General features: G+C 38.4%; 1 protein-coding gene and 2 pseudogenes across 1 annotated transcript; 2 read left to right on the top strand and 1 right to left on the bottom strand.

Annotated features, from left to right (window-relative positions):
- The first annotated feature begins 14,050 nt into the window (after window positions 1-14,050).
- On the top strand, window positions 14,051-15,078 carry LOC129064556 (L-lactate dehydrogenase A chain-like; annotated as a pseudogene).
- Window positions 15,079-75,924: 60,846 nt separating this feature from the next.
- On the bottom strand, window positions 75,925-258,099 carry KLF8 (KLF transcription factor 8). The gene is made up of 6 exons (XM_054565748.1): window positions 258,043-258,099; window positions 125,709-125,782; window positions 108,285-108,849; window positions 101,176-101,278; window positions 100,322-100,461; window positions 75,925-76,106 (listed from the first exon to the last, which is right to left on the bottom strand). Exons 2-6 carry the CDS (start codon window positions 125,778-125,780, stop codon window positions 75,925-75,927), a joined length of 1,062 nt encoding a protein of 353 aa, XP_054421723.1. The 5' UTR covers window positions 125,781-125,782; window positions 258,043-258,099.
- LOC129064610 (ATP-dependent RNA helicase DDX18-like) lies at window positions 102,419-104,815 on the top strand (annotated as a pseudogene).
- Window positions 258,100-288,358: the final 30,259 nt, after the last annotated feature.

Raw genomic sequence — 288,358 nt, 5'->3', positions numbered from 1 at the left:
GAATAAATATTTTATCTACTGCCTAATGTAATCCTCACAACACACTTTGAAGTAGGTGCCTTTATTATCCTTTTTTTATAGTTTGGGAAACAAAAACTCAGATGAGTTAAATAACTTCCCCAAAGTTCTTATAGCTAAAAACTTGGGAGTTGGAATTTAAACAGAGGAAATTTGGCACTAGAGCCCAACCATATTTCTTAGCCATCATGCCAGGCTCTTGCCTACACCTTTCAAGTGAGCCACATTTTGATAACATTAGAACTAACCTAGTCTCTCTGTCCATATGATTTCATATTCTTTATAGTGAAGTGTACCTGTCCATACTCCTTACTCTACACCCTGTATTCTCATCAAGTTTTCCCCTCAATATCTATCAACTAGACTATGCTTCTGCCTTTACTCAGGTGTTTCATCTCTAGCCATTTTCTAGGCTATTCTGGTGGTTCTCAAATTTTAATGTGCATCAGAATCTCCTGGGTGCATTGTTAAAACACAGACTGAACTTTTTGGTTTTGTCCCCATTCTGGCCACATCCCTCATAGATCTTCTCTTCCTTCTTACAACTTGTACCCTTAAAAAAACCTAGAAAGAACACAACAAGCAGACATTGGAAGTCTCTAAAAAGTGGAAAAAATAAGGTAGGTTGTCCAGAGACTTCAGGACTTTAGGAATAACACTGCAGCAATTTCCCCTGGGATTTCTAATTGCCTCCCACACATACCAAATAGGGCTCTGTAGAAGCCTTCAACCTGGAACCACTACCAAGTAGAGATGAGTAAAACAACAAGAACAATACTAAACTCCAAGAAGATCCTATTTCCCCTAGCCAAATCCCTGAGACAAGTGTGGCCTAAAACACACACACACACACGCACACGCACACACACATGCACACGCACATGCAGAGAAAATCTTTCTGACAATACCCATCCTACTTCATCCAAACACCAGTGGCAACCACCCATGCCGGACACACTTTCCCAGTAGATTCAGCAGCACTGAGTGGGGAGCTGATCCCCCCTCTTCCCCATGGAACAAATGACATTATTCTCTCTCTCCAGGTGGTTTTGAAGAGACAATTAAGAAGCTGATATTATATCCCCTTGCAGAACCAGTCAGCTCTCTGATTACCCAGCCAGATGCTTTTGGCAGGCTAAGCAGAGAGCTAATCTTCTATCCTGCAAGCAGCAGAAGCAGATAGTGCTTCAATTACCTTTCAAGGGTAGGGTCAGCAGGTATAAACAGAGATCTGATATTAGATTGTCCCCCAGTGGAATCATGAGGTGCTTTGATTCCTGGGCCAAGATAGTGTTAACATGGTTCAGTGGTAAACTGGTCCTCCACCTCCACTGTGCATCAATGACACTAAGCTGGGTGGTCTCACCCAGGGCTAGTGAGCATTCCACTTTCCCCTCATCTGTGTGTCAATAAATCCACTGGAGAGGTGAACTTATATACCCTTTCAGTAGCTAGAAGACTGAAATAGGTAGTGTGATGCAGGGCTAGTCAGAACTTGTACTTTCAACACCACCACCACTTTCAATAGGGTCAGGTGAAGAACTGAGCCCTCACTTTTGTCTGGCATCAATGAAAGAGGTTGTTTGAGGTAGAGCTCATAGTACTTCACCTCTTTCTTATGCTTGTGTCAGCAAGCTGAGTGGGGAACTAAAAATCCACCCTCACCTGACTTCAAAGAAGCAAAAACAGGCAGATTGAGGTGGGAGAGGGGGATAGTCAGTATTTCACTTTTTCTCATTCTCCCCACCCCAATTTCAGGAGGGTCAGGGAGGATGTGAACTCCCACTCTCACTGTGCATCAAGAAGGTACTTTAAGTACCTTCCATCTGATGTCAGCAAGGTCCAGACGGCTGCTGAGCTTACAAACCCACATGGAAGTAACAAAGTGATGTAAATTGGTTACCCTTTTTCACTAAGAAAGTGTTAAAGGAACTAAGACCAGAGCTAAACTTCCATCCCCTTTTCAGCAATGAGGCTTTCAGTTAGAGGCAGTGTTCCACTTTTGCTGGAATGGGATCTGTGGTCCCCAGAGGATAACATACACATCCATGCATTCACATCACTCTCATGTTATGTCTAAACAAGAAGAGGAGAAGGAGAAGAAGGAGGGGAAGGAAGAATAGGAGGAGGAGGAGAAGGAGAAGGAGAAAGAGAAGAAGAGGAAGAAGAAGTTCTTTTAAAAAGGCTCTGAAATCTCATTATATCCAAAATATCTAGGATACAATAGGAAAAATTTTGTCATATCAAGAACCAGAAAAACTACGAATTGAATAAGGACAATCCACAAGCACACAATGTATGAATCAGTGTTAAAATTAGGGGGGAGGGGGTAACATGGGAAAGAAGGGGAAGGGTCATCAAGGAACATGTATAAAGGACACATGGACAAAGCCAAAGGGGGTAAGTTTGAGGGTGGGAGATGGGGATGGGGGAAATGGTGGGGAGAAATGAAGACAACTGTACTTGAACAACAATAAAAAAAACAATATTAAAGTAGTCACAAAAATGTTTCAACAATTAATTATGAATTCTCTGTAAGCAAACTAAAAATAGCAAAGCTCAGCAAATATGTATGTTATAAAAATAAAACAAATGGAAATTATAGAACAGAAAAATCTCAATAGTACAGTGAAGATGACAGAAGAAATCAATAGAATTTACCCTATCTTAAAAATGGAAAGAAAATAGACTGAGAAGAAAAGAACAGATATTCAAAAGAGTGTGAGACAAGACAATAATGAAGAGCTAATATTAATATAATCAGAATCCCAGAAATAAAGAGGGGACAAAAGAGACTGAAAACATCCGAGAAATAATGACTGCAAAATTCCCATATTTAATGAAAGGTATAAACATAATGATTTATATAAGAAGCTGAGAAAACTCAAAACTTAGATAAACCCAAATAACTCCATGTCAAGACACATCATAGTTAAGATCTTAACTCTAAAGACAAAGAAAAAATCTTTAAAACAACCAGAGAGAAGCTATGAAGTAATATCAATATTCGTGACGGTTGATTTCTTATCTGAAACATGGAAGCCAGATAACAGTGATATATTTTTCAAGTGTTGAAAGAAAACAAAACTGTCAATTGTAAATTTTATATCTGATAAAACTATCATTCAAGAATAAAGGGAGAATAAAATATTTTTAGATGAAGAAAAATAATGGAATTTTTCACTAGCACAGCGAAAAATTTTTCCAAGACAGAAAGTAAATAACAGAAGGTTTGTCCTTCATAAAGGAAAGATGAACAACAAAAGAGGTAAAAATAGTAGGAACTAGTTTCTTTAATCACATTTAATGGTTGAAGCAAAAATTATGACACCATATGATATGGTACTAAAAGTAGAAGAAATATTTAAGACGATTATATTTAAAAAGTGGGGAAGATAAACTAAATGGAAGTAAGGTTTCTACACTTCACTTGAAGTGCTAAAATGTTGCTAGCAGTAGACTTGATAAATTATACATGTATATTGTAATAACTAGAAAACAACACTAATAAAACTATTTAAAATGATATACTAAAAACTATAAGTCAAAATGAAATATTAAAAATACCCAAGAGGACGGCAATAAAAGTAAAAAAGAGGAATAAAAAGAGAAGAAATAAGCAGAAAACAAAGCAGACTTAAAACCTAACATAAATAATTACCTTAACTGAAAATACTCTAAATATACCAATTAAAATACAGATATTGGTACAGTGGATTAAAAAGCATGACCCATCAATATGTTGTATGTCAGAAGTATGAAGATGAAAAAAGATATCCACACAAACATTATTTTTAAAAAGCAAGTGTTAGTATATTAATATCAGATAAAGTAGATATTAGAGCATAAAAAATTACTAACAAAGAAGGACATTATATCATGATAAAAGAATTGATACATCGAAGGACAAAATGACCCTAAATGTGTACATACAAAACAACAGAGCCTCAAAATACAATAAAGCAAAAACTGAGAGAGGTGAAAGAAAAAATACACAAACTCATAACTGTAACATAGGTTGCAGTACTTCACTCATAAGGATTGATAGAACTCCTAGAGAGAAAATTAAATTTGGTATAGGACTGAATAACAGAATCAACCAACAGGATCTAATTGATATACACAGAACACTCAGTAACAGAAGATCACATTTTTTTCCGAACAAAATAAACTATATCCTAGGCCATAAAGCAAACATGAACACATTTAAAATATTGGAAATCATACAGAGAATGTCCTGTGACCATAATGAAATCAAGATAAAATTCCACAATACAAAAACAACAGGAAAATCTCCAGATATTTGGAAATTAAACAACACACTTATATGGGTCAATAGGGATGTTTCAAAGGAAACAAGTAAACAAAATAATCCCTTCACTCCCCCACCCAACTCCCAACTCACTGCCTAACAGCTGTCAGCCTGCTCACTATCTATGACCCTGCCTATATTTTGCTTGTTAGTTCATTTTGTTCATTAGATTCCACATATGAGTGAAATTATATGGTACTTGACTTTCTCTGACTGGTTATTTCACTTACCAGATTTGTGCACCTGAAACCTGTATAATTTTGTTAACCAGTACCACCCACACAAATTCAATAAAAAGAAAAAAAAAACCAAAATACTCAGAAGGAAAATTAAGGGAAAATTATAGCACTAAATGCTTATATAAGGACAATCAATAATTGAAGTTCCTGTTTGAGAAACCTCAAATTTAACCCAAAAGAAGCTGAAAAAAATAAAGATAAGAAGAGAAATGGATTTTTAAAAAAGAATAGAGAAAAATCCATGAAACAAAAAGACAGGTATTACAAAATACCAATACAATGATAAACCTCAAGCAAGACTGACAATGCTAAAAGGAGAGAAGATATGGAACCATAACAGACCCTAGGTAGCCAAAGAAATCTTGAGGAAAAGGACAAGATGAGAGGTATCACGCTCCCTGATTTTAAATTATACTACAAAGCTACAGTAATTGTCACAGGATAGTCTGGTACAATAACAGACACATAGATCAATGGAACAGAATAGAGATCTCAGAAATAAACTCTAACTCATAAGACCAATTAACATATGACAAGGGAAGCAAGAATATATAATGTGGAAATGACAGTCTCTTCAATAAGCTGTGTTGAGATAACTGAACAGATAACATGTAAAAAATAAAACTGGACCACTTTCTCACATTATTTTTTAAAAATGTGTTGAAGACTTAAATCATATAACATAAAACTATAAAACATCTAGAAGAAAACATAGGCAATAAAAACTTTAGCATTGGTTTTCATAACATCTTTTTGGATATGTCTCCTTGGGCAAGGACAACAAAAGCAAAAATAAACAAATGGGCTACACCAAACTAAAATGTTTCTGTACCATGAATGACACCTTCAATAAAATGAAAAGAAAAAAAAAACCCCTACTGAATTGGAGAAGATAGTCATAAATGACATATCTAAAAGGGGTAAATGTCCAAAATATATAAGAAACTTGTACAACTCCACATCAAAAAACACACTCCAATTAAAAATTGGCAGATTATATATCTTTTACTTCCAGGCAAGATGGAGGCATAGGTAAACACGGCTTGCCTCCTCCACAACCACATCAAAAATTACAACTAAACTACAAAATAAATATCACCAAAAAAAGTCAGAAAATCGAAGTGGATGGGAGTTCAACAATCAAGGAATTAAAGAAGTCACATTCATCCAGAGGGATAGGAGGAGCAAAGGCAGGAAGATGCAGAAACGTGGAATGGCTGGTCGCACACCCACATGTGGTGGATAAAAGTCAGGAGGGATACCCTGATATAAAGGGATTCCAGCCCCACACCAGACCACAAAGTCCAGGTTCCAGTGCCAGGAAGTTAAGTCCCTATAGCTTCTGACTATAAAACCGGTGGGGGTTGGGCAGTGGAAGAAACTGTAGGATTCTCAGGTGTCTCCTATTAAAGGGCCCACAATGGACTTAGGACTTATGCAGATTCACTCCCTCTCCGCTCCAGCACCAGGGTGGCAGCTGGAAGGTCACCAGTGGCATTCTGGGAGAAACTTAAGTGTCTGGCATCAGGGCAAGTGCTGGGGAGCAGCCTCCTCCCAGATAAAACTACGGAGGCCAGGCATCAGTCACTTCCCCTTTTGTGAGTCCTCCCCCACAGAGCCACAGATCAGCATCCCAATCTGAGACCCCATCAACCTGGTTCACATGGGTTACCTGACCTTGGCAATTACCTAAGGCCCCTACTATCAAAATTATGAGTGAGCCTTTCTACAATAAGCCATATTACTAAGACAGGGAGTCAGAGTAGCTCTAGCTAAGACTTAGAACAAACACAGGGAGGCTGTCAGAATGAGGAGACAAAGAAATATGGCCTGAATGAAAGAACAGAACAAAACTCCAGGAAAAAAACTCAACAAAATGGAGATAAGCAATCTATCAGATACAGACTTCAAAACATTGGTTATTAGGATGCAAAAGGACTCATTGAGTACTATAACAGCATCAAGAAAGGCCCCAGGAAGAAATGAAGGTTACACTAATTTAAAAAAAAGAAAAATTTACAGGGAATCAACAGTGGAGTGGTTGAAGTCAAGGATCAAATCAATGATTTGGAACATAGTGAAAAAACATTCAATCAGAACAGCAAGGAGAGAAAAGAATCCAAAACAAAACAACAAAAACAAAAGGATAAGTTAAGGAGTTTCTGGGACAACTTCAAATGTACCAACATTTGAATCATAGGGGGGCCAGAAGAAAAAGAGAAAGAGCAAGAAATTGAAAACTTGTTTGAAAAAACAATGAAAGAAAAATTCCCTAATTTGGTGAAGGAAATAGACATACAAATCCAGGAAGTACAGAAAGTTCCAAACAAAATAGACCTGAAGAGGACACATCATAATTAAAATGCCAAAGGTTAAATATAAAGACAGAATCTTTTTTTAAAGGAGGTTTTTAAAAATATTAATTTATTTTATTTTATTTTTTTAGAGAAGGAAAAGGAGGGAGAAAGAGAGGGACAGAAACATCATTGTGTGGTTGTATCTCACGCAACCCCTACTGGAGACCTGGCCTCCAACCCAGGCATGTGTCCTACACTGGAAATTAAACTGGCAACCCTTTGGTTCATAGGCCAGCACTCAATCTACTGAGCCACAGCAACTAGGGCAAAACAGAATCTTAAAATCAGCAAGAGAAAAGCCGATAGTTAATTACAAAGAAATTCCCATAAGACTATCAACTGATTTCTCAAAAGAAAATTTGCAGGCTAGAGGGGATTGGCAAGAAGTATTTAAAATGATGAAAAACAAGGACCTACAACCTAGATGACTCTCTCCGTCAAAGCAATCATTTAAAATCAAAGAACATATAAAGAGCTTCCCAGACAAGGTAAAGCTAAAGGAGTTCATCACCACCAAGTCATTATTATATATAATGTTAAAGGGACTCATTTAAGAAAAAGAAGATCAAAACTAGGAACATTAAAATGGCAATAAATTAATAACTATCAACAGTTGAACCTAAAAAACAAACTAAGCCAAAAAGCAGAACAGAAACAGAAACATAGATATGGCGATCATGTGGAGGGTTATCAGTTGGGAAGGGAGAAGGGAGAGAATGGGGGTAAAGGTACAGGGATTAAGAAGTACAAATTGGTAGGTACAAAATAGACAGGGGATGTTAAGAACAGTATAGGAAATGGAGTAACCAAAGAACTTATATATATATGACCCATGGACAAGAACTAAAGGGGAGGATTGCCAGAGCTACTCCACTGGGTGGAGGGGGGCAAAGGGGGAGAATAGGGACAATTGTAATAGCATAATCAATAAAATATATTAAGAAAAAACTTGGCAGAGGGCATGAATAGACATTTCTTCATAGAAGACATACAGATGGCCAAACAGACATATGAAACAATGATCAACATCTATTCATCAGGGAAATGCAAATTAAAACCACAGCTAGGTACCATCTCACTCTTGTCAGAATGGTTATCATCAATAAATCAACAAACAAGTGTTGGTGAGGGTGTGGAGAAAAAGGAACCATCATGCATTCTTAGAAAAATTGAAAATTGGTGCAGCCACCATGGAAAACAGAATAGAGATTACTCAAAAAATTAAAAAACGGAACTGCTATATAACATAGAAATTCCATTTCTGAGTATCTGAAAAAAGCAAAAACACTAATTAAAAAAATATACACGCCCACCTGTTCATTGTAACTTATGTACAATAGCCACAATATGAAAGGAATGTAGTTGTTGTTTCATAGATGAATGGCTGAAGAAGTAGTACATATGTAAACAACAAATGTATTTGAAAAAATAAATAAAATTAAAAAAAGAAATATTACTCAACCATGAAAAGAATTAAATATTATTATTTGCCTCATAGGACTTGGAAGGTATTATACTGAGTGAAATAAGGCAGACAGAGAAAGACAAGTACCATACAATTTCACATATTTGTGGAATATAAAAAAAACAAAACAAGCAAATAAACAAAAAACAGAAAGAGACTCACAGATACAGAGAACAAATTGATGGCTGCCAGACGGGGCCGGGGGGAGGTTGGCGAGTGGGTGAAAAAGTGGAGCCTCATGTTATCATGTCCATTAGAATTAGAATTTGGGCAATATTTCTATTTTTTGTTTTCTTTTTTAAATTTAAGTATTTTATGCAATTAGAGTTGTCCCAACTTTCTACCTTTGCCTCACTCTGCCCACCCTGCCCCCTGCTCCCACAGTCAATGCCCACACCATTGTCCATGTCCATGGGTTTTTCATATATGTTTTTTTAAAAATAATCTCTTCACCTTCTTTTAACCAGTCCCCACCTTCCCTCTCACCTCTTACAGCTGTCAATCTGTTCCATATTTTTATGCCTCTGATTCTATTTTGCTTGGTGGTTTATTTTGTACATTAGATCGCTTTTATAAGTGAACTCATATGATATTTGTCTTTCACCTACTGGCTTATTTCACTTAGCATAATGCTCTCCAGTTCCATCCTTGCTGTCGTAAAGTGTAGTAGTTTTGTATGGGAAAATATATTTGCTAATGTTACCTCAGACAGGGGTTTGGTCTCCAAAATATATAAAGAACTCACATGATTCTGCTCTAAAAAGACAAACAATCCAATTAAAAAATGGGCAAAAGACCTGAACAGACACTTCTCCGAGGAGGACATACACAGGGCCCATATGAAAGGGTGCTCAGCATCACTAGACATCAGAGAAATGCAGATCAAAACCATCATGAGGTACCACCTCACACCAGTCAGAATGGCCATCATAAACAGATCCACAAACAACAGGTGCTGGCGAGGCTGTGGAGAAAAGGGAACCCTAGTCCACTGTTGGTGGGAATGCAGACTGGTACAGCCACTGTGGAAAACAGTTTTGAATTTCCTCAAAAAACTAAAGATGGAACTGCCTTGCAATCCAGTGATCCTACTGCTGGGACTAAACCCTAAGAATTCTGAATCAGCAATTCAAAGAATCTATGCACCCCAACACCCATAGCAGAATTATTTACAATAGCCAAGTGCTGGAAACATCCTAAGTGCCCATCTGTAAATGAGTGGATCAAAAAACCGTGGTACATTTATACAATGGAATACTACACAGAAGAAAGGAAGAAGGAACTCCTGCCTTTTGTGACAGCATGGATGAAGTTGAAGAATATTATGCTAAGTGAAATAAGTCAGTCAGGGAATGACAAATACCATATGATATCACCTGTATGTGGAATCTAATGAATAAAAACTAATGAACCAAATAGTACCACAGGCATGGAAACATGGAGCAGACTGAAAGTGACCTGAGTGTACAGTGGAGGGGGACAATGGTGGAAAGAAGGGGAAGGGACTAGAACATGTATGAATGGTCCACAGTTATGGACAACAGTGTGGGAATTGACTGTGGGAGTGGGGTGATGGGCAGAGGAGGGCAAAGGGGGGGGGGAAATGAGACAATTGTAATAGAATAACAATAATAAATGATTTTTAAAAACTCCCCCAAATATATTGCAGTCACACAGAGTTTCATTAGAGAATTCTACCAAATGTTTAAAGAATAATTAACACCATTTTTACATAGTCTCTTGCAGAAAACATATGCCAATATTGCTTTACCACCCAAACCAGACAAAGATGGCACACAAAAGAAATCTATACAACTATATCTCTCATATACTCAATTTCAAACTCCTCAACAAAATATTAGCAAATTGAAACTAATAATATATAAAAAGAATTCTACATGACGAACAAGGTTTTTTTCAAGTTATGGCAAGGCTGGGTCATTCTTTGAAAATTTATTTATGTAATTCAACTTTACATAATAAAAAAGAACTACTCTATGATCATATCATTTGAGCTTCTCTTTCCATTACAACTAGAGGAAAACTTATTCAAACTTATTAAGAGCATCATTTAGAAATCTACAAGTAACATCATACTCACTGGTATGATAGCAGGATAGATAACTATACACAAAAATCAATCATATTTATTATACTAACAATGAACATATGGAAACTGAGCTAAAAATCACAGTATCATTTCCATTCACTTTAAATACAATTCAACATTTAGCTATAAATGAAACAAAAAATGTACAAAATTACAAAATGATGATAAAAAGTAAAAAGACCTAAATAATAAATAAATGGAGAGGCATATGTGTTTACGAATTTGAAGACTCAATGTAGTATATACGTCAATTTTCCCCAAATTGATCTATAGATTTAATGCAATTCCTATCAAAATCCCAGCAGTCTTCTGAAGGAATAGAAAACCTTATTCTAAAACATATATGGAAAAGGCATTGGCTCTGAAATGATGAAAACAATTTTGAAAAAGAAGCATATGGTGGTTGGGATCACTCTATTCAACATTAAGGACTATTTTAGAGCTATTGTACTCATGACAGTGTGGTATTGTGGAGAGATAGACATATAGATCAATGCAACAGATTAGATGACCCAGAAATAACCCTACACAAATGCTCTAAGTGATTTTTCACAAAAGTAAAAAAGGCAATTTGATCAGGAAGGATAGACCTTTCAAGAAACGTCACAGGAGAAGTTAGACACCTATAGTGGAAATAATAAACCCCACACAGTAAAAATTTTGGGGGACTAATACATATGTGAAGAGATTTTAGAATCCACACTAAAATACAATCTATAAAAGGAAAAATTGATACATTGAACATCAACAAAATGGAATCTTTTGTCATCTGTAGAAACTTATGATGAGTAAGCAATGATAAACTATAGGCTAGAAGAAAATATTTGCAAGCTATGTATCCAGAAAATTTCTTCTTGATATCAATTTTTTCATAAAGAAATTAAAAAATTCAGCATTAACCAATCTGGAATTACAACTAAATTGTAGAGAAATCATCCTAATAACCATCTGAACAGTAGCTGGAGAGACCCTTATAACCAAGGACAGACAGAAAAAAAACACTTCATCATAACAAGACTGGCCCAGCAGAAGGAGACACATGCCGCAGATTCTGAGAACTCTAAACTGATTGCCCAGGGCCAGTCACAAGCATTATCTGACAAAGTCTGGACCAAAATCTTTGCAGATCTACTTAATATATAGAAATAAATACAAAGAAGCAGTCAAAATGGGAAGACAAAAAAAAAAAAACCCCAACAAAAAACAGACCCCACATGAAAGAACAAGAGAATTCTCCAGAAGAACTAGATGAAATGGAGGCAAGCAAATTAACACATAGAGAATTTAGAGTAATGAACATAAGAAACTTGACACCATAGAAAAAGACATAGAAACCATGAAAAAGGACAGTCAGGAATAAAGGATGCAATATCTGAAATAAATAATACACTGGAAGGATTAGACAGTAGATTAGATGAAGCAGAGGACTGAATCGGTGATTTGGAATAAAATGTAGAAAAAAATCCAGGCAGAGCAGAAAAAAGGGAAAAGTATTTTAAAAAATGAAGAGAGCTTAGGAAACAATTTGGACAACAAAATGTGTAATAACATCCACATCATGGGAATATGAGAAGAAGAGAGTGAGCAAGGGATCAAGAACGTATCTGAAGAAATAATAAACAAAAACATCCTTAACCTGGTGAAGGAAAAAGACACAAATATCCAGAGAGCTCAGACAGTCCCAAACAATTTGAACCCAAACAGGCCTACCCAAGACACATCATAATCAAAATGGCAAGGCATGAAGACAGGAAGGAATCCTAAAGCCCATAATAGAAAAGCGAGTAGTTTCATACAGGGAATGCCAATTACACTGTCATCTTATTTCTCAACAGAAACATTTCAGGCCAGAAGTGAGTGGCATGAAATATTTAAGGTGATGAAAAACAAAGACCTACATCCAAGGCTACTTTACCCAGCAAGGCTGTCATTCAAAATCAAGAAAGAGCCCTGGATGGTGTTGCCCAGTGGATTGAGTGCTGGCCTGCGAACCAAAGGGTTGCAAGTTTGATTACCAGTAAGGGCACAGGCCTGGGTTGCAGGCCAGGTCCCTGTTGGGGGGTGCACGAGAGGCAACCATACATTGGTGTTTCTCTCCCTCTCTTTCTTCATCCCCTCCTCTCTCTATAAAAGTAAATAAATAAAAATCTTTATTAAAAAAATCATGGAAGAAATAAGGAGCTTCCTAGACAAGAAAAAGCTAAAGGAGTTTCTTACACCAAACATGTACTGCACCAAATGTTAAAGAGAAAAAAGAAGAAGAAAATAATCTAACAATAAAATGGCACTAAAAACGTATCTATCAATAATCATCTTAAATGTAAGTAGCTTAAATGCTCCAACCAAAAGACATAGGGTAACTGAATGGATAACAAAACAATTCCTATATATATGCTGCCTCCAACAGACCTACCTCAGATCAAAAGATACACATAGACTAAAAGTAATGGGATGGAAAAAGGTATTTCATGCAAATGGAAAGAAAAAAAAGTGGGGTATCAATACTTAATTCTGACAAAATAGACTTTAAAACCAAGGTGGGGGAAAGTCAAGGAACATATAGCAAGGACTCATGGACAAAACCAAAGGGGAAGAGCTGAGGGAGGGGAGGTGGGAGGGGGCAAGGGAAAGAGGTGGGGGGAAGGCAGAGACAAATGTACTTAAAAAGTAAATAAATTAATTAAAAAAAAAGAACTGTATAGTAAGAGACAAAGAAGGATACTACATAATGATAAAAGGAACAATCCAACAAAATGATATAATCCTAGTAAACATTTGTGCACCCAACATAGAAGCACCTAAATATGTAAAGCAAGTCTTGATTGACATGAAGGGAGAAATAGATATAAATACAGTCATAGTTGTGGTTATTAAAATCCCCATTGACTTCAATGGATAGACCTTCCAGAGAGAAAATCAAGGATACGGCTGCCTTAAACAACACACTAGATCAAGTAGATTTCATTGACATCTTCAGAACATTTTGCCCCAAAGCATCAGAATATACATACTTTTCAAGTGCACATGAAACATTTCTAAAATAGACCATATGTTAGGACACAGGCAAGTCTCAATAAACTTAAGAGGACTGAAATCATATCAAGCATCTTCTCTGACCACAATGCAATGAAACTAGAAATCAACCACAAGGAGAACACTGAAAAACACACAAAGACATGGAAGCTAAATAACATCATATTAAACAATGACTGGGTTAACAATGAGATCGGGGAAGAAATCAAATGATACTGGGAAACAAATAAAAATGAGAACACAACAACCCCAAATCACTGGGACACTAGGGAAGCAATCCTAAGAGAGAAATTCATAGCATTACAAGTCTATCTCCAAAAAAAAAAAAAAAAAAAAAAGAGAGAGAGAGAGAGAGAGAGAGGAAAAAAAAACAAGAAAAAGCTCAAATAAACAATCTAAATTTACTTAATAAACCTTGACAAAGAACAAAAAAACAGGTACCGGAGCCACTGTCGCCAAGTTCAGATCCAGCGCTGCACACCACTGAGACCCCTCTGCCTTGCACACCTGATTCCTTTTGGCTCTAAGTCCAAAATGGCAGCTCTCAAGGATCAGCTGATTGTGAATCTCCTAAAGAAAGAACAAACACCCCAGAATAAGATTACAGTCATTGGGGTTGGTGCTGTTGGCATGGCCAGTGCCATCAGTATCCTAATGAAGGACTTGGCAGATGAACTTGCTCTTGTTGATGTCATGGAAGACAAATTAAAGGGAGAGATGATGGATTTCCAACATGGCAGCCTTTTCCTTAGAACACCAAAAATTGTCTCTAGCAAAGACTATAATGTGACTGCAAACTCCAAGCTGGTTATTGTTACAGCTGGGGTGTGTCAACAAGAGGGAGAAAGCTGTCTTAATTTGGTCCAGCGTAATGTGAACATCTTTAAATTCATCATTCCTAATGTTGTAAAATACAGTCCCAACTGAAAATTGCTTATTGTTTCCAATCCAGTGGATATCTTGACCTATGTGGCTTGGAAGATAAGTGGCTTTCCCAAAAACTGTGTTATTGGAAGTTGTTGCAATCTGGATTCAGCCTGGTTCCATTACCTAATGGGAGAAAGGCTGGGAGTTCACCCATTAAGCTGTCATGGCTGAGTCCTTGGGGAGCATGGAGACTCTAGTGTGCCTGTGTGGAGTGGAGTGAACATTGCCGGTGTCTCCCTGAAGACTCTGAACCCTGATCTGGGCACTGATGCAGACAAGGAACAGTGGAAAGAAGTTCAGAAACAGGTGGTTCAGAGTGCTTATGAGGTGATCAAAATGAAAGGCTATACATCCTGGGCCATTGGACTATCCGTGGCAGATTTAGCAGAAAGTATGATGAAGAATCTTAGGCGGGTGCATCCAATTTCCACCATGATCAAGGGTCTCTATGGAATAAAAGAAGATGTCTTCCTTAGTTTTCCTTGCATCTTGAGACAGAATGGAATCTCAGATGTTGTGAAGGTGACTCTGACACCTGAGGAAGAGGCCCGTTTGAAGAAGAGTGCAGATACACTTTGGGGGATCCAGAAGGAGCTGCAGTTTTAAAGTCTCCCAATGTACCACTTCACTGTCTAGGCTACAACAGGATTTTAGTTGGAGATTGTGCATATTGTCCCTTTTATCTGATCTATGACTAAAATCATCAATTTCCTAAAGATAGAAATAGTAATGGTTCATAAAACCCTGCATCTCTATCCTGATGCTGGATGGTACTTACCTTGTGTGGTCCTAAACTGGTTAGTGTGAAACAGTTCCACCTCCTCAAGGGCACCACTGCCAATGTAGCACACACTACAGTTGCCCTTCAAAGTAGATGTGTGTTCACTGTGTGTTATATAACTTGTGGTTCCTTTACCCAACATGCCTAGTCCAATTTTTTCTCTCCAGTCAATCATATCCTGGGATCCAATGTGTAAATCCAGTATTGCATGACTTGTGCATAACTGTTCTTAAGGATCTTATTTTGTGTACTCTATGAATTAGATTACTATACATTGCCATATAATGTAAAAAGAAAGTCTACATATAAATAATGCAGCCAACTATCTAAGTGTCATACCAACTAAAACACCAAATAAACCTTGAACAGTGACTACTCTGTTAATATATTAAGATAAAAAAGGAACAAAAAACAAAGGCCAAAGTGAATAGAAGAAAGGAAATAATAAAGATCAGAGCAGAAATAACCAAAAGAGAGTAAAACAAAAAAAAAAAGTATTCATTGATCTTTTTAGATCAATGAATAATGGATGTAAGAACTGGTTCTTTGAAAATATAAAAAGATCGACCAACCTTTAACCAGACTCATTAAGAAAAAAAAGAGATGACCCAAATAAATAAAATCAGAAATAAAAGAGGAGAAATTGACACAAAAGAAATATGAAAGATTGTAAGAAAATATTATGAATAACTATATGCCAAGAAATTGGACAACCTGGAGGAAATGGATAAATTCATAGAAACATACAATCTTCTAAAACTAAATCAGGAAGAATCAGAGAATCTGTATAGACAAATTATACCTCGTGAAATTGAAGCACTAATAAAAAATTCCACAAAAATAAAAAAACCCTAGACCAGATGGCTTCACAGGTGAATTTTATAAAACAGTCCAGGAAGAACTAACACCCATCCTTCTCAAACAATTTCAAAAAATTCAAGAGGAGGGAAGTCTCCCAAGCTCATTTTATGAGGCCAGCATTATCCTACTTTCAAAACCAGATAAAGACACTACGAAAAACAGAAAATTATACACCAATATTCCTAATGAACTTAAATGCTAAAATCCTCAACATATTAGCAAACCAAGTACACTAATACATCAAAAATATCATATAACATGATCAAGTGGGATTTATTTTTGGAATGCAAGGTTGGTGTAACATTAGCAAATCCATAAATGTCATTCACCGCATAATCTAAATGAAGGATAAAAATGATTGATCATATCATGTGAAATGTAGAAAAGGCATTTGATAAAATCCAGCACCCATTAATGATAAAAACTCTCAGCACAGTGGGAATACAGGGAACATACAGAAACATAATAAATGACTTATATGACAAACCCATTGCCAGCATCATACTACATGAGCAAAAACTACAACTATTCCAATTAATATCAGGAAAAAGACAAGGATGTCTGCATTCACCTCTATTATTCAACATAGTACTGGAAGTCCTAACCATAGCAATAAGACAAGAAGAAATACATGGCATCCAGATTAGAAAGGAGTAAGTAAAACCGTCTTTATTTGCAGATGACATGATACCGTACAGAGAGAACGCCAAAGTTTCCACCAAGAAACTACTACAACTGATAAATGAATTAAGCAATGTATCTAGATACAAAACTAATATCCAAAAGTCAGTTGCATATCTAAATGCCAGTAGTGAAATATCAGAGAGGGAAATTAAGAAAACAATCAAATTTACAATTGCATCAGAAAAAAAATAATACCTAGGAATAAAACTAACCAAAGTTGTGAAAGACCTGTACTTGGAAAATTAGAAGATATTGAAGAAATTGAAGAAGATACAAATAAATAGAAGCACATACTGTGTTCATGGAGTGATAGACATAACATCATTAAAATTTCCATACTACCCAAAGCAATTAATAGATTCAACACAATTTCTATCAAGATTCCAATGATGTATTTCATAGAACTAGATCAAATATTTCAAAAATTTATATGGAAGCACAGAAGGCCGTGTATAGCAACTGTGATCCTGAGAAAGAAGAACAAAGTTGGAGGCATCACTTTTCCTTATATAAAACTATATTATAAGGACAGAAATCAAAACAGTATGATACTGGTATAAAAACAGACATACAGATCAATGGAACTGAATAGGAAGCCCAGAAATAAACCGATACCTTTAGTCATTTATATTCTTTTTTTCAGTTCTTAATTTTTTTTTCTTATTGAGCTGGAATTTATATGGAATCATCAGCAATTTAAAGACAACTTGAATTTTAGACTTCAACAGACATTAGCAAACAACCTGACTTATAATCATCTTAGTGTTTATATCATTAAAATTCCTTAGTTTCTTTATATTCTATAGTATATCATTCAATTGGAAAATATAAGATAGTTCATTAAGATTACCACATGGATTTCTATATACTTTTCTTTTTTTTTTAATTTTAAATATTTCTTTATTTTTCCAAATACATTTCTCTCTGCCTTCCCCCCATGACTTTCTCCTCCCCGTCCACCCTCAATCGTTCCCCACTTTGGAATTGTCCATCACTAGTTGCTGTATGTTCCTTGACTTGCCCCTTTCCTTTCCCCTCCCCACCCCTCCCTCCTTCCCTCTTGTGGCTGTTAGTTTCTTTTTTTCTTTCAGTGTTGCTAGTCTTATTTTCCTTGCATCTTTCTTTTGTTGGTCCGCTTACAGGTGAGATCATATGGTATTTGTCTTTCGCCCCCTGGCTCACTTCACTTACCATAATGCTCTCTAGTTCCATCCATGCTGTCAGGAAATGTAGTACTTCTTTTTTTCTTTCTGCTGCGTAGTATTCCACTGTGTAAACGTACCATTATTTTTGGATACAATCATCTACTGATAGTCATTTAGGTTCCTTCCAACATTTGGCTATTGTAAATTGTGCTGCTATGAACATTAGGGTCCATAGGTTCCTTGGAATTGGAATTTTGGGATTCTTAGGGTAGAGACCCAGGAGGAGAATCACTAGATCAAATGGCAGTTCCATTTTCAGCTTTTTTTAAAAAAAATATTTATTTCTTTTTTAGAATACATTTGTCTCTGCCTTCCCCCCACCACTTTCCATTGTCCCCTTCCTCCCTCCCTCCCTCAACTCTTCCCCTTTGGTTTTGTCCATGAGTCCTTGCTATATGTTCCTTGACTTGCCCCTTCTCTTCCTTTTACCCTGTGCCTCCTCCCTACTTCCCTCTTCTCTCTGTTGGTTTCTGTTCCTTTCAGTGTTGCTGGTCTTATTCTCCTTCCATCTTTGTATTGTTGGATAGGTTCCGCTTATAGGTTAGATCATATGGTATTTGTCTTTCGCCCCCTGGCTTATTTCGCTTAGCATGATGCTCTCCAGTTCCATCCATGCTGTCGCAATTTAGTACTTCTTTTTTTCCTTCTGCTGCGTAGTATTGCATTGCATAAATGTACCATAGTTTTTTGATACAGTCATCTACTGATAGGTATTTAGGTTGCTTCCAACACTTGCCTATTGTAAATTGTGATGCTATGAACATCGGGGTGCATAGGTTCTTTTGAATTGGCGTTTCAGGATTCTTAGGGTATAGTCCCAGCAGGGGAATCACTGGATCAAAAGGCAGTTCCATTTTCAGCTTTTTGAGGAAATTCCACACTGCTTTCCACAATGGCTGCACCAGTCTGCATTCTCATAACCGTGTACTAGTGTTCCCTTTTCTCCACGGCCTCGCCAGCACCTGTTGTTTGTTGATCTGTTTATGATGGCCATTCTGACCGGTGTGACGTGGTACCTCATGGTGGTTTTGATCTGCATTTCTCTGATGGCTAGTGATGATGAGCATCGTTTCAAATGTATCTGGGCCCTCTGTATCTCTTTCTGGGAAAAGCGTCTGCACAGATCCTTGGCCAATTTTTAAATTGGATTTGTTGTCTTCTTGGTGTGGAGTCCTGTGAGTTATTTATATATTTTGGACATAAAACCTCTATCTGATATGTCATTACAAATATATTTTCTCATATGGCTGGCGCCCTTTTCATTTTGCTGATGTTTCCTTTAGCTGTGCAGAAGCTTCTTATTTTGATGAGGTCCCATTTGTTTATTCTTTCCTTTATGTCCCTTGCTTTAGGAGACATATCGGTGAAAAAATTGCTGCATGGGATATCGGAGAGTTTCCTGCCAATGTTCTCCTCTAGGGCTTTTATGATGTTGTGACTTATATTTAAGTCTTTTATCCCTCTTGAGTTTATTTTTGTGTATGGTGTCAGCTGATGATCCACTTCAATTTTTTGCATGTAGCTGTCCACCTCTCCAACACCATTTACTGAGAGGTATTTTTATTCCACTTTATGCCTCTGCCACCTTTGTCAAATATTAGCTGCCCATATAGACCTGGGCTTATTTCTGGGATTTCTATTCTGTTCCACTGGTCTATGGGTCTGTTCTTGTGCCAGTACCAGATTGTTTTGAGTATAGTGGCTTTGTAATATGGTTTGATGTCCAGTATTGTGATCCCTTCTACTTTGTTTTTCTTTCTCAAAATTCCTGCAGCTATGGAGGGTTGTTTATGGTCCCATATAAATTTTTGAAAAGTCTATTCTATTTCTGTGAAATACGTCATTGGTATTTTAATAGGGATTGCATTGAATCTATAAATTGCTTTGGGTAGTAGGGACATTTTAATGATATTGATTCTTCCAATCTATGAGCACGGCATATGCTTCCATTTATTTGTATCTTCCTCAATTTCTCTCTTCAGTCCTGTATAGTTTTCTGCATACAGGTCTTTTACCTCCTTGGTAAAATTTACTCCTAGGTACTTTTTCTTGCTGCTTAATCGAATGGTATTTTTTTCCTGATTTCTTCTTCTTCTATTTCATTGCTGGTATACAAAAATGCCTTTGATTTCTGAATATTGACTTTGTATCCCGCTGTTTTGCCAAATTCACTTATTAGGTTGAGGAGTTTCTTGGTGGAGTCCACCGGGTTTTCTATGTACACTATCATGTCATCTGCAAACAATGATAGTTTTACTTCCTCCTTTCCAATTTGGATGCCTTTTATTTCTTTTTCTTGTCTGACCGCTGTGGCTAGGACTTCCAATACTATGTTGAATAGAAGTGGTGAAAGCGGACATCCTTTTCATGTTCCCGATCTTAGTGGGAAAGCTTTTAGTTTTGGCCCATTGAGTATGATGTTGCCTGTAGGTTTTTGATATATGGCCTTTCTTTACGTTGAGAAAATCCCCCTTTATTCTCATTTTGCTGAGCGTTTTGATCATAAATGAATGCTGTACCTTATTGAATGCTTTTTCTGAACCTGTCGAGATGATCATGTGTTTTTTGTCTTTCCTTTAGTTTATGTGATGTATTAGGTTTATTGATTTGTGTATATTGGACCATCCCTGCATCCCTGGGATGAATCCCACTTGATCATGGTGGATAATCTTTTTAATGTATTGCTGGATTCAGTTTGCCAATATTTTGTTGAGGATTTTAATGTCTATGTTCATCATCAAAATTGGCCTGCAGTTTTCTTTCTTTGTAGGGTCTTTATCTGGTTTTGGGATTAGGGTGATGCTGGCCTCATAAAAAGAGTCTGGGAGTCTTCCCTCCTCTTGGATTTTTTGGAAGAGTCTGAGAAGGACCGGAGTTAGCTCTTCCTTAAATGTTTTGTAAAATTCTCCTGTGAAACCGTCCGGCCCTGGGCTTTTGTGTGCCGGGAGTTTCTTGATGCCTTCTTCAATTTCCCCAGCTGTTATCGGTCTGTTCAAGCTTTCTGTTTCTTCCTCTTTCAGTGTTGGAAGATTATACTTTTCTAGAAATTTGTCCATTTCATCGAGGTTTTCAAATTTCTTGGCATATAATTGTTCATAGTAGTTTCTGACAATCCTTTATATTTCTGTGGTATCAGCTGTTATTTCTCCTCTTTCATTTCTGATATTATTTATTTGTGTCCTCTCCCTTTTTTTCTTAATGGGTTGGCTTAAAGGCTTGTTGATTTTATTTATCTTTTCAGAAAACCAGCTCTTGGATTGGTTGATCCTTTGAATTTTTCTTTTCTTCTCTATGTCATTCACTTCTGCTCTGATCTTGATTATTTCCTTCCTTCTGCTTGCTCTGGGATTTATTTGTTGTTGTTTCTCCAGTTCTTGAAGCTGTAGTGTTAGGTCTTGTATTTGAAATGTTTCTATCTTTTTTAGATAGGCCTGTATTGCTATGAACTTCTCTCTCAGGTCTGCCTTTGCTGTGTCCCATGGGTATTGGACTGCAGTATGTTCATTTTCATGTGTTTCCAGAAACTTTTTGATTTCTTCTCTTATCTCATTATTGGCCCATTCATTGCTTAATAGTGTGCTATTCAGTCTCCATGAGTTTGCAAGTTTTTGAGGTTTCTCTTCGAGGTTGATTTCCAGTTTCAAGCCCTTGTGGTCCGAGAAAAAGCTTGGTATTATTTCAATTTTCCTGAATTTGCTGAGGCTTGCTTTGTGTCCTATCATGTGGTGTGTCTTTGAAAAAGTTCCATGCACATTTGAACAGAATGTGTATTTTGCTTCTTTGGGATGAAAGGTTCTAGATATGTAAGTAAAGTCCATTTGATTTGATGCGTCATTCAGCTCCTCGATATCCTTGTTGATGTTTTGTTTGGAAGATCTGTCCATTTTTGACAGTGGGGTCTTGAAATCCCCTACTATCAGTGTGTTGCTGTCTATATCTTTCTTGAAGTCGTCCAAGATTTTCCTTTTATACTGGAGTGCTCCTATGTTGGGTGCATATAAATTTACAATGTTTAAGTCCTCTTGAAAGATTCTTCCTTTAAGTATTATAAAGTGTCCCTCTGGGTCTCTTTTTATGGCCTTTGTCTTGAAATCTCTTTTGTCTGATATAAGTATTGCTACCCCTGCTTTCTTCTCTTGCCCATTTGCTTGGAATATTTTTTTTCCCTCCCTTTACTTTCAATCTGTGTAGGTCTTTTGTTCTGAGGTGGGTCTCTTGTAGCAGCATACATGTGGGTCCTGTTTTCTTATCCGTTCAGCTATCCTGTGTCTTTTGATTGGGGCATTCAGACCATTTACATTGAGAGTTATTTCTGATAGAAACCTATTCGTTTTTTTCTCTTTGTACCTGTGTTTTGCTCTTTCTCACTCTTTTCCTTCATCTTCTTAAACCAGTCCCTTTAGCATATCTTGTAGTGCTGGTTTGGTGGAGACGTATTCTTTTAGCCTTCTTTTGCCTGGGAAACTCCTTATTTCCCCTTCTATTTTAATTGACAGCCTTGCTGCGTAGAGCAGCCTTGGTTGTAGGCCTTTGCTTTTCATTACTTGGAATATTTCTTGCCATTCCCTTCTGGCTTGCAGCGTTTCTGTTGAGAAGTCAGCTGTTAGCCGTATTGGGGACCCCTTGTATGTTACTTTCTCCTTCTCCCTTGCTGCCTTGAGGATTCTCTCTTTGTCTTTGATAGTTGCCATTTTAATGATGATGTGTCTTGGAGTGGGCCTCATTGGGTTCCTCTTGAATGGGGCCCTCTGTGCTTCCTTGACCCGTGAGACCTTTTCTCTCCTCCAATTGGGGAAATTTTCCATCATTATTTTTTCAAAGAGGTTCTCTATCCCTTGCTCCTCTTCTTCTCCTTCTGGTATCCCTATTATACGGATATTATTGCGTTTCAGGTTGTCCTGCATTTCCCTCAATGCCTCTTCATTCTTTTTGAGTCTCTTTTCCATTTCTTGTTCTTTCTGGGAGCTTTTTTCCACCTTATCCTGCATCTCACTGATTCGATCCTCGGCTTCATCCAGCCTGCTTTGGATTCCTTCTACTGTGTTCTTCAATTCAGAAATGGTATTCTTCATATCCTCTTGTGTCTTCTTGATAGTTTCTATGTCCTTTTCCAGGTTGATATAGTTTGCCGTATATTTCTGATAGTTTCTCTGCAGTTTCTCATAGTTATCTTTGAGGTGGCTGAGCTCATTGAGCTTCCGTTTTGTAGAAGCCATTCTACAACAGAAGCCATTAATGGTAGAGCCATTGTTTTGAATTCAATATCTGATAGTTCCCTTGCCTCTATTTCATTGAGCTCTCTCTGTGGGGATTCCCCTTTTCCACTCATTTTGGGGGAACTTCTTTTTCTTCCCATTTTTGTGAGAGTCTATTAAGTTATTTATTTATTTATTTATTTACTTACTTACTTCTTTATTTTTGCTTCTGCTTCAATTGATCCATCTAGATTTCTTGACTTTCTGGATTAAATTTTTATGGTAGTAGGCGGGTCTTTTATTTATTGATTTATTTTTTTCTTTACCTTTCTTTATGGGCCTGCCTCTGATGATGACAGTTATTGACCCTATCCTTCCTTGGGTCATTTCTTTGAGCCTTCCAGGAATCTACTGTCTGTCTCTGACTCCTGCTTCGGGCAGCTCTGTGACCCCTTTGGTCAAGGATCCTCTATTTCTGTAGATCGCTCTGCACTCTGACCCGGTTCTTTCAGCGTGCTCGTCCCACCCCGGGACCAGGGGACTAGCCCAACCTCGCGCTCACCTGGTGCAGGGTGCCCCCCCCCATCCCCACTCTGGTCAGTTTAGGGTTTTCTATTGTGTACTTTGCCAGCTTTTGGCTCTTTGAGGGTGTGGCCTGCCCGCACAAACTGGAGACTAAGGAAATGGGAAGAAGTCAGCTCCGGGACTCTCTGGTTAATCCTGTCTTTAGTCTCTTCTCCGGGGTCTCTGGGCAGCTCTGTGACCCCTTCCACTAGGGCTCCACTATTTCTGTGGACTCTAATTGCGAGCCTTCTGCCACCCACGCAACTTCTGCCTCTTTGGGGGTGTGGCCAGCCTGCCAGCACAAATGCGGACTACATAAAGGGGAGGGACTCTGCTCCGGGGATCTCAGATAATCCTCCAGGTTTTTCCCCAAACCCTCTGTCTCCAGTCTCTCCTCAAGAGTCTCTATGCAGCTGTATGTCCCCTTTGGCCAGGGATCCTCTATTTCTTCCAGCCAGTCTGCACTCAGTCCACACACCCACAAGCTGTGTATGGAGTACACGAAAGCCAGGTTAATTGATTCTCTTATGCCTGGGCCAGGTGGAAGCTGCAGAGTGGGAGGTGAGTTATCACCGGGGTTCCACTGGCCACCGCCTCTATTCTCTTCACAAAGCTTTCCTTGCCAATCTTTCCTCAGGCACCTACCTACTCTCCTGCGGCCTCTACACAGAGATCTAGGAAGGGAGCTGCCACTGCAAATTTTTGCGTTGGCCCTTTAAATGTCTGCATCTCCAGCCGCCTGTCTGGCAGAGAGCACCCCTAAGCTTTTCGGGGTTGCGTTTTGTTGGTGTGTTCTCCTAGTTTCAGCTGCTGTAGTCTAGGGGTCCCTGTTTATGCTTCAGAGCCTGTTCTTCTCAGGCGGATCTAACTCGTCATTTCAATGTCCCTCTGGTGCTGATGCCCGTGGGCACCCAGCCCAACCTTTCATGCCTCCACCGCATATCTCACCCATTGGGATGTGTGAGAGTTCATTCCACTGTCTATGCGCAGCTCCAAGGCTCCTCTCCCTCTATCATTCCATTGTTTTCCAGGTGATTTATCCAGTATTTAGTCACAATTCCAGTTTGGTCTTGGGAGGAGGTCAGCGTGACTCCCATTCACTCCTCTGGCATCTTTTTGCTTCTGATAAGTAGATTTTTAAGAGATATTAGATGGAGAAAATTATGAAACCCACCTTATGACAAAATATCCAAGAATTGAAAAGTGATTTTTAGATTAAAGAGACATTATCAAAATAAATTTTAAAATGCTCACACCTAAAATAACTTCATTACATTTCAGAATATCAAGAACAAAAAGAAAATTATGAATCTTTCTAGAAAAAAATGCCATCAGCAATGTAACAAAATCACACTGACATCAGAAGTTTTTTCAGTAGTAATAACTCCTTGAAAGTTCTCTGGAACCATATGAATCTACAATTATCTACCTAACCAAATTCACAATCAAATGTACAGGTAAAATTTCAATGTGCAAGAACTAAGAAAGTTTTCCTCACAGATATTTCTTCTGAGGAAGTGACATGAGGTTTTATTGCTGTGAAATGATGTGTGAACTAAGGAAGAGGGAGGTACATGATAAAGGAAACCATGGAATTTACCCTGGAGTGCAATGAAAAGAAATCTCAAGATGACAGATGTGCAACAGGCCTTGAAAACAATCTCTCTAAATTAGAACAGGAAGACATTAGGCAACAAGAAGGATATTTCCAAGAGGGAGAATGTACTGAGTTCCCTTCAATGTGTAGAATAAGGAAGAAGATGGAAAATTTTAGTGATGTGGTGAAGAAGGCATATTTCTTCTCTCAATAAAAAGGGGGTAATTAGAAACTCCAGAAAATATTCTTTTAAAAAATTATGAAGAGTATTATGGCCTATATACGAAAGAAACTAAAATTTGGCATAATTTTTAAGCTATTGATGGAGTATAAGAAAAGAAAACACATCTAACATCGAAACTGGGAAAATTCTTTTTCAATTTGTAATATTAGAACTATAGAGAAAAAGTGTAATCCCATTACACTTTCAGGACCTTCAGTGAACAATATTCAGGTAATTGTAATAACTCTTCCCATAGTGGGAGATATGGACATAGGAGCTATTGTTTTTAATTATAGGTCCTGCTGTATTATTTGACTTTTTTTTTACCAGACACTCAGTTTATTTTTTATTTTAATATTTTAGATTCTTTTTTTATTTTTATTTTTTGTTCAAATATATTTTCCTCCATCTTTCCCTAACCAATGTCCCCTGCCCACCTCCCCCACCTCCCTCCCTCAATCCTTCTCCACTTTGGCTTTGTCCACGAGTCCTTGATATATGTTCCTTGACTTGATCCTTCCCTTCCCTTTCCCCGCCTACCCCTCCCTCCTTCCCTATTGACTCTTTTGGTTTCTTTTTTTCTTTCAATGTTGCTGGTCATATTTTCCTTGCTTATTTGTTTTGTTGGTTAGGTTCCAATTATAGGTGAGATCATATGGTATTTGTCTTTCGCCTTCTGGCTTATTTTGCTTAGCATAATGCTCTCTAGTTCCATCCATGCTGTCACTAATTGTAGTAGTTCTAAAAGAAATATGCGCATGCATTACCTTGTCTTTTAGTTTCTTTTATTGTTGTTCAACTTCAGTTGTCCCACATTTTTCCTCGTTGCTCTCCCCTGCCCCACCCACCCATGCCCTCCCCATCCCGTTGTCCATGCCCATGGGTCCTCAATACATGTTCCTTGACTTGCCCCTTCCCCTAATTTCCCCCATTATCCCTCTCCTTCCTCCCATCTAGTCACTATCAGTTTGCTCTTTATTTCCATGCCTCTCATTCTATTTTGCTCACTTATTTACCTTGTTTTTTTAAAAAAATATTAAAAATTTAGCAACTTTCTTTTTTAATTTTTTATTGCATTTATTCCATTACCATTTAGCCCCCTTATACACCACTCCCCCCAATGCAATCACCACCCTGTTGTCCATGTTCATGAGTCCTTTTTCCTTTTTGCTTGATCCCTTCCCCCTATAGCTGTCATCCTGCTCACTATGAATCTGTCTTTATTTTGTTATTTCAGTTTGTTCATTAGATTTCACATACGAGTGAAATCATATGATATTTGTCCTTTTCTAAGCAACTTTCAACTACACAATACAGTATTGTTCATTACAGTCACTATGATGTGCATTATATCCCTGGGACTTATTTATCTTATAACTAGAAATTTGTGCCCATTGACCATCTTCACCTATTTTACCTACCCCTTAACTCTGGAAACCACAAATCTCTTCTTTGTAACTATGAATTATTTTATTTTGAGATTCCACAAACAAGTTGTATCATATGGTATTTGTCTCTCACTATCTGACTTATTTCACTTACTATAATGCCCTCAAGCTTCACCCAAGTTGTCCCAGATAACAGGATTTCCTTCTCTTTTATGGCTGAAATACATAAATATATCACAATTTCCATTCATCCATTCATGGACATTTAGGTTGTTTCCATGTCTTGGCTATTGTAAATAATATCCTAATGATCATAGGGGTTAGGACATCTTTTTGAGATAGTGATTTCATTTTCTTCAGTTAAATACCCAAAAGTGGAATATCTGGATCACATAGTAATTACATTTTTAATTTTTGAGAAGCCTCTATATTCTATCCCATACTGGTTACAATTTACATTCCAACCAATAATGTACATCTTCACCAATATTTGTTATTTCTTGCCTTTCTGATAACCATTCTATAATAACATATGTGAGGTAATATCTCCCTGTGTTTTTTATTTAAATTTCCTTAATCATTAGTGATGTTGAGCACCTGTTGTACACATTTTTTGTTTTTGTTTTTGAAAAAAATGTATTCAGATCTTCTGTTCATTTTTAATCAGGTTGTTTTTTTTATATTGAGTTGTATGCATTCCTTACAGGTTTTGGTTATTAACCCCTTACGCGATATATGATTTGCAAATATTTTCTCTTGTTCCATACATTGTATTTTTATTTATTTGATGTTATGCTCTGCCATGTAGAAACCTTTGAGTTGTATGTATTTTTTTTACTTTTTTTGTCTTTGCTTTAGGTGTCAGATCCATAAAAATCATTGCCAAGACCAATGTCAAGGAGTTTACTATGTGTGTTTTCTTCCAAAAGTTTAATGGTTTCAGGTCATATGTTCAAGTCTTTTTTTTTTTTCATTTTGAAGTCAGCCATTATTTATTTAATATAAGATTCAGACTATCACATTACAATTTGACATCTGTGTACAATGCAAAGTGATCACTACCAAAAGTCTAGTTACCATCCTTAACCATACTATTGAAACACTTTACTGATTTTGCCCACAACCACCCGTCTTCCCCTCTGGTAACCACTTATCTGTTCTCTGTATCTAAGACTTTTTTGGTTTTTGGTTTCTTTTATATTTTACATATGAGTGACATAATACAGTATTTGTCTTGCTCCATCTGACTTACTTCACTCGGCAAAACACCTACAAGATTAATCTGTATTGTCACAAATGGCAAGATTTTATTGTCTTTTATGGCTTAGGAGTATTCTATTATGTATATATGTATTATATGTGTGTGTGTATGTATATGATATATGTGTACATACACACACCACATCTTTACATCTTCTTTATTCATCCATCCATTATTGGACACTTGGGTTTTTTTCCATATTTTGAGTATAGTGAATAATGATCTAATATGCATAGGCATGCATATATTTTTTTTGTATTGGTGATTTTGTAGTCTTTAGGTAAATAACCAAAAGCAGAATAGCTGAATCATATGGTAGTTCTTGTCTTGTTTTTTCAAAGAACCTCCATACTGTTTTCCACACTGGGTGCACCAATTTACATTCCCACCAACAGTGTACAAGAGTTCCCATTACTCCACTTCCTCTCCAACACTATTTTTTCTTGTCTTTTTAAAAATATTTTATTGTTAGGCTATTACAATTGTCCCACTTTTCCCCTTTCACTCCCCAACCCAGCCTGCACCCCACTTCAATAGTCAATCCCCTCACCATTGGTCATGTCCTTCATATATGTTCTGTGACAAGTCCCTTCACCTTCTTTCAATCACCCCTAACCTCACTCCTCCCTTCTACAGCTATTGGTCTGTTCCATATTTCTATGACTCTGGTTCTATTTGCTCATGTTTATTTTGTTCATTAGAGTCCACTTAAAGTGAGATCATATGGTATTTGTCTTTCACAAACTGGCTTATTTCACTTAGCAAAATAGTCTCCAGTTCCATCCATGCTGTCACAAAAGGTAGAAATTCCTTCTTTCTTTCTACTGTGTAGTATTCTATGGTGTAGATGTACCACAGTTTTGTTATCCACACATCTACCGGTGGACATTTAGGCTGATTCCAAATCTTGGCTATTGTAAGTAGTACTGCTATGAACATGGAGGTAAATAAATTCTTTTGAATTGGTGTTTCAGGATTCTTTGGGAACATTTCTAACAGTGAAATCACTTGGTCAAAAGGCAGTTCCATTTTAATTTTGGGGGGAAATTCCATACTGTTTTCCACAGTGGCTGCACCAGAGTACTAGGGTTCCCTTTTCTCCACAACCTCGCCAGCACTTGTTGTTCATTGATTTTTAAGGAGAGCCATTCTGACAGGTGTAAGGTGATATCTCATTGTGGGTTTAATTTGCATTTCTCTGATGAATAGTGATGATGAGCCTTTTTTTTCATATCTAGGGGCCACCTATGTCCTCCTTTGGAGAAGCTTCTATTCAGGTATTTTGCCAATTTTTAATTGTTTGTCTTCTTGGTGTTGAGTGGTATCAGTTATTTATATACTTTGGAGATTAAACACTGTTCGCTACATCACTGGCAAATTTGTTCTCCCATACTGTTGGTTCCCTTTTCATTTGAAGATCATTTCTCTAGCTGTGCAGAAGCTTTTTAGTCTGGTGTAGCCCCATTTGTTTTTTTTTTTTTCCTTTATTTCCCATGCCCTAGGTGATATAATGACAAAATTGCCTATGTGATATATCTAAAATTTTACTGATTGTGTTTTCCTCCAGGATTTTTATGGTATCACTACTAGGTTTTTCTTTTTATCCATTTTGAGTTTATTCTGGTGTATGGTGTAAAATGGTGGTCTATTTTCTTTTTTTTTTAAGCTTGTTTATTTGGATTTGAATAAAGTAATGAATAAAAAATCAGTGTCTACCAAATGAAATTCACACTCATTAACAAGTTATTCAGATAACTCCACAATCTATCCACAGCCTACTCCTCCAGCCTTATTACTAATTTAATACGTCATTAATTCATGTACAGATTATCTATTAACTCATTAATTCATACATTTATTCTTTATCCAAGTATTTTCTCTCCCTTTTATTCCCCTCTACCTTGCACCCCTCTCCCACCAGCATCCCCCCCTTAGTTCATGTCTATAGGTTGTACATGTAAGTTCTTTGCTTCTCCATTTCTTATACTATTCTTTATTTAAAATTTATTTTTATATTTTTTTATTTTATATTTTATTGTTTGAATACATTTGTCTCGTCCTTCCTATCACCACTTTCCCCTGCCACACTCTCCCACCTCCCTCCCTCAATCCTTTCCTACTTTGGCTTTGTCCGTGGGTCCTCCATATATGTTCTTTTACTTGACCCTTCCCTTCCCTTTCCCTGGCCCCTCCTCCTTCCCTCTTGATTCTGTTGCTTTCTTTTTACTTTCAATGTTGCTGGTTGTATTTTCCTTGCTTGTTTATTTTGTTGGTTAGGTTTCACTTATAGGTGAGATCATATGGTATTTGTCTTTTGACCCTTGGCTTATTTCACTTAGCATAATGCTTTTCAGTTCCATCCATGCTGTCATGAGGGCAGTAGCTCTTTCTTTAATTCTGCTGTGTAGTATTCAATTGTGTAAATGTACCATAGTTTTTTGATCCACTCATTTACTGATAGACATTAGGCTGCTTCCAGCACTTGGCTATTGTAAATTGTGCTGCTATGAACATTGGGGTTCATAGGTTCTTTTGAATTGGTGTTTTGGGATTCTTAGGGTATAGTCCCAACAGGGGAATCACTGGGTCAAAACACAGTTCCATTTTTAGCTTTTTGAGGAAATTCCAAACTGTTTTCCACAATGGCTGCACCAGTCTGCATTCCCACCAACTGTGTACTAGGGTTCCCTTTTCTCCACAGCCTCCCCAGCACCCATTATTTGTTGATCTGTTTATGATGGCCATTCTGACTGGTATGAAGTGGTATCTCATTGCGGTTTTAATTTGCATCTCTCTGATGGCTAGTGATGCTGAGAATCTTTTCATATGTTTCTGGGCCCTCTGTATGTCTTCCTTGGAGAAGTGTCTGTCCAGGTCATTTGTCCATTTTTTAACTAGACTGTTTGTCTTCTTGGAGTGGAGTCATGTGAGTTCTTTATATACTTTGGAGAGCAAACCCCTATCTGATTTATCATTGGCACATATATTTTCTGATATGGTTGGTGCCCTTTTCATCTTGCTATTGTTTCCTTAGCCATACAGAAGCTTCTTATTTTGATCAGGTCCCACTTGTTTATGCTTTCCTTTATGTTCCTTGCTCTAGGGGACATGTCAATGAAAATATTGCTGCATGGGACATCTGAGAGTTTCCTGCCTATGTTCTCCTCTAGGACTTTTATGGTGTCATGACTTATATTTAAGTCTTTTATCCATCTTGAGTTTATTTTTCTGTATGGTGTTAGTTGGAGATAAAATTTCAATTTTTTGCATGTAGCTGTCCAGCTCTCCCAACTCCATTTGTTGATGAGGCTATTTTTACTCCATTTTGTGCTCTACCCCCTTTGTCAAATAATAATTGATCATAGAGACATGGGTTCATTTCTGGGCTCTCTATTCTGTTTCATTGATCTATGTTTCTGTTCTTATGCCAGTACCAGACTTTTTTGATAACAGTGACCTTATAATATAATTTGATGTGAGATATTGTGATCCTTCCTACTGTGTTCTTCTTTCACAAAATTGCTGCAGCTATTCAGGGTGTTTATGGTTCTACATAAGTTTTTGAAATGTTTGTTCCATATCTGTGAAACACGTCATTGGTATTTTAATAAGGATTGCATTGAATCTGTAAATTGCTTTGGGTAGTATGGACATTTTGATGATGTTAATTCTTCCAATCCATGAACATGGTACGTGCTCCCATTTATTTGTGTCTTCCTTAATTTCTTTCTTCAGTGTTGTGTAATTTTCTGAGTACAGTTCTTTTCCCTCCTTGGTTAAGTTTATTTCGAGGTACGTTTTGATTCTTGTTGCTATAGAAAATGCGATTTTTTCCCTGATTTCTGATTCTGATATTTCATTGTTCAATTTCTGAATGTTGACTTTGTATCCCGCTGTTTTGCCAAATTCACTTATAAGGTTGAGTAGATTTTTGACAGAGTATAGGGTTTTCTGTTTACACTATCATGTCATCTGCAAACAATGACAGTTTTACTTCCTCATTTCTAATTTGGATGTCTTTTATTTCTTTTTCTTGTCTGATCGCTGTGACTAGGACTTCCAATACTATGTTGAATAAAGTGGTGAAAGCGGACATCCTTGTCATGTTCCCAATCTTAGTGGGAAAGCTTTTAGTTTATGCCCGTTGAGTATGTTGTTGGCTGTCAGTTCTTCATATATGGTCTTTATTATGTTGAGGTATGCTCCTTTTATTCCCACTTTGCTGAGTGTTTTTATCATAAATGGATTATGCACCTTATCAAATGATTTTTTCACATGTATTGTTATGATGATGTGATTTTTGTCCCTTGTGTTTATGTGATGTGTTATGTTTATTACTTTGTGAATATTCAACCATCCTTGCATCCCTGGGATGAATCCCACTTGATCGTGGTAAGTGGTCTTTTTAATGTATTGCTGGATGCAGGTTACCAATATTTTGTTGAGGGTTTTAGCATCGATGTTCATCAGTGATATTGGTCTGCAGTTTTCGTTCTTTGTAAGGTCTTTACCTGGTTTTGGGATTAGGATGATGCTGGCCTCTTAAAAAGAGTTTGGGAGACTTCCCTTTTCTTGGATTTTTTGGAGTAATCTGATAAGGACAGGGATTAGCTCTTCCTTAAATGTTTTGTAAAATTATCCTGTGAAAACTTCTGGTCCAGGGCTTTTGTGTGCCAGGAGTTTTTTGATTACTGATTCAACTTCACCAGCTTTTATCTGTCTGTTCAGGCTTTCTGATTCTTCTTCAGTGTTAGGAGGTTATATTTTTCTAGAAATTTGTCCATTTCATTGAGGTTTGCAAATTTCTTGCCATGTAATTTTCACAGTAATATTTTATAATACTTTGTATTTCTGTGGTATTAGTTGTTTTTTTCTCTTCTTTCAGTTGCAGTATTATTTATTTGGATCCTCTCCCTTTTTTCTGTATGACTCTGCTTAAAGGCTTGTCGATTTTGTTTATCTTTTCAAATATTCAGCTCCTGCATTTGCTGATCATTTGAATTGTTCTTTTACTCTCTATGACATTCAATTCTGATCTAATCTTGATTATTTCCTTCCTTCTACTTGCTCTGGGCTTTGTTGTTGTGTCTCCAGTTCTTGAAGTTGTAGTGTTAGGTCTTTTATTTGAAATGTTTCTATCTTTTTTAGGTAAGCCTGTATTGCTATGAACTTCCCTCTCAGGACTGCCTTTGCTGTGTCCCATAGGTTTTGGACTGTTATGTGTTCACTTTCATTTGTTTCCAGAAACTTTTTTATTTCTTCTTTGATGTCATTATTGACCAATTCTTTGTTTAACAGCATGCTGTTTATTCTCCATGAGTTTGAATGTTTTTGAGGTTTTTCCTTGAGGTTGGTTTCTAGTTTCAAACCCTTGTGTTCTGAGAAAATTCTTGTTATGGTTTCAGTTTTCCCAAATTTGTTGAGGCTTGTTTTGTGTCCTATCATGTGGTCTATCTTTAAAAATGGCCCATGTACCTTTGAAAAGAATGTGTATTTTGCTCTTTGGTATGAAAGATTATATATATATATATATATACACATCCCTTTGATCTAATGTGCTGTTCAGTTCCACAACATCCTTGTTGATGTTTTGTTTGGAAGATCTATCCATTGTTGATAGTAGGGTGTTAAAATCTCCTACTGTTAGTGTGTTGCTTTCTATATCTGTCTTGAAGTCCTCCAAGATTTTCCTTATATATTTTGGTGCTCCTATTATTGGGTGCATTTATGTTTACAATGTTTATGTCTTCTTGATGGATTCTTCCTTTGAGTATTATGAAGTGCCCTTCTGTGTCTCTTTATGGTCTTTGTTTTGAAATCTATTTTGGCTGATATAAGTATTGTTACCCTGGTTTTTTCTTCCCTATTTGTTTGGAATATTTTTTTCCATCCTTTTACTTTCAGTTTGTGTAGGTCCTTTGTTCTGAGGCGAGTCTCCTGTAGGCATCATATATGCAGGTCATGTTTTCTTCTCCATTCAGTTACCCTATATCTTTTGATTGGAGCATTTAACCTATTTACATTTAAAGTTATTATTGATAGGTCCTTATTCATTTTTTTCCCTATGTACCTGTGTTTCTTTCTCACTCATTTTCTTCATCTTCTTAAAGCAGTCTCTTTAGCATATTTTGCAGTGCTGATTTGGTGGAGATGCATTCTTTTAGCCTTCTTTTGTCTGGGAAACTCCTTATTTCACCTTCCATTTTAACGAGAGCCTTGCTGGGTAGAGCACTCATGGTTGCAGGCCTGCTTTCATTACTTGGAATACTTCTTGCCATTCCCTTCTGGCTTATAGTATTTCTGTTGAGAAGTCAGCTGCTAGTCTTTTGGGGGCTCCCTTTTATGTTACTACCTGTTTCTCCCTTTCTGCTTTTAGGCTTCTCTCTTTGACTTTGATATTTTTCATTTTAATGATGATGTGTCTTGGAGTGGGCCTCATTGTGTTCCTCTTGAATGGGACCCTCTGTGCTTCCTGGACATGTGTGGCTTTTTCTCTCCTCAAATTGGGGAAGTTTTCCATCATTACTTACCTTTTTTTTTATTATTGTTCAAATCCATTTGTCTCCACTTTCCTGACGCCACTTCAAACTGTTCCACTCACCGCCACCTCCCACCCTCAATCCTTCCCCACTTTAGCTTTTCCATGGGTCCTTTGTACATGTTCTTACATTTGATCCTTCCCCTTCATTTCCTTGTTACCCCCCTGCTTCCTTCCCTCTCATTATTGTTGGATTCTTTTCTCTTTCAGTATTTCTGGTTATATTTTTTTGCTTCTTTGTTTTGTTGACTAGGTTCCACTCATACGTTAGATCATATGTAATTTTTCTTTCAACTCCTGTCTTCCTTCACTTATCATGATGCTCTCCAGTTCCTTCCATGCTCTCACAAAGGGTAGTAGCTCTTTCTTTCTTCCTGCTACATAGTATTCCATTGTGTAAATGTGCCATAGGTTTTTGTTCCGCTCATTTACTGATGGGCACTTAGGTTGTTTCCAGCAGCTGGGCATTGTAAATTGTGCTGCTATGAACATTAGGGTGCATAGGTTCTTTTGAACTGGTGTTTTGGGATTCTTAGTATATAATCCCAGGCAATCAAACTGCATGGAAGTCCAACAACAAAGGAGTTAAGGAAACATTAATATAGGCTGGTATGAGGGGAAGAGACTGGGGCAGAGAGGAGGCACACCAAGGTGGCAGACTAAGTGGGCAATCCCACATTCTCATGCAAATAAGCTGGGAGGAACAACTGGGGACCAAGGCAGACCATGATCCCCATGGTTTCAGCTCAGGAAACTAAAGACTCAAAACCTCTGGCTGTAAAAATCTGTGATAAACGCCTAGTCTTGCAGGAGGTGGAGAGGCCCATGGGGTCCTAGAACATACATAAACCCTGCAAATTAGCACCTGAAAGGGCACAATATACTTGCAGGAGGCAAGGGAAGTGACAGAAAGAAGGAGAGAGCTGAGCAAATGGTATTGATTCCTCTCTGACCCCTGCTCCACAGACAGTGCCACAATGTGGTTAATTGGGTTGCCCTGCCCTGGCAAATACCTAAGGCTCCACCTCTTACCACATAACAGGCACTCTGAGACAAAGAAATATGGCCCAAGTTAAAGAACCAATTAAAACTTCAGAAAAAGAACTAAGTGATGAGGAGATAGCCAATTTATCAGAAGAAGAGTTCAAAACCCTGGTAATCAGGATGCTCACAGAATTGATTGAGCTCAGTCACAAAATGATAAATGAAGGCTATAAAAAGTGAAATACACACACACACACACACACAGGGAATCAACAGTGAAGGGAAGGTAACCAGGATCCAAAAGAACAATTTGGAATAAAAGGAAGAAATAAACATCCAAATGGAATAGAATGAAAAAAACAAGAATTCAAAAAAAATGAGGAGAGGCTTAGGAACCCCTGGGACAACTATAAGCACTCAAACATCTGAATCATAGGGATGCCAGAAGGAGAAGAGGAAGAGCGAGAAACTGAAAATTTATTTGAACAAACAAATAAATTTATTTGAAGGAAAACTTTCCCAGTCTGGCCAAGGAAATAGACTTCCAGGAAGTCCATAAAGCTCAGAGAGTCCCAAAGAATTTGGACCCAAGGAGGAATGCACCAGACACATCATCATTACATTACCCAAGATTAAAGATAAGGAGAGAATCTTAAAAGCAGCAAGAGAAAAGGAGACAGTTACCTACAAAGGAGTTCCCAAAAGGCTATCAGCTGATTTCTCAAAAGAAACCTTGTAGGCAAGAAGGGGCTGGAAAGAAGTATTCAAAGTCATGAAAGGCAAATACCTACAGCCTAGATTACTCTATCCAGTTAAGCTATAGTTTAGAATGGAAGGGCAGATAAAGTGCTTCCCAGATAAGATAAAGTTAAAGGAGTTCATCATCGCCAAGCCCTTATTATATTAAATGTTAAAGGGACTTATCTAAGATACAGAAGATCAAAATCTATGAACAGTAAGATGACAACAAACTAACAACTATCAACAACTGAATCTAAAAAAAAACAAAAACTAAGCAAACAATTAGAACAGGAACAGAATAACAGAAATGGAGATCACATGGAGGGCTATCAGTGGGTAGGGGGAGAATGGGAGGGAAATGGTACAGAGAATAAGAAGCATAAAAGTAGGCACAAAGTAGACAGGAGGAGGTTAAGAATAGTATAGGAAACAGAGAAGACAAAGAACTTACATGTATAACACATGGACATGAACTAAGTTGGGGGGACAATGTTAGAGGATGGGGGATTCAGGGAGGAGATGGATAAAGGGGAGAAAAATTGGGACAACTTTAATAGCATAATCAATGAAATATTCTTAAAAATAAATGAACTTGCTCTCTAGCACAAAGTACCTGATCAATGGAAAAGCAGTGATTTTTTCCTCTAAATTTTTTTAGAATAAAAAGAAAACTGAATCAAAAGAAAAAAAATATCAGTCACTGCAGTCAACACCATAATTCTCTCCTTTGCTTGTTGATTCAGATGCTTGAGGAGGCTGAAGTTGCTAGACAGTGGTCTTAATTTCCAGTTCATGGAATCATTGTTGTTCCTCTTGTTAAAAACAGCCCTCTCTTTGAACAAAGACCTCTAGCCAAAGGAGTATAAGATTATAGAAACAAGGAAGAAAATTAGCTAGTGTATAACTAGGAGTAATAGCAAGTGGTGCAACTGCCATTTTTACCCCTGATTCTTGGATCCATGAAATCTTGCTGTGGGAGAAATGGCACTAAGTATTGGATGCTGATCAAGAGCACATACAACATTCTGAATAATCTTGCCCAGCCCACCAAAAAATTGCCACCTAACTGTCACTGTAACTGAATCTTCAAAAGACCATTTCAATATTCTATCAAGTCAGCTGTTTCAAAATGGTGTGGAACATGATAAGACTAGTAAATTCCATTTTCCTACAAAATTAATTCCTTGAGAAGAAGCAATGTTGTATGGAATATTATGGTGATGGAGAAGGTGCTCTGTAAGTCTACAGATGGTTGTTGTCTCAGAAAAATTGTGTACAGAGAATGCAAATCCAAATCCAAAGTGTTTGTTCCAGTAGCAACAAAATATTCCCATGATGGAAGCTGTTCAATGTAATCAACTTCTCACCAAGTATCTGGCTGATCCCCCCTGAGAATGCTACCATACTGAAGAAGTTCAGTACTGGTCTCTCCTGTTGGCTGATTAGGCACTCAACAGTGAATACTGCCAGGTCAGCCATGGCAAATGAAAGTCCATGTTGCTGTGCCCTTGCATAATTTTATCCTTGCCACCTTAGCTACTTTGTTCATGAGTCCACTGGGTGATGACAGGAGTGACTAGGAAAAGAAGCTGACTTGTATCCACAGAATAGGTAATCTTATCCACCTAATTATTAAAATTTTCCTCTCCTGAGGTCAACTGTGGTCGATCAACATTTATATGGCACTCATCTATTTGCATAATTTTTGCCTATTTAGAAAGCTCTATCCACATACCTCCTCTGTAAATTTCCTTGTCACCAATTTTCCAATCATATTCTTTCCAAGTACCTGATATTCCAGGAAATCTATTGGTCACAGCCCATAAATAAGTATTTTATCACACATATGACCATTTCTCCTTCCAAGAACTGTGAGCAACCAAATGCACTGCTTGCAGTTCTGCTTACTAGGTCAATTTCCCTTTACCCCTTTACCTCAGTTGTTAAAGCAGGGGACATAGTATTGCAGCTGTTGGCTACATATGGTGGTGCCTGAATACCCTGCAGAAACCTTTGTAAACTAGGCCCAATTCTTCTCTTCCTTTACCAACTGGTCTCAGAAAACTCCTCTTAAAACCATATGTACAGGCTCAGAGAAATAAGACAGTGTAGCAGGAGTGAGGACCACGGGCATCTGGGCCACTTTTTCATGTAACATACTTGTGCATTAATGGTCTACTTAGGTTTGATAACCTACATACCACTTCCATCTGATGATAGAGTGCTGTTGTGTACAACCAAATTCATGGCTTTGTGGGCCACATAACATCCAGTTTTTAATAAGGAGCTCAGTTTTCATGGTTTCTTGGTAGCCCATGATTGATGCTCAATCTCTTCCAAGGCTCAGTAGCAGGCCAAGAGATGTTTCTCAAAAAAAGAGTAGTTATCTACAGAGTATGACAGGTCTTTGCTCAAAATTCCTAAGGACCTGCACTGCATTATAGGAAGCTGCCTAAGGCTCCAAATAACATCTCTATCTGCCATTGAAACTTCAAGCACCATGGATTTTTTTTATCAGGTATTCCAAGTGACAGAAAAGCTTGTGTAGCCTGGACCTATTACAGAACCATGTCCAGTTATGTTCTTGATCTCAGTAAAAACTAGCAGCTTTGCAGGTTATTCCGTTACTGGGCCAGTTAAATATACCCAAATGTGGAATATGTTGCCTCCAAAATCCATAAAGATTCACTAAGTATTTTCTTTTTTGGTTGTAGGACTAGCAAGTGCAACTTCTTTACATTAGAAGGAATATCTCAATATTCTCTGTGCCACTGGACCTGTATAAACTTCACTGAGGTAGAAAAAAAAGCCACTGAATTTTTGTCACATTTATTTCCCACCATCTAAAATGCAAATGTCTTACCAATAAGCTTATATTAGTTGTTACTTCTTGCTTACTAGGTCCAATCAGCATATCAGCAATTTAATAGATCAATATGCTATCTTGTGCAAAGCAGATGTGACAAAGATTCCTGAGAGCTAAATTATGAAATAGGGTTAGATGGAGAGTTGATACATCTCTGAGGTAGGACAGTGAAATGATATAGTGTTGACCTTGCTACCTGAAAGTAAATGGCTTCTGGTGGTTGTTATTAAAAAGTATTGATGAGACAAAGGCAAATCAATAGCTGCATACCAGGTACCAGCAGACATGCTAATTTGCTCAAGTAATGTAACGACATCTGGTACAGCATCTACAACTGGAGTTACTACCTATTTAAGCTTACAATAACACATGGTCATTCTCCAAGATCCAGCTGACTTCTTCACAGTCTAAATAAGTGAGCTGAATAGAGATGTAGTGGGAATCACCACCCTTGTATCTTTCAAGTCCTTGATAGTGTCACTAATCCTTATAATTCCTTCAGAAATACAGTATTGCTTTTGGTTTACTATTTACCCAGATAGAGGCATTTCTAATGGCTTCCACTTAGCATTTTTCACCATAATGGCCCTCACTCCATTACTTCAGGAACAAATGTAGGGATTCTGCCAGCTGCTAAGTGTGCCTATTTTTGTAACTTGGGAAATAACCACACAATGAGTTTGGGGTCTCACTGAATCTACAGAGAGACAGACCTGAACTAAAACCCCATTGATCACCTGACCTTTGTAAGTCCCTACACTGACTAACAGAATACAGTGACATTTTGGTTCTCCTATAATTAGTGTCAATTCAAAGACAGTGTCCAGTAGTCCCCACATGGTCTTATTATTTCCTTTTCCCTAAAGTACAATTACCTTGGTAAAAATCATAGTTTCTCTAGGGGAAGGCTAGAAGAAAGATTAACAGTATAAACTTTCAGTAGTGTACTGGATTATTTCCTCAAGGGGACTTGTCTTCAGATTCATTCAAGAGGCCCTGGCTTGTGTGGCTCAGAGGACTGAGTGCCAACCTGCGAACCAAAGGGTCGCAGGTTTGATTCCCAGTCAGGGCACATGCCTGGGTTATGGGCCAGGTCCCCAGTAGAGGGCATTCGAGAGGCAATCACACATGGATGTTTCTCTCCCTCTCTTTCACCCTCCCTTCCCCTCTCTAAAAATAAATAAAAAAATATTTTTTGTTTTAAAGAGGCTCTGATTATGTTAACTCACTCAAGTCTAGGAATTGATTGAGAGGCTATCACGCTGATTTTATAATTGAGGTTTATTATTTGTTCATTCAACCTCAAAATTTTCTGCTTATCTATATAAGCAGAAGATCAACTAAGAATTGAGCAGGTTTTCTATCTACTAGGAACACCATGATCAATTGGCCAACACTATAGATCTGCACAAGTCAAATAACTCTGATTGCTGTTCTGACTGCTGTCCATTGTGATAACCATTCCCACTTTGCCATTGGAAGTTGAGTGCTTTCACTTTGCCCCTGCCACCTGCCTTTAGGTTTCCCAATTCAGTAACCACAGTTTTCACTGTTGAGGTTTGGTCTACAGAAGAGAGTAATCACAGAGCTCTCAAGAATTCTGGGGCTCCCATCACAAATTTATGTCTCATCATATTTGTGTAAGGTATGTATTCTGGATTCTCCCAGTGTGGATAAGTAGGCCTTCAATGGCAAATCCACTCTAACATTTCAATCTCTGTTTGCTTTTTGAATCTCTCTTTCTACATTAAACCAAGTCATTTTGGGCAATTCTAATTTACTCACAATGGGCTATCTCTTGGTCCATGTTTCAACCAAACAATTAGAGCCCTTTCTAAATCCCTACTTCAACATTAAATGCAGAATCTCTGCTTAGTGAACCCATCACTAAATTCAGCCTGATCTAGCCTTATATTTCTTCCTAGAGTATACCACAGCCTTTGTATCCATTCCCACAAATGTCTCCTGGATCCCAGTCTATAAAACTTAGAAAACTCAAGTAGTTATTTTGGAGTGTAACAAATCTCATGGGTTACACATTGTAACTCCCTTTTAGAGAACTGTTGGACTTCAGTCTAGTTATAGGTCTAAATGCCAAAAGGGGTGACAAGGGTAGGTCCTGATGAGAATCAGCATTGTATTTCATGGTAACTGCCTCAGGGAGGCCATTACAGTTTCCTGAGGGAGTGCAGTTTATTCCATCCAATGAGATAGAAGGGAAATACTAATGTGAGTGGAGAGGCCAATACCACTAGGAAATGAAAATGTAACTGCCACTGGGATTGGGTAGGTCACTTCTGCTCGGGGTGAGGAGTTCAATTTCACTGGAGGAGGGAGGCTACTTCCACTGGGGGTGGAGACCTATTCCACTGGGAAAGAAGACTCATCACAATTTAGAGCCTCAACGTCTTCTCCTTCATTAAAATCTTTTAAGATGTTTCTATCTCAACTTACAGGATCACATTCTTTTTCAATCGATGTCCTCAATTTAGCAGTTGATACCCCGAGAATCTGGGAGTTTGTTTGGCATTGTAATTCAGCCAGTTGTATAATGAGATTATGTATTTAATTTTCAACAATTTTAGCCCTGTGGCAACAGGAGATAAAGTTCTCCTTCGGAAAATACATAGAAGCTCTTAGGTCATTCATGCATCACTTTAGCTTGGAATTTGAGTACCTTAGCTCATTCTTTTCTTGTACCACTTTCATCAGTGACATTAGGTGGAACCAGTCAAGATTATTATATCCATTAATTTTCTAAAAAATGTTTAAAAGTATCAACAGTCATCCAGCACCCTGCTTATTATTAGTGGGTCATTAGGAGTATCCAGTGCAGATATTTTGATTATCTATTGCCAGATTACAGCATGGATTATCAGTGCTCTCCTTATCACTATAAATAAAGTCATTAGCATCTTTAAATCTAACTAAATTAGTGAGTCAATTCCAGAAACCCCAAAACTCATCTTTAACATTCTTAACACTCTATTTCTCTAGAACCATTCTTGGTATCAATAATATGCATTAGTCAGGGCTTTCCAAAAAAAAATGAACCTATGACAGATATGCCGTCATGCACTGCATAACAACATTTTGGTCAACAATAAATTGCATATATGACAGTGGTCCCATTAAATTATAATGACATTTAATTTCCTGCAAAATGGAAGAATATGTTGTTCAGAAGGATTTGTTTTTTCTCTCTGATGGGAGCAATACCTGAGGGGCTTGGCAATAGAATCCCTCACATAACACTTCAATTTTGAGTGTACAGGCCACATTCCAATCAGTCAAGCATTGACCTGCTTCAGCACAGAGGAGGCTGTCCCCACAGTGCTACATATTCAGAGTGTGCTACAGCCCTCCCAGATCTAACTTGATGGTCTTCAGAGGACATTGCTGTAAATTCTTTGCAGAGGACCTAAGATCCTGAACAAGTTCACAAGTCCATAGGAGCTACCTTAACAAGTATTAAGTGCTTCTGCCACTTTAGTAAAAGCTTTCTGTGGCATTATGGATCCAGCTTGCCCCTTTACTTTGGAAATATTTTCAGGTTGTAATGATGTAAACCATAGGTAAGTTTTATTTCTTCCATCAGATCCATGCCAGAGAGAGCTCCTTGTGCTAGATAGGGTCAATGAAACAAAAAGCAAATTTCCAATGTCAAAATTTTGAGTCCTAAATTCTCCACCCTCTCTATGTTAAATAAAAACCCTCTAAAAAACAAATACCAAAAAGTTACTTAACCTGACCACTTCTCCAATATGCAATAACTAAAAACACATTGCCATGAAATTGTCCTATATTCCTTTTTATCCTCCACCTTGGTTTTTTTTTATTCCTACTTACCCTCAGGCCATCTTTCACTCCCTCCTGATATTCACTATTATAGTAACCTACACCTTTCGAGACCAGTTTCTCCTTGATATTTCCAATCAGTGCAGCCCAGATCCCCTTTCATGGAGCAGCATCACAGCTTCAGTGTTTTATTTCTGACTCTTTTGGATGAAAGCATGGGGAGGGCTTGTCGGACAGTGTTTATAAAGTCTATTGTACTGTACTAAAATGCCTTAGTCCTTCCCATTTACTCAATAATTACTCATTGACACCCAGAGCAACTTCCAGTCCAGCAAGCTCCACTCATGGTAAATGGCCCATACAGGAATATCGTCTTTTATGTTTCATACCTTATTACTATAGTACCTTTTCTATATTTAAATATGTTTACTTACACAAATATTTGCCACTGTGTTATAGTTGTTTACAGTATTCAGTATAGTAACATGCTGCAACGATTTGTAACTTAGAAACAATAGACTATACCTTATACCCTAGGTTCTATCATAGGTTATACCATGTAGGATTATGGAGCTGTACTCTGTCATATTCATGCAATGACAGAATTGACTAATGATGCATTTCTCAGAATGTAGTCCAGTTGTGAAGGGATACATAACTATATATGCATTTATATGTATATTTATTTATTAAAAGAAATTGACTCACATGATTATGGAGGCTGAGAAGTCCCATGATCTGCAGTCTGCAAGCAAAGACTCAGGAAAATCAGTGGTGTAATTCCACCCTGGGTCTGAATGCCTGAGAACAAGGGAGCTTATGGTGTAAATCCCAATCCAAGGACAGGAGAAGACCAATATCCCAGTTCAAGTAGGCTGGCAGGAAGAAAAAGGGGTAAATTTATCCTTCCTCCACATTTTGTTCTATTCAGGCCCTCAATGGATACTCACCCACATTGGAGATGTCAATCTATTTTACTGGGTCCATCATTTAAAATGCTAACCTCATCCAAAAAATGCTCACAGACACTCCCAGAAAGTGTTTAATCTGTGTACCCTGTAGCACAGCTAGGTTTACATAAAATTAACTATCACACACATTAACCTAACACATGCAAAAATCAACACAAAATTGATAATAGACTTAAATGTAAAATGTAAACTTAAAAAACTTTTAGTAGAAAACATACAAGAAAATATTCAGGGCCTAGGATATAATAAAGGCTTCTTAGAGATGATTCTAAAAGCATAGTCCATATAAGAAAAACTTGATAAATTGGACTTCATAAAAATTTAAAACTTTTTCTCCATGAAAGATCCTGCCAAAGGGATAAAAAAATTAAACTATGGAATAGAAGAAGACATCTTTATATCACTTATCAGACAAAGAATTATTATCTGGAATATATTTTAAACTTTTAAAATTCAACAGTAAATAAAATAAATCAACATATTATGTCTCTCCACATAAACATGGGCAAGAGAAATAAAAAAAATATTTAATTGGTCCTGGCTGGTGTGGCTCAGTGGTCTGAGAACTGGCCTGAGAAGCACAGGGTCACCAGTTCAATTCCCAGTCAGGGCACATGCCTGGGTTGTGGGCCAGGTCCCCGGTAGAGGGTGCGTGAAATGCAACCACACATTGATGTTTCTTTTCCTCTCTTTCTTCATCCTTTCCCCTCCCTCTAAAAATAAATAAATAAATAAATAAATAAATAAATATCTTTTGAAAATATTTTATTGAATATAATATAATATTGGCAAAACAAAACCACATAAGAAGATGTTTAATATCACTAGGTCTTAGAGAAACGTCAATTAAGGCCATGAAGAAATATCACTACAGCCCTACCTGGTATGGCTCAGTGGACTGAGCACTGGCCTGTGAACCAAACGGTCACCGGTTCAATTCCCAGTGTAGCACACCTACCTGGGTTGCAGGCCAAGTCCCCAGTAGGGGGCGCGTGAGAAGCAACCACACATTGATGTTTGTCTCCCTTTCTCCTTCCCTTACTTTCTCTAAAAATAAATAAAATCTTTAAAAAAAAAGAAATATCACTACATAGAGGGAGATCCAAGATGGTGGAGGAGTACATTCAAACTATACTAATTTCCTCCCAGGACCAATCTGGAATTATAACTAAATTCATCCAAAATAAACAGCTGAACAATAGAGGGAGAGAAGCCTTGTAACCACAAACAGACAGAAGAAACAGCTTTACCACAGCATTACTGGTATGGAGTGCAGAGGAGACCCAAGAGGGCTGGTGGGCACCCACGGGAAGCAGCTGGGTAACCGCTGATTATTTCAGTAGCCAGGGGGTTCCCCCTGAGAAGGATGGGGTCTAAACCCCAAGCTGGGCTCCCCAGCCTACATCGCCAGAGCCCAAAAAGAACCCAGACAACATTCAGCTGCAAAATGTGGCAGCATTTCTCTCTGCCAGAAACAGATGGCTGGAATCACAGAGAGCCTTTTAAAAAGCTGATGTATAAAATTTCATTTACAACCACTTACCCTGGGCTCTGGAAAAGGGAGGGGCAGAGTGTACTAGAAATGTTTGAAGAGAGGCTGGGGACAGTGTATTTCGGGAGAACTGAGAGAGCAGCTGCGAGGATCCTGGTGCTGAGTCATGCCCCATACGGCAGCAGCCATCTTGCTCAGGAAGACCACTCCCCTATAAGTGGCATCAGCCTGAGGGGAAGCAATAGCTCCACTAGCAGGAATTACTCTGCCCCACCCCATGGTGCTTAAGCTTGACTGCTGATTACAGAGTGACTAGATTAACAAATGAAGTGTCAGCCATAGACTGTGGGTCCCTGGAAGACTCAGACAGGCTGCCTAAAGCCAGACTGGGACACCATCTGACATCACTAGAGGCAGATCCAGAAAGAAAAAAGCAGCGGTAAACACTAGGTGCTACCAAGACGAATTCCAATGCATTCTTCATGATCTGCGATATTTTCTCTCCTGTATAGCTTTTCAATGTTTTTTTTGTCCTTCAAGTTTTTGTCTGTTAAGCCGTAAGATTTTATATTATAGATTATTACAAATCTCATATTTTGCTCCTCCCTTCTACCTCATTTAACTTTTTATTTCCTCCTCTTGTTTTCATTTGAAATTTTGTTTTCTCTCTTGCTATGACTTTTTTCCATTCCGCACTCTTACTATTTCTCCCCTCTCTAGCCTCTCCAAATCATTTTCCTTATCATTGGCCATCTCACATTCTTTTTCCTGTTCTTAAAATACCTTTAGTTCTCTCTCCACGGTTATCAATATTTGCACGGTGGTTGCACATAGGGTGGTTATTGTTGCATTTCTACAATTTTATCTCTACATCTTTACTATTTTGGTATTTCAAATCTCAAGTTCTACCATTCCCCTCTCCTACTCCATTCAGCCTTCCTCCTTCCCTTTTCTTTCTTTCTTTTTCTTTTTTTTTTTTTTTGTCTCAAACTTTAATTTTTCCCTGTCTTATCCTGGCTTTCATTCCTAACTCTTAGTATTCCTTTTCCCTCTATCATCTCAAAATCACTTTCCTTTCCTATAGACATCTCTAAATCTTTTCTATATTTCTTTTTTCCCCCTTATTCCAACCCCACCTATATTAATCTTAGCTCATTTGTTGTTGATTGAGCTGTGGTGGATCATTTTCTCCAATTTAGTTCCTTTTTTTTATTTGTTTACTTATGTTTTTCTATTTTCTTTCTCTCTCTCACTATGTATTTTTAAAATTTCTTTTTACACCTAATACCATATGCTTCCCTTCCCTTGCATAATTCAGTCTTTCTTACTTTTTCATTTATGATGTAAATTTTACTTCTTTCTCTTCCTTTACCCCAATTCCCTACTCTTCTTATTGCTCCTCCCTCTATCCTCTCAAACTCATTTTTTCCACTAAGTTATTTCATAATGTTTTCTCCTTTTTATAATAGTATTAATATTTTACACCATTATTAATACTAGATCATTTGCTATTTTTTCCAAAAATCAACACTACCTTCATTTTTAATATCTGTATAGTATTCGACTACTTTCATACATCATAGTTGCAAAGCACTCTCCTGTTATTTTGTACATTTCCTTGTTTTAAATCCTTTTTAAAATTAGGAACAATGTTTCAACAAATATCTTTCAACAAATTACCTTCTTGTTTTTAATTGTTGTTCAGTTATAGTTGTCCGGACTCTTTCCTCGTTGTTCTCACTGCCCCGTCCCCACCACTCTCACAGTCAATACCACCCATAATGCGTGCCCATGAGTCCTCTATTCATTTTTTTTACTTGCTTCTTCTATTTCTTTTCCCCATACTCCACCTCCCCCTTCCACTCTGGTCACTGTCAGTTTGTTCTTTATTTCCTCATCTCTGGTTCTATTTTTCTTATTTCTTTGTTTTGTTCATTATGTTCCACTCATAGATGAGCTCATATGGTATTTGTTCACTACATGGCTTATTTCACTTAGCATAATAGTCTCCAATTCCATCCATGCTGTTGCAAACAGCAGGAGTTCCTTATTTCTTTCTGTTGCATAGTATTCTGTAGAGTAAACCTACCACAGTTTTTTGATCTCTCATTTACTGATGGGCACTTAGGCTGTTTCCAGTGCTTGGATATTATAAATAACACTGTTATGAACACTGGGGTACATAGGAACTTTTTAATTGGTGATTCAGTATTCCTAGGGCATAATCCCAGCAGTGGGATGACTGGATCAGAATGCAGTTCCATCTTTAGCTTTTTGAGGATATTCCAAACTGTTTTCCACAGTGGCTGCACCTGTCTGCATTCCCACCAACAGTGTACTAGGGTTCCCTTTTCTCCACAACCTAACCAGCACTTACTGTTTCTTGATTTGTTTATGATGGCCATTCTGACAAGAGTGAAGTGGTATCTCTTTGTGGTTTTAATTGGCATCTCTCTGGTGGCTAGTGATCCTTCAGAGGATACTTTCATATGATACTCTGGGTCTTGTGTATGTCCTCCTTGGAGAAGTGCCTGTTCAGGTCCTTTGCCCATTTTTAAAAAAAATTGGATTGTCTTTCTACAGGGGAATCATGTATGTTCTTCACATACTTTAGAAATCAAACCCTTGTCTGATGTATCACTGGCAATTATATTTTACCATATGATTAGTTCCCTTTTCACTTTGTTGGTGTTTTCTTTAGCCATGCATAAGGTTTTTACTTTGATATAGTTCCATTTATTTATTATTTCTTTTGTATCTCTTGACATGTGGGTCATATCAGTGAAAGTATTGCTGCATAGGATCTCTGAAATTTTCCTGCCTGTTTTCTCTAAAACTTTTATGGTGTCACAACTTATATTAAAGTCTTCTTTCTATCTTGAGTTTATTTTTGTATATGGTGTAAGTTGGTGGAGTTTCATTTTCTTGGCATGACCTTGCCCTGATCTCCCAATACCATTTGTTGAAGAGGATATTTTTACTACATTTTATGCTCCTGCAACCCTATGTTGAATATTAATTGAACATACTGACATGGTTTTTTTCTGGGCTCTCTATTCTCCTCCATTGGTCTATGTGTCTGTTATGTCACTACAAGCCTGTTTTGGTTATGGTGGCCTTGTAATATAGTATGATATTGGGTATTGGGATCCATCCTACTTTGTTCTGCTTTCCCAAAATTGCTGAGGCTATTTGGGGTGAGTATGGTTCCATATGAAATTTTGAAATATTTGTTCTATATCTGTAAAATATGTCATAGTTATTTTGATAAAGACGGCGTTGAATCTATAGATGACTGTGGGTAGTATGGACACTTTAATGATCAATGTTCTTTTCATCAATGAACAGAGAACATGTTTCCATTTATTTGGGTCTTTATTTCTTTCTTCAGTGTTATGTAGTTTTCTGAGTACAGCTCTTTTATCTCCTTGGTTAAGTTTATTAGTAAGTGTTTTTCTTTTTGGCTATACTAAATGTTTTTTCCCTAATTTCTGTTTCTGATATTTCACTATTAGTGTACAAAAATGGATTCAGAAAAAAAGATGGCAGAGGAGTGAATGGGAGTCATGCTGACCTCCTCCCAAGACCAAACTGGAATTGTGATTAAATAGTGGAGAAATCACCTGGAAAAAAATGGAACGATAGAGGGAGAGGAGCCTTGGAGCTGCAGACAGTGGAATCCACTTTCACACACCTGAAAAGGTGAGAAGTGTGGTGGAGGCTCAAGAGGGTGGGCTGGGTGCCCACGGGCACCAGCACCAGAGGGACATTGAAACGGCCAGTTGGACCCCCCTGAGAAGAACAGGGTCTGAATCATAAACAGGGACCCCTAGACTACAGCAGATGAAACCTGGAAAACACACAAAGTGCAACCCCAAAAAGCTTAGGGGCGCTCTCTGCCAGAGACAGGTGGCTGTAGATGCAAAGAGACATTTAAAGGGCCAACACAAAAATTTGCAGTGACAGCCGCCTTCCTTGACCTCTGGGTAGAAACAGCAGAAGAGTGGACTGGTGCTTGAGGAAAGATTGGTGTGGAAATCTTTGTGAAGGGACCTGAGATGGTGAGCAGCGGAGCCCCAGTGATAACTCGCCTCCGACTCTGCAGCTACCACCTGGCCCAGGCATAAGGGAATTAATAAACTGCCTTTTGTGCACTCTGCACACAGCTTGCCGGCATGTGGGCTGGGGGCTGAGTGCAGACTGGCTGGAAGAAATAGAGGATTCCCGGCCAAAGGGGACACACAGCTGCCTAGAGACCCTTGAGGAGAGACTGGAGACGGAGGCGTTGGGGAAAGAACCAGAGGATTATCTGAGATTCCCAGAGCTGACTCCCTCCCCATTCCAGTCTCCATTTTGCATAGGCAGGCCATGCCCCCCAAAAGGCAGAATTGGGTGGCGAGCTGGTAGGCGCGATTACAATGCAGTCCACAGAAATAGTGGATCCCTGGCCAAAAGGGTCAAAGAGCTGCTCAGAGACCCTTGAGGAGAGAATGCAGACAGAGGCATGGGGGAAAGAACTAGAGGGGTAACCGGGGAGTCCCGGAAAGCTGACTCCTTCCCCTTTCCATAGTCTCCATTTTGTGCAGGTGGGCAATGTGCCCAAAGAGCCAAAAGCCGGTAAGCACACAGTATATGACCCTAAACTGCCCAGTGCCCAGGCTCGCTTGCGAGTGGCCAGCGAGTGAGCACACGGGCTGGTGCCCAAGTGGTACAGCAAGTGAGCGAATGTGCTGGTGCCTGAGCACATGGCACATGCGTGAGTGGGCCAGCATGGGGGTGCAGAGCGGTCCACAGAAATAGTGGATCCGTGGCTGAAGTGGTCACAGAGCTGCACAGAGACATTGAGGAGAGACTGTAGACAGAGGCATTGGAGAAAGAATTGGAGGAGTAAATGGGGAGTCCCAGTGCTGACTACATCCCCAGTCCACGTTCTCCATGTTGCTCAGGGGGACAACTCCCCTGAGTGACAACAGCCTATAAGGACACGACAGTCCTGCCATCAGGAGGCACTGCTTCACCCTATGGTGTCTAAGACTGACAGATGTGGACAGAGTGACCAGATTGACAATCACAGAGCATAGACATAGATAGTAGATTTCTGGAAGGCTCAAACAAATGAGCCAAGGTCAGATGGGTGAAAAAATGACATCAACAGAGGCAGATCCAGAAAGAAAAGTAAAGAAAAAACTAAAAATAAAGAGACCTGCTTAATACCATAGAAGTTTAATCCACAAAGTCAGGAAATCTAGATGGATCAATTGAAGCAGAAGCAAAAAAAAAAAAAAAAAAAAGAGGAAGAAGAAGAAAAATAAAAATAAAGACTCTCACAAAAATAGGAAGAAAAAGAAGTTCCCCCCAAATGAGGGAAAAGGAGGAATCTACAAGGAGAGCTAAATGAAATAGAGGCAAGTGAACGATCAGAAATTGAACTCAAAACAATGCCTCTACAGAAACTCAATGAGCTCAGTCAGCTCAAAGATAACTATGAGACTGCAGAGAAACTATCAGGATCTTACAACAAACTATATCAACCTGGAAAAGGACATAGAAACTATCAAGAAGACACAAGAGGATACGAAGAATACCATTTCTGAATCAAAGAACACAGTAGAAGGAATCCAAAGCAGGCTAGATGAAGCAGAGGATCGAATCAGTGAGATGGAGAATAAGGTAGTAAAAAGCTCCCAGAAAGAACAAGAAATGGAAAAAAGACTCAAAAAGAATGAAGATTTAGGGAAATGCAGGACAACCTGAAACACAATAATATCCGCATAATAGGGATATGAGAAGGAGAAGAAGAGGAGCAAGGGATAGAGAACCTCTTTGAAAAAGTCATGATAGAAAACTTCCCTAATTGGAGGAGAGAAAAAGTCACACAAGTCCAAGAAGCAAAGAGGGCCCCATTCAAGAGGAACCTAATGAAACCCACTCCAAGACACATCATCATTAAAATGGCAAATATCAAAGACAAACAGAGAATCCTAAAGCAAGCAAGAGAAAAAGAAGTAGTACCATATAAGGCAGCCCTGGTACACCGAGCAACTGACTTCTCAACAGAAACACTACAAGCCAGAAAGGACTGGCAAGAAATAGTCCAAGTCATGAAAAGCAAAAGCCTGTAACCAAGACTGCTCTACCCAGCAAGGCTCTTAATTAAAATGGAAAGTGAAATAAGGAGTTTCCCAGACAAAAGAAGGCTAAAAGAATACACCTCCACCAAACCAGCATTGTAAAATATGCTAAAAGGTCTGCTTTAAGAAGATGAAAAAGAGTCTATGAATACCCAGTTCCTTTCACATTCACCAATACTTGGTATTGCCAGTATTTTTAATAAATTATTCTGGTTGTGACAATGATGTGTTATTTTAATTGTTATTTTATTGTTTTTTGAAACTAATCCTGTTTTTGTATGTTTCTTGCCTATTTCTTTTTATTTAAAGAGCTTTAAATGACTTTTTGGCATTCTGTATCCTTTTTTTATTAAATGTTTATAGATTTCCTTCCCTAAAATGACATAAAAAACTATTAACCCTTTTTTAGATGAGTTGCAAATACTTTACTATTAGTTGTCCTTTACCTTTTTTATATGTATGTTACCATATTGTCTTAAATTTTTAATATGGTCTTATTGCCAATATCTTACTTTATAGCTTCTGGGTTTGAATATGTTACTTCATAGAAAAAAAAGTTTTTTTATATTTTCTTCTAAAACTCCTTAGATTTTACATATTGGTTTTAAATACATCTGAATATTTTTTGTATAATGTGTGAAATAGGGCTCTACATTTGTTTTATTTGAAGTAAAAGTGGTCCATGCACCTTATTTGTTGAATAAGCCTTATTTTCCCCATTGATTTGAAATATCAATTTAATGATATATTACATTGTTTGACAGATATATACATTTGTTTCTAAAATGCTCATTTTATTTCATTTATCATGAAATAAATTTATCAAGAATTGATTATTTCTATATATAATGTAGTATTCAGTTAGCTTATCAGCATGTTGCCTGGAGATGCTTAGTGATGTTGTTTAATGTTCTATTTATATATAATGATTTTTCCAAACTTATTTGTATTATGGGAACTGGTCAAAGGAAAAAGCCTTACATACAACTTTATCTGAAGAGAAAGTTCCTTGTCAGAGTCAGGAACATCCCTGTTTTCAGCTGCTACAGCCTTTTTCAATACGTGAATTCCACTACTTACCAAAATCCTTCAGAAAACATTTCAACAAATCTTAAACTCAAACACTGAGTATTTTATGATGTGTGTATAAAGAATTAAACCCAAACTTTGGACAATTATTTAATAATAGGTAGAGCCTGGTAATATTTCATATAGCCAGACATGGAACTACCTCATCAAAAAAAAAAGAAAAAATATGGCCAGCTATTACTACTCTTTGTGACATTTACACTAAGAGGTATAATGAGCATTTTTGGTATTATAAAATACCCACTCCAAATCTTTGTTGTACAAAACTCTTGTAACAATTGGTGGCACAAAAAAATACAAATGTGGGTTCACAATTTTTAGGTGGTGAAAACTGAGGCCTTATTTATGTGGAGTGTATATTAAAATGTTCATGGTGACACACTTGAAGCAATAAATGGCTTAATTAAATGCCTTAAAAAAAAGAATTGATTATTTCTGTGCTGGTGTTATGTTGTTTTAATTGCTGAGACTTTAAAATGGATTTAATTTTTTAAATATTTTATAATGGATTTTGACATTTAAAAAATAAAATCAATCTGCATTTAAATAAAAAGAAAAAAGATGAAAGAAAGAAAGAAAGAAATCCTACAATTTGCAACAACATGGATGGAAGTGGAGAATATTATGATAAGTGAATTAAGCCAGTTAATAAAAGATAAATCATATATGATCTCACCTATAAGTGGAACCTATTCAAAATTAAACTAACATACAAAATAAACCACAGGGAAGGAAACATGGAGCAGACTGAGGGTGACCAGAGGGGATATGGAAGGAAGACAATGGTAGAAAGAAGGAGAAGGGACTATAGAAAGAACATGTATGAATGACCCATTGCCATGGACAACAAAGTGGGAACTGACTGTGGGAGAGGGAGGCTAGGTGGGATGGGCAAAGGAGGGTAAAGGGGGAAATATTGAGACAACTCTAATAGAATAAACATGATTTAAAAATAAAAATAAATTAATTAATTTAAAAACAAAAAAGAATGCATAGATACATGAAACAGTATAAAGAGCCTAGAAATAAACCCATGTGCCTATGGTCAATTAATTTTAGAAAAAAGGGGGCAGAAGCATAAAATGGGGTAAAAATCACCTATTCAAAAAATGGTCCAGGAGAACTGGAATGGAACAGGGAAAAAACATGAAGCTAGACCACCAACTTATCTCATACACCAGAATAAATTCAAAATGGATAAAAGACTTAAAGAAAGCCATGATACCATATAAGCCCTAGAAGAAAACATAGGCAATAAAAAATAAAAAAAAGAAGGTGGAGTAGTGAATGGGAGTCATGCTGACCTCCTCCTCCCAAGACCAAACTGGAATTGCGACTAAATAGTGGAGTAATCACCTGGAAAACAATGGAACTATAGTGGGAGAGGAGCCTTGGAGCCACGACAGACGGTGGATTCAACTCTCACACATCCCAACAGGTGAGAAGTATGGTGGAGGCTCGAGAGGGTGGGCAGGGTACCCACGGGCACTAGCACCAGAGGGACATTGAAACGGCCAGGTAGCTCCCTCCGAGAAGAATAGGGTCTGAATCATAAACAGGAACCTCTAAACTACAGCAGCTAAAACCAGGAAAATACAGACAAAACGCAACCCTGAAAAGCTTAGGGGCGCTCTCTGCCAGAGACAGGAGGCTGGGGATGCAAAGAGACATTTAAAGGGCCAACGCAAAAATTGTAGTGGCAGCCACCCTCCTTGATCTCTGGGTAGAGGCTGCAGCAGGGTGGGCTGGTGCCTAGGAAAAGATTGGTGAGGAAGACTTTGTGAAGAGAACTGACTCGGCGGCTGGTGGACACCCGGTGATAATGCACCTCCCACTCTGCAGCTACCATCTCACTCAGGCATAAGGGAATCAATTAATATACCTTTTGTGCACTCCGCACACAGCTTGTGTGCATGTGAGCTGGGGGGCTAAGTGCAGACTGGCTGGGAGAGCCTTGAGGAGAGACTGGAGATGGAGGCGTTGGGGAAAGAATGGGAGGAGTAACAAGGGAGTCCCAACTCCTTTTCCTTTCCCTAGTCTCCATTGTGTGGGAAGAGGCCTCACCCCCAAAGAGCCAAAAGCCGAAAAGCACAAAATAGAGAGCCCAAAAACACCCAGTGCAGGCGCGCACACTTGCGTGGAGTGGCTGGCGAGGGATGGTGAGCGTGTGTGTGGACCCGTGCAGGCTGGCGAGGGCTCCCACAGGTTGGCACCGATGGGGACTGTGAGGGAGTGCGCAGATTGGCAAGGCCAGGTGTAAATCGACCTGTGCAGGCCCATGAGTTCAGAGAAGGCCGCAGAAATAGTGTATCTGGGGCCGAAGGGGTCACAGAGCTGCCCAGAGTTCCTGGAGGAGAGACCGGAGACACGATGAACTGGAGAGTCCTAGAGCTGACCTCCTTCCATTTCCATAGTCTCCATTTAGCGAGGGCAGGCAACACATTCAGAGTCAAAAGCAGGGAAAGCACACAATGGAAGACCCTAAACTGACCAGTGCCCGCCAGCCTGGGGGGCCAGACTAGTATGCGAGGTCGCGAATAAGCCCCCTGGGCTGGGGCAAGCACAAGCGAGCCAAGGAGGGCGGGGGATCCTGCAGGGCCAGGGAGCGCAATCAAAGAGCCGGCATGCAAGCAGAGAGATCCAGAGAAATAGTGGATCCCTGGCTGAGTGGTCACAGAGCTGCCCAAAGCAGGAGTCAGACACAGACAGTAGACTCCTGGAAGACTCAAACAAACAACCCAAGGCCATATAGAGTCATCAACTGACATTATCAGAGGCAGGCCCAGAAAGAAAAGTAAAGTAAACAAACAAACAAACAAACAAATAAATAAATAATAGACCCATCTATACCATAGAAGATTAATCCACAAAGTCAGGAAATCTAGACGGCCCAATGGAAGCAGAAGGATAAATACATACATACATACATACATACATACATACATAAATAAATAAATAAATAGCTAACTAGCTTAACAGACTCACACAAAAATGGGAAGAAAAAGAAGTTCCCCCCAAATGAGTGGAAAAGGGGACTCCCCACAGAGAGAGCTAAATGAAATAGAGGCAAGGGAACTATCAGGTGCTGAATTCAAAACAATGGTTCTAAGGAAGCTCAATTAGCTCAGCCAGCTCAAAGGTAACTATGAGAAACTGCAGAGAAACTATCAGGATCTTAAAACAAAATATATCAACCCGGAAAAAGACATAGACACTATCAAGAAGACACAAGAGGATATGAAGAATACCATTTCTGAATTGAAGAACACAGTAGAAGGAATCCAAAGCAGGCTGGATGAAGCCGAGGATCGAATCAGTGAGATGGAGGATAAGGCAGAAAAAAGCTCCCAGAAAGAACAAGAGATGGAAAAGAGACTCAAAAAAAAAAAAAATGAGGAGGCATTTAGGGAAATGCAGCACAACCTGAAACGCAGTAATATCCGTATAATAGGGATACCAGAAGGAGAAAAGAGGAGCAAGGGATAGAGAACCTCCTTGAAAAAGTAATGATAGAAAATTTCCCCAATTGGAGGAGAGAAAGGCTCTCATGGATCCAAGAAGCACAGAGGACCCCACTCAAGACGGACACAGAAGTCCACTCGAAGACACATCATCATTAAAATGGCAACTATCAAAGACAAAGAGAGAATCCTTAAGGCAGCAAGGGAGAATGAGAAAGTAACATAAAAGGGGGCCCTGATACAGCTAGGAGCTGAATTCTCAAAAGAAACACTATAAGCCAGAAGGGAATGGCAACATATATTCCAAGTAATGAAAAGCAAAGGCCTACAACCAAGGCTGCTCTACCCAGGAAGGCTTTCAATTAAAATAGAAGGAGAAATAAGGAGTTTCCCAGACAAAAGAAGGCTAAAAGAATACATGTCTACCAAACCAGCACTCCAAGATATGCTAAAGGGACTGGTTTGAGAAGATGAGGGAAAAGAGTGAGAAAGAGAAAAACACAGGTACAAAGAGAAAAATGAATGTTTCTATCAGTAATAACTCTCAATGTAAATGGACTAAATGCCCCAATCAAAAGACACAGGGTAGCTGAATGGATAAGAAAACATGACCCACACATTTGCTGCCTACAAGAGACCCACCACAGAGCAAGAGACCTACACAGATGAAAGTAAATGGATAGAAAAAAATATTCAAAGCAAATGGGCATGAGAAAAAGGCCAGGGTTGCCATACTTGTATCAAAGTAGATTTCAAAACCTAGGCCATAAAGAGAGACCCAGAGGGGCACTTTATAATACGTAAAGGAAGACTCTATCAAGAAGACATCAACATTGTAAACTTATATGCTCCCAATTTAGGAGCCACCAAGTTTATAAGGATATTGTTGGATGACTTCAAAAAGGATATGGACAGCTACACACTGATAGTAGGGGATTTCAACACCCCACTGTCAAAAGTGGACAGATCTTCCAAACAAAACATTAATAAACCTATTGTGGCGCTGAATGACACACTGAATCAGACTTAACTGACATATATAGAACCTTACATCCCAAAGAAGAAAAATACACATTCTTTTCAAATGCTCATGGCAGTTTTTCAAAGATAGACCACATGATAGGACACAAAGCAAACCTCAGCAAATTCAGGAAAATTGAAATAATACCAAACTTTTTCTCGAACCACAAGGGCTTGAAACTGGAAATAAACCTCAAAGAGAAACTTCAAAAACTTGCAAACTCATGGAGACTGAACAGCACACTATTAAACAATGAATGGGTCAATAATGAGAAAAGAGAAGAAATCAAAAAATTTCTGGAAACAAATGAAAATGAACAGCTAACAGTCAAAACCTATGAGACAGAGAAAAGGCATTCCTGAGAGGGATGCTCATAGCAATACAGGCTTACCTAAAGGGGAAAGAAACATTTCAAATAAAAGACCTAACACTACAACTTCAAGAATTGGAGAAACAACAACAAATAAATCCCAGAGCAAGTAGAAGGAAGGAAATAGTCAAGACTAGAGCAGAACTGAATGACATAGAGACAAAAAGAACAATTCAAAGGATCAACTAATCCAGAAGCTGGTTCTTTGTAAAGATAAATAGAATTGACAAGCCTTTAAGCAGACTCATCAAGAAAAAATGGGAGAAGAGACAAATAAATAATATCAGAAACGAAAGAGGAGAAATAATAAGTGATACCACAGAGATACAAAGGATTGTCATAAACTACTATGAACAATTATATGCCAAGAAATTTGAAAACCTGGATGAAATGGACAAATTTTTAGAAAAGTATAATCTTCCAACACTGAAGGAGGAAGAAACAGAAAGCTTGAACAGACCATTAACAGCTGGGGAAATTAAAGAAGGCATCAAGAAACTCCCGGCACAGAAAAGCCCAGGGCCAGACGGTTTCACAGGAGAATTTTACAAAACACTTAAGGAATAGCTAACCCCTGTCCTTCTCAGACTATTCGAAAAAATCCAAGAGGAGGGAAGACTCCCAGACTCTTTCTATGAGGCCAGCATCACCCTAATCCCAAAACCAGATAAAGACCCTACAAAGAAAGAAAACTATAGTCCAATTTCGCTGATGAACATAGATTATAAAATCCTCAACAAAATGTTGGCAAACCGGTTCCAGCAATACATTAAAAAGATTATCCACCACGATCAAGTGGGATTCATCCCAGGCATGCACGGAAGGTTCAATATTCGCAAGTCAATAAACCTAATACATCACATAAATAAAAGAAAAGACAAAAACCACATGATCATCTCGATAGATGCAGAAAAAGCATTCGATAAGGTATAGCACCCATTTATGATCAAAACACTCAGCAAAATGGGAATCAATGGGGCATTCCTCAATGTAATAAAGGCCATATATGAAAAACCTACAGCAAACATCATACTCAACGGGAAAAAACTGAAAGCTTTCCCACTATGATAGGGAACACGACAAGGATGTCCGCTTTCACCACTTCTTTTCACCATCGTATTGGAAGTCCTAGCCACAGTGGTCAGACAAGAAAAAGAAATAAAAGGCATCCAAATAGGAAAGGAGGAAGTAAAGCTATCATTGTTTGCAGATGACATGATAGTGTACATAGAAAACCCTGTAGACTCCACCAAAAAACTACTCAATCTAATAAGTGAATTTGGGAAAACAGCGGGATACAAACTGAACATTCAGAAATCAAAGGCATTATTGTACACCAGCAATGAAATAGAAGAAGGAGAAATCAGAAAAAAAATACCATTTGATATAGCAAGAAGAAAAATAAAGTATCTAGGCATAAATTTAACCAAAGAGTTAAAAGACCTGTCCGCAGAAAACTATACAACATTGAAGAAAGAAATTAAGGAAGACACAAATCAATGGAAGCATATACCGTGCTCATGGATCAGAAGAATTAATATCCTCAAAATGTCCATACTACCCAAAGCAATTTATAGATTCAACGCAATCCCTATTAAGATACCAATGACGTATTTCACAGAAATAGAACAGACATTTCAAAAGTTTATATGGAACCATAAACGACCCCGAATAGCCGCAGCAGTTTTGAGAAAGAAACACAAAGTAGGAAGGATCAAAATACCGGGCATCAAACTCTTCTACAAAGCCACCATACTCAAAATAACCTGGTACTGGCACGAGAACAGACCCATAGACCAGTGGAACAGAATAGAAAGCCCAGAAATAAGCCCAGGTCTCTATGGGCATCTAATATTTGACAATGAATGGGTCAATAATAAAGGAGGCAGAAGCATAAAATGGAGCAATAATAGCCTCTTCAACAAATGGTGTTGGGGGAGCTGGACGGCTACATGCAAAAAATTGAAATTGGATCCTCAGCTGACACCATACACAAAAATAAACTCAAGATGGATAAAAGACTTAAATATAAGTCGCAACCCCATAAAATTCCTAGGGGAAAACATTGGCAGGAAACTCTCAGATATTCCACGCAGCAATTTTTTCACTGATATGTCTCCTAAAGCAAGGAACATAAAGGAAAGAATAAACAAGTGGGACCTCATCAAAATAAGAAGCTTCTGCACAGGGAAAGAAAACATCAGCAAAATGAAAAGGGAGCCAACCCTATGGGAAAATATATTCACTAATGATACATCAGATAGCGGTTTGATCTCCAAGATATATAAAGAACTCACTCGACTCCACTCCAAGAGGACAAACGATCCAATCAAAAAATGGGCAAAGGACCTGGGCAGACGCATTTCCAAGGAGGAGATACAGAGGGCCCAGAGGCATTTGAAAGGATGCTCAGCATCACTAGCCATCAGACAAATGCAGATCAAAACCACCATGAGGTACCACCTCACACCGGTCAGAATGGCCATCATAAACAGATCAACAAACAACAGGTGCTGGCGAAGCCGTGGAGAAAAGGGAACCCTAGTCCACTGTTGGTGGGAATGCAGACTGGTGCAGCCACTGTGGAAAGCAGTGTGGAATTTCTTCAAAAAGCTGAAAATGGAACTGCCTTTGGACCCAGTGATTCCCCTGCTGGGACTATACCCTAAGAATACCAAAATGCCAATACAAAAGAACCTATGCACCCCAATGTTCCTAGCACCACAATTGACAATAGTCAAGTGTTGGAAGCAACCTAAATGCCCATCAGTAGATGATTGGATCAAAAAATTATGGTACATATACACAATGGAATACTACACAGCAGAAAGAAAAAAAGAACTACTAAACTTTGCGACAGCATGGATGGAACTGGAGAGCATTATGCTAAGCAAAATAAGCCAGGGGACAAAAGACAAATACCATATGATCTCACCTATAAGTGGAACCTAACCAACAATACAAAGATGCAAGGAAAATAAGACCAGCAAAACTGAAAGGAAAAGAAATCAACAGAGACAAGAGGGAAGGAGGGAGGGAGGGCGGGGAAAAGGAAGGAAATGGGAAAGTCAAGAAACATTTAGCAAGGACTCATGGACAAAACCAAAGGGGAAGAGCTGAGGGAGGGAAAGAGGGAGGGGGAAAGGGAAAGTGGTGGGGAGTAGGCAGGAAGAAATGTATTTGAAAAAAATTTAAAAATAAATAAAAATTAAAAAAACACATCATTGTCACAATCAGATTACGGAGTATTGAAAATATTGGTAATATCAAGTGTTTGCAACTCTAAAAGGAAGTGGTATGTATGGAAACTTTTTCTTCCTCTTAAAGCAGTCTCTTTAGCATACCTTGCAATGCTGGTGTGGTGGAGGTGTATTCTTTTAGTCTTCTTTTGTTTGGGAAACTCCTTATTTTGCCTTCTGTTGTAATTGAGAGCCTTGTTGGGTAGAGTAGTCTTGGTTGCAGGCCTTTGCTTTTCAATACTTGGAATATTCCTTGCCTGTCCCTTCTGGCTTGCAGTGTTTCTGTTGAGAAGTCAGATGCTAGCCATATCAGGGCTCCCTTATATGTTACTACCACTTTTTGTCTTGCTTGCTTTATGATTCTCTGTCTTTGATATTTGCCATTTTAATGATGATGTGTCTTGGAGTGGGCTCATTGGGTTCCTCTTGTGGGACCCTCTGTGCTTCCTGGACTTGTGTGACTTTTTCTCTCCTCCAATGAGACATGTTTTCCATCATTACTTTTTCAAACAGGTTCTCTATCCCTTCCTCCTCCTCCTCCTCTTCTGGTATCCCTATTATATGGATATTATTATGTTATAGGTTGTCCTACATTTCCCTCAATGCCTCTTCATTCTTTTGGGTCTTTTTTCATTTTCTTGCTCTTTCTGGGAGCTTTTTACTTCCTTATCCTCCAGCTCACTGATTTGGTCCTCAGTTTCATCTAGCCTGCTTTTGATTCCTTCTACTGTGTTCTTCAATTCAGAAATTGTATTATTCATTTCCTCTTGTCTCTTATTGATAGTTTCTGTGTGCTTTTTCATGCTGATATTGTTTGCAGTAAGTTCCTCATAGTTTCCCTGTAGTTTTTTGTAATTCTCTCTGAGCTCGCTGAGCTCATTGAGCTTCCTTAGAACCGTTGTTTGGAACTCACTATGTGATAGTTTACTTGCCTCTATTTCATTAGTTGTCTTTGTGGGGATTCCTCCTTTCCTTTCGATGGGGCGTATTTCTTTGTGTTCCGATTATTTGTTAGTGACTCCTCTTTTGCTTCTGATTCTTAAGTTGATCTATCTTGATTTCCTGACTTTGTGGTATGAACGTCTATGGTTGGTAGTTTTTACTTTCTGGATCTGCCTCTGATGATGTCAGACATTGACACCGTCTGACCTTAGGCAGTCTGTTCCTGACTTCCAGTAATCTACTGTTTGTGGCTGTCTCCTTCAGCTGTTAAGCTATTCACTCTGCTGTTAGTGTGCTTCCTTAGACAGCTCGGGCAGGGCAGAGTCACTTCTGGGGGTGGAGTTATTGGGTCCTCTCAAACTGCTGCCTATGGGGGAGTAGTCCGCACTGCTACCTTGCCAGCTATTCTCTCTGTTTTCTCCCCAAAGCCTCCATCCCCAGTATCTCCTCAAGTGTCACCAGACCTCTCTGCACCCGCTTTAGCCAAGGATCTACTGCCTGTGGCTGCCCCTCTGCACTCTGGAGGTAGCTTAGACAGCACAAAGCAGGGTGGAATTTCACCTGGGGGCGTGGCTATTGGGTCCTTTCACGCTGGTGCCGCTGAGGTGGTGTGGTCTCTGCCTGAGCAAGATTGCCGCTGCCACATGGGGGAAGAGTCAGCACCAAGTTCCCGCTGGCCACTCTCTCAGTTCTCTCCTCAAAGATTCTTTCCCCAGTCTCTCCTTAGGTGTCTCTAGACCACTCTGCCCCTGCCTTTGCTGGAGACCACAATAAGTCGCTGCAAATGAAAGTTTATGCGTTGGCCTTTTAAACAGTTCTTTGTGTCTCCAGCCACCTGTCTATGGCAGAGAGCAACCCTGCCACTTTTACCAGTTGGCTGTTTTCTGTGTACGTTTTGGGCTCTGGTGCTATGGGCTCGAGATCCCTGCTTTTGGTTTAGACCCGCTCTTCTCCAGGGGATCCAACTGGCCATTTCAATATCCTTCTCAGGCTGCCGCCCGTGGGTGCCCCGCCCCGCTTCTCATGTCTGTACTGCTCTCCTTACCAGTTAGATTGCGCTAAAGCCGATTCTTCTGCCTCCGAGGCTATAAGGCTCCTCTCTTGCTCTTGTTCAGTTGTTTGTTCCAGGTGATTTCTCAACAATTTAGTTGTAATCCCAGGTTGGTCCTCGGAGGAGGTCAGTGTGACTTCCACTCACTCCTCCGCCATCTTGATTCTCCTCTCATTGTGGTTTTAATTTGCATTTATCTGATGGCTAGTGATGATGAGCATCCTTTCATATATCTATAGGCCCTCTGCATGTCCTCCTTGGAGAAGTGTCTGTTCAGGTCCTTTGCCCATTTTTTAATTGGGTTGTTTGACTTCCTGGAGTGGAGTCGTGTGAGTTCTTTTTATATTTTGAAGATCAAACCCTTGTCCAATTTATCATTTGCAATTATATTTTCCATAGTTGGTTCCCTTTTCATTTTGCTGATGTTTTCTTTAGCCATGCGGAAACTTTTTATTTTGATAAGGTCCCGTTTTTATATTCTTTCCTTTATGTCCCTTGCTCTAGGGGATATATCGGTGAAAATACTGCTGGGTGAAACATCTGAGATTTTATTGCCTTTGTTCTCCTCTAGTACTTTTATGATGTTGCCACTCATATTTAAGTTTTTACCCGTTTTGAGTTTATTTTTGTGTATGATATAAATTGGTGATTGAGGTTTTTTTGTTTTTGTTTTTGTTTTTGTTTTTTTTTTTTTTGCATATACCTCTCCAGACCTCCCAATATCATTAGTTGAAGAGGCTATTTTTACTCTATTTTATGCTTCCATTTCCTTTGTTGAATATTAATTGACCATAGAGACTTGGGTTTATTCCTGGGCTCTCTATACTTTCCCATTGATCTATGTGCCTGTTCTTATGCCAGTACCAGACTGTTTTGATGACAGTGGCCTTGTAATATAGCTTCATATCAGGTTATAGGTTCCCTCCTACTTTGCTCTTCTTTCTCAAAATTGCTGCAGCTACTTGGGGTCATTTATGGTTCCATATACATTTTTCAAATGTTCTGTATCTGTGAAATATGTCATTGATATTTTAATAAGGATTGTGTTGAATCAATAAATTGCTTTGGGTAGTGGACATGTTGATAATGTTTATTCTTCCAATCCATGAACATGGTATATGCTTTCATTTATTTGTGTCTTCCTTAATTTCTTTCTTCAGTGTTACGTAGTTTTCTGCATACAGGTCTTTTACCTCCTTGGTTAGGTTTATACCTAGGTACTTTGTGTTTCTTTTTACTGTACCAAATGGGATTTTTTCCTGATTTCTGATTCTGATATTTCAGTGTTGTTTTATAAAAATGCCTTCAATTTCTGAATATTGACTTTTTATCTTGCTCTTTTGCCAAATTTACTTATTAGGTCAAGTAGATTTTTGGAGCCATCTATTGGGTTTTCTATGTACATCATCATGTGATATGAAAACAGTGACAGTTTTCCTTCCTCCATTCACAGTTAGATGCATTTTATTTCTAGTTCTTGTCTGATTGCTGTGGCTAGGACTTCCAATACTGTGTTGAACAGAAGTAGTGAAAGCAGACATCTGTTTTTTCCTGATCTTAGTGGGAAGGATTTTAGTTTTTGCCTGTTGAGTATGATGGTGGCTGTAGGTTTCTCATATATGGCCTTTAGTATGTTGTGGTATGCTCCATCTACTCCCACTTTGCTGAGTGTTTTTATCCTAAATGGACGCTCTACCTTATCAAATGCTTTTTTGCATCTATTGATATTACCATGTGATTTTTGTATTATCTTTTGTTAATGTGTAGTATGTTTATTGATTTACAAATATGAATCCACTTGATCATGATGCATGATCTTTTTAATGTATTGCTGGATGCGGTTCGCCAATGTTTTTTTGAGAATTTTAGCATCTCTGTTCATCAGCAATATTGGCCTGGAGTTTTCTTTCTTTGTTGTGTCTTTATCTGGTTTTGGGATTAGGGTGATGTTGGCCTCATAAAAAGAGTTTGGGAGTCTTCCCTATTCTTGAATTTTTTGGGATAGTCTGAGAAGGATAGGGGTTAGTTCTTCCTTAAATGTTTTGTAAAATTCTCCTGCAAAACCATCTGGGCTAGGGCTTTTGTGTCCCAGGAGTTTTTTGATCACTGCTTCAATTTCTCCAGCTGTTATTCAGTGTATTCAGACTTTTTGCTTCTTCTTGACTTAGTTTTGGAAGATTATATGTTTCTAGAAATGTGTCCATTTCAACATGGTTTTCAAATTTTTGACTGGTGGTTGTTCTTAGTAATTTCTTAAAATACTTTGTATTTCTGTGTTATCATCTGTAATCTTTCCTCTTTCATTTCTGATTTTGATTATTTGGGTCCTCTCTTTTTTTCTTGATTAGCCTGCTGAAAGGTTTGTTGATTTTGTTTCTGTTTTCAAAGAACCAACTCCTGGATTTATTGATCCTTCAAGTTGTTCTTTTAGTCTCCATGTCATTTAGTTCTGCTTCCTTCTACTCACTCTGGGCTTTGTTTTTTGTTGTTTCTCCAGTTATTGTAGATGTAGGGTTAGGGTGTTTCTTTGAAATGTTTCTATCTTTTTTAGGTAGGCCTGTATTGCTATGAACTTCCCTCTCAGGACTGCCTTCACTGTATCCTGTAGGTTTTGGACTGTTGTGTGTTCATTTTCATTGTTTCCAGAAAGTTTTTGATTTCTTCTTTGATCTCATTATTGACCCATTCATAGTTTAATAGCATGCTATTCAGTCTCCATGAGTTTGAATGTTTTTGATTTTTTTCGTTGAGGTTGGTTTCTAGTTTCCAGCTGTTATGACCTGAGAAAATGCTTGTTATTATTTCAATTTTCTTGAATTTGTTGAGGCTTGTTTTGTGTCCTATAATGTGGTGTAACTTTGAAAATATTCCATGTGCATTTGAAAAGAACATGTATTTTGCTTCTTTTGGATGAAAGGATTTATATATATATATATATATATAATCAATTAATTCCATTTGATCTAAGGCGTTATTCAATGCCACAATATCCTAGTTGCTATTTTGTTTGGGAGACCTATACATTTTTGACAGTCTGGTTGTAAACCCCTAGTATAGAGTGTTGTCGTCTCTGTCTTTCTTGGAGGCCTCCAAGATTTTCCTTATATATTTGGGTGCTCCTATGTTGGGTACATACATGTTTACAATATTTACATCTTCTTGATCAATTATTTCTTCCCTTGAGTATTATGAAGTATCCTTTTATATCTCTTTTTATGGCCTTTGTTTTGAAGTCTATTTTGTCTGATATAAGTATTGCTATCCCAGCTTTTTTGTTCTGTCCATTTGCTTGGAATATTTTTTTCCTATCCCTTCACTTTCATTCTGTGTAGGTGTTGTGTTCTAAAGTGGGTCTCTAGTAGGCAGCATATATGCAGGTCATGCTTTATTATCCATTCAGTTACCCTATGTCTTTTGATTGGAGCATTTAATCCATTTACTTTAAGGTCATTATTGATAGATACTTATTCATTGCCATTTTCCCCCTTTCTTACCTGTGTTCTGCTCTCTCATTCTATACTTTCATCTTCTTAAAGCAGTCCCTTTAGCATATCTTGCAATGCTGGTTTGGTGGAAGTGTATTCTTTTAGCCTTCTTTTGTCTGGGAACCTCCTTATTTTGCCTTCCATTTTAATTGAGGGCCTTGCTGGGTAGAGCAGTCTTGGTTCTAGGCCTTTGCTTTTCATTACTTGGAATATTTCTTGCCATTCCCTTCTGGCTTGGAGTGATTCTGTTGAGAAGTCAGCTGTTAGCTGTATTGGGGCTCCCTTGTATGTTACTACCTCTTTCTCCCTTGCTTGCTTTAGGATTCTCTGTGTGTCTTTGACATTTGCCATTTTAATGATGATGTGTCTTGGAGTGGGCCTCATTGGGTTCCTCTTGAATAGGACCTTCTGTGCTTCCTGGACTTGTGTGACTTTCTCTCTCCTCAAATTAGGGAAGTTTTCCATCATGACTTTTTCAAACAGATTTTCTATCCGTTCCTCTTCTTCTTCTCCTTCTGGTATCCCTAGTATACAGATAGTATTACATTTCAAGTTTTCCTGCATTTCCTTATTGCCTCTTCATTCTTTTTTAGTCTTTTTTTTTTCATTTTCTTGCTCATTCTTAGAGCTTTTTACTACTTTGTCCTCCAGCTCGCTGATTCGGTCCTCAGCTTCATCTAGCTTGCTTTTGATTTCTTCTACTGTGTTCTTCAATTCAGAAATTGTATTCTTCATTTCTTCTTGCCTCTTATTGATAGTTTCTATGTGCTTTTTCATGATGATATAGTTTGCAGTATGTTCCTCATAGCTTCCCTGTAGTTTGGTAATTCTCCTTGAGCTCATTGAGCTTCCTTATTACCACTATTTTGAACTCAATATCTGATAGTTTACTTGCCTCTATTTCATTTAGTTCTCTTTCTGAGGATTCCTTCTTTCCTTTCAATTGAGTATTGTTTCTTTGTATTCCCATTATTTATGAGACTTTTATTGTTTGCTTCTGCTTCTTAAATTTATCTGTTTTGACTCCCTGACTTTGTGGTGTAAACTTCAATGGTAGGAGACCTGTGAGATCCAGTGGTGCAGTCTCCTTGGTCTCCTAAACTTGATGCTTTTGGGATGCCCTTTATGCCATTTATGTTGGCTCTCTGTATGTAATTGGCTTTTGATTGTTGTTGGGTCATTCTTTGGTGGGTCGTTGTTTCCAGGTGGTTGACTGAAGGTCATTGTGCTCACCACATCCTGTATGCTGTTGTGCAGGCGCTGTTTTTCCTTTCTGGATCCCCCTCTGGTGATGTAAGATATTGACCCCATATGACCTTAGGCAGCCTGATACAAGACTGCTAGGGGTCTACTGTCTGTGGCTGACTCCTTCAGTTGTCAATCTATTCACTCTGCACTCAGTAGTCAGGCTTAAGCATAATAGGGCTGGGCAGAATCCCTCCTTGGGTTGGGGCTATTTTTTCCTCTCAGGCTGCAGCCGCTGAGAGGGGAGTGGTCTGCCTGAGTATGAGGGCTGCTGCTGTATGGGTGATGATTCAGCACCAGGATTCTAGTGGCTATTCAGTTCTTTCCTGATAGCCTCTGCATCTCCAGTCTCTCCTCAAGCATCTCTAGTCCACTCTGACCCCGCCCTTAGCTAGGGATCTACTGTCTGTGACTGTCTTATTCTGTTGTTAATCTAGTCACTCTGTACTCAGCAGGCAGGCTTAAGCACCATAGAGCTGGGGCAGAGTCCCTCCTGGGATTGGGACTATTGTTTGCCCTCACGCTGCTGCCTCTAGTAGGGAAGTGGTCTGGCTGAGCATTATGGTTGCTGCTGTATGGGTGATGACTCAGCACCAGGATCCTGGCATCTACTCCCTCAGCTCTCTCCCCAATGCTTCTGTCCCCAGTCTCTCCTCAACCATCTCTAGCCCACTGTGCCCCCACCTTTGCCGGGGACCAGGGTAAGGGGCTGCAAATGAAAATTTGTACATTGGTCCTTTAAATGGCTCTTTGTGTCTCTAGCTGTCCATCTCTGGCAGAGAGCAACCCTGCTGGTTTTCACTTCTGGCTGTTATCTGTGTACTTTTTGAGCTCTGGTGCTATAGGCTGGGGATCCCTTCTTATTGTTTAGACCCCACTTTTCTCAGGGGGATCCAAATGAGTGCTTAAATATCCCTCTGGCACTGCTACCTGTGGGAGCCCGGCCCCCCTTCTCGTCTCCTCCGCACTCCTTACCAGTCAGTTTGTGCTCAAGCTGATTCTTCTGTCTGTGATTATAAGGCTTCTCTCTCATTATTGTTCAGTTGTTTGTTCCTGGTGATTCCTCCACAATTTAGTTGTAATTCCAGATTGGTGCTAGGAAGAGGTTAGTGTGACTTCCATTCATTCTTCCGCCCTCTTGCACCTCTCAGTTATTCAGAATTATTTCTCTACAATTTAGTTGTAATTCCAGTTTTGTCCTGGGGGGAGGTTTGTGCAGCTTCCACATACTCCTACATCAACTTGGATCTCCAGGAAGTAAATTCTTTAAGAGTAGCTGTTTTATTCATTTCCATAGCAACTAGCAAAGAGTCTGGATTATTGGTAGATTTTCATTCAATATTTGTACCATTAAGTCGATAATGCTTTTTATCCCAAAGATATGACAATGATTCTTGGAGTAGAAAAATGAGTGATTAAATATTACTGAGAAACCTATGAACTCTGAGAGTTCTTGTTTTATATTATTTGTAACTAAAAATCTCTTTCTGGCAGGCCCGGGGACAGTTAGCTGTTCGATGTGTTTTTCTGGATCTTGTTCTCAGTCTTTCTCACAAGATTTCCTTTCAACTTTTCCCAAAGTGTCTCACTAAAAGACCAAGCTTCCCAAAGCAGAATCTTTAAATAAGACCTCTTCCCACATCCCCAGTTGATGTTGGTATTTATACTGAAGTTGCTTTGGAGTATAAAGCTGTCCCTATACCCTCCTCTTCCACATTACTTCTTAGGAAAAAAATGGTGGTGAGAATAGGGATGGACAGGAAAAGATAAACAGCTAAATCAGTATCCCACAAACTCTTGTATGTGTCTTTGTATGAAATATACAAAAAGAGCACACAGTCTTCATGAAACCCCATTGAGGGACATTTCTGACTAGATTACAATAATGGGGAGGGCCTCATGTGCTTAAATAGAGAAATTACTGTGTTTAAGATGAACTAGCTTCCTTTCTTGCCCCTTGCTAATATACAATAATTTCATCACAACTTTACTCAGCAAAGTGGGGGAAAAGCGCTCTGCTCATGTGATGCCATGTGGAGGAAACATCAAATAGAGACAAAGTCAAAGTAATATTCATGATATCTGGAGTTTAAAGTATTTTATTAATAAAAAGTACAATAATCAAACATAACAAGGTTGCTTAATACCCAAGCACACACCCTGCCTGGATGCCACAGAGGGAAAGTCTCATTAGGTTAGAACAGAGTAACCTCTAAAGTGGCCATGCTAACTGAGGAAATTCTTGAGTATTGCCAGGTGCACAACAGACTTGTATGTAAGAGATTGTTCATGATCCTAGCTTCAAAGCTGTATCTCTATAGCAAGAACTAGTATAAAAATAGAGGAAAATGGGGTGCTGCTCTAAAACACTGAAATAACGAGGCACAAACATAAGAGTTATAGAGACTAAAGCTTATATACTGTTCTGTAATTTCTTTGAACAAACTAACAATGACAACAATTCATCAATCCCTTCACCATGGGCTCCTTACCCCAACACACAAAGAAGTAAGTTTCTGGGACTGCTCTCCTAATGTGACCTCCTGCCAAAAAACAGGAATGGACAATACTAGGGATTCTTTTTTCTCTTTTTATTTATAAATACAATGAAAACAGCACTGCATACAACATAGTTAAAAAGTAATGTCCAACACAACTACTGACCTGGGAAATATCTACTGGGAGGGAAGGAGAGTTTCGTAGCAGTTAACAAAATAATCTCTCTCTCCCCTTGCCCTATACTCACCACCAGAAAAGGAAATGGAAGGTTATACTAAAATTTGAGAATCAACCAAATATCCTCCCACTGGTATAAATTGCATCCTCTTCCCTCCCACGCCCACCCCAACCACCCCCCCTTCCCTCCTACCTATACTGCTCAGAGTACAGTAAGTGAGGAAAGAGAAAATGTAACTGGTGAAGTTGAACTGGTCAATATCCGAAGGGCCCTGGGAAATTGCCCTTGTGCTTCTGACAGGGTGACATGTATTGTGGTCCAGGCAGAGTAAGGAAAGGGGAAGAATACAGCTTTTGATGCTATGAATTTTGCCTGCTTATCTATTTAGGCCTTAATATGCTTTGAGTCTGGGAAACAGATGATAATCCCATAGTTAGTAAAAAAGAGAATGTAGGATAAGTGAAAGTAGGAAATAATATTGCTTCCTGTGACCACTCTTTAATTACCCTTATTACTGACTCAAATTTAGCTCCAAATAACCCAAAAAGCCTAATCCTCTCTTTTTTCTAGGCTAAATACAGGGTACTATAATTATCATAGTGATGATCATAATACTTTTTATTCATTTAAGTATCTCCCATCATTTTTGCCCACATCCATTAATAAGAATCCTCACAACATTCCTGTGAGGTAGATATTTAGATCCCTATTTTTATAGATGGGTTAACTGAGGCACAGAGAGGTGATGTGACTTGCCTAAGGTCAACCAAGTGAGATATGGAAAAAATGGAAGAGAGGTAACTTAGGGTAGCACCCTTATTGTCAGAGAGCAGTATTTGCCAGTGAGAAAGGATAATGTTAAATTTTTCTTTAAGCTGGACACATCCACTTTCTTCTGTGTCCATCTGTCTATACAGGTATTAGCACACTATGGAGGATCAATAATTTCCCTAGGTTTATTCAAGGTTAGGTCAATTCCCAATTGTTTGTTTCTTGAGGAAACTTTTTGCAGGCAGGATAGAACCCCAAGTTCCTGGAACCAAGATCATAGAATTCCCTAATTTCTAAATTTTGCAGATCACTTTGTTTCAAAGAGCTTTTGGAGTTTTTAAATGTTACTACCATACACATAAGCACTGTGTTCTAGTTGTATCCACAGTGTATGCATTAAAAATTCAAATACTGTTATACATTTATACTAGAATTGCACAATTAAGCAACTAGATGTCAGAGTGTAGGTGCCAGTTTTCTCACTGTTTGAGTGGAAGATTACAGATAAGCAAAGGGAAAAGGCTAGAATGACCCATTTGATAATGGATTGGCATTGGACACATCAGTATGAACTCACAGTTAGCTTAATAAACATATGGGAGATTACATATAGAAATATTCGTAGATATGTGTATTTATACATGAGTTAGTGTACACACATATATTTTGTCGCTCAGTTAGTGAAGATGGCCTAGAAGCAACAATACCTCAGGAGCAACAAGCATACCTAATACCCAGATGTTGGTTTCTAATACAATTTTCCATTAAGAGGAATCAGGACTCCTTAAAGAAAGAGCTGATTATAGAAGTGGGCTAAAACAATATATATACAAGATGATCCTGGAGCAACTGGTAGTGCCAGCAAGCAAGTATAAGCTAAAAAAAAAAAATGATGAGGGTCTGTCAAAAGGACTTAGGAGTCAACCCAAGAGAGCACCCAATGGCCAAAGCTGGAACAATTTGAACTTACAACGTAAAATTTTATTGGATTATAACGCAATGTATAAAGTGAATGTGAGTCCATACTGATACAAGTAAATGATTGCATAAATAAATAAATGAGGGAGAAAAGTCTAATCTCCCATGCAGAATCCCAAATAATTTTTGTAGACACACTGAAGGATACGGTGCACAACTTACCACGCCTTCGGTGTGGGCTGCACATAGTGACTTCCTTCCAAAGAGTACAGTATAGAATATGGGGTAGAGAGTACAAGGAGGAAGCTGACAAAACACTATCTCAGCCAGGTAAAGAAGGTTAACATCAAGGGTATAAGTCATGTTAATGTGATATAATGAAAGTAGCAGTTTATCTTTATGGTCTTCCTCCCAAAAAGCCATAACATCAGTTTAATCATGAGAAAAATAGTCAGACAAATCTCAGTTGAGGGACATACTCCTCAAAACTCTAAGTCATAGGAAAAGAGGAAAACCTGAGAAACCACCACAATCAAGAGAAGCCTAAGGAGATATAAGCACTAAATGTGATATAGTGTCTTGAATGGGATGCTGGAACACACACACACACAAAAAGATATTAGGTTAAAATTAAGGAAATTTGAATATTTGGACTTGAGTTAATAATGTATCAATATCACTTTATTAATTATAGCTAATGCACCATACTAATGAAAGATGTGAAAAATAGAAGAAATCTGGATGTAGGGTATAGGGATACTCTCTGTAGAATCTTTATAATTTTTCTTTGTATCTACAACTGTTCCAAAATGAACATTTTACATAAAAATAAGTTGCCCTCACAAACCTTTTTATCTTACCCACAATTCATTCCACCTAATCTATACAGCCAATTGACATTCTTCAGCTTTTCCTGAATTTTCCAATCATAATTATCAATAGTTATGTTCAACTGAAAAGCATCTACAGATGAAGGAACTCCACTCCAACAAATCTCAGGATATTATCCAACCACATCAAACAAGGCCATTTTTCATACCTTAGGCAACTATCCACACAATGGTGCTTTGCTGATGTGGGCATAGCATGTTCAATGAATCCTAAATGCCACTTAAGAGATACAGTTCCTTTTAGTCTTACTGTCTAACAAAATTCTATATGCTTTTGGTGCAGTACTATATTATACTGTATTTAAATCCCTGTACACTATGAAATACTCTTTTTTTAAAAGATTCTATTTTATTTATCTTTTTAGAGAGGGGAAGAGAGGGAGAGAATCATCAATGTGTGGTTGCCTTTCACACGCCCCCTGCTGGGGACCTGGCCTACAACCCAGGCATGCACCCTACACTGGGAATCAAACCGGAGACCCCTTGGTTTGCAGGCCAGCGTTCAGTCCACTGAGTCACACCAGCCAGGACTTAAATACTCTTAATAAATTTTCACACATTACTTAATATGTAATGATTGGAATCATTTTATCATTATTTGGAGGGGAGAGAGCAATGAGAATTGGATTAAAATTAATTGACTGTAGACAATTAATAAAGCAGTAAAGAGTCCCTCATTACTTTGCAGGAAAAAGAATTGAATAAAATCTTAGAGGTGTCAGGGATGTCAATATTTGGAACTTTAATTTGATCATTATAGTTAGTATAATACTATGTTTAATATTGTTTATTTATTAATAGAGTATGTGCTCCAATGCAAAAGATCCTGATGTCTGGGGAGCACAAGGTAGTTGTGAACTCTGGAAAAGGGAGTCTCAGGATGCAAACTCTGGAGAAAATGGATAAGTCCTTGGACTATACTGTGAAATACTGTATCAACTGCTGAATTATAAGGTTAAACCAGTATGTATGATGGTAACTTACCTTTTACAATCTATCTTAGAGCTACATAAAAGTCCCCTTTCAGTCTGCAGTGTGAAACTTACACACCAAAAGTCAAGGGAAAATCTATATCAAAATAACAACAAGAATAATAAAAATCCACGTGTCACTTTGAAAAAATACAGGCAGGCCTTGAATTTATAAAGGTTTATGATCTGGACATTGTATGTTTAAGTGAGGTAAATCAATTCTGAGATAGTATAGAAAGTGTTAGAAGAGAAAAATTATGTGCCTAACCTTTATGTCGATGACCACAGGCACACTTCACTTAGTATTTAATCAACTGTAAATAATTTTGTGAGTGGTCTAAAGTTTTCTGAAGCATAACATATAAAATTGGACAAATACTGCAACCAATCACGTAAAGTTTTCTCTAATTTGGTTTAATAATGTGATCCCTGGAAGAATGTGTGTGCAGGTTTATAAGGCCTCAAGGAAAAATCTGGAGAAAGTATCTGACCCGTATTTCTCTCATCTGTAAAATATGAATGATACGTAAGACTAGATCGTTAATAGTATCCCTTATTGGTGCTAGAATTATATGATTTATTCAGAATGGATAAATCTTGGGAGGTAGTAACCTAAAGTATTTAAGCAGGGACGGGTTGCATGTCTGCCAAGGAAAAGGGGTTCCATATGAAGACAACCTTTAGGAGAGAGGCTAATCTAAAGTTAAGTGATGCAATCTCCCCTTCCCTCCAGAGAGAGGAAATATGCCATGTGGAGGTAGATCTGAAGTCCAGAGCTGAGAACACAAGGTATTATGTCTCAGAGACTATTATGAAATAGTAGGATTTGGTAACCAAATGTTTATATTATGCAACATGCTGTATGGCTAAAAGAAATGGCTTAGGTGTTCATAGCAGTTGCAGAACATTGAGTAGCTTTTTGTATTTCAGTTTTCACTAAAAGCCTCTTATATTCCAATTGAAACATAGGAGTGCATGCTAATAATGCCATGGAATGAAGAAATATTTTTTCTACAATCCCTTACCTTTCTATAACATGGCCCCAGTGTATGATTTCTCATCATGCATTATACTCATAATAGTTGCTTTATGTAAACAAAAGAATAAACAGTACAGTGTAGCCCCTCAAGACATTGTCTCAACAGGCTGCCCTATGAATGAGGTTTGTGATCACAGCACTTTCAGTATCTTATCCAAATGAAATTCCTCCTCTGTTTGTTTTCAGGATTATTCTAGTTCTGCTTCTTCCTTTCACAGTCCAACATACTCTCCTGAAACACTTTTCACCCTACTGGCATGTTGATGTGTGCTTTGAATATTTGTCCTAACAAATATTTAACCTAACAAACAATGTTATTGTGCTGTATAATCTTTAATCTTGAAGGATAAAGAGAAGGAAAAATGAGAAGGAGACGGACAAGAAGATCCCTTCATTTCCTCTGATGGACTTAGGAAGCAGAAGCACCTGCACTGTCTGAAAACCAAACTGTAAGAACAAATAGGACTGGATTTACAAAACCTTTATGTTTTGTATGGGACTCAGTTTATTTACTGAGAATGTGTCCTATGCTCAGGACCCAAATCCATTCTAGCAACGAAGTACACTGTTATGTCCTCTTCTGTCTAGGAACTTGGGAGGGAAAGTTGTGTTTTAAAATGTTACCAACCACATTTAAGTACTGATTCAAAAAAAATAATTTGGATAAGAATTCTTGGGGAAAAACAGGGGGGAAAAAGCAGCATATATTTGTTCACAGCCTTGAATTGGATTCCTGTTTTGTTATTGTAGGAAAAATGTCCCATATCTGACCATGGGTGCCGCACTTTTGTTCAACCTATGTGCTGGTTGATAAAACTGGGGAATGGATGGTGGAGAGGTGAGGATGGAATATGAGGAGCCCCCATGGAAAAGCAGTCTCATCAACCTGGCTCAGTGAGCTGCTCCAACCCCATCCCAGAGGCAAGCTGAAGTCAATGCGGAAAAGATGCTGATGACCTCAGTACACACACAGGAATGAGACCAGCACAGCTCTTCTGTTGCAGACTGTGGAGCTCACATGGTGTCATGGCGCCGGCGGTGCAGGGACAGATGGTCAGAGCGGGAAAAGCTACGGTTGCAGTCTGTGCACCGGAAGGGCTTGATGCCTGTGTGCTTGCGGAAATGGCGGGTAAGCTCATCTGAGCGAGCAAATTTCCAGGAGCAGCCATCCCAGGTGCATTTATAAGGCTTCTCTCCTAAAAAGGGAATATGGAAAAACAAGGAGAGTCAGAGAAGAGATGTTTCGTTAGTGAAAAAATAACAGACCATATAATGTTTTATCAAGCGTTTGGCCAAATAGTGAGGCAATCAGGAGAGAGAAGATGGCAAAGGAGTGAATGGGAGTCATGCTGATCTCCTCCCAAGACCAAACTGGAATTGCGACTAAATAGTGGAATAATCACCGGGAAAACAATGGAATGATAGTGGGAGAGGAGCCTTGGAGCCGCGGACAGTGGATTCGACTCTCGCACATCCCAGTGGGAGTGGGTGAGAAGTGCGGTGGAGGCTTGAGACGGTGGGTTGGGTGCCCACGGGCACTAGCACCAGAGGAACATTGAAACGGCCAGTTAGCTTCCCCCAAGAAGAACGGGGTCTGAACCATAAAGAGGGACCCCTAAACTACAGCAGCTAAAACCAAGAAAATACAGACAAAACGTAATCCCGAAAAGCTTAGGGGCACTCTCTACCAGAGACAGGTGGCTGGGGATTCAAAGAGACATTTAAAGGGCCAACGCAAAAATTGCAGTGGTAGCCACCCTTCTTCACCTCTGGGTAGAGGTCGCAGCAGGGTGGGCTGGTGCCTGGGAAAAGACTGGTAAGGAAAACTTTGTGAAGAGAACTGACACGGCAGCCGGTGGAGCCCCGTGATAACACACCTCCCACTCTGCAGCTACCATCTCACTCAGGCATAAGGGAATCAGTTAACCTGCCTTTTGTGCGCTCTGCATACAACTTGTGTGCATGTGAGCTGGGGGGCTAAGTGCAGAATAGCTGGGAGAGCCTTGGGGAGAGACTGGAGACGGAGGTGTTGGGGAAAGAACAGGAGGAGGAACCAGAGAGTTCGGACTCCCTCCCCGTTCTGTAGTCTCCATTGTGGGCTGGAAAGGCACGCCCCCAAAGAGGCAGAAACGGGGCGCACACCAACCAGATTGCCCGCGATTGATACGCAGTCTGCACAGGGGGTGGATCCTTGGCCGAACGGGTCACAGAACTGCCCAGAGACCCCTGAGGAGAGACTAGAAATGGAGGCGTTGGGAAAAGAACAGGAGGAGGAACAGGGGAGTCCCCATTCCTTCTCCTTGCCGTACTCTTCATTGTGCGGGAAGAGGCCACACCCCCAAAGAGCCAAAAGCCGAAAAGCACACATAGATACACCAAAACCACCTAGTGCAGGCGCGCACACTTGCGCCGAGTGACTGGCAAGGGTTGGCGAGCGTGTGTGTGACCCACGCGGGCTGCCGAACGCTTGCACCGGCCAGCAAGGCCTCCCACAGATTGGCACCGATATGGCCTGTGAGGGAGTGCACAGAGGGGCAAGGCAGGCGTAAATGACCCGCCCGGCCCGCGATTGCAGAGTGGCTCACAAAATTAGTAGATCCCGGGCCGAAGGGGTCACAGAGCTGCCCAGAGTCCCTGGAGGAGAGACCAGAGACAGGATTAACCGGAGAGTCCTGGAGCTGACTTCCTCCCATTTCCGTAGTCTCCATTTGGCGAGGGCAAGCAACGCACCCAAAGAGCCAAAAGCGGGGAAAACACACAATAGAAGACCCTAAACTGACCAGTGCCGGGGAGCTCGCCGGCCAGGGGGGCCAGATGAGTATGCGAGGTGGCAAATAAGCCCCCTGGGCTGGGAAAAGCACACGAGAGCCCAAGCAGGCGGGGTATCCTGCCGGACAGGGGAGTGCGATCAAGGAGCCGGCATGAGAGTGCAGAGCGATCCCAAAATATAGTCCAGCCCTGACCGAAGGGGTCACAGAGCTGCTCCAAGCAGGAGTCAGACACAGACAGTAGACTCCTGGAAGGCTCAAACAAACAACCCAAGGTCCTACAAAGTCAACAACTGAAATCATGAGAGGCAGGCCCAGAAAGAAAAATAAAGGGAAAAATAAATAAATAAATAAATAAATAAATAAATAAATAAATAAGACCCACCTACAATCACAGAAGTTTAATCCACAAAGTCAGGAAATCCAGACAGCCCAATTGAAGCAGAAGCAAATATAAGTAAATTACATAACAGACTCTCACAAAAATGGGAAGAAAAAGAAGTTCCCCCCAAATGAGTGGAATAGGGGACTCCCCACAGAGAGAGCTAAATGAAATAGAGGCAAGGGAACTATCAGATATGGAATTCAAAACAATGGTTCTAAGGAAGCTCCATGAGCTCAGCCAGCTCAAAGAGAACTATGAGAAACTGCAGAGAAACTACCAGGATCTTAAACTAAACTATATCAACCTGGAAAAGGACATAGAAACTATCAAGAAGACACAAGAGGATACGAAGAACACCATTTCTGAATTGAAGAACACAGTAGAAGGATCCAAAGCAGGCAGGATGAAGCCGAGGATCGAATCAGTGAGATGGAGGATAAGGTAGAAAGAAGCTCCCAGAAAGAACAAGAAATGGAAAAAATACTCAAAAAAAATGAAGAGGCATTTAGGGAAATGCAGGACAACCTGAAATGCAATAATATCCGTATAATAGGGATACCAGAAGGAGAAGAAGAGGAGCAAGGGATAGAGAACTTCCTCGAAAAAGTAATGATGGAAAATTTCCCTAATTTGATGAGAGAAAGGCTCTCGTGGATCCAGGAGGCACAGAGGACCCCACTCAAGAGGGACTGAAAGAGGTCCACTCCAAGACACATCATCATTAAAATGGCACTGTCAAAGACAAAGAGAGAATCCTCAAGGCAGCAAGGGAGAAGGAGAAAGTAACATACAAGGGGGCACCGATACGCCTAGAAGCTGACCTCTCAACAGAAACACTTCAAGCCAGAAGGGAATGGTAACAAATATTCCAAGTCATGAAAAGCAAAGGCCTACAGCCAACGCTGCTCTACTCAGCTAGGCTCTCCATTAAAATAGAAGGGGAAATACGGAGTTTCCCAGACAAGAGAAGACTAAAAGAATATATCTCTACCAAACTAGCACTCCAAGATATGCTAAGAGGACTGGTTTAAGTAGATGGTTAAGTAGAGTACTGGTTAAGTAGATTTTTTCTCCCATCCAGAAAAAAAGGGAGAGGACCCAAATTAATAATATCAGAAATGAAAGAGGAGAAATAACAACTGATACCACAGAAATACAAAGGATCGTCAGAAACTACTATGAACAATTATATGCCAAGAAATTTGAAAACCTGGATGAAATGGACAAATTTTTAGAAAAGTATAATCTTCCAACACTGAAGGAGGAAGAAACAGAAAGCTTGAACAGACCGATAACAGCTGGGGAAATTGAAGCAGTCATCAAGAAACTCCCAACACACAAAAGCCCAGGGCCGGACATTTTCACGGGAGAATTTTACAAAACATTTAAGGGAGAGCTAACCCCTGTCCTTCTCCGAGTATTCCAAAAAGTCCAAGAGGAGGAAAGACTCCGAGACTGTTTTTATGAGGCCAGCATCACTCTGATCCCAAAACCAGATAAAGACCCTACAAAGAAAGAAAACTACAGGCCAATTTCGCTGATGAACATAGATGCTAAAATCCTCAACAAAATATTGGCAAACTGCATCCAGCAATACATTAAAAAGGTTATCCACCACGATCAAGTGGGATTCATCCCCGGAAGGCAGGGATGGTTCAATATATGCAAATCAGTAAACGTGATACATCACATAAATAAAAGACAAAAACCACATGATCATCTCGATAGATGCAGAAAAAGCATTCGATAAGGTATAGCACCCATTTATGATCAAAACACTCAGCAAAATGGGAATCAATGGGGCATTCCTCAATGTAATAAAGGCCATATATGAAAAACCTACAACCAATATCATACTCAATGGACAAAAACTGAAAGCTTTCCGACTAAGATCGGGAACACGACAAGGATGTCTGCTTTCACCGCTTCTTTTCAACATCGTATTGGAAGTCCTAGCCACAGCGGTCAGACAAGAGAAAGAGATAAAAGGCATCCAAATAGGAAAGGAGGAGGTAAAGCTATCATTGTTTGCAGATGACATGATAGTGTACATAGAAAACCCTGTAGACTCTACCAAAAAACTCCTCAACCTAATAAGTGAATTTGGCAAAACAGCAGGATACAAAGTCAATATTCAGAAATCAAAGGCATTTTTGTACACCAGCAATGAAATAGAAGGAGAAATCAGGAAAAAAATACCATTTGATATAGCAAGAAGAAAAATAAAGTACCTAGGCATAAATTTAACCAAAGAGGTAAAAGACCTGTATGCAGAAAACAATACAACATTGAAACAAGAAATTAAGGAAGACACAAATCAATGGAAGCATATACCGTGCTCATGGATTGGAAAAATTAACATCATCAAAATGTCCATACTACCCAAAGCAATTCATAGATTCAATGCAATCCTTATTAAGATGCCAAAGATATATTTCACAGAAATAGAACAGACATTTCAAAAATTTATACGGAACCATAAACAACCCCGAATAGCCTCAGCAATTTTGAAAAAGAAACACAAAGTAGGAGGGATCACAATACCGGACATCAAACTCTACTACAAAGCCACTATGCTCAAAACAATCTGGTACTGGCACAAGAACAGACCCATAGACCAGTGGAACAGAATAGAAAGCCCAGAAATAAGCCCAGGTCTTTATGGGAATCTAATATTTGACAAAGGGATTAGAAGCATAAAATGGAGTCATAATAGCCTCTTCAACAAATGGTGTTGTGAGAGCTGGACGGCTACATGCAAAAAATTTAAATTGGATCCTCAGCTGACACCATACACAAAAATAAACTCAAGATGAATAAAAGACTTAAATATAAGTTGCAACACCATCAAAGTCCTAGAAGAGAACATTGGCGGGAAACTCTCAGATATCCCACGCAGCCATTTTTTCACTGATATGTCTCCTAAAGCAAGGGACATAAAGGAAAGAATAAACAAGTGGGACCTCATCAAAATAAGAAGCTTCTGCACAGTGAAAGAAAACATCAGGAAAATGAAAAGGGAACCAACCCTATGGGAAAATATATTCACTAATGATACATCAGATAGAGGTTTGATCTCCAAGATATATAAAGAACTCACTCGGCTCCACTCCAAGAAGACAAACGATCCAATCAAAAAATGGGCAAAGGACCTGGGCAGACGCATTTCCAAGGAGGAGATACAGAGGGCCCAGAGGCGTTTGAAAGGATGCTCAGCATCACTAGCCATCAGAGAAATGCAGATCAAAACCACCATGAGGTACCACCTCACACCGGTCAGAATGGCCATCATAAACAGATCCACAAACAACAGGTGCTGGCGAAGCCGTGGAGAAAAGGGAACCCTAGTCCACTGTTGGTGGGAATGCAGACTGGTGCAGCCACTGTGGAAAGCAGTGTGGAATTTCTTCAAAAAGCTGAAAATGGAACTGCCTTTGGACCCAGTGATTCCCCTGCTGGGACTATACCCTAAGAATACCAAAATGCCAATACAAAAGAACCTATGCACCCCAATGTTCCTAGCACCACAATTGACAATAGCCAAGTGTTGGAAGCAACCTAAATGCCCATCAGTAGATGATTGGATCAAAAAATTATGGTACATATACACAATGGAATACTACACAGCAGAAAGAAAAAAAGAACTACTAAACTTTGCGACAGCATGGATGGAACTGGAGAGCATTATGCTAAGCAAAATAAGCCAGGGGACAAAAGACAAATACCATATGATCTCACCTATAAGTGGAACCTAACCAACAAAACAAAGATGCAAGGAAAATAAGACCAGCAACACTGAAAGGAAAAGAAATGAACAGAAACAAGAGGGAAGGAAGGAGGAGGGGCAGGGAAAAGGAAGGAAATGGGAAAGTCAAGGAACATATAGCAAGGTTCATGGACAAAACCAAAGGGGAAGAGCTGAGGGAGGGAAAGAGGGAGGGGGAAAGGGAAAGTGGTGGGGGCTAGGCAGAGACAAATGTGTTTGAAAAAATAAATTAAAATAAAATTAAAAATAATAGTGAGGGAATTATTTTGAAGACATGCTCTCCTTCACCTTTATAGAAGTGCTAAGCAGAAGCTGAGCTGACAGACTGCAAAACATATAGGTGCTAACTCAAACAAGCCTTTGCTTGAATCCTGGCTCTACTACACAGTAGCTGTGTGACCTTAAATAAGTAACTTCTCCTGGGCTGGATCTCTGTTTAATCAGCTCTAAAGGCAGATAAACTATCTCACAGGGTTGTCTGACACATTTTCTTTTCTGGACACAGCTAGTAAATGATAAACCTGAGATCCAAATCAAGGTCTTTGATATTTTACACCATACCACACTGTAGCAACTATATTCTCTCCTCTAATACCTCCCAACAACTAGTCTAAAAGAGAACCATACACACAGAAAGAATATGATTTCATTAGAATGAGCCCTCAGCTCAGGCTTCGGGCCTTCTTCTGTGTAAGGTAAAAAATTAAAATTAAAGGGCACGGAATGGAATGAGGAGAAGAATCAAGTCAAACTTTTTGAAATAGTCCATGCTCACTATTCTCAGAATGCATCTGGGTTATATATAGGACATGTATGCTCTGAATAAAAAACTAAAAGAAAAAAGTAATATAATATAAAATATATTAATACAGGATGATTCCATTAAATCACATACCACATATTTATACAGTCAGAATAAACACAATATCAATATTTTTAAATGCAAATTGTGAGAGAAAATATTAATAGTGAATTAATATCTGGAAAGTGAGGATGAAAATTGTGAAAAGAGGACTTTCTCTTTTTACTTTTCTGTATCATTTGAAAGTTTTAAAAATCATGATATTGTACCTTGGCTATTGTAAATAATGCTGCAATGAACACAGGAGTGTATCCCTTTTAAAATTAGTGTTTTCAGTTTCTTTGGAAAAATACCCAGCAGTGGGATTGTTGGGACATATGGTAATTCTATTTTTAATTTTTTGAAGAACCTCCATACTTTTCTCCATAGTGGTTTCACTAGTTTACAATCCCATCAAAATTTTAAAATAAAAGGTACTTGAACAACAATAAAGAAAATAAAATAAAAAGGTAAGAAGCTATTTAAACAATAATAAGTATTAATTATGGTTAAGTCTAGGTCATAGGATAAGGGTAATGTTTGTTTTCTTTATTATTATAGTATAGTTGGCATACAATATTATAGTAATTGCAGGTATACAACATAGTCATTCAATATTTATATACCCTCAATGTGATCACCACACTAAGTCTAGTAACCATCTCTTTGATTTTTTTGTTAATATGTTTCTCTATTTCCCATCTTCTACATTGAGCATGTATTATTTTGTAATCATAAACAATCAATAATGCAGAAAAAATGCATTGGTATTCTAATGGTCTCTCTTCCTCTGGCTTTTTCTCCCCCTTCCTTTTTACAAATTCTCCAGAACATTTAATTTTATGCTGTTCTAAGTTCTGGTGGCAATCTGGTTTGCACATACTGCTTTTTCACTTATTGCTCACCACATACCAATCCTCTCAAGTGTTTATTAATTAATGATACAACTTTCAAAAAAACTGGTAACAGGATGGAATTCACTCTGACTCAGTTTTGGACCTTCCCCAGGCAGCCATTTTGAGGACTAAAGATGCCAATTACTGATCACTCCAATGTTCAGAAATTTCTGCTGTAGCTGCTAAAAGGAATGAGAAAGATTGGGTATATTAAGAGCAAAAGATGGCCAATGAAATGTTACCAAATACAAAGAGAAAACTACTGAATATCTACAAACACACACACCCCAACACAGTAGGATCTCATTTACGCTTTCTAAACTTCTGTTTAGATTTCTCTCTCTCTCACCCTCCCCGCCCCCCAACACATGCACATGCAACAAAGAAAAAAGGGTCTGGAAGACTACACAGCAAGTTACAAACAGTGGGAAGAATGAGACTGCAGGTGATGTGGAGATGTGTAAAGGGGATTTTAACTTTTTGGTCTATCCCATCTCCACACTGTCAAACTGCTTCAGTGTTATAAATTTTTTACATCTTTCAGAAACTTCTCCTGAGTATTCCTATATTCTCTACACTCAAAAGAAGAAAATTTGACTTGCAAAGCAGTGACACCCTGTGGCGATATAAGCTCATTGCTATAATACACAGATTACTGTTCAGGAATGGAGCAAGGAGACCAATTTTTCTATTTCAAAAACAGCTACATTTTATTATCATTGAACAAGCTCCTGTTTGTGCAAATGCACTTCATCAGACACAATTCATGACTCTCTCAACATATTACCTAAACTGAAGAACAAAACATACACAGGAAATTAATTCATAATATAAACTGTACATATAAGTGTGATATAAGTTTCAAGGCTAGATAATCTCTCAGCAAGTATGAAGGCATTAAACTGGAGGCATGGGTAGGTTTAGGTGGAACAGAAGGTGAAAAGCAACCTAATCAATTTGGGGCATGGGCTGGTAAGGCACTAGAGTGAAAAATACACACTCTGAAGCATGGTATCTTTAAAGAAGTGATGTGAAATGACCCCTATTATAAAGGCCAGACTAAAAATTTGGATTTTTGAATGAAAGGTAGTGACATGCCCAAGGGGGAGGGCAGCGAGAGTAGTTTGCTTCAGGTATAAACAAAAGGGGGATACATTGAATATAAAGAGTTTTAAAACAGTAATAAAATAGACTAAAAGCTTGCTCTTTTTAATCATCATGTTCCAATTTTAAACAATGTCAATAATAAAGTGTTTTTTCTTGCCATGACAGACAGCTCCCACAACCTCCTCCCTCTTGGAACACCACTGCTGAAAGGCAATAGGGGAGGTACGGAGTAACACTGACAATTTTTGAACTCAAGAGTGACTTGGTACAAGTTGTATATTGGAATTATCTAGTCATGATATGAAAGATGTATTTCAATGAATAGGAGGCTACTGGGCTAATCTACCTGTCTGGCATATAAAGAAGGTGCTCAAATAATTTATTCATGTTGCCATAAATGAAAATATTTTATTCTTTTTTATTGCTGCATAACATTATATTATATATATACTACATGTTTTTATCCATTCATGGATGGATCTAGAAGGCATTATGCAAAAGTGAAATAAGTCAAGTAGAGAAAGACAGATACTGTATAGTTTCACTTGGATGTGGAATCTAAAAACAAATGAACAAACAAGACAAAAACAGACTCATAAAAAACAGAGCCCAAAGAGATGGTTACCAGAAGGGAGGGGGTAGTGGGATAGATGAAAAAAGTGAATGGATTAAGAAATAAAAATTGACAGTTACAAAATAGTCACAGTGATATAAAGTACAAGATAGGGAATACTGTCAATAATACTGTAATAACAATGCATGGTAGCAGGTGGGTAATAAATTTGGAGATTATTCATGAATTATATAAGTGTCTAACCACTATGTTGTACACTTGAAACTAATATAATATTGAATGTCAACTATAATTGAAAAATAAAAATTAAAAAGGGAGGAGAATATAGCCCATAATATTGTGATGTTTGCATAGTGACAGGCAATTACAGAAAAAGTGGACTAATCACATTGTAAAGTATAAAATGTCAAATCACTAGACTGCACACCTGAAACTAAGACTACCAATATAATATTGTAAATCAACTATACTTAAATTTTAAAAATTAAAATATAATTAATTATTGAATTGATGATGGAAAAAGAATAAATGTAACAGAAGATTCAAATAAATAAAATCATAAATGAGAGAAGAGACATTACAATGGGTGCCTCAGATATAAAAACTATTATAGGGGACAGTTACTAACAATTATATGCCCACAAACTAGATAACTTAGAAGAAATAGATAAATCCTAGAGACATAAAACCTACCAAAACTGAATCAAAAAAGAAATAGGAAGCCTGGAAGACTTCAAGATGGCAGAGGAGTGAATGGAAGTCACACTGACCTCCGCCCAGAACCAATCTGGAATTACAACTAAATTGCGGAGAAATAACCTGGAAAACAACTGAACGATAGTGAGAGAGGAGCCTGAAAACCTCCAACGGATAGAGGAATCGGCTATGACACAAACAAACTGATAAGGAGTGAGTTAGAAACTTGAGAAGGCAGGTGGGGTGCCCATGGGCGGCAGCACTAGATGGATATTGTAACGGCCAATGGGATCCTCCTGAAAAGAGTGCAGTATAAAACATAAGTGGGGATTTCCAGCCTACAGCACCAGAGCCCAAAAAGTACACAGATAAGAGCCAGCTGAGAAAAGCAGCAGGGTTGCTTTCTGCCAGAGATGGGTGCTTGGAGAGGCAAAGAGCCATTTAAGGGGCCAACACATAAATTTTTATTTGCAGCCACATGCCCAGTATTCCAGCAAAGGTGGGGGCAGAGTGGGCTAGAGGAGCCTGAGGAGACACTGGTGAAAGAGACTTTGCGGGGAGAACTGAGAGAGTAGCCAGTAGGGTCCTGGTGCTCACTCATCCTCCATTCAAAAGCTGCCATCTTGCTCAGGCAGACCACTCCCGTGAGCAGCAGAAGCGTGAGAGGACCCAACAGCCCTGCACCTAGGATGGACTTGGGCTGGCCCTGAGGTATCTAAGACTGCCTGTTGAGCGCAGAGTGACTAGATTAAGAGCTGAAGGAGACAGCCACAGACAGTAGATTCCTGGCAGTCTCAAACAGACTGCCTAAGGTCAGACAGAGTCAACATCTGAGATCATCAGAGGCAGATCAAGAAAGAAAAAACAGCAGTCTCCTACCATAAAAGTTCACACCACAAAATAGGAGAGTCAAAACAGATAAATTTAAGTAGAAGCAAACAAGAAGACGCTCATAAATAACGGAAAGACAAAGAAATAATCTCCAATTGAAAGCAAAGAAGGAATCCTCAGAAAGAGAACTAAATGAAAGAGAGGCAAGTAAACTATCAGATATTGAGTTCAAAACAGTGGTAATAAGGAAGCTCAGTGAACTCAATGAGAATTACCAAACTACAGGGAAGCTATGAAGAATGTACTGCAAACTATACCAGCATGAAAAAGGACATAGAAACTATGAATAAGAGGCAACAGGAAATGAAGAATACAATTTCTGAATTGAAGAACACAGTAGAAGATATCAAAAGCAGGCTAGAGGAAGCAGATGATCGAATCAGTGAGCTTGAAGATAAGGTAGAAAAAAAGCTCCCAGAAAGAGCAGAAAATTAAAAAAGTCTCAAAAAGAATGAAGAGGTATTTAAGGAAATGAAGGACAACCTGAAACGTAATAATATCTGTATAGTAGTGATTATAGAAGAAGAAGAGGAGGAAAGGATAGAGAAACTATTTGAAAAAGTCATGATGGTAAACTTCCCTAACTGGAGGAGAGAAACAGTTACACAAGTCCAGGAAGCACACAGTGTCCCATTCAAGAAGAACCCAATGAGGCACACTCCAAGACATAGCATCGTTAGAATGGCAAATAGCAAAGACAAACAGAGAATCCTAAAGCAAGCAAGGGATAAAGAGGTAGTAACATACAAGGGAGCCCCGATATGGCTAGCAGCTGACTTCTCAACAGAATCACTCCAAGCCAGAAGAGGATGGCAAGAAATATTCCAAGTCATGAAAAGCCAGGGCCTGCAACCAAGACTGATCTACTGAGCAAGGCTCTCAATTAAAATGGAAGGCAAAATAAAATGTTTCCCAGACAAAAGAAAGCTAAAAGAATATTCCTCCACCAAACGAGCACTACGAGATATGCTAAAGGGACTGCTTTAAAAAGACGTAGGAAAAGAATGAAAAAGAGAGGATCACAGGTACAAAGGTAAAAAATGAATAAGTACCTATCAAAAGTAACGTTAAATGTCAATAGATTAAATGCCCCAATCAAAAGACATAGAATAGCTGAATGGAAAAGAAAAGAAAACTCACACCTATGTTGCGAACAAAAGACCCACCCTAGAGCATAGGACCTACACGCAGAGAGAGTAAAGGGATGGAAACAAATATTCCAAGCAAATGGACAAGAGAAAAAAAGCCAGGGTAGCAACACTTATATCAGACAAAATAGATTTCAAAACAATCCATAAAAAGAGACCCAAAAAGACAATTCATAATACTGAAAGGAAGACTCCATCAAGAAGACATACACATTGTAAACTTATACGCACCCACCATAGAAGCACCCAAATATAGAAGGAATATCGTGAAGGACTTCAAGAAAGATATAGACAGCAACACACTGATAGTTGAGGATTTTAAAAACTCACTGTAAAAAATGAATAGGTCTTCCAAGCAAAACATTAACAAAGATACAGTGGAGCTCAACACTGCTTTAGATCAAGTGCACTTAAGTGACATTTATAGAATATTTCATCCCACAGAAGCAAAATATATTCTTTTCAAATGATCATGGAACATTTTCAAAGACAGACCTCATGATAGGACACAAAACAAGCCTCAACAAATTCAAGAAAATTAAAGTCATAACGAGCATTGTCTCAGACCACAAAGGCTTGAAACTGGAAACCAAGCTCAAGGAAAAAACACAAAAACATTCAAACACATGGAGACTGAAAAGTACACTCTTAAACAATGAATGGGTCAATAATGAGATCAAAGAACAAATAAAAAACTTTATGGAAACAAATTAAAATTAACACACAGAATTCCAAAACCTATGGGACACAGTGAAGGCAGTTCAGAGAGGGAAGGTCATAGTAATACAGGCCTAACTAAAAAATATAGAAACATTTCAAATAAATGACCTAAACTTCCAGCTTCATGAACTGGCGAAACAACAACAAACAATACACAGACTGCATAGAAGAAAGGAAATAGTCCAGATCAGAGCAGAATTGAATGACATAGAGATGAAAAGAACAATTCAAAAATCAACAAATCCAGGAGCTGGTTCTTTGAAAAGATAAACAAAATCGACAAGCCTTTAAGCAGACTCTTCAAGAAGAAAAAAGAGGACCCAAATAAATAATATCAGAAATGAAAGAGGAGAAATAACAACTGATACCACAGAAATAAAAAGAATTGTAAGAAATTATTATGAACAAATACATACCAAGAAATTTGAAAACCTTGATGAAATGGACAAATTTCTAGAAAATTATAACCTTCCAGCACTGAATAAAGAAGCAGAAAGCCTGAACAGACTGATAACAGCTGGGGAAATTGAAGCAGTAATCAAAAAATCCCCAGCAGAAAGAAGCCATGAACCAGATGGTTTCACTGGAGAAAATTACAAAACATTTAAGGAAGAGCTAACCCCTATCCTTCTCACACTATTCCAAAAAATCCAAAGAGAGGGAAGACTCTAAAACTCTTTATGAGGCCACCATCATCCTAATTCCCAAACCAGATAAAGACACAACCAAGAAAAAAAACTACAGGCCAATATCGCTGATGAACATAGACGCTAAAATCCTCAACAAAATATTGGCAAACCGCATCCAGCAATACATTAAAAAGATCATCCACCATGATCAAGTAGGACTCATCTCAGGGATGCAAGGATGTTTCAGTATTCGCAAATCAATAAACATAATCTATCACATAAACAAAAGGAAAGACAAAAACCACATGATCATATCAATAGATGTGGAAAAAGCATTTGATAAGGTACAGCACCCATTTATGATAAAAACACTCCACAAACTGGGAATAAAGGGGGCATACCTCAACATCAAAAGGCCATATATGAAAAACCTATAGCCAACCTCAAACTCAACAGGCAAAAACTAAAAGCTTTCCCACTAAGATCAGGAACAAGACAAGGATATCTGCTTTCACTACTTCTATTCAACATAGTATTGGAAGTCCTAGCCACAGTGATCATTCAAGAAAAATAAATAAAAGGCATCCAAATTGGAAAAGAGGAAGCAAAACTATCGTTGTTTGTAGATGACATGATAGTGTACATGGAAAACCCCATAGACTCCATCAGAAACTACTCGACCTAATAAGTGAATTTAGATAAGTGAAGCAGAATACGAAGTCAATATTCAGAAACTGAAGCTGTTTTTGTATACCAAAAATGAAATATCAGAATCAAAAATCAGGAAAAAAATTCATCTTTGCTATAGCAAAAAGAAAAATAAAGTACCTAGGAATAAACTTAATCAAGGACGTAAAAGATCTGTACCCAGAAAACTATACAATGCTGAAGAAAGAAATTAAGGAACACACAAATATATGGAAGCATATGTAGTGTTCATGGATTGGAAGAATTAACATCATCAAAATGTCCTTACTACCCAAAGCAATTTATAGATTCAATGCAATCACTATTAAAATACCAATGGCATAGTTCACAGACAGAGAGCAAACATTTAAAACATTTATATGGAACCACAAACGATGCTGAATAGCCACAGCAATTTTGGGAAGAACAAAAAACAAAGTAGGAGGGATCATGATACCTGACATCAAACTATATTACAAGGCCACTGTAATCATGACAGTCTGGTACTGGCATAAGAACAAACACATAGATCAATGGAACAGAATAGAGAGCCTAGAAATAAACCCATGTCTCTATGGTCAATTTATATTCGACAAAGGGTGCAGAAGTATAAAATGGAGTAAAAATAGCTTCTTCAACAAATGGTGTTGGGAGAGCTGGACGGCTATATGCGAAAAGTTGAAATTTGACCACGAACTTATACCATATACAAAAATAAACTCAAGATGGATAAAAGACTTAAATATAAGTTGCGACACCATAAAAGTCCTTGAGGAGAACATAGGCAGGGAACTCTCAGGTATCCCACACAGCAATATTTTCATTAATATGTCGCCTAGAGCAAGCAGCATAACGGAAAAAATAAACAAATGGGACTTCATCAAAATGAGAAGCTTCTGCATGGCTAAAGAAAACATCAGCAAAATGAAACAGGAGCCAACTGTAGGGGAAAATATATTTGCCAATGATACCTCAGACAAGGGTTTGATCTCGAAAATATATAAAGAACTTACACAACTCCACTCCGAGAAGACAAACAATCCAATTTAAAAATGGGCAAAGGACCTGACACTTCTCCAAGGAGGACATAAACAGGGTCCAGGCTCATATGAAAGTATGCTTATAATCACTAGCCATCAGAGAAACACAAATTAAAACCACAATGAGATACCACTTCACACCGTTCAGAATGGCCATCATAAATAAATCAACAAACAACGGGTGCTGGCAAGGTTGTGGAGAAAAGGGAACCCTAGTACACTGTTGGTGGGAATGCAGGCTGGTGCAGCCACTGTGGAAAACACTTTGGAAGTACCTCAAAAATCTAATAATGCAACTCCCTTTGACCCAATGAATCCACTGCTAGGACTATACCCTCAGAATCCCAAAATACCAATTCAGAAGAACCTATGCACCCCAATATTTATGGCAGCACAATCTACAATAGTGAAGTGCTGGAAGAAACCGAAGAGCCCATCAATAGATGAGTGGATCAAAAAACTATGGTACATTTACACAGTGGAATAATATGCAGCAGAAAGAAAGAATGAGCTACTACCATTCGTGACAGCATGGATGGAACTAGACAGCATTATGGTAAGTGAAATAAGCCAGGTGGTGAAAGACAAATACCATATTATCTCACCTGTAAGTGGAACCTAATCAGCAATGCAAGCAGGCAAGGAAAATATCACCACCAACATTAAAAGAAAGAAGATACTAATGGGGACGGCAGGGAGGGAGGGAAGGAGGTAGTAGGGAGGGGAAGAGGAAGGGTCAGATCAATGAACAGGTGTGAAGGACACATGGGTGAAGCCAAGGTGGGGAGGTGAGGGTGGGTGGGGCAGGGGAAAGTGGTAGCGGGTAAATGGAGACAAATGTATGTGAAAAATTAAGAATAGAAGACATAAATAAATTTAAGGAAAAGTAAAGATGTTTTTGAGTTGTTAAAACCTAATGTAAACAAAAGCATTTGTTTTTAAAGCTTAATGGAGACAAGAATTTCCTTTTTTGAACTGTAAATAAAAGTCAGCTGTAAAAACAAAACAAAACTATGCTCCACCTAGAAGCTTTAAATTTCCACGTCAATTATGTTTCCCATGCACTCAGTTTATGTTTAGAACCTGCATTTTCTAGTTTTGCATGCAAAAAATTATTTAGGCACAGAAAGAATGATGCATTTTGGGTATTTTAAGTTGATATTACTTCTAGTGAAATCTTCCCATTTCTGTGAAGTTCTTGCCAGTCAAGGCTTCCTACCTGAAGTGATCATGAGGGTGGGTGTCTGAGAGTTTCTGGCCTTGGAGGCACAAATTCCCATGTCAGTCTTAGTTTTATTTTGACATCTGTGGAGTCTGTACTTCACACTCTTAGAAAGCAATTGCATAGAAAAGCCAAACTTAAAAACCAGTCACTCATTTTTCCCTCCAGTCCCACCTTTGCCGGGTTCTGTCAACTATTAGCCTTATTGCCACCTCAAGGATATAATTAGACAGCTCAAATAAAGTCAGGGCATCATACCTTAAGACAGGGAGTTCTGGAATTCCAACTGAAACTCACCCAAGTTCACCCTTTGGAAAACGAGGAGCATGTGAGTCCAATAAGCCCCTGCTGTTACCTGGCAGGAGACCTAGTCTGCAAGGTGGTCCTGGGTAGGCTTCTTAGGAATCCTGCCAATTATGCCAAATTAATGTCAATGTAAGAATCATCAAATTCTGTAGAGAATTTCTCTGAGTTTATTTGAGCCACATTGACAATATTTTCAGGAAGCAAAACTTCAACACGTTGAAAAAATGCTCTGAAGAATGCAGTTTTCCATCTTATTCTATACATTACAATCAAAAGAGGAGGCATAAGTAGGTTACACAAAATCCATAAATAAATATATAAATAAAATGGCAAATGTTAAACACAAAGAGAGAATCTTAAAGGCAGCAAAGGAGAAACAGCTAGTAACATAAAAGGGCGCTCTGATAAGGCTATAAGCACTACAAACCAGCAGGGACTGGCATGAAATATTCCAAGTAATGAAAAGCAAGGACCTACAACCAAGACTCTTATTCAACAAGGCTCTTACTTAAAATGAAAGGTGAAATAAAGAGCTACCTAGACAAAAGAAGGCTAAATGAGTACACCTCCACTAAGCCAGCACTGCAAGAGATGCTAAAGGGACTGCTATAAAGGAGAAGAAATACATATATTTCTCTCTCTCTCCCCCATATATATATGTGGGGGGAAGAGAGAGCAAGAGAGAAACACAGGTGTGGTAAAATAGGCAATGAATAAGTACCTATCAATAATAACCTTAAATGTAAATGGATTAAATGATCCAATCAAAAGACATAAGTTTGCTGAATGGGTAAGAGAAGATGAACCGCATATATGCTGTCTACAAAGACCCACCTCAGAACAAAAGGTTTACAACGGTTGAAAGGTAAATGATGGAAAAAAATAGTTCAAGCAAATGGACACGAAAAGAAAGCTTAGGTAGCAATATTTATATAAGACAAAATAGTCTTCAAAACAAAAGCCATAAAAAGGGTCAAGGAAGGTCACTACATAATAAAGGGAGTAATTTAACAGGACTATGTAACCTTTGTAAATACATATGCACCCAATATAGGAGCACCTAAATATATAAAGAAAATCTTGGAGGTCTTCAAAAAAGTCATTGACAATAACACAGTCATCATAGAGGATTTTAACACCCCACTGTCAATAATAGATAGATCTTCCAAACAAAGGATCATCAAGGATATTTTGGCTATGAATGACATTGTAGATCAAGTGGACTTAACTGATATATACAAAAATCATTCACCCCAAAGAAACAAAATACACATTGTTTTCAAATGCATATGGATAACTTTCAAAGACAGCTCACATGGCAGGACACAAAAAAAGCTTCAACAAATTCAGGAAAATTGAAATCATATCAAGTATGTGCTTAGATCGCAATGTATTGAAACTAGAAACCAACCTCAAGAAAACAACTCAAAAACATTCAAACATGGAGATTCAATAACATGTTATTAAATAATGAATGGGTCAAAAATGAGATCAAGAAAGAAATAAAAAAATATCTGGAAACAAATGAAAATGAACATACATCAACCCTAAACCTATGGGACGCAGTGAAGGCGGTACTGAGAGGGAAGTTGATAACAATACAGGCCTACCTAAAGAAGATAGAAAAATCTCAAATAGCATTATTTACCATATTCAAGTGCTGGAAACAGCCTAAGTGCCCACCAGTAAATGAGTGGATCAAACAATTGTGGTACATTTACACAGTGGACTACTACACAGAAGAAAGAAAGAAGGAACTCCTACTCTTCAAGACAGCATGGATGGAAATGGAGAGTATTATGCTAAGTTAAATCAGCAAGGCAGTGAAAGGCAAATACTGTATGATCTTACCTATAAGAGGAATCTAATAAACAAAATAAACTAAGGAACAAAATAGAAACATAGGAATGGAAAGATAGAACAGACTGAAAATCACCAGAAGGGAGGGAGGAGGCAGATAATGGTGAAAAGAAGGGGAAGGGACTAGTCAAAGGACATGTATGAATGACCCACGGACATGGAATTGACTGCAGTAGCAGGGGGTGGGATGGACAGAAGAGGACAAGGTGGTAAAAATTGGGACAACTGTAATAGAATAACAATTAAAAAATGATAAAAATCATAGAAGACACTGATAAATAGAAAGTCATCCTATGTTTGTGAATTAGAAGTACTAATAATATTAAAATAAACATAATACCCAAGGTGACCTACAGATTCAATGTAATTTTCATCAAAATCTCACTGGTCTTCTTTACAGAAATAGAAAAGTAATCCCAAAATCCATATGGAAGCACAAAAGACCCTGAATAGCCAAAGTAATTCTGAGCAAGAAGAATAAAATTTGAGGCATCAAATGTTCTGCTTTCAAAATATATTACAAAGCTACAATAATCAAAACTGTATAGTACTGACATAAAAACAGATATATAGCCCAATGAAATTTAAAAGAGAGCTCAGGTATAAATACATGCCCCTACAGTCAATTGATCTTCAATAACATGCCAATAAAAAACAATGGGGCAAAGATAGTATTCAATAAATGGTGCTGGGAAAACTGGATATTCACATGCAGAAGAATGAAGTTGGACCCTTATCTCACACCATATACAAAATTTAACTCAAAATGAATTAAAGACTTAAAACTAAAACCTAAATCCATAAAACTACTAAAAGAAAACACAGAGGAAAGCTTCTTGACATTGGTCTGGGCAATGCTTTTTTTGGATAAGACACTAAAAGCACAGAAACAATAATAGAAATTGACAAATAGGATTCCATCAAACTAAAAAGCTTCTGCACAGCAATAGAAACAATCAATACAGTGAAAGTGAACCTACAGAATGGGAGAAAATATTTGCAAAGCACATATCTCATAAAAAGTTAATATCCAAAATAAATGAACTTGTACAGTTCTATAGCAATAAACACAAATAGTCCAATTAAAAATGGACAAAAGATCTGAATAGACATTTCTCAAATGAAAACATGCAAATGGTTAACAGGCATATAACAAAGGCCAGCAGGTATATGTTCAATTTCATTAATCATCAGGGAAATGTAAATACAAACCACAGTGTGATTTCACCTCACACCTGTTAGAATGGCTATTACTAGAAAGACAAAGGATGAGACACATAGTAGAATATGTGGAGAGAAAAGCCTTGTACGCTATTGCTGGTAATATAAATCAGTATAGCCATCATGAAAAAATAGTATAAAGTTTCATCAAGAAAGTAAACATAGTAATCCCTGGATGGTGTGGTTCAGTGGACTGAGTGCCAGCCTGTGAACCAAAGGGTCACTGGTTCAATTCCCAGTCAGTGCATATGCCTAGATTGTGGCAGGTCCCCAGTAGGGGGTGTGTGAGAGGCAACTACACATTGATATTTCTCTCCCTCTCTTTATCTCTCCATTCCCCACTAAAAATAAATACATAAAATATTTTTAAAAAAATTAAACATAGTCTTTCGAAGGGAATAGACTTCCAGGAAGTCCAGGGAGCTCAGAGAGTCCCAAAGAATTTGGACCCAAGGAGGTACACACCAAGACACATCATAATTAAATTGCTGAAGATTAAAGATAAGGAGAGAATCTTAAAAGCAGCAAGAAAAAAGGAGACAGTTACCTACAAAGGAGTTCCCACAAGGCTATCAGCTGATTTCTCAAAAGAAAACTTACAGGCAAGAAGGGGCTGGAAAGAAGTATTCAGTCATGAAAAGCAAGGACCTGCATCCACGATTACTCTATCCAGCAAAACTATCATTTACAATGGAAGGGCAGATAAAGTGCTTCCTAGATAAGGTAAAGTTGAAGGAGTTCATCATCACCAAGTCCTTATTATATGAAATGTTAAAAGGACTCATCTAAGAAAAAGATCAAAACTGTGAACAGTAAAATGACAACAAATTCACAACTATCAGCAACTGAACCTAAAAAACGAAAACAAACTAAACAAGCAACTAGAAGAGGAACAGAATCACAGAAATAGAGATCACATGGAGGGTTATCAATGGGGAGGGGAGAGAACTGGGGAAAGGGTACAGGGAGTAAGAAGCATGATTGTTAGATACAAAATAGACAGGGGGAGGTTAAGAATAGTATAGGAAATGAAGAAGCCAAAGAGCCTATATGTAGGACCCATGGACATGAACTTGGTGGGGGGGGATGCTGGTGGAAGGTGGGTTCGGGGTGGAAGGGGATAAAGTGGAGAAAATGGGACAACTGTAACAGCATAATCAATAAAACATACTTTAAAAATTAAACATAGAACTACCATATAATCCAGCAATGTCATGGCTGGGTATATATCCAAAGGGAATAAAATGAGTATCTCTAAGAGATATAGGCACTCCCATGCTCACTACATCATTAGTCACAAAGCCAAGATATGGAAACAATGTAAGTGTCTGTTGATGGATGAATACATAAAGAAGATGGGATGTATTATTTAGCCTTTCAAAAGAAGGAAATCCTGCCATTTGTAATAACATGGATAAACCTAGAGGACATTAAGCTAAGTGAAATAGCCAGATTCAGAAATACAAATACTGGATGCCCTAACACCATATGTGGAACATAACAATGTCAAACTGTTTGAAACAGGTTGTTGAGTATTGGCTACCAGAGGCTGGGGCTGGAGTATGGGGACATACTGGTAAAGGGGTACAGAGTTTCAGTTTTGCAAGATAAATATATCATGGGAATCTAGTGTACAACAATGTGATTACAGTTAACAATATTGTACCATATACTTGAAATTTGCTAAAGGGTAGATCTTAGGCATTCTCACCACCAAAAAAGGTAACTATGTCAGGTGATAGATATGTTAATTATCTTGACTGTGGTGAGTGTTTCACAATGTATACATATATCACATCACCAAATTTTACATCTTAAATATATCCAATTTTAATGGTGAACTGTTAAGTCAATGAAGCTGTGGTAAAGAATAAATTAAGACAAAAAAATACTTAAGGGGGTGGCAGTGAGACTAGAATTGAAAGGACATTGATCATACCTACCATTTACTGAGTGTTAACTCTATGTCAGATACCATACAAGGTGTTTTTTCATTATTAACATTTCCACATAAGGAAATTAAGACAAAAATTTAAAGTAATTTTTTATTAATGAGTAGAAGAATGGGATATCAAATCCAGAGAGTGCAGTTTCACAATATATGTTCCTTGCAATTATGTCTACATCCTCAATAAAAGAACTACTTAATAAATGAAATAAAAGAACTTTAGAAACAAATAACCAAGGGCATAAGAGAATGTTAACAATCAATGATTAATTTTGAATCTGGGTGAATGGGTTGATGCCATTATTAAAAATGGGTACTTGACAATATATTTACACTTGATCTTAGCCAAAAGGCCAAGAAGCAATGATTGACAGTACATTTAATGGCAATTGCTGTATCTGTATTTCCTGCTTTGTATGACTGTCAGCTCAGAGGAGATGAGACAATCAATACAGTGAAAGTGAACCTCTTTATTGCATCCTAGAAGAAGGATCCAGATAAGCAGTAGCCTAATGGCTCTCTGCTGAGAGAATCCCTACCAGAGACAAGTACATCACTCTTTGGGACCCCTTGAAATGAATCCCAGTGCTTTGAGGGCACTGAAGCAGGCAGACCTGTAGCTACCTCAGTTCCAAAGAACCTGTGGAGTACCAGCATTAGAGAAAAGTATACCTAGGTTGCATACCAAGGGGTGATTCCAGGGGACTTTTCCCATGTAACTGTGTGATAATTAGCAAACACTGTATCTCTGTAAATAGAACCTCCATACACCCAGTCACCCAAAACAAAAATATGAGAATCAGTGTTCCCTCAATCATTAATACATTTCCTTCACTCCACATCTTAGCGAGACTTTCATCATTTTTTGTGTGGCCTCTTCAGTGGTCTTCCCTCTTCCATTCTTACATCTAAATGCTTCCACTACCAACCACTGCACTTAATATACCCTAGGAATGTTGGGATTCTATCAGTTATTAGAACAAAGCAAGCTTATTCCCATCTCATACCTTTTGTACTCTGCCTAGATAAGAATAACACTTTGCTCAAGTTTTTGGCATAGTTGGCTCCTTCTCACATTGACTATTTTGTTCAATGTAAGAGCCTTTTTTAGAGACTGATTTGAATAAACTTTAAAAAAATCTTTTAGACAACTGGGGAAGTTTGATATTAAAGCATTTTTAAGTTCCTTTCTCTGAGCACTTTAAATATCTCCTGCCAGTCTCTTCATGCTTATTTTTAAATGTCTTTGCCTTTTAAAGATATATTCTTAAATATTTATGACAAAGATAATATGATGTCTGAAATTTGCTTCAAGTTAATAGTGTGGAGTAGGAGAGTTGGTAGGAGTATAGAAGAAACAAACTGGCTATACATGTATAATAATTGTTGAAATTGGGTGAGGGATACATGAGAGTCCAGTAAACTGTTCGACTTTTGCTTATTAAAAATTCAGGTTTAAATTTAAACCTGAATATCTATCTATAATCTATCTATCTATCTATCTATCTATCTATCTATCTATCTATCTATCTAACTATCTATCTATCTACCTATCTATCTATCTATCATCTATCATCATCTATCTGTTGTCTGGATCACTACAGTAGCCTCCTAAGTGTTCTTCCCCTTTCCACTCTTGCACCTCTATGTTTCTACCACTGATCACTGCATGCAACATGTAGTAGGTTTTTAGACTTTTGCCAAATACCAGCACAAGGCAAGCTTATTCCATCTCACAGCTTCAACTGTACACATATGTAGTCAGTAGAATAAGATTCCACCCAACAGTCCAACATGGAGGAGAAGCAAACTAAACACCAATAAATAAGAAGAGAGTTATGGGAATATTCAGACAATGCAGCCTGGAAGTCAGTCACCTGTTCATAGCTTCAGGGCACATCAACTAGGACTCTGGATCCTTCTATGTAAATCCTAACAAGGATTTATGTAACAAGACAAATGTAACACAGTATTATGTTTCCAAAGAAAGAGGGTCATTCTCTTGTCCAGGGTTTCCAAGTCTCAATTATGAGTTGGAGATGATTTGTAAGGAGGAGTCTCCCAGTCAAGGGCATAAACTGATGACTGGCAAGCTATATCTGACACACAGACAGGTTTCTTTGAATCCATGGTGTTATACAAAATTTTTAGTTAAATGCCAACATTCAAAATCTAGGGCACATCACATAAAAATCTTGACATTCTGCTTCTCTTTAAAATTTTGGAAATTTGGTAATTCTTATTTGTAGTTAAGTGACTTCTCCTCCAGATGGGGCAGGTGCCCCCCAACCCCAGTTTGACACAATCCCCACCAGTTCTGCTTTATGTGCACCTTTTTTAAAATGTGAAACGTATGTTTGTTATAGGTTGGTGGATGGTGCTGAGCTCCAAATGCTTCCTTTAATTTCACTTAGTTTAAACTGCCCTTGAGTTTTTCAATACTCATAAAACCAGTGAAGTTGTGATGATGATTCAGAAGACACCAGGCTTAGTGTATTCATAGATTGGTTTTAGAAAAGCTACTTTAGAGTATAAACAAGACATAGAAATAAAAGCCATGAATGGAACCTGTGCCCATGAGTATAAATGGATTAGTCTTTGTTTGAAGACTTTCTTCTCTTCTTGTCTCTCAGAGACTCTGTGTGTGTCCATGCATGCATGCATGTGTGTGTGTGTATCTTGGGGGTGGGGTGAAGGTACACAGACCTGTATGGATTCTGCGGTGGGCTTTCAGGTGAGAGCTTTTGGTGTATACTTTGCTGCATCCAGCAAAGTCACATTGGTGAATCCGTCTTCTCTTCAAGTCAAGGGACTCTTCTCCCTGCATTTGGGTCATTGCTGTCGATCTGAGAAAATAGGGAGAGAGAGAGAGAGAGTGCCAAAGAATTATTTTAAAGTGAAGGCTAAATAAATGGACATACTTTCAGTGAGGCCACCTTATACATGCATTTAATTTATGCAAATTTAACACGAGGTCCTTAAAAGAAGAAATAATTGGAAGAGTACCAGCATTTCCCTCAACTAGCCCACTCTGCTCAGTAAGTGTAGGTTCCAGGAGGTGGCAATGTTTCTTTGGGTAGTTTCTGTTTCCAAACAGTGTGAGCATTTCACTCTAATAAGTCTCATTCTTGTGTTTAAAGAAATGTATTTTTCATACAACATGGTTGCTAAAAAGTACAATTAAAATAAATTTAAAAATAAAATTGCAGAGACAAATATTAAAAAAAATAAAACACAAGCCAACTACTTTATTAGTTCCAACACTGGAAGACAAGGCTGCTTTAAACTTACAGAAAGAAAACAGTACACAACTATACTTTACAGAAAATTTGAAGATTTTCAAGGGTAAAATTGATGATCTACAATTAGAACATAACTCTGCAATAATATGCATGTTTATGTACATGTATGCACACACACTCATACCTTTGCTAGGAAGCCAGTTTTCCTATATTCTGTTGTCCTCAAGTTCTTACTATTGTACCTGAGAATTTCTTCCACTTCCACCACAGACACACATGTATATACACAGAAAGGGACTTGAAGACAAAAGTACTCACTCTTGCTGTAGTCCCTGTAAGGCCAAGGATCCACTCTCATTTGCACTTTCCTCACTATCACTTGGGATTTCCAGTGGAGACATGGAGGTGGGGTCAACTTTCACTAAAAGCAAAGAAAAAGAGAAATGTGGGCTAAAATATATGTGCCTGTGTTATCATTTTCAGGATTCACACTTTGGCACACAATGAGAAGTAGCAGAAAAAGAAATAAAGAAAAGGCAAAGATGAAAGAAATGTACTTGTATAAAAGGAAGAGAAGAATATTTAAAATATTTAGCATAGCTGGAAACAGAAATTCCTTTGAGGGAAAGGTAGTAAAGAGCATTTTTGTACCACTAGAATAAGCTCCTCTAAGACAGTGAGTGAGATAGGATACTGGTTATGATTCAACCCTCTATCTCTAGCCCCCAGAACAGGGATTACCTGACTAGGTTCAATGTGTGTTTGTTGAATCAAAGTCTCTGAATAGTTTCCTTGCTATCCTAACATAAATGACTAGTCTCACTCCAGAGATAAGAACACATTCTTTTGCTTTCATGCTCTTAAATGAAAACAAGCCAATGAGATGAAACACATATCTAGTACCTAGTCGGTATTTGATAAATGTTATATCCTTACTTTCTCCTTATGTTGGGAGAAGCCCTTAAATATCTATCACCAATTACTTACATTTATGACACCAAACAAAACTCAATACTGTGGTCAGCAGTCTCCTAGATCTAGTGAAGGCTTCAAAACTTCTGTATAGAATAAACTTAAGGGTAGTAATAAGGTTGAATAGGAAGGACCTGGCTAGTGCAGTCATCTCTATAATTGACTGTGCATCATTCACTAAAAAGTTTAAAGCATGCATCTCAATATATTTGTGTCTGCATGTGTGTGTGTGTGTGTGTGTGTGTGTGTGATATAGATGTACTAGTATATTAAAAATTTTGTGTACATTACAAAAATAAAAAGTAACATATAAGAGGCAAGAAACTGCAGATATGAATTTTGATACTTTCTTCTTATGCTCTAGTTGTTTTGTGCACCTCCCTCGTTCAAGATGTAAGCATACCATTTTGAAGACCATTGGGATAATGGTCTTAGCTTAGCTTGAAACTACACAAAACACTTTTAAAATTTATTGTTTATTTAGACTGGCTCTGGTGGACTGATAGATATTATGGTGGAATTCAAAGACCTTTCAGATCTGAAAGATGAGAAGCCTGCTGTGGTGCCACTCTGAAGGCATTCCATCAACATGCATCATCTACCAATGAAACTCCTGTGCAAGAAGATTGAGAAGCCGAACCTCAAATTGCGGCAGTGAAACCTAAAGCTACAAGGAGCCTGGAATGTGGGCCTGTCAGAAACTAAAAATGGAGATGTGTCTGAAGAAAGAGTAGAAAGTGGAAAAGTTAAAAAATCCTTAAAACAATCTATGAGAGTAGGCTTATCAGAAGCCCAAAATGGAGATTGATCTGAAGACAACAGTGGGAAGTGGAAAAGTTAAAAAATCCTTAAAGCAGTCTATGAGTAAGGGCTTATCAGAAGCCCAAAATGGAGATAGATCTAAAGAAAAAAGTGGAAAATGTAGAAGTTAAAAAATACCCTCCAAGAAATCTACTGTATTAACCAATGGGGAAGCAGTGGTGCAGTCTCCCAATTCAGAGAAGAAGGAGGGGAAGACGAAAAAGAAGAAGAAGGAAGAAGGAAGGAGGAGGAGGAGGGGGAGGAGAAGAAGAAGAAGAAGGAGGGGAAGAGGAAGAAGGAGGGGAAGAAGAAGGAGAGGAAGAGGAAGAGGAAAAAGATGATGGAGGAGGAGGAGGAGGATCAGGATGAGGAGAAACAGGAAGAACAGGAGAGGAAGGAGAAGGATAAAGAGAAGAGGAGGAGGAGGAGGAAGAGGAGAAGGAGGAGGAGAATAAGACAGAGAAGAATAAGATGGAGGAGGAGAAAGAGGAGGAGGAGGAGGAGGAGAAGGAGAAGGAGGAGAAGAGAAAAATAGTGGATGATCGTGGGCCTGATACCAAAAAAAGCAAAAACTGAAGACAAAGGGGAATCTGAAGAAGGTGCCCAGGCTCTGGAAGAAACAGAAACCAGTGTGGAGAAGCCAAACGATGGAGAAGAGGTCAGTGAAATATCCATACTGCCCCTGGGACTGACAGGAACTTTTGAGGATACTTCATTTGCTTCCCTATCTAATCTTGTCAATGAGAGCACACTGAAGGCAATAAAAGAAATGGGCTTTACGAATATGATTGAAATTCAACATAAAAGTATCAAACCACTTCTGGAAGGCAGGGATCTTCTTGTAGCTGCAAAAACAGGCAGCAGCAAAATCCTGGCCTTTATCATCCCTGCAGTTGAACTCACTGTCAAGTTAAAGTTTATGCCCAGGAATGGAAGAGGAGTTCTTATTCTCTCACCTACTAGGGAACTTGCCATGAAGACTTTTGGTATTCTTAAAGAGCTAATGACACACCATGTTCACACATATGGATTAATAATGGGTGGCAGTAATAGATCCGCCAAAGCACAGAAACTTGCTAATGGGATCAACCTCATTGTGGCTACACCGGACTGTCTCCTGGACCATATGCAGAATACTCCAGGATTTACGTATAAAAACCTACAGTGTCTGGTTATTGATGGGGCTGATCGTATCTTGGATGTTGGGTTTGAAGATGAATTAAACAAATTATTAAACTTCTGCCAACAAGCAAACAGACCATGCTCTTTTCTACCACACAAACTCGAAAAGATGAAGACCTGGCAAGGATTTCTCTGAAAAAGGAGCCATTGTATGTTGGTGTTGAGGATGATAAAGCTAATGCAACAGTGGATGGTCTTGAGCAGGGATATGTTGTTTGCCCTTCTGAAAAAGAGATTCCTCCTGCTCTTTACATTCCTTAAGCAGAACCAGAAGAAGGAACTAGGTCTTCATCTTGTATGTCCGTGAAGTACCACTACGAGTAGCTAAACTACATCAATTTGTTTGTCTTGGCCATTCATGGAAGGCAGAAGCAAAATAAGTGTATGACCACATTCTTTCAGTTTTGCAATGCAGATATGGAGATATTGTTGTACAGAGATGTGGCAGCTAGAGGGCTGGATACTCTTGAGGTCGGCTGGATTGTTCAGTATTGACCCTCCAGATGACCCCAAGAAATACATTCATCGTGTGGGAAGAACAGCCAGAGGCCTAAATTGAAGGGGGCAAGCTTTGCTCATTTTGCACCCAGAAGAATTGGGTTTCCTTCATTACTTGAAACAGTCCAAGGTTCCATTAAGTGAATTTGAGTTTCCCTGGTCCAAAATTTCTGATATTCAGTCTCAGCTTGAAAAATTGATTGAAAAGAACTACTTGCTTTATAAGTCAGCCCAGGAAGCATATAAAATCATACATTCAAGCATATGATTCCCATTCTCTGAAACAGATCTTTAATGTTAATAACTTAAATTTGCCTCAAGTTGCTCTGTCATTTGGTTTCAATGTTCCTCTTTTTATTGATCTGAACATGAACAGCAATGAAGGCAAGCTTAAAAAGAGAGGAGGTAGCAGTGGATTGGGCTACCAGAAAATGAAATCGAGAAGTCCAAAATCTTCAAACACATCAGCAAGAAATCTTCTGACAGGAGGCAGCTGTCTCACTGAAGACACGCCTTCCTTTCATCTTCAAGAGCTTGTCCTGAAATGAAATGTTCTTCTAACAAATAAATTTTTTACTTTAGGATTTGGACTGATCTAACAAGTATAAATTGACTTGTTGCAAGCACTGGGCATTGAGCAACTCCTTTTTACTTGGGGTTATAAAACAGTTCAATTTTTCTTGATGTCCCAAGGACAAAGCAAGGGATCTTTTTGGTCTTTGTTGTGATTATGGTTTTCCCCTCTCATTTGTCATTGTTTTTCATCCTTTTTTGTAACTTTTCTTCCTGGTATCTGAAGGTTTCTGCAGCATGTATCGCTACACTAACCTGCTGTAAAAAGCAGATGAACTAGTATACTGGACAGGAGATCATGGTGGTGGTGACAATGCAGAAAATTGTCTCGGTTTATTTTTTTGGTTTTTGTTGTTTCTTGCATATTAATGGTAGTTCTTGACCCCTCGTGAAAATGCTGCCACGTAAAAAGGCAAAGAACTTTTGGAAATACCTAATAAGCACCTTCAATTAAAGGTGGCATCGACTTTTATATATACCAGATTTTAAAATAATGAGCCTTTCCCAATTTTGTTTTAAGAGCAAGAAATATCAGTTGTTATTATTTGAATAAAATGCCCCTGGCAGTTCTATTTGGAACAGGGAGAGATCTCAGACTTCTGAACCTTATTTACACCAGTATAAGTGCAATAGTCACCTATTCTCCATGTGGTAATTTAGCAAAGACCTTTAACAAAAATAGGGTCCTCATTCAGATATGTTTTAGGTGGTTTGGATTTTTGTGAGCCCTTTCAACTCTGCAAAACATTTTTGGGGGGCGGGATTGCCTCTTTCCAATCTATGAAACAAAAATTTACAGAGAAATTGAAAATAAACATAGGTCAAAAAGAGCAGAGGTTAAGTCAGATGTGAGTTTTTTTGTTGTTATAGGAGCTCTTGATTTATGTTTTATGTGTTTTATGTTTTAGTTCTAGTGTGTCTCATAACTACAAACGGTTATTACATTTTGTAGCAATTTAAAACCAAAGTCAATAGCATCACTTTGCTATTGTGCCAGTTAATATTTATATATTATTGTTTAATATAAGTGCACTGAGAACATCAAATGTAGAGAAAACAGTCTGATAAATAGCACTCCAGAAGGGAAAGAAAGGAATGATATTCTGCAACTGGGTTCAATCACTGTCTTTGTAGCTAGACCTGTCCTGGGTTTCAGACTTTGATTGTCAGACTCTCGACATTTAATAACTGTTTCTTTATCCATAACTTGTTTTTATTTTTTGTTTCAGAAATAATAATGTTTCAGAAAATACACAAAAACAAAGGGAAGAATATTTAATCACTGAACAGAAATAAAGATGGAATATTTTGTTATATAAAACATAACAAACAAACAAAAAGCCCCTTCAAACCATCCCTTGGTGCTATCACTGTCTTGGTATCAGTAAATCCTCACACAGGGAATTTTATTTTCCCATTTATTTTTTTGTTTGACTCTCTCTCCCAAGAATTGATAATCATATTTTAATTAATTTCCTTAAAAGATCTCAAAAACAAGATTGTAATGAATACTTATCATTACCAAAATTAACCACTAGTCATTGATGACATTTTTATTCAAAAAAACACTGCAGAGTCACAGCAACTTGATAATTAATATGTTGTTTTCCAGTATCCTACATTTGGTAGTGGAATGATCACAAGGTATTTAATTTCAAAGGTTGAAAACTCTTAGAAAGTTTATATACATATAAACATGATAAATCTCTTCCAATCCCCCTAGGCCCCTCTCCTCTGAGATCTATCAGTCCGCTCCATGTGTCCATGCCTCTGGTCTTATTTTGTTTATCAGTTTATTTTCTCATTAGATTCCATATATAAGTGAGGCCACATGGATTTGTCTTTCAGAGATTATATATATATAAAATCTGAAATCTGGTTCCAAGTCATTTCCACCTCCATCTCTCTCCTTTGGTCTTTGTAGTTCATGCTAAACATTTATCAGCTCCTCAATGATATGAATTTGGGTCCTCACACCATCCTAATCTCTTTCCTCTAATTATACTCCAATTTTCCAACATCCTTCCTAAGGCCTAACATTCAAAATTGATTGGAATGCTACAGACATGGTGAAGCAAAATATCTTGAAACACTTCAAGAAGCCATATATTTTTCTTTGATCATTCCCAATTACAAACTAAGGAGGATATGCTTCCAGCTGAGGAACTGGGTGGTTGGGGGAATAGTGGTGAAAGGGAGACTTACTTTATACCTTTCTGAATTATGAACTTATTTAAAAAATTACAAAGGAAAGATTAAGCATATGAAATTCCTCCTGGACAAATTTCAAGTCTGTTCATCAAATTATTAGTTGCAAGAGAACTACTATCTACCACTGCGTTGGGTTCTCTGAATATGCACAAAAAGAAATAAGATACAGTCTTGTCCTTGAGGAATTTATAATTCAATTAGGAAGAATGCCCATATACTTGTGATACAGGTGAGTAAAAAAGTAAAATGGAGGGTGACAGATGCTATACGAAGAGTAACACAGGGAAAATGTCAATATTTCAAAGACTTTTACCTGCAGGGAAGAAAAAAAAGTACAGTGTTAAGAAAGGCAGGAGCTAAGTCTGGTAAGTATGTTAGGCTAGAAACATTAGCAACTTGTCCACAAAAGCATTCTAATGTCACAGAATAAAAGAATAAAAACACTTTCCTTGAAAATCCCAAGCCTTAGTAAGCTTAATACTATTTCTGAAGTTTGTGTTTTATCTTAAAATGTTATTCAAAATTTACAGTTTCTCTTTAATGAAACATATTTTTAAAATATAAAATGTTTTAAATTACTTATTCTCAAGTAATACATAGATTTCAGGAAGATACATTGCATTTCACTCAAGGACATGCATACTACAGTTTGATAAGCATAGGCTAAACAAAAGAGAGTCACTGTACATTCTTAAGCATTGAAAAGACATGATAAATTTCTTCCAGTCCTCCCCCAACCCCCTCCACTCTGAGATCTGTTAGACTGTTCCATGTATCCATGACTCTGGTCCTATTTTGTTCATCAGTTTATTTGTTTATTAGATTCCACATATAAGTGAGATCATATGGCATTTGTCTTTCTCTTACTGGCTTATTTCACTTAGCATAATAATCTCCAGGTTCATTCATGCTGTTGCAAACAATTGTGGTGAAGGTTGCGGGAGCTGGGTGGAGAGGGGTAAAGGGGATAAAATGTGGTACATCTGTAATAGCGTCAAAAATAAAAAACAAAAACAAAATAAATGAACAAGCAAAACAAACAAAAAAAAGAAAAGGTATGATAAAAACAGTTTATGAAAGATTGAAGTTGTGTGCAAGAATAATTAAAGTGGATGAAAAGGGATAGGAGACAGGACAACTCAAAAAGAGATTGAAGGTGAGGCTCAGGAAAGGGGCACAGTGACACTCACCTGATCCAGCATTTTTGCCATCTCCTCCAATGAGTGGGACTGTAATGGCTGCAGGGCTCCCATCTGCAGGCAAAGTAGTATACACCATAGGCAGCGACTGCACCACTACTGGGATGGTTTTCAGGCCACCCATTTTATTTGGCAGACTGACTGAAGGGATGGTGTGAATCACATGCAAAATCTGCTGGCCACAGGTGCCCTGAGAGGAGGCCAGAATAGAGCCTGGAGTCAGAACTGTAGGGATGTTTGCTAAACTGCCTGTGTCAGAGGTTGAAGAGGACACTACAGGAGTCTGGGGTACAGGCTGTGGCTTGGGAGGACGTACTGGAGCTTGCAGCATGCTGGCAGGCTGGAGAGGAGCCTTGGGCTTGTGAAAGGAGAGGTCGACTGGTTCCACCTGGGGCAGGTTGAACTCATTAGCCAGAAGTTCTTCTGGGGGCTCAATCTTGATGTCATTAAACAGTGCTGGGTTCTCCATGGGGTTGGCAGCCAGAAGTGGTAGAGATGTCATACTACCTCTGTCTGCTGTCTTTGGAGGATCTCTGATCTGAACAGATCCAGTCACCTAAAATAAATTAATAAACAAATGAGAGATGCAAAAACAGTCAGTGCTAGTGCCCTGAAAAAAAGACATGTAAGCAATAAAAGGAAGAAATCTCCAGTCTCTTCTCATGGACAGAATATATACGAAGTTGAAAGAAGTGAGGCAGGAGTACACTAAGGAGGAAAAAGTAAGAAAAACTTTACTGAACATCAATACTAGGCACTATACCAGGCAACTGATACAAATTGTTTTGTTTGATGTTTGCAATAATTATGCAAGATTAATTGAAATCAACACTTTATATGTATCCACTATAAATACTGTGCTAAGCCCAGTGAGGGCGCACATGAATAGGGTATAGCCACAAAGTGCATACTAATATACTAAGTATAATGATTTAATTATGTGAGTAGTCTGTAAGTCATAACATAACAAGTGATGCAACAGACATATAAGAGAGGTGTTTTAGAATAACAAAGTTGGATGATTTATTCTGTTTAGGATCAGGGAAGGCTTCAAGGAGGAACAGAATTTTAGATTGGTCTTAGATGGGCATTCTCTAGGCAAAGAATGGGTAAGAAGGACATTCTGTCTGCAGAGACTTAACAACAAACATGCTTAGGAAATACTGATGCAGTACAGTCAGTTGTATTTTTAAATCATTTTATTATTCTATTACAGTTGTCTCAATTTCCCCCCTTGCCCTCCTCTACCCATTCCATCCCCTCACTCCCATAGTCAATTCTCACACTGTTGTCCATGTCCGTCATTCATACATGTTCTTTGTCTAGTCCCTTCCCCTTCTTTCCGCAATTGTCCTCCTCCCCTGCCCCTCTGGTCACTGTCAGTCTGCTCCATTTTCCCATACCTGTGGTTCTATTTTGTTTGTTAGTTTATTTTGCTCATTAGATTCCACTTGTAGGTATTATATGCAAAACTGAACTGTGCAACTTTGCAAATTAAACTGTGCAAATTAAAAAAATACTGATTGAATGAGAACTTCATAGGTAATATATCAAACAACTTAAAACTTCAACCTAATTAAAAACTTTCTAAAAATTCCACAAATTCTCCCTTGCTGGTGTGGCTCAGTGGATTGAGCACTGGCTTGTGAACTGAAGGGTCCCTGGTTTGATTCCCAGTCAGGGCACATGCCTGGGTTGTGGGCTAGTTCCCCAGTAAGGGCTGGGCGAGAGGCAACCACACACTGATGTTTTTCTCCCTCTTTTTCTCCCTCCCTTCGCCTCTCTCAATCAATCAATCAATCAATCAATCAATAAGGTACCTAAGGTTCCTAGGTACCTTATTATTATTATTTTTGCAAAATAAGTGGAATTGTTTTCTTAATTTCTCTTCTGATAGTTCATCGTTGGTGTGCAAAAAAAACCCTACCAATTTCTGAATATTAATTTTGTATCCTGTTACTTTGCTGAATTCATTTATTAGATCTAGTAGTTTTTTGGTGGAGTATTTAGGGTTTTCTATGTACATTATCATGTCATCTGTGAATAATGACAGTTTTACTTCCTCCTTTCCAATTTCTATGCCTTTTCTTTCTTCTTCTTGTCTGAGTGCTGTGGCTATTACATCCAGCACTAGGTTGAATAAGAATGTTGAAAGTGGACATCCATATCGTGTTCTTGATCTTAAGGGAAATGCTTTTAGTTTTTGCTCATCGAGTATGATGTTAGCTGTGAATTTGTCATATATGCTCTTTATTATTTTGAGGTATGATCTCTTTATTACCATTTTGCTGAGAGTTTCTTTTATCATAAATGGGTGCAGGATTTTATCAAATGCTTTTTCTCCATCTATTGATATGATCATGATTTTATCCTTCATTTGATTTGTGTTATATCACACTTATTTATTTTTGAAGATTGTACCAAACATGCATCCCCAGAATAAATCCGACTTGATTATGGTGTATAATTTTTTAAATTTACTGCTGGATCCAGTTTGCCAATATTTCATTGAGGGTTTTAGCATCTATGTTCATCAAGAATATTGCCTATATTTTTATTTGTTTTTAGTGTCTTTATGTGGTTTTGGAATTAGGATAATGCTGGCCTCATAAAGAGAGCTTGGAAGTCGTCCCTCCTCTTGAATTTTTTGGAATAGTTTGAAAAGGATAGTTATTAGTTCCTTCTTGAATGTTTGGTAAAATTCACCTGTGAATTTTAAAAGTCCAGTCCAGGATTTACTTTTTGGGAGTATTTTTTTTATTATGCTTCAATTTCATTAGTTGTAATCTGTCGATTCAGGTGTTCTGCTTATTCTTGATTCAGTTTTGGAACATCGTATGGTTCTAGGGATTTATCCATTTTCCCCAGATTGCCCAATTTGTTGGCATATTTTCTTGCAATCTTTTGTATTTCTGTGGTGTCAGTTGTTACTTCTCCTCTTTTACTTCTGATTTTATTTATTTGGGTCCCTCATTTTTTTTCTTGATGAGTCTGGTTTGCCCTGGCTGGTGTGGCTCAGTGGATTGAGTGCCAGCCCGTGAAACCAAAAGGTTGATGAGTCTGGTTAGAGGTTCACCATATTTTTTCATCTTTTCAAAGAACTGGCTCTTGGTTTCATTGATCTTTCATATTTTTTTTTAGTTTCTCTGTCATTTATTTATACTCTGATCTTTATTATTTCCTTTCTTCTACTTACTCTGGGCTTTTTTATTCCTAGCTCTTTTGAGTTTATGGTTAGAGTATTTATTTGAAATTTTTCTTGCTTCTTGATTTAGGCCTGTAATGCTAAAAATTTCCCTCTCAGGATTTATTTCACTGTGTCCCATATATTTTGGGTTGTTTTGTGTTCATTTTCATTTGTTTCCAGGTAACTTTTGATTTCTTCTTTGATCTCTTTGTTAACCCATTCATTATTTCGTAACATGCTATTTAGCCTCCATGTGTATTAATACTCTTCATTTTTTTCAATTGAAGTTGATTTCTAGTTTCATACCATTGTAGTCAGAGAAGAGCCTTGATATAATTTTTATCTTTTTAAATTTATTAAGGCTTCTTTTGTGTTAACATGCAGTCTATCTCTTTGAGAATGTTCCATGTGCACTTGAGATGGATATATACTCTGCTGTTTTGGAATGAAATGTTCCATAAATATCAATTAAATCCCTCTGATCCAGAATGCCACTTAAGGTTGCTCTTTCCTTGTTGATTTTTTTTTTATCTAGAAGGTCTATCCATTGATGTGGATAGAGTATTTAAATCTCCTAATATGAGTGTATTGCTTTTGACCTCTCCTTTAAAGTCCACCAAGGTTTTCTGTATATATTTAGGTGCTCCTATATTGGATGCATATATGTTTACACGAGTTATATCCTCTTGTTTGATTGATCTCTTTAATAATATTATATAGTGACCTTTTTAGTCTCTTGTTATGACCTTTTAATTTATTTTTCTGTTATAAGTATCACTGCCTTAGCTCTTTTGTTTTTCATTCCCGTTTGCATAGAAATTTTTTTTCCATCCTTTCACTTTCAGCCTTTAGAAAAGCCCTGGGAAATGGAGGGTCAGGAAAATCCATTGTTTAAAAATAGCCTTAATTTACAGCTTGAAAGAAGGAAGGCAAGACTAGGGAGAAAATGGAATAATGATATGTACTCCAAACAGCACGCTAGGTGTAAAGGAGAGAAAGGGGCATTGCCATGGTATGAAGATGAAGCCCAGGCTACTCCCAAAAAGAAACAGGAAGACTGCTTTTGTACAAATCTCTCTTCTAGCTTCACTCTGAATTTAGATTAATCATTTTCATTCCTGGACACACATGTATGCACATACACACATATATATGCACATTCATTGTTTAAGACAAAAGTCAATTTAACCCTCTAAAACTACAACACTTCTCTAACAAGGACATCAAGTGTTTGGGTATTAGTGAGAAGAGATGGAGTTGGATATTACTAGAAAGTGTTATACAATCTAAAGCTAGAGTAACTTAAAATCTTACACCACCACCATCTCAATAGCATCAAGAAATGGAGTTCTATAAAACAAAAGAATTTATCAATTTGCACAAAGTAATAAACTAGGCAATTTTAAGGGACTGGGAGAAATTGTCAGGCATAGTAGCAGCCAGGTCCAGGAAAAATGAGGTTAGAGATGTACATATATATGTATGTGTGTATGTGTGTGTATATATGTATGCATGTAAATGTGTGCATGTATTCATTCATTAGGTATTTAATTAGTACCTACCATAAAAATATGGAAATAATATTGCCTTCCACAAAACTATGGGAAATATGAAAAATAATAAGATGAAACACTTTTTATTCTTCAAAGCATCTAAAATTGTTCTTAGGTGGTGCGTGGATAAGTTATTTTATTGAAATTGTTATATACAAGGTCTGTCCAGAAGGTATTCAGCCACGTACTATGAAAAAAAAGAGATATTTATTGAAGAAGATACAAGAAACGAGAAACGTACACAGACAATGATGCCTTAGTCCCCTTCAAAGTAGGCACCTTGGGACCTCACACAGTTCTCCTAATTGCCATCAGCTGCCCTGTTGTATTTTCCTGAATTTCATCAATGGTCTGAAATCTCTTTCCTTTCAAAGGTGATTTTAGTTTTGAGAAAAGCCAGAAGTTGCAGGGTGCCAAATTTGGGCTGTAGAAGGGCTGAGTCACCTGAATGATTCAATGTTGCACCAAAAATCTCTGCACAAGACATGATGTATGAGTGGGCATGTTGTCATGATGAAGCTGCCAATCACCAGTTGCCCATAGCTACAGTTTTCTGAATCATGCAAATAGTTTTCACAGAGGAATGTTCACACTTAATCCAAAACTTGATGCAGATTTGTTGCTCTACTCATTCAGTCATTTTGAATGCCATGGTCACACAGTACACATGCTCACTCAATGGCATCTACCACTAGTACAGTGGAGCTGTCATTGTTCACACATGTGCACTACAGTCTACTTTCCTTGGTTGCCAGGTTACATCAATGTCACACAAACCATTCTCATTATATTAACAATGGTTGCAATTTTTATGGACAGACCTAACATTTATTTATAGTATATTAGAAAAAATACATATATAACACATTGTAAGGGCCAAATGGTGTTCCCCCAAAAGATATGTCCATGTCCTAATCCTCAGAACCCATAAATGTTACCTTATTTGTAGATATAATTAAGCTAAGAATCTTGAGGAGATCATCCTAGATTTTTTGGGGTGGGCCCTAAATTCAATGACAAGTGTCCTTAAAAGAGGCACACAGAGGACGAACACTCAGAGACACAGAGAAAAATGTGATGTCAAGACACAGGCAGATATTGGAGTTCTGATGCCACAAGTCAAAGAACAACCTCATCCACCAAAAGCTGGAAGAGGCAAGGAACAGATTCATCCATAGAGCTTCAAGAGAGTTTATGGCATTGACAACACCTTGATTTTGGACTTCTCCTCTAGAACTGTAAGATAATAGATTTCAGTTGTTTTACACTACTTAATTTGTGGTAATTTGTTGTGGTAGACTTAGGAAAATAATACCGAACATCAAACTCTAATTCTGATTGCTTAAGACAAAATAATGTAAGTATTTTTTATTTTTATGTGAGCTAATTTTTAAAAAATATTTAACTAGAGATTGGAAAGATGGCGGAGGAGTGAAAGGGAGTCACGCTGACCTCCTCCCAAAACCAAACTGGAATTGCAACTAAATAATGGAGTAATCACCTGGAAAGCAGTGGAGCGATAGTGGGAGAGGAGCCTTGGTGCCGCCGACAGTGGATTCTACTCTCACACATCCCAATGGGTGAGAACTGCAGTGGAGGCTCGAGAGGGTGGGCTGGGTGCGCACGGGCACTGGCACCAGAGGGACATTGAAACAGCCAGCTAGCGTGCCCCCGAGAAGAACGGGGTCTGAATCATAAACAGGAACCCCTAAACTACAGCAGCTAAAGCCGAGAAAATACAGACAAAACGCAACCCCAAAAAGCTTAGGGGTGCTCTCTGCCAGAGACAGGTGGCTGGGGATGCAAAAAGACATTTAAAGGGCAAACGCAAAAGTTGCAGCAGCAGCCACCCTCCTTGATCGCTGGGTAGAGGCAGCAGCAGGGTGGGCTGGTGCCTGGGAAAAGACTGGTGAGGAAAACTTTGTGAAGAGAACTGACTTGGCGGCCAGTAGAGCCTGGGTGATAACGCATTTCCAACTCTGCAGCTACCATCTCGCTCAGGCATAAGGGAATCAATTAACCTGCCTTTTGTGCACTCAGCACACAGCTTGTACGTGTGTGAGCTACGGGGCTGAGTGCAGACTGGCTGGGAGAGCCTTGAGGAGAGACTGGAGACAGAGGCGTTGGGGAAAGAACGGGAGGAGGAACCGGGGAGTCCCGACTCCCTCCCTGTTCGGTAGTCTCCATTGTGGGCTGGAAAGGCGCGACCCCAAAAAGGCAGAAGCAGGGTGCACATGAACCAGACTGCCTGCGATTGAAACGCAGTCCACACAGGGGTTGGATCCCTGGCCGAAGGGGTCACAGAACTGCCCACAGGCCCCTGAGGGGAGACTAAAAACGGAGGCATTGGGGAAAGAACGGGAGGAGGAACCGGATAGTCCCGACTCCCTCTCCTGGCCGTAGTCTCCATTGCGCGGGAAGAGGCCACACCCCCAAAGAGCCAAAAGCTGAAAAGCAAACATAGACACCCCAAAGCACCCGGAGCAGCCGCGCACACTTGAGCTGAGTGACCGGCGAGGGTTGGCGAGCGTGTGTGTGACCCACACGGGCTGGTGAACGCTTGCACCTGCCGGCAAGACCTCTCACAGACTGGCACCCATACGGCCTGCGAGGGAGTGCACATAGGGGCAAGGGCAGGCATAAATTGACCTACCCGCCACGATTGCGGAGCGGCCCACAAAATAAGTAGAGCTGCCCAGAGTCCCTGGAGGAGAGACCAGAAAGAGGATTAACCGGAGAGTCCTACAGCTGATTTCCTCCCATTTCCGTAGTGCCCATTTGGCGAGGGCAAGCAACTCACCCAAAGAGCCAAAAGCGGGGAAAACACACAATAGAAGACCCTAAACAGACCAGTGCCGCGAAGCTCCTGTGCCAGGGAGGCCAGATGAGTACGGGAGGTTGCGAATAAGCCCCCTGGTCTGGGGCAAGCACATGCGAGCCCAGGCAGGCGGGGGACCCTGCCGCGCTGGGAACGCGCTCAAGGAGCCCGTGTGAGAGCGCCAGAGAGATCCCAAAAAATAGCTCAGCTCTGACCGAAGGGGTCACAGAGCTGCTCCAAGCAGGAGTCAGACACAGGCATTAGACTCCTGAAAGACTCAAACAAACAACCCAAGGCCCTATACGGTCAACAACTGACATCATCAGAGGCAAGCCCAGAAAGAAAAGTAAAGGGAAAAAATACTTAACAGACTCTCACAAAAATGGGAAGAAAAAGAAGTTCCCACCAAATGAGTGTAAAAGGGGACTCCCCACAGAGAGAGCTCAATGAAATAGAGGCAAGGGAACTATCAGATATGGAATTCAAAACAATGGTTCTAAGGAAGCTGAATGAGCTCAGCCAGCTCAAAGAGAACTATGAGAAACTGCAGAGAAACTATCAGGATCTTACAGCAAACTATATCAGCCTGGAAAAGGACATAGAAACTATCAAGAAGACACAAGAGGATATGAAGAATACCATTTCTGATTTGAAGAACACAGTAGAAGGAATCCAAAGCAGGCTGGATGAAGCTGAGGATCGAATCAGTGAGATGGAGGATAAGGTAGAAAGAAGCTCCCAGAAAGAACAAGAAATGGAAAAACGGCTCAAAAAGAATGAAGATGCATTTAGGGAAATGCAGGACAACCTGAAACGCAATAATATCCGTATAATTGGGATACCAGAAGGAGAAGAAGAGGAGCAAGGAATAGAGAACCTCCTTGAAACAGTAATGATGGAAAATATCCCTAATTTGAGGAGAGAAAGGCTCTCGTGGATCCAGGAGGCACAGAGGACCCCACTCAAGAGGGACCCAAGGAGGTCCACTCCAAGACACATCATCATTAAAATGGCAAATGTCAAAGACAAAGAGAGAATCCTCAAGGCAGCAAGGGAGAAGGAGAAAGTAACATACAAGGGGGCCCCGATACGCCTAGGAGCTGACTTCTCAACAGAAACACTACAAGCCAGAAGGGAATGGCAACAAATATTCCAAGCCATGAAAAGCAAGGGCCTACAGCCAAGGCTGCTCTACCCAGCTAGGCTCACCATTAAAATAGAAGGAGAAATACGGAGTTTCCCAGACAAAAGAAAGCTAAAAGAATACATCTCTACCAAACCAGCACTCCAAGATATGCTAAGGGGACTGGTTTAAGCAGATGAAGGAAAAGAATGAGACAGAGAGGAACACAAGTACAAAGAGAAAAGATGAGTAAGTTTCTATCAGTAATATCTCTCAATGTGAACAGACTAAATGCCCCAATCAAAAGACACAGGGTAGCTGAATGGATAAGAAAACATGACCCACACATATGCTGCCTACAAGAGACCCACCTCAGAGCAAAAGATCTACACAGGTTAAAAGTAAAAGGATGGAAAATAATATTCCAAGCAAATGGACATGAGAAAAAGGCTGGCGTTGCCATACTTGTATCAGACAAAGTAGATTTCAAAGCAAAGGCCATAAAGAGAGACCCAGAGGGGCACTTTATCATACTGAAAGGAAGAATCTATCAAGAAGACATCAACATTGTAAACTTATATGCTCCCAATATAGGAGCCCCCAAGTTTATAAGGAAATTGTTGGATGACTTCAAAAAAGATATAGACAGCAACACACTGATAGTAGGGGATTTCAACACCCCACTGTCAAAAATGGACAGATCTTCCAAACAAAACATTAATAAACATATCGTGGCGCTGAATGACACACTGAATCAAAGAGACTTAACTGACATATATAGAACCTTACATCCCAAAGAAGAAAAATACACATTCTTTTCTAATGCTCATGGCAGTTTTTCAAAATAGACCACATGATAGGACACAAAGCAAGCCTCAGCAAATTCAGGAAAATTGAAATAATACCAAACTTTTTCTCAGACCACAAGGCCTTGAAACTCGAAATCAACCTCAAAGAGAAACTTCAAAAACTTGCAAACTCATGGAGACTGAACAGTACACTATTAAACAATGAATCGGTCAATAATGAGATAAGAGAAGAAATCAAAAAATTTCTGGAAACAAATGAAAATGAACAGAGAAGTGTCCAAAACCTATGGGACACAGCAAAGGCGGTCCTGAGAGGGAAGTTCATAGCAATACAGGCTTACCTAAAAAAGATAGAAACATTTCAAATAAAAGACCTAACACTACAACTTCAAGAACTGGAGAAACAACAACAAATAAATCCCAGAGCAAGTAGAAGGAAGGAAATAGTCAAGATTAGAGCAGAACTGAATGACATACAGTCAAAAAGAACAATTCAGAGGATGAACCAATCCAGAAGCTGGTTCTTTGAAAAGATTAATAAAATTGACAAGCCATTAAGCAGACTCATCAAGACAAAAAGGGAGAGGACCCAAATTAATAATATCAGAAATGAAAGAGGAGAAATCACAACTGATACCACAGAAATACAAATGATCATCAGAAAGTATTATGAACAATTATATGCCAAGAAATTTGAGAATCTTGATGAAATGGACAAATTTTTAGAAAAGTATAATCTTTCAACACTGAAGGAGGAAGAAACAGAAAGCTTGAACAGACCGATAACAGCTGGGGAACTTGAAGCAGTCATCAAGAAACTCCCAGCACACAAAAGCCCAGGGCCAGATGGTTTCCCAGGAGAATTTTACAAAACATTTAAGGAAGAGCTAACCCCTGTCCTTCTCAGACTATTCCAAAAAATCCGAGAGCAGGGAAGACTCCCAGACTCCTTCAATGAGGCCAGCATCACCCTGATCCCAAAACCCGATAAAGACCCTACAAAGAAAGAAAACTACAGGCCAATTTCGCTGATTAACATAGATGCTAAAATCCTCAACAAAATATTGGCAAACCGCATCCAGCAATACATTCAAAAGATTATCCACCACGATCAAGTGGGATTCATCCCAGGGATGCAAGCATGGTTCAATATACGCAAATCAGTAAACGTGATACAGCACATAAACAAAAGAAAAGACAAAAACCACATGATCATCTCAATAGATGCAGAAAAAGCATTTGATAAGGTACAGCACCCATTTATGATCAAAACACTCAGCAAAATGGGAATAAATGGGGCATTCCTCAACGTAATAAAGGCCATATATTAAAAACCTACAGCTAATATCATACTCAACGAGCAAAAACTGAAAGCTTTCCCACTAAGATCGGGAACACGACAAGGATGTCCGCTCTCACCGCTTCTTTTCAACATCGTATTGGAAGTCCTAGCCACAGCGGTCAGATAAGAGAAAGAGATAAAAGGCATCCAAATGGGAAAGGAGGAAGTAAAACTATCATTGTTTGCAGATGACATGATAGTGTACATAGAGAACCCTGTAGACTCTACCAAAAAACTCCTCAACCTAATAAGTGAATTTGGCAAAACAGCAGGATACAAAGTCAACATTCAGAAATCAAAGGCGTTTTTGTACACCAGCAATGCAATAGAAGAAGAAGAAATCAGAAAAAAATATACCATTCGATATAGCACGAAAAAAGATAAAGTATCTAGGGATAAATTTAACCAAAGACACAAAAGACCTGTATGCAGAAAACTATACAACATTGAAAAAAGAAATTAAGGAAGACACAAATAAATGGAAGCATATACCGTGCTCATCGATTGGAAGAATTAATATGCTCAAAATGTCCATACTACCCAAAGCAATTTATAGATTCAACGCAATCCCTATTAAGATACCAATGACGCATTTCACAGAAATAGAACAGACATTTCAAAAATTTATATGGAACCATAAACGACCCCGAATAGCCGCAGCAATTTTGAGAAAGAAACACAAAGTAGGAGGGATCACAATACCGGACATCAAACTCTACTACAAAGCCACCATACTCAAAACAATCTGGTACTGGCACAAGAACAGACCCATAGACCAGTGGAACAGAATAGAAAGCCCAGAAAGAAGCCCAGGTCTCTATGCACATCTAATATTCGACAAAGGCGGCAGAAGCATAAAATGGAGCAATAACAGCCTCTTCAACAAATGGTGTTGGGAGAGCTGGACGGCTACATGCAAAAAATTGAAATTGCATCATCAGCTGACACCATACACAAAAATAAACTCAAGATGGATAAAAGACTTAAATATAAGTCGCAACACCATCAAAGTCCTCGAGGAGAACGTTGGCAGGAAACTCTCAGATATCCTACGCAGCAATTTTTTCACTGATATGTCTCCTAAAGCAAGGGACATAAAGGAAAGAATAAACAAGTGGGACCACATCAAAATAAGAAGCTTCTGCATGGCTAAATAAAACATCAGCACAATGAAAAGGGAGCGAACCGTATGGGAAAATATATTTGCTAATGATACATCAGATAGAGGTTTGATCTCCAAGATATATAAAGAACTCACTCGACTCTACTCCAAGAAGACAAATGATCCAATCAAAAAATGGGCAAAGGACCTGGGCAGATGCTTTTCCAAGGAGGAGATACAGAGGGCCCAGAGGCATTTGAAAGGATGCTCAGCATCACTAGCCATCAGACAAATGCAGATCAAAACCACCATGAGGTACCACCTCACACCCGTCAGAATGGCCATCATAAACAGATCCACAAACAACAGGTGCTGGCGAGGCTGTGGAGAAAAGGGAACCCTAGTACACTGTTGGTGGGAATGCAGACTGGTGCAGCCACTCTGGAAAGCAGTGTGGAATTTCCTCAGAAAGCTGAAAATGGAACTGCCTTTTGATCCAGCGATTCTCCTGCTGGGACTATACCCTGAGAACACCAAAACGCCAATACAAAAGAACCTATGCACCCCAATGTTCATAGCAGCACAATTTACAATAGCCAAGTCTTGGAAGCAACCTAAATGCCCATCAGTAGATGATTGGATCAAAAAATTATGGTACATATACACAATAAAATACTACGCAGCAGAAAGAAAAAAAGAAGTACTAAACTTTGCGACAGCATGGATGGAACTGGAGAGCATCATGCTAAGCGAAATAAGCCAGGAGGCGAAAGACAAATACCATATGATCTCACCTATAAGCGGAACCTAACCAACAATGCAAAGATGCAAGGAAAATATGACCAGCAACACTGAAAGGAAAAGAAATCAACAGAGACAAGAGGGAAGGGGGGGCAGGGAAAGGGAAGGGAAGGGGAAAGTCAAGGGACATATAGCAAGGACTCATGGACAAAACCAAAGGGGAAGAGCTGAGGGAGGGAAGGTGGGAGGGGGCAAGGGAAAGAGGTGGGGGGGAGGCAGAGACAAATGTATTTTAAAAGTAAATAAATTTAAAAAAAATTAAGTTAAAAAAAAAGAAAAAAATATTTAACTAATACTGATGATAAGGATATGGCAAAAATTGTGAAAGTGATACCTAACTACAGTTTGGGAAATACAGAATATCACTGTGTGAAAACAAGAGATATTTACATGAAACAGTTGACAATTAGAGAACACATAATAAGCAGAACGACATGAATGACTGATACAGATAATCAAGCATTACAGGAGCCCAATTGTACTAGAGATTAGTGAGAATTGGGGCTATCAGTGAAAATTTTATGAAAGAAATGGAATTGGAACTTGGGCTCTGAGGAAAGTGTGGGATTTGGTAAATTAGACTGGTTGAAGCATGTGTCAGGCATGGGAAAGTGTCAGTAAGAACCTTTTAGAAATGTATGACCCAAGTATTTACTATTATAGAGATATTGTTAATGTTCTTGGTTGTAATAGTGCTGATGTAGGAGAAAATCATTGGCTGTAGGTGAAGCAAACTGAATTATTTAGGGGTGAAGTTTCTTGGTGCAAATTACTTTCCAAAGTAAAGAATGAAAGAGAGAGAGGAAGAGAGAGAATGAGAATGTAAGAATATATATCAAAATATATATTAAGAATAATAAATTGGAAGGGGGAAGACACATACTGTACAACATGAACCCTAAAGCTGCTCATACACTTGGTCCAAGAAATTGTACTTTTAGAAACTAGGAACAAAGGGTAGATGACAACCAAGTGCTCATTCGTTCTATGTATGGTATGGTGATGTAAGAAATCAAAGAAGGGGAAGCAGCATGTGGGTACTAAGCTAGAGAGCCACCTACCAAGCTAACCTCACGACATAAACCAGTCATATAATGAACCAAACCAGGAGGCTTTTGGCCACTAGAATGTTGCCAGCATTGTATTGTTACAGAATACAAGCTCTGGGTCTTTGTATCCTGGGGAATGGCCAGTGTTCTGTGACCATATACCACAAGCAACTTTGCTTTACTAAAACCAAGGTATCTTGGAAATGGCAAGAAACAAAATACAATTGCTTATATCATCTACTATCCAGAATTTCTACACGTTGAACCAATTTCAAAGTGTTTCAAATTCTGGAACTTTAGTAAATGTAAACCACACATCGAAAAACATTTTTGGAACTGTACATAGGTGTACAGAGATTTGAAAACAAAGTAGCTATGCATGCTTGACAACATTTCACTCAGTATTTTTAAATTACATGTCCAATAGATTTTTATCTAACACTTACACTCAGCCTCCTTTTAGTATTAACTATGACTCGGAACAAGCAAACAGCAGATATGTTGCAACAATTAGCAAGTTTGATGTGCTAATAGTCCCTAAATGGTAGCAGCCACAAATAGGGAAAACAAGACATTAAATTGGGTTTAATTTCATTAAAACAGTACAAAGGCATCTTATCATGTGCACATGCAACTTGAACAAATTCAATTGTACATCAAGGGCAAAATATTTAATGATTAAAAACATTTTTTGGTAAAATATGGCTCCTAATGTAAGCCAGATACTTTATCTGGTGACTTAAAAATAAAAAAAGAATCTGTATTGGATATACAAAACTATATACTTAATTTTATAAGGATTTAAGAGATTTTCAAGGGTATTTTTTACTGTATCTGGGTTTTACTTATGCAATGACTTTAGAACTCAACCCTGAGCAAAATGGGACTTCATCTAACACAGAGCACTTGGCTGTAGAAAATATAATCCGTTTTGAATCATTGTGCTGGGAGTGTCCAAGTTCACAATTTTCTTATCTGTAAAATTGGAACATTAAGAATACCTATCTGTGGCTCTCTGTTTCTCCTGTTTAACAGACAGCCACATCTTCCTGCACGGTGCCACCCTCAACCCTGAAACACGATGGTGAAGGTTGGAGTAAACATATTTGGCCACTGGGTGTGCGGTCACCAGGGCTGCTTTTTACTCTGGCAAACTGGATGTTGTCGCCATCAGTGATCCTTTCACTGACCTCAACTACATGGTCTACATGTTCCAGTATGATTCTACTCATGGCAAATTCAAAGGCACAGTCAAGGCTGAAAAGAGGAAGTTTGTCATCCATGGAAAGTCCATCTCTATCTTCCAGGAGTAAGATCCCACCGATATCAAATGTGGTGATGCTGGTGCTGAATATGTTGTGGAGTCCACTGGTGTCTTCACTACCATGGAGAAGGCTGGGGCTCACTTGAAAGGTGGAGCCAAGAGGGTCATCATCACTGCCCCTTCTGTGGATTCCCCTGTGTTTGTGATGGGTGTGAACCATGGCAAGTATGACAAACTCCCTGAAGATTGTCAGCAATGCTTCCTGTGATACCCACTGCTTGGCACCCCTGGCCAAGGTCATCCATGACACCTTTGGTATCATAGAGGGACTCATGACCACAGTGCATGTAATCACTGCAACCCAGAAAACTGTGGATGTCCCCTCTAGGAAGCTGTGGCATGGTGGCCAAGGGGCTGCCCAGAACACCTTCCCACCTTCTACTAGTGCTGCCATGGCTGTGAGCGAGGTCATCCCTGAGCTGAATGGGAAGCTCACTGGCATGGCCTCCCATGTCCCCACCCTCAGTGTGTTGGATGTGGATCTGACCTGTCACCTGGAGAAAGCTGCCAAATATGATGATATCAAGAAGGTAGTGAGCCCTGGCTGGTGTGGCTCAGTGGATTGAGTGCTGGCCTTTGAATCAAAGGGTCACCAGTTCGATTCCCAGTGCAAGGCACATGCCTGGATTACAGGCCGGGTCCCCGGTAGGGGGCACGCAAGGTGCAACCACACACTGATGTTTCTCTCCTCTTTCTCCCTCCCTTCCCCTCTCTATAAATATAATCTATAAAAAAGAGAAGGTAGTGAAGCAGGCAACAGAGGGTCCCCTCAAGGGCATCCTGGGCTGTACTGAGGACCAGGTTGTCTCCTGCAACAGTGACACCCTCTCCTCTACCTTTGATGCCAGGGCTGACTTTGCCCTCAATGACCATTTTGTCAAGATCATTTCCTTGTATGACAAGGAATTTGACTACAGCAACAGGGAGGTGGACTTTATGGTCCACATGGCCTCCAAGGAATAAGAACCCCCAGGACCATTGGCCCCAGTGATAGCAAGAGAGACCTTCAACTGCTAGGGAGTCCTTGCTCCAAATCGACCCCCAACACACTGAGAATCTCCTGACCTCCAGTTTCCATCCTAGACCCCCTGAAGAGTGGGGAGGGGGCCTAGGGAGCCCTACCTTGTCATGCACTATCAATAAAGTTCACTGTACCCCTCCCAAAAAAGAATACCCATCTGTGATGGTTAATTTTATATGTCAACTTGCCTGGACCACAGTGCCAAAATATTTGGTCAAATATTATTCTGAGTGTTTCAGTGAAACTATTTTGGAGGGTAACATTAATATTTAAAGCATCAGACTTTGAGTAAAGCAGATCACCCTTCATAATATGTGTTGGCTTCAACCAATCATTTGAAGGCCTTAATAAATAAAGACTGACCTCCTTTAAGCAAGAAAGAATTCTTCCAGCAGATTGCCTGTGAACTCAAACTGCAACTTTGCTTTGGTAGTTCAGCCTACCCATTAGATTTTTAAAAAGATTTTACTTACTTATTTTTAGAGAGAGGGGAAGGGAGGGAGGAAGAGAGGGAGAAAAACATCAATGTACAAGAGAAACATCAATTGGTTGCTACTCACATGCCCCCAACTGGGAACCTGGCCCACAACCCAGGCATGTGCTCTGATCAGGAATTAGAAGGACAATTTTTTTTGGTTTGCAGGAGGACACCCAACCCACTGAGTCACACCAGTCAGGCCCTACCCATTAGATTTTGGATTCACCAGGATTCTACAATCATGTGAGCCAGTTCCTTAAAATCTGTCTCCCATTAGATAAATATGTGATGATAGATGATAGATGATGATGATGATAGATAGGTAGATGATAGATGATAAATATATAGATATAATTCTGTTTTAAATATACAGATATATATCTATAGCTCTTTATCTATTTATCAAGAGAGGGAAATATTGAAACATACACAGTATATTGGTTCTGCCTCTCTAAGAATCCTGACAAACACACTATCAGAGTTATTGTGAAGATTAATAAGACAATGCATTTAATCTTCAGAGTGCCTGAAATATGAAATAGTGCTAGATAAATAGTTGCTGTTCTATACCAAGTGTTTCATCTTGCTCCTATTGACTTGATCCCAGAGGTTGTTTCTTTTTAGACCAGATCTACTATTTGAATCTGAAATCCGAGGAATCTTGTACTTTTTGGAAATCTTTTCTTCACCTCTCCTCAGTCCTCAACATGCTGTTAGAAAGAAAAATGATCTTCAGCTTGATAATGATTACGAGGTACTCAACACTATTATGGCACAATATTAGCATCTCTTTTCCCTGATAACTGACCTGTTTGAATACATGCATGGAGCCACCTTCTGAATTAAGCTGGACCTCCAAGTTGTTTATGAGTTGATCCATATCTGGAAAACAGACAACAGAAAGACAATTTAAAATAAGATCTAACCTACTATCCACATATACAATATGCCATTTACCCTTGGTTACACATGTTTATATTTTTATGAACATTATTTCTCAGGACTTACTAGATACTGAGAAGTCAGTATTTTGACAACATTCTCATTTATATATTCTGTTCATCAAGATAGTCCAGACTTATCCCCAGTAATATAAGCTGCACTCTCCCCTCAAATTCTGTTTTTTTTTAGTTTTATTATTTTATTTTATTTTCTTCTTTAATTTTATTTTTTAATTTATAAATCATGTTTATTCTATTACAGTTGTCTCAGTTTTTACCCCTTTACCCTCCTCCACCCATCCCACCCCCACCCCCCACTCCCACAGTTAATTCCCACTCTGTTGTCCATGTCCATAGGTCATTCATACATGTTCTTTGTCTACTTCCTTCTCCTTCTTTCCACCATTGTCTTCTTTCTCCCTCCCCTCTGGTCACTTTCAGTTTGCTCCATGTCTCTGTGCCTGTGGTTTATTTAGTTGGTTAGTTTATTTTGTTGAATAGAGTCCACTTACAGGTGAGATCATATGGTATTTGTCTTTAACCAACTGGCTTATTTCACTTAGCTTAATATTCTCCACTTCCATTCATGTTGTCGCAAAAGGTAGGAGTTCCATCTCTCTTTCTTTCTTTCTTTCTTAAATGCAGATTGATTTTATTTATTTTTAAATGTCGAAGTTAATTATAAATTTTTTAAAACAATTTTTATTATATTTTTTAATTTATTTTTTCAAATACATTTCTCTCTGCCTACCCCCCACTACTTTCCCTTGCCCCCTCCCTCCTTCCCTCCATCAGCTCTTCCCCTTTGGTTTTGTCCATGAGTCCTTGCTATATGTTCCTTGACTTTCCCCTTCCCTTCCTTTTCCCCACCCCCCCCTCCCTCCTTCCCTCTTGTCTCTGTTGATTTCTTTTCCTTTCAGTGTTGCTGGTCTTATTTTCCTTGCATCTTTGTATTGTTGGTTAGGTTCCACTTATAGGTGAGATCATATGGTATTTGTCTTTCGCCTCCTGGCTTATTTCGCTTAGCATAATGCTCTCCAGTTCCATCCATGCTGTCATGAAGTTTAGTAGTTTTTTTTTCCTTTCTGCTGCGTAGTATTCCAAAATTATTAAAAATATTTAAAACAATTACAAAGTCTCAGCAATTAAACCAACATGACACCTGCACAGGAATAATCAAGTAGACCAATGAAATATAATGAGCATTCTAGAGACAAACATATATATCTGTCTGACAATGTAATATATGATTAAGATGATATTTCAAATCAATGGGTAAAATAAGGCTTATTCAACAAACAAGGTGCATGGACCACTATTACTTGAAATAAAACAAATGTAGAACCCTATTTAACACATTATACAAGAAATATTCATGTGAGTTAAAAACCAATATGTAGAATCTAAAGAGTTTTAGAAGAAAATAGAACTAATATTTTTCATGACTTGAAGTAAAATATTCAAACCCAGAAGCTATAAAGTAAATATTTATAATATGACCATATTAAATATTTAACAATATAGTAATATACATATAAAAATGTTAAAAGACAAGGAATAGAACAGTATTTGCAACACACTTAAAACATGGTTAATATGTTTTTTTCTTTTTTGTCTATTTGTTTTTTTAGGGTAAAAAAACTCTACAAACCTTTAATCAATTAATGGATAAAAAATACCAAAGAGTCATTTAAAGCTTTTTTTAAAAAAATAGAAATATGCAAGAAATATAATAAAACAGGTTTATTTGCAACAAAGAGTAAAGGAACAAGTAAAATAACATCACTGTCACAATCAGATTAAGGAGTATTAAAAATATTGGTAATATCAAGTATTGGCAACTCTGAAAGGAACTGGGTATTCATAGAAACATTTTCCTCATCTTAAAGCTGTCCCTTTAGCATATTTTGCATTGCTGGTTTCGTGGAGGTGTATTCTTTCAGCCTTCTTTTGTCTCTGGGGAACTCCTTATTTAGCCTTCCATTTTAGTGGAGAGCCTAGCTGGGTAGAGCAGTCTTGGTTGCAGGCCTTTGCTTTTCATGACTTGGAATATTTCTTGCCATTCCCTTCTGGCTTGCAGGGTTTCTGTTGAGAAGTCAGATGCTAGCTGTATCGGGGCGCCCTTATATGTTACTACCTCTTTCTCTCTTGCTGCCTTTAGGATTCTCTGTTTGTCATTGATACTTGCCATTTTAATGATAATGTGTCTTGGAGTGGGCCTCATTGGGTTCCTCTTGAATGGGACCCTCTGTGCTTCCTGGACTTGTGCGCCTTTCTCTCTCCTCCAATTAGGGAAGTTTTCCATCATGACTTTTTCAAACAGGTTCTCTACCCCTTCTTCATCCTCTTCTCCTTCTGGTATCCCTATTATCCGGATATTATTACGTTTCAGGTTGTCCTGCATTTCCCTCAATGCCTCTTCATTCTTTTTGAGTCTTTCTTCATTTTCTTGCTCTTTCTGGGAGCTTTCTTCTACCTTGTCCTCCAGCTCGCTGATTTGATCCTCAGCTTCATCTAGCTTGCTTTTGATTCCTTCTACTGCGTTCTTCCATTCAGAAGTTGTATTCTTCATTTCCTCTTGTCTCTTACTGATGGTTTTTATGTCCTTTTTCATGCTGATATAGTTTGCAGTAAGTTCCTCATACTTTCCCTGTAGTTTTTCATAATTTTCTCTGAGCTCACTGAGCTCATTGAGCTTCCTTAAAACCATTGTTTGGAACTCAGTATCTGATAGTTTACTTGCCTCTATTTCATTTATTTCTCACTATGGGGATTCTTCCTTTCCTTTCGAGTGGGGCATAATTCTTTGTCTTCCCATTATTTGTGCGGCTCTTTTTTTTTTTGCTTCTGATTCTTATGTTGAAATGCCTTGATTTCCTGACTTTGTGGTGTGAACTTCTATGGTTGGAGACTGCTGTTTTTACTTTCTGGATCTGCCTCTGATGATGTTGGATGTCGTCCCTGTCTGACCTTAGGCAGTCTGTTCAAGACTTCTGGTAATCTACTGTTTGTGACTTTCTCCTTCAGCTGTTAATCTTTTCACTCTGCCCTCAGCAGGGCACCTTAGACAGCTCAGGGCGGGGTGCAGTCCCTCCTGGGGGCGAGGTTATTGGGTTCTCTCTAGCTGCAGCCATTTGGGGGAGGAGTCCACACTGGGATACCGCCAGCTACTCTGTCAGTTCTCTCCCGAAAGCTTCTGTCTCCAGTCTCTCCTTAAGTGTCTCGAGACCTCTGTACGCCCCCTTTAGCTAGGGATCTACTATCTGTGGCTGCCACTCTGCACTCAGCAGGCAGCTTAGACAGCAAAGGGCAGGGTCGAATCCCACCTGGGTGTGGGGCTATTGGGTACTTTGACACTGGTGCCGCTTAGAGGGCGTTGTCTCTGCCAGACCAAGATGGGTGCTGCCTCATGGGGGATGAGTCAGCTCCGAGATCCTGCCGGCTATGCTCTCAGTTTTCTCCCCAAAACCTCCTTCCCCAGTCTCTCCTCAGGTGTCTCTAGCCCACTCTGCCCCTGCCTTTGTTGGAGACCAGGGTAAGTGGCTGCAAATAAAAATTTATGCGTTGGCCCTTTAGACAGTTCTTTGCACCTCTAGCTGCCTGTCTCTGGCAGAAAGCAACCCTGCCACTTTTCGCAGCTGGCTTTTTTCCATGTACGTTTTGGGCTCTGGTGCTGTAGGCTAGAGATCCCCACTTTTGGTTTAGACCCCACTCTTCTCAGGGGGCATCGAACTGGCTGTTTCTATATCCTTCTGGTGCTGTCGCCCGTGGGCGCCTCGCCCATGTTCTCAGTCTCTATCGTACTCCTTACCAGTTAGATTGTGCTAACGCTGATTCTTCTGTCTCCGATGTTACAAGGCTCCTCTCTCGTATTGTTCAGTTGTTTGTTCCAGGTGACTTCTCCCCAGTTTTGCTGTAATTCCAGGTTGGTCCTGAGAGGAGGTCAGTGTGACTTCCACTCACTCCTCCACCATCTTGATTCCCCCCAAAGTTCTTTGCACCCTCAAATTCTCTATGCATGTTAACCTGTTTCTTCTAACCTCTCCAATCCACCTTATATCCATAGAAATATCAACATAGCTACATAGTTTCCAGAAAGCTCCCCTTATTGACTTAGCTCTCATTGTAGGGAATCCCATGCTCCTGTATGGATATTCACCTTGATGAACTTGTTTACAGATCAGCATCAATTCTCTCTAAAAACATTTTGTCTCTCTCCCTCTCTTAAACATACAAGCCAGGTTGAGTTGATATAAGCAGTATTTTATTTCCTTGTTATATAGCTTTTCCTCCTACAGAAAAAAAAAAAGATACTTGGTGGTCTCATTCAGCTGCCCTCAACCATCACAATCATTCCCACCTGAAGCACATACCAGCATCTCTTTAACCATATTTCCTTCGCTCTATCTACAGTCTAATCTCACTATAGAGGAAAATGCAGGGCAAGCAAGATGAATCTAAGCTTGCTTATGATTTCATTGTTCAGATTTCAGATCACACTAAGTGTCTTCAAGTCAATTACAATGAGTTTCCTCATTTATGACCTAATTATATTTCAATTATGTTTATGTTGTCTGTAAATCAGTTAATTGCTTTGGACATTAAATACATTTACCTATAGAAATGTTCATTTACAGGTCACTTCACAAGAGCCATTGAAGATCTAATACAGTTAAAATACAGCAAATGAACAATTAGCAGGAATATAAAATCATAATACAGCAACACAAAAAGTAAAAGATAATCCTAAAAACAATACCTTTATTTATTGAAATTCAGGGATGGAGGAAACCAGTCCTAATTAAATGGCAATAACACACAATAAATTTTCTATTGGGATTATGAGAAAAGTTCTGGACACTATCAAGAGTTTGGAGAATTTTAACAATTTAAAATATCTCCAATTTTATCTCAAAGTACATAGATTTCCTTTTCTTCATTCCAAATATATGAATAGAACTGTTTACATATTCATCCATCATTAACTAAATCTTTATTGCATAATTACTATGTGTCAGAGGTTATAGTAGGCAAGTAGTTACCAGTTCTATATCTCAGTCAACCAGGTATGGAATGTCAGCAAAAGAAGCCGAGAACACTGATCTAGGTGTTAGATGCCCAGGAATCATATCCCATATCTTTGTCAAGGACTTCTGCTTTCTAAGCCTCAACTTCTCCACCTAGAATAAAAGATTTCGAACTGTTCTATGCAAAGTCCTAAGGCTTCTATGAAGTCTCCTGGGGGTGGGGTTAATGGAGGAAGAAATGTGGTCAAGAATAAGCACACTTGTCAGGTCCAGAAAACTGTGTTTTCCACTAGACTGTAGGCTCTTTGCAGGCAGAGATTTTCATCTTTAATGTTTCTTCTAGTGATGCATTTCCAGAGCTTAGGGCAGTGCCTGGCACATGGTAGGTATTCAATACACTTCCCAAAGTTTTTGATGAGAGTGACAGAAAAGAAGAATGAGGGAGTGTTTTCTCAAATACAAGAATTGGACAAGAATATAAAAGAATTAGATAAAATTAGAAAGTTTATATATAAGAGATGTTTGAAGTATAATTAACTATCAGGTATGATGTGCCAGAAAGGGTAGTTTTTGTGATTTAAAGGAGAAGTGAAAGAGGAGGTGCAACAGTAGAAAAAGAATGTTAGGGAAGATAACTCTCATATAAACAAGAAGGGGACACCATGAAGTCAGGAGCGCTTGCTCGGATGCTGTGAGAAAAATCTGGAGGAGAATGAAGAGAATTTGGTTCTTATTTTCCATTCACATACCCTTCAATTAGGCCTCATTTTTTTTCTAATTGGGACAACTTACAAGATCCACCCCCTATCTGGTCTTCTTCAATTACTATGGATTATGAGACACCAGGGTTGAAGAAACAAAGTGATGTTGATAAGCTATTTAGCCTCCATTGAACCTCAGTTTCTTCACCTGCCAAGGAAAAGGGGCAAGGCACTGATTTAGTAGGGTTAATGTGAGGATTCCATGAATTAGTATATGTTAGTATACTTGGAATATGAAAAGTTCTCAATATAATTAGTTATTATCATCACCACCATTATGGTTGTTGATGGCCATCTTGAGTGCTGGCCCAGAAAGATATTTCCTAGGCATCAAACAGGTCTTTTATAAACTCAGTGTGATCATAAACCCTCTCTACCTCATATATTTACAATGTCAATTTATAGCACCACCATCAAACCAGGTTCAGTCTAGAAACCTGAGGGCCACTTTTGACTCCTCTCTCCCCATCTCCAGCCAACTGGTTGCCAGTTGCAATAAATTCTACTGCAGAAATAGATCTTAAACCTAGCCCTTAATTATCTCCCAGTCATTTCCCTTTCTAATCCACACTCCACATTGCTACTCAAGTGTGGTAAAAACGCATGGCATCTGGAATGAGTCCCTAGGATCACATCCTGACTCTGTAAGTTCTAACAATAAAACTTTGGGCAAGTTTTTCCATCCCCCACCCCATGTTTGTTTTCCAATCTGTAAAGTATAAACACCAGTTAATAGGGTTGTTGTGAAGATTTATCAGTTAATATGTGTTCAAGTGTTTATAGTATCTTGCACAAACAAGCATCATCTGTCTGTTTCCTTCACTATCAGGTAAGCTCCACAATAATTACCTAGTCTTGTTCCTCTCTGTGTCCCAATTTTTTTTAGCAGAGTATCTCCTCCACGTAGTGTGCTAATGTCCAATGAATGAATAATCATAAGAATAAGGAAGGTTATTTAATAATAGTAATATAGTGAAACCTTGGTTCTTAAACTTAATTAGTTCTGGAAAACTGTTTGAGAAGCAATTTGCTCAAAAACAGAATCTCCTTCATTTGTTGCTTGACATGTGACTGATCATACAGGTATCAATGGAAGGGTTGCTGGGTCAAAACCAAGACCCTAGGTTTTGTTAGACAACCGACACATTTTTCCCATGAACAACTTGGTCAAGAACTGAACTGTTCGAGAACCTAGGCATTCAAGAACAGAGGTTTGACTGTGTATAATAATAATTTATTAATATTTAAAATAGCAATAACCAAGAAGTCTGAAAAATACTTCTTGTCCAATCTGTATCAAAAGTATACTAGAAAGACAAATACCATATTATTTCATTCACATGGGGAATCTAATGAACAAATTGAACTAACAAGGAAAATGGGGATAGACTCATAGATGGAGAGCAAGATAACAGCTATTTCGGGGCCAGGTTAGGGGATGGAGGGATTGAGCAAAAAGGAAAATGGATGCATGGACATGGACAACAGTGTGGTGATTGCTGGGGGGAGGGAGGTATAAGGGAACTAAAAGATAATGTAAAAAATACAGTAAAGATTAAATTTAAAAATAATTTTAAAAAGTGTATTAGTCAAATGGCATAAACTGATAATTAGGAATGTCATGGTCATTTTGCTAACTGCACTCTTACCCAAAGGACAGTCAATTGGAGTAGCCATTAGATAACCCTGGACAACATTCTAAATGTTGGTGAGAGTGAATATAGAGAAAGCTATCAGGAAGATGTATAATCTTCTCTGTAAAAATGTTTTCTTTAATATTTAGCTAGCCAAAATTTTAAAATGAGAGAAATTAGGGCCTACAGAATGATCTTAAAGAAAACTCAGTTGTTTGTTTTCTTGTTTTTTGGTTTGTTTGTTTTTTTATAGAGGACTTTAAAAGCCTTTTGCTTTTCTCTAAAGTTGGAGTTGCTGCTCTTAAGTGTCTGGAACCAGAAGGCTGCACAGCATCTGTGAAGAAAATGGTGAGGAAATACCCAAAGGGGGTTAAGACACCTGTCTTGAGCTATTGAGATGTACATCACACAGGCAGGAGGGCTTCAGAAATGCAAATTATCTGCTTGAGATGATAACCATTATTTTGCCTGGATTGGCTCTTCAAGCCTCTGTATCTGCAAGATGGACTTTCTGGTCCTTCTTCTAATGGATTTTCTAAGGGGTATTGGAGGGGGAAATAAAGAAGGAGATAAAAATGAAGATTGAGCCACAGACTGACTATCCACAGATGGTCAATGTCTAATATATACAGAACTGTACACATCATATTCCAGAGACCATGAACACAGAAAATTGGTAAGATCACATTATCTTTGTCATGTTTTGAAGATTATTTTGTTACACAAATGGCATTTTCCATACTGATATTCTTGTTATATGAAAGTTGACAGTGTTTCTAGGGGAGAGGAGCAGGTGGCTGGCTAGTAAGAACACATCTCATCCTTTGGCCACCCTTGAGAGGAAAAAAATGTCTATGGATGAAGCAAGAAGTTAAATCTTTAAGAAGGAAAGCAGAGTCATTGGGTACTACAGCTTCAAAAGAAAACAAAGCATTGGGAACCCTGACACAGACCTAAGAAGGTGCCTGGTGTCTTAACAAGATAGAGCATTTGGACAACACAAATAAAAATATCTCATGTGCACCTACATAGCTTTATAGTAGGTAAATTGCTCTGATATGTCATTACCTCTTCACAAATAATAAATTTGGAGGTTCGAGGTCACATAGTTTTAGAAGTGATGGAGTCAGGATTGAAACTCTTATCCTCTGACTCAAATTACAGTGCTCCCTTACTACTTTCTAATAACCTAAACTTGGTGAGCACCTTATTTCTAAAAAACTGTGTACTCATGGAAACTACCAGTATTCCTTGATAGACGACTGGATAAAGAATATATGGTACATATATACAATGGAATACTACTTGGCCATAAAAAGATGAAATACTGCCATTTGTGACAACACGGGTGGATCTTGCAAGTATCATGCTAAGTGATGTAAGTCAGACAGAAAAAGTCAAGAATCATATGATTTTACTCATATGTGAGATGCGAAACTGAAAGCAACAAATAAACATGACAAAAACTCATGGATATAGACAACAGTACAGTAGTCTACAGAAGGAAGGAGGGTGGGGCTTGTAAAGGCTAAAGGGGGTAAAATATAAGGTGACAGAAGGAGACTTGATTTCAGGTGGTGAACACACAATGCAATATACAAATGATGTGAATTATAGAATTGTACACATGAAACCTATACAATTTTATTAACCAATATTACCCTGATAAGTTTAATTTAAAAAAATGAAAAAGCTGTCTACTAAAAGAAAAATAAGTTTAAAGACAACAAACCAATCATTTCAAAAGGTTTTGAGTAGATATCATTCACTTTCAGCCATAACATATAAGAAATGCTGGAACTGTTAAAAAATGAAAAGCAATGTTTTAAGGTTTTGAGATTATAGGTAGTTTTTAAAAAGAAGTATTGATTAAAGGTTTGTAGAATTTTTTCCCTAAAAAAACAACACTATTAACCCTTTTTTAGATGTGTGGCTAATACTTTCCCATTCTATTACTTGTCCTTTAACCGTTTTTATATGCATGTTACTATATAGTCTTAAATGTTTAATATAGTCATATTGCCAATATTTACTTTATATCCTCTGGGTTTGAATATTTTACTTCAGGGTAAGAAAAATATTAGTTTGTATTTTCTCCTAAAACTCCTTAGATTCTACATATTGGTTTTTAACTCACCTGAATATTTCTTGTATAATGTGTGAAATAGGGTTCTATATTTGTTTTATTTCAAGTAATAGTGGTCCATGCACTTTATTTGTTGAATAACCCTTATTTTACTCATTGATTTGAAATATCAATTTAATCATATATTATATTGTTAGATATATGCATTTGTTTCTAGAATGCCTATTATATTTCATTGATCTACTTGATTATTTCTGTGCAGGTGTCATGTTGTTTTAATTGCTGAGACTTTATAATGGTTTTAAATTTTTTAATATTTTATAATTGACTGACATTTAAAAGATAAATAAAATCAATGTGCATTTAAAAAAGAAGAAAGAAGAGAAAAGAAAAAAAGGAAGGAAGGAAGGAAAGGAAAGAAGAGGGAAGGAGGGAGGGGGGACGGGGAAAAGGAAGGGAAGGGGAAAGTCAAGGAACATATAGCAAGGACTTATGGACAAAACCAAAGGGGAAGAGCTGATGGAGGGAAGGAGGGAGGAGGCAAGGGAAAGTGGTGGGGGGTAGACAGAGACAAATATATTTGAAAAAATAAATTAAAATAAAATTTAAAAAAAAAAGAGAGAGGGAGGGAAAGAACTCCTGCCTTTTGGGACAACATGGATGGAACTGGAGAATATTAAGGTAACTGAAATAAGCCAGTTGGTGAAAGACAAATATCATATGATCTCACCCATAAGTGGAATCTATTCAACGAAGTAAACTAACGAACAAAATAAACCACAGGCATGGAAACATGGGGCAGACTGAAAGTGACCAAAGGGGATGGGGAAAGAGGACAATGGTGGAAAGAAGGGGAAGGGACTAGACAAAGACCATGTATGAATGACCCATGGACATGGACAACAGAGTGGGAACTGACTGTGGGAGTAGGAGGTGGGGGTGGGATGGGTGGAGAACGACAAAGGGGAAAAATTTGAGACAACTGTAATAGAATAAACATGACTTAAAAATTTTAAAAATAGGAGTAGTAATTAAAGAAAAAATGTTAATGACAATAAATATAAGAAAAAGAAAAAAAATAAAAAGCACTATCTATTTTTTAAATAATAGAAGAAGATTATTAAAGAACAACTAGAGTTCACAGATATGTTCAGATAGTTCAATTGTATATTTTCCAAGGGAGCAGAGAGTTGTTTTGGGATGGGCCTTTGGGAAAACCTTCAGTACTGAGGCTATTCTGCAGCATGACCTGAACAACAGAATGGTGACATAGGAACAATAATTGCCAACACTCACTGAGTACTTACTGAGTTCTGTTAAATGAACAAATGCATTAGCTCATTTAATCCTCATAATTCTAACAGTAGGAACATTATTTCCCCATTTTTAATACGAGGAACTGAAACACAGAAAGATGAAGTAATTTATCCCCCAAGTCACCCAGCTAGTAAATGGCGGAATGAGATCTAAACCTCAGCATTCTAGAGCTATAATGAAGCTTTAATGCTCTTTGACCTGGGTGTCAATGGGATCCCTAAACTCTGCTTGAAGCATATCACATAATTAATGGTAAATGGCTATAAACAAACTACTTAATGAAAGGATATTGCAAGATCCTTTTATTTCTCTCATTTCCCCCAAACAGGGTCCCACCTATAGGAACAATTGGAATACCCAAACTCCAAGAACCCCTACTTGCGGCATCTCAACAGGTGGCTCACTATGACTTTCCTACTCGAGTCTCAAAATATATAAAATATGGAGGATGTCTGAGATACTTAGTCCAAATTATAAGACCCACCACTACAGCAGGTAGAAGTGGCTCCAAGAAAGGAAACACTTGCAGCTTGCCTTCTCAGCTTTCCTAGAATGAGATTTCTAGAACTAATCCCCTTGTATTGTACCCCTACAAAACAGGTAATTTTATTTTTAAACAATAATTAATCTTACATGCAATAAACTGATATAACATATTAAAAGTGCTACAGTTAAAGAAGGCAGTGTGAAACAATAAGAAAATCCTTTAACTAGGAGCTGGGAGACCTGGGTTCTTGTCCAGACTCCACTGTTATCTAGCAGTTCCATCTTAAGTAAACTACTTAGCCCTTTTCAGGTCCCTTCCTGTTATAACATTCTGTGTTACTTGCTTCTATGATAAGGACATAAAGATCTATAATATCTTCCCAAGTTTTTGTGTAATCTATGAGGTTGATGTCAAGAGAGACAATTATGTTCTCCACAAACCATTAGGTAAACTTGTCTCCCACAGCATTAAAAATGCCAAGTATTTATTATGTATAATTTTAAATTCATACAAAAGTAAAGGCTAATCCCTATGTGCCTATTCTCAGCTTCAACAATTTTCAGCTAATCTGCACCCCCAACCCTCTCCCACAACCTCAATGGGTATTTTTAGGTAAATACCAGATATCATGCCATTTCATTCCAATGCATTTCTAATGGGACATATTTAATCTTCACAATCCCTGTCAGGTAGGTATACTGTTGATTCCATTATACACATGAGGAAATAACAGGCTCAGAGAGATGAACTAATCCAAGGTTATACAGCTGGTAAATTACTAGGATTTGAATACTGGGATGATGTCCAATACCAAAAGCTCTTTTTCTCCCTTAAATTGTTACTACACTGTACTTTGGAATAGTTTGATGATGTTGAAAATAATAATAATGGAGGTATTTTTATACCTTAGCAGTGAGCTCTACCATTGAACATTTGCAAAAAGTACTAAAGGATTCCCACTAACTGTGATGTTAATAATCACACGAAACCTCTAGGAATATAGAGATCCAGCTTGGCACTGAGGCATCAGTTTAGAAAAAAGACAAAAGAGCCACAACAGTACAAGCTCATTGCTCTGCAACATAATGTAAAATCTAATGCAATCCATTTCATTACTTAATATCATTAACTCATGCAATAGTCTCTTCCAACCCATAAAACATGGTGCCACTGCAGCAACCAAAAAGAATGTACAACAATACAGTGGTCCTTGTCTATGCTCAACACAACAGGGGCTTAAGGGCAGAGAATTTATCTCTTGAATGTTCTTTCTACTTACTGCCTGGGCTACTTGGCTCAGGAGCAAGTCAGAGTTCTGAGCCATGTTAATTTGTAGGAATCCAGGATGTCAGGCTAATGAAGGAACCAATAATTAATAATAGTAATTATTATTATTTTCAAGGCTACATATTGATTCCAGGCTGTAGCTACAAAAGAAACCAGAAGAGCTACACTGTGTGTATTTATCAAAACTAGTTTTAAAAACAAGAAAATGAATAGATTTATATGACACATCTCCATTCTAATTGAGGATGAAACAACTAGATCATTCACAGCACATAAAGAAACAAAAAGAGCTGGGATAATCAGCTCCAAATAATTAAAAGTTGAATACATGTTCACCATTGTGAAGAATTTTCTGAGGATATTATATATACCTGTTTGTTAGTTTGTATTTTAAGGGAAATAAAGTGGAAGAGAAATGCAGAAAAAATAAAAGACTCTCCAGAAAAATAAAGGATCAAATTTTTTAAAATGGAGCTAGGTCAAGGAATTTGGACATTTAGAAAAAATGAAGTTGAGAAAAGGAAGGCTGTCATGATATTTGTTTTCAAAAGCACATGTAAGGCATTCAGAGGAAGGAGAGCTGCTGTATTATTACTGGAGATTACAGTCCACTTAAAGAGAAAGTTATGATGATAATCAGGGCTTTAAAGAGGGCCTACTAAACAGCCAACCCTGTAGTAGACACTGTGTGCATGTACGGGTTGGAGAAGATAATACCTGGACTCTACCTCAGGGAATTTTCAGTCTAGGCCCCATAGAGAAAACTGGCAGACCACTGCAGATGCTGTCCTGGCTTTTACAGTAATGTTAAAAATTAAAATCAAAATAGTTGGTAACCTTTCAAAAGCAGATTTCTTTTTAAAGAATTCTATTTCTTGTTCTTCTGAAAAAGATGGAAGATCTTACAACATGTAGTCTACATTAGCTCGAGCTGATCAGTAGCTGCCCCCTTTATACATGACATGTTTCTCTTGTTTTATTGGACCCTGCAGTGATTTAAGATCCCAGGTCTATGTGGAGAGATAAAACTATGCATAAAATAATAGTAACCAAATATTATAAGATAATAGATGCTGCAGTGTTGAATTATAATTTCAAGCTATAGGGACTAATTTAAGAAGGAGATAACCGAAAGTGAAATAGAAAAAAATCCAAAGAAAGGGTCTGTGGTCCACAGCAATATTTTCACTGACATGTCCCCTAAAGCAGGGACATAAAGGAAAGAATAAACAAGCGGGACCTCCACAAAATAAGATGCTTCTGCACGGCTAAAGAAAACATCAGCAAAACGAAAAGGGAACCAACCATATGGGAAAATATATTTGTCAATGATATACCAGACAGGGGTTTGATCTCCAAAATATATAAAGAACTCACGTGACTCCACTCCAAGAAGACAAACAACCTAATTAAAAAATGGGCAAAGGACCTGGACAGACACTTTTCCAAGGAGGACATACAGAGGGCCCAGAGACATATGAAAGGATGCTCGGCATCTAGCTATCTGAGAAATGCAAATTAAAACCACAATGAGATACCACTTCACACTGGTCAGAATGACCATCATAAACAGATCAACAAACAACGGCTGCTGACAAGGTTGTGGAGAAAAGGGAACCCTAGTACACTGTTGGTGGGAATGCAGGCTGGTGCAGCCACTGTGGAAAACAGCATGGAATTTCCTCAAAAAACTAAAAATGGAACTCCCTTTTGACCCAGTGATTCCACTGCTGGCATTATACCTTGTGAATCCCGAAACACCAATTCAAAAGAATCTATGCATCCCAATGTTCATAGCAGCACAATTTACAATAGCCAAGTGCTGGAAGCAACCTAAGTGCCTGTCAGTAAATGAGTGGATCGAAAAAATTATGGTACATTTACACAATGGAATACTATGCAGCAGAAAGAAAGAAAGAGCTACTACCCTTCATGACAGCATGGATGGAACTGAGAAGCGTTATGCTAAGTGAAATAAGGCAGAGGGTAAAAGACAAATACCATATGATCTTACCTATAAGTGAAACATAACCAACAAAACAAGCAAGGAAAATATAACCAGAAACATTGACAGAAAAAAGAAACCAACAGAATCAAGAGGGAAGGGGGCAAGGAAAGGGAAGGGAAGAATCAAGTCAAGGAACATGTATAAAGGACCCATGGACAAAGCCAAAGTGGGAAAAGATTGAGGGAGAGAGGTGGGGGAGGGGGGCAGGGGAAAGGGGTGGCGAGAAGGTGGAGACAAATGTATTTGAACAAGTAAAAAATAAAATAATAAAAAAAATAAAGGCTCTATGGTCAGGTGAGCCTCGAGGAACTAGGATCAGTCAAGAAGAGACAAAAGAAATCTAGATTAGAGGAAGAGTAGACTATACATTCTATGAAGGCAAGGGTCCCAGTTAAATTGTTCATAACTCTAACCTCAGATTCTAAGCATTATGCCTGGAACTTTGTTGTAACCCAGTAAATGACTGTGGATTGAAGGGAGAGTGGCATAATAAAAAATGTGTTTAAGGAAGATATCCTGGCAGTGGTCTACAGAATAGAGAAGGAGGAAAGTATCAAGGTAGAACTATAAACTATTGGAATATCCTGTATGTATTATGGTGAGAGCTTACATAGGTGTCACAAACTCAGTACCTAGAGGGATCAGGCAGATTAAGATCACCTAGGCCAGATGGAGAATATGGTTACCTGAGAATACACGTACTGTCTAAAATGGGAGGAAACAGTTTGTCAATTCTAGGCAACTGCAGACAAGACAGGACACTAGTTCAGTATATTCTCATTATTCAAGAAAAGCTGAAATTCTTGAGTTTTAAGTAAAATATTACGTTTAAATATTGACAGTAAGCCATTTTTAAAACTGTGGGTCTAGCCCTGGCTGGTGTGGCTCAGTGTAATGAACGCCAGCCTGCAAACCGAAAGATTGCCAGTTCAATTCCCAATATAGGGCACTTGCCTCGGTTGCAGGCCAGATCTCCAGCAGGGGACATGTAAAACACAACCACACATTGATGTTTCTCTCCCTCTCTTTCTCCCTCCCTTCCTCTCTGTCTAAAAATAAATAAATAAAATCTTTTTAAAAATGTAAAAAAAAGTGTGGGTCTAGGAAAATTGATATACTGCTATTGACTGAGTAGTGTCCTTCCCAAATTTACATATTAAAGTCTAATCCCCCAATCTGACTGTATTTAGAAAGAGGGCCTTTATGGATGTAATTAAGTTAAAATGAGGTCATGGGGGCAGGGCCTTCATCCAATGATATTAGTATTCTTATAAAACAGGACAGCAGAGAGTTCACTCTCTTTCTCCTGGAACACAATGAAGAGGTCACATGAACACACAGGTTGAAGACAGCCATCTGCAAGCTGGAAAGAGAGCCTTCACTAGACTCTAACCATGACGGTACCCTGGTCTCAGACATTCAGCCTCCAGAAGTGTGAAAAAATAAGTTTCTGTTGTTTAAACCACCCAGTCTATGATATTTTATAGTGGCAGCCCTAGCAGACTACACATACTTACAAGGTTGTTTTATTTCTATCACAAACAACATGGCAAAAGTTTGGAAATATCTTACATGCCATTCAATAGGAAACTGTTTAAATAAATGGTGATTCATCCATATATTGAAAAACTATGCAGTCATACAAAAGAATGAGGTATTCCTTACATACGCATATGGAAAGGTCTCCAAAGTTTATTTCTAAGTAGACAAAGTAAGGTGTAAAATAACATGAAGAATGTGTTTCTGCATATAAAAGAGTATGTGTGTACACACACACACACACACACACACACACACACACACAACTTGGCCAAAAAGTTTGCATGTTTTTTTCCATAAGATGAATCTAGTAGTGTTTAGTTCTCTTAAACTTCATTCAAAATAATTTTGTTAGATTGTATTATGACAGTTGTCATGTCAGCATGTATTTTTTAAAAACTTACAAAAATGGGTGAATTTTTGTGCAGCTATTTTAATACTGAAGATGGAAGAAAATACACAACATTTCCACACATTTTATTATTTCAAGAAAGATAAAAACAACTAAAACACACACAAAAAATGTTTGTACAGTGTATAGAAAAGGTGCTATGTTTGATAGAACCTGTCAAAAGTGGTCTGCAAAGTTTTGTGTTGGCGATTTATCTCTGGACAATGCTGCATAATAGGGTAGACCAGTTGAAGTTGACAGTGATCAAATGGAGATATTAATTGAGAGCAATCAATATTATACCATATGGAAGATTGTCAACATAATCAAAATATCAAAATCAATAAAGTTAATGGTGGAAATGAAAAATGTGTCTTTTATTCTATGGACTCTTGGCCAATCGTGTGTGTATGTGTGTGTGTGTGTGTGTGTGTGTATGTATATATAAAGAGAGATAGAGAGGAACTCATTTGCTTAATATGCATAAGATATCCATGGGTACCCAAAGCAATTTATAGATTCAATGCAATCCCTATTAAAATACCAATGCCATAATTCACAGATAAAGAACAAACATTTAAAAAATTATATGGAACCATAAATTACCCTGAATAGCTTTAGCAATTCTGAGAAAGAAGAACAAAGTAGGAGGGATCACAATACCTGGTAACAAACTATATTACGAGGCCACTGTCATCAAAACAGTCTGGTACTGGCATAAAAAAAGACACAGAGATCAATGAAATGGAATAGAGAGCCCAGAAACAAACCCATGTCTCTATGGTCAAATTAATATTCGAAAAAGGGGGCAGAAGCATAAAATGGAAGAAAAAGAGCCTCTTCAACAAATGGTGCTGGGAGAGCTGGACAGGACATGAAAAAAAATGAAACCCAACCACCAACTTATACCATACACAAAAATAAATTCAAGATGGATAAAAGACTTAAATATAAGTTGCAACACCATAAAAGTTCTTGAGGAGAACATAGGCAGGAAAATCTCAAATATTCCTTACAGGAACATTTTCACCAATATGTCTTCTAGAGCAAGGGACATAAAGGAAGGAACTAACAAATGGAACTTCATCAAAATAAAAAGCTTCTGCACGGCTAAAGAAAATATCAGCAAAATAAAAAGGGGACCGACCATAAGGGAAAATATACTTGACAATGATACCTCAGCCAAGGGTCTGATCTCCAAAATATATAAAGAACTCACATGACTCCATTCCAGAAAGACAAACAATCCAATTAAGGAATGGGCAAAGGATCTAAACAGACACTTCTCCAAGGAGGACATACAGAGGGCCCAGAGACATATGAAAGGATGCTCGGCATCTAGCTATCAGAGAAATGCAAATTAAAACCACAATGAGATACCACTTCACACTGGTCAGAATGACCATCATAAACAAATCAACAAACAATAAGTGTTGGTGAGGCTGTGGAGAAAAGGGAACCCTAGTACATTGTTAGTAAGAATGCAGACTGGTGCAGCCACTGTGGAAAACACGATGGAATTCCTCAAGAAACTAAAAATGGAACTGCCTTTTGACCCAGTGATTCCACTGCTGGGATAATACCTTGAGAATCCCGAAACACCAATTCAAAAGAACCTATGCACCCCAATGTTCATAGCAGCACAATTTACAGTAGCCAAGTGCTGGAAGAAACCTAAGTGCCCTTCAGTAAATGAGTAGATCCAAAACTATGGTACATTTACACAGTGGAATACTATGCAGCAGAAAGAAAGGAACTCCTACCCTTCGTGACAGCATGGATGGAACTGGAAAGCATTATGCTAAGCGAAATAAGGCAGGGAGTGAAAGACAAATACCATATGATCTCACCTATAAGTAGAACCTAATCAACAGAACAAATGAGCAAAATAGAACCAGAGACATGGAAATAAAGAACAAATAGACAGTAGTAACCAGAGTAGAGGGGGATGGCGGATAGAGGAAAGAAGGGGGAGGGCTATCAAGGAACATGTATAAAGGACCCATGGACAAAGACAACAGGGTGGGGGAGAGAAATGGCAGGAAAGTGGGGACAATTATAATTGCACATCAATTTAAAAAATGGTAAAAAGATTGATTTCTAATAAATAGATAACTTTAGTTGCCTCCCGTGAGGCAAAAACAGTGGCTACAGTACAGGACTAGGAAGGAGACTCTTCACTGCATATACTTGTGTATATTTTGAATGTTGAGCAATGTTAAATTTAACAATTTAGGGAAAAAAACACACATGTGTGCTATATTGGTCTGTAGGCTGATTGTACCTCTGGAATAAATTAAGGTGGTGGTAGAATAAAAAGAAGAGAACTAATGCTAGATAGAAATGGGGGAAAAAACAAGGGCCCTTGGCTACTAAGTATTAAGGAAATATTTTGAGTACGGAATATGAGAACCACAACAGCCCTATTTCCCTACTGCTTACTATACTGTCATGTATTCTTCTAAGTTCTTTACAAAATTAACATATGTATTCCTTTACTGCCCTATGAGGTAGTAACCCTATGAGGTAATTTCTCCTATTTTTCTCAATTCATGGATGAGAACAGCCAAAGTGTAGAGTTTAAATAACTTCACTAAGGTTATGATGATGGGAAGTTGTAGAGCCAGGGAAGTGAAAAAGAAAAGTCTTGAATAAGGGGTGGGGAAAGAGTATAGAGGGTAATGACATATTCTATTGTAGACATGATAAGGTTGAATGAGGTTACAACAAAATGGCAAAATGCTAGTTATTTGATACCTGGATTGGTATCAAATATATGAATTTGGCTCTGAAGTTAGGTTATAGCTCCTTAATCTAAAGTATTTAATAATCCCAGAGTTTGGCTTGCTCACATTACATCTATTTTGTCTAAGTATACAGTTAATATTTTTAAGTTTATTATATAAAGCAGCTAGTATGTTACAGACATTTAAATCCAGCTTCTTGTCCCACTAATCTACCTTCCTCTTCTCCAAACACACAACCAACATTTAAATAAAATAAGTTACTCAGCCCTGGCTGGTGTGGCTCAGTGGATTGAGTACTAGCCTGCGAACCAAAGGGTCACTAGTTCCATTCCCAGTCAGGGCTCATGCCTGGGTTGTGGGCCAGATCCCCAGTGGGGGACATAAAAGAGGCAACCACACATTGATGTTTCTTTCCTTTTTCTCCCTCCCTTCCCCTCTCTCTAAAAATAAATAAATTAAATCTTAAAAAAAATGTTACTCAAAGAAATGAAGATGATGAGATCCTCCATTTATAAAATATGTATTGGAAGTCAGGCACTGGGTTCAATGTGCTTAATCTACATTACTTATAATAACAAATTAACATACAATTTTAGAGGTGAGGAAACTGAGGCTAAATGATAAAGCTGAGTAGGGGGTAATAAATACATCAGAAACCCAACTTCAGATATAAAACCCAAACTGAAGACATTATTACATGAGAATCAAAAAGTAAATCAAATGAGGTCTCATATTATCTTTGGTAAGCTAATAAGCCTGATATAAAAATGTAATTCAATATTACTCTATTTAGTAATGAGATGCCAGTTGCACTGGATGATCATCTACATCAATTATCCCAACCAAATTTTCCTTCATTGACAAAAACATGAGATTTTGAAGCTAAGTCTACAAGATCTTCTTTAAAATATGTACCCAGTGTTTAAAATTGGGTAAGTACTTTGAAGATACAATCATAATACATGTCCTCAAGCACCTTTCTGTCAAAAAAAGGGGGGGATAAGGGCTTAGGTACGTACACAAATGACCATGATAATGTATATTCCAGAAAAGGCAGGTAAAATGAAATGGAAACTCAAGAGTTTATCTCTATATGCAAGAATCAGGGGAGTTTTCATTGAAAAGGCATTTAATTTGGGATTAATAATGGAAGAAATACTATGAACACTGTTTTAAGAAAAAATCATGAAAATAAATACATTCCAAGGTAGTTCACTTATGATAAGTATCAACTGAGCAGACAACCAGTGATGTGGAATTTATAAGGAATAGCTAAGGAGATAAGGAAGGTTTGATGTGGGGGCTAAGGACTAAAATAGGACTTGAAGGAAGATTGGGGTTTGGATGGGGAGGCAAGAAGATATTTAAGATGAAATGAATTGAAAATGAGTTTTGAACAGTTTTCTCAGTACTTGACACATACTATGCCAATACATATTTGCTAAATGAATTATATATCCAAAGGCAATCTTCTCATTATTCATCAATTTAAGTGATGTAATATACTATAACTGACTCAAGGCAAGGGTAAATATATAAATGTGTCAAATAATAATAATTCCCCTGCCAGAATGAGAAAGAATAAATGGTTGTTCTCCCTGCCACCAGGCACACTCAACCTAGAGAGATGAAAGATGCCTAAACTATACGTGGTAGCTTGGTTATTGGAATTCAATTAGCTGTACCAACAAAGGCTCTATCTCAGAAATACATATACTAGAATGATGGGGTGAGGGTAGACGAGTGGTACTGGTGATCTAGTTCATGTTTTCTCCCCAATTTTCTGTCCAATTTATCCTGGAAGCCTAAACAAGGGCTCTCCAGATCTCTGAAAGCAGAGCTATTATCTAACTTGGTTTTGAGGATGGACTAGATGCACGTGTCACTTTCACTAAGTTTCCATTTCTTCCTAGGTTTCCTGCTTGTCTGCCTTCCAAGTTAACCTGAAGACACTGTCCCCAGCCCATTCTCTGTGTCCCCAATAGTCACCAAAGATTAACAACCCTCATATATAAGAATCTTGTCCCTAAAATTCTGAGGAATGGGATGAAGTCATTGGTGAGTCACTGGTTTATGTTGTCGAAACACCCTGTTCATTATATAATTCTGTTTAAGTTGCCCAAAGAATGAGGGGAAAGGCAGACTAGTGGCCCTTTATTTCAGAAGTGCTAAATTCCAGTGGGAACTATGTTAAATCAGAAGTAAATAAAACCTAGCGGGGAGGGAAAGGGTCAGATCAAGGAACAGGTGTGAAGGACACATGGACAAAACCAGGGTGGGGAAGGATTGAGTGGGGAGGTGGGGGTGGGGTGGCAGGGGAAAGTGGCAGTGGATAAAGGGAGACAAATGTATATGAAAAATTTAAAAAAGGAAATAAATAAATTTAAAAAAATAAAAAAATATAACCTTTATAAAAAATAGAAGTAAATAAAACCTGTGTTCTAACTTCAGTCTTTGGGCAAAATAATTCAATCTTCTGAGGTCTCCTTTCACCCCATTTGGAAGGTGTTTTAAAGACAGTAAAGCACTAATTCTAACAACAATGTTCCAGAGAGAAGAGTCTCAGACTGAGTCAGAAAAGTGAAACTAAGTGGCAGCCTCTGTTGCATACACTGTAGTATTTAATCTACCCAAATTTCTTTTGAGATAAGATTATTAATATACATTCTCTAGAGGAGAAAAGGAATGTCCAGGGTTAGGCAGTTCGTAAGTGGTGATATTAGAGTTTCAAAGCAGTTATGTCTGTTACTCCAAACCATCATAATTTCCATTAGCTTCAAATCCAAGTTTAAAGATTATTCTCTCTGCCTAGTTATTACCACCCTGATTGACAACAGATAGGTGCTTAATAAATGCTTTTCTACAATGAACATAATGTCAAAGGAAATAAAGAATTGTTCCTCGGACCATATGTTTGGATTTATTTTTCCAAGGAATACATTTATTATTTATTTATTTATATAATTTTTACTGTTATTCTATTACAGTTGTCCCAATTTTTCTCCCTTTGTCCTCTTTTGCCCATCCCACCACACTCTCCCACAGTCAATTCCCACATTTTTGTCCATGGCCATGGGTCATTTATACGTGTTCTTTGACTAGTCACAAGAAAAAATTTTATTTTGTGACTTAATTTTCCCAAAATTATTGGATTAAACACACATACACAAAAACAACTCTTCCAAGTAACCATTACAAGTACATTCACTCCAGCAATACCAGCAATTTGGCCCAACCATCCACTTACAAAGGAACCACCGCCATCATCATAACAACTTAAAGAGCTAGGACAGAATCTAGGTTTCCACCTGAATCTACATTCAGCCTCTCTGTAAAGAAAAGGCACGCCCAACGCAGCTCCTCTCTGGTGGCTGCCTGCACAACCTCACAGCCACGTTCCATATCCCCAGAAGCCTAGGCTCAAAACTTAACTCACTTCCCCCTTCTCCTTCCTTTCAGAAGCATCTCTGTGTACCTGCAACTATTTAAGGAGCATTGGCCTTCTGAATCCTGTTCTCTCTGGGTGCAACTTTGGCAGGGTTGTTAGGTTCAGCTAAAAACAAATCTTACTGCTTAGAAAGAAATGAGAGTGCCCAGCCAGGAAGGACCAAATTAGACAAAGCCATCTGTTCTTGCCCCCCGTCATTTCTCCCAAGAGGATTCCCAAATTTCCTATCCTTTCTTTGCTCAGCCCTTTAGCAAAGTCATTTTCTCTTGAGTTCCATTTAATTTCACATAGTTTTTGTACCCTTGCTCCCCAACCCACACATGCCCTGCTCAGTCTGCTAAAACATAAAGAACAGAAGTGGGGGTGGGGTTGAATCTACACAGAGAAAATGGGAGTGAGTGGGTCCTAATCCCAGAGTCACTTACTGCCAAAAGTGTCCAGAACTCATGCCGTCCTCCTGGAGGCTCATACTCCTCAGCTGATCATGAGACAGCTGTTCCCCTCACACCCACCTGTCTGACAGCAACTCCCTCTCTTGTTCCATTTCTAGTCCTCCACCTACCCTTTTTCTCCTGGCTGGAAAATGGGGAGGAGGGCCAGGGCAGAGGGTGTTGATTCACAGCCAGCTGGGCCGCCCTTGAAACAAAGAAAGCAAACCTCCCAAGCATCCAGTCCCAAATTGGGGGGCTAGCAAAAGCAGACTTCCTAAAAAGAATCTTCCCCCTGCTGCCGATGCAGCTCTTTTCCTAGGCTAAAAATAAAGTGGGTTCACTGGGTCAAAGTGGCCAAAACTGAGGATCTTCGGTTCCCCTTTCAGCTCCACCAATTCAGTTCCAACCAAGCCCACTCTTCACCTATCCTCTGAACTCGACACACCCTTGAGAAGACGACCTGCTGTTAAGACCTAAGAAAACCAACCCAGATCTTAAAGTAATACTTGAATACAAAGTTGAGGATTCCTTCAAGAAAGGAATCTTTACTGCAGCCTCTGCCTGAGTACACCCTAGCGCCTTCCTAAAAAGAAAGAAGGTAGGGTCAAATGCCTACAACTGGTGGAAATATATGCAGGCATCTCCAACCCTGGACAGGGGCTTCAGTGAAAAATGGCGACAACTCCTACATGTCTTCTGGGGACAGGTTTCTTGGAGGCACCTAGCTTCCACACTGGGGACCTTGCACTCTTGCAAGTGGGTGGGGTAACTCAGTCCTTAGCAGTTACACCCAGAAAAGAGGTGGGACTATCATGAGGGTGGAGTTCCTTAAAAAGGACCCACGACTGCCAGAGGAGAGTGCACAGTGAGAGGTAGTGGAAAAGGGGAGAGGCGCAGGGCACTGGAAGGAGAGCACTGGCCTTGTTCCTCCCAGCAGGTATGTAGCTGAAGTCCATTTCAATTCTTTTTTTCTTTGTCCCAGAAGGAGGCTTGCAAGCACTCTGCTTAGTCACCTATCCATTCGGGTTTAAACTAACTCACCAGGGAAGGGTGGAAGGAATTCAGGGAATGCAGGGGCTGTCTGCAAAGAGAGAAATGGGGAAAGGGAAAGCAAGGCTGGCAACTTGAATCATGTTTACCCTCCTACCTCTCCATGGTAACACTATGATACCAGCAAAGAACAGTGAGGTCACAGTGTATTCTCAAGGAGGAGGCCAAGAGCAAAGGAGAATGGAGCTGGGGGCATTTTCTAGCATGAGAGAAGGAAAGAAGGTAAGAGTGAGAGAATAGGTGGGGAAGAAGGAGGAGTTAAAAGATTTGTGAATATAGTAAGGTTCTTTTTGTCTCCCAGATACCAGACCTTTAAGAATAGTTCTCAACCCCCTGAGACCATCACTCAGCTAGGCATTTATTGCTAAGATTCCTGTAGAGCTGAATCCATAGGATAACAACTATATTTCCAGGATTTCTTTGCCCTTGCCTGAGAGTCCCTCTCTAGCTCATTTTAATAGGAGGTCAGAAGTCTCAAGCAACCAAAGGCCCTTATTAGTGTCTCTTACCTACCACAATTCCTTCACAGGAGGAAAGAGCAGAGAGACTAGAAACAAAGCAGAGGGAGGAAGGGAGCAAAGAGACAGGAGAAATAATAATAGCTCCTGTATATTCAGCACCTAACATGGGCAAGTCACTGGGTCAGGTGCATTCATTCACCATTTCTTATTCCTGATAACAACCTTGGAAGGTAGGTACTATTATACTCTCCAAGCCCATTTTTTAAAAATAACAAAACTGAAGTCCAAAGCCCAGTAGTTCCTAACTTGCTTGATATTTCTGCCTCGATGTCTTCTAATCATCTCATCTTCTCTTACTCTGCTCCAAACTCAGTTATTCCTCTTATAGTTCACCAATAATACACCCCAACATCCAAAACAGAACCTTGGGACTCATCCTCTAACCTAGCGATTTTCAACCTTTTTCATCTCATGGCACAAACTAAATACTAAAATTCTGAAGCACACGAAAATATATATTTTTGATTGATCTGACAAAATAACAGGTGTAATTTTGATTTATGAAAAAGAATAATAACAGTAATTACCTACCCATTTTGCTCCAAGGTGACTTTTTAAAATATCAGGTGACTATACTTCTATATAAGGATTTCTGATACCAACAATTAACCAATCAGATGCAACCTTATTATGCAATGTGATTAATAAGATGCAACTCTCTTATAAGATCTATATATTTATAGCTCAAGAAAGGGCATTCACATTCACGGCCATTGTTGTGTTGGCTGTTTTCATTTTTTTATAGTTGTCCAAGTACAGTTTCTGTTTTCATCCCACCACTCCCTCCCACCCCACCCCACCAATCCCACCTCCCACTCCTGATCTTACCCCCTTTGGATTTGTCTATGGGTCCGTTATATGTGTTCTTTGATGACCCTTCCCCTTCTTTCCCCTTCTTTCCCCTTCTTTCCCCTTCTTTCCCCCATTATCTCTCTCCCCTCACCCTGCGCTTACTGTCAGTTTGTTCTTTATTTCAATGACTCTAGCTATATTTTGTTTCTGTTTGTTTTGTTGATTAGGTTCCACTTATAGGTGAGATCATATGGTATTTGTCTTTTACTGCCTGGCTTATTTCACTTAGCATAATGCTCTCCAGTTCCACCCATGCTGTCAAGAAGGGTAGGAGCTCCTTCTTTCTTTCGAGGATTTTATTTATTTATTTTTAGAGAGGGGAAGGGAGGGGGAAAGAGTGGGAGAGAAACATCAATGTGTGGTTGCCTCTCATGTGACCCCTACCAGGGACCTGGCCCACAACCCAGGCACGTGCCCTGATTGGGAATCAAACCAGCGACCTTTTGGCTCACAGGCCAGCGCTCAATCCACTGAGCCACAGCAGCCACGGCAGGAGCTCCTTCTTTCTTTCTGCTGTGTAGTATTCCATTGTGTAAATGTACCATGATTTTTCGATCCACTCATTTACTGATGGGCACTTAGGTTATTGTCGTTTTTTAACTTTATTGTTGACACTATTACACATGTCCCCATTTCCCCCAGCAGTGCCCATGTCCACCCAGCCCCTACAACCCGTTCCCTCTGGCCATCACCATTTTTTTTTATTTGACAGTCTGAGAAAAAAGAAGTCAGTGCTCCTGACTAAATAGTTAGGTATTGCATGTTTTAAAAGTTCTTGTGGTACACCGGTTGAAAATCCAGATCATACCTATTGCGATCTGAACTCAGCCTACCTCTAAGCAGCAGCAGAAATTTTGGTGCTTTCCTGGGCACAATCTGTATTACAAATCCCTGAGAATGCCTGTTTCCATGTCTATGCTTTGGCTAACCTTGCTTTCTCTGTTTGAGATGGTTTAACCTACCTGTTAATCCTTCTTGAAAGGATTAATCAAGATCATCTTCCCTCCTTACTTAATTCCTTCAGGCAAAAATGACCATTGCTTTCTCTGTACCCTTTTCTGTCCCAGAGCACATATTTGTTGATGTAATTGCACCCCCTACTAGACTATAACATCCCTGAGTTTAGGCGACAGGTGTTATCATTCTGTAACCTGCATGCCAGATAATATTATTAACAATAATAATAGTTACTGAGCATTAACTATGTGCCAGGTTCTATTCCACACACATACACACACCCATTGAATCTTTCTGACAATCTTATGGGTATGTATTATTACTATCCATATTTTACAAGTAAGGAAACGAAACAACAGAGACTAAGTAACAAGCATACTTTGAAAAGAATCACTTTATGCCACAGACCCTTAGTATCTCAATGTATAAAATTTGGTAAGTTCTAGTAAACATAGGATTCTCACTACTCCAACCAACGCTATTTTCAACAATACTGGAAAGTCTTCTCTTAGATTCCAGTGCATGAAATGACACTGAATTGTTTTTATTTTTATTTTAATTTTTTAATTACAGTTGACATGCAATTATTAGTTTCAGGTATACAGTATAGTGATTAGATATTTCTATAACTTACAAAGTAAACCCTGATAAGTCTTGTGCCAACCTAACACCATGTATAGTTATTGTAATATTATTGACTATATTCCCTAAACTGTATTTTACATCCCCACAACTAGTTTGTAACTGCCAATTTGTAATTCTTAATCCCTTGACCTTTTTCACCCAGTACCCAAACCCCTTCCCCATATGGCATCCATCCGTTTGTTCTCTGTATTTATGAGTTTGTTTGTGTTTTGTTTGTTCATAATTTTGTTTTATAGATTCCACAGCCTCAAATAAGTGAAATTATATGGTTTTTTTATGTCTGCCTCACTTATTTCACTTAAAATAATACCCCCCAGGTCTATCCATGCTATTGCAAATGGTAAGATTTCATTCTTTTTATGGCTGAGCAATATTACATTGTATATATGTACCATATCTTCTTTATCTATTCATATTTTTATTAGAGTATTTAATCCATTTACATTTAAAATAATTATTGAAACTTCTTTGTAGGTAACTATCTGCATTTTTCATGCTGCTTTTCACCCTTTTTAAAAATATACTTTATTGACTATACTATTAAAGATGTCCCAAATTTCCCCATTTACCCCCTCCACCAAGTACTCCCATTCCCCCCAGCAATCCTCCTCTTAGTTCATGTCCATGAGTCATGCATGTAAATTCTTTGGCTTCTCCATTTCCTATACTGTTCTTAACATGCCACTGTCTATTCTGTACCTACCAATTTGTTCTTCTTAATCCTTGAACATTTCCTCAATTCTTCCCATTCCCGTTCCCAAATGATTACCCCCTAAATGATTTCCATATCTATGATTCTGTTTCTGTTTTGCTTGTGTGCTTAGTTTGTTTTTTAGATTCAATTGTTGATAGTTGTGAATTTATTGCCATTTTAATACTGATAGTTTTGGTCTTTTTCTTTTCCTTGAATAAGTCCCTTTAACATTTCATATAATAACGGCTTGGGGAAGAAGGAGGAGTTAAAAGATTTGTGAATATAGTTCATTAGATGAACTCTTTAGTTTTACCTTTTTTTGGATGCACTTTATCTGCCCATGAATTCTAAATAATAGCCTTGCTGGATAGAGTAATCTGGATTATAGGTCCTTGCTTTTCATCACTTTGAATACTTCCTACCAGTTTCTTCTACGCTTAAAACTTTCTTGTAGGAAATCAGAGGAGAGAAGATGGCGGAGGAGTGAATGGGAGTCACGCTGACCTCCTCCCAAGACCAAACTGGAATTGCAACTAAATAGTGGAGTAATCACCTGGAAAACAATGGAAAGATAGTGGGAGAGGAGCCTTGGTGCCAGACAGAGGATTAGACTCTCACACATCTCAACGGGTGAGAAGTGCGGTGGAGGCTCGAGAGGGTGGGCTGGGTGCCCACGGGCACCAGCACCAGAGGAACATTGAAATGGCCAGTTAGCTTCCCCCGAGAAGAACGGGGTCTGAATCATAAACAGGGACCCCTAAACTACAGCACCTAAAACCAAGAAAATATAGACAAAACGCAACCCCGAAAAGCTTAGGGGCGCTCTCTGCCAGAGACAGGTGGCTGGGGATTCAAAGAGACATTTAAAGGGCCAATGCAAAAATTGCAGTGGCACCCACCCTCCTTGATCTCTCGGCAGAGGCGGCAGCAGGGTGGGCTGGTGCCTGGGAAAAGACTGGTGAGGAAAACTTTGTGAAGAGAACTGACACGGCAGCCGGTGGAGCCCCAGTGATAACGCGACTTCCACTCTGCAGCTACCATCTCGCTCAGGCACAAGGGAATCAATTAACCTGCCTTTTCTGCACTCCGCACACAGCTTGTATGCATGTGAGCTGCAGGGCTGAGTGCAGACTGGCTGGGAGAGCCCTGAGGAGAGACAGGAGATGGAGGCGTTGGGGAAAGAACTGGAGGAGGAACCGGGGAGTCCCGACTCCCTCCCCATTCTGTAGTCTCCAATGTAGGCTGGAAAGGTGTGACCCCCAAAGAGGCAGAAGCGGGGCGCACATGAACCAGACTGCCTGGGATTGAAACGCAGTCCACACAGGGGGTGGATCCTAGGCCGAAGGGGTCACAGAACTGCCCAGAGGCCCTGAGGAGAGTCTGGAGACGGAGGCATTGGGGACAGAACGGGAGGAGGAACCGGGGAGTCCCGATTCCTTCTCCTAGCCATAGTCTCCATTGCGCGGGAAGAGGCCACACCCCCAAAGAGCTAAAAGCCGAAAAGCACACCTAGACACCCCAAAAACACCCAGTGCAGACGCGCACACTTGCACCGACCAGCAAGGGTTGGTGAGCGTGTGTGTGGCCCACGCAGGCTGGCGAACCCTTGCACCGGCCAGCAAGGCCTCCCACAGATTGGCACCGATACAGCCTGCGAGGGAGTGCACAGAGCGGCAAGGGCAGGCGTAAATTGACCCCACAGCCCGCGATTGCGGAGCGGCCCACAAAATTAGTAGAGCTTCCCAGAGTCCCTGGAGTAGAGACCAGAAACAGGATTAACTGGAGAGTCCTGTAGCTGACTTCCTCCCATTCCGTACTTCTCATATGGCAAGGGCAAGCAACGCACCCAAAGAGCCAAAAGCAGGGAAAACACACAACAGAAGACCCTAAACTGACCAGTGCCGGGGAGCTCTCTGGACAGGGGGGCCAGAAGAGTATGCGAGGTTGTGATTAAGCCCCCTGGTCTGGGGCAAGCACATGCGAGCCCAGGCAGGTGGGGGATCCTGCTGCGCCGGGAGCGAGCTGAAGGAGCCAGCGTGAGAATGCAGAGAGATCCCAAAAAATACCCCAGCCCTGACCGAAGGGGTCACAGAGCTGCCCCAAGCAGGAGTCAGACACAGACAGTAGACTCCTGGAAGGCTCAAACAAACAACCCAAGGTCCTATAGGGTCAAAAACTGACATCATCAGAGGCAAGCCCAGAAAGAAAAGTAAAGGACAAAAATACTTAACAGACTCTTGCAAAAATGGGAAGAAAAAGAAGTTCCCCCCAAATGAGTGGAAAAGGGAACTCCCCACAGAGAGAGCTAAATGAAATAGAGGCAAGGGAACCATCAGATACTGAATTCAAAACAATGGTTATAAGGAAGCTCAATGAGCTCAGCCAGCTCAAAGAGAACTATGAGAAACTGCAGAGAAACTATCAGGATCTTACAACAAACTATATCAGCCTAGAAAAGCACATAGAAACTATCAAGAAGACACAAAAGAATATGAAGAATACCATTTCTGATTTGAAGAACACAGTGGAAGGAATCCAAAGCAGGCTGGATGAAGCCAAGGATCGAATCAGTGAGATGGAGGATAAGGTAGAAAGAACCTTCCAGAGAGAACAAGAAATGGAAAAACGGCTCAAAAAGAATGAAGAGTCATTTAGGGAATTGCAGGACAACCTGAAACGCAATAATATCCGTATAATAGGGATACCAGAAGGAGAAGAGGAGCAAGGGATAGAGAACCTCCTCGAAAAAGTAATGATGGAAAATTTCACTAATTTGAGGAGAGAAAGGCTCTCGTGGATCCAGGAGGCACAGAGGACCCCACTCAAGAGGGACCCAAAGAGGTCCACACCAAGACACATCATCATTAAAATGGCAAATGTCAAAGACAAAGAGAGAATCCTCAAGGCAGCAAGGGAGAAGGAGAAAGTAACATACAAGGGGGCCCTGATATGCCTAGGAGCTGACTTCTCAGCAGAAACACTATAAAGCCAGAAGGGAATGGCAACAAATATTCCAAGCCATGAAAAGCAAGGGCCTACAGCCAAGGCTGCTCTACCCAGCTAGGCTCTCAATTAAAATAGAGGGGGAAATACAGAGTTTCCCAGAAAAGAGAAGACTAAAAGTATATATGTCTACCAAACCAGCACTCCAAGATATGCTAAGGGGACTGGTTTAAGCAGATGAAGGAAAAGAATGAGACAGAGAGGAACACAGGTAGAAGAAGAAAAGATGAGTAAGTTTCTATCAGTAATATCTCTCAATGTGAATGGACTAAATGCCCCAATCAAAAGACACGGGGTAGCTGAATGGGTAAGAAACCATGACCCACACATATGCTGCCCACAAGAGACCCACCTCAGAGCAAGGGACCTACACAGATTGAAAGTAAAGGGATGGAAAAAAATATTCCAAGATAATGGGCATGAGAAAAAGGCCGGGGTTGCCATACTTGTATCAGACAAAGTAGATTTCAAAACAAAGGCCGTAAAAAGACACCCAGAGGGGCACCTTATAATACTTAAAGGAAGAACCATTAAGAAGACATCAACATTGTAAATTTATATGCTCCCAATATTGGAGCCCCGAAGTTTATAAGGAAATTGTTGGATGACTTCAAAAAAGATATAGACAGCAACTAACTGATAGTAGGGGATTTCAACACCCCGCTGTCAAAAATGCACAGATCTTCCAAACAAAACATTAATAAACTTATTGTGGCGCTGAATGACACACTGAATCAAAGAGACTTAACTGACATATATAGAACCTTACATCCCAAAGAAGAAAAATACACATTCTTTTCAAATGCTCATGGCAGTTTTTCAAAGATACACCATATGAGAGGACACAAAGCAAACTCAGCAAATTCAGGAAAATTGAAATAATACCAAACTTTTTCTCGGACCACAAGGGCTTGAAACTGGAAATCAACCTCAAAGAGAAACTTCAAAAACTTGCAAACTTATGGAGACTGAACAGTAGCCTATTAAACAATGAATGGGTCAATAATGAGATAAGAGAAGAAATCAAATAATTTCTGGAAACAAAGGAAAATGAACAGACAACAGTCCAAAACCTATGGGACACAGCAAAGGTGGCCCTGAGAGGGAATTTCATAGCAATACAGGCTTACCTAAAAAAGATAGAAACATTTCAAATAAAGACCTAACACTACACCTTCAAGAACTGGAGAAACAACAACAAATAAATCCCAGAGCAAGTAGAAGGAAGGAAATAGTCAAGACTAGAGCGGAACTGAATGACATAGAGACAAAAAGAACAATTCAGAGGAACAACCAATCCAGAAGGTGGTTCTTTGAAAAGATAAATAAAATTGACAAGCCTTTAAGCAGACTCATCAAGAAAAAAAGGGAGAGGACCCAAATTAATAATATCAGAAATGAAAGAGGAGAAGTAACAACTGATACCACAGAAATACAAATGATCGTCAGAAACTACTATGGACAATTATATGCCAAGAAATTTGAAAACCTTGATGAAATGGACAAATTTTTAGAAAAGTATAATCTTCCAACACTGAAGGAGGAAGAAACAGAAAGCTTGAACAGACCGATAACAGCTGGGGAACTTGAAGCAGTAATCAAGAAACTCCCAGCACACAAAAGCCCAGGGCCAGACGGTTTCCCAGGAGAATTTCACAGAACATTTAAGGAAGAGCTAACCCCTGTCTTTCTCAGACTATACCAAAAACTCCAAGAGGAGGGAAGACTCCCAGACTCTTTCTATGAGGCCAGCATCACCCTGATCCCAAAACAAGATAAAGACCCTAAAAAGAAAGAAAACTACAGGCCAATGTCACTGATCAACATAGATGCTAAAATCCTCAACAAAATATTGGCAAACTGCATCCAGCAATACATTAAAAAGATTATCCGCCATGATCAAGTGGGATACATCCCAGACATGCAGGGATGGTTCAATATACGCAAATCAGTAAACGTGATACATCACATAAATAAAAGAAAAGACAAAAACCACATGATCATTTCAATAGATGCAGAAAAAGGATTCGAGAAGGTACAGCACCCATTTATGATCAAAACACACAGCAAAATGGGAATAAGTGGAGCATTCCTCAACATAAAAAAGGCCATATATTAAAAACCTACAGCCAATATCATACCCAACGGGCAAATACTGAAAGCTTTCCCACTAAGATCGGGAACACGACAAGGATATCCGCTCTCACCGCTTCTTTTCAACATCGTATTGGAAGTCCTAGCCACAGCGGTCAGACAAGAGAAAGAGATAAAAGGCATCCAAATGGGAAAGGAGGAAGTAAAGCTATCATTGTTTGCAGATGACATGATAGTGTACATAGAGAACCCTGTAGACTCCAACAAGAAACTACTCAACCTAATAAGTGAATTTGGCAAAACAGCAGGATACAACGTCAACATTCAGAAATCAAAGTCATCTTTGTCCACCAGCAATGAAATAGAAGAAGAAGAAATCAGAAAAAAATACCATTCGATATAGGAAGAAAAATAAAGTACCTAGGCATAAATTTAACCAAAGAGGTAAAAGACCTGTATGCAGAAAATTATACAACATTGAAGAAAGAAATTAAGGAAGACACAAATAAATGGAAGCATATACCATGCTCATGGATTGGAAGAATTAATATCATCAAAATGTCCATACTATCCAAAGCAATTCATAGATTCAACGCAATCCTTATTAAGATACCAATGACGTATTTCACAGAAATAGAATAGACATTTCAAAAATTTATATGGAACCATAAACGACCCCGAATAGCCACAGCAATTTTGAGAAAGAAACACAAAGTAGGAGGGATCACAATACCGGACATCAAACTCTACTACAAAGCCACCATACTGAAAACAATCTGGTACTGGCACAAGAACAGACCCATAGACCAGTGGAACAGAATAGAAAGCCCAGAAAGAAGCCCAGGTCTCTATGGGCATCTAATATTTGACAAAGGGGGCAGAAGCATGAAATGGAGCAATAACAGCCTCTTCAACAAATGGTGTTGGGAGAGCTGGACGGCTACATGCAAAAAATTGAAATTGAATCGTCAGGTGACACCATACACAAAAATAAACTCAAGATGGATAAAAGACTTAAATATAAGTCGCAACCCCATAAAATTCCTAGGGGAAAACATTGGCAGGAAACTCTCAGATACCCCACGCAGCAATTTTTTCACTGATATGTCTCCTAAAGCAAGGGACATAAAGGAAAGAATAAACAAGTGGGACCTCATCAAAATAAGAAGCTTCTGCACGGCAAAAGAAAACATCAGCAAAATGAAAAGGGAGCCAACCTTATCGGAAAATATATTCGCTAATGAATATTAGCGAATATATTAAAAACCTACAGCCAATATCATACTCAACGGGCAAAACTGAAAGCTTTCCCACTGAGATCGGGAACACGACAAGGATATCCGCTCTCACCGCTTCTTTTCAACATCGTATTGGAAGTCCTAGACACAGCGGTCAGACAAGAGAAAGAGATAAAAGGCATCCAAATGGGAAAGGACATCACTCTGCTGCAGACAGGCTTAGGGCCCATCACAACGGCCAGTGAGAAAGAAGGTCTGCTTCCCATACCCAGTGTGACATTGCCTCTCATATTTTTGGAGGATCTCCAAGCTGAAAGATGTAATATGTGAGAATTTAAGAAGTATGCATCTACATCTTGATGGACAGAAAGAGATATCCAAAAGAACCTTTCAAAGTTCTTATCCAAACTACCTCTTCCAACTCTCCATCTTAAATAAACTTCATGCCTTTGTATATAAAACAAAAACCAAGCAAAATTAATGCCCAGAAGCCGTTTTTCCCCCTCTAAATTAGTGACCTCATGGATTTTGTTTTACAGCTTATGAAAAATGGTGTGGTGACGCTTCTGGTAAATGGGAAGTTCGCACCAAACAGGAACAGTTCTCACATTCCACCAGATCCAAGGCAAGTAAGTTAGAGGAAACTGTCAAGCCTGTTGGTACCTCTGAGGATTCTGGCTTGGTATGAGGGGAATACCTGATGCCAAGATAAGCATTTGCCACATAAAATTTCGGCTCTCAAAAACTCTCTGACCCAAATTTTAGCACCAGTTTTTTTCATTTCACTTTCTAGGATTAAAAAAATTAAAAGAATCAGTGTCCAGAGGCAAGTGACACATGCCTTAACCTTGCTGCCATCCTTAATTTCTTCATTCATAAATTTTGCTTAAAAGGTCAAAATTCTCATTCTTCATTTTAAATAGATTCCTGCACTTAGCCTCAATGGCCAATGGCAAAGGCTTCTATTTCTGAATGGATGAGAAACACTCCTTCATCTTCTTAGTCATGGTTGGAATGAAGTTCATATGGTCATCCACACATTTGGTCACACAACTCTCCAACTGCCGCCTCACCTGAAGCTCTTTACCCTCTGTATCTATTGAATCTTTGGCTTTGTCATTGCAATGCTTGGTGCAGCGAGCAAGGTGGTCCTGGAACTTCTCCAACTGTTAACCAGGGCCTGGGCAGCCAGTGCTGCACAAGAACATGAGGCCTTACATATTCTGGATATTCTCTCTCTCCAGCCTCTTCAACATGCAGTCTACTGCCTCCGGCACCTGAAGTTGCTACAGGTCTTCGATGGTGAACAGTGGTGCAACCACACTGCAATGGCACCCACCTCTCTTTGTCTTTAAACTTCGGCATTTTTATTATGATGAATCTTGATGTGGTCCTTTTTGTGTCCCCATTGTTTGTGACTCTCTGTGCTTCATGGACTTGTATGTCTCTTTTCTTCATAAAATTAGGGAAGTTTCTTTCATTATTTTTTTCAATTTCTTGCTCTTGCTCTTCTCCTTCCAGAACCCCTATGATTGAAATGTTGGTATATTTGAAGTTGTCCCAGAAGCTCCTTAGCTTATCATTGTTTTGGGGGGATGTTTTTTACTTCTTGTTCTGAATGAATATTTTTTGCTTCCTTATGTTCCAAATAATTGATTTGATTCTTGGCTTCATCCACTCCACTGTTGATTCCTTGTAAATTTTTCTTTATTTCACTAGGTGTAACCTCCATTTCTGCTTTGGCCTATTTTTTTTTCTGTTGCAATACCCAATGAGTTCCTGAAGCAACCTAATAACCAGTATTTTGAGCTCTGCATTTAATAGATTATCTCCATTTTGTTCAGTTCTTTTTCTGGAGTTTTGTTCTATTCTTTCATTTGGGCCATGTTTCTTTGTTTCCTCATTTTGGCAGCCTCCCTGTGTTTGTTTCTATGTATCAGGTAGAGCTGTTTTGAGTCCCTGTCTTAGTAGCATGGCTTATTGCAGGCTGCCAGCTGATTTCTCAACAGAAACTTTGAAGACTAGAAGGGACTGGCAAGAACTATTCAAAGTGATGAAAGGCAGAGAGATCCAAGATGGTGCAAGAGTAAGTAGAAGCTGCACTGACCTCCTCCCAGGACCAATCTGGAATTACAACTAAATTGTAGAGAAATCATCCAGAAAAACCAATGTAACAATAGCTGGAGAAAAGCCTTATAACCACGGACAGACAGAAGAAACCGTTTCACCACAACATGATCAGTATAGAAGAGATGCTAGAGAGCTAGCTGAGCTCCCATGGGTGGCAGCAGAGGTGCTGGAGGGAAACTCTGAAGCTGAGAGGTTCCCCCTAAAAGTGTGGGATCTAAACTCCAAGCTAGGTTCCCCAGCCTACAGCACCAGAGCTGGAACAGGAACCTAGATATCATCCAGCTGTGAAAAGCGGCAGGGTTTCTGTCTGCCAGAGAGAGATGGCTGGTGTCACAGAGAGACTTTGAAAGGGCCAATGCACATAATTTTGTTTGAAGCCACTTACCCTGGGCTCTGACAAAGTGGGAGCAGAGTGGACTAGAGATGCTGGAGGAGAGCCTAGGGATGGAGGTTCTGGGGAGAGAGAGGGAGCAGCCACCAGGATCCCTGTGCCTGAGTCATTCTCCACGCTGCAGAATCCATCTTACTCAGGCAGAGTAGCCCCCTCTGAATGGCATTACCCTGAAGGAAAGCAGTGGCCCCACCCACAGGAATTACTCTGCCCGACCCTATGGTGCCTGACTGCTAATTACAGATTGACTAGATTAACAACGGAAGGAGATAGGCCACAGACTGTGGATCGGTGGTAGCCTCAAATAGGCTGCCTAGGGATAGACTGGGACACCATCTGACATCACCAGGGGTGCATCCAGAAAGAGTAAACACGGAGATGAATTCCACCACAATCTTCTTTATGATTTGTGTTATTTTTCTTTCTTGCATAGATTATGACATTCATTTCTTGTCCTTCAAATTTGTGCATATTAAATCACTAATTTTTATATTATAGGTCATTTCAAATCTCCTATTTTGTTCCCCCCTTCCCTTACTCTATTTTATCTTCTTCTTCCCTCTTATTTTCTTTTTAAATTTTTTTTCTCTTTTGCTAAAACTTGTTTCCATTCCGCACTCTATTTCCCCCCCAGTCCAGCCACTCAAAACCGCTTTTCTTATCAGTAGTCTTCTCACATTCTTTTTCCCATTCTTAAAATACCCTTATTCTGTCTCCACCTTTATCAATCATTGCTCATTGGTTGTGGATACGGTGGTTGCTACTGCATTTCTCCCATTTTATTTCAGGACCTTCACTATTATTGGTATTTCAAATCTCAAATTTTACCATTCCCCTCTCCAATTCCATTCTGCCTCCCTCCTGTCCTCTCTTTTTTTCATTTTAAATTTTAATTTTTCCCTGTTACCCTGGTTTTCATTGATGATTCTTAGTATTCTTTCTCCATCTATCATCTCAAAAACCATTCTCTTTCCTCTAGACATCTCTTAAGCTTTTCATTTTCTTATTTCCTTCTTATTCTCTTCACACCTATATTAATCTTTCCTAAATGTTGTTGATAGTGCTATGGTGGATCCTTTCCTCCAATTTAGTTCATATTTTTTCTTCTCTTTTTTTTTTAAATTTATTTTTATTTATTTATTTTTAATTTATAAATCATTTTTATTCTATTACACTTGTCTCAGTTTTTGCCCCTTTACCACCCTCGACCCTTGCCACCCCCACCCCCCACTCCCAAAGTCAATTCCCACACTGTTCTCCATGTCCCTGGGCCATTCGTACATGTTCTTTATCTACTCCCTTCCCCTTTTTTCCACCATTGTCCTCTTTCTCCATTTCTTCTGGTCACTCTCAGTCTGCTCCATGTTTCCGTGCCTGTGGTTTATTTTGTTCATCAGTTTATTTTGTTGAATAGAGTCTACTTATAGGTGAGATCATGGTATTTGTCTTTCATCACCTGGCTTATTTCACTTAGCTTAATATTCTCCAGTTCCATCCATGTTGTCACAAAAGGCAGGAGTTCCATCTCTCTCTCTCTTTCTTTCTTTCTTTCTTAAATGCAGATTGATTTTTTTTATTCTTTAAATGTCAAAGTCAATTATAAAATATTAAAAAACTTAAAACCATTATAAAGTTTCAGAAATTAAAACATGACACCAGCACAGAAATAATCAACTAGAACAATGAAATATAATGAGCATTCTAGAGACAAACGTGTATATATCTGTCTGACAATATATGATTAAGTCGATATTTCAAATCAATGTGGAAAATAAGGGTTATTCAGCAAATAAGGTACATGGACCACTATTACTTGAAATACAACAAATATAGAGCCCCATTTCACACATTATACAAGAAATATTCAGGTGAGTTAAAAATCAATATGTAGAATCTAAGGAGTTTTAGAAGAAAATAGAACTAATACTTTTCATGACCTGAAGTATAATATTCAAGCCCAGAAGCTATAAACATTAACAATATGACTATATTAAACATTTAACTATACAGTAATATACATATAAAAAAAGTTAATGGACAAGGAATAGAATAGAACAGTATTTGCAACACATTTAAAACATGGTTTACAGGGGGGGTTTTTTGAGAAAAATGTTCTACAAACCTTTAATCAATAAATGGATAAGACTACCAAAAATTCATTTAAAGTTTTTTTTTAAATAATGATATAAATAAGCAAGAAATATACAAAAACAGGTTTAGTTTCAACAAATAGTAAAGGAACGATTAAAATAACATCATTGTTGCAATCAGATTAATGAGTATTAAAAATATTGGTAATATCAAGTATTGGAAACTCTGAAAAGAACTGGGTATTCATAGGAACTTTTTCTTCATCTTAAAGCTGTCCCTTTAGCATATTTTCCCGTGCTGGTTTGGTGGTGTATTCCTTTAGCCTTCTTTTGTCTGGGAAACTCCTTATTTCACCTTCCATTTTAATGGAGAGCCTTGCTGGGTAGAGCAATCTTGGTTGCAGGCCTTTGCTTTTCATTACTTGGAATATTTCTTGCCAGAATCTTGTGGCTTGCAGGGTTTCTGTCAAGAAGTCAGATGCTAGCTGTATCGGGGCTCCCTTATATGTTATTACCTCTTTCTCCCTTGCTTGCTTTATGATTCTCTGTCTTTGATATTTGCCATTTTAATGACGATGTGTCTTGGAGTGGGCTTCATTGGGTTCCTCTTGAATGGGACCCTCTGTGCTTCCTGGAGTTGTTGTGCCTTTTTCTTTCTTCCAATTAGGGAAGTTTACCATCATTACTTTTTCAAACAGGTTCTCTATTCCTTCCTCATCCTCTTCTTCTGGTATCCTTATTATACAGATATTATTGTTTCAGGTTGTCCTGCATTTCCTTAAATGCCTTTTCATTCCTTTTGAGTCTTTTTTCATTTTCTTGCTCTTTCTCGGAACTTTTTTCTACCTTGTCCTCCAGCTCACTGATTCAGTCCTCAGCTCCATCTAGCCTGCTTTTGATTCCTTCTACTGTGTTCTTCAATTCAGAAATTGTATTCTTCATTTCCTCTTGTCTCTTATTAATACTTTCTATGTCGTTTATCATGCTCATATTGTTTGCAGTAAGTTCCTCATAGTTTCTCTGTAGTTTTTGGTAATTCTCTCTAAGTTGACTGAGCTAATTGAGCTTCCTTAGAACTGTTTGTAACTCAATATCTGATAGTTTACTTGCCTCTATTAGATTTTGTTCTCTTTGTGGGAATTCCTCCTTTCTCTTCACTTTGGGGGTGTTTCTCTGTCTTCCCATTATTTGTGAGACTCTTTACTTTTGCTTCTGATTCTTTTTGATGTGTCTTGATTTCCTACTTTGTGGTGTGAACTTCTATGGTTGGAGACCACTGTTTTTACTTTCTGGATCTGTCTCTGATCATGTCAGATGTTGACCCTGTCTGACCTTAGGCAGTCTGTTTGAGACTTCCAGTAATCTACTGTCTGTGGCTGCCTCCTTCAGCTGTTAATCTAGTCACTCTGCACTCAGCAGGGCACCTTAGACAGCTCAGGGCAGGGCGGAGTCCCTCCTGGGAGGTGGTTATTGGGTCCTCTCATGCTGGTGCATATGGGGGAGGAGTCCACACTGGGATCCCGCCAGCTACTCTCTCCATTCTCTCCCCAAAGCCTCTGTCCCCAGACTCTCCTCAAGTGTCACCAGACATTTCTGCACCCCCTTTAGCTAGGGATCTACTGTCTCTAGCTGCCACTCTGCACTCAGCAGGGTGCTTGGACAGTACAGCTCAGGATGAAATGCCACCTGGGGTAAGGGCTATAGGGTCCTCTGTCACTCCTACCGCTCGGGAGGAGTGGTCTCTGCCTGAGCAAGATGGCTGCTGCCATATGCGGGATGAGTCAGCACCTAGATCCCACCGGCTATCTCCCAGTTCTCTCCCCAAAGCCTCCTTCCCCAGTCTCTCCTCAGGCATCTCTAGCCCACCTTTCCCCCAAGTTTTCCAGAGAGCAGGGTAAGTGGCTCCAAATAAAAATTTATGCATTGGCCCTTTAAACAGTTCTTTGCATCTCCAGATGCCTGTCTCTGGCAGAGAGCAACCGCCGTTTTGCAGCTGGCTGTTTTCCATGCACTTTTTGGGCTCTTGTGGGCTAGAGATCCCCACTTTGGTTTAGACCCTGCTCTCCTCAGTGGGATCCAACTGACCATTTCAATATCTTTCTGGTGCTCCTGACCGTGGGTGCCCCATCTACTTCTCAGCTCTACTGCACCCCTTACCAGTTAGATCGTGCTAAAGCCGATTCTTCTGTCTCAATGTTAGGAGGCTCCTCTCTTGCTCTTCTTCTGTTGTTTGTTCCAGGTGATTTCTCCACTATTTAGTTGTAATTCCAGGTTGGTCCTGGGAGGAGGTCAGTGTGACTTCCACTCACTCCTCTGCCATCTTGATTCCTCCTTAAATTTATTTTTTAAATTTCTGTTTAAACCTAACACTTTATGTTTCCCTTTTCTTACTCCATTCCACCTTCTCTCTTCCCATTTTTACTTATGATGTAAATTTTTCTTTCTTCCTCTCTTTGCTATTTCCTATTCTTATTATTGTTCCTCTCTCTACCCTCTCAAAATCATTTTATTTCCATCATTTCATATTCATTCTTCCTTTCTTACAATAGTTTTAATCTCTTTACACATTTATTAATACCAGCTTGTTTATTGTTGATCATGTGATTGTGGGTGGGCATTAACATTGGGAGGAGGTTGTTTCCTGGGCTGTTTGGTTTTGTTCTGGGAATACCTTTACAACAGCATGCAAGACATGGTGGGTATAGTGACTCTCAATCATCCAGCCAGTGGGAAGGACCCACCAAAGAATGACCTAACAACAACTAAACCCCAGTACAGCCAGGGAGCCCATGTGGCCATCATAAATAAGTCAACAAAGAGTGGTTGCTGGTGAGGTTGTGGAGAAAAGAGAACCCTAGTACACTGTTGGTGGGAATGCAGGCTGATGCAGCCAATGTGGAAAACATTTTGGAATTTCCTCAAGAAGCTAAAAATGGAATTGCCTTTTGACCCAGTGATTCCACTGCTGTCATTATACCCTAAGAATCCCAAAACACCAAATCAAAATAACCTATGCACCCCAATGTTGATAGCAGCACAATTTCCAACAGCCAAATGTTGGAAGCAACCTAAGTGCCCATCAGTAAATGAGTGGATCAAAAAAAGAATAGTACATTTACACAACTGAATACTACACAGCAGAAAGAAAGAGCTACTACTCTTCATGACAGCATAGATGGAACTGAAGAGCATCATGCTAAGTGAAATAAGACAAGGGGTAAAAGACAAATATCATATGATCTCACCTATAATCAGCAAAGCAAGCAGGCAAGGAAAATATGACGAGCAACATTAAGAGAAAGAAGAAACTGATGTGGGCGGGAGGGAGGGACTGGGGTAGCAGGGAGGAGAAGGAGAAGGGTCAGATCAAGGAACAGGTGTGAAGGACTCTTGGACGAAGCCAAGGTGGGGAAGGACTGAGGGGGGGAGGTGGGGATGGGTGTGGCAGGGGAAAGTGGTGGCGGGTAAGTGAAGACAAATGTATGTGGAAAATTAAAAATAGTGGTGGGAAGGTAGAGACGAATGTACTTGAACAAAAAAAATAATTTTAAAAATAAAATAAAAAATAAAAATGAAAAATGTGCTGACTTAAAGGAGTCAAATAAATTTAAGAATACATACTGCACAGGTTCATTTATATATAATTCACAAAGAGGCAGAAATGCTTTAATTGCTTTGACACATAATTTAGAAAATGTAATCACCCTTATCCTGTTTTCTTATCTTTGATGGTGATGTGGAATAATAAACCTAATTCAAGTGTATATTGGTAGAAATGAACACAGCATTTTGGAATAAAATTTTTTTTAAAATTAGAAATAAATAAATTTTTTTTAAAAAAGAAATAAAAGAGTGTGTCTTTGGTGCTTTCTTTAAACCCTCCCACTAATAATAATTGAAGTACTGTACCTTTGTCTTTTCCTTCCTCTCCTCTTGGTCCAAAGGGCCCTGTATTACAGTAGTCATTTCCCATCAAGATAAATCACAAATACTGGAGCAGCCTACCTAGAAGCCTCATTGTCAGGGTATTACCTCTCCAAGTCAGGTTAGCAATGAATTTGAATGGGGCGACAGTCGCACAACCTCATGAATATAATACAAAGAATTGAATTGCACAATTTAAGAAAAGGAATCATGGTGTACCAATTATATCTCAATAAAGCTATTATTAAAAAAAAATAAAGCAGGCAGATTAGCAGTAGCAATTCACTTCCTAAGGTGAGATAAATTATTTGATCTGGGAAAAGAGTCAAATTAGCATATCATGTGTATGTAGGCAACTACACCTATTTATGCAGCTGAAATTATCAGGACTATGTGAATAACAGGTAGAAAAAAACATACACAAATATTCTGAAAATGAAATATTGAAAACACACATTGGATGCAAGAGTTATTCACTCAGTCACTGAATGTTGATGTAGGAAGGACCAAAAGAGACTTTCAACTAGTGTTCTTCAACATGTGGTACACATTCTAATAGCAATATGAAGAATTATCTTAGGTGGTACATAGATAAATACTTTCAAATAGTGTGCATTTCTTTTGGGGGGTTTCTGTGTGGTTTTTTAATTAATAAATTAATTTTTTGATATACATTTGTCTCTGCCGACCCCCCACCACTTTACCTTGCCCCCTCCCTCCCTCCCTCAACTCTTCTCCTTTGGTTTTGTCCATGAGTCCTTGCTATATGTTCCTTGACTTTCCCTTTCCCTTCCTTTTCCCCAACCCCCACTCCCTCCTTCCCTCTTGTCTCTATTGGTTTCTTTTCCTTTCAGTGTCCCTGGTCTTATTTTCCTTGCATCTTTGCATTGTTGGTTAGGTTCCACTTATAGGTGAGATCATATGGTATTTGTCATAATGCTCTCGAGTTCCATCCATGCAGTCACGAAGTTTAGTAGTTCTTTTTTTCTTTCTGCAGCGTAGTATTCCATTGTGTAAATGTACAATAGTTTTTTGATCCAATCATCTACTGATGGGCATTTAGGTTGCTTCCAACACGTGGCTATTGTAAATTGTGCTGTTATGAACATTGGGATGCATACGTTCTTTTGAATTGGCATTTTGGGATCCATAGGGTATAATCACAGCAGGGAAATCACTGGATCTAAAGAGAGTTCCATTTTCAGCTTTTTCAGGAAATTCCACACTACTTTCCACAATGGCTGCACGAGTCTGCATTCCCACCAACAGTGTACAAGGGTTCCCTTTTCTCCACAGCCTCGCCAGCACCTGTTGTTTCTTGATCTGTTTATGATGGCCATTCTGACCAGTGTGAGGAGGTACCTCATGGTGGTTTTGATCTGCATTTCTCTGATGGCTAGTGATGCTGAGCATCCTTTCAAATATCTCTGGGCCCTCTATATCTCCTCCTTGGAAAAGCGTCTGCCCAGGTCCTTTGCCCATTTTTTGATTGGATCGTTTGTCTTCTTGGAGTGGAGTAGAGTGAGTTCTTTATATATCTTGGAGATCAAACCTCTATCTGATGTATTATTAGTGAATATTTTTTCCCATAAGGTTGGCTCCCTTTTCATTTTGTTGATGTTTTCTTTAGCCATGCAGAAGCTTATTTTGATGAGGTCCCACTTGTTTATTCTTTCCTTTATGGTCCTTGCTCTAGGAGACATATTGGTGAAGAAAATGCTGCGTGGGATATCTGAGAGTTTCCTGCCAAAGTTCCCCTCTAGGACTTTGATGGTGTTGAGACTTATATTTAAGGCTTTTATCCATCTTGAGTTTATTTTTGTGTATGGTGTCAGCTGATGATCCAATTTCAATTTTTTGCATGTAGCCGTCCAGCTCTCCCAACACCATTTCTTGAAGAGGCTATTATTCCTCCATTTTAAGCTTCTGTTCCTTTTGTCAAATATTAGATGTCCATAGAGACCTGGGCTTATTTCTGGACTTTCTATTCTGTTCCACTGGTCTATGGGTCTGTTCTTGTGCTAGTACCAGATTGTTTTGAGCATAGTAGCTATGTAGTAGAGTTTGATGTCCGGTATTGTGATCCCTCCTACTTTGTGATTCTTTCTCAAAATTGCTGTGGCTATTCAGGGTTGTTTATGGTCCCAAATAAATTTTGGAAATGTCTGTTCTATTTCTGTGAAATATGTCACTGGTATCTTAATAGGGATTGCGTTGAATCTATAAATTGCTTTCGGTGGTATGGACATTTTGATGATGTTAATTCTTCCAATCCATGAGCATGGTAGATGCTTCCATTTATTTGTGTCTTCCTTAATTTCTTTCTTCAATGTTGTATAGTTTTCTGCATACAGGTCTTTTACTTCCTTGGTTAAATTTATGCCTAGGTACTTTATTTTTCTTGCTATATCGAATGTTTTTTTTTTCTGATTTCTTCTTCTTCTCTTTCATTGCTGATGTACAAAATGCCTTTGATTTCTGAATATTGACTTTGTATCCTGCTGATCTGTCAAATTCACTTATTAGGTTGAGTAGTTTTTTGGTGGAGTCTACAGGCATTTCTATGTACACTATCATGTCATCTGCCAACACTGATAGTTTTACTTCCTCTCTTCCTATTTGGATGCCTTTTATCTCTTTCTTTTGTCTGACCGCTGTGGCTAGGACTTCCAATACTATGTTGAATAGAAGCTGTGAGAGCGGATATCCTTGTCGTGTTCCCGATCTTAGTGGGAAAGTTTTTAGTTTTTGACCACTGAGTATGATGTTTGCTGTAGGTTTTTCATATATGTCCTTTATTACATTGAGGTATGCCCCATTTATTCCCATTTTGCTGAGTGTTTTGATCATAAATGGGGGCTGTACCTTATCAAATGCTTTTTCTGAGTCTATCGAGATGATCATGTGGTTTTTGTCTTTTCTTTTCTTTATGTGATGTATCACGTTTACTGATTTGCGTAGAGTGAACCATCCCTACATCCCTCGGATGAAGCCCACTTGATCATGGTGAATGATCTTTTTAATGTATTGGTGGATGCAGTTTGCCAATATTTTGTTGAGGATTTTAACGTCTATGTTCATCAGCAAAATTGGCCTGTAGTTTTCTTTCTTTGTAGGGTCTTTATCTGGTTTTGGGATTAGGGTGATGCTGGCCTCATAAAAAGAGTCTGGGAGTCTTCCCTCCTCTTGGACTTTTTGAAAAAGTCGGAGAGGGACAGGGGTTAGCTATTCCTTAAATGTTTTGTAAAATTCTCCTGTGAAACTGTCCGGCCCTGGGCTTTTATGTGCCAGGACTTTCTTGATGACTGCTTCAATTTCCCCAGTTCTTACTGGTCTGTTTAAGCTTTCTGTTTCTTCCTCCTTCAGTGTTGGAAGATCATACTTTTCTAAAAATTTGTCCATTTCATCAAGGTTTTTCAAATTTATTAGCATATAATTGTTGATAGTAGTTTCTTACAATCCTTTGTATTTCTATGGTATCAGTTGTTATTTCTCCTCTTTCATTTCTGATACTATATATTTGGGTCCTCTCCCATTTTTTCTTGGTGAGTCTGCTTAAAGGCTTGTCAAATTTACTTATATTTTCAAAGAACCAGCTTCTGGATTGGTTGATCCTCTGAATTGTTCTTTTCGTCTCTATGTCATTCAGTTCTGCTCTAGTCTTGACTATTTCCTTCCTTCTACTTGCTCTGGGATTTATTTGTTGTTGTTTCTCCAGTTCTTGAAGGTGTAGTGTTAGGTCTTTTATTTGAAATGTTTCTATCTTTTTTAGGTAAGTCTGCAGTGTTATGAGCATCGCTCTCAGGAGTGCCTTTGCTGTTTCCCATAGGTTTTGGACTGTTGTCTGTTCATTTTTATTTGTTTCCAGAAATTTTTTGATTTCTTCTCTTATCTCATTATTGACCCATTCATTGTTTAATAGGCTACTGTTCAGTCTCCATGAGTTTGAAAGTTTTTGAAGTTTCTCTTTGAGGTTGATTTCCAGTTTCAAGCCCTTGTGGCCCGAGAAAAGTTTGGTATTATTTCAATTTTCCTTAATTTGCTGAGGCCTGCTTGGTGTCCTATCATGTGGTGTATCTTTGAAAAACTGCCATGAGCATTTGAAAAGAATGTGTATTTTGCTTCTTTGGGATGGAAGGTTCTAAATATGTCAGTTAAGTCTATTTGATTTAGTGCATCATTCAGCTCCACAATATGTTTATTAATGTTTTGTTTGGAAGAACTCTCCATTTTTGACAGTGGGGTGTTGAAATCCCCTACTATCAGTGTGTTGCTGTCTGTATCTTTTTTGAAGTCGTCCAACAATTTCCTTATATACTTGGGGGCTCCTATATTGGGAACATATAAGTTTACACTGTTTATGTCTTCTTTTTTTTTTGTTATTTTAATTGTTACTTTATTATTTGTTGAAATGAAACCTGTTTCTGTATATTTTCCCCCTTTCTATTATTTTTCAAAACCTTTAAATGACTTTTTGTATTCTTTATGCATTTTTTGATTAAATGTTTGTAGAATATTTTTCCTAAAATAAAAATTAACCCTTTTTTATTTTTTTTAATTTTAATTTATTTTTTCAAATACATTTGTCTCTGCCTCCCCCCCACCACTTTCCGTTTTCTCCTCCCTCCTTCCCTCCCTCAGCTCTTCCCCTTTGGTTTTGTCCATGAGTCCTTGCTATATGTTCCTTTACTTTCCCCTTCCCTTCCTTTTCCTCGCCCCCCTCCCTCCTTCCCTCTTGTCTCTGTTGATTTCTTTTCCATTCATTGTTGCTGGTCTTATTTTCCTTGCATCTTTGTATTGTTGGTTACGTTCCACTTATAGGTGAGATCATTATAAAGTGCCCCTTTTGGTCTCTTTTTATGCCCTTGGTTTTGAAATCTACTTTGTCTGATACAAGTATGGCAACCCCGCCCTTTTCTCTTGCCCATTTGCTTGGAATATTTTTTTCTATCCCTTTACTTTCAACCTGTGTAGGTCTTTTGCTCTGAGGTGGGTCTCTCGTAGGCAGCAAATGTGTGGGTCATGTTTTCTTATCCATTCAACTATCCTGTGTCTTTTGATTGGGGCATTTATTCCATTTACATTGAGAGTTATTACTGATAGAAACTTATTCATTTTTTCTCTTTTTACCTTTGTTTTTGTCTTTCTCACTCTTCCTACATCTTCTTAAACCAGTACCTTTAGCATATCTTGGAGTTCTGGTTTGGTAGAGATGTATTCTTTTAGCTTTCTTTTGTCTGGGAAACTACTTATTTCCCCTTCTATTTTAATTGAGAGCTTTGCTTGGTAGAGCAGCCCTGGTTGTAGGCCTTTGCTTTTCATGAGTTGGAATAATTGTTGCCATTCCCTTCTGGCTTGTAGTGTTTCTGTTGTGAAGTCAGTTCCTAGGCATATTGGGGCCCCCTTTTACGTTACTTTCTCCTTTTCCCTTGCTGCCTTGAGGATTCTCTTTGTCTTTGATAGTTGCCATTTTAATGATGATGTGTTTTGGAGTGGACCTCCTTGAGTCCCTCTTGTGAGTGGGGTCCTGTGTGCCTCCTGGATCCATGAGATCCTTTCTCTCCTCAAATTGGGGAAATTTTCCATCATTACATTCTCAAGGAGTTTCTCTATCCCTTGCTCCTCTTCTTCTCCTTCTGATAACCCTTTTATATGTATATTATTGTGTTTCAGGTTGTCCTGCATTTCCCTAAATGCCTCTTCATTCTTTTTGAGTCGTTTTTCCATTTCTTGTTCTTTCTGGGAGCTTTTTTCTACCTTATCCTCCATCTCGCTGTTTCGATCCTCAGCCTCATCCAACCTGCTTTGGATTTCTTCTACTGTGTTCTTCAATTCAGAAATGGTATTCTTCATATCCTCTTGTATCTTGTTGATAGTTTCTATGTCTTTTTCCAGGCTGATATAGTTTGTTGGAAGATCCTGATTGTTTCTCTGCATTTTCTCATAGCTATCTTTGAACTGGCTGAGCTGATTGAGCTTCCTTAGAATCATTGTTTTGAATTCAGTATCTGATAGTTCCCTTGCCTCTATTTCATTGAGCTCTCTCTGTGGGGAGTCCTGTTTTCCACTGATTTGGGGGAAATTTCTTTTCTTCCCATTTTTGTGAGAGTTTGTTAAGTAATTTATTTATTTTTTAATTTATTTTTGCTTCTGCTTCCATTGGGCCATCTAGGTTTCCTGACTTTGTGGATTAAACTTCTATGGCAGTAGGCAGGTCTTTTTACTTACTTATTTATTTTCCTTTTGTTTTCTTTCTGGGTCTGCTTCTGATGATGTCAGTTGTTGACCCTATATGGCCTTGGCTCCTTTGTTTGAGCCTTCCAGGAGTCTACCATGTGTGTCTGACTCCTGCTTTGGGCAGCTCTGTGACTCCTTCGGTTAGGGATGGACTATTTCTATGGATCGCTCTGCACTCTCACGCAGGCTCCTTGAGTGCACTCCCTGACCCTGCAGGATCCCCCGCCTGCCTGGGCTCGCGCGTGCTTGCCCCAGCCCAGGGGGCTTATTCGGGACCTTGCATACTCATCTGGCCCCCCAGGCCGACGGGCACCCGGCGCTAGTCAGTTTAGGGTTTTCTATTGTGTGCTTTCTCCGCCTTTGGCTCTTTGGATGCATTGCCTGCCCTTGCCAAATGGAGACTATGGAAATGGGAGGAAGTCAGCTCTAGGACTCTCCAGATAATCCTGTCTCCAGTCTCCTCCAGGGACACTGGGCAGCTCTGTGACCCCTTCAGCCCAGGATCCACTATTTCTGCGGACCGCTCTGCACTCTGGGCCCACGCGGGTCGATTTACACCTGCCCTCGCCGATCTGCGCACTCTCTCACAGGCCCCATCAGTGCCAACATGTGGGAGGTCTTTCCAGCCTGGCTGAGCTCTCGCCAGCCCGCACGGGTCCATAACACAGGCTCGGCAACCCTCGCCAGCCACTCCATGCAAGTGTGTGCACCTGCACTGGGTGGTTTTGGGCTGTTTATTGTGTGCTTTTCAGCTTTTGGCTCTTTGGGGGTGTGGCCTCTTCCCGCACAATGGAGACTAGGAAAAGGAGAAGGAGTCGGGACTCCCCAGTTCCTCCTCCTGTTCTTTCCCCAACACCTCTGTCTCCAGTCTTCCTCAGGGGTCTCTTTGCAATTATGTGACCCCTTCAGCCAAGGATCTACTATTTGTGCAGACAGCATTGCAATCGCGGGCAGTCTGGGTCGTGCATGCCCCGCTTCTCCCTCTTTGGGGGCGCGCCCTGCCTGCCCAGAATGGAGACTACAGAATGGGGAGGGAGTCTGGACTCCCTGATTCCTCCTCCTGTTCTTTCCCCAATGCCTCCGTCTCCAGTCTCTGGTCAAGGCTCTCAGTGCACCTGTGTGACCCCTTTGGCCAGGGATCCTCTATTTCTTCCAGCCAGTCTGCACTTAGCCCCCAGCTCACACGTGCACAAGCTGTGTGCAGAGTGCACAAAAGACAGGTTAATTGATTCCCTTATTCCTGAGCGAGATGGTAGCTGCAAAGTGGGAGGTGCATTATCACCGGGGCTCCACCGGCTGCCGTCTCAGTTCTCTTCACAAAGTTTTCCTCACCAGTCTTTTCCCAGGCACCAGCCCACTCTGCTGCTGCCTCTACCCAGAGATCAAGGAGGGTGGCTACCACTGCAATTTTTGCATTGGCCCTTTAAATGTCTCTTTGCATCCCCAGACACCTGTATCTGGCAGAGAGCACCCCTAAACTTTTCGGGGTTGCGTTTTTGTCTGTATTTTCCAGGTTTTAGCTGCTGTAGTTTAGAGGTCCCTGTTTATGATTCAGACCCCGTTCTTCTCGGGGGGGAGCTAACTGACCATTTCAATGTTACTCTGTTGCTGGTGCCCGTGGGCACCCAGCCCACCCTCTCAAGCCTCCACCTCACTTCTAACCTGTTGGAATGCGTGAGAGTTGAATCCACTGTCTGCCTGCCTCTCCAAGGCTCCTCTTCCACTATTGTTCCATTGTCTTCCAGGTGATTACTCCACTATTTAGTCGCAATTCCAGTTTGGTCTTGGAAGGAGGAGGTCAGCGTAACTCCCATTCCCTCCTCCGCCATCTTTCTATATCGTATGCATTTATTTATAAAGAGTAAAACTGACATTCTATTTATGGTAATGCTATTTTTGATGAAATTTTTTAGTAAAATAAAATTTTTATTTAAGAAAGCATATTAAGTAAATAATGCTACAATTGGCACTCAGATATGGTCTCAATCATAGAGGTGAAACATAAATAATTGAACTTAGAAATAAATAATTGAATCCAATTCTCCTCCCAACTCAGAAGTTCCTTTATTAGACATCTTGGCTTAGAGGAAGGTCTAACTCTCAAATCAACAAATATATATAGCAAGCTGCCTCCTCCACTAGTGCCTCTGACAGAATTGCTAATAGATCATGGAGGCTTTCTGGAGAGCCTAGATGAAGCCTTATACTTTTTCTCAACACACTTCTACAGGAAGTTTTCCTTGAACCCCCAGTTTGGGTTAATGGGCCCTCTTCCAGGCCTTATAGCACTCTTACATATTTCTCTCATACGGCTCACTGCATTATAGTATACTTATCTTTTTATATAAGACTCACCCATTTGAGTGTCAGTCTCTTGAAGTCAAGAAGAAGCTCAATAATCAGTAGTTCAATCATCTTTATACTTTTAGCTCTAAACACAGTGACTGTCATATGACAAGTGTCCAATAAAAGTTTGTATACTGTAATAATTTACAGCCAGTATGTCTGAGTGTGAATACTACCTCACCACATACTGGCTGTGTGACCTTGGATAAGTTATTTAATGTAGCAGGGCTTCAGAGCCCTCATCTCTAAAGTAGGAATTATAACAGTACCTTCTTCATAGGATATCGAGAGAACTATGTAACTTAACACATGTACATGCAAAAATTAAAAATACATGTACATGCAACATGCTTAGAACACTACTTGGCACAGAATACACACTATGTAAATTTTTGTATTATGTTGAACTGAAATATGCCTCTTTGAGATTTCTACCTATTAGTTCTGGGACTGACCATTGGAGAAAAATAGAGCAAGGCTACTCCTTCTATATCACGTTCCCTCAAATGTTTCCCCTTCGTTTCTCTCCATAAACATCCATGATTCCTTAATCTATCTCTTGTGTAATATGGCCCCCATACCCTCAACCACTTGTTTTCTTGGTTGGTTAGAGCAAAATGATAAGGACTCCCAGGCTAAGGATGCTATCTCACAGAGATCAAGGTGCTTTCCCACAATGTTTACCAGGTAAGCAAGTTCAAGGGTGAGTATAAATAGTTTTATTACCATAAAAGAAGAGATGAGGACAAAGGAAGGTCATGCTAGATTTAAATATAATAATAAAGAGTTGGAAGAATCAAAATGTTAACAATAAGGTGTTGGATAGCTAAATTATAGTACATCCATATGATTGATTAGACACCCATTAAAATATAAGTTTTTCAATATTTTCAGTGACCGTGGAAAATATTTCTGTAATAATGTTAATTGTAAAACAAGACACAGAAGTACACTTACACTATCATTTACATTTTGTTCAACATACACGTCACACATTTTTACCACAGTACAAAACATATTTTAGCATTTTTTAAAAAAGGATAGCAGTAGGATGTTATGAAATTTGTTTTATTTAAATTTTTTCTAAATATGAATATGTATTATTATTTTTCACTTTATTTTTATTGTTGACACTATTACACGTGTCCTCATTTCTCCCCCTTTGCCCATTTCCACCCAGTCCTACCTCTCCTTCCTTGTGGCCATCACCACACTGTCATCTGTGTCTATGGATTATGCATATAAGTTTTTGGCTAATCCCTTCACCTTCTTTCATACAGTCCCTCTTTTCTCCTCCGCTCTGACAGCTGTCAGTCTGTTCCATGTATTGAAGTTGAACATAGGATTAAAGTTTGAGACTGTTGAAGGGTTATGGACATTTTATTTCCTTTATTATATATTTCCAAATTTTCTATAAAAAATTGTATTGTATAATTAGAGGAAAACAAATAGGAAAAATTGTTTTTAAATTAGAATCGCATTATAACCCATACTTGCCTGAATCACATCAGCTTAAATTAAAGAAAATCGTACTTCCAGTCAAGATGGCAACATAGGAAAGCACAGCTAACCTCCTCGCACAACCACATCAAAATTACCACTGAACTATAGAACAACCATCATTCAGAACCATCAGAAATTGAGCTGAATATAAGTCCTACAACTACAGAATTAAAGAAGAAACCACATCGAGACTGGTTAGTGGTGGAGACAGAATGGGCTGGTCCCACACCCACATGTAATGAATAAAAATCAGGAGTGATATTTCAGGAGTGAGGGGTCCCAGCTCCACACCAGGCCCCCCAGCTGAGGGTTCCAGAGCCAGGAAGATAAGTCCCCATAACTTCTGGCTATAAAAACCAGTGGGGGTTGAGGCTGTGGAAGACAGAAACAGCTGGATTCCCAGGCAATTCCTCTTAAAAGCACAGACTTACTTGGACTCTCTCTAAGCTCCAGTGCATGAGCAGAATATTGCAAGGCATCAGAGACATACAGGGAGAAAATGAATTGTCTGGCATCAGGGTGAGAGCTGGGGGACAGCTCTTTCCCAGACAGAAGTGCTTGCAGAAGCCATTGTACTTTTTCTGAGCCCTCCCCTCAGAGAGCCATAGAGCTGGAAGGTAGGTGCCATATCTGAGTCTCCATCAACCTAGCTATCATTGTTTGCCCCACCCAGGTAATTCCCTGGAGCCTGGCCCCACCCAAATTTCGGGTCCACCCAAGCTGTCTCCAGTGGCTTTCACACAAATAGCTTGTTTTGGCTCATGCTTCAGATTTTCCTAAGTTCTCCCAAACAAGAAGCATCTAGCTTCAGCAAGCCCTGTACTTCTCACTAAGTTGCCCCAGTCCTGGCACTAGGAACAACTGGAGTTGGTCCATAGTTTGGCCTTACCTGGGTACCTCCAAACCCAGCACAAGTAGCAGCTATCAGCAGATCACTTCATAGCTTATGCTGTGCGGACCCTGGACAGAACACAGGAGGTGGGTGACACTGGATGTGCCAACAGCAATCAAGACTCAACTACAATAGGAGGATGTACACAATCCACAGCGTAGGTGCACTTTGAGCATCCATCTAAGGTAATAGGGGAGGCTGTGCCACTGGATCCTACAGGACACCTACTGTAGTAGGCCACTATACCATACCTGGGGGAAAGAGCAGCTCTACCTAATACACAGACACAAACATAAGGAGGCTGCCACGATGGGGAGACAAAGAAATGTGGCCCAAGTGAAAGAACAGAATGAAACTCCATAAACAACTAAACAAAATGGAAGTAAGCAATCTACTAGATGCAGAGTTCAAAACACTGGTTACAAGGATGCTCAAGGAACTTAGTGAGTATCTCAGCAGCATAAAAAGACCCAGTCAGAAAAGAAGAATACACTAATGGGAATAAAGAACAATTTACAGAGAATCAACAGTAGAGTGGATAAAGCCAAGAATCAAATCAGTGATTTGGAATATAAGAAAGCAAAGAAAAAAAAAACAAACAAAAACAAAAACAAAAAACCATCAGAGCAGCAAGAAGAAAGAAGAATCAAAAAAAAAAAATGAAGATGGTGTAAGGAACCTCTGCGACAACTTCAAACATACCAACATTTGCGTCATGGGGGTTCCAGAAGGAGAAGAGAGGGAGCAAGAAATTGGAAATCTATTTGAAAAAACAATGAAAGAAAACTTTCTTAATTTGGTGAAGGAAATTGACATGCAAGTCCAGGAAGCACAGGGAGTCCCAAACAAGATGAACCCAAAGAGGCCCACACCAAGGTGCACCATAATTAAAATGACAAAGGTTAAAGACAAAGAGAGAGTCTTTTAAAAAGCAAGAAAAAAGCAGTTAGTTACTTACAAGGGACCTCCTGTAAGACTGTCAGCTGATTTCTCAAAAGAAACGTTGCAGGCTAGAAGGGATTGGCAAGGCATATTCAAAGTCATGAAAAGTAGGGACCTACAGCCAAGGATACTTTACCCAGCAAAGTTATCATTTAGAATCGAAGGACAGATAAAGAGCTTCCCAGACAAGAAATAGCTAAATGAGTTCATCATCACCATACCAATATTATATGAAATGTTAATGGGTCTTCTTTAAGAAAAAGATAAAAAATATGAACAATAAAATGGCAATAAATACATAACAACAATTAAATCTAAAAAACAAAATAAACAAACAAGCAGAACAGAAACAAAATGATAGATACAGAGAACTCTTTGATGGTTGCCAGGCTGGAGGGATGTCAAGCGAACTAGGCAAAGGCATTAAGAAGTACAAATTTCTTGTTACAGAATATTTATAGGGATATAAAGTAGAGCATAGGGAATGATGTAGCCAAAGAACATATATGCATGACCCATGGACATAGACAATAGTGTGGAGTTTGCCTGAGGGAGTGGCGGGGCAGGATGGAGTAGGGCAAAGAGGGAAAAATTCAGACAACTGTAATAGCATAAACAATAAAATATGATATTTAAAAAACATAAATAAATAAAAGATGCTCAAGCAGTATATACAGTGGTGGGCAAAAGTAAGTGTACTGTTGTGAGCACATGAAACCGTTTATTCTTGTATTATTATTAGTTATTTTATTGTCTTTTTAAGATTTATTTATTTATTTTTAGAGAGAGGGGACGTAAGGAAGAAATACAAGGAGAGAAAACATTGATGTGTGAGAGATACATCAGTTGCCTCTCGCATGCACCCAATTGGGGACCTGGCCTGCAACCCAGGCATGTGCCCTGACTGGAAATCAAACCAGTGACCTTTTAGTTCACATACTGTTGCTCAATCCACTGAACCACACCAGCCAGGGTTATTATTTTGCATACAAACTTCTGTAAGCCCACTTTTATGCACCCCTGTGTATGTAATGCTAGTAAATCAAACCACATACATCATTTCTTACCTAAACTATCAAAATAACTTCCTAACTGGTGTCCCTGTCTTCACCTGTGCTCTCATGCATTGCAGAAATTTCTCAAAGGTATCACTTTGCCTTCAAAATGAAAGCTAAAACTTCTTAGTGTGCCCTACAAGGAAGGCCTTCATAAATGGCTCACGCATTTTCAGTAGCTGCATCTCTTCAACCAGCACTTACCACCTGCTCAGGTGCTTTGCAAGTCAAATGCTTTGAACGTCAAAGTACATGAATTCTGGCTGAGTGTCCCTCCTCCTCTTACACATCGGGCAGAGCAATCTTCCTTAGTAACAATAATCACAATTTGTATTTAAGTGTACTGTGCATTTGTATGATTATTTTTTTTTCTATACTCGCCTCTCCTATTAGACCTCTTTCTGTGAAGGCAGAATCCAGGTCAATTATATTCACAGATGTAATCCAGTTTTTGGAAGAGAGTAGTTGCTCAATAAGTATTTGCTTACTTTGTTGACTAGCTGACTAAATAATGTCCTCGTTTCCTTTTTTAATTCAAAGTGTTCATGTTTGAATTTTCTGATCTACAAAGCGCTTTAATGTGCCTGGATAGCAAAGGGTCATGTAGTGAGTGTAAGGTAGAGCAGAAGTATTTTCCCCATTAACTATAATTGGGGAAAGAGGTAAGGGCTAAAATTAGTCTACATTGTTGTAATGATGATGATAATAATAATAATAATGAATTTTCTTTACATATAGTAAGACATTTACATTTATTAGGACTCATGTAATAAGACATTTCATTCTGGCAACAGCCCAGTAAGTACAATAATCCCCAATTTATAATGGAGGAAATTAAAGCAGGGAGAAGTAACTTTGCCAAAACCACAGAGCACATCATCCTTTTCATTTATCCTGGTTGTATCTGAATCCAAAGACATGGAACGTGCCTCAGGACCCTCAGAATTAGGCTCTAGAGATCTGAGTAAAAAACTATTTTAAACCTGCACAACTTTTGTCAAATGACAATACTTTTTGCATGTTCACATCTGTCCTTGACTACATTGTGTTAGAATGAGAACAGGGAAGTCTCACCTAATGACCACAATAGGAATGAAGCAGGAAGCACTATCATGGTGACCATCAGAAAGGCCATTTGCTATGTAATTATTTTTGCATTTATTTTTTAAAAGATTTTATTTATTTATCTTTAGACAGAAGGGAGGGAGAAAGAGAGGGAGAGGAACATCAATGTGTGGTTGCCTCTCAAGTGCCTCCTACTGGGGACCTGGCCTGCAACCCAGGCATGTGACCTGACTGGGAATCAAACTAACAACCCTTTGGTTCACAGGTCAGCGCTCAATCTACTGAGACACACCAGCCAGGGCTATTTCTGCATTTAGAGTTTACTTTAAAACCAGTCCTTACAATTTCAGTTAGCCTTATTGTTCCCATTTTAGAGTTTGAGAAATGCACATTATTTATGAAAAAGTACCTCCTAGAATCAAGATTTTATGACACCACTTAAAACTCCAGTATATCATGATTCTCACACTTTAATGTTCATTCAAATCTTCCAAAAGTCTTGTTAAAACAAAGACTGCAGGGCCCTACCCCTTGGGTTTCTGATTCAGTAAGTCATGGGTGGGGCCCAAGAATTTTAATTTCTAGCAAGTTCCCACATGATGTTGATGCTGTTATTCTAGGGACCACACTTGGAAGACTAAAGTTCTTGTTTTTTTCTCATTAAGGGGAAAATATATATTGCTAGCCTGTTATTGCTACAGGTGTTAGAAACCAACAGTTGATTGATCCATGGGAAGTACTTTCTGTTGATCTTCAGAACAAGGAATGCTTTCTATAGTTAATTTTTAAAAACTCCCTTTTATAGAAGCAGCTAATAACAATGGCTATCATATCCTAAACCCACAACCCAGTATCTATTTGCGTCCTTTGCCCTTTTTAAAAATTGGGTTGTTTGTCTTCCTGGTGTTGAGTTGTACAAGTTCCTTCTATAGTCGGAAATTAAACCCTTATCAGATGTATCATTGACAAATATGTTCTGTGCAGTGGCTTCCGTTTTCATTTTGCTGATGGTTTCTTTTGCAGTGCAAAAGCTTTTTAGTTTCATATAGTCCCATTTGGTTCTTTTTCCAATTTTAAAAGTATTTTTAAAATTCTGTTTACATTTTTAAATTCTTGTTTATTCTGCTAAGCACTTTATGGACATTACCTTATTTGTTCCTCACTATAATATTGAGATTCCCATTTTGCCTTGGATAGGGGCTGAAAGCCCAGTGATGAAAAAGGTGAATGAAGACAAAGATAGCTCTGAAGAACACAATTAGAGAGAATAAAAAATAATAATAATAATAGGCTAATATTAGTAGTGCACTGTGAGAAGCCCAATATTGTCCTTATTTAATCCAAGCAATGAGCCTCAGAGTTAATATCCCAATCTTGGAACAAAGTACATGCCAGAGTATATGAATGCTTAACGTCTACTGCCTCCCAATGTTCAGTCTCAAACTATTACCTGGTTTAAATTAGGTGGATAAGGAGGACTGCATTGTGAGTGGGAGAAGTTGAGGATATTGGGAAGAGGCTGGAGGTCAGCAGGCATCTCCAGCACTGCTCCCTATCTAAATATTTCTGACTCAAGACTTAATGACAGCAAAGGATCACATTTTTTTAAATGAAGTTTATTTTTCCATCCCATTCCTTAACAGCTTGTTTGTATCTCTCATCCTGAAGCAAGTCCCCTATAGACAGCATGTGTACGATTCTTATTTTGTTATTCATTCTGCTACCCTACATCTTTTGATTGGAGCATTTAATTTGCTTACATTTAAAGTAATTATTTATAGGTACATATTTATTGCCATTTTATTCTTTACAGTATAAAACTGAATTTACCAGGGTGACATTGGTTTGCAAAACCATACAACTTTCAGGTGTACAGCTCAGCAAAACATCATCTGCACACTGTATCGTGTGCCCATTGCCCCAAGCAAAGTCTCTTTCTCTCCCCATTTTATCCCCGCTTGACCCACCTCCACTTAACCCCCAACTCTCTTTTCCTCTGGCTGTCACCACACTGTTGTCTGTGTCTATATGTTATGTATATATATTTTTGGTCAAATCCTTCACATTCTTTCATTAAGCCACACAACCCCATTCCTCTCTGACAGCTGTAAGCCTGTTCCACATATACATGCCTCTGTTTATATTTTGTTCTTAAGAATATTTTATTTTTATTACACTTAGCATAATAATTTCCAAGATCATCCATGCTGTTCCAAAAAAGTAAGATTTTTTTTGGCAAAGCAGTATTCCATTGGGTAAAGGTACCACAACTTTTTTATTCACTCATCTACCGATAGGCATTTGTGCCGTTTCCAGATCTTGGCAAGTGTAAATAAAGCTGCAATGAACATAGGGATGCATTTATTCTTTCAGATTGGTATTTTGAGTTTCTTAGGATATATTTCCAGAAGTGGGATCTCTGGGTCAAAAAGTAGTTGCAGCCCTGGCTGGTGTTGCTCAGTGGACTGAGCACCAGCCTGCGAACCAAAGGGTTGCCAGTTTGATTCCCAGTCAAGGCACATGCCTGGGTTGCAGGCCAGGTCCCCAGGAGGGGGCACGTGAGAGACAACCACACATTGCTATTTCTCTTACCCTTTCTCCTTCCCTTCCCCTTTGTCTAAAAATAAATAAATAAAATCTTTAAAAAAGGAAAGTAGTTCCATTTTTAATTTTTTGAGGAGACTACATACTGTTTTACATAATGGCTACACAAGTCTCTGATGCCCACCAACAATGCATGAGGGTACCCTTTTCTCAACAACCTCCTTTACTCTTGTTGTTTGTTGATTTATTTTTTATTTATTTTTATTTTTTAAATATGTTTGTTGATTTATTTATGATAGCTATTCTGGCAGGTGTAAGGTGATATCTCATTGTGGTTGAAATTTGCATCTCTCTGATGATTAGTGACGTTAAACATTTTTTCGTATGTCTATTGGCCATCTGTATGTCCTCTCTGGAGAAGTGTCTATTTGTGTCCTCAGCCCTTTTTTTAAATTGGGTTGTTTGTCTTCCCTGGTATTGAGTTGTGTTAAGTTCTTTATATACTTGGAAATTAACCCCTTGTCAGATGTATCATTGATAAATATATTTGCCCATTCAGTGGGTTCCCTTTTCATTTTGTTGATGGTTTCTTTTGAAGTGCAAAAGTTTTCTAGTTTCATGTAGTCCCATTTGGTTTTTTTTTTATTTTAAAAGTACTTTTTAAATTTTATTTAAATTTTTTAATTCTTGTTTATTCTATTACAGTTGTCCAATTTTTCCCCCTTTGCCCTCCTCCATCTAGCCCAGTCCACACTCCAGAAGTCCATCCCTACACCGTTATACATGTCCGTTAATTATTCCCACATGTTCTTTGACTAATCCCTTCCCCTCCTTTCCACCATTTCCCCCACCCCCGTTTTCTCTGGCAGCCGTCAATCTGTTCCTTGTTCCCATATCTCTGGTTTTGTTTTGCTCATTAGTTTATTTTGATCATTAGATTCCTCTTATAAGTGAGATCATATGGTATTTGTCTTTTACTGACTGGCTTATTTCACTTAGCATAATAGTCTCCAGTTCCATTCATGCTATTGCAAAGGGTAGGAAGGAATACCTTCTTCCTTCTTTTTGCTGTGTAGTAGTCCATTGTGTAAATGTACCAGTTTTTAAAATCCATTAATCTACTGAAGGGCACTTAGGCTGTTTCCAAATTTTGGCTATTGTACATATAGCACTGCTGTGAACACAGAGATACATAAGTTCTTTTGAGTTGATGTTTCAAGATTTAGGGTATATTCCAGCAGTGAAATTTCTGGGTAAAAAGGCAGCTCCATTTTTATTTTTTAAGGAAATTCCCTGCTGTTCTACGCAGTGGCTGTACCAGTCTGCATTCCCACCAACAGTGCATGAGGGTTCCCTTTTTTCCACAGCCTCTACAGCACTTGTGGGATGTTGATTTATTGATGACTATTCTGACAGGTATGAGGTAACATCTCATTGTGGTTTTAATTCACATCTCTCTTATGGCTAGTGATGTTGGAAATTTTTTATATGTCTATTAACTCCATTTCATCTAGAGTGTCATTCAATTCTGCAAAATTTTTATTGATTTTTTGTTTGGAAAATCTATCCATTGTTGACAGTGCTGTGTTAAAATCCCCTACAATGACTGTATTGCTGTCTATCTCTTTCTTAAAATCCTCCAATATTTTATTTACTTAAATGTACCTATGTTGGGTGCATATATGTTAACAAATGTTATATTCTCTTGTTGAACTATTCCTTTAAGTAAAAATGTAGTGACCTTCTGGTCTCTTCTTATGGCCTTTGTGTTAAAATCTATTTTGTCTGATATGAGTATTGCTATGATAGCTTTTTCTTAATGTCGATTTGCATGGAAATTTTCCCATCCCTTCACCTTCAGCCTGTGAATATCTTTTGTTCTGAGGTGGGCCTCTTGTAGAGACTATATATGCTGGTTTTGTTTTCTTATCCATTCAGCTACCCTATATCTTTTCATTGGAACATTTAACCCATTACATTTAAGATTATTATTAATAGGTACTTATTCGTTATCAGTTTTCCCTTTGTACCTGTGTTCCTCTCTCTCTCTCTCTGCCCCCCATCTCTCTTTCTCTCTCATTTCTTCTTTTTCTTAAAGCAGTCCCTTTATAATCCCTTGCAGTGTTGGCTTGGTGAAGATGTACTCTTTTAGCCTTCTTTTGTCTGGGAAGCTCTTTATTTCGCCTTCCATTTTAAATGAGAACCTTGCAGCAGGAAGAAAGAAGGTGCTCCTACCCTTTGCAACACCATGGATGGAATGGAGAGCATTATGCTAAGTGAAATAAGCCAGGTGGTGAAGGACAAATACCATATGACTTCATTTATGAGTGGAACTTAATCAACAAAACAAACGAGCAAGCAAAATATAACCAGAAATATTGAAATGTCTGAGACAAAGAACAAACTGACAGTAACCAGAGGGGAGAGGAGGAATAATGGAGGAAACAAGGGAAAGGGTTGTCAAGGAACAAGTATAAAGGACCCATAGACAAAGCCAAAGGGAAGTAGGATGAGGGTGGGAGGTGGGGGTGGGTAGTGCAGGAGTAAGTGGTGGCAGGAAAATGGAGACAACTGTACTTGAATAACAATAAAAAATAAATGAGAGCCTTGCTGGATAGAGAAATCTTGGTTTCAAGTCCTCGCTTTTCATTACTTGGAATACTTCTTGCCATACACTTCTGGCTTGTAGTATTTCTGTTGAGAAATCAGATGATATCCTTATTGGAGATCCCTTGCCGCCTTTAAGATTCTCTCTTTGTCTTTAAAATTTGCCATTTTAATTATGATGTATCTTGGAATGGGCATTTTTGGGTTTATCTTGATTGGGACCCTGTGCTTTCTGAACTTGCATGACTTTTTCTCTCACCAAGTTGGAGAAGTTTTCTGTCATTATTTTTTCAAACATGTTTTCTATTCCTTGCTCCTTTTCTTCTCCTTTTGGTATCCCTATAGTGTGAACATAGTTACATTTCATGTTGTCCCATTCTTAAACTATCCCCATTCTTTTTGAGTCTTTTTTCACTTTGTTGTTCTCATTGGGTGTTTCTTTCTACGTTGTCTTCCAGCTTACTGATTCGATCGTCTGCTTTGTCTAGCTTGCTTTTAATTTCTTCTAGTGTGTTCTTCATTTCAGATATTGCATTCTTTATTTCCATCTGGTTCTTATTCAAGGTTCCTATGTTCTTTGTCATGCTACTGTAGGTCCCACTAAATACCTTGTAGTTCTCACTAAGTTCCTTGAACATCCTTATGACCATCTCTTTGAACTCTATGGCCAATAAATTGTTCGATTTCACTTGGCTCTTTTTCTGGAGATACCTCCTTTCTTTCATTTGGGGGTTGTTTCTTTCTCTCTCCATTTTAGTTGTCTCTTTGTTTTTGTTTCTACATATTAGATTGATTTTCTTTGGCTCTCTGTCTTGTGGAGTGGCCTTGTGTGTTAAGAGTCTTGTGGGCTCCAGATGGTGCAGACTCCTTCATCTCCTGGTCTGTACACTCTAGGAATGTCCTCTGTGTGGGTTATGTGGACTCTTCTGTTGTATAGGAGTCCTGACTGCAATTGGCCCATTCATTGCTGGGAACTCTCTTCTGTCTGGCTGACTAAGAGGCTCAATCTCCACCACATGTTGTACTCTGTTATATAGGTTCTGACGGAACAAAGCAAAACAACACAAAACCAACACCCTGGCCCTTGGCCACCTTTTCAAAGCTATATATGACCCACAGTTTGTGGCTGATTCCTATGAGCTTGGCTTCTCCCAGGGTGGGCCAAGCTGCTTTGCAAAGCTGGCTTTTATCGGCACGGGGTCCAGAGTTATGTCAGCAAACGTCCCAGATTGCTACAGATCTACCTCTGCCTGTCTCTGCTTGTTGGCCTGCTGTCAATCTTATACTACTCACAGACCTGATTATTTCTTAAAGGGCTTCTGGTGGAAACAGGGGACTGTGATTCCTGGATCTCTCATGGCAGGTGCCTTTCAGACTTCAGGGAAGATGGTGAGTTTTTTCCCTCTTCTCTGAGCCACCAGTCTGTCTGGGATTATTTCCCTGTACTTGGCAGGGCAGGGTCATTAGTAGGTTTCCAGAGCCCAGATTTTGGGTCTGGCATACGCCAGAATGGTACTTCTGTGGTTCTCCCATGAGGGGGAAAACCAGTCTGTTTCCCAGGATAGTGTATGGACTGGCTGTGCCATATAGCCAGTCTCTGATGACCTCTCAGTCTCTGTATGTGGATGTCTCCTCAGCAAGGGTTAAGATGCAGGACGGGAGAAAATAAAACAAATAAACAAACACCAAGACAGAGCAAAACTGAAAAAAGTTGCTGAGTGGAGCAAACTGGATTTCAGTGGTTGTGGTGAGGGAATTTCCAGAGTGTTGGGGGAGCAGTATACTACAGGGTAAGGTGATTGACATTCCTCTGGGAGGGCTAGCTCTTCTCAAGAAAGATGACTGCTATAGCCCAGGGATACCTGGGCCTCGAAAATCCCACAGCTTCTCCCCCGAGTCTCACACTCCAGGCTCTCCTTACACAACCTAGTCTGTGCCACCATCCCTTTGCTGGGGCCCAAGCTGGGTAGCCACAAACACATAACCTGTGCTTTTTTCCTTTAAGGAAAAAAGATGATGGCTTTATCTCCAGTGGTTTTCATCTCTCCCCAGAGCAGGGAGCCCCCACAGTGCAGACTCCTTGATTTCCTGATCAGGGTGCTCTAAGAATGTCCTTTGTGTGGGTTATGTGGACTCTCCTGTTATATTTGGGACCTGATTGTTATTGGCCCATTCATTGGTGGGAACTTTCCCCAGTCAGGCTGACTAAGGGGCTCAACCTCTACCATGCCCACCTCAGCCTCAAGAGGACTTCTAGGTGTGGGTTGGACCTCCAGTCAGGGCATGTATAGGAGGCCACCTATTGACCCTTCTCTCTCACACCTCTCTCTCTTTCTCTCCCAAAACAATAGAATATATCCTAAGTACATTGTATTCTCTTAAGTGTCATATCATCCCGATGGGGTAGTGGAGGGGAGGGAAAAGTCCAGCAAAAAAACTGTCAAATGTGACAGTGGCGGAACACCTACAAAGCTCTTTCCAGTGAGTCAGCCTCCAGCACCTACCACTGCACTCCCACTGCTGTGTTCCTACAGTGGTGTTGGCTGCCAGCACCACCCCAGATGCTTCTCTCTGCCCCCAGTACTCCTGGATCCTGGGGCCGATCTGCAGCCTCCTCAGACTCTGTACCATTTGCAGTTCCAGTGGCACCCAGAGCCCAGGGAAAGGGGCTACAGCCCTCTCCGCAGTAAGTACTGCCATCCCCTGGACCCTGGGTCCCAGCAGCAGGGCACGTAGCCTAGCCCAGTGGGCACAGAAATCACAAAGGCAAGTCTGGGCTCCAAGGCGCACCCACTATGGCAGCTAATATAGTCCCACTTATTAATTTTTTTGTTTCCCTTGCCTGAGAATATATATCAACAAAAAATATTGCTATGAGAAATGTCTAAGATTTTACTGCCTATGTTTTCTTCTAGGATTCTTATGGTTTCATGACTTACATTTAAGTTTTTGATCCATTTTGAGTTTATTCTTTTGTATGGTATAAATTCATGGTCTAGTTTCATTTTTTCTCATCTATCTACATATTGCAAAGGCAGGGAAAATATAAAACTTCGCATACTACACTCAGTATACAAACTTCTTATGAAAAGGAAAAAGAAAAGATCTTACTTGTTAAATGTCCTGCAAAGTTTGTCCACAATACTGATAAAAGCAGTGTGATTTGCCTACCTGAAATTTTGAATCTTACGTAACGTGTGTGGTTACTTTTTAATTTTCTCAAATTGTAATGAAATTTTAGTGAGAAGTGGGAGCACCTAAATATATAAAGCAAATATGAGGGACATTAAAGGAGAGACTGACAGCAATATAATTATAGTAGCAGATTTTAACACAATAAATTCAATAAAAAATATGAAAGACTGTTCAACATCACTGGCCATTAAAGCGATGCAAATTAAAACCACAATGAGATACCACTTCACACCAGTCAGAATGGCCATCATAAATAAATCAACAGACAACGGTTGCTGGCGAGGTTGTGGAGAAAAGGGAACCCTAGTACACTGTTGGTGGGAATGCAGACTGGTGCAGCCACTGTAGAAAACAGTATGGAATTTCCTCAAAAAACTAAAAATGAAACTGCCTTTGGATCCAGTGATTCTACTGCTGGGATTATACCCTGAGAATACTGAAACGACAATTCAAAAGAACCTATGTACTCCAATATTCATAGCAGCATGATTTACAAATACCATATGATCTCATTTATAAGTGGAACTTAACAACAAAACAAACAAACAAGCAAAACAAAATCAGAAATATGGAAATAAAGAACAAACTGATGGTGACTGAGGGGAAGAAAGAAGACGATAATGGGGGAAAGTAGGGGGGAAGGGGCAATATATAAAGGACCCATGGGCATGGAATATGGGGGGAAGACTGTGTGAGCAGATAGGAGGGTGGGGCAGGGAGAGCAACGGGGAAAATTGGAACAATTGTAACTGAACAACGATAAAAAATAAATAAATAAAATGCAAACTTCATTTCTAAGAAAGAAAGAAATGGCAGCCACATCAGAAAAAAGAAGTAAAGTTATTTCTGTTCTAAGTTGACATAATTTTTTAAAAGATTTTATTTATTTATTTTTAGTCAGAGGGGAATGGAAGAAGAGAGAGAGCGAAACATCAATGTGTGGTTGCCTCTCATACGCCTCCTGCTGGGGATCTGGCCTGCAACCCAGGCATGTGCCCTGACTAGGAATTGAACTGGTGACCCCTTGGTTTGCAGGCCGGTGCTCAATCCACTGAGCCACACTAGCCAGGGCGAAATAATCTTATATAAAGAAAAATCTAAAGACTCTACCAAACAACTCTTTGAACTAATAAACAAATTCAGTAAAGTTACAAGAGCAAAAAATCAACATACAAAAATCAGTTGTTTTATATACATTAACAATAAACTATCTGAAAAGTAAATAAATAAAATAATCCCATTTTTAACACCTCATTCAACAAAGCTCTTATGCCAATACCAGACTGTCTTGATTGCAATGGTCTTATAGTATAGTTTGATGTCAGGTATCGTGATCCCTCCTACTTTGTTCTTTCTCAAAATTGCTGCAGCTATTCGGAGTCATTTATGGTTCCATATAAAATTTTTAAATGTTTGATCCATGTCTGTGAAATACACCATTGGTGTTTTAATAGGGATTGAATTGAATATAAATTACTTTGGGTACTAACGACATTTTGATGATGTTAATTCTTCCAATCCATGAACACCATATATGCTTCCATTCATCTGTGTCCTACTTAATTTCTTTCTACAGATTTGTATACTTTTCAGCATACAAGTCTTTCACCTCCCTAGTTAAGTTTATTCCTAGGTACTTTGTTTTCTTGTTGCAATAGCAAAGGGGATTTTTTTTTTCCTGATTTCTGATTCTGATATCTCATTTTTGGTATAAAAAACAGCCTTCGACTTCTGAATATCTGGCTGTTTTTCCATATTCACTTATTAGGTCAAGTACTTTTTTGCTGGAGTCTCTGCGGTTCTCAATATACACTATCGTGTCATCTGCAAACAATGATAGTTTTACTTTCTTTTCCAATTTAGATTCCTTTTATTTCTTTTTCTTGTCTGATTGCTGTGGCTAGGAATGCCAATACTATGTTGAATAGAAGTGGTGAAAGCAGACATACTTGTCTTGTTCCTGGTCTTAATGGGAAAGCTTATTGTTTTTGACCATTGAGTATGATGTTGGCTGTAGAATTTTTCATATAAGGCCTTTATTATATTGAGATATGCCCCGATTATTCCCACTTTTCTGTTTTCATTATAAATGGATGATGAAACTTATGAAATATATTTTTAATATCTATTGATATGATCATGTGGTTTTTGTCTTTCTTTTTATGTGATGCATTATGCTTATTGATTTGCAAATATTGAATCATCCATGCATCCCTGGGATGAATCCCATGGAGTCATGGTGGATGATCTTTTTAACGTATTGCTGGATGCGGTCTGCCAATATTTTGTTGAGGATTTTAGTGTCTACGTTCATCAATGATATTAGCCTAGAGTTTTCTTTCATGGTTCTGTCTTTATCTGGTTTTGGGATTAGGATGATGCTGGCCTCATAAAAAGAGTTTGGGAGTCTTCCCTCCTTGTGGATTTTTTGGAATACTCTGAGAAGGGGAGGGGTCAGCTCTTTTTTAAATGTTTTGTAAAATTCTGCTCTGAAAATATACAGTCCAGAGCTTTTGTGTGCTGGGAGTTTTTTGATTACTGCTTCAATTTCACCAGGTGTTATTGGTCTTTCAGGTTTTCTGCTTATTCTTCAGTGTTGAAAGTTTATACTTTTCTACAAATTTGCCCATTTCATTGAGGTTTTCAAATTTCTTGGCATATAATTGTTCATAGTAATTTCTTACAATCCTTTGTATTTCTGTGGTATGAGTTGTTATTTCTCCTCTTTCATTTCTGATTTTATTTATTTGGATCCTCTCCCTTTTTTTCTTGATGAGTCTGCTTAAAGGCTTGTCGATTTTGTTTATCTTTTCAAAGAGCCAGCTCCTGGATCGGTTGATCTTTTGAATTGTTCTTTTTGTCTCTATGTCATTCAGTTCTGTTCTGATCTTGATTATTTCCTTTCTTCTACTTGCTCTGGGATTTGTTTGTTGTTGTTTCTCTAGTTATTGAAGCTGGAGGGTTAGGTCATTTACTTGAAAAGTTTCTTTCCTTTTTAGGTAGGCCTGTATTGCTATGAACTTCCCTCCGAGGACTGCATTTGCTGTGTCCCATAGGTTTTGCACTGTTGTGTTTTCATTTGTTTCCAGATACTTTTGATATCTTCTTTGATCTCATTAGTGACCCATTCATTGTTTAATAGTGTCCTATTCAGTCTCATGAGTTTGAAAGTTTTTGAGTTTTTTCCTTGAGGTTGGTTTCTAGTTCCAAGCCTTTGTGGTCTGAGAAAATGCTTCTAATGATTTCAATTTTCCTGAATTTCTTGAGGCTTGTTTTGTGTCCTATCATGTGGTCTATTTTTGAAAATGTTCTGCATGCATTTGTAAAGAATGTGTATTTTGCTTCTATGGGATGAAAGGTTCTATATACGTCAGTTAAGTCCATTTCATCTAATGCCTCATTCAGTTCCACAATATCTTTGTTCATGTTTTGTTTGGAAGATCTATCCATTTTTGACAGTGGGATGTTAAAGTCCCATACTGTCAGTGTGTTACTGTCTATATCTTTCTTGAAGTCCTCCAAGATTTTCCTAGTATTTTGGGGTGCTCCAGTGTTAGGTGTATATCGGTTTACAATGTTTATGTCTTCTTGATGGGTCTTTCCTTGAGTATTATAAAGTGTCCTCCTGGGTCTCTTTTTATGATCTTTGTTTTGAAATCTATTTTGTCTGATGTAAGTTTTGCTACCCCAGCTTTTTTTCCCTGTCTATTTGCTTGGAATATTTTTTTCCATCTCTTTCCTTTCAGTCTGAGTAGGTCCTTTGTTCTGAGGTGGGTCTCTTGTAGGCAGGATATGTGTGGGTCATGTTTTCTTATCCATTCAGCTATCCTATGTCTTTTGATTGGGGAATTTAGTTCATTTACATTTAAAGTTATTATTGATAGGTACTTATTCATTTTTTCATTTTGTATCTGTGTTCTTCCCCTTCTCACTCTTATTCTTCACCTTCTTAAAGCAGTCTCTTCAGCATATTTTGCAGTGCTGGTTTGTTGAAGGTGTATTCCTTTAGCTTTCTTTGGTCTGGGGAACTCCTTATTTCGCCTTCCATTTTAATGCAGAGCCTTGCTGGGTAGAGCAGTCTTGGTTGCAGGCCTTTGCTTTTCAAGATTTGGAATATTTCTTGCCACTCCCTCTGGCTTACAGGGTTTCTGTTGAGAAGTCAGCTGCTAGCCATATCAGAGCTCCCTTGTATGTTACTATCTGTTTCTCTCTTGCCTCCTTTAGGATTCTCTGTTTGTCTTTGATATTTGCCATTTTGATGATGATATGTCTTGGAGTGGGCCTCATTGGGCTCCTCATGAATGGGAACCTCTGTGCTTCCTGGACTTCTTGGACTTTTTTCTCTCCTCCAACTAGGGAAGTTTTTCATCATTACTTTTTCAAAGAGGTTCTCTATCCCTTCCTCATCCTCTTCTCTTTCTGGTATCCCTATTATACGGATATTATTAAGTTTCAGATTTTCCTGCATTTCCCTCAATGCCTCTTCATTCTTTTTGAGTCTTTTTTCAGTTTCTTGCTCTTTCTGGGAGCTTTTCTCTACATTATCCTCCTGCTTGCTGATTAATTCCTCTGCTTCCTCAAACCTGCTTTTGACTCCTTCTTCTGTGTTCTTCAATTTAGAAATTGTATTCTTCATTTCTTCTTGCCTCTTACTGATAGCTTCCATGTCATTTTTATGATGATATAGTTTGCAATAAGTTCCTCATAGTTTCCTTATAGTTTTTGGTAATTCTCTTTGAGTTCACTGAGCTTCCTTAGTACTGCTGTTTTGAATTCAATATCTGATAGTTTACTTGCCTCTATTCCATTTGGTTCTCTTTGTGGGGATTCCTCTTTTCCCTTCAATTAGGGAGTGTTTCTTTTTCTTCCCATTTTTTGTGAGACTCTTCTTTTTTGCTTCTGCTTCTTAAATTGATTTGACTTCCTGACTTTGTGGTGTGAACTTCTATGGCTGGAGGCTGCTGTTTTTACATTATGGATATCCCTCTGATGATGTCAGATGTTGACCCAGTCTGACCTTAAGCAGTCTGTTCGAGACTTCCAGTAATTTACTTTGGACAATGGTTTGATCTCCAAAATATATAAAGAACTCATATGCCTCCACTCTAGGAACACAAACAATCCAATCAAAAAATGGGCAAAGGACCTGAACAGATACTTCTCCAAGGAGGACATACACAGGGCCCAGAGACATATGAAAGGATGCTCAGCATCACTATCCATCAGAGAAATGCAAATTAAAACCACAATGAGATACGACTTCAAACCAGTCAGAATGGCCATCCCTAACAAATCAACAAACAACGAGTGCTGGAAAGGTTGTGGAAAAAAGGAAACCCTAGTGCACTGTTGGTGGGAATGCAGACTGGTGTGGCCACTGTGGAAAACAGTATGGAAATTTTCTCAAAAAACTAAACATGGAACTGTCTTTCAATCCAGTGATCCCACTACTAGGATTATACACTAAGAATCCTGAAACACCAATTCAAAAGAACCTATGCACCCCAATAATCATAGCAGCACAATTTATAACAGCCAAGTGCTGGTACAGCCTAAGTGCCCATCAGTAAATGAGTGAATCAAAAAACTGTGGTAGATTTACACAATGGAATACTATGCAGCAGAAAGAAAGAAGGAACTGCTACCCTTCGCAAGAGCATGGATGGAACTAGAGAGCATTATGCTAAGTGAAATAAGCCAGGGGTTGAAAGACAAATACCATATGATCTCACCTGTATGTGGAAACTAATCAACAAAACAAACAAATGAGCAAAATAGAACGATAGACTTGGAGATAAAAAACCAACTGACAGGGACCAGAAGGGAGGGGAAAGGATAACAGGGAAAAAAGGGGGGAGGTATAAGCAAAAAACATGAATAGAGGACTCATGGGCATGGACAATGGGGGAGGATTGACTGTGGGAGTTGGAAGGATAGGGTAATGGTGAGCAATGGGGGAAAAGATGGCACAACTCTAACTAAACAACAATAAATTTTTTAAAAAAACAAGAAATAACTTTAAATGATACATTATACCAAATGGACATAATTTATATTTACAGAGCTTTTTGTCCCAGAACATCAGATTATACATTCTTCTCTAGTGCGCATCGAACATTTTCAAGGGAAGGCCATATATTGGGTCACAAAACTAGCCTCAACAAATTTAAGGAGACTGAAATCATAGCAAGCATATTCTGTGGTAACAATGCTTTGAAATTAAAATCAACTTTAAAAAGGAACTGAAAAAAGTCACAAATATGTGGAGATTACACAACATACTACTAAAAAGGACTGGGTCAAAGAAGAAATAAAAGCTGAGATAAAAAGATACATAGAGAAAAATGAAAATGACAATATGACATATGAAAACTTCTGGGATACAGCGAAAGCAGTATTCAGAGAAAAGTTTATATCATTACAGAACTATCTCAAGAAAAAAGAAAAATCTCAAGTAAACAGCATAATATTACATCTTAAAGAACTAGTAAAAACTAATAGAAGTAGCCCAAAGTCAGCAGAAGAAAGAAATAAAAATTAGAGCAGAATTGAAAGAAATAGAGAATAAAACAAGTTACAAAAGATTAGTACAATGAAGACCTGATTCTTTAAAAAACTAATAAAAATGACAATATTACATTAGGCCACACTACCAAGACACAAAGTCAAAGCAGCTCTACCTAATACATAGAAACAAGCACGGGGAGACTGCTAAAATTAAGAGACAAAGAAATGTGTTCCAAATGAAAGGATAGATCAAAACTCCAGAAAAAGAGCTACATGAAACAGAGAGAAGTAATCTATCAGATGTAGAGTTCAAAACACTGTTTATAAGGATTCTCAAGGAACTTAGTGAGGCCCTCAGCAGCATAAAAATGACCCAATCAGAAATGAAGGATGTCCTAATTGAAATAAAGAACAATTTGCAGGGAAACTACAGTAGAGTAGATGAAGCTGAGAATCAAATCAATGGTTTGGGACATAAGGAAGCAAAAACCAACCGTGCAGAACAAGAAGAAAAAAGAATCCAAAGAATGGGTATAGTATAAAAAGCCTCTGAGACAAACTTTAAGAGGTCCCAAATTCACCTCATGGGGGTGCCAGAAGGAGAAGCGAAAGAGCAAAAATTGGAAATCTATCTGAAAAACAGAGAAAGAAAACTTCCCTAATTTGGTGAAGGAAATAGACATACAAGTCCAGGAAGTGTAGAGAGTCCCAATTATGATGGATGCAAAGATGCCCACTCTAAGACACATCATTATTAAAAGGTCAAAGGTTAAAGATAAAGAGAGAGAGACTCTTAAAAGCAAGAGAAAATAAATTAGTTACAGGAAGGTTGCCAGATAGAAGGGAGGAGGGGTAGAATGGATGAAGAGGCAAGAGGATTAAGAAGTACAACTAGGTAGTTACAGAATAGCCATGGGAATGTAAAGGACAATATAAGAAATGGAGTAGCCAAAGAACTTATACGTGTGACCCATGGACATGAACAATGGTGGAAGGACTGCCTGAGGGAATAGGGGGTGCTAGGTGGGCAGGGGCAAAGGTGGAAAAACCAGGACAAATGTAAAAGCATAATCAATAAAATATAATCTAAAAAAATTGGGAAGGATACCTTGGGAATGAGTGATCCCAGCTCCACGCCAGATCATACAAGCTCAAGGTTCCAGCACTGAAAAAATAAAACCTCATAACTTCTAGTTGTAAAAACCAGTGGGGGAGTGGGGCGGCAGAACAAACTGCCAGTTTCTCAGGAGAGTCTGTTTAAAGGTCCTGCAAAGACCTAGAATGTATGCAAACCTACCCACTCTAGGAACCACCGCCAGGGCAATAGCTAGAAGGGCGCCAGCCATAGATGGGAAGTAGGTTAAGTGAATGGAAACAGGGCCAGTGCTGGGTAAGCCTCCAGCAGCAAAGAAGCAGCACTGTCCCCTCTCTTACCCCTCCCCCTCACACAGAGCCACAAAGCAGTGAAGTTAGTTGCCCAACCCTGGTACATGCTAAGGCTCCACCCCATACAACTTAACAGGTATGCTAAGACAAGGTGTCAAAGCAGCTCTATCTAATACACAAAAGCAAACACAGGGAGGCTGTCAAATTGAGGAGACAAAAAATATGGCCCAAAGGAAAGAACAGAACAAAACCCCAGAAAAAGAATTAAACAAAACAGATAGCTAACCAATCAGATGCAGAGTTCAAAACACTCATCATCAGAATGTTCAGAGAATTCATTGAGCATGGCAAAAGGATAAGGGAAGATATGAAGGCAACACTACATGAAATAAATAAAAATATACAGGGAACCAACAGTGAAGGGAAGGAAGCCAGGTTTCAAATCAATGATTTGGAACATAAGGAAGAAATAAACATTCAACTAAAACAGAATGAAGAAAAAAGAATTTAAAAAAAAGAGTATAAGAAGACTCTGGACATCTCCAAAAGTGCCAACATCTGATTCATAGGGATGCCACAAGGAGAAGAGGAGGAGCAAGAAATTGGAAACTTATTTGAAAAAATAATGAAAGAAAACTTCCCTAATTTGGTGAAGGACATAGACATACAAGTCCAGGAAGCACAGAGTCCCAAACAAGCTGAACCCAAAGATGACCACACCAAGACACATTGTAATCAAAATATCAAAGGTAAAAGATAAAGAGAGAATCTTAAAAGCAGCAAGAAAAAAGCAGAGAGTTACCTACAACAGAGTTCCCATGAGACTAACAGTTGATTCCTCAAAAGAAACTTTGCAGACAAGAAGGGACAGGCAAGAAGTATTCAACGTGATGAAAAGCAAGGACCTACAACCAAGATTACTCTATCCAGCAAAGCTATGATTTAGAATGGAAGTACAGATAAAGTGCTTCTCAGACAAGGTAAAGCTAAAGGAGTTCATCATCACCAAGCCATTATTATATGAAATGTTAAAGGGACTTATTTAAGAAGAAGAAGAAGATCAAAACTATGAAGATTAAAATGACTACAAACTCACAACTACCAACACCTGAATCTAAAAAACAAAAACAAATTAAGCAAATAACCAAAACAGGAACAGAATCATAGATATGGAGACCATTTGAAGGGTTATCATTGGGGAGGGTGAAAGAGGAGAATGAGGTAAAAGGTACAGAGATTAAGAAGCATAATTGGTAGGTACAAAATGAACAGGAGGATGTTGAGAATACTATAGGAAATGAAGAAGCTAAAGAACTTAAATGCACCACCCATGGACATGAATTTAGGTGGGGGTCTTGCTGGAGGGAAGGGGATACTAGGCAAAGGGGAAAAACTGGGACAACTGTAATAGCATAATCTATAAAATATACTTAAAAATTAAGAATAGACCATATGAGCCAGCAATCTCTCCTCTGGGTATCTAACCTGAAAAAGTTGAAAATATTTATTCACAAAGATATATGCATCCCTATGTTCACTGCAGCATTATTCATGATGGCTAAGATATGTAAACAATGAAAGTGTCTTTCAAGGGATGACTGGATAAGGATGGGGTACATATACACAATGGAATACTACTCAGCCATAAGAGAAGGTGAAATACTGCCACTTGAGACAACATGGATGGACCTTGAGAATATTATGCTAAGCAAAACAACTCAGTCATAAATGTATAAAGGACCCATGTGCAAAGCCAAAGGCAGATAGGATTGAGTGTGGGAGGTGGGGGCAGGGGGGCGGGGGAAAGTGGTGGCGGGAAAATGGAGAAAACAGTACTTGAACAACAATACAAAATAAAAATAAAATATAAAGAACCATATAATTGATTACCATGTGGAATATAAAACTGAAACTCATAGACGCAGACAACAGTATGAAGTTACCAGAGGGAAGGGGATGGAGGGTAGAAAAGGGTAAAGGGATCAAGTGTATGTTGACAGAAAATGACTTGACTTTGGGTATGGGCACACAGTGCAATATACAGATCATGTATCATGGAAATGTACATCTGAAACCTATATAATCTTATTAACCAATGTTGCCCCCAAAATTGAGTTAATTAAAAATAAAACCACTACACCTATTCTTTTATGCTTCTTAAAAGTTCAGAGGTAGGGAGGTAGGAATCAAGATGGCGGAGGAGTAAGTGGAAGTCACACAGACCCCCTTCCCAGGATCAACCTGGAATTACAACTAAATTGTGGAGAAATCACCTGGAACAAACAACTGAACAAGAGTGAGAGGAGCCTTCTAACTTCAGAGTCAGAAGATTCAGCTTTAGTGCAATCTAACTGGAAAGGAGTACAGTACAGACCTGAGAAGGTGGGTGGGGCGCCCACGGGCGGCAGCACCAAAAGGATATTGAAATGGCCAGTTGGACCCCCCTGAGGAGAGTGGGGATTAAACCAAAAGCAGGGATCTCTAGCCCACAGGACCAGAGCCCAAAAAGTACACAGAAAACAACAAGCTGTGAAAAGCGGCAGGGTTCCTCTCTGCCAGAGGCAGGCAGCTGGAGACCCAAAGAACCGTTTAATGGCCAATGCAAAATTTTTATTTGCAGCCACTTACCCTGGTCTCCGGCAGAGGAAGGGGCAGAGTGGGCTAGAGATGTCTGAGGAGAGACTGGGGAAAGAGACTTTGGGGAGAGAACTGAGAGAGTAGCCTGTGGGATCTCGGTGTTGACTCATTCCCCATGGGGCAGTGGCCATCTTGCTCAGGCAGAGACCACGCCCCCTGAGTGGCAAATGCATCAAAGGACCCAATAACCCAGGCCCCAGGTGGGATTCCACCCCACCCTGTGCTGTCTGAGCTGCCTGCTGTGTGCAGAGTGGCAGCCACAGACAGTAGATCCCTGGAAAAAGGGGGCACAGGGAGTTCTGGAGACACTTGAGGAGAGACTAGGGATGGAGGCTTTGGGGAGAGAATGGAGAGAATAGCTGGTGGAATCGCAGTGCAGACTCCTCCCCCATACAGCAGCAGCCTGAAAGGAATGAATAACCCCGCCCCCAAAAAGGACTCCGCCCTGCCCTGAGCTGTCTACGGTGCCCTGCTGAGTGCAGACGGACTAGATTAACAGCTGAAGGAGGCAGCCACAGACAGTAGATTACTGGAAGTCTCGAACACACTGCCTAAGGTCAAACAGGGTCAACATCTGACATCATCAGAGGCAGATCCAGAAAGTAAAAACAGCAGTCTCCAACCATAGAAGTTCACATCACAAAGTCAAAATCAAGACAGATCAACTTAAGAATCAGAAGCAAAAGAGATGAGTCTCACAAATAATGGGAAGACAAAGAAATACTCCCCATTCGAAGGGAAAGGGGGAATCCCCAGAAAGAGTACTAAATGAAATAGAGGCAAGTAAACTATCAGATATTGAGTTCCAAACAACAGTTCTAAGGAAGCTCAATGAGCTTAGTGAGCTCAGAGAGAATTACCAAAAGCTACAGGGAAACTATGAGGAACTTACTGCAAACAATATGAGCATGAAAAAGGACATAGAAACTATCAATAAGAGACAAGAGTAAATGAAGAATACAATTTCTGAATGGAAAAACACAGTAGAAGGAATCCAAAGCAGGCTAGATGAGGTTGAGGACTGAATCAGCGAGCTGGAGAAGGTAGAAAAAAGCTCCCAGAAAGAGCAAGAAACTGAAAAAAGACTCAAAAAGAATGAAGAGGCATTGAGGGAAATGCAGGACAACCTGAAATGTAATAATATCTGTATAACAGGGATACCAGAAGGAGAAGAGGATGAGGAAGTAATAGAGAACCTGTTTGAAAAAGTAATGATGTAAAACATCCCTAATTGGAGGAGAGAAAAAGTCACATTCAAGAGGAACACAATGAGGCACACTCCAAGACCCATCATCATTAAAATGGCAAATGTCAAAGACAAACAGAGAATCCTAAAGCAAGCAAGGGAGAAAGAGGTAGTAACAAATAAAGGAGCCCTTATAAGGCTAGCAGCTGACTTCTCAACAGAAACACTGCAAGCCAGAAGGGAGTGGCAAGAAATATTCCAAGTCATGAAAAGCAAAGGCCTGCAACCAAGACTGCTCTACCCAGCAAGGCTCTCCATTAAATTGGAAGGCGAAATAAGGAGTTTCCCAGACAAAAGAAGGCTAAAAGAATAGACCTCCGCCAAACCAGCACTGCAAAAATATGCTAAAGGGACTGCTTTAAGATGAAGAAAAAGTTCCTATGAATACCCAGTTCCTTACAGAGTTGCCAATACTTGATATTACCAATATTTTAATATTCATTAATCTGCTTGTGACAGTGATGTTATTTTAATTGTTCCTTTATTATTTGTTGAACTAAACCTGTTTTAGTATATTTCTTGCCTATTTCTATTATTTTTTTTTAAAAAGCTTTAAGCGGCTTTTAAATTCTTTATCCATTTATTGATTAAAGGTTTGTAGAACTTTTTTTCAAAAAGAAAAAACCTATTAACCATGTTTCAGATGTGTTGCAAATACTTTCTTATTCTATTTCTTTTACTTTAAACTTTTTTATATGTATATTACTATATAGTTAAATGTTTAATATAGTCATATTGTCAATATTTATTTTATAGCCTCTGGGTTTAAATATTTTACTTCAAGTCATGAAAAATATTAGTTTGTATTTTCTCCAAAAACTCCTTAGATTCTACATATTGGTTTTTAACTCACCTGAATATTTCTTGTATAATGTGTGAAATAGCGTTCTATATTTGTTTTGTTTCAAGTAATAGTGGTCCATGCATCTTATTTGTTGAATAGCCCTTATTTTACCCATTGACTTGAAATATCAACCTAATCATATATTGTTAGACAGATATATATATTTGTCTCTAGAATGGTCATTACATTTCATTGATCTACTTGATTATTTCTGTGCTGGTGTCATGTTGGTTTAATTGCTGAGATTTATAGTGGTTTTAATTTTTTAAAAAAAAATTAACTTTGATATTTAAAAAAATAAATAAAATCAATCTGCATTTAAGAAAGAAAGAAAGAGAGAGAGAACTGCTACCTTTTGTGACAACATGGATGAAACTGGAGAATATTAAGCTAAGTGAAATAAGACAGGTGATGAAAGACAAATATCATTTGATCTCACTTATAAGTGGACTCTATTCAACAAAATAAACTAAAGAATAAAATAAACCACAGGCACAGAAACATGGAGCAGACTGAAAGTGACCAGAGGGGAGGGGGAAAGAGGACAATGGTGGAAAGAAGGGAAAGGGACTAGCCAAAGAACATGTATGAATGACCCACGGACATGGACAACAGAGTGGGAATTGACTGTGGGAGCTGAGGGTGGGGGTGAGATGGGTGGAGAAGGGTAAAGAGGGAAAAATTGAGACATCTGTAATAGAATAAACATGATTTATAAATTAAAAAATAAAGTTAAAAAATGTTCCGAGGTGGGCGGAAGTATCATTAATCATACTGTAGTACCCATGAAGGCATAAACTGAAAAACTGGCTCAGATGCTAAGCTGACCCAAATACTAACGCTCTTTCAGCTGCCATCTCAAGAAAGCCCTCCAACTAGACTGCTCTCCTAAAATGACCTCACTATAGAAAGAGACTTCTGAAGGGATTTTGTAATGTGCTTCCATTTCTGAATAAAATTGACAGTTGTACCTCCTCTGACTTTTCATCTTCATTACAAGAGTTCTTGTGGCTCAGGAAAGGGGAATGAGAACATGAAAGAAAGGGGCACCAAATGGTCACAGCTGTATCAAACAAAAGAATCATTTTCTCTGGTTTCAGCCACAGTCAAGACTCAAAAGAAAATGCACAAGCCCTTATGACATTACCCTTATTTACCCAAAATGACCATAGGATACATAAGCTGAGCTAAACTAAGCCCACAAGGGCTTGGTGCAGGCTGAGGGTTCTCCCAGGAAAATCTCTTGACAAGGATCCTGAAGACTCTAAGACCTCTCCTTATATTGGCCACAATGGCCTATGGTTTATAAGGGCAGCTGTGGAAAGCATTATATTTTATGTTATCAGAAATTTAGTAATTCACATACTTCATATAGATAGTAGAGTAGGTAGAGAGAACAGGCACTGAAGTTTGCCTGGGATTAAATCTGAACTCAGCTATTAACAAATTGGGTGACCTCAGAAAAGTTGTTCATTCAGCAAATATTAACAAGTTCTTTATTTACTTTAGGCATTTTGAATACCTCAATGAACGAAACAGGTAGAGATCCCTACCTTTATATAGATTGCATTCTAGTGGGGGGAAAGAGATAATAAACAATAAATGTAACACATGCTATACTATATTCAAGAATGAAAAGTGCTAGGGAGAAAAGAAAAAGTAGAGCAAGATAAAAGAGACCAGGAGATTAGGTGGATGGAAGTGACTTAACCTCTTTGGTCTGTTTCCACATTTGAAAAGTGGATATAATAAGTGATTTATAAAACTTAAGTGCTATAATAGTGCATAGCACATAGGACAGCTTCATTAATTTAAATTATTGCTATTACTGCCTCATGATATCATTTGGCCAAGGACTATTTCTTACCAAAATGTCATTAGTCCCCTAGAAAACTATGTCTTCAGCCCTTCTCTTCTGTGGAAATAGTCATAGCATCCCCCTCCATAGTTAGAGTTCAGGAATGACTGAGAAGAGGCCAGCTAGATTGGGTGCCACTTGTGTAATTGATCCCAAGTACATAAAGAATAAATATAGAAACCAAAAACTATATTTATCTATGAAATATGTTTCCTTTCTCAATGAGTGACACCTCATCACTCTTCCACATAACCATACTCCTTTTAAAATAGCCTTTTATTAATCATCTTACTAGTGCCTTATTTCCAAGTTCCTTGCCTTTATCCAATGTCTACAAGAATTATAATCCTAAGGAGTTCAGAGGTTGTTTTAGGTTTGTATCCAGGATCAAGCCTTTCGTAAGTTTTAATTTCGTGGCTAATAATTATTGAAGACTCTTCTTGTGAAATAAGAAGATTGCACAAGCTCTCTGTTAAATACACTTGGGGAGAAAGCTTAAGAAACAGAAAAATGTTGAAAGAAAACAATAAAGGAGAGCCCTCATTCAATAAGCCATGTTCTCTCAGACACTAGAGATGCCAAGAACGCAGGAATGCTTAGATATACTTTCCTTGACCTCCCTAACTTCATCCATTTATTGTATGTGCCTTTCAGAGTGGGGAGTGGGTGGAAAAGAGGAAATATTTATAGAATAGTATATAAAAACTATCAAAGGAACAGGATGAGGGAAGGAATTAAGTGGGACAAGGCAAATCAGAGGTCTGAAAACCAAGTTTGACTCCAGGGACTAGCATTACAAGATAGAAAGGAAGAGAAAATGAAAATACAGGGACACAAACATTTGCCATGTGAATAGGATTTAAAGCTTAAAGCTCAAATGGACATTTGAAAACTGAAGCTTAATTTCTCCCCCCTCACTTTATTTAAAAGTAACTGATATTTTATTCTTTATTTTTTTTATCCTCACTCAAGGACATATTTTTTTTTATTTTAGAGAGAGGGCAAAGGCTCCCTCCGTAGAGGGAGAGAAACATTGATGTGAGAGAAACATCAATTAATTGCCTCTTATACATGCTCCAACCGAGGACAAACCCACAACCTAACCATGTGCCCTGATGGGGAATTGAACCCGTGACACTTCAGTTTACAGGATGATATTTCAACCAATTGAGCCACATAGGCCAGGGCAATAGTTGATATTTTAATTAAAAATAATAACATGCGGTGTCATTAGAAACTTGTTACTGTCCTAGAGATAAAAAATGCAATCATCTTTCTTTAGAGCAAGTTTGACAGAGAGTATTAGATAGTATTATTGATACTATAATTACTAAGTGCCTACCAGGTGCTTTACATATTTTATATTCATTTCCTTTTTGTATGGTACCCTCATTTTTACAGATGAGAAAACAAAGACTTAAAAGAGTTAAATCACTTGCCCAAAGACACTCAGCTGATAAATAATGAGATCAACTTTGTAATCCAGATTGAACTGGTTCCTAAATCTTTAGGTTAGCATGCTGACTTCCAAATATAGTGGCTCCACATTTTGTTCTTCTTTGTACGTGAGCCTTACCTCCTCAAATAGACTATGAACCATCAATGAATTTTCTTTCTCTTCTGCCCTATATCCCATAACACAAGATAGGGCACACAACTAGCTTTAATAATGTTCTGCTGAGTGGTCGATAAAATTTTATGGTTTTACCAACACTTTAGTTGACAAGGGACAAAAAATAACCAAGCCTGACAACTTAATAGTAATAAAAAATACCAAATTTTACTCAAAACATAGCTGGGGAATAGACGACCATCTATTTTTTTGCAGACACAGATACTGATTCCATAAATATTTATTCAGCATATACTAAGTGCAAGGAATTGTATAATGAAGACACTCATCAAGATATATCTCTTATCTCCCACACATTTGAAAGTAATTTTTCAAGGTATTTAAATGGAAGTATTATTTTCCAGAAATGAAAATCCTTCCATTTAAAACCATATTCACTAAGCACCATTAACTGCTATGAATAACATCAAACTTAGATAGGTGCTGTTGCATTGATGAAAGCCATGAAGCCCTGGTTGGGGCAAAGTAGTCTCTATCTGAACCTAAAGTTTAGCCAACATGGGATATATGGCTCTTCTCTAAGAATCATCCTACTGGGATGCCTTTGAAAAAGCTAAAGATAGACACATGACAAGATACATAAAAATTCTGCTCTTCTGTATTTGTGAAAAGAATATGTAGGTCAGAATAAAACTTTCAGGGCAGGCTGAGAGAATTATAGCCAGATGAAAACTAAAGGACTCAGTACAGACATCCAAAAGCAAAATAACAAAGACAAAAAGTAAGCCCTGCCCACTCAGAGAGCTTCTCTTTCCCTTGTCTTCTCTTTCTTTACTTTTCTCCTTTTTTCTGTCTTTAGATTACCCTCCCTCTAGACTCTTTTTTTCCCAGACTCTCTCCATCATCTCCCCTTCCTTTGCCTTTAATCCTTTTTTTTCCCCTTGAATATGCATTGCACAGCCTCAGACAAGAAGCCTTATGTGTATAGGATCTAAATTTATTGTTTTCCTTAGGTCCAGGGCATATTTCAGTCACACTGCTCAAAAAAAGAAAGCAGGATTCCTTGAGAAAATATGAGGAAGTCAAGCTCTCACCCACCTTCCAAAGACATCCTCCAAGACCCAGCATTTATTATTCTTTGAACATCAAAGGAAAGAAGGTGGCCTATATTCTCTTAATCTTCCACCTTGATGAGAGAGAGAGAGAGAGAGATAATGTCCTGAAGTGCTAGTGGGAGGAGGAAGGTAGGTATAAGCAAAAGCATGTTGCTGAGGCTGGAAATGAAGAAGTAATACTGTCTTTATTTGCAGATGACATTATACTAAATATAGAGAACCCAAAGATTCCACCAAGTAACTACTAGAACTGATAAAGGAATTCAGCAAAGTAGCAAGATACAAAATTAATATCCAGAAATCAATTACATTTTCATATATCAATAACAAATTAAGCGAAAGGGAAATTAAGAAAAGAACTTCCTTCACAACTGCTTCCAAAATAATAAAATACCTAGGAATAAATCTAACCAAGGGTGTAAAAGGCCTATACTCAGAAAATTGTAAGACACTGAAGAAAGAAATTGAAGAAGACACAAATGAGAGGAAGCACATACCATGTTCATGGAGAAGGAAGAATTGGCATCCTTAAAATGTACATACTACCCAAAGCAATCTATAGATTCAATGCAACTCCTACCAAGATTCCAATGATGTATTTTACAGAACTAGAACAAATATTTCAAAAATTCAAATGGAACCACAAAAGGCCCCAAATAGCAACAGCGATCTTGAGAAAGAAGAACAAAGTTGGAGGAATTACACTACCTAATATGAAACTATACTATAAGCCATAGTAAGTAATCAAAACAACATGGTACTGGCATAAAAACAGATACATAGATCAATGGAACAGAGTAGAGGGCCCAGAAATAAACCCATGGATTTAAGTCAATTAATATCTGAAGGAGGAAGCAGGCACATACAATGCGCTAAAGATAGTTTGCTCAATAAATGGTGTTGGGAAAACTGGACGCATACATACAGAAAAATGAAACTAGACCACGTCCTTGCGCCACACACAAAAATAAATTCAAAGTGGATTAAAGACTTAAATATTAGACTCAAAACCATGAAATTCCTACAAAAAAGATAGGCAGTAAAATCTCAAACATTGCTCATAGCAATAATTTTTCTGATGTATCTCCTCAGACAAGGGAAACAAAAGAAAAAATTAACCCTGGGTCTATTTCAAACTAATTTTTTTTTTTGCACAGCAAAGGAAACCATCAAGAAAATAAGAAGACAACCCACATAATGGGAGAACACATTCAACAATGATACATCTGATAAGGGGGAAATATCCAAAATGTATGAAGAACTTATAAAGCAACACCCCCCCAAAAAAGCAAACAATCCAATTAAAAATATCGGCAAAGCACCTGCACACACATTTCTCAAAAGAGGACATACAGATGACCAATAGACATATAAAAAAAAAGAACACATATACAAACATACACATACACACTCTTTGTAAGTGTCTTTTAAAACACCTTCCACTAGAGTAAAAAGGTCAAAATGGAGTTGCTATCATCTATGATGTGGCCATCTGTGGGCTTCCTGGTTTCCTGGTAGCCAAAGAATACCTATCTGGCTCCTACCTCATACAACCTCAGACCTGAATGCCAACAACCCACTCTTCTGTTTGCAGGCACACTGGGGAAGCCAACACCTCTGGGAACTGAAAAAGTAATCATCATACAGAAACTAAGCAACACTAAAAAAATCAAAATCCAAAGGTTTTTGCTGTGTCCAGGTTGCTCAGTAGGCTGGAGCATCATCTCATACACAGGAGGGTTACAGGTTTGATTCTGGTCAGGGCACATATTGAGACTGAGAATTTGATCCTTGGTTGGAGCACATGCAGCAGGAGACAGCCAATCGATGTTTCTCTCTCTCTCTCTCTCTCTCTCTCTCTCTCTCTCTCTCTCTCTCTCTCTCTCTCTCTCTCTCTCTCCCCCCCACTCAAATCAATAAAGACATATCCTTGAGTGAGGATAAAAACAGGCTTTTAAATGATTGGAAATTAATGGGACCTCGTGTGGTAATGAGATTACTTTTTTATAACCAACTTGCCTCTCTTGAGCTGCCTCCTAAACCTTCCCCTCAAACTCCCTGAGGGTTGGGCAGTAAAATCATGGCAACATTTCCACTTTCCCTCTATTATCTTCCCCCTTCTCATCCCTGGCAAAGAAAATCAAAGTTCTCTTCTCTCAAAGAGGAGACCAGCAGGAGGGAAAATCTGCTCTGTGAGAAGTAGGCCGGTCTCTGACTTTCCCCCTACTCTTTATTTCACACACAGGCATCCTCACTTTACACTATGTAAATACTTCTTGATACTAGAGCTCAGATGATAGAAACAATCACATGTTTAATAACAGCCAGGCTGGGTCTGGCAAAAGAGAGTTACACCCAACCTGCTCTATATCCACACCTTCTCCAGGAATTTCCTCCAATTTCAGACTTCCACATCCCCTACCCATCTATGACCCTATAAGTGCGTGTTAAATATATAGAGAATATGATTGAGATATACATGCCCAGCAAATAAATATACATACAACCAAAAACACACTAAATTGTAAATTCCTGGCACAATATCATATATTCAGCTCAGTTACAACTATCTATCTATAGCCTAAACGAGACATGTATAACTGTATATTGCTTCAAAAAAGCCTGCACTCTGTACCATACCTTCATAGTCAATTAATATTTGACAAAAGAGGGCAAAAAAAAAATACAATCGGCTAAAGATAGTATAATCAATAAATGGTGTTGGGAAAATTAGACAGATAGTTGCAGATAAATGAAACTAGACCACCTTCTTACACCACACACAAGAATAAACTCAAAATGGATCAAAGACTTAAATGGTAGACTTTAAACCATAAATATGCTTGAAGAAAAACATAGGCAGTAAAGTCTTGGACATTTCTTGTAGCAATATTTTTTCTGATGTATCTCCTTAGGCAAGGGAAACAAAAGAACAAAAATAAACCCTGAGACTAAATCAAACTAAAAATTTTTTGCACAGCAAAGGAAATCATCAACAACAACAACAAAAAGACAACCCAGAGAATGGGAGAACATATTCACCAATGATACATTTGATAAGGGGTTAATATTAGAAATGTATAAAGAACTTATAAAGCAACACCAGAAAAAGCAAATAATCCAATGAAAAAATGGGCAAAGCACTTGCACAGATACTTCTCAAAAGAGGACATACAGATGGCCAATAGACATATGAAAAGATGCTCAACTTCACTAATTATCAAAGAAATGCAAATGAAAATCACAATGAGATGTTACCGCACACCTGTCAGAATGGCTATCATCAGTATGTCCATAAACAATAAGTGCTAGTGAAGATATGGAGAAAGGGGAACTCTTGTGCACTGTTGCTGGGAATGCAGAGTGGTGCAGCCACTGTGGAAAACAGTGCAGAGTTACCTCAAAAAAATTAAAAATGGATCTGCCTTTTGACCCAGCGATCCCACCTCTGGGAATTTATTACCCTGTCCTTTGAAGCTTTGAAGCTAGGCATTGACTTCTCCTCTCTGACTATGAAATTCCTATATGGTATTTCCTTCCAATATAAGGCTGTTTCAGCAGGATCAAAAGTCAATATTCAGAAACCGAAGCTGTTTTTGTATACCAAAACTGAAATATCAGAATCAGAAATCAGGAAAAAAATCCCCTTTGCTATAGCAACAAGAAAAAAAAAATGTACCTAGGAATAAACTTAACAAAGGAGGTAAAAGACCTGTATGTAGAAAACTACACAACACTGAAGGAAGAAATTAAGGAAGAAACAAATAAATGGAAGCATATACCGTGTTCTTGGATTGGAAGAATTAACATCATCAAAATGTCCATACTACTCAAAGCAATTTACATATTCAATGTAATCCCTATTAAAATACCAATGGCACATTTCACAGATATAGAACAGACTTTTAAAAAATTTATATGGAACTATAAATGACTCTCAATAGCTGCAGTAATTTTGAGAAAGAAGAACAAAGTAGGAGGGATCACGATATCTGACATCAAACTATATTACAAGGTCACTGCAATCAAAACAGTCTGGAACTGGCACAAGAACAGACGCATAGATCAGTGGAACAGAATAGAAAGCACAGAAGTAAACCCATGTCTCTATGATCAATTAATATTTGACAAAGGGTGCAGAAGCATAAAATGGAGTAAAAATAGCCTCTTCAACAGGTGGTGTTGGGATAGCTAGACAGCTACATGCAAAAAAATGAAATTCAACCACCAACTTACACCATATACAAAAATAAACTCAAGACAGATAAAAGACTTAAATATGTCGTGACACCATAAAAGTCCTAGAAGAGAACATAGGCAGGAAACAGATATCCCACGCAGCAGTATTTTCATCGATATGTCCCCTAGAGCAAGGGACATAAAGGAAAAAAATAAACAAATGGGACCTCATCAAAATAAGAAGCTTCTGCATGGCTAAGGAAAACATTAGCAAAATGAAAAGAGAACCAACTGTATGGGAAAATATATTTGCCAATGATACCTCAGACAGGGATTTGATCTCCAAAATATATAAAGAACTCACATGACTCCACTCCAGAGAGACAAACAATCCAATTTAAAAATGGTCAAAGGACCTGAACAGACACTTCTCCAAGGAGGACATACACAGGGCCCAGAGACATATGAAAGGATGCTCATCATTACTAGCCATCAGAGAAATGCAAATTAAAACCACAATGTGATACCACTTCACACCAGTCAGAATGGCCATCATAAATAAATCAACAAACAATGGGTGCTAGCGAGGCTGTGGAGAAAAGGAACCCTAGTACACTGTTGGTGGGAATGCAGACTGGTGCAGCCACTGTGGAAAACAGTATAGAATTTCCTCAAAAAGCTAAAAATGGAACTCCCTTTTGACCCAGTGATTCCACTGCTGGGATTATATCCTAAGAATCCCAAAACACCAATTCAGAAGAACCTATGCACCCCAATGTTCATAGCAGCACAATTTACAATAGCCAAGTGCTGGAAACAACCTAAGTGCCCATTAGTAAATGAGTGGATCAAAAACCTATTTACATTTACACAATGGAATACTATGCAGCAGAAAGAAAGAAAGAGTTACTCCCCTTTGCGATAGCATGGATGGAACTGGAGAACATTATGCTAAATGAAATAAGCCAGGGGTGAAAGCCAAATACCATTATGATCTCACCTATAAATGGAACCTAATCAGCAAAACAAGCAAGCAAGGAAAATATGACCAGCAACATTAAAAGAAAGAAGAAACCGATGGGGACTGGAGGGAGGGTGGGAGGAGGGCAGCAGGGAGGGGAAGGGAAGGGTCAGATCAAGGAACAAGACACCTGGACAAAGCCAAGGTGAGGGAGGATTGAGGTGGGGAAGGAGGAGGTTGGGGTGAGTGGGGCAGGGGAAAGAGGTGGTGGGTAAATGGAGACAAATGTATGTGAAAATTAAAAAAAAAAAGAAAAATAAATTTAAAGAAAAAAGACAAACCAGAATGGAGAGTACTAGAGGAACTATGCACCACACTGAATGGGCTTCTCACAGAAGGGACCTGAGGCCATGCCATTCCATCCAATTCTGTATTCCATGTTGGAGCCCACAAGGCTCCAACTTTTGTGGCTGGGCATTCTGGGAAAGTTTAGCTGTGCTGGAAACAGCGTTCCAAAGAGGTGACACATGTCTTGGCCAGAGAGAAAAAGACATGCTCTTGGGACCAACTGGTATTATGTGATATCAGGAACCAGGGTATGTCCAACATGGCTGTTTGCTAAGGAACTGTCCCGTCTGCTCTTGGCCTGAATCTGTTGCCAAATGGTATATAATCCTCACCCTCGCAAGCCTGGTGGGATGGAAGGGTCATTTTCACTTCTGTTGCATTCAGTGAAACTGGCTGCAGAGAGAGAATTATTTATGTGTGCATGCGTGCGGTCATATGCTTGTGTGCAGTCAAGTTGGATGAAGACTATGTTGGTTCCAATCCTGGTTCTGTCACTAACTACCCACGAAACTATGGACAGGTCTCTTCTGGAATTCTCATTTGCAAGGGATAAGTGGTTCTCAGGATGGAGGTAAGCATCCTGGCTGACAGCTCAATTTGGAAACCTACAGAATGTGTTTTTCCATTCAAAATAAAAATAAGTTTTCTTGAGAAAAAAAATAAGGCTGTTTCTTCTACATTAAAAATCTGTTGTTTAGTGTAGCCACCCTCATTAATTATCCTAGGTAGATCTTGATAACTTCTTGCAGCTTCTACACAAGGACTTGCTGCTTTAGCTTGCACTTTATGCTATGGAGATAGATGGATTTTTTCTTAAACCTCATGAACCAACTTCTGCTAGCTTCAAACTACTCTTCTGAAGTTTCTTCATTTCTTTCAGCCTTTATAGAATGGAAGACAGTTAGGGCCTTGCTCAAATTAGGCTTTGACTTAATGTAATACTGTAGCTGTTTTGATCTTCTATCCAGATCACTAAAACTTTATACATATAAGCAAGAAGTTCTTTTGCTTTCTTACCCTTTGTGTGTTCACTAGGGTATCACTTTTAATAACCTTTGAGAATTTTTCCTTTGCATCCATAAGTTGGTTAACTGTTTGCCACAAGAGGCCTACCTTTCTAGTTATCTCAGCTTTTGATATGACTTCCTTACTAAACTTTAACATTTCTAGCTTTTGATTTAAAGTGAGATATGTGTAACACTTCCTTTCACTTGAACACTTAGAGGCCATTGTAGGGTTATTAATTGGTCTAACTTCAATATCATTGTGTCTTAAGGGATAGGGATATGGAGGAGAAGGAGAGAGGTGGGGAAATAAACAATTGATGTAGTAGTCAAAACACACACATACAACATTTATTGAATAAGATTCCTGTCTTATATGGGCAGGGTTTGTGGTACTTCAAAATTAGAAGAAAGTTTGTAAAGATAAAAGCCTACATTAAAAAGAAAGAAAGAAAGAAAGAAAGAAAGAAAGAAAGAAAGAAAGAAAGAAAGAAAGATCTTAAATAAACAACCTAACACTACATGTTAAAAACTAGAAAAAAAGAACAAACTAAGCTCCAAATTAGCAGAAATAAGGAAATAATAAAGATTAGAACACAGATAAACATGAGAATTTAAAATATCCAACAAAAATAAAAGCTGGTTTTTTGCAAAGACAAACAAAATTGGCAAACCATTAGATAGATTAGAAAAAGAGAGAAAACTCAAATAAAAACAGAAATGAAAGGGACATCACAATTGATATCACAAAAACAAAAAAAAAGATTGTAAGAGAATACTATGAACAATTACATGACAACTGGAAAACCTAGAATAAATGGATAAATTCTTGTAACTATAGAATCTGCCAAGTCTGAACCATGAATAAATAGAAAATTTAAACAGACTTATTCCATAAGGATAGTGAATCAGTAATTTAAAAATTATTGGTTAGAAAAAAAGGCCCGGGACTAGGTGACTTCCCTGGAGAATTCTACCAGACATTTAAAGTAGAATTATACCAACACTTCTTAAATTTTCCCAAAAATTAGAATAAGAGTGAATGCTTTCAAAGTTGTTTACAAGGCAAGCATTACCCTAATATGAAAGTCAAAGACATTATGAGAAAATTATAGGCCAATTACCCAAATGTATGTGGTTGAAAAAAATCCTCCACAAAATACTAGCAAATTAAATTCAAAAACACATTAAAAGGATCATGCATCTATGACCAAGTAGAATGGGTTGAACCTATAATACTTAAATGCTAGCATTTGTTTCCCTGCCTGTTACCACTATTAGACTATGAGACAAAATCCAGAATCAGGGGAAATGTTACAGGGAAGTTATTTCAGCTCAAACTAAGCATATGCCTTACAATAATAAAATCCCAAGTTGTTTCCATGAATGCAGGTAGGTTCCCTCTGAAAAGATTTTTTAAAAAGACACAAAACTTGTGTTCTTCCTAATGAAAAGTTTTACAATAATGAAAATGTTTTAAAATGTGATTGTATTGGCTGGTGGCTACCTTTACCCAAACTCATCAAAATATAAAACATAAGAAGGGTAAATTTTATGGTATGTAAGTTTTACCTCAATAAATATGTAAGAGATAAACTTTTCAATGAAAAAAAAGAAATTTGTAAAGTGTTTCCTAGCATACGAGTTCTGTGCAGAAGGTATCCAGTCATGTACTATGAAAAATAGAGACATTTATTAAAGAAGATACAAGATACAAAAAACATTGTACATGGGACAATAAGAACTCAGTCGCCATCAAAGCAGGCACCTTGGGACCTCACACAGTTCTCCCAATCACCGTTAGCTGCCCCATCAAATTTTACTGAATCTCATTGATAGTGTGAAATCTCTTCCCTTTCAAAGGTGGTGATTTTAGCTTTTGGAAAGGCCAGAAGTCACAAGGCACCAAATCTGGGCTGTAGGAGGACTGAGTCACCTGGGTGATTTCATGTTTTGCCAAAAAAATTCTGCAGGAGATGTGATGCATGAGTGGGCGCTCACTCACTGTGAGTGATGAAGCTGCCAATCACCATTTGCCCATAGCTGCAGCCTTGTGAATCATCTGAATAATTTCTCCGGAGGAATGTTCAAGCTTAACGCAAAATTTGATGCAGATTCATTGTTCTCCTCACTCAGTCTTTTTGAATGTGACAGCCACACAGTACACATGATCACTCAATGGCATCTACTGCCCCCACTGACTAGTTGTACAGTGAAGTCATTGTTGTTCATGCATGCATATTCCAGTCCACTGTCCTTGGCTGCCAGGTTACATCGATGTCACAAACTATTCTCATTATATTAACAATGGCTGGATTTTTTTCTGGACAGACCTTGTATTGTTTCTCCTAAAAAGCTTTTTAGGCAGAAAATAACTAGTATAAGTGAGATTATTCTAGTGAGCTTACAAGTTTTTTGAATTGCAATCTATACCATGCTTAATAACAAGTTTAAATGAAACACTTGTATATGTTATCTGTATAAAAGAATTAAAATATGTGGTGATAAGATCTTCCAAATAAAAATATTCAAGAATTTTCCCCGTATTTGTCATGGTTAAGAAGGTTATAGTAACATAACTCACAAAATGGAAATAGTACTTTACAGTACTGAGAGGAAATAAGAACAAGGAGAGAATGTAATCATACAGAGAAAGTAAACCAAATGCCTTTGGACCTCTCTAGCTGTCAGATCTTCAATATCTTCTTCCATTGGAGGATAGACCACAATTATTATAGAATAACAATCACCTCTGGAAAATGGTGGAATTCTCCCTGTCCTTGTGTGTGCTGTGTGTGTGTGTGTGTGTGTGTGTGTGTGTGTGTGTGTGTATTTCAGCCACAAAAAAGGAAACCTTTTCATTTGCAACAACATAGAGGGACCATGAGAACATTATGCTAAGTGAAATAAGTCAGACAGAGACAGACAAATACTGTATGATCTCACTTATATGACAAATCTAAAAATGATATCATACAAATAGCATATTAGCAGTTGCCAGAGTTAAGGGAGGAATAGGGAAGGTGGTCAAAGTATACATACTCCCAGTTATAAAATGACTAACTTATGGTGATGTAATGTACAGCACGGCAATTATAGTTAATCATGCTGTATTGTATACTTGAAAGTTTCTAAGAGAGTAAATCTAAAATTTATCACTACACACACACACACACACACACACACAAAGGATAACTATATAAGGTGATAGATGTGTTAATTAAATTTATTGTGTGGTAATAATTTCATAATACATACATATATCAAATCATTGCATTGTACATCTTAAGCTTATATGATGTTATATGTCAGTTATATCTCAACAAAAAAAGAAAAATAGAGGTTCCTGGACTGATGCAACTCCCTTACAACTAGTCTCTCTGCTTCTACTCTTGTCTCTTACAACCACAGCCTGACTCAGTAGCACAATGAATCTTTCTAAATCATAAATCAAATAAGGTTTCTCCTTTTTAAACCTCCCACTTACTTGTCTATAACATTCAATAAAATCCAGGTCAACTTTAGCTAACACACAAGCTACAAGAGCATATGCTTTACCATGAATGGATATAGGCTTATTCAAGTCTATGTGTGATATTCGTATCAAAAAAGAAAAATCCTAAAGGGTGAGGGGGGCAAGAGGTTTAAAATAATAAAAGGAAATATATTAATAAACACAATTTATTTTTATTTTTTATTTTTTAATTTATTTTTCCAAATACATTTGTCTCTGCCTACCCCCCACTACTTTCCCTTGCCCCCTCCCTCCTTCCTTCCCTCAGCTCTTCCCCTTTGGTTTTGTCCCTGAGTCCTTGCTATATGTTCCTTGACTTTCCCCTTCCCTTCTTTTTCCCCGCCCCCCCCTCCTTCCCTCTCCTCTCTGTTGATTTCTTTTCCTTTCAGTGTTGCTGGTCTTATTTTCCTTGCATCTTTGTATTGTTGGTTAGGTGCCACTTATAGGTGAGATCATATGGTATTTGTCTTTCGCTTCCTGGCTTATTTCGCTTAGCATAATGTTCTCCAGTTCCATCCATGCTGTCGCGAAGTTTAGTAGTTCTTTTTTCTTTCTGCTGTGTGGTATTCCATTGTGTATATGTACCATAATTTTTTGATCCAATCATCTACAAATTTTGTTCAAAATTCCTTATTCCTTAAAAGACCCTTCCTAACTTTCAGACTTCTTCACTTACTCACCCTCTCATTTATGGCACTTCTACTACACTTATATCCTCCAACATGACAAGTTCATTCTCTGCTTTGGGCCTTGCATTTATTCCTCTTCCTGGAACACTACTCACCCATCTTTTGTCTTGTCTTTGTTGGTTCATACTTATCTTTCAGATCTCAAATGTAATCTCACTGAAGCCTGACCACAATAGGTGACCTCCTCTATTTTATTTAGTTGTATCTTGATTTCCTTCAAAATAGATTTCACAGTTTGTAGTATCCTGGGGTTTTTTAAATTAATTTTCTATTTCTTTTGTTTGTTGTCTGTCTCCCCACAACTAGAATGCAAGTTCCAAAAGGGCATGGACAAAATATGTTTTATTCAAGCAGTACTCCAGAACTTAGTTCAATGCATGATATGTAGTTAAAGATAATAAATATATACTGAATGAATAAATGAATACTATTCATCAGAATGCCTTTAAGCAAATATATATTTATTCTATTTATGTTAATCTATGTAATTTTTATAAATGGCTAACCAAACAGTATTTTGTTTGGAAACGTACAACACAGAAATGGCCTTCCTTCGCCCCCAACTTCATTATCTCTTTTCTGTGATTGCCACTAATTATATAATGTGAGTTGACAGAAAACTAATTTATTCCTATGCTTTGCTAAATGCTTCAATACTCTCTACAACAGTAGCAAGTGATTGATTTGCTGAAGCAAAATGTTTTGAGACAAGTTTAAGTAATTTTAATTAATCCATTTCATCATTACACTTCTGTTTATTTGAATTTATTTTTTCAATTACAGTTAACCTTCAATAGTATTTTGTATTAGTTTCTGGTATGCAGCATGGTTATTAGACAATCATAAACTTTACAAAGTGTTCCCCCAGATATTTCCAGCATGCACCTGGCACCATACCATACTTATCACAATTATATTGACTATATCCCCAATGCTGTACTTTATATCCCTGTGACTATTCTCTAATTACCAATTTGTAGTTTTTAATCCCTTCACCTCTTTCGCACAGCTCTCCAACCACCTTCCCTTCCGGCAACCACCAGTCCACTCTCTATGTCTATAAGTCTGTTTCAATTATGTTTGTTCATTTATTTTGTTCTTTAAATTTCACACATAAGTAAAATCATATATTTGTCTTTCCCTGACTGACTTATCTGACTGAGCATAATGCTCTTAGGTCCATCATAATGTCACAAATTATCTCATTCTTTTTAATGGCTGAATACTTCCATTGTATATATGTGCCACCAATTTGTTTTATCCACTAGTCTTTTGATGGGTACTTGGGTTGCTTCCATATTATGGCTATTATAAATAATGTTGCGATGAACATAGGGGTGCTTATATTCTTTCTAATTAGTGTTTTGGATTTCTTCAGATAAAGTCCCAGAAGTGGAATCTTTGGGTCACAAAGGCAGTTTCATTTTTAATTTTTTGAGGAGCTTCTATACTGTTTTTCATAGTGGCTATACCAGTGTACATTCCCACGAATAGTGCATGAGGGTTCCCTTTTCACCACATCCTTGCCAGCACTTGTTATTTGTGGATTTATTGATGATGGCTATTCTGACAGTGGTGAGGTAGTATCTCATTGTGGTTTTCATTTGCACTTCTCTGATAATTGCTGCCCTGCCAACACACTGATTTTAGACCTTCTGACCTCCGAACTATAAGGTTATAGATTTGTGTTGTTTTAAGTGAAGTTTGTGGTAATTTGTTAAAGCAGCAATAGGAAATTAATAGTTTTTTCAAAGTTTCCTGAATAAATGAGTAAGCAATTGAATTAATCCCTTTGAGTCATGGTAATGATTATGTTATTAAAGAGTATTTTTCCCCTCCAAGAAAGATTACCAAATAATACTGTGAGATGTCCTTGGAATAAATAGACGAATTTTTATCTTACTAAGCCAGAAGTACTCACCTGAACTAAACCACTCTGGGCTGTCTCAGAAACATGGATCTGAAGCCATGATTTTCCACCTCAGCTACACATTTTGATCACCTGGGGAGACTCACAACAATGTCAGTGCCCAGGAAGCACACCAGACCAGTGACATCAGAATGTCTGCCGGTTGATACAAAAATATCACTATTTTTTAAATTCCCCTGCCAAGTTTCCGAAATACAGCCAAGATTAAGAACCACTGTTCTAATTTTTTTAACCAAATCTATTTGTGTCTTTAGGCAGTCTTTACCTCTCTAAAGTCACATCACACACACCACTCATTAGCTACTCAGAGCAGGAACTTTTTGCAGCTTCAGTCGCTAGCCAAAATATATATATATACAGTGTCCACTAGAAGTAAGGCCTACTTGAGTATGGTTGGTAGGGTAATAATATGGGTGTAATAATTTATAATTTTAATTTGAACACTTCACTTTAAATGTCATATGGTGTGCTTAGGTGTGATATTGTTATGTTACAGAATTACATGCTTATGATTTTGTAATAAAAAGGAGCATTATTTGTGCTGAACCCTGTATGTAATTTCTTTCAGTGTGTCTTCGTTCAGCTGCTATAACAAAACATCACAAAACTGGCTTATAAACAACAGAAATTTATTTCTCGCAGTTCTAGAAACTGAGAAGTCCAAGATTAAGGTGGCAGCATAGTCAGGTAAGGACCCTCTTCCAGGTTATAGTTGGCACCTTATCCCTGTGTCCTCACTTGGTAGCAGGGTTAAAGATCCCTTTGGAGGCTCTTTGTAAAGCATTAAACACATTCTTTTAAAAAATGATTTTACTTATTTATTTTTAGAGAGGGGAAGGGAAGGAGAAAGAGAGGAAAGAAACATAAATGTGTGGTTGCCTCTCACATGCCACCCACTGGGCACCTGGCCTGCAACCCAGGCATGTACTCTACACTGGGAATCAAACCAGTGACCCTTTGGTTCACAGGCTGGCACTCAATCCACTGAGCCACACCAGCCAGGGCTCATTCTTTTTTTTTTTTTAACACAGCAGCTTTTTATTGAGCACCTACTCAATAAATTGGATTAGAGACCCTATGTGATATCACATAGGGTCTCTAATCCAATTCTTGACGTTTCCACCTAAATGACATAAGTATCTCCCAAAGGCCCCACTGACAATTGCCATTACTTTTGAGGATTAGGATTTTAACATATTGATTTGGGGAGGTCACAAACATTCAGAAAATAAGATAGTCAGAATTTATGTATCTTCATCCCCCCCCCCAATTTCTTCTGTCCCTGGAGCTTCGCATATCCTCATAAACCTAGCACAATCTCTTACATATAACATCCTCAATAAGTATTTCTTGAATTAACCTGGCAGTGTTTGTTGCCATTTTGGTCTCTATCACCTGCTGTGAGTATTACAGAAAAGGTCCTTCCTTGGAAACTGTGAACTCCAAACTCATATCTGTGGCAGATAATCTTGAACAATCAATGTGAGACATATGCTGGATCTCTGGAAAAATAGTACATAAAGGCCAATAGCAGAGTTCTAACATAACATCAAGAGTTGGTACTTATTTGTAAATACTTTTTAAATATAAATTAGTTCAATCTAACTCAGCTTAACATATATTGAGTGCTTACCATATCATAGAAGGGCACTCTATTAGTTTTTGTGGGAGGATTTATCTATCATCTCTACCTTCAAGATATTTTCAGTCTAGTAAGGATGGATGAGGCAAAGTAAATTTATAACTGTAAGGCAAAAAACAAAAAGTGTCATGAGAGAGGTACAAAGTACTACCAAGGGCTCAGGAAAGGCTTGGAGATAGGCCTTACAAATTTGTAAAAATTTTCCAGAGGGCTTAGCTACCTGAAAATGGAGAAACTGTTGGAAGATCAAAAATAACTATTACTTAGTGTTACTGTGCTAAGAACTTTTATGCATTAACACACTTAATCCTTACAACATCCTCACTGAGTTAGGTACAATATTATCATACTTCCTTTAAAGATGAGTAGACTGAGATTTTTAAAGGTTAAACAACTTACTTAAGGTCATACATGGAAAGTAGCAGAAGTAGGACCTGAACCAAGGTTTGCCTCTTACTCAAGTGATTTTGCTCTTCATTGCTACATTATGTTGCTTCCCCAATGCTCTAACTTATGCCCTAACTGCACATACTGCAATCACTCACTCTAAAATTTCCTCTTCTCTGTCAGAAATGGCTCATGACTATGAGCTTTTCTTGGTGACCCAGAGACCTCTCCATTATGGGTACCACATGTTCATCTAGCCAAATTCTCAGGTAAGGAGGTACTTATGCAGATGGCCAGCCTTTGGCAGGCAGAGCTGCCCAGGAACAATGCAAAAGGACATAGGGACGATTCTTGCAGAGTCAAAGCACAACAATTACAAAAATAGAGTCCAGGATTAGGTGTGTATCCTCCATTAGCTGGGCAGAGAAACTGATTACTTTAAATCATGCTTTTTTTTTCTTTTAAAAAAATGTTTATTAAATTTATTGGGGTGACAGTTAATAAAACAATGAGGTCTGTCAAGAAAAAGTATAGCCATTGTTAACATAATGACAATGGTTTATGAGACATCGATGTAACCTGGCAGCCGATGAGAATGGACTGGAATGTGCATGTATGAACAATTATAACTTTGTGTCAGTGGGGGCAGCACATGCCGTTGAGTGGGAATGTGTACTATGTGGTGGTAGCATTTAAAGTGACTGAGCGAGCAGACCACTCCCTTGAGTGGCAGCAGCCTGAAAGGATACAATAGCCCCACCTCAGGAGGCTCTGACCCGCCCTGTGGTGCCTAAGCCTGACAGCTGAGGGCAGTCTGACTAGATTAAAAATTGCAGGGGATGGACACAGACAGTAGATTCCTGGAAGTCTCGAACAGACTGCCTAAAGTCAGACGGGGTCAAAATTAAACATCACCAGAGGCAGACCCAGATAGTAAAAAAAAAAAAAAAAATACAAATGAACAAACAAAAAAAACCCAGCCATTTACTACCATGGAAGTTCATACCACAAAGTCAGGAAATCCAGGCAGATCAATTTAAGATGCAGAGGCAAAAAAGAAGAATCTCACAAATAATGGGAATAAAAACAAACACCCCCACAATGGAAGGGAAAGGAGGAATCCCCAGAAAGAGAACTAAATTAAATAGAGGCAAGTAAAGTATCAGATAGTGAATTCAAAACAATGGTTCTAAAGAAGCTCAAAGAGCTCAGTGAGCTCCAACAGAATTATGAAAAACTTCACAGAAACTATGAGGAACTTACTGCAAACTATATCAGCATGAAAAATATCATAGACACTATCAATAAGAGACATTAAGAATACAATTTCTGAATTGAAGAACACAGTAGAAAGATTCTAAAGAAGGCTCAATGAAGCAGAGAAATGAATCAGCGAGCTGGAGGGTAATGTAGAAAACAGCTCCCAGAAAGACCAAGAAAATGAAAAAAGACTCAAAAAGAATGAAGAGGCATTGAGGGAAATGCAGGACAACCTGAAATGTAATAATATTCGGATAATTGGGATACCAGAAGAAGAGGAGGAGCAAGGGATAGAGAACCTGTTTGAAAAAGTCATAATGGAAAACTTCCCTAACTGAAGGAGAGAAAAAGTCTCACAAGTCCAGGAAGCATACAGGGCCCCATTCAAGAGGAACCCAATGAGGCCCACTCCAAGACACATCATCATCAAAATGGCAAATATCAAAGACAAAGAATCCTAAAGGTAGCAAGGGAGAAACAGGTAGTAACATACAAGGGAGCCCCCATACGGCTGGCAGCTGACTTCTCAGCAGAAACACTACAAAGCAGAAATGAATGGCAAGAAATATTCCAAGTCATGAAAAGCAGGGGCCTGCAGCCAAGACTGCTCTACCCAGCAAGGCTCTCAATTAAAATGGAAGGAAAGACCCAGTGGAGGTCCGAGCGAGCACACGCGCCCAGTGGTCGGTGAGGGTTGGCGAGCCTGTGTGCGGACCCACATGGGCTGGGAGGGCTCCCACAGGATGGCGCCCACGGGGCCTGCGAGGGAGTGCACAGATCAGCAAGATCAGGTATAAACCGGCCCGAGCGGGCCCAGGAGTGCAGAGCAGTCTGCAGAAATAGTGGATCCCAGGCCAAAGGGGTCACACAGCTACCCAGAGACCCTGGAGGAGAAACTGGAGACAGAATTAACCAGAGAGTCCTGGAGCTGACTTCCTCACACTTCCGTAGTCCCCATTGTGCACAGGGCGGCGACACCCTCAAAGAGCCAAAAGTGCGGAAAACATACAATAGAACACCCTAAACTGACCAGTGCTGGGGTGTCTGCCAGGCAGGGGGCCAGACAAGTGCGCGAGGTCGCAAATAAGCACCTCTGCGCTGGGGCAAGCATGCGCGAGTCCAGGTGCGTGGGGGATCCTGGCAGGCCGGTGAGTGAGCTCAAGGAGCTGGCATGAGAGTGCAGAGCAATCCACGAAAATAGTGGATTCCCGGCCGAAAGGGTCACAGAGCTGCCCAAAGCCGGAGTCAAACACAGACACCAGACTCCTGGAAGGCTCAAACAAACAACTCAAGGTCATATAAGGTCAACAACTGACATCATCAGAGGCAGGCCCTGAAAGAAAAGTAAAGAATAAATAAACAAACAAACAAACAAACAAATAAAAAGACCCGCCTACTACCATAGAAGTTTAACCCACAAAGTTAGGAAATCTAGACGGATCAATTGAAGTAGAAGCAAAAATAAATAAATTAATTAATTAATTAATAGACTCACACAAAAATGGGAAGAGAAAGAAGTTCCCCCCAAATAAGTGGAAAAGGTGACTACCCACAGAGAGAGCTAAATGAAATAGAGGTAAGGGAACTATCAGATACTGAATTCAAAACAATGGTTATAAGGAAACTCAATGAGCTCAACTAGCTCAAAGAAAACTATGAGAAACTGCAGAGAAACTATCAGGATCTTACAGCAAACTGTATCAACTTGGAAAAGGACATAGAAACTATCAAGAAGGCACAAGAGGATGTCAAGAATACCATTTCTGAATTGAAGAACACAGTAGAAGGAATCCAAAACAGGCTGGATGAAGCCGAGGATCGAATCAGGGAGATGGAGGATAAGGTAGAAAAAAGCTCCCAGAAAGACCAAGAAATGGAAAAAAGACTCAAAAAGAATTAAGAGGCCTTTAGGGAAATACAGGACAACCTGAAACGCAACAATATCCGTATTAATAGGGATACCAGAAGGAGAAGAAGAGGAGCAAGGGATAGAGAACCTCCTCAAAAAAGTAATGATGGAAAATTTCCCCAATTTGAGGAGAGAAAGGGTCTCATGGATCCAGGAGGCACAAGGACCCCGCTCAAGAGGGACTCAAGGAAGTCCACTCCAAGACACATCATCATTAAAATGGCAACTATCAAAGACAAAGAGAGAATCCTCAAGGCAGCAAGGGAGAAGGAGAAAGTAACATACAAGGGGTCCCCGATACGCCTAAGAGCTGACTTCTCAACAGAAACACTACAAGCCAGAAGGGAATGGCAACAAATATTCCAACACATGAAAATCAAGGGCCTACAGCCAAGGCTGCTCTACCCAGCTAGGCTCTCAAAATGGAAGGTGAAATAAAGAGTTCCCCAGACAAAAGAAGGCAAAAAGAATACATCTCTACCAAACCAGCACTACAAGACATGCTAAAGGGACTAGTTTAAGAAGATGAAGAAAAAGCGTGAAAGAGAGAAAAACACAGGTAAAAAGAGAAAAATTGAATAGGTTTCTATCTGTAATAACTCTCAATGTAAATGGAGTAAATGCCTCAATAAAAAGATAGATGATAGCTGAATGGATAAGAAAACATGACCCACACGTATGCTGCCTACAAGGGACCCACCTCAGAGCAAAAGACCTACACAGATAGAAAGTAAAGGGATGGAAAAAATATTCCAAGCAAATGGGCAAGAGAAGAAAGCAGGAGTTGCAATATTTATATCAGACATAATAGATTTCAAAACAAAGGGCATAAAGAGAGACCCAGAGGGGCACTTTATCATACTTAAAGGAAGAATCTATCAAGAAGACGTAAACATTGTAAACATATATGAACCGAACATAGGAGCACCCAAGTATATAAGGAAAATCCTGGACGACTTCAAAAAAGATATAAACAACAACAAACTGACAGTAGGGGATTTCAACACCCCACTGTCAAAAATGGACAGATCTTCCAAACAAAACATCAACAAGGATATTGTGGAGCTGAATGATGCACTGAATCAAACAGACTTAACTTACATATTTAGAACCTTCTACCCCAAAAAAGCAAAATACACATTCTCTCAAATGCTCATGGAAATTTTTCAAAGATAGACCACATGATAGGACACAAAGCAAACCTCAGCAAATTCAGGAAAATTGAAATAATACCAAACTTTTTCTTGGACCACAAGAGCTAGAAACTGGAAATCAACCTCAAAGAGAAACTTCAAAATCTTGCAAAAACATGGAGACTAAACAGTAGACTATTAAACAATGAACGAGTCAATAATGAGATAAGAGAAGAAATCAAAAAAGTTTTGGAAACAAATGAAAATGAACAGACAACAGTCCAAAACCTATGGGACACAGCAAAGGTGGCCCTGAGAGGGAAGTTCATAGCAATACAGGCTTACCTAAAAAAGATAGAAACATTTCAAATAAAAGACCTAACACTACAAATTCAAGAACTGGAGAAACAACAACAGATAAATCCCAGAGCAAGTAGAAGGAAGGAAATAGTCAAGACTAGAGCAGAACAGAATGACATGGAGACGAAAAGAACAATTCAAAGGATCAGCCAATCCAGAAGCTGGTTCTTTGAAAAGATAAATAAAATTGACAAGCCTTTAAACAGACCCATCAAGAAAAAAAGGGAGAGGACCCAAATTAATAATATCAGAAACGAAAGAGGAGAAATAACAACTGATACCATAGAAATACAAAGGATCATCAGAAGCTACTATGAACAATTATATGCCAAGAAATTTGAAAATCTGGATGAAAGAACAAATTTCTAGAAAAGCATAATCTTCCAACACTGAAGGAGGAAGAAACAGAAAGCTTCAACAGACTGATAACAGCTGGGGAAACTGAAGCAGTCATCAATAAACTCCCAGCACACAAAAGCCCAAGGCCAGACAGTTTCACAGGAGAATTTCACAAAACATTTAAGGAAGAGCTAACCCCTGTCCTTCTCAGACTATTCCAAAACACCAAGACTAGGGAAGACTCCCAGACTCTATTTATGAGGGCAGCATCACCCTAATCCCAAAACCAGATACAGACCCTAAAAAGAAAGAAAACTACAAGACAATTTCACTGATGAACATAGATGCTAAAGTCCTCAACAAAATATTGGCACACTGCATCCAGCAATACATTAAAAAGATTATCCACCATGATCAAATGGGATTCATCCCAGGGATGCGGGGATGGTTCAATATATGCAAGTCAATAAACGTAATACTTCACATAAATAAAAGACAAGACAAAAACCACATGATCATCTCGATAGATGCAGAAAAAGCATTCGATAAGATATAGCACCTATTTATGATCAAAACACTCAGCAAAATGTAAATAAATGGAGCATTACTCAATGTAATAAAGGCCATAAATTAAAAACTTACAGCCAACGTCATACTCAACAGGGAAAAACTAAAAGCTTTCCCACTAAGATGGGGAACACAACAAGGATGTCCGCTTTCACCATTTCTTTTCCACATCGTATTGGAAGTCCTAGCCAAAGCGGTCAGACAAGAAAAAGAAATAAAAGGCATCCAAATAGGAAAGGAAGAAGTAAAACTATCACTGTTTGCATATGACATGATAGTGTACATAGAAAACCCTGTAGACTCTACCAAAAAATTACTGAACCTAATAAGTGAATTTGGCAAAACGGCAGGATTCAAATTAATATTCAGAAATCAAAGGCAGTTTTGTACACCAGCAATGAAATAGAAGAAGAAGAAATCAGAAAAAAATACCATTCTATATAGCAACAAGAAAAATAAAGTACCTACGAATAAATTTAACCAAGGAGGTAATAGACCTGTGTGCAGAAAACTACACAACATTGAAGAAAGAAATTAAAGAGACAAATCAATGGAAGCACATACTGTGCTCACGGATTGGAAGAATTAATATCATCAAAATGTCCATACTATCCAAAGCAATTTATAGATTCAATGCAATCCCTATTAAGATACCAATGATGTATTTCACAGAAATAGAACAGACTTTTCAAAAATTTATATGGAACCATAAACGACCCCGAATAGCCTCACCAATTTTGAGAAAGAAACACAAAGTCGGAGGGATCACAATACCGGACATCAAACTCTACTACAAAGCCACTATACTCAAAACAATCTGGTACTAGCACAAGAACAGACCCATAGACCAGTGGAACAGAATAGAAAGCCCAGAAATAAGCCCAGGTCTCTATGGGCATCTAATATTTGACAAAGGGGGTAGAAGCATAAAATGGAGCAATAATAGCCTCTTCAACAAATGGTGTTGGGAGAGCTGGACGGCTACATGCAAAAAATTGAAGTGGATCATCAGCTGACACCATACACAGAAATAAACTCAAGATGGATAAAAGACTTAAATATAAGTCGCAACACCATAAAAGTCCTAGAGGAGAACATTGGCAGGAAACTCTCAGATATCCCACGCATCATTTTTTTCACCGATATGTCTCCTAGAGCAAGGACCATAAAGGAAAGAATAAACAAGTGGGACCTCATCAAAATAAGAAGCTTCTGCATGGCTAAAGAAAACATCAGCAAAATGAAAAGGGAGCCAACCTTATGGTAAAATATATTCGCAAATGATACATCAGATAGAGGTTTGATCTCCAAAATACATAGAGAAATCACTCCACTCCAAGAAGACAAATGATCCAATCAAAATATGGGCAAAGGATCTGGGCAGACACTTTTCCAAGGAAGAGATACAGAGGGCCCAGAGACATTTGAAAGGATGCTCGGCTTCCCTAGCCATCAAAGAAATGCAGATCAAAACTACAATGAGATACCACCTCACACCAGTCAGAATGGCCATCATAAACAGATCCACAAACAACAGGTGCTGGCAAGGCTGTGAAGAAAAGGGAACCCTTGTACACTGCTGGTGGGAATGCAGACTGGTGCAGCCATTGAGGAAAGCAGTGTAGAATTTTCTCAAAAAGCTTAAAATGGAACTGTCTTTTGATCCAGTGATTCCCCTATTGGGACTATACCTTAAGAATCCCAAAACGCCAATTCAAAAGAACCTATGCACCCCAATGTTCATAGCAGCACAATTTACAATAGCAAAGTGTTGGAAGCAACCTAAATGCCCATCAGTAGATGATTGGATCAAAAAACTATGGTACATTTACCCTATAGAATACTACACAGCAGAAAGAAAAAAAATCTACTAAACTTTGCGACAGCATGGATGGAACTAGAGAGCATTATGCTAAGCGAAATAAGCCAGGCAGTGAAAGACAAATACCATATGATCTCACCTATAAGTGGAACCTAACCAACAATACAAAGATGCAAGGAAAATAAGACCAGCAACACTGAAAGGAAAAGAAACCAACAGAGACAAGAGGGAAGGTGGGAGCGGTGTGCCGGGGAAAAAGAAGGGAAGGGGAAAGTCAAGGAACATATAACAAGGACTCATGGACAAAACCAAAGGGGAAGGATTGAGGGAGAGAAGGGGGATGGTGCAAGGGAAAGTGGTGGGGTAAAGTCAGGGACAAATGTATTTGAAAAAATAAATTAGAAAATGATAAAAATAATTTCAAAAATGCAGAGAGCTTAAGAAACATCTTTGACAACAGGAAGCATAACAACATCTGTATCCTGGGAATAGCAGAAGGAGAAGAGTGTGATCAAGGGATTGAGAATCTACTTGAAGAAATAATAACAAAAAATTTCCCTAATCTGGTGAAGGATAAAGTCGCAGAAGTCCAGGAATCCCAGAGAGTCCCAAACAATTTGGACTCAAAGAGTCCTACACTGAGACACATCATAATTAAAATGGCAAGGCTTAATGATAAGGAGAGAATCCTAACAGCCACAAGAGAAAAGCAGGCAGTTACCTACAAGGAAGCTCCAAGTAGATTGTCTACTGAGTTCTCAAGAGAAACATTTCAGGCCAGAAGGGAGTGGCATGAAATATTCAAGGTGATGAAAAGCAAGGACCTAAAACCAAGGCTACTTTACTCAGCAAGACTACTATTTAAAATTGAAGGAGAAATAAGGAACTTCCCTGACAAGAAAAAGCTAAAGGAGTTTGTTAAAACCAAACCAATACTGCAACAAATGTTACAGGCCTTTCTTTAAAAGGAAGAAGAAAAAGAGAAAGGAAAAACTAACAGTGGAAAACAGTCTAACAATAAAATGGCACTCTATATGTATCAACCAATAATCACCTTAAATGTAAATGGCTTAAATGCTCCAACCAAAAAACAGAGGGTACCTGAATGGATAAGAAAATAAGACCCATATATATGCTGCCTCCAAGAGACCCACCTCAGATTGAAAGAAACACACAGAATAAAAGCAAGGGGTTGAAAAAATATATTTCATGGAAATGTAAAAGAGAATAAAGCTGGGGTAGCAGTACTTATATCCTACAAAATAAACTTTAAAACCAAGGACATAGTAAGAGACAAAGAAGGACACAACATAATGATAAAGGGAACAATCCAACAAGAGGATATAACCCTAGTAAATGTTTACATACCCAACATAGGAGCACCTAAATATGTAAAGCAGATCTTTATGGAAATAAAAGGAGAGATAAAGAGAAATACAGTCATAGTTGGGGATTTTTATACCCCATTGATTTCAATGGATAGATCTTCCAGGCAGAAAATCAACAAGGAGACAGCAGCCTTAAATGACATACTAGATCAACTAAATATGGTTGATATCTTCAGAGCATATCACCCCAAAGCATCAGAATATACATACTTTTCTAGTGCACATGAATGTTTTCTAGAATACACCACATGCTAGAACACACAAGTCTCAATAAATTTAAGAAGAATGAAATCATATCAAGCATCTTCTCTGACCACAATGCTATGAACCAGAAATCAACCACAAAAAGAACACTGAAAAACACGCAAAGATATGCAAGCTAAATAACATGTTATTAAACAATGAATGGGTCAACAATGAGATTGAGGAAGAAATTAAAAGATACCTTGAAACAAATGAAAATGGTGACACAACATTTTGCTGAGTGTTTTGATCATAAATGGGTGCTGTACCTTGTCAAATGCTTAAATGGGAATAAATGGGGCATTCCTCAACGTAATAACGGCCATATATGAAAAACCTACAGCTAATATCATACTCAACGGGCAAAAACTGAAAGCTTTCCCACTAAGATCGGGAATACGACAAGGATGTCTGCTCTCACCGCTTCTTTTCAACATCGTATTGGAAGTCCTAGCCACAGCAGTCAGACAAGAGAAAGAGATAAAAGGCATCCAAATGGGAAAGGAGGAAGTAAAACTATCATTGTTTGCAGATGACATGATAGTGTACATAGAAAACCCTGTAGACTCTACCAAAAAACTCCTCAACCTAATAAGTGAATTTGGCAAAACAGCAGGATACAAAGTCAACATTCAGAAATCAAAGGCGTTTTTGTACACCAGCAATGCAATAGAAGAAGAAGAAATCAGAAAAAAAATACCATTCGATATAGCAAGAAAAAAGATAAAGTACCTAGGGATAAATATAACCAAAGACACAGAAGACCTGTATGCAGAAAACTATACAACATTGAAAAAAGAAATTAAGGAAGACACAAATAAATGGAAGCATATACCGTGCTCATGGATTGGAAGAATTAATATCCTCAAAATGTCCATACTACCCAAAGCAATTTATAGATTCAATGCAATCTCTATTAAGATACCAATGACGTATTTCACAGAAATAGAACAGACATTTCAAAAATTTATATGGAACCATAAACGACCCCGAATAGCCTCAGCAATTTTGAGAAAGAAACACAAAGTAGGAGGGATCACAATACCGGACATCAAACTCTACTACAAAGCCACTATACTCAAAACAATCTGGTACTGGCATAAGAACAGACCCATAGACCAGTGGAACAGAATAGAAAGCCCAGAAATAAGCCCAGGTCTCTATGGATATCTAATATTTGACAAAGGGGGCAGAAGCATAAAATGGAGCAATAATAGCCTCTTCAACAAATGGTGTTGGGAGAGCTGGACGGGTACATGCAAAAATTTGAAATTGGATCATCAGCTGACACCATACACAGAAATAAACTCAAGATGGATAAAACACTTCAATATAAGTCGCAACACCATCAAAGTCCTCGAGGAGAACATTGGCAGGAAACTCTCACATATCCCACGCAGCCATTTTTTCACTGATATGTCTCCTAAAGCAAGGGACATAAAGGAAAGAATAAACAAGTGGGACCTCATAAAAATAAGAAGCTTCTGCACGGCGAAAGAAAACATCAGCAAAATGAAAAGGGAGCCAACCCTATGGGAAAATATATTTGCTGATGATACAATCAGATAGAGGTTTGATCTCCAAGATATATAAAGAACTCACTCGACTCCACTCCAAGAAGACAAACGATCCAATCAAAAAATGGGCAAAGGACCTGGGCAGATGCTTTTCCAAGGAGGAGCTACAGAGGGCCCAGAGGCATTTGAAAGGATGCTCAGCATCACTAGCCATCAGAGAAATGCAGATCAAAACCACCATGAGGTACCACCTCACACCGGTCAGAATGGCCATCATAAACAGATCCACAAACAACAGGTGCTGGCGAGGCTGTGGAGAAAAGGGAAGCCTAGTACACTGTTGGTGGGAATGCAGACTGGTGCAGCCACTATGGAAAGCAGTGTGGAATTTCCTCAGAAAGCTGAAAAAGGAACTGCCTTTGATCCAGTGATTCCCCTGCTGGGACTATACCCTGAGAACACCAAAATGCCAATACAAAAGAACCTATGCACCCCAATGTTCATAGCAGCACAATTTACAATAGCCAAGTGTTGGAAGCAACCTAAATGCCCATCAGTAGATGATTGGGTCAAAAAACTATGGTACATATACACAATGGAATACTACGCAGCAGAAAGAAAAAAAGAACTACTGAACTTCGCGACAGCATGGATGGAACTGGAGAGCATCATGCTAAGCGAAATAAGCCAGGGGGCGAAAGACAAATACCATATGATCTCACCTATAAGCGGAACCTAACCAACAATGCAAAGATGCAAGGAAAATATGACCAGCAACACTGAAAGGAAAAGAAATCAACAGAGACAAGAGGGAAGGGGGGGGTAGGGAAAGGGAAGGGAAGGGGAAAGTCAAAGAACATATAGCAAGGACTCAAACCCAAAGGGGAAGATATAGCAAAGGACTCAAAACCAAAGGGGAAGAGCTGAGGAAGGGAAGGAGGGAGGGGGCAAGGGAAAGAGGTGGGAGGGAGGCAGAGACAAATGTATTTAAAAAGTAAATAAATTCAAAAAATAAATAAATAAAAAAGAAAAAAGAAAATGGTGACACAACAACCTAAAATCTGTGAGACACAGGGAAATCAGTCCTAAGAAGGAAATTCATAACATTACAGGCTTATCTCAAAAAACAAGAAAAAGTTCAAATAAACAATCTAACTTTACACTTCAAGGAACTTGAAAGGGACAACAAACAAAGCCTAAACTGAGTAAAAAGAAGGAAACAAGATCAGAGCAAAAATTAATGAAATAGAGTCTTTAAAAATTATTCAAAAGATTAATGAATCCAAGAGCTGATTCTTTGAAAAGATAAACAATTTTGACAAACCTTGAACCAGATTCATCAAGAAAAAATGAGAAAAGAACCAAATAAATACAATCAGAAATCAGAGAGGAGAAATAAGAACTGACACCGAAGAAACCCAAAGATTTGTAAGAAAATATTATAAACAATTATATGCCAACAAACTTGACAACCTGGATGAAATGGATACATTTTTAAAAACATACAATTTCTCCAGAACTAAATCAGAAATAATCACAGATTACACCTAGTGAAATTGAAGCAGTAATCAAAAACTCCAACAAGAGCCCTGGACCAGATGGCTTCACGGGTGAATTTTACCAAAGACTCCAGGAAGAACTAACACCTCTCCTTCTCAAACTATTTCATAAAACTCCAGAGGAGGGAAGGCTCCCAAACTCATTTCACGAGGCCAGCGATATTACAATTCCAAAACCAAAAAAAAAAACACTACAATAAAAAAAAAGAAAATTATAGGCCAATATCCCTAATAAACATAGATGTTACAATCCTCAACAAAATATTAGCAATCTGAATACAGCAATGCATCAAAAAGACCATACACAATGATAAGAGAGATTTATTTCAAGAATGCACAATGGTACAACATTCACAAATCAATAACTGTCATTCATCACATAAACAAATGAAGGATAAAAACCACATGATTATACCAATAGATGCAGAAAAAGCTTTGGATAAAATCCAACACCCATTTATGATAAAAAAAAAACTCTCAGTAAAGTAGGAATACAGGGAACATACCTAAACATAATAAAGTCCATATATGACAAACCCACTGCCAACATCATACACAATGGGCAAAATCTACAAGTGTTCCCCTTAAGATCAGGAACAAGACAGGGATATCCGCTTTCACCTCTCTTATTCAACATAGTACTGGAAGTCCTAGCCACAGCAATCAGACAAGAGGAAGAAATAAAAGGCATCTACATTGTAAAGTAAGAAATAAAACTATCTTTATTTGCAGATGACAAGATACTGTGCATAGAGAACCCAAAAAGTTCTACACACACACACACACACACACACACACACACACACACACAAACCTACCAGAACTAATAAGCAAATTCAACAAAGTAGCAGGATACAAAATTAATATCGAGAAATAAGTTGCATTTTTATATGCCAATAACAAACTAACAGAAAGGAAAATTAAGAAAATAATCCCATTCACAATTGCTTCAAAAGAATAAAATACCTAGGAATAAACCTAATGAAAGATATAAAGGACCTGTACTCAGAAAATTACAAAACACTGAAGAAAAAACTGAAGAAAATACAAGTAAGTGGAAGCACATACCATGTTCATGGATAGGACAAGTTCACATCATTAAAATATCCATACTACCCAAAGCAACCTATAGGTTCAAAGCAATTCTTATCAATATTCTAATAACATATTTCACAGAACTAAAACAAATATTTCAAGAATTTATATGGAACCACAAAAGGCCCTGTATAGCAACAGCAATTCTGAAAAAGAACAAAGTTGGAGGTATCACACTACCTAATATCAAACTATACTACAAGGCCATGGTAATCAAAACAGCCTGGTACTGGCATAAAAACAGACATGTAGATCAATGGAACAGAAAAGAGAACCCAGAAATAAACCCACACCTTTGTAGTCAATGAAGTTTTGACAGAGAAAGCAAGCACATATAATGAGTTAAAGACAGTTTATTCAATAAATGGTGTTGGTAAGATTGGACAGATACATGCAGACAAATGAAAGTAGACCACCTTCTTACACCTCACACAAGAATAAATTCAAAATGGATTAAAGACTTAAATGTTAGACCAGAAACCGTAAAAATCCTAGAAGGAAACATAAACAGCAAAATCTCAGACATTGCTCATAGCATTTTTTTTCTGATATATCTCCCCAGGGGTGGGAGACAAAAGAAAAAATAAACAAATGGGACTACATCAAACTAAACAGTTTTTGCACAGCAAAGGAAATTATTAACAAAATAAAAAACCCACAGAATGGGAGAACATATTCACCAATGATACATCTGATAAGGGGTTAATGTCCAAAATTTATAAAGTACTTACAAAACTCCACAACAACAAAAAAAAATTTAAAAAATGGACAAATGACCTGAATAGACACTTCTCAAAAGAGGACACACAGATGGCCAATAGACATATGAAAAAATGTTCAACATCACTAACCATCAGAGAAATGCAAATAAAAACCACAATGACATACCATCCCACACCTGTCAGAATGGCTATCATCAGTAAATCAACAAACAACAAGTGCTGATCAGGATGTGGAGAAGGGGGAACCCTTTTGCACTGCTGGTGTGAATGCAGACTGATGCAGCCACTGTGGAAAACAGTATGGAGATGCCTCAAAAAATTAAAAATGTATCTGCCTTTTGACCCAACAACCCCACACCTGGGAATATATCCAAAGGAACCAAAACACTAATTGAAAGAACATAAGAAGCCCTGTGTTCATTGCAGCATTGTTTACAATTGCCAAGACATGGAAGCAGCCCAACTGTCCATCAATATATAAGTGGATAAAACAACTATGGGACATTACACAATAGAATTCTACTTGGTCATAATAAAGAAGAAAATTTTACCCTTTGCAACAGTGTGGATGGACATGGAAAACATTATTCTAAGTGAAATAAGCCAGTCAGAGAAAGATGAATACCATATGATCTCACTCATAAGTGGAATCTAATGAACAAACCGAAGAAACAAAACAGAAACAGACTTATAGATGGAGAACAGATGACAGCTAGTGGTGGGGAGGTTAGGAGGTGGAGGGATTGAGCAAAAAAGAAAAAGGAGTCATGGACATGGATAACAGTGTGGTGATTGCTTGGGGGGGAGGGAAAGGGATGTATGAGGGGACTAAATGGTAATGGAAAAAATGTAATAAAGATTATATATTTAAAAATGTGAAGGGATTAAGAAGTACAAATTGGCAGTTACAAAATAGTCACAGGGACGTAAAGTACAGCATAGGGAATAAAGTCAATAGCATTGCAATAACTATGTATGGTGCCAGGTGTGTACTTGAAATATCAGGGGGAACACTTTGTAAAGTATATGATTGTCCAAATATTATGCTGTACACCTGAAACTAGTACAAAATAATATTGAATGTAAACTGTAATGGAAAAATAATTTTTTAAAGAATAAAAGAGGGAGAGAAGCAAAATATTTCATGGTGATTAAGATTGAGCAAAATATTTATTCTAAGTTAACACAGTGCCAGGCACTCAAAAACAAGTTCCCTTCTGTCCATTGATATTCAATAAGTGGCTATTTTACTTGAGTACTTTTTTTACAATAAAGGTGCACTGTTTCTGACTGGCAGAAGAGTGCCTAAGTAATAGGATTTGAAATACAAATTTCAGATTCCAAAGGTTATTCTGTGTTCAAGCCTGCCCAGTTTATGAAGATGAAATTTTCTGACTTTATTTTCAATCAAAACAGGACAAATTTAACACACCATCCCAAATATACCTTTAAAAACAGTAAAGTCAGAGAAAGCTTTGAAGAAAGTTAAAGGTACCATTAGGCATGGCTAACTCTTTAACTGTTTATTACTACTATTATATCCCATTGTGCAGCTGCAAAGAAAGACCTTAACTGGATAGACCCCAATTAAGGGATGCCTAAGAGTCTATTCCTGCAAGTTTTCAACTATCAGAGTCTCTGGCTATCAAGTAATCTCATCACCCTGCAGGCAGCAGACTGAGTTCTAGGGCCTGGCAAGACAAGGTTTGAACAATTTATCTGTGAAAAGCCTTGAATTTCCTACTTCATCTAACCATTGAGTTTACATTGTCCTCTCCTCCAAATGAAGAAGGACCTCAATCTTCCTCAGACATCGCTGGTGTCCTTCAGGTCCAGAAGTAGGAACATATTTTGACGTGTTTCATTTATCATTCTCCAACTACTCTGAACATTACCTCCCAAATATCCGAGTCACCCTGACTCTTCCCTTTGGACTAATAAAAACTATGAACACTGGAATCTGTTGCCTCAGAACTCTTCAAAGCTTACATGAACTAGTTATGAGATATTTCAGCCAAAATAAAACAATTTTCAAGAAAACTTTAGAGCCTGCTGAGTGCAGACTGAATAGATTAACAGCTGAAGGAGACAGCCACAAACAGTAGGTTACTGGAAATCTCGAATACACTGCCTACCCTCAGACAGGGACTACATCTGACATCATCAGAAGCAGATCCAGCAAGTAAAAACAGCGGTCTCCAACCATAGAAGTTCATACCACAAAGTCAGAAAATCAAGACAGATCAACTTAAGAATCAGAATCAAAAGAGAAGAGTCACACAAATAATGGGAAGACAAAGAAATATACCCCACTTGAAGGGAAAGGAGGAATACCCATAAAGAGAAATAAATGAAATAGAGGCAAATAAAATATCAGATACTGGGTTCCAAACAATGGTTCTAAGGAAGCTCAATGAGCTCAGTGAGCTCAGAGAGAATTCCAAAATCTATAGGAAGACTACGAGGAACTTACTGCAAACTATATCAGCATGAAAAAGGACATAGAAACTATCAATAAAACACAAGAGGGAATGAAGAATACAATTTCTGAATGGAAGAACACAGTAGAAGGAATCAAAAGCAGGCTAGATGAAGCTGAGGACCGACTCAGCGAGCTGGAGGACAAGGTAAAAACAGCTCCCAGAAAGAGCAAGAAAATGGAAAAAAGACTCAAAAAGAATGAAGAGGCATTGAGGGAAATGCAGGACAACCTGAAACGTAATAATATCCGGATAATAGGGACACCAGAAGAAGAGGAGGAGCAAGGGATAGAGAACCTGTTTGAAAAAGTCATGATGGAAAACTTCCCTAATTGGAGGAGAGAAAAAAGTCTCACAAGTCCAGGAAGCACAGAGGGTCCCATTCAAGAGGAACCCAATGAGGCCCACTCCAAGACACATCATCATTAAAATGGCAAATATCAATGACAAACAGAGAATTCTAAAGCAAGCAAGGGAGAAAGAGGTAGTAACATATAAGTGAGCCCTGATACAGCTAGCATCTGACTTCTCAACAGAAACACTGCAAGCCAGAAGGGAATGGCAAGAAATATTCCAATAATGAAAAGCAGGGGCGTGCAGCCAAGACTGCTCTACCCAGCAAGGCTCTCAATTAAAATGGAAGGCGAAATAAGGAGTTTTCCAGACAAAAGAAGGCTAAAAGACTACACCTCCACCAAACCAGCACTGCAAAATATGCTAAAGGGACTGCTTTAAGATGAAGAAAAAGTTTCTATGAATACCTAGTTCCTTTCAGGGTTTCCAATACTTGATATTACCAATATTTTTAATTCTCATTAATCTGATTGTGACAATGATGTCATTTTAATTTTTCCTTTACTATCTGTTGAAACTAAACCTGTTTTTGTATATTTCTTGCCCATTTCTATTATTTTTTAAAAAATCTTTAAATTACTTTTTGGTATTCTTTATCCATTTATTGATTAAAGGTTTGTAGAACTTTTTTTCCCTTAAAAACAAACAAACAAACAAACAAAAAAACAATTAACCATGTTTTAGATGTGTTGCAAATACTTTCTTATTCTATTACTTGTCCTTTAACTTTTTTATATGTATATTACTATATAGTCTTATATGTTTAATATAGTCATATTGTCAATATTTACTTTATAGCTTCTGGGGTTGAATATTTTACTTCAGGTCATGAAAAATATTAGTTCTATTTTCTTCTAAATCTCCTTAGATTATATATATTGATTTTTAACTCACCTGAATGTTTCTTGTATAATGTGTGAAATAGGCCTCTATATTTGTTTTATTTCAAGTAATAGTGATCCATGCACCTTATTTGTTGAATAAGCCTTATTTTACCCATTGATTTGAAATATCATCTTAATCATATATTACATTGTCAGACAGATATATACGTTTGTCTCTAGAATGCTCATTATATTTCATTGATCTAGTTGATTATTTCTGTGCAGGTGTTATTTTGTTTTAATTTCTGAAACTTTATAATGGTTTTAAATTTTTTAAATATTTTATAATTAACTGATATTTAAAAAAGGAAATAAAATCAATCTGCATTTAAGAAAGAAAGAAAGAAGGAAAGAAAGAGAGAAAGAAAGAAAGAATGAGGGAGGAAGAGATGGAACTCCTACCATTTGCGACAACATGGATGGAACTGGAGAATATTAAGCTAAGTGAAATAAGCCAGTTGATGAAAGACAAATACCATACGATCTCACTTATAAGTGGACTCTATTCAACAAAATAAACTAATGAACAAAACAAACCACAGGCATGGAAACATAGAGCAGACTGAAAGTGACCAGAGGGCATGTGAAAAGAGGACAATGGTGGAATGAAGGGGAAGGGACTAGACAAAGAACATGTATGAATGACCCATAGACATGGACGACAGAGTGGGAATTGGCTGTGGGAGTGGGGGATGGGGTGGGTTGGGTGAGGGGGGTAAAGGGGTAAAGATTGAGACAACTGTAATAGAATAAACATGGTATATAAATTTAAAAAATAAAAATAAAAATGTAAAAAAAACATAAAAATCACAACAAAGTAAAAAAAGAAAACTTTAAAATAACTATAGTAATAATTTGGCAAAGCAAAGCTATATGCCAATTAGAAATAAATCTACCAAGAGATGCCAACAGGCTGAGGTGAAGTAGAAAATGCAGGTTAACAACATGGAATTACTTCAAGAAACAACTGCAGAAGTGGAAGGTATAGGTACAGCATAAGAATGAGGAGTTGGGTTCAAATCTACATTTTACCACTTACTAGCTATATGACCTTGAGAAAATCACTTAACATTTTTAAGTCTCAGTATCTTCATCTCTTAAAAAAACAGGGGGGCAGGATTAGCGAACTTTGATCTTCTTTAGATCCATGCCACACAAAATGTTATCCACCCGCTAGTATCTGCATCACCCAGAAATGTGTTAGAAATATAGAATCTCCTCCGGTCCCACCCTAGACCTTCTGGGTCAAAATCTGCATTGCAAGCAGATATGCAGTTGATTTATATACATTGAAGTTTCAGCAGTACTGACTGAAGTGAAATGGAAGGAAATGAGAGAATTTGTATAAATTCGAATTAAGGAGGCCAAAGTTGACAGTAGGTATGAATGGGGGCTTGAAAAATATTTTTAAAAAGTCTTGCAACTGTCACTGTGTGGTTGGATGAAAGAAAGGATGGTGAAGCAGTCAGTATGTCCCCTCAGAGATTGGAAAGCATGTGCTTACAGTGAGCCCAATCCAAGTATTTTTTTAAAGGAAAAGGAATAAGAAAGATAGTGAATATGTGAATACTACCATTTACTGACTGAAGAATATATGCTAGGTACTTTTATGTGTTATAGAATCATCATAACAATTTTGTCAGATAGGTGTTGTCAAGAATTTAGAGCAGATAAGACTAGGCACATTCAGGGTAGTATGGCCAATGATACATCAGACAAGGATTTAATCTCCAAAACATATAAAGAACTCATCCAATTCGGCACCAGGAAGACAAAAAAAAAAAAAAACAATTAAAAAAAATGAGCAAAGGACCTGAGTAGACACTTCTCCAAGGAGGACATACAGGTGGCCCAAAGACATATGAAAAAAATGCTTAACATCACTAGCTACCACAGAGATGCAAATTAAAACCACAATGAAATATCACCTCACACCTGCCAAAATGGCTATTAATAAATCAAAAAACAACAAGTGCTAGCGAGGATGTGGAGAAAAGAGAACTTGTGTGCACAGTTGGTGGGAATGCAGACTGGTGCACCCACTGTGGAAAACAGTATGAAATTTCTCCAAAAAACTAAAAATGGAACTGCCTTTTGGCCCAGCAATTCCACTGTGGGGAATATACCCTAAGAATCCTGAAACACCAATTCAAAAAAATTTATGCACCCCTATTTTCATAGCAACACTATTTACAATAACCAAGATTTGGAAACAGCCTAAGTTCCCATCAATCAGTAGATGAGTGGATAAAAAACTGTGGTACATTTATGCAATGGAATACTATGCAGCAGAAAAAAGAAGGAATTCCTACCTTTTGCAATGGCATGGGTGGCACTGGAGACTATTATGCTAAGTGAAATAAGCCAGTTGGTGAAACACAAATACCATATGATCTCACTTATAGGAGGAATCTAATGAACAAAATTAACTAATGAGAAAAACAGAACCAGAGACATAGAAACATAGAACATACTGACAGCTGTAAGAGGAGAGGGGGGAGGTGGAAAATGACTGAAAGAAAGTGAAAGGATTAGTCAAAGAATATGTATGAAGGACCTGTGTACATGGACAACAATGTGAGGACTGACTGTGCAAGTGAGGGGCAGGCTGGGTGGAGAGGGGCAAAGGGAAAAATTGGGACAACTGTAATAGCATAAACAGTGAAAATTTTTTAAAAAGAAAAAATAAATAAAAACTAAGGTGAATAAAAAAACTAATTTAGAACAGTGTCTTGCATATAGCAATTGCTCAGTAAATGGTAACTTTTATTGTCATTTGCAATAAATACTGTCTTAACCTGCCAAGTCAATGAGCTAGAAGTAGAGAGAGGAACCACAATAACAGACTCATACTCAGTTTATTGCAACTTTAACTTCAACAAAGAGGAAAGTGAAAGCAAACCAATGTCTGCTCAGATTTCAAATGTCTTCAGTGAAATTTCTCTTTCTAAGAAGTTTCCTGGCTTTGGTTCTGAGTTCTTCCCTCTTCACACTGAAGACTGTAGACTATTACCCTGCAACTCTTAGCTTGAAGAAGTCAGGATAATTCTATTCTGCTTATAAAAGGCAAAGCAAATGCCAGAAGAGGTTGCAGGACTGGGGCAGAGATTGAATTCCTTTAGAAAGAATCCATCCCATGATCTTGAAAGACAATGGTTTCAGCCAGGACAGCTTACTTTAGTACTATGAGGAGTGGAGTAAGCTTCCCTATCAACATGCTCTAGGACTAGCAATCCCTGTACCCCAAAGCTATGGGCTGAGAGTTGAATCCTTCAATAGTGACTACTGCTTTTGTAAGGAATATCAGGAAGAGAACTTTGAAGTCATTGAAAAAAAAAGTGTCCAAAGCCTCGGCTGGGATCCAGAAAACTTGGAAAGCTCCTTTGAGTCAAGGGCATCCAAGAAACAAAAACACAATAAACCCCTGTCATCTTGTACAATTCTAAAGTCCAGGCATTACACTTATGAATGAAACTTTTGCTAATTCTTCAGTCCTGAGTATATCACCATTAGCTGTTCTCCTTTAGACCTCCCTCCCCCTTTTTCATACAGGGCTGTTAACTCTTTAAGAATGAACTCACCAAGCTGTATTCAATAGCTTATAAGTCATTATAATGAGAGATAAGGTGATTTTAAGTTACTGGAGGAAAGAAGCCCTGTGGGATTCACAATGCTAAAAGAAAGCCAGGGTAAGATGTTCTGGCAATTTTGGCCTCAAAGTGCTTTGTAATAAGAATAGTGGGGGTGTACTGAATCTTACACACTCCCAAGATGACAGGACTAAACCTGGCAAAATCAGATAGGCCAGGCCTACAGTAGGTTGAAAGAGCTTTAAGAGAACACAAAAGTTACCACAAAGTAAGCAGAACAAAAATAATGCTTGGTACAGGGGATACATTTGGAAGTGTCTGTTCCACATATAATGATCCTCTTATAACTCCCATATGATTTACAAATATGTGTCCCTAGTTTATATTACATAACCCTGGCCCCCTGGCCAAAGATTGTTTATCTAGGCAACTGACCCAAGCCAGGTAAATCAGTGCCCATTCCCTGTGACTTGGTAATTGGTATTAAGAGAGCCAGCCAATACCTTTCTATGTGACTGAACTGTAACATATGAACTCAGGAGATAAAGAAGCTATCTCTTGCCCACTACCTGCTCTATTCTGCTAAGAGAGAAAAAATAAACTGATATGCAGAGGGAAGCAGATATGAGACATAGGGAAAAAAACAGCCTGGGTTTCTAACAACTTCCCATTTCTAAAACCCAGTTCATTCCCAAGATCCAGTAAAATTCCTCTTGTGCTTAAACTAGCTCCAGTTGGCTTCATCTTTTGCAGCTAAAGGATAGCAATGAATAAATAAGACTTCTAAAGGGGCAGCTGCCACTCAGTTCCTGATGACTGTAACATGCAGCAGTATAGGCCCAGTGATGCAAAATATTTCAAGTTTTTCAAGAAAGCTGCAAACTTTTATTTTACATAAAATAGTCCACCTTTTATACACTTGTAATGAAGTCAAATTTTGGAAAATATTGTTCAATATAAAGTATATCTGTGGCCTGAATGTGGTTTGTGGGCTCTTGAATTGTGACCTCAACAAGTATCCTGTCTCACCTGCTGCTTTCTCAACTTAAGTCTTTCATCTATTACTATATTTTTATATGTACCCATTTGTACACTGCATTACACATTTAGGCCCAGAGTTAGTGACTCAACTTCATCCTTTTTGGTTTTGCTGACTAGCCAGCTAAACATATTATAATTATTAAAAAATGTGGATTGTGAAGCCAAACTATCTGGTAAAAATCAAGTTCTATTAGCAGAATTTTTCCAGTTCCCTTACAGGTATGGGCATAGATTTGAAGTGTTATAGTTTCTCCATTTATCAATGGAAAAAAATTCAGCGTTTAGAGTACCACCTGTCACATTTATTATTGTTACTGTTGTTATTATTATTAATAATAACTGTTTGAATACCTGACTAGCAGCCATATCTATTCTGGTCTCACAGAAAGCACACGTCTCACCTTTTCCCCCTGATCTGCAATCACCCTTGGGGTTCAATGAATGCTCAAGTTTGTGTGTACCTTCTGGCCCTAGAAATTTTTCTGGTCTCTGTTGACTGACACAGTGCTAAAGATGTTTCTAGTGTCTCTATTTAGCACCAGAAGCAGCTGTTCATGTAATCCCTAAGGTTTTTAAAAGTAAAGAATGACTTTTGGGGAAAGTACTCCTAATACTGTGTCTATAAAAAACAGAGACTCCTTTATTTATGGTCGTGTCCTGATTCTGTCTACTTTTCCAGTCTTTTTTTTTCCTGCCACCAACCCAGAACCTCCTTATGCTCCAGCCATAATGAAACACTCACTATTTCCTAAATACACCATATCTCTGGAACCTCTATTCATTTACACATGATGTTCCTTCCATGTACAATATCCTTACTTTATATACTTGCCTACCTTGAAAACTTATTTATCCTTCAAGAATCAAACATCACCTCCTCTAGCAGGTCTTCTCTGACTCCTTCACTCCCAATGTCACCTATACCTTTCCTGCTCATATTAATGATTTGTTTACTTGTTGATTTTCAAAGTCTTCCTTCCTTGAGTTTATTTAGCCTCCATGTAACCTTCAGTGCCCTTGTCAACAAATAAGTATACACCTATTATGAATTTAAATGGGAGGGGCAGGGAAAGGGAAGGGTCAAGTCAAGGAACATGTATAAAGGACCCATGGACAAAGCCAAAGCAGGAAAGGTTTGAGGTCGGGGAGGGGGACAGGGGAAAGTATTAGCAAGAAAATGGAGACAAATGTATTTGAACAATTTAAAAAAAAAACCTGAAAAGGGCTCAACATGGTCCCTGGCATATAGTATGCCACCAAATACTACATGTTTGGTAGAACTTTGTTCCCCAGCTGAGTTCCAGGGCAAGACTGAGGTCTTATATTTTTTGCATTCCAAGCTTGTAGCACAAAGCTAGTCACATAAAGGGTTCTCAGGGCGTGTATATCGAATAAGCAAATAAGATCAATGAATGAATGTTGCTTCCCTTTTCAAAACTATCTGCTTTACATATGTGGGAATGGTTAATATATAGATAGCCAAGTTTAAATAAGCTAAAGCTACAGATCACATTCTGCTACAACAGAAGAACACTCTAAACTCCTCTGAATATTTTCTGCTCTACTACCATGCCATCACTAACTAGTAAAAGTACCCCTGGTTCAGAGAACTATTAGAAAGATATCCTTCCAAGGAACAAAATACATGGCATCTCAGCATCAGGTAATATTAGCTAGATAATAACATTCTTTAAGACCTAGCTGTTCCCCTGAAACACTATAGAGGAAGAATAATGACCTTGATGCTTCTCCAGCAGCTGATTTTGCCCCACCTATATTACTACCAAAAGCAAAGAGTTATCTAATCTCATCCTTCCCCCCCTAACCTTATTCCACCCCTGTCTAGGCCCACATTATACTGATGTTCATTACCTGCCTTTGGTTATATGATCCTTCCTGCTTAGAATGTCCTTTCCACTCCACTCTGGACATACAAATCCTACCTATACTTCAAAGTGCTGCTAGGCTTCACAGAGAAAATGACACTTGAACTGAATATCATGATATGTGCATGAACTTACCAAAAAGAGAAGGATGAAGGAGAAGAAAAGGTGGAGGTGGGGTAGTACATGTTGTAAAAAGAAGAAAGACATTTCTGGAAGTCCTGATAGCATGAACAAAGACATGGTATTTGTGAAAGACCATGGCATGTTCAGATAGTAGCAGTTAGTTTAATGTGGCTCCTGTGATAAGGAAAAGTCACAGGCAGTAAGCACAAAAGTTAGGTTGAGGACAGACTGTGAAATGTCTTACTAGAAGACAGGGATTTATTAATGCTGTAAGTGATGGGGAGTCTTTGAAGGATTCTGAACATAGAACTGGCGAGATAAAAACATGTATTTTAGAAATATCCCTATATGTAGACTAGTTTGAACTCTATATTAGTCTTCTCATGGTGCCACAAGTACTAAAAACTGGATGGCTTAAACAATAGAAATGTATTGTTTCACAGCAATGGAGAATAGAAATCTAAAATCAAGGTGTCAGCAAGGTTAGTTCCTTCCAAAGGCTACGAGGGAAGGACCTGTTCTAGGCCTCCCTCTTTGGTTTGCAGATGGCTACCTTTTCTCTGTGTCTCTTTATACCATTTTCCCTCCATGTGATTCTGACTTTCTGTCCACATTTCCCCTTTTTATAAGGACACATACCAGTCATACTGAGTTGACCCCATTTAAACTCGAATACCTCCATGAATACTCTGTCTCTACATAGAATCACCTTCTGTGGTACCAGGAATTAGGACTCCATCATATTTTGAAGGACATAATTCAGCCCATAATAAAGGTCATAGAGATTGGGGGCAGAAAAAACAGTAAAAGGAGCTATTTTAATAGGCCAGATCAGATATGATATAAAATTAAGCAATGATACTACAAGTAGGGATGGAGAGAATACAAAGATTCAAGAAGCTAAATTTAGAAGGGAAGGAGAAGGAAGAATCATACATGACTCTAGGCTTTATTGTTTGGATGGTTATGTGATTGTTGATCATGGATAAAAATGGGAGTGCATGGTTTGATGATGAATTCTGTTTTAAACATACTAAGTATGATATGTTAAGATGTACAGTTAACAGATGAATGGGTGGGTCCAGGCTCAGGAAAAGCATCCAGCTTGGAGATGCATATCAGTCATACATGCATTTAAATGGCAGTTGAAACTCTTAAGTGGGTCAGATGGGACAAATTAGGATTATAGAGTGAGAGGAGAAGAGAATGAAAAGGGCAGTCCCAGAGGTGGGTGGTAACCCAAGATATGGTCGTGGAAAACAAGAAAGAATTATTTTCTGGAGGGTGGACCCCTTGTCATACAGGCACCTCCAGATGAGTGAGTGTTCTAGGAATACACCAGCATCAGTGTACCAGCTAGCATTATTGGGAGAGCCTGCATCAGGCTTCAGTGAATTTTTTTCCTTTTTTTTATTGATGTTCAATTACAGTTGTCCCCATTTTCTCTCCAATAAATTCCCTCTGCCCTAACCACCCCCACTTCCCACATTCAATCCTCCCCCCCCCATTGTCTTTGTCCATGGGTCCTTTATACATGTTTCTTGATGACCCCTCCCCTTCTTTTCCCCATTACCCCCCTACAGCCTCCTCTCTGATTACTGTCAGTTTGTTCTTTATTTCCATGTCTCTTGTTCTATCTTGCTCACTTGTTTGTTTTCTTGATTAGGCTGCACTTATACATTAGATCATATGGTATTTGTCTTTCACCACTTGGCTTATTTCACTTAGCATAATAGTCTCCAGTTCTATCCATGCTGTCGCAAAGGTTAGTAACTCTTTCTTTCTTTCTGCTGCATAGTATTCCATTGTGTAAATGTAACATAGGTTTTTGATCCACTCATTTACTGATGGGCACTTAGGCTGATTTCAGCACTTGGCTGCTATAAATTGTGCTGATATGAACATTGAGGTACATAGGTTCTTTTGAATTGGTACTAAGAATTCTTAGGGTATAATCTCAGCAGTAGAATTGTCAGGTCAAATGGCAGTTCCATTTTTAGTTTTTTGAGGAAATTCTATACTGTTTTCCACAGTGGCTGCACCAGTCTGCATTCCCACCAAGAGCATACAAGGGCTCTCTTTTCTCCACAACATCACCAGCACTTGTTGTTTGTTGATTTGTTTATGATGGCCATTCTGACTGGTGTGAAGTGGTATCTCACTGTGGTTTTAATTTCCATGGCTCTGATGGCTAGTGATGCTGAACATCCTTTCATATGTCTCTGGGACCTCTGTATGTCCTCCTTGGAGAAATGTCTGTTCAGGTCTTTTGCCCATTTTTTAACTGGATTGTTTATCTTTCTGGAGTGGAGTTGGGTGAATTCTTTATATATTTTGGAGATCATACTCTTGTCCAAGTTATCATTGGCAAGTATATTTTCCCATATCCATTTTATTTTGCTGATGTTTTATTAGCCATGCAGAAGCTTTTTTACTTTGATGAGGTTCTATTTGTTTATTCTTTCCTTTATGTCCCTTGCTCTAGAGGACATATTGGTGAAAATATTGCTGCCTGGGATATCTGAGTTTCCTGCCTATATTCTCCTCTAGGTTTTTTATGGTGTTGCAACTTGTAATTAAGTCTTTTATACATCTTGAGTTTATTTGGTGTTGGTGTAAGTAGGTGGTCAAGTTTCTTTCTTTCTTTCTTTCTTTCTTTCTTTCTTTCTTTCTTTCTTTTTTTTTTTTTTTTTTTTGGCATGTAACTGTCCAGATCTCCCAACTCCATTTGTTATACAGGCTATTTTTACTCCATTTTATGCTAATACTCCTGCCCAGAATATTAATTGACCATAGAGACATAGGTTTATTCCTGGGTTCTTTATTCTGTTCCATTGATCTATCTGCCTATTCTTGTGTCAGTACCAGACTGTTTTGATGACAGTGGCCTTGCAATATAGTTTGATGTCAGGTATGTGATCCCTCCTACTTTGTTCTTCTTTCTCACAATTGTTGAGACTATTTGGGGTCATTTATGTTTCCATATAAATTTTTGAAATGTTTGTTCTACATCTGTGAAATGTCACTGGTATTTGAATAAGGATTGCACTGAAGCTATAAATTGCTTTGGGTAGTATAGATATTTTAATGATGTTAATTCTTCCAATCCATGACCACAGCATACACTTCCATTTATTTGTGACTTCCTTAATTTCTTTCTTCACTGTTGTATAGTTTTCTGAATACAGTTCTTTTACCCTCTTGGTTAGGTTTAATCCTACGTATTTTATTTTTCTTGGTACTATAGTAAATGGGACTCTCCTCCAGATTTCTGTTGCTGATATTTCATTGTTGGTGTACGAAAATGCCATTGATTTCTGAATATTGACTTTGTATCCTGCTGTTTTGCCAAATTCACTTATTAGGTCAAGTTGTTTTTTCGTGGAGTCTATAGGCTTTTCTGTTACACTACCATGTCATCTGCAAACAATGACAGTTTTATTTCCTCCTTTCCAATTTGGATACCTTTTATTTCTTTTTCTTATTTGATCACTGTGGCTAGTACTTCCAATACTATGTTGAATAGAAGTGGTGAAAGCAGACAACCTTGACTTGTTCCTGACCTAAGTGGGAAAGTTTTAGTTTTTGCCTGCTGAGTATGATGTTGCCTGTAAGTTTCTCATATGAGGCCTTTATTAGGTTGATGTATGCTCCCTCTACTCCCACTTTGCTGAGTGTTTTTATCATAGATAGACACTCTACTTTATCAAATGCTTTTTCTGCATCCATTGATATAATCATGTGGCTTTCGCCTTTCCTTTTATTTACATGATCTATTACACTTATTGATTTACAAATATTGTATCATTTTTGCATCCCTTGGATGAATCCCACTTGATCATGGTGTATGGTCTTTTTAATGTATTGCTGGATAAAGTTTGCCAATATTTTGTAAAGGATTTTAGCGTCTATGTTCATCAGTGATATTGGCCTGTAGTTTTCTTTCTTTCTTGTGTTTTTATCTGGGTTTGGGATAGGATGATGCTGGCCTCATAAAAAGAGTGTTGGAGTTTTCCCTCTTCTTGGATTTTTTGTAATAGTTTAAGAAGGCTATTGGTTAGCTCTTCCTTAAAGGTTTTGTAAAATTTTCTTGACCCAGCAAGGCTATCATTTAAAGTGGAGGATAAAATCCGGAGCTTCCCAGACAAAGGTTTAAAAGAGTGCACCTTCACCAAACCAGCTTTGCAAGACATGCTAACGACACTGTTTTATGAAGATGAAGGTAGGAGTGAGAGAGAGAGGAACGCAGGTACAAAAGAAAAATGCAAATGAATAAGTACCTTTCAGTAGTAACATTAAATGTAATAGGTTAAATGCTCCAATCAAAAGACATAGGGTAGCTGAATGGATAAGAAACCATGACCCACACATATGCTGTGTACAAGAGACTCACCTGAGAACAAAAGACCTACACAAACTTAAAGCGAAGGTTTGGAAAAAAGTATTCCAAACAAATGGACAGGAAGAAAATGCCAAGTAGCAATATTTATATCAGGCAAAATAGATTTCAAAACAAAGGCCATAAAAAGAGACACAGAAGGACACTTCATAATACTCAGGGAAAGTATCCATGAAGAAGACATAAACATTGTAAATATAAATGCACCCAACAATAGGAGCACCCAAATATATATGGAAAATCTTGGAGGACTTCAGGAAAGAAATAAAAAGCAACATACTCATAGTAGGGGATTTTTACACCCTACTGTCAACAATGGATAGATAGCCTAAACAAAATATCAACAAGGATATTGCAGCACTGAACGATGCACTAGATCAAATGGACTTAACTGATATATATAGAGAACCTTTCATCCCAAAGAAGTAAAATACACATTCTTTTCAAATGCACATGGAACATTTTCAAAGATAGACCACATGATAGGATGAAAAACAAGCCCCAACAAATTCAAGAAAATTGAAATCATCACAAGCATTTTCTCAGACCACAGGGCTTGAACCTAGAAACCAACCTCAAGGGAAAAACTCAAAAACATTCAAATTCATGGAGCCTGAATAGCATGCTATTAAACAATGAATGGGTCAATAATGAGATCAAAGAAGAAATCAAAAATTTTCTGGAAACAAATGAAAATGAACACACAACAGTCCAAACCCTATGGGACACAGTGAAGGCAATCCTGAGAGGCAAATTCATATCAATAGAGGCCTACCTAAAAAAAAAAAAACAAACAAACATTTCAAATAAACAACCTAACCCTCTACCTTGAAGAACTAGAGAAACAACAACAAATTCCAGAGAGAGTAGAAGGAAGGAAACAATTAAGATCAGAACAGAATTAAATGACATAGAGACTAAAAGAAAAATTCAAAGGATCAATAAATCCAGGAGCTGATTCTTTGAAAAGATAAACTGAATTGACAAGCCTTTAAACAGATTCATCAAGAAAAAAAGGGAGAGGACCCAAATAAATAAAATCAGAAATGAAAGAGGAAAAGGTACAACTGATACCACAGAAACACAAATGATTGTAAGAAATTACTACTAACAACTATATGCCAAGAAATTTGAAAGCCTGGGTGAAATGGGCAAATTTCTAGAAACATATAATCTTCCAAAACTGAATCAAGAAGGAGAAAGCCCGAACAGACCGAACACAGCTAGTGAAATTGAAGCAGTAATCAAAAAACTCCCAGCACAGGACCAGGGGGTTTAGGTGAATTTTTTGAAGACTTTCAACACGTTTGCCCATTTAAAGATGGGCGATTTAAAAGTGCACCTGCCCACACTGAGCTGAGTGTTCATCCATTTTTTACCAAAAAGATAGCATGACCCCCATGCCTCACCCTTCCTATTTACCCATCATTGTCTTGAGCGATTCTCCCCCCACCCACCATGAAAAAATCCTCAAAGAGAAATGTTTTGCCCACATTGGAAAAGGGTGAAACAAAAAACAGCAGAAGCACTAAAAGTCATCAAAATTGACGAGTTCAAAAACTGTTTTGAACGCCAAATCAAAAGAACCTGTGCATCCCAATGTTCATAGCAGTACAATTTACAATAGCCAAGTGTTGGAAACAGCCTAAATGCCCATCAGTAGATGGTTGGATCAAAAAATTATGGTACATTTACACAATGGAATGCTACGCAGCAGAAAGAAAAAAAGAACTACTACACTTCACGAAAGCATGGATGGAACTAGAGAGCATTATGCTAAGTGAAATAAGCCAGGGGGCAAAGGACAGATACCATATCATCTCACCTATAAGTGGAACCTAACCAACAATACAAAGATGCAAGGAAAGTAAGACTAGCAACACTGAAAGAAAAACAAAACCAACAGAGAGAAGAGGGAAGGCAGGAGGGGTGGCGGAGGGGGGCGGAAAGGAAGGGAGAGGTCAAGTCAAGGAACATATAGCAAGGACTCATGGACAAAGCCAAAGTGGGGAAGGATTGAGGGAGGGAGAGGGGGAAGCAGGCAGGGGAAAGTGGTCGGGGGAAGGCGGAGAAAAAAATGTATTTGAGAAGAAATAAATAAATAAATAAATAAAATTAAGTTAAAAAATTTGATCTATTTTCTACATAAAACCAACTTTTTCTGTTAAGTGATAAAATATACCAAAAATAAGTTAAAATTACAGCCTTTTGAATAAATATTCTTTTACCTAAAAAAAATAAAACTGTTTTGAGCAGTGGAAAAAAATGTTTCAATAGGTGTATGGCATCAAATGGAGAGTACTTTGAAGGTGACTGAAGTTTAAACATGTAATAAATACACAATTATTCATAAATAAATTCTGGGTTTTTTGTTCCCCCACCCTTCCACAACAGGCTCAAATGTAGTAGAATGTCAAGTATATTAAAAACGTAAAGAGAGAGCACTGGACATAACATTTAGGAGATATTAAGGTAACTTTGCAAAAGTGGTTTCAGTAATGATTTAAATGGAAATTGCAGAAAAACGGGGTGGTAATTTGAGTGTTGTTAAAGAAAGATTGATTTAGATCAGGGAAAGAATGTGTTTGCACACTGAAGAATATTTAATATAGCATAATAGTTAAGGTATAAGCTTTGTAGACTTTGGCTCAAAACTCAGTTCTGCCACTTTCTAGCTGTGCAAACTTGGGCAAGTTGATTTTTCTGTGCCCCAATTTCCTTGAGTGAAAAATGGAGGAAATAATAGTATTTACCATATTGGATTGTTGTATTATACAAACTGATACATATAAGGTGCTCAATAGAGGGCTTGGCACAGAGTAGGTCTTCAATAAATGTTAACTATATTAGGTAAGGATAGTTGTATGGGCAAGAAAACCAAAAAAGAAAAAGCAATTGATGATAGAAAAGAAGGAAGTTGATGGAACAACTTCTCAGAGGGTATAGGAGAGAATGAATACTCTCCCACTAACTAGCTGTGTGATCTTGAGTAAGGTGGTTTACTTTTCTGTGCCTCAGTTTCCTTTCTATACAATGGAGATGAAAATAGTGCCTACATCACAAGATTATTGTGAGGCTTGAATAAAGTGATACATGAAACATACTTCCCCACTGGGAAAAACTCAAGGAGGACAGCAAATAGCTTAGAAGAAATCATGTGTGCCAACAAGACTGAAAGTTTTAAAAAAAAGTTCCAAGTGAAAATTTTTCACAATTTCACCATAGAGTAAAACAGTGCTATAAAATGTTGTGATGTTTTCTTTATAAGGTTAAACATTATTCTAGTGCTAAGAAATGTATTGTGATTTTTTTTTATTAAAGTGCACTGAAAAGACGTTTTATATTTAAGTAGTTTCAAATGTGTTTGAAGCCTTTTTTCAGATAATTATGTTACAAAGCAATGATTAGTATAAAATTAAGTTGTATTAGTTGATATAACTTCAGCAATAAGCTTACTAAGCTTTTTTTTAAAAGGAACATTCTATCCAAAGCATAAAAACATAAACCGTATTGATTGTGTTAAAATTAACAACAGAAGATTCATCTTCTTTACTAGAGTAAAATTTTAAGTAAAATAATTTTTAATTATTTTCTTTAAAAATGACTTCCTATCTTACTCACAAGAAAAATCAAAATATTTATAAGGTACTATATGATCGGGTCCTCTCTGTCTCTCTGACCACATGTCCTATCAGTCTCTTCCTCTCCACTCCAATAATGCTGTCCCTCTTGCTATTCCTTGAACATACCAAGCCTTTGCACATTCTACTTCTTGTGTCTAGAACACCATCCCCTCAGGTATTCTCACGGCTGGCTCTCTCACTTCATTCAGATATATTTTTAAATATCACTATATCAGAGGAATTTTCTTTAACTTCCCCATATTAAATATATCTCCCCAATCTTAAGTGCATTATATTTTTTCTCCCACCTTATCCCCACCCAACAAATACCTTTATTGTTTATTGGCTTTCCCCTTCACCAATACACCCTCATTAAAATATAATCTCCAAAAGTGCAAGAAGCTTTGTTTTGTTCATTGCTAAAATTCTGCAGTCTGTGCAGCAATGGCACAGAGCAGATTCTTACTAAGTGTTTATTAAATGAATTAATTAATGAATATCATAACACAAAGTACTTTTGTTTTGATGCCTTTGTTTATCACAACTCCTTACCCTTGAAGACTGAGCAACAACTAGGAAGGAACTGAGACCAAAGTAAATGCATAGGCAAGCTGTTCTAGTCTAGGCAAGTACAGCCTAGTCCATCAAATATAAACATTTGAGAAGGGAACTGGGGAGCCAACACTACTTCTACTTCCACTCTCTACTACAGAAAGAGAGCACAAAGTGTCTTCTTTACAATTATCCCTCATGAAACCCATTTGCATCCTAGTAGATAAAAATTCTCCACAACCCCATGAAACAGAATGAATAACTGTAAACAATTTAAATTGCTTTGGGGAAGCCACTCGAAGCCCTTGGAAAAGGATTTCTATCGCTTGTCTGTGGTACTTGTTAGTGGATTCACAAACCATTCATTGTCCTAAGAAGAAAATAACCATGTTTCAGGAATGGAATTTTATGACAGCTAAGAACTGCCTAGTTTCCATATCCTACAACTAGAAACTCTCCCAAAGAAAAACAAAACCAACATGAACACAAAGGGACAATCAAGTGTTAAAATGGAATCATTGCTGTTTCTAACATATCCCATGCATACCAACTATAGGAGGCTGGCTATAGTACCAACACATAGTATCTTCTTCACCCTTCACACATGGGTGTGGATAGTGAGTTCAGTGGGTATGACGTATACAAGTGACTCTCAGCTCTGCGACAAGATTGTACTCCCACTGACCAAAGCAATCAAGAGAGTTCCAGTTGAATTAATGTTTCTTTTGTTTTTAGGAGCCCATAGTCCAGTGACTTTAGGGAGAAATAACTCTAAGTGAGGTTTTCTTGTTTATCTGAATCCCATGGACCCAATGATATGGCTGTTCAGAACAAGGCTGCTTTGAGGTTTGGAAAATCAATTGAGAAAGGGGATGAAGGAAGGTGCTTTAGTTAAGTGTTGCCTAGGAACCTAGAACTAACACATGCCCTTGATGAGAGTTGGCACTGGGGATGCAATGAAACCCAACACATTAAAGAAGGGAGGGGCTCTGTGACAGCTGAACTGGCAAATTGCATAACACTGGGAGCTGTGGCATTCTATTGACTGAATAGAAACTTTCGGAGTGAAATACTAGCCCTAAAACCTCAAACAACACATTTCCATCTCTTTAACCTGTAGGATATCATTAGGCTCCACCCAGTCCTGCCACCCTCCCTAAACAGAAATATGAGAGAGACAAACACAAAAGAGATGTCACCTGTCCACCTGAGGCCATCTAACAAGTCTCCGCCACACCTGTTCTTCTACTTAACATCAGAAGGGAACTGGTGAAACCCTCCTTGTCAACACAATCTTCCTGACCAGACATGGGCAAGAGAATAGCAGATCACCCAAGGTGGCCTTAGCTTCCCTGTTTAAGCATACTGCCCTTCTCCTTTTGCATGTCATTTTGACTTGAGTTCTTATCTCTTCCAGCTGGATCTCCCAGCCGCTTGAGCTTGGGTATATGGATGCCTGATACTAAAGGATAGACAATAAACAGAAACCATTGAAACTTTGATATGATGGATGCTTGGTAAATACTTGAATCAAGTTCAACATTCATCTCTATATCCTAAGAAGAAACCTTGGCCATCAATCTGTTAAGAAAGGAGTCAGTGATACCACTCCGCCTGGTCTTGACATATTAATAGATACTGCTCAGCAGTGGGATCAGCCAGCCTCAGGCAATGAATTTAGCCTTCAAATAAATTAGCATACAAATAAGTATTTGTAGAATGAATGATTTTTTTTTCAAGTCATCTGCATTGCTATGGCACCTCTTAGGAAACAAAAATTTTTCCATTCAGCTAAAACTGCTAATTGACTGCAGTTAACTAATGTGCAACTTGAGGGTGCACATTTTAAGAATCAACTGGATATTAGAACCAAGTTTGGAAGTTGGTATGAGGGAGAAAAAGCTATCCTTTCCATACAAATTCCCCCAACACTCAGTGTCATAGTAAGGCGAGTCACCGTTCTCCTCGAAATTTAATTTCCAGTACAGATTTCCCTCAACTGAACTAGTGCACTGTCCCTTTAAGAAGCCAGGCAAGATGGAGCCCTCCCAACTCACAGCTAGGGGCTTTAAGCAACCTGATAAGGATGCTGGAGTGTGACAAAAAGAGAGAACGCCTGGAGGGGGTAAGTCCAGGCTCTAATGACCTGAGGGGAAATCGAGTCTCTAACCATACAAACATCAAACTCTGAGCGCGCCTATTCCGTGGATAGCAGCTCCCCTAGCGCCACCCCTCCTCCCCTTCCCCCCCTTTCTTACCCCACCCTGCTCCACCCTCCGGATCTTCCTTGAAAGAGTCTCCTTCTATAAGGTGGCTCCTTCGCCGCCCAGCGGAGACCCCAGTGAGAGGGGTAAAAGGGAGGGAAAGAGGTGGGTAGGCAAAATGAAAGAGACTTACTTTCGGATTCTGCGCCTCCGAAGGCATCCTCTCCACCCAGCCTGGGGCCAGGGCCAACGGACGGGGCGGGGCTGGGGTTGAGCTGACGGACTCGGGGTCCTCACTCCCTCGTACTACAAACCTAGTTCAGTGGAGAGTTAGAGGGAATGGGCACCGACGAGGGCCGATATATACTGGATTTTAATGATCTCCAAAGGAGACAGAAGGGTTTGAGAGAGTTGACCGTGGGTAGGAGTGGAGGTGAGATCTAAAACCCTCCTTTTTCTCCCTTTCTGGCTAGCTTTCTCCGCCCGGCATTAGCGCTATCAGGGGCAATGGTTTTCTTTTTTCTTCCTTTTGGTTTCTCCCAGCTGCCGGTCCCAGACCCCACCCAGCGGCTCCACCCCATCCACTGCTACACATTCTGTCAATCACCAGCCCCTTTAAAGCTGCATCGCACAACTTGGGTTTTCGTTCGTCTTTGGCGGGCAGACAGAATCACGGGGCTTCTGGCCTGTCCTACAATGCCTCCGACCTTTCTGCTGAGTTTAGGAAGCTGAGGTTAGTTGCTCCTGGAAGCTTACCCTCCCCCTCTGCCCCGAAGCTTTCACAGTCTGCTCCACCCAAAGTCCTTCCGGGCCGGCCAAGCCACGCCACAACCAACTCCATCTCCTTTCTTTACTTTGTTTCTCATAGAAAGTGGTTTCCCTAGGCTGCCAGATAGCCAAGAAAGTTTCTGCAGCGTCCTGTCTGGCGCCGCCCACTTCCTTACAGTTTCTGGACTGAGGTGGCTATAGCAGATCTCCTGCCTCTGGGGCCTGTCGGTTTGGCCTGACCCAGTATACTCAGTCTTCTCTACCTCTCATCTGTATTAAGTCTTCACGTTTCGGACCACAATAGAGGGAGAGAAGGTAGGGGTTCCCAGAAATGTGCTTCATGCCTCTAACTCACCCAAAATGACAGTCCAACACCACCACCCCACTCCATAAGTAAGCAGAAAAGGGCCTTGAGGTCCCATCCACAATTAGTGGAACTCCAAAATGATCCATCAGAAATCATATGTAATACCATTCTCCATTTCAGTTAATGGCAACAACCTGGTTGCTCCGTGCAAAAATCATTGATCCATGCTTGGCTCCCTCTTTTTCTCTCATACTTCACATCCAATTCTTCAAGAAATCCTGTTGACTCTATCTGAAAATTATGTCCAGAATCTGACCAATTCTCACCATTTCCACTAATACCACCCTGGCTCCAGCTGCCATCTTTAGATCCTGCCCCTGCCTATCCATTTGACTTGATTTATAAAAACCTTGTTCAAAAAAATAAAAATATACTTTTTTCACTCTCCACTAGCCACATTGATCTCCCTTTTATTCGATGTGCTAAAATCTGTCTGACCTCAGAGACTTTGCACTCCCTTTTATTTCTATCTGGTTCTACCCATGGCTCCAATATCATTTAGATTTCAAGAAAGCTTCCCTTGACCACACAGAGTAAAGTAACCCATGTCCCAGGCACTCTCTGTGACCTTACCCCATTTTATTTTTATCATAGCACTGATTACAATCTAAAACAATCTCATATGTGTGTTTGCTTCTGTGGTAAAGTATCTCTCCCACTAATCTCAGTAAGGGCAGGGACTTCATCTCTTTGTTCTCTGCTCTAAACTCAGCATACTGAACAGTGGCTACCGTATAGTAGGGACTCAATATTTATTGAAAGAATGATGGAAGGTAGTATATTCTGGGATGTATCTGGGTGTTATCACTTTTTAAAACAACATTCAAATAAAAAATGAAGACAACAAGAGACACACCTGTTATGAACCACTTTCCCCATCTGGATACCTTGCCTGTGAGCTGAGTTAGCAGTGATATTTGCAGCAGTGGCAGTATACTTTTATATTGGCTCTTATGGTTTGCAAGTGATTGCTGGTGGTTGACTTTAATGTCCTTAGTTTTGTCAAGTCAGTGTTAGAGAGCATAGTTCTTGAGGGCCTCCTTGTCTCTAGATGTGTTTCTTCCTTCAGAGTCAGAATATCTATATATGCTCTCTCATGCCCCCAAGGATGTATCAACGAATTTTATTCTTACAGCCTTCCCATGAAGTAGTTATTATTATCCTCATTTTACAAGTGAAAAAACCAAAGCCCAAGAAGTTAGAGTGACTTGACAAAAATCACATCCTTAGGAAACGGTAAAGCTCGGATTTGAACCCAGGTAGTTATAGCTCCAGATATATACACCTTCCCATTACACCATAACCTTCTGGTCAGTCATGATATTGAGAAGAACAGACACCCCAGTTTTCTGGATGTTAATTGGTTAAAGATGGAAGGGAAGCAACTGTAATTAGGGACATTTATTACATAAAACTAAGGGTAGTTTGAGCAATTTTCTAAGCAATGACCTTGATATGAGTCATATGAAGCAGTCACTTCCCCTTTACAATGGAAGGATCTAGGGCTATTTAGCCTCGAGAAGAGAAAACTTAGGGTAAGAACTCTGTCTTCTAGACTTACCTTAAACTATCATTGACATGTCCTTAATTGTTAATCAATTGTGTGTCCTAACTCAGCTATCGGCCTGATTATAAAACCTACTCAACTTGGCCAAATTTTCTGGACTTCTGGTCATGGATGACACATATCTCTTGCTAGGTTGCTACCTATACCTAAGCATGATATCATAGGGAGGTTTGAAAGATACCATGGTTGTATTCTCAGCACAGTGTTAAGCACTGTGGAACATAGGCAAAGAAAGATCCACAGAGATAAAGGTCAGAAGTTTCCTATAACCCAGTACTACCACTTATTTGCTGTGTGAGTATATGTAAGACTATATGCAAGAACTTCATATTTTTCATCAAACAATGAAGTTTAACTAATTGTTGCCAAAGGCTCCTTCTATCTCAGAAATTCTGTCAGTTCCCCTTGGTTAGCTTACTGTCAGAAAGTTATTTTTTTAAATACTTTATTTTTTTTAGAGAGAGAGGGAAAAGGAGAGAGAAAGAGAGGGAGGGAAACATCAATGTGCAAGAGAAACAGCAGTTGGTTGCCTCACACACACCCCCAGCCAGGGACCTGGCCTGCAACCCAGGCATGTGCCCTGATGGGATTCAAACTGGGTGACCTTTCAGTTTGTGAGACAATGCCCAACCCACTGAGCCACACCAGTTAGGACTGATGTCAGAAACTTTTTATTATAGCAAAGGGCTTGGAATATCAATTTTCTGGGAAAAGTGAATACATTCCCTTAATTGCATTCCCCTTGATTAGATTTTAGTAGATATCACATAGGATATAGTAGATATCCAATTAACAAGGATTTACCTTCTTTGGAAGTGGTTTGAAACCATGGGTTGTTCTGTAATGGCTATGCATATCATATGCAAACCATCTCCATTGGCCATAATAACTTATTCCAGAGGAAGATCCCTGATCCAACTGGGACAATCAGTTTCTCTCTTCCAAGCACATGGCTTGAAAGAAGACCCACAAATTGCTCTTGAACCCAGAGCTGACCTTATTCCTGCCATTTCTTAGTCAACGTTTCCTTTAACTCTGAAATATCCCATTATCTTTTTTTAATTTTTCTTTTAGATTTTTCTTTTATTTATTTTTAGAAAGAGTGTAAAGGAGTGAGAAAGAGAGGGAGAGAAATATCAGTGTGAGAAGAGAAACATCGATTGGTTGCCTCTTGTACTTGCCCCGATCAGGAACTGAACCCACAACCCAGGCATGTACCCTGACCAGGAATTGAACTAGCAACCTTTCACTTTGCAGGATGACACCCAACCAACTGAGCCACACGGGCCAGGGCTGTCCCACTATCTTTCAAATAAATTCTCTGTTCCCCTTTTTTTTATTTTTATTATTTATACAAGCCAGAGCATAATTCCTAATTACTTCTATATAATCATCATGTGCCTGTCAAAAACTTGGTATTCAATACTGGTTATAACAGGTATTTAATTGAACCCAGTTTTTTGCCAGGCATATAGTGAGTGTATAGCGGTAAATAAGAAAATGAACAAGCTCTTCCCCACCAAGTCATTGTCCAGACCTAACCCATATCCTCTCTTTTCTATGCCTCCATTACTTCCATGTTTTCTTAGAACATAGTTATATAGGTGTTATTTTACTAGACTGTACAAGCTCCTTGGGATTATGGTCTGTGTCTTTTTCATCTTCGAATCTTTTCCAGTGACTACCATAAGATTTTACATATAATTTTTGCATATAATTCTGGAATAATACATTCCAGGCATGCTGAAATGAATTCAGCTCCTCAGTACACATGGGACCAGTCAGCCATGTAGCAACCAAAAAAACCTCCCAGATATAAAAAGAGCTGTGGTGTTGTGGAAGGAAGACTGGATTTTGAATAAAACTTTCAGTTCCAAGTTTGTCATTCTCTAGCTATCTTACTTGAGGCAAGTTACCTAACCCCTCTGAGCTTCAGCTTCTTCACCAAAAAAAAAAAAAAAAACCCCACAGGAGACAATAGTAATACTAATCTTAAGTTCCTCTATGCATACCCTAAGATGGCTAAGGAAGTAAAGACTGACCACTTCCATGTTGCTAAATCCAATGGCCACTTTCAGTCCCTAATTCACCTTATCTTTCTGCACCACTTGGCATAGTTGACCACTGTCACATTCTTGAAGCGGTGTGTTTTTTTTTCTCTTGGTTTCTATGTGATAATAGTTCCATGGTTTTACTTTTACTTCACTGACTGCTCCATTTTAGTCTCTTTTCCCCTTCCTGTAAGTTGAAATATTAGAGTGGTTCAAGGCTTCTCCTTAACCCTTTTTTCTCTTTTTTATCTCTGTTCTCTCTCTAAGTGATCGTATTCATTTCTGTAGCTCTGACTTACAAGCTGATGAACACCTAAGTCCATGTTTCAAGATCAAACCTCTCTAAACTCTAGGTCCATATATTGATTCCCTCTGACCCTTAGTTTTCTCATCTGTAAAATTAGGACAATAATAGCACCCACCTCAGGAGGATTCTTGCCACCTCTTCTTCAGATTAATCTTTTTAAAAAGCCAACCAGACCATGCTGTTCTTAATGACTTCTATTGTACTTATGATAAAAAGCCCAAGCACTGTGCAGTCTGTCCCTTAGCTGCCGCTTCTAACTTATTTTCTTTTATTCTTCCCCCAGGCCTCAGTACTCAGAGTCACTGAAGTTCCTTTCTATGTACTTCTTCAAGATTGGCATGCTTTTTCAAACACATGCTTCTCTTCTTCCTGAAGTACTCTTCTAATCACCCTTTACCTGTCTTGCTTCTATTTATTCAAGTGAAAATTAACTATAGCTTCATAAAACACAATAGAAAAAAATCTTAATAACATAATGTTGAATGAATAAAGCAAGTTCCAGAAGTCAGCACATGGCTTAATATCAAATTATAAAGTTCAAAAATAAGTAGAACTAAGCAATATATTATCTATTCATATATATGAGATAAAACTATTTTTTAAGGCAGTGGAAGGATAGATATAATATTCAGGTTATGTCTGAGCTGGGGAAGGAGACTGGAATAGAAGAGATACCCAAAGCTAGATATAAGCTATTGGTAATGTAATAATTTTGGATTGAGAGATGGGTTCACAGATATTTGTTATATCTTTATGTAAATAAATGACATAAAAGGACCAATAATGATACCATATCAAGAACCAAGGATGGAATATAATCAATAATATTGTAATAACTATTTATAGGGCCAGGTGGGCCCTAGACTTACCATGGTGAATACTTTGTAGGGTATATAAATGTCTAATCACTATGTTGTATACCTGAAACTAATATAGCATTGTATGTCAACTGTAATTGAAAAAATTGGAAAGGAAAACTATTTTAAAATATGATACCAGTGTAAAACCCAGAAAGTAAAAGATCAATAAATTTGTTAATGGACAAAATTTATATTTTACACCACATACTGTAAGTAAAATTAAAAGGCAAAGGACAAATTGGGTGAAAATATTTGCAACACATGCAACAGAGGGTTAGTGCCCTTACTATATAAAGTGCTCTTAAAAATATTTAGAAAAATAGCTATTCATATGGAGAAAGTGAGTCATCTTAAAGCGAATTTTATTTTTTCAACTTTATTTACATATAATTGACAAGTAAAATTGTTCATGTTTAAGTGTATAACATGATTTGATGTATGTATATATTGTGAAATGATTAGCACAATGAAGTTAATTAACTCATAAAAACCTCATATAGTCACCTTTTTCCTAGTAGTGAGAATGCTTAAGATATAATTTCTTGACAAAATTTAAGTATAAACTACAGTATTATTAACTAAAGTCACCATGTTATACATGATATCCTCAGAAATTATTCATCTTATAGTTTGTATATTTTGACCAATATTTCTCCCACCCCCAACCCCCTGGAAACCACTGTTATAGTTCCTTTCTTTATAAGTTTGACTTATTTTTCAGAATTTCACATATAAGTAATACTATACAGCATTTGTCTTTCCCTGCCTGGCCTAGCATAATGCCCTCCAAGTTAACCCATGTTGTTGTAAATGGCAGGATTTTCTTCTTTTTAAGGCTAAATATTGATATATGTGTATATAAATAACACTTTTTATGCATTCATCTATCCATAGACACTTAGGTTCTTTCAATATCTTGGCTATTATGAATAATGTTGCAATGATCATGGGAGTGCAAATACACCTTCAAGATACTGATTTTGTTTCCTTTGGATGTATACTTAGTTGTGAGATTCATAGATGATATGGTAGTTCTATATTTTTGGATTAAATGTCCATATGTTTTCATTGAAGACTATACTAATTAACATTCCACTAACAGTGTACAAAGATTTCCTTTTCTCCATATCCTCACCATCCTCTATTTTCTTGTCTTTTTGACAGTAGCCATCTCAATAGATGTGACGTGATAATTCATTGCGGTTGAGTTGCATTTCCCTGTTGATTTGTGATACTGAGCATTCTTTCATGTATCTGATAGCCATTTATATGTATTGTTTGTTTGTTTGTTTGTTTGTTTGTTTAGAGAGAGTGGAAAAGGGAGGAGAAAGAGAGCATGAGAAACATCAGTTGGTTGCCCTCTGTACATGCCTGCCCAGAGACCAAACCCACAACCCAGGCATGTGCCCTGACCAGGAATCAAACTGGCAAACTTTTGGTTTGCAGGACAATGCCCAACCAACTGGCCAGGGCTATATGTATCTTTGGGAAAATTCTGGTCCTTTGTCCATTTTTACATCAGGGTATCATTCTTATTATTTATTTGCTATTGAGTTGTGTGATTCTCTATATATTTTGTATATTTACCTTATATCAGAAATGTGGTTTACAATATTTTCTCCCATTCCATAGGTTGCTTTTGCATTTTGCTGATTATTTCTTTTGTTGCTGAGAAGCTATTTAGGTTGTTATAGTCCCACTTGTTTATTTTTTATTTTGTTGCTTGTACTTTGGGTGTCATATCCATAAAATCATTGACAAGTCCAGCTTTTCCCTATGCTCTCTTGTAGGAGTTTTATGGTTTTGGGTCTTACACTTAAATCTTCAATTCATTTCCAATTAATTTTTGTGAGTGGTTTAAGAGAGGGGTCCTGTTTCATTCTTCTACACCTGAATATCCAGTTCCCAACAACATTTATTGAAGAGACTACTCTTTCCCCATTGTCTGTTCTTTGATTCCATGTCAAAGATTAATTGACCTCATATATGTAGATTTATTTCTATGCATTCTATTCAGTTAACTTGGTCTATATGTCTGTTTTTTATGCCAGTACCTTACTGTTCTAATTACTGTACCTTTGTAACATACTTTGAAGTCAAAATCATTTTTCTTCAATATTATTTTGAGCATTCAAGGTCTTTGGGGCTCCATATGAATGTTAGGATTGTTTTTAACATTTCTGTGAAAAATTCCATCAACATTTTTATAGGATTTGCATTGAATCTATAAATTGCTTTGAGTGGTACATTTTACCAATATTAATTCTTCCAGCCCAACAGCACAAAACTTATTTCCACTCATCTGTGTTTTCATCAATTTTTTAGCACCTTCTTATACTTTTTACTGTACAGGTCTTTCACCTCTTTGGTTAAACGTATTCCTAAGTATTTTATTGTTATTTATGCTATTGTTATGGAATGGTTTTCTTAATTTCACTTTCAGATAGTTTGTCATTAGTATATAGAAACATAACTGATTTTTTATGTTGATTCTGTATACTTGAACTTTACTAAATTTGTTAATAGTTTCAACATTTTTTTGGTAGACTGTTTATGGTTTTCCATTTATAAGATCATGTCATCTGCAAACAATTTAGTTTCTTTCATTCTGATTGGGATGCCTTTATTTTTCTTGCCTAATTGTTCTATCTAGGATTTCCAGTAATAAGTTAAATAAAAATGAAAAGAGTAGGCATTCTTGTCTTTCAGCTTTTCAGCATTGATTTTAATGTTAGCTGTGGAACTTGTCATCATGACCTTTATTATGTTGAAAAATGTTGAATTTTGTCAAATGCCTTTTCTGTATCTACTGAGATGATCATATGATTTTTTATTCTTAATTCTGTTAATGTGGTATATCACATTTATTGATTTTTATATGTTGAACCATTCTTGCTTCTCAGAGCATAAATGTCACTTAAGCATGGTATATGATCCTTTGAATGTGCATGTGAATTCAGTTTGTTAGTATTTTATGAAGGATTTTTGCATTTATATTTATCAGAAATATAAGCCTATAATTTCTTTTTTGTTTTTGTTGTTGTTGTTGTTGTTATTCTCTGGGTTTGGTGTCAGGATACTGCCAGCCTGGTAGAATGAGTTTTGAATTGTTTCCTCCTTTTCAGCTTTTTAAAAAGAGTTTGAGAGAGATTGGGGTTAATTTCTTTTTAACTGTTTCATAGACTACACCAGTAAAGCCTGGTGTCAACTTTCCTTTGTTGGGATATTGTTTATTCATGATTAAATCTTTTTAGAAGTTATAGGCACGTTCAGATTTTTTATTTCTTCATGAGTCAGTATTGGTAGGTTGCATGTTTCTAGCATTTTATTCATTTCTTCTAGGTTATCCAATATTGCTTATTATTGCGCATAGTAGTCACTTATTTTTTTTATTTCTACAGTATCAGTTGTAATGTCTGCTCTTTCATTTCTGATTTTATTTATTTTAGTCTTCTTTTCTTAATCTAGCTAAAGTTTCGTCGATTTTTTTTATGTTTTCAAAAAAGCAGTTCTTATTTTTGTTGATCTTTTCTATTTTTTTCTGTTCTCTCATTTATTTCTGTTCTCATTTTGATTACAATCAAACCTCAGTTCTTGAATGTCTCCCATCTTGAACAATTCAGTTCTCAGCCAAGTTGTTCATGGAAAAAATGTCTCGGTTGTCAAACAAAACTTTGGTTCTCAACCAACAATCCATTTGTGCTGATACCTGCATGGTCAGTCATGTGTCTCCCAGGCAACAAACAAAGGAAAGAATGTGTGAGTATGAATCAGTTTATCGCTAAACTTCACATTGTTAACATCTCAGGAAATTGTACTGTGAATATTTTCATATTTTTTCTTTTGTTGCTGCTTATTATTATTAAATACATACAGTAAGTCACCATGGGTCCTAAGAAGATTGGTGATAGCAGCAAAGTAAAAAGGAAAGATGTTAGAACAATGACAGAGTTTTAAAAATAATTGCAAAGTATGATAGAGATATTCATGTGTCTGACCTAGCTACAGAATATGGCATGGCAAAATCAAAGATTAGCATTATTTTAAAACATAAAGAGATCATCAAGAATGCTGATGTTGCTAAAGGTATGAAAGTGCTCACAAAATAACAATCACAAGCAATTGAAGAGGTGTTGATTTGAATAAATGAGAAGCAGTTAGCTGGTGATAGTACTTCAGAAGCAATGGTATGTGAAAAAGTGAAGATGCTGCACGCTGACCTCCTGAAAAACACCACTGGAACGAGTGCTGAAAGTTATTCATTTAAGACTAGTAGGGAATGGTTTGATAAAATTTAAGAAAATAAGTGGCATTCATAGTGTAGTGAGGCATGGGGAGTTTGTCAGTTCTATCAAAGTAGCTGCTGATAATTTTGTGACAGAATTTCAAGACTGCATAGAGGCTGGGAGATTTGTTCCCCAACAGCTGTTCAACTGTGATGAGCTAGGTCTCTTCTGAAAGATGCCAAAGAGAACCTACATCACACAGTAGGAGAAGTTAATGCCAGGACACAAGCCAATGAAGGACAGGGTGACGCTATTGTTGTGTGGGAATGCAAGTGGAGATTTTAAATGGAAACCTTTACTCATCTACCATTCCGAAAAACCTGCGAGTTTTCAAAAAGAAAATAATGCCATGAAAAACAAGTTGAATGTGATGTGGAGGGCTAATAGAAAAGCTTGGGTAACCAGGCAATTTTTTATTGAGTGGATTCATGAAGTGTGACCCAAGTATGAAGAAATACTTCCAAGAAAAATAACTGCTGCCATTCAGGGCACTTCATATAATGGACAATGCTACTCCCCACCCTCCAGGCTTGGAGGCCAAGTTGGTGGAGGTGTACAGCTTCATCGCTGTTAGGTTCTTTCCACCTAACACAATTCATCTCATCCAGCCCATGGACCAGTAGGTCATTTATAATTTTCAGAAACTACACAAAGGCATTGTTTCAGAGGTGTTTTGAAGTGACCTCTGAAACTAATTTAACAACAAACACAGAGGATGAGCCTGTGTCTGTTGTGAAGGATATCATGTCTCTAGGCAAGTCCATGGGTTTGGATGTGGATGATGTGATGATGTGCAGGGGTTGGTGGAGGCCCACAACACTGAGCTGACCACCAACAAACTCCAAGACCTTCAGAGGGAGCAGCAACAGATGACAGCTGAGGGGCTCTCCTCAGAAAAAGAGGAAGGAAGGGAGGCTATTCCTACTTCATTAATCAAGGAAATGCCTGGTAAATGGGGAGCAATGCAAAGTTTTATTGAGAAATATCACCCTGACAAAGAAATAGCAAACTGTGAGATAAACTTGTTCAATGACAATGCAGTGTTTCACTTCAGGCAAGTGTTAGAACACAAGCAAAAACAAACATAATTGGATAGATTTTCAGTCTAATGGAGACCCAGTGAGCCTGAGGCAAATACTAGTGGAACAAAGAGACAAAAGAGAGAAAGAACCCTAAAACAGTCAACTGACATTTTTATGGAAGGGGACCCCTCTTCCAAACAATAACATCCTTCCATCCCTCCTCTCCATATTCAGTCACCAGTAGCTCTCAACATTAAAGGTAAGTTCTAGTGTGTTTGTAAATTTTCATTTTTTTACTGTACATTTAACTTCCTTTTTGTTAAATGTTCACTTACATTTCATGTCCTTTTTGTTTTTAAAGTGTTTATTTATAGATTAAACAGTACAGTAGACATGTACTGTGTATAAGAAAGGTTAAAACAGAGAATCATTTGGGGGGTCTGGAATGGATTAATTCAATTTACATTCTTTCTAGTGGGAAACAATGATTCAGTTTTTGAACAAATAACTTCTGGAACAGCCTTCCGGAACAAATTAAGTTTGAGAACTGAGATTTCACTGTATATTTTCTTCCTTCTGCTAACATTTGGCTTAGGTGTTTTCTTCTTACTTTTCTAGTTACTTCAGGTATAAAGTTAGGTTTATTTGAGATACTTTTTTAATGTAACATTTATTGCTGTAAAATTACATCTTATAACTGCTTTAGTTATATTCTGTAAGTTTTGGTATGGTGTGTTTCCATTTTCATTTGTCTCAGAACATTTTAAAATTCCTTCATTGGCCCATTGATTGTTCAGGAATGTGTTGTTTAATTTTCACATATTTGTGAATTTTCTGTCACTTCTACTGTTATTGATATTTATTTTGATGTCATTGTGGTTGGAAAAGATATTTTATATGATTTCAATCTACTTAAATTTGTTAAGACTTGTTTTGTAACCTAACATGTATCTAGAGAATGTTCCTAAGAATGTATATTCTGCTGCTTTTGTATGTATGCCTTTCTCCATTCTGAAAATCCAGGCCAAGTTGTGAGAACCTCCCATTTGTTTTCCGTAGAGCAGTGCCCTGAAATATTTAAGTTTGTGAGCCTTTTCCCAGTCCCTCGTAGTTGAACATGCTATTTGCTTACTGCCTGTCTGCAAAGACTGGCACTCATTGTCTGTCAGAGGGCATGTCAGGACCCGGCCATAGGAGGAATACAGGGATAGTGGGTGAGACAGAGTTTTGGGGGAACCTATGTGCCAGTTCTGGTGTTCTACAGACAAGGCATCCCCAGTGGTCCATGGGCAGGGTTCCTGAGAGTGTCCATGAATCAATTAATAGGAAGAACCACGAAAAGGTTAGTAGCATTCTATTGATGAGGCCTGAACTCTGGCTGCCATACTCCCAACCTCTCCTAACACCTCAGGCTTGCATACTACCATAGTTATCTAGGTTATGTGGGAAAGAATTTGGTCCTTTTGGAAGCATCGTGTACACCTGGGGAAGCCAGGCACTCACCCACATATCTCACTTTCCCCCTGACAAAAATTATAGGCTTATAGGTATAAACCCATCAGCCTATACATGGCCCTCTCCTGAGCCATGTTACCTTAGGAGAGGGGTCACATGGCGAAGTGAAACAGTTCCTATTACCTTCTGCAGTGCATCTGTTCATGGATTTTTTTTTTTAATTCCAACAGTGCTCCACGGGACTCCTTGATTCCCACAAAGGTACTCTTATTTGTGAGTGATTGTCAAAATAAATGTTCTGTGAAGAAATACAGTAGAGAACTCCTCTTCTGCCTTCTTGTTAACATCACTCCCTTAAAGAAAATTTTAAAACTCAATAATTTGAAAATGACAGTGAACTCAATAATTCACTCTGGAGAAACTGGATATCCACATGTAAAATAATGAAGTTAGACCCTTACCTTATAGCATATACAAAAATTAACTCAAGATAAAGACCTAGATGTAAGAGCTAAAACTATCAAAGTCTTAGAATAAAACATAGGGGAAGGCTTCATGAAATTTCATTTCACAATGATTACTTGGATATGACACCAAATGTTTAAGCAACAAAAGAAAAAATAGATAAATTGGATTTCATTTAAAATCAAAAACTTTGCTGCATCAAGAGACACTACCAAAAAAGTGAGAAAACGACCCATTGAATGAGAAAAAATATTTACAAATAATATATCTGATAAGAGATTAGTATCTAGAATATACAAAGAACTCCTACCAAAACAGAAACAACAAAATAACCCAATGCATAAATGTACAAAAGACTTAAATAGACATTTCTTCAAAGAATATATACAAATAGCCAGTAAGCATATGAAAATATGCTCAACATTACTAGTCATTAAAGAAATGCAAGTCAAAACCACAATCAGATACCATTTCACACTCATTACCATAGATATTATAAAAGAAAGAAACAAAGTAAGTATTGGCAAGGACATGGAGAAATTGGAAATCTTGTGTATTGCTGGTGGGAATATAAGATGGTATAGCCATTGTGGAAAATAAGATGGTGGTTTGTCAAATAGTTAAATATAAAATTACTATATGATCCAGCAATTCCACTCCTAGGAATATACTCAAAAGAACTGGAAGCAGGGACTTAAGTAGATACTTGTACACCAATGTTTATACCAGCATTATTCAAAAACTGGAAACAACTCAAATCCTCATAAATGGATGAATGGTTAAAAGTATTCTATATACATATAATGGAATATTTTTCTGCCTTAAAGAGGAATGAATTCTGATACATGCTACAACATGGATGAACCTTTAACAAGCACAAAATGACAAATGTTGTATAATTCCACTTATATAATATACCTAGAAAAGGCAATTTCACATAGAGAGAGAAAATAGATTACAGGTTACCAGGGGCTGAGGGAAGGGAGAAAAAGGGAGGTATTGTTTAATAGATAGAAAATTTCTGCTTGGAATAATAAAAAATGGAAATGTATATTGGTGATAGTGGTACAACATTGTGAATGCACGTAATTGTGTTCTTAAAAATGGTTACAAAAAATCATATGCACATGGGTTAATATCAATAGTTGGCAGTACCTATCTGTATAAAAAGACATGTTCAAAGATGAAATATGAGGGAGGACCCATAAAAACCCAAAATTTATTTATAAAAAAATGTGTATTTATTCTTACATGTTTAAACTTCAGTCACCTTCAAAGTACTCTCTATTTGATGCAATACATCCATTGAGACATTTTTTCCACTACTCAAAACAGTTTTTGAACTTGTTGACTTTGATGCCTTTTAGCGCTTCTGCCGTTTTTTGTTTCACCTTTTCTACATCGGCAAAATGTTTCCCTTTGACGGCTTTTTTTCATCCAGGAAAACAAAAAAAATGATCAGTCCGGATGAGATCAAGTGAATAAGGAGGGTGGGACATAAGGATCATGCCATTTTTGGTCAAAAACTGCTGAACACTCAGCACAGTGTGGGCAGGAGTGCTCCTAAATCACCCATCATGAAGTGGACAAACATGTTAACGGTCTTCAAAAAAAATACACTGAAGCAGAATGCAGCCTCTTACAGCAATGCCAGCTGATACACTGATGCAGATGGGTTCCTAGAACACTCACGTAGTGGGGGAAGCCTATACTACAAGGAGCCTGCCCTCCAGAAGATAATTCCAGGTTTGGGGGGGGGTTCTCCACTGTACATAAAAGCCTCATTACAGATCATGCATAATAGAAATGTACATTTGAAAACTATATGATCCCATTAATCAATGTAACCCCAATAAATTTAATTTAAAAATCTCATTACAAATTATCATTGAAGATACATTTGAATCAATTTTGGTAGTAGTAAATAACCTTGAACCTAAGCTAAGTGAAATGTTACCTTAAAATTTTAATTCTTAGAGGAAGGTGATCAAAAGTTACAAATTTTAAAACAAATAAGTACAAAGGATATAATGTACAACATGATGACTATAGTTGACACAGCTCTATTGTATATATCAAAGTTGTTAAGAGAGTAAATCCTTCCATTTCCCACTTTCCCCTGTCCCAACCTCCCCCAACTCCCACCCTCAATCCCTTCCAACTTTGGCTTTGTCCATGGGTCTTTTATATATGTTCCTTGTCTTGACCTTTCCCCTTCTTTCCCCCTTTACCCCCTTCCTCCTCCCCTCTGGTTACTATAAATCTTTTATCTTTCATTGCTGCTGGTTATATTTTACTTCTTTGTTTTGTTGATTAGGTTCCAATTGTACATGAGATCATATGGTATTTGTCTTTCACTGCCTGGCCTATTTCACTTACCATAATGCTCTCCAGGTTCGTTCATGCTGTCGCGAAAGGTAGTAGCTCTTTCTTTCTTTCTGCTGCATATTATCTCATTGTGTAAATGTACCACAGATTTTTGACCCACTTATTTACTTTTGGACTCAGGTTGCTTCCAGAACTTGACTATTGTAAACTGTGCAGCTATGAACATTGAGGTGCATAGGTTCTTTTGAACCTTTGGTGCTTTGGGATTCTGAAGGCATAATCCCAGCAGTGGAATTGCCGGGTCAAAAGGCAGTTCCATTTTTAGTTTTTTGAGAAAATTCCATACTGTTTTCCACAGTGGCCTCGCCAGTCTGCATTCCCACCAACAATGTACTAGGGTTCCCTTTTCTCCACAACCTCGCCAGCACCCGTTGTTTGTTGATTTCTTTATGATGGCCATTCTCACTGGTATGAAATGGTATTTCTTTGTGGTTTTAATTTGTATCTCTCTGATGGCTAGTGATGATGAGGATTCTTTCATATGTCTCTGGGCCCTCTGTCTGTCCTCTTTGGAGATGTGTCTGTCCAGGTCCTTTGCCCATTTTTCAATGTCATTGTTTGTCTTCCTAGAGTGGAGTCAGGTGAGTTATTTATATATTTTGGAGATCAAATCTTTGTCCAAAGTATCATTGGCAAATATATTTTCCAATGTTTGGTTACCTTTTCATTTTGCTGATGTTTTCCTTAGCCATGCAGAAGCTTCTTATATTGATGAAGTCCCACTTGTTTATTCTTTCCTTTATGTCCCTTGCTCTAGGGAAAATATCAGTGAAAATATTGCTGCATGGAATATCTGAGATTTTCCTGCCTGTGTTCTCCCCTAGGACTTTTGTGGAGTCACAACTTATACTTAACTCAATTATCTGTCTTGAGTTTATTTTTGTGTATGGTGTAGGTTGGTGGTCAAGTTTCATTTTTTAGCATGTAGCTGTCCAGATCTCCCAGTACCACTTATTGAAGAGGCTACATTTACTCCGTTTTATGCTCCTAGTTTCTCTGTCAAATAGTAACTGACCATAGAGACATAGGTTTATTTCTGAGCTCTATATTCTGTTCCATTGATGAATGTGTCGATTCTTATGCTAATACTAGACTGTTGACATTACATTGGCCTTGTAATACACTTTGATTTCAACTATTGTGATCCCTCCCACTATGTTCTTCCTACTCAAAATTGCTATGGCTATTCGGGGTCATTTATTGTCCCATATAAAATTTTGAAATATTTGTCCTATATCTCTAAAATGCATAATACGTATTTTAATAGGGAAAGTGTTAAATCTATAAGTTGCTGTGGGTAGTATGGACATCATTTATTTTAGCTTTATTAACTTATTTTTTTAATTTCTTTATGTTTTAAATGTATAAATCATGTTTATTCTATTACAGTTGTCTCAATTTTTACCCCTTTACCTCCCTCGACCCAACCCATGCCCACCGCCCACCACAGTCAATTCCGACTCTGTAGTCCATGTCCATGGGCCATTCATACATGTTCTTTGTCTAGTCCCTTCCCCTTCTTTCCACCATTGTCCTCTTTCCCCATCCTTGCTTGTGACTATCAGTCAGCTCCATGTTTCCGTGCCTATGGTTTATTTTGTTCGTCAGTATATTTTGTTGAATACAGTCCATTGATAGGTGAGATCATATGGTATTTGTCTTTCATCACCTGGCTTATTTCACTTAGCTTAATATTCTCCAGTTCCATCCATGTTGTCACAAAAGGTAGGAGTTCCATCTCTATCACTTTATTTTTTTCTTAAATGCAGACTGATTGTATTTATTTTTTTTAAAGTCAAAGTTAATTATAAAATATTAAAAAAATTAAAACCTCTATAAAGTCTCAGCAATTAAACCAACATGACACCAGCACAGAAATAATCAAGTAGATCAATGAAATACAATGAGTATTCTAGACAGAAATGTATGTATCTGTCTAACAATTTATGATTAAGTTGATATTTCAAATCAATGGGTAAAATAAGGCTTATTCAACAAATAAGGTGCATGGACCACTATTACTTGAAACAAAACAAATATAGAGCCCCATGTCACACATTATGCAAGAAATATTCAGGCAAGTTAAAAATCAATATGAAGAATCTAAGGAGTTGTAGAAGTAAATAGAACTACTATTTTTCATGACCTGAAGTAAAATACTCAAACCCAGGGGCTATAGAGTAAATATTGACAATATGACTATATTAAACATTTAACTATATAGTAATATACATATAAAAAAAGTTAAAGGACCAGGAATAGAATAGAGAAGTATTTGCAACACATCTAAAACATGGTTAATAGGTTTTTGTTTTGTTTTGTTTTGGAAAAAAGTTCTACAAACTTTTAATCAATTTATTAATCAGTTTATTCCTAGGTACTTTATTTTTCTTGTTCTATGGCATATTGGGTTTTTTTTCCTGGTTTCTGATTCTGATATTTCATTGCTGGTGTACAAAAATGCCTTTGATTTCTGAATATTGACTTTGTATACTGCTGTTTTGCCAAATTCACTTATTAGGTCAAGTAGGTTTTTGCTGGAGTCTCTGCCGTTGCCTATGTACACTGTTGTGTCATCTACAAACAATAATAGTTTTCCTTCCTCCTTTCCAATTTGGATGCCTTTTATTCCTTTTTCTTATCTGATTGCTGTGGCTAGGATTTCCAATAATATGTTGAATAGAAGTAGTGAAAGCAGACATACTTGTCTTATTCCTGGTCTTAGTGGGAAAGCTTATTGTTTTTGTCCATTGAGTATGATGTTGGCTCTAGGTTTTTCCATATATGGTCTTTATTATGTTGAGTTATGCCCTTTTTTTCCCCCACTTTTCTGAGTGTTTTCATCATAAATGGATGATGTACCTTATCAAATACATTTTTAAGCATCTGGTGATATGATGATGTGATTTTTGTCTTTCCCCTTTGTTTATGTGATACATTATGTTTATTGATTTGTGAATATGAACTATCCTTGCCTCCTTGTGATGGATCCCTCTTGATCATGGTGGATGATCTTTTCAATGTATTGCTGGATGTGGTTTGCCAATATTTTGTTGAGGATTTTAGCATCTATGTTCATCAGTAATATTGGCCTGTAGTCTTCTTTCTTGGCTGTGTATTTATCTGGTTTTGGTATTAGGATGATTTGGACTTACAAAAAGATTGTGGAAGTCTTCCTCTTCTTGGATTTTTTTGAATATTCTGAGAAAGATAAAGGTTAGCTCTTCCTTAAATGTTTTGTAAAATTTCTCCTGTGAAACCATCCAGTCCCGGGCTTTTGTGTGTCGGGAGTTTTTTGATTGCTGCTTCAATTCCACCAGCAGTTATTGGTCTGTTCAGGCTTTCTGCTTCTTCTCCATTCAGTGTTGGAGGGTTATATTTTTCTAAAAATTTGTCCATTTCATCAAGGTTTTCTAATTTCTTGGCATATAATTGTTCATAGTAGTTTCTGACAATCCTTTGTATTTCTGTGGTATCAGTTGTTATTTATACTCTTTCATTTCTGATATTATTTGTTTGGGTCCTCTCCCTTTTTTTTCTGATGAGTCTGCTTAAAGGTTTGTAAAACTCATTTATCTTTTCAAAGAACCAGCTCCTGGATTTGTTTATCCTTTGGATTGTTCTTTTAGTCTCTGTGTCAGTCAATTCTCCTCTGATCTAGACTATTTCTTTTTTTTATACTCTGTGCTTTGTTTGTTGTTGTTTCTCCAGTTCTTGAAGGTGTAGGGTCGTCACTTATTTGATATATTTCTCTTTTTTAGGTAGGCCTGTATTTCTATGAACTTCCATCTAAGGACTTCCTTCATTATATCCCATAGATTTTGGACTATTGTGTGTTCATTTCATTTTTTTCCATAAACTTTTTGATTTATTCTTTGATCTCATTATTAACTCATTCATTGTTTACTAGCATGACATTCAGTCTCCATGAGTTTGAATGTTTTTGAGTTTTTTCCTTGAGGTTGCTTTCTAGTTACAAGCCATTGTGGTCTAAGAAAATGCTTGTGATCATTTCCAACGTTTTGAATTTTTTGAGGCTTCTTTTGTTTCCTATCTTGCACTCTATTTTTGAAAATGTTCCATGTTTATTTAAACAGAATGTGTATTTTACTTCTCCGGGATGAAAGGTCCTATATATATATCAGCTAAGTTTATTTGATATAATGAGTAATTGAGTTTCACAATGCCCTTGTTGATATTTTGATTGGAAGATCTATCCATTCTTGACAGTAGGGTGTTAAAGTCCCCTACTAGTAGTGTGTTGCTGTCTATATATTTCTTGAAGTCCTTGACGATTTTCCTTATATATTTGGGTACTCCTATTGGGGGTGCATAAACGTTACAGTAGTGGAGACTTCCAGCCATGTTGGAGGCATAGATACATACACTTGACCTCCTCACACACCCAAAAGAAGGACAACGACATATTTAAAAACAAAAAATAGATTGCTGCTGGAGGAATCAAGATGGCGGAGGAGTGAGTGGAAGTCACACTGACCTCCTCCCAGGACCAACTGGAATTACAACTAAATAGTGGAGAAATCACCTGGCACAAACAACTGAACAAGAGCGATAGAGGAGCCTTGTAACTTTGGAGACAGAAGAATTGGCTTTAGCGCAATCAAACTGGTAAGGAGTGCAGTAGAGACTTGAGAAGGCGGGCGTGACACACCTGGGCAACAGCACCAGAAGGATATTGAAACAGGCAGTTGGATCCCCCTGAGAGGAGTGGGGTCTAAACCAAAGCAGGGATTTGTAGCCTAAAACACCAGAGCCCAAAAAGTACACAGATAACACCAGCTGCGAAAAGCGGCAGGGTTACTCTCTGCCAGAGACAGGCAGCTGGAGATGCAAAGAACTGTTTAAAGGGCCATCGGATAAATTTTTATCTGCAGCCTCTACCCTGGTCTCTGGAAAAGTTGGGGGCAGAGTGGGCTAGAGATGTCAGAGGAGAGACTGGGGAAGGAGGCTTTGGGGAGAGAACTGAAGTAGTAGCCGGCAGGATCTCCGTGCTGACTCATTGCCCATGCGGCAGCAGCCATCTTGCTCAGGCAGAGACCACTCCTTCGGAGCGGGATCCACCCTGACCTGTGCTGTCTAAGCTGCCTGCTGAGTGCAGTGTGGAAACCACAGACAGTAGATCCCTGGCTAAAGGGAACGCAGAGAGGTCTGGTGACACTTGGGGAGAGACTGGGGATGGAGGCTTTGGGGAGAGAACAGAGAGACTAGCTGGCGGAATCCCATTGCAGACTCCTCCGACATACCCCCCAGAGTCAGAGGACCCAATAACTCCGCCCCCAGGAGGGACTCCACCCCGCCCTGAGCTGTCTAAGGCGGCCTTCTGAGTGCAGAGTGACTAGATTCACAGCCGAAGGAGATAGCCACAAACAGTAGATTACCGGAAGTCTCAAACAGACTGCCTAAGGTCAGACAGGGTCAACATCTGACATCATCAGAGGCAGATCCAGGGAGTTAAAAACAGCTGTCTCCAACCATAGAAGTTCACACCACAAAGTCAGGAAATCAAGGCATTTCAACATAAGAATCAGAAGCAAAAAAAAAAGAGCCGCACAAATAACGGGAAGACAAAGAATTATGCCCCACTCGAAAGGAAAGGAAGAATCCCCATAGTGAGAAATGAATGAAATAGAGGCAAGTAAACTATCAGATGCTGAGTTCCAAACAATGGTTCTAAGGAAGCTCAATGAGCTCAGTGAGCTCAGAGAAAATTATGAAAAACTACAGGGAAACTACGAGGAACTTACTGCAAACTATATCAGCATGAAAAAGGACATAGAAACCATCAGTAAGAGACAAGAGGAAATGAAGAATACAACTTCTGAATGGAAGAACACAGTAGAAGGAATCAAAAGCAAGCTAGATGAAGCTGAGGATCAAATCAGCGAGCTGGAGGACAAGGTAGAAGAAAGCTCCCAGAAAGAGCAAGAAAATGAAGAAAGACTCAAAAAGAATGAAGAGGCATTGAGGGAAATGCAGGACAACCTGAAACGTAATAATATCCGGATAATAGGGATACCAGAAGGAGAAGAGGATGAAGAAGGGGTAGAGAACCTGTTTGAAAAAGTCATGATGGAAAACTTCCCTAATTGGAGGAGAGAGAAAGGCGCACAAGTCCAGGAAGCACAGAGGGTCCCATTCAAGAGGAACCCAATGAGGCCCACTCCAAGACACATTATCATTAAAATGGCAAATATCAATGACAAACAGAGAATCCTAAAGGCAGCAAGAGAGAAAGAGGTAGTAACATATAAGGGCACCCCGATACAGCTAGCATCTGACTTCTCAACAGAAACCCTGCAAGCCGGAAGGGAATGGCAAGAAATATTCCAAGTCATGAAAAGCAAAGGCCTGCAACCAAGACTGCTCTAGCCAGCAAGGCTCTCCACTAAAATGGAAGGCGAAATAAGGAGTTCCCCAGAGACAAAAGAAGGCTGAAAGAATACACCTCCACGAAACCAGCAATGCAAAATATGCTAAAGGGACTGCTTTAAGATGAAGAAAAAGTTCCTATGAATACCCAGTTCCTTTCAGAGTTGCCAATACTTGATATTACCAATATTTTTAATTCTCATTAATCTGATGGTGGCAATGATGTTATTTTAATTGTTCCTTTACTATCTGTTGAAACTAAACCTGTTTTATTATATTTCTTTCTTATTTCTATTATTTTTTTTTAAAGCTTTAAATGACTTTTTGGTATTCTTTATCCATTTATTGATTAAAAGTTTGTAGAACTTTTTTCCAAAACAAAACAAAACAAAAACCTATTAACCATGTTTTAGATGTGTTGCAAATACTTCTCTATTCTATTCCTGGTCCTTTAACTTTTTTTATATGTATATTACTATATAGTTAAATGTTTAATATAGTCATATTGTCAATATTTACTCTATAGCCCCTGGGTTTGAGTATTTTACTTCAGGTCATGAAAAATAGTAGTTCTATTTACTTCTACAACTCCTTAGATTCTTCATATTGATTTTTAACTTGCCTGAATATTTCTTGCATAATGTGTGACATGGGGCTCTATATTTGTTTTGTTTCAAGTAATAGTGGTCCATGCACCTTATTTGTTGAATAAGCCTTATTTTACCCATTGATTTGAAATATCAACTTAATCATAAATTGTTAGACAGATACATACATTTCTGTCTAGAATACTCATTGTATTTCATTGATCTACTTGATTATTTCTGTGCTGGTGTCATGTTGGTTTAATTGCTGAGACTTTATAGAGGTTTTAATTTTTTTTAATATTTTATAATTAACTTTGACTTTAAAAAAAATAAATACAATCAGTCTGCATTTAAGAAAAAAATAAAGTGATAGAGATGGAACTCCTACCTTTTGTGACAACATGGATGGAACTGGAGAATATTAAGCTAAGTGAAATAAGCCAGGTGATGAAAGACAAATACCATATGATCTCACCTATCAATGGACTGTATTCAACAAAATATACTGACGAACAAAATAAACCATAGGCACGGAAACATGGAGCTGACTGATAGTCACAAGCAAGGATGGAGAAAGAGGACAATGGTGGAAAGAAGGGGAAGGGACTAGACAAAGAACATGTATGAATGGCCCATGGACATGGACTACAGTGTGGGAATTGACTGTGGGAAAAGAGATGGGGTTAGATTATTGGGTTGTAAAGGGGGAAATTTGAGACAACTGTAATAGGATAAACATGATTTTTCAATTAAAATTCATAAGTAAATAAATAAAATAAAAACAAAAAATAACCAGAACTGCCAGAAAATCAAACTGTATGGAAGTCTTACAACCAAGAAGTTAAAGAAGGAACAGTAATCCAGACTTGTTGGAAGGGTAGAGATGGGCAGCCAGGGACAAGAGGACTTGCAGCAAGGTGGTGGCTGGCATACCAGAAGGATGAGGCGGCATCTGCCAGATGGGGTGGTCTCAGATTTGCGAGAGATTTGTGCAGATAAATTGAGATAAGCAGCTCGGGAGCAAGACAAGCCGGCAATCCAGGGTTTCACTGCTGGAAAAGAAAACCTCAAAACCTCTGGCCGTAAAAACTTAAGGGTGATGCGGCAGCAGGAAAAACTCCCAGCCTCACAGGTGAGTTTGTGGGAGAGACCCAAAGGGTCCTAGTATGTACACAAACCCACCCACCTGGGAATCAGCACTAGAAGGGCCCAATTTGCTTGTGGATAACAGGGGAAATGACTGAAAGATAGCCAAGAGCAGAGCAAATGTCACTGTTCCCTCTCAGACGCCTCCACCCTTTGCAGCACCACATAGCAACACAGGTTGCCCCGCCCTGGTGACTACCTAAGGCTCCATCCCTTCAATGTAACAAGTGCACTGAGACAAAAAAAAATTATGGCCCAAATGAAGGAAGAGATCAAAGCTCCAAAAATAGAACTAAGTGATGAAGAGATAGCTAACCTATCAGATACCCAGTTCAAAACACTGGTAATCTGGATGCTCACAGAAATGATTGAGTATGGTTGCAAAATGGAGGAAAAAGTGAAGGCTATGCAAAGTGAAATAAAGAAAAATACACAGGGAACCAACAGTAAAAGGAAGGAAACCGGGACTCAAGTCAACAATTTGGAGCAGAAGAATGAGATAAACAGTCAACCAGAAATGAATGAAGAAACAAGAATTCAAAACAATGAGGAGAGGCATAGGAACCTCCGGGACAATTTAAACATTCCAACATCTGAATCACAGGGGTGCCAGAAGGAGAAGAGGAAGAGCAAGAAATTGAGAACTACTTTGAAAAAATAATGAAAGAGAACTTTCCCATCTGGCGAAGGAAATAGACTTCCAGGAATTCCAGGAAGCTCACAGAGTCCCAAAGAAGTTGGACCCAAGGAAGCACACACCAAGGCACATCATAATTAAATTACCCAAGATTAAAGATAAGGAGACAATTTTAAAAGAAGCATGAGAAAAGGAGACAGTTACCTACAGAGGAGTTCCCATAAGACTATCAGCTGATTTCTCAAAAGGAACCTTGTAGGCAAGAAGGGGCTGGCAAGAAGTATTCAAAGTCATGAAAGGCAAGGGCCTACATCCAAGATTATTCTATTCAGCAAAGCTATCATTTAGAGGGGAAGGGCAGATAGAGTGCTTCCCAGATAAGATCAAGTTAAAGGAGTTCATCATCACCAAGCCCTTATTCTATGAAATGTTAAAGGAACTTATCTAAGAAAAAGAAAAATATCAAAACTATGAACAGTAAAATGACAACAAACTGACAACAAACTCACAACTATCAACAACTCAACCCAAAAAAAAGCAAAAACAAAAACAAACTAAGCGAACGAGAGCAGGAACAGAATCACAGAAATGGAGATAAGAGGGGATGGGGAGAGGGGAGAATAGGGAAAAAGATACAGGGAATAAGAAGCATAAATAGTAGGTACAAAATAGACAGGGGGAGACTAAGAATAGTATAAGAAATGGAGAAGCAAAAGAGCTTATATGTACAATGGATGGACATGAACTAAGGGAGGAGGGGAATGCTGGTGGGAGGTAGGATGCAGGGCAGAGGGGAATAAGGGGGAGAAAAAATGGGGCAACTGTAATAGCATAATCAATAAAGCATATAATAATAATAATAATATAGTACTGGATATCCTTGCTAGAACAATTAGACAACACAATGAAATAAGAAGCATCCATATCAGAAAGGAAGAATTTAAATTGTCACTATTTCCTGATGATATGATTTTGTATATAGACAATCCCAAAGACTCAACCAAAAAACTATTGTAAATAATCAACAAATTCAGTATTGTTACAGGATATATAAATCAACATACAGAAATCAGTAGTATTTTTATATACTAATAATAAAAAATATGAGAAAGAAATAAGGAAAACTATTCATTTACAATAGCATCAAAAATAATAAAATACCTAGTGATAATTTAACCAAGAAGGGAAAGCTCTGTACAATAAAACTACAAAGATTTGTTGAAAGAAATCAAAGAGGATACAAACAAAATGAAAAACATCATATATTTATGCATTCAAAGACTTTATCTTATTAATATGGTCATACTACCCAAAATCATCTACAGATTCAACAGTCCCTATCAATATTACAATGGCATTGTTTCACAGAAATAGAAAAAATATTGTAAAATCTGTATAGAACTACAGAAGACCCCAAAGAGGCAAGGCAATCCTGAAAAAGAAAAACAAAGCCAGATGTATTTTATTTCTTGATTTCAAACTACATTACAAAGCTATAGTAGTTAAAACAATATGGTAATGGCATAAAAATAGAAACATAAACCAATGAAACATAATAGAGAGCCCAGAGTTAAACCTCTCCATATACAGTCAATTCATATTAAACAAAGGAGCCAAAAATACCCATAGAGGAAACTATAGTCTACAATGGAATACTCCTTAGTCATAAAAAATGATGAAATACTGCCATTGGCAACAGCATGGATGGATCTTGAGAATATCATGATAAGCCAAATAAATCAGACAGCAAAAGTCAAGAACCATATGATTTCACTCATATGTGAGATATAAAACTGAAAGCAACAAATGAACAAATGAGAAAAACAAAAACTCATAGACACAGATGACAGTGTGGTGGTTACAAAAGGGAAAAGGGGTGAGGGGGCTAGTAAAGGGTAAAGGGTGGGGTGAAAGGTAATGGAAGATTTGACTTAGGGTGGTGGGAACACAATACAATATACAGATGATGTATCTTAGAATTGTATTCTTGAAACCTACATAATTTTATTAACCGATGTCACCCCAATAAATTTAATTAAAAAGATTTTTTATTACATTTTAAAAGGTTATGAGCAGTTTGAGTGACATAATCTAATATTTTAACAGGGTAACTCCGACGGCTGTGTTTAGAATAAACTGTAAAAAGATATGATGGGAGCTGAGTGATCAGTTTAGAGGTGATTGCAATAGTTCAGGTGAGAAATGATGGTAGCCTGGTACCAGTGCGGGTGGAAAAATGTAATCTAATTCTGGAGTGTGTTATTTAGAATAGAGCAATCATTCATAGATTAGGTGGAGCTTCAAAAAAGAAGCATCAAGGATGACAGCAAAGTTTTTAGCCTGAGTAACTGGGAGAGTTGTCTGTCAGCTTTCTGAGTTAGGGGAAAATGGAGGAAGAATATGTTTGGTTTTGAACATTTTTAAAAAAAAATTTATTTCCTTCTTGTGGAAAATATAGTATCTTTTTATTGAATTTATTGGGGGTGACACTGGTTAACAAAATTCTACAGGTTTCAGGTGCACAATTCTACCACACATCATCTGTACAATGTACTGTGGTGATGGACAGGGGTTTTGAACATATTAAGCATTTTTTGTAGCAGAAAGCAAAATGTAAAGAGAGCCGCCAACAATGATAAGTTGTCACATACTCACAAAGCAGAATAAAAACAGCCATAAAAAAAGAACGAACTAAAGCTGCACACGTCTACATGGATAAATCTCACATGCAAAATATTGAAAAAAAAACAACTTGCAGGAGACTGAACACAGTAAGATATCATTTACATGAAGTCCAAGGACCTGATAAACATTACCGTAAGGATTTTAGAGATACACAAATTATATAATAAAATACAAAGACGTGCATGGGAATGATAAACTTCAAATTCAGAATAGTGGTTGTTTCTGAGGTGGAATAGAGAATGCGATCAGCAAGGCATAAACTGTGAGCTTCAGTTCCCTCTTCTATGAAACAAGTGAAAACACTTATTTTACAGGTTTGAGTAAGGATAACGATAACACAGTGGTACCTTGGTACTCAGAGTTAATTCATTCCAATGAGTGGTGGGCAAGCGACAATTGATGAAGCATTGTCTCTTGCAGGGTGGCGTCGTGACTCACAAGTTCTAGCAAGCACGACGAGTGGCATGTGACGAGTGCAAATTGCTGAAACATTCTTTTTCTCGTCAAAATGTGACGAGTAGAAGGTTTGATGAGTTCTGAAGCTGATGAGTACCAAGGTATGACTGTATATGTATTTTAGCTTAACAGTGTCTTGTATGTCATGCATATTCCATGTTAGCTACTATTAACATTATTATTATTGTACAACATGATACCTGAAGGGACAGATGAAGAAGAAATTTAAAGAGCCTGGATCATGTTATTCTTTCTCTATATTCATTTACCTAGTGCCCCTTAGTCCCATGAGCATTTATGGTATGAGGGGCTGGGTTAGGATATGTAATAATGGAACAGGCCTGGAGAAAAATTATACCTCGGTTTAAGCGATAAGCAATTTTGACAACTGTCCCAAACAAAATGTAGGTTAAGAACACATAGATAATGTTGGTTAGTGGTTCTCAAACTTGAGCATGCATTCAAATCAGCAGGAAGGTTTGTTAAAACACAGGCTTCTGGATTTCCACTCCCAGATATTCTGATTCATTAGGTGTGGGGTAGAACACAAGAATATGCATTGCAGGCAGGTTCCCAGGTGATGCTGTTGTCCTGGAGACTTTGAGAACCACTTTCCTAGGTAAATTGCTTAATTGTCTGCTTACTTAATGTGCTTACTTCTTGGGAAAACAGGAATTATGTTGTAGTTTGACCTACAGCTAATGCTCTTATTTTCTTATAGCATCAAAATCATATGATTTCCCTATGTCCTGCCTTGTATCCATTAACTAAGGATAGTGCTTAAAAAATGCTTTATCACAACAGTGGTGGATAGACCACATGTAGCTTAGCTCCTATGACCCAGAAGAGTTGAGTAAATGCACATACATTTAGTCATTATATAATTTATTGAATCTCTGTTATTTTCCAGGTAGGTATTAAACAGTAAACTAGACAAACAAGACCTTCTGTCATGTTCTTTACTGACTTCCAGACAAGTAAATAAAAAATGACTGAGCAGCATGGTAGGTGAGTCTTCTGACAGAGCAGTGATTTTCTATTTTTTTTAATTTCATGGAACACATAAACTAATTACTAAATATCTGCAGCACATCAAAAATTTTTTTTTGCAATATGACAAAAAATAGATATAATTTTGATTCATTCACACCAGATGGCTATTGTTGTGTTGGCTGTTATCATTTTTTTCTTTGACCATCTAGATGCAAAGAGGTCAGTGCCCCTGACAAATACTCAGGTTTTGCTTGTTTTAAAAATTCTTGTGGCACACTGGTTGAAAATCACTGTGATAGAGGGATATCTGGCTGAAAACTACCCACCTAAGCAAGCCTGCATCAGGGAGGACAAACGACCAAGCTAACTTTTGAAGTACTCAATTATTTCAAACCCAAATAAATCACCTGATTCCTGGTGAAATTTTTTTCCACCAGACCAGACTATATGATATTGATAGCAATGACTGATATTCATATAGCACCTCCTATGTGCACAACCCTGCTCTCTAAGTGTAACTCAGCAAATTGGTATATAATATTATCTCCCAATTTACAGATGGGAGAAACTGAGTTCCAAAGATTAGATCATTTCTTAGGATTCTTTATTACCAATTAGTAGAGCCAAGGTTTGAACTCTTGCACTCTCATTTCAGGGATCTAAACCATGATGCCACAGCCACTCCCAAAAGAATTTATGATTGAAACTTAGTATGGAAATACCATAATGTAGCTTCATGCTGCCATTTTGATCTCATACGCATGCACACCAATTATATCCATTAGGCCAGAATCCTGATCACTAACTGACTTAGCTTTAGAATAATGGCTTTGATTTCAAAAGAATTTCTTACTGTTGAAATACACTGCACCGTTTAAAATGTAACATTTAAAAAGGCAGCCCTGGCTGGTGTGGCTCAGTGGATTGAGCACCAAACCAAAGGGTCGCTGGTTCCTGCAAACCAAAGGGTCGCTGGTTTGATTCCTAGTGCAGGGCACATGCCTGGGAGACAGACCAGGTACCCGGTAGGGGGAGAGCGAGATGCAACCACACATTGATGTTTCTCTCCCTCTCTTTCTCACTCCCTTCCACTCTAAAAATAAATAAATAAACTCTTTAAAAATATAAACAGGCAGTCTAACAACCTATAGAAATGATCTCTGTAAGTGATAAACAAAATCAACAAGCCTTTGACCAGATTCTTAAAAAAAAAAAAGAGAGAGAGAGAGAGAGGACCCAATTAAATAAAATCAGAAATGAAAGAGGAGAGATTACAACTGATACCACAGCAATACAAAGGATTGTAAGAAATTACTACAAACAACTATATGCCAAGAAATTTGAAAACCTGGGTGAAATGGACAAATTTCTAGAAAAATATAATTTTTCCAAAACTGAATGAAGAAGTGGAAAGCCTGAACAGACTGATAACAAGAGGTGAAATTGAAGCAAGAGTAAAAATAAAACTCCCAGCACACAAAAGTCCTGGACTGGATAGTTTCACAGGAGAATTTTAGAAATCATTTAAGGAAGAGCTAAACCCTATCTTTCTCAGACTATTCCAAAAAATCCAAGAAGGGAGAAGACTCAAAAACTATTTTATGAGGCCAGCATAATCCTCATCCACAAACTAGATAAAGACATAACACAGAAAGAAAACTACAGGCCAATATTGCTGATAAACATAGACACTAAAAGTCCTCAACAAAATATTGGCAAACCACATCCACCAATACATTAAGAAGATCACACACCATAATCAAATGAAATTCATCCCAAGGATGCAGGGATGGTTCAGTATTCACAAATCAATAAATGTAATACATCATATAAACAAAAGGAAAGACAAAAACCACATGATCATATCAATAGATGCTAAAAAATGTATTTGATAAGGTATAGCACCCATTTATGATAAAAACACTCAGTAAAGTTAGAGTAGAGGGAGCATGCCTCAACATAATAAAGGCCATATACGAGAAACCTACAGCCAACATCATACTCAGCAGGCAAAAACTAAAAACTTTCCCACTAAGATCAGGAACAAGACAAGGATGTCTGCTTTCACCCTTTCTATTC

The sequence above is a fragment of the Pteronotus mesoamericanus genome, unplaced genomic scaffold (assembly GCF_021234165.1).
Source record: "Pteronotus mesoamericanus isolate MK-2021 breed Mesoamerican mustached bat unplaced genomic scaffold, CSHL_Meso_final contig_166, whole genome shotgun sequence".
Lineage (NCBI taxonomy): Eukaryota > Metazoa > Chordata > Mammalia > Chiroptera > Mormoopidae > Pteronotus > Pteronotus mesoamericanus.
This window is presented reverse-complemented; position numbering and strand designations above follow the sequence as displayed.

Excerpts from the sequence above, each read along its gene's own strand:
- KLF8 (XM_054565748.1), bottom strand. The coding sequence starts at position 125,780 with ATGGATCAACTCATAAACAACTTGGAGGTCCAGCTTAATTCAGAAGGT. Across the intron at positions 101,279-108,284 it reads TGGCAAAAATGCTGGATCAG|TGAAAGTTGACCCCACCTCC; the intron begins GTGAGTGTCACT and ends CTTTGCTTTTAG. Across the intron at positions 100,462-101,175 it reads TTACAGGGACTACAGCAAGA|ATCGACAGCAATGACCCAAA; the intron begins GTGAGTACTTTT and ends CTATTTTCTCAG.